Source organism: Leopardus geoffroyi, chromosome D3, assembly GCF_018350155.1.
Source record: "Leopardus geoffroyi isolate Oge1 chromosome D3, O.geoffroyi_Oge1_pat1.0, whole genome shotgun sequence".
NCBI classification, from domain to species: Eukaryota; Metazoa; Chordata; class Mammalia; order Carnivora; family Felidae; genus Leopardus; species Leopardus geoffroyi.
Genome location: NC_059339.1, coordinates 11215097 through 11496839, shown reverse-complemented (window position 1 = coordinate 11496839; position 281743 = coordinate 11215097). Strand labels below are relative to the sequence as shown.

Sequence of the window (281743 nt, the reverse complement as noted above, 5' to 3'; positions counted from 1 at the left end):
ACAGAAGTCCTTGAAGTCATTCTTTTGGGATCTTCTGGAAGCTTTATTATGTAGGTGTGACTGACTTGATCTTTAGTAGTCAATTACATAATCTCCAGCATTTCGCCCCTCCCTGGAGGTGGAGAGGGGGTGGGTAGGACTGGAAGTTCCTACCTTAGAGTCACAGGGTTGGTTACCATAGCAACCAGTCCCCATTAAACCCCTTGGTTTGTAAGCAAAACCCAGGTGTGGTTAAAAGGAGCTCGTTATGAATAACAAAAGACCCCATTTCCTCTTTCTAGCCCTGTAACTATCTCTGAGGGGAAAAAAAAAAAAAAAACATTATGAAAGATGCCCCTAGGCTCTTAAGTAGCTCATAAAAAGCTAGTTATTTCCTCTGTGTCAAGGCAAGGACCAAAACCAAATATTTCCTAAATTATATCATGGGGGATAATCTGCAAGATAACTCCTCTAGATTCTTTAAGCACTTTTATTCTGTTTAGTGGGGGGGGGGGGACATTAATAGTGGGTAAATCTGTTCCAAGACCTGTCCCATCTTAACAAACCACATATTGTCCAGGACTGGTGGTGGTAGCAACACTGATCTGGTGAGATCATAAATGCTCACTAACCAACTTAACTTAGAAACCATCAAGAATGCAGGGAAATAGAGAAACATACTGTCACTTCCCAGGAAACCTTCAGCACTATTGGCCAATAAGGAGGGATCTGGCTGCCCTTTTCTGCCAGCGTTTGTCATGGTAAATTCAGTTCCTAGTTGAAAGACTTCATCCGTTAAATGTGTTCATGAGGGTCATACCAATATGAAGGTGTCTAGTCAAATGATGAATTCTCCTCACCACCCTCTTGGATGAAGTGGAGATTTGACCAGCTTGGATTTCCCAAAGCTGTGCCAACCCTAATTAGGGTTTAGTTTTCAATATTAGACTCCAGTGTTTCCCCAATAGTAGAGGTGGTGACCACAGCAGAGAACGGTGATGTGTTTCCCTTCTGAGAGTCTGGACACTGAAGGGTCAATGACTATATTCCTGCTGAAGCATATGGTGATCATTGTTTTTGTAGCCAGGTCTAGGTCTGACAGGGTCCTTGCCTTCTCTACTCAACTGCAGCCATGATATTATTTTGGGATCAGGTACTTGTATGGATAGACCCAGATTTGAATGGGCAAGATGTAATTCACAGGGACACCAACCCTTTCTCAGTAAAGACCGTGGGATTTTTCCATTAAAGCACGTGAGGATTCTCTAAGATGAGGACTTTGAAGTGTGACCTTCTTGCTTCTCAGCCACCCAGCTTAAACCTGGTATCCTGTGACTGTCTTAGGCTCAAGTATTTGGAGTTGTAACTAAACCACTAACATTCCTGCATCACTACCCACCTTTTGGTCTTAAAACCACATTGATCTAGATAAGCTATCAACACCAGGGCTAAAAGCAGATCTGTTCTCAGTCTGTCACTAGTGTTAAGGGAAGTTATAGACCAAGGTCTATCAGATGGGTCTGACAGTTCTTTCTGGGTCTGCTAGTTTCTAGTGCTTGGGCTACCTCTCTGTAGAAACTAGGGAGCCTGCCCTTCAGGGGAAACCTGAGAAAGCTGAACATAGCTCCAGAGCTCTGATCCTTGAGTGGCTGGTACAGATCTGCTCTCCCTGGGCTTTGGATTGCACCCTCCTTCACGGTTTCCCATGCTCAGCCTTGAAGACGACAGTTGCCTTTGATGTTTACTATGAGATTCTTGTTATTTTGGAAGAGAGTTGAATAGGCTGTCCATGGAACCATTGGGAATTCTATGTAGAAGGTTAATGCTTACGTAAGTGAGGGGGAAGCCAAGGTGAGGGGGAGCCAGAGTTTCCTGACTCCACAGAATCCTGAATGCCTCTTAGACTGGATAGTCAGATCTAAGATCACAACCAGCTTTGTATCATTTTCTGTTTGGAGTCAAAGCTCTAGGGGTTGGGTACTAAAGGTTGTGACACACTTTGAGGTCCATCTCTGGCCACAAGGAGAGAATCCTTACAAAGAGAAACCTGCAGGGGCTCCTGGGTGGCTCAGTCAGTTTGGTGTCCAACTTTAGCTCAGGTCATGATCTCACAGTTTGTGAGCCCCATGTTGGGCTCTGTGCTGACAGCTCGGAGCCTGGAGCCTGCTTCAGATTCTGTGTCTCCCTCTGACGCTCCCCTGCTTGTACTGTCTCTTTTTCTCAAACATTAAAATTTAGAGGGAAACCTGCATGCCCAAGGCTGGGATACTGTATTTTGTATTCTAGGCTTTGTCTTGGAAAAGATACTTGTTTTGGTCATTGCTGTTTCATGCTTACTGGCATCTCCATCTTTTTCCAGCTCAACTGGCTCCATGGGGAAGCCTACGAGAGCCAAGGAATAGCTTTTTCGTGCCAAACAAAGCTGCCCCTTATGTTAGTGGGAATCATGAGTTGGGAGACTCAGTCCAAACCTAACTGAAACCTGAAAGAACTGCTAAAATATCCTGGTTTTGCTACCTTAATCCTCCTCATCCCCCTTGCTTTTGTTAACTCTAGACCATCTTGCTAGAAGAAAAAGCCCTACCTCGAATGCAGAGACTACAGAAGCTGTACTTGGCATCTGATAACCAGGAGGCTATTGGTTGCTTGAAAGGACAGAGCTGGTATCTTCCTGAGGAGGAAACGTTAACTGATCTTGAGACCTCCTGAGTGCAGAGGGACAAAGAGCACCTGCCGGCTAACCTGCCCAGTCTCCCAGGGTTCCCATCCATGTTCTTCTCTGAAGAATCCTGAAACTAGCTCTCAGATGAGGAATGACCGTGGCAATCGGGGTATGAGTATGGAAGTCTGTCTTGGAGAGAGTGCAGGGCTTCAGTCTGTTTCCTTTGGGGTCACTGTGAGCAACACTGTTCCTTGGCAGATTTCTTCCTCACCTTGACTCTGGAATCTAGAGTGTGGACTTGGTGTGAGCCCCCTGGCCATGTTGGGCAAGCCCCTTGCTGGTGGCAATTCTGCCCTGAGATGCAGATTCGCTTTGTTTGCACAAGGGAAACCTCCTCATTGTCACTGGGTGATAGTGTCAGATGGGTCTGATACTGAAGGCTCATAAAGTGGTTGGTGGTTCTCGGTTTGCCTAAACTTCCCTGATATAAATGCAGACCTGCTACCATGTGCAAGAGCTTTACTAGCAAAAAGGAAAACACAATAGAAGCGTGCAGATCCATCCAAGGTGAAACTTCAGGAAGGATGGAATTCTCAAATTCTAATTTTGAGGAAAAGAAGGTCTTGGGAGTTGCAATGAACCAGTCTCCAGAAACCTTTCTCGGAATCCTTGAATCTATGTGTGATACAAATACTCTGGCCTTCTGAGCCGGTTGGAAAGGCGGTTTTTGTTTTTGTTTTGTCTTGAAACTCTTGTTGTAGAAAACTTTAGATGTACCTAAAACTAGACAGAATGATAGCTCAGTCTCTCATGTGCCCACATCTAATAGTTACTGCTCATGGGGAATCTTGTTTCATACACACCCTAACCTATTCATTTCCTGAGTCCTTTCATGTCAACTTGAGCCCTCAATTGCCTTAATCCATAATATTGCAATATGTATACATATCCCTTAAAAAGATGGTCTTTTAAACCATCACCAGACCTTTGTCATACAAAACTAGCCACAATTTCATTATTAAACAACCCATCAGTTTTTAAACTTCTAAATTCTAAGGATCATACATGTTCTTGACAGTTTAATCAGGATCCAAAAAGGTCAACACCTTGTAGTCTTGACCTTGTAGTCTTGACCTTGTAGTCTTGACCTTGTAGTCTTGACCTTGTAGTCTTGACCTTGTAGTCTTGACCTTGTAGTCTTGACCTTGTAGTCTTGACCTTGTAGTGTTGTAGACAACACATGTAGGTCTTACATGTCTTCTAAAGGCTATAGGTTCCCATTTCTATTCACCATCTTTTTTTTTTTTTTTTTTTTTTTTAAGACTTCTAAAGAACAGTTTTAGGTTCATAGCAAAATTAAAAGGAAGGTACATTGTTCCCATATGCTACCTGCCCCGCACATACATTGCCTTCCCATTATCAATATCCTTCACCAGAGCAGTGTTTTTGATCCAGTTGGACTACAGTGATACATCATTATCACCCAAAGTCCATCCTTTCCATTGGGGTTCACTCTTGATGTCATGCGCTTGTCTAAACCTCTAAAGTGTACATGTATTCATCATTCTAGTATCATGCAGAGTAGTAACTTTCCTAAAACTCCTGTGCTCTGCCTGTTCATCCCTCCTGATCCTCCCACCCCCAACTCCTGGCAACCACTGATCATCATACTGTCTCCATAAGTTCATCTTTTCCAGAGTGTCCTGTTTGGAATCCTAGCATGTAGCGTTTTCAGATGGGCCTCACTTAGTGATGTGTAAATTACCTCCATAGCGTCTTATGGCTGCATAACTGTTTTTTGTAGCACTGAAAGAATTATCACCTACTTCTTAAAGATGGTTGATTGCCCTAAGTCTCCCATTCTGTACTTCTTACTGAGTGTTCACATTGTCCTGTAACATGTTCCTCCATTTAAAATCTTCTCTGGTCTCTACTTTCAGAATAAGCAGGTATTTTTTTTTTTTCCTAGTTTTTCTATCTCCCCTCTATCACCGGTCAGGAGCGAGAGTCACTTGGAGGGGTGAGGAACATCTTAGGCCAGATCCCAGTGACGGTAAAGGTGTTGATTTTCCTGTATCTGTAGCGCCAAGGACTTAGGGATAGGATAAGAGCCCCTCAGTCATGGGGGGCTAACTCTGCAGGGGCAACTGTGAATCTTATCATAGCCTCACCTGAGTGTCTTGCTGGTTGGCTGTATCTGGTTCCTTTTTTCTTCCCCTCCATATTCTAGTCTTACCAGTAAACCTGGTTTCTGAACACAGCACAATATGCTGACCTTAGGGTGAGGGATTGTGTGTAGCTAATCTCTTCTAGAGCAATCTATCTCCCTTGATGCTGGATTGTTCTATTTACCTGATAATCCAATTTAAGGTAGACCCAGCTATCTGTTTCCAAGGAGGCCTTGACCACATAACCTGTACCATCTTGAGCTAAATATTTGAGTTAGATTCAGATGGGTCACAAAATTCACTGAGGCCACTGCTGTAGGGTTTTATAATCTTTCTGACTTTCTTGAAAGCAACATCTTCAAGGCCTTTGTACTGAAGGGTTCATTTCAATTCCAGAAGCCTGGAAGTGGTCATGATCTCATGGCTACAAAAGAGGCTTTGTCGCTGTTCTAAGCCTTTCCAGGGGCATTACCAAACTCCCCCCTTTTCTCTTTTGAGAGAGCAAGTGCAAGCAGGAAAGGGGCAGAGAGCGAGAGATCCTTAATCAGGCTCCACGTTCAGCGAGGAACCCAATGCGGGCTCAAGCCCACAACCGTGAGATCATGACCTGAGCCAGTATCAAAGTCAGACACTTAACTGAGCCACCCGGGTACCCCCAGACTGCTCACCATTAAGGCTCTATGTGACTGTTTCTTGCCCATCCTTATTGATATGGAGGAATTGCTTTGGGAGAGATAAGTGTTTGGATTCCCCATTTGATCGTTCCATATATTTCTACCCATACTAGAAACTTCCCAGAGGTCTACAGTGTGACCTGTTTGGAGACACAGTAACCAGTAACTTTTGGCCAGACTTGGGATATAAGAGCTAATTTTCCCTCTTACGCTTTTCTGTGTCTAAAGGTTTGTTAAAGAACAAACTTAATACCTCCAGCCACTCAAAATTATAATCCTAGAAGTTATTCCTGAATCATGAAGATAGTATCAATTAGAAAGGAAGTTCCTGGGCAAGTAGACAGGGAGTCTGTTGTGTGGGGGCTTTGAACCAGTCCTCATCAGGATGTTGTAGGGGGTTCCTTTGGAAGCTACTGAGGACCAGGGACTTGTCTGCTATTGGAAGTCTCAGATTTGTAGGAGTTAATGTTACCCGATAGCCCAGTTCTCCAGATGAGACCCCTTGTGGGTTTGTCCCAAGACCATATACTAGGCACTTATGCCCTTAACAGTCTCTTATAGATGAGATTTGGCAAGTGGTTGGGACCTCACGCTGGTTTCAGAAGAGGGTTTGTCAAATAGCTGGGATCTAAAATAAACAAGTTCTCTTGAGGTAGCAGATAAATATCTTTCCTCTGGATGATTTTTCTGGCACTTGAAATTCATAGTGGTGTATTAATAGGCAGAACCAATCTGACCCTATGTGTATTTACCCAGTGAGGTAGGAATTTGACAAGATTACATACCTCGGAATTGGTCCAAACTAACCTGGGCTCCAAGCTGGTACTGCTGCTTCCCAAGGTGGGGGAAAATCCCTTTTGGCAATGGTGATGTGGACTGAGTTATCTGGTTTCCATAATATTAAAGCAGTTTTGAAAAACTAGACATCCTGTCTATGTGGTCACTGGAGCTAGACCATGATCCAAAATCCAGTTATTTTCTCACTTTGAATAATTCAGCAAAACTTTAGAAGAAAATGACTTCATTCATTAGATATACTAGATACTAGAAGTTCATTTTTTAGATGACTTCTATGCTTTTTTAAGCTATAAAATTCCTGGCATGGAAAAACCCTATTTTCCATATCAGGAATTTAGGGTCAGGCTCGGAACCTATACACATGTCACCTGATACATGTGCGGGAACCAGAATTTGCATCTGAATCTGGTGGTCTCTAAGGCCCTATTCCTTGTACTCAATGGGATGATTCCCTTAGTTGATGGAAATCTGTTCTCCTCTCAGAAGCCACAGAAACCAAAACAGAATGGAATTTTTTAAATTGGGGATTCTGAGATTTTGTTGGATCGATCAGACAAGAACCAAAACGTTGAAACTGTTGAGGCTTGGGAAGACTTTCCTGATAACTGCTCAGCCATCTAGGAACAAGTATCTCATGGTCCTATCTAAGCAACAGTAGACCCAACCTTCAGTTAGAGTTAATGGTGAAAACTTTTCATAGCACTGGTGGAGCCCCAACTTGATAGGCAAGCAAGGCAAAGCTAAATAGATGAGGGGTGCCTGGGTGGCTCAGTCGGTTGAGGGTCCAACATCGGCTCCAGTCATGATCTCACAGATCGTGAGCTTGAGCCCTGTGTAGCCCTGTGTAGCCCTGTGCTGACGGCTCAGAGCCTGGAGCCTGCTCTGGACAAGGTGTGGTGTGTGTCTGTCTCTGCCCTTCTGCTCGTGTGCATGTGCGCGTGCTCTCCTAAACGTTAAAAAAAAAAATCTTTTTTTAAAGACTACAGAGATGATACCCTTAGTAATTCAGTTGGACTGAGTCTGTTGGAAGGGAGTATAGCGGGAGTGGTGGCTGAATCAAGAGAAAACCTGTCTCATTAAAAACCTTCCACCATTTATTTTTTAATCTTTAGATAGTGGCTCCATTGCTACAAGCTCAAAACCAGGCAGAAGGAGAAATCTGCAGAGCAGTGTGGCTAGAGTTTCAAGGACATCCTCATGCCTTTGTGAATTCTTGCTAGTATCTGCCCTTTTGAATTTATCCAGAATGTGAAGAATTAGGGTCAGTACATGGCCCTTGAGAGCACCTTGGCTGGCATCACCTTGGGTTTGAGGCCCTCTCCCTTTCTGAATTGGGACCCCTGTTTTCCACTGAGTGATTTATGCGAAAGATGTGGGCACATATTGTGTGCACCCATATGCAATCTTATTAGGGGGTTTAGGCAAACCAAAGACCGTCGTCCTACACGTTTTTACAAAGACCTGAATGCTGTAACCTTTTCAACCATTAATAGGAAGCCTTCCTTGGGTCACTAGCTGCTTACTTCCTGGTGCTATTCTATGAAGTGGATTTGGAAAGGTACATGTCTTTGGGGCTTGTGTTGAAGCCACATGGCATGATATGCTCTGGTCTCTGGTATCCTAGAATAGATTTGAACTCATACTAATTAATACTCTAGTCTCATTACTACCATTTTAGGAGTACCATCGTGGCAGAGAACATGTGCTAGAATGACTCCTTCAGGTGAGGTTAAAAATCCTATGAAATTGGAATTACCCCCAAAACATCTTAAAATTATCAAATGTCATCTAGATAGCAAAAGGGGGTGACAGCTCCAAAGTGTCTTTCCACTCTTGTTCCTATGTTTCAGGTCAAAGGAGTGTCCTCTCCTCAAAACCCATGGCCCAGCTGGGCTTATATCCATGTTCAAAGCAGGCAAGGAAGCACCAGCTTAGCAAGAGGGACATAGAGTTTTCATTTCCTGCTTCCCAAGAGATAGTTGAACAGGACTGGATCTTCAACACCCCCTGTTGAGTGTCTCTCTGCAGAGCAGTCCCAGCCTTTGCAGGGATATGAGACCACCTCTAAGGGAAAGCAAACCCTTATCACAGGAGGTGGGGAGTCCAGAAACACCTGTTCTCAGGAGAGGATTCCACTCCTGGGTCCTCTCCATGCCCTTGGGCTACTTGCCATTCAAGGCCAGTCCATGATGGAGAGGCTAAGATATGTGAGGGGTAGGACCATGACATGATGTTAGGATTGACACCTGTGAAAAGGGCAAGGAAGCAGGACTGGGTTGAGGGGGAAGTGTGAAACCACAGTGCAGACCTGATCAAGCCTTGGCCAACTTGGCACAGAGCTCTGGAGCAGAAGTATGTATCAGCGTGTCCTATGCCAGATCAAGATGGTGGGGCTATCACATCAGTCATTGGGTGTAGTTCAACACCAGTCCCTCCCTGCTGTAGCGGGTGTGCAAACCAATCTCCCTCCCTTCTATGAGGCTGTTGGGCTTTGGACTCGGATGAATGCATCCTGACAACCTCTCAATCCTCCATTTTCTCAGCTAGCCTAGACTTGCAAGGGACTGAAGGATTTTGAGAGCAAGCTTCATGTGTATTCCTCAAGCCAATATAAAAGCGGTGGGGACAAAGAGTCTCTGCTTTCAGAGAACTTCTGCACTGGTCCTCTCCATACCTTTGGACCTCTTGCTGGCCTTGGGCAGCAGGATAGCTTTTGAAGATAGGAAATAGGTTAGTGATGAAGAGCCCCAATATTTTTCCCATGTGGGGTTATGGCAACTCCAGTGTTGGGGTTTCTTCTAATTTATGTACTGGGAACGTGGTACCCATATCCACATTTTTAAAGTACCTGTCGTGTGGGGCAATACCTGGGAAATTTTTGGCCTCCTTTTCTCCTTCTTCCCTGCCTCAATTTTTATTTCTCTCAAAATTCAGACTTGGGGGCAGGAGGTTTATTTGGAATCTGATTCCAGGGAGCCAATAGCAAGGATGAAGAGAGGGGCCAGGATGGAAGAAAAACCAGTAAAAATGTGACTACAAGTTGGTCACAGCTGTGGGCAACTGGAGCTCATCCTGAGGGGATGCTCCACGTTGCCATTTAGAATCTACCTCCGAGGACAGGAGGCTGGGGCATTCATCTGTGCACTCAGTTGCCATTGGCTGAAAGCCCTCTGAAGAGGTTAATTTCTTGAGTTCTAGGCTACCCTGCATACTGTCACTTCTCACAGCTTTGAAGAAAAAGAATCAGTGGGTTCTTGAGTTAGCACCTGATTTCAGGTCAGCTGTGACTGACAGTTACCATATGCACTGATGGAGGTGAGCCAAGGGGCCACAGCTCAGGTCCCCTGAAGAATCAACAGTGTGCCCCTTGGACGGCTCCCATTCCCGTGTTCCACAATGACCAGCCTCCACTTCGAGGTGCCAGGGCAGCATGTGCTTAATGACTGAAAAGGGTGCAAATGAGAAAGCTAGTAAAACCAACCACCTATTGTCTCTACTGCTAAAGCTGAGACTACAATTAACTTTATCTCCCCCACTGCCAGCCTATACTTGCATGGTGGAGTGACCTAGACCCTCATCTTGGAGGAATCTGAGCCTTGGTTGCCTTGCATTTGTCAGGCTGTGTTGCTACACTTGCTGATGCCCCAGTGACTCTAAGTTCCAGACCACCGCCTCCACGCCCATGTTGTGTAGCAATAGCTCTTGCTGGATGATAGCCAGGCCCGGTTACCCCTGGAGGTAGAACTCCTGTTTCTGCCTGCTAGTTCATGGGTGAGTGGGGAGCCTAGTCTTTGCCACCTGGTTCCCATGAATCTGATGGCAAGTACCCCCTTACTATGTACCATGGCAGACCTATCACCTATCTGTCCTGGAACCAAGGCCTGTAATCCAGCACAATCTCTGCATTTAGGGATAGGACACAATGTGATGGGTCATCCCAACTCACACCCTTTGATCCCTGGATCAAGTTTGCGTGCCCTCAGCATGCACAGGAATAGAGCTATAGACTCCAGTTGTGGCTGGAAACTGAGTCTAATAGCACAGGTAGCACCTCAACAGGTATGTTGAGTTATGTTCACTTAACATGGTACTGTTACAGAAAACATCCTGTTCATGGAAGAAGTCCTATTTTTCCTGTTATATGGTTTTGAGTCCCTTAGAACATCCTGTGTGAGAACCTGTGACACGACCAGCCTGACTTCATCATGCTGCAGCCTCTAGAGAGACCTGCACTCCTTCATTCTCCTACTCCAGGCTCTGGAAGTACCTAAGATGGCCTAGTCTGCCTCACCTGATCCAAGAACTGTGGCTAATGTAAAACGGAGAAACAGAGGCAGAAGGTGGCGATTCTCTTGTTCTGGTCTCTGCCTACAATGTGTCATTGAATCAAAAGCTGGGCTACAAAGACCCATTGCACTGAAGTGTATAGGGGGAGTCTAGAATCAGACGTGAAATCCCTGAAAACTCCCATTTTCCAATTAGGTCAAAATGTCATCCCTCTAAAGCTTCTAGGACTACCTGAGGGGAGCCAAGTGGTGTTCAAGGCTGCAGTTATTCTGGGATAGGTGTTAAAGATGAGTTCACGGGATCTTGGGTTAAACTCCTATTTATTCAAAACTCATTTTCATTTGCTGTCATGATTATGGGGGCTCAGGCATCTGTTTCCTCAGTGCAGATCTGTGAGCCTGCCAGTGAGTAGGTCGAGAGCCTCCTACTTGTGGTCCTGACCTTTCAGTCATTTTGACTGCCATCTGCCCAATTGCCAGTTTCTTTTTTGTATTCCACAGCCTCCGAAACTTTCTGAAACCCTAGTTTAAGTGGGTGTAAGGATTTATTTGACCCTGGTCTTTCCCGGGGCAGGGAGGTAGGGGGCTATAAACCTCTGAGGTCCCCTGTTAACGTACGGCAACTTCTCTGAAGGCCAAGTCCTAGCTATTGACTTGAGTGCCCCCAAGCACCTTTTTGCCAAACCTAAACACATCTAAGTTCATGAGATGATGGTCCTGTGTTTGAAAATACATAAGCAGAAATGACCATATACAAGAATAGATACCATACCCCCACCCTGCCATGAGCCAAGGAAACAAGCTAGGAGCTTGAAGATTGGCTCTTTTTTTTCCTAAAAAGCCAAAACATAAATACGAATTCACCTTAAATTCAACTGTCCAGAGGAAAACTTTAGATCCAGACTGTTCTTTTGTAGCCCTGCTTTCTTGTCTTTGCCCCTTCACTTCAAGGGCAAAGTGCTGGTCTGTTTCAAGTCTCCCGGTCTATCTGGACTTATTCCTGTGCCGAGACAGAGTAAGGCAGGACTCAAGCCAGAGCCTGGCCTTCCCCAGGGAAAGGAAGGGACACTATCTTTCCCTTCTTGATTATGTCCCACCCCTCCCCGAAGGGCCTTGGCATTCAGTGGCATTCCCAGAATGAAGCCCAGAGTTGGGGACAAGAGGTGCATCCCTGGTGTCTGCTGTAACCCAAACAGCCCTACAACTTTTGCGAGTACATGCATCTCAAGGTCTGCAGCTAACTGTGGATGGTGAACATACTGGCCAAGAGGCACCCAGGTGCCCTGCAGCTTCCAGCATAGTGGTGCACTCTGGCCTGGCCATCTAGGTTGGCCAAGAGGCCCCTACGCTGAGGGCCCTGCTGCACTAGTGCCCAGGACCACACCTGTGGTCCTCGTGAGGTGCGCACTCATGAAGCTGCATGTGTATTGCCTGTCCCTAGCAGTCCTAGGAGTTCGTGGAAGTGCTCACCTAAATGCCCTGTACTCCGAGGGCCCTACTCTACTCACATGGTGACTGTTCAGGACAGATGCTACCAGAGGCCCCAGTCTCCAGCACCCTTTTAGGGTCTGTTGGGCATCTTGTCTGGGTTGGTCATTTTAATCTTTTAACAACTCTGAGGCTGAGAACGTGTACCTTTAGAAAACCCAAGTTCTAACCTCTTTTTTTTTGAGTGTGCAAGTAGAGGGGTGGGGGGGAGAGAACCTCTCAGGCTTCATGCCCAGCATACAGCCTGATGCAGGGCTCGATCTCAGAACCATGAGCTCATGATCTGAACCAAAATCAAGAGTCAGACCCTTAACCAACTGGGCTACCTGGGCACCCCCACATTCTAACCTTAAAGCTACATTTTTCTGTGATTAGCTTTGGATCCAATTCCCCTGAAAAAAAATGGTTTGATTTTTTCCTTGAAGTTGGAGTCCAACAGGGTATGGCATTTTTGTGAGTTGTCCAGTGTAGTCAGGGTCCCTTGACTTGTTCAGTCTCCGTTTTTTTTTTTGGGGGGGGGGTGGGGGGGGACAAATAACCTCAACTCAGAGTCACTCAGCCAAATAATGGTTTTGTTAATGAAGCTAGAATATAGATCTTCCTGTGAATAGCTCTGTGAAGTCCTCTTTGATCCCCAGACTGTGTCCTGTTGGCTCATTACAGATGCTCCTTGTGGTCACTAGGTTTCCCATCTCACTATACATCTGGTTTTGAGACCCTTCAAATTACAATAGAACTTTTATCCTCAATGTTAGATTGTGGTTTGTCATTAGTCTGTGACTTGGTAACTGTCTGCAAGTCTGAAACCAGTAGGAAGCTGTGGGTATCCTCATCCAACTGCTTAGGAGAAAGGATGTTGGCATGTGTTGTAATCTGGTCTTTGCAACATTGATGGTATCTTCTGGTCAGGAATTGAACTTCTTTTGGTAAAGTTGCTATAAAATAGGCTAGTTGTGTAGCTTCTCTTTTACAGGAGTTAACATGCCTTCCCTCTTCTTGAAGGACTGATTTTGTGAATGTCTCTAGCTCCTCCTGAACCGGTTGAATAGAATATGGTTTGGTAGAGTGGCTTTTGTGACCCGCCACTGGGATTTAAGGTTGTGTCACCATATAAGCACTGTGGGTTCTTTGCCCCAGGCTTAGAGTTAGCTAGAATAACTGACTTGATCTATAGCTTTACTGAAAGAGATTTGTGATGTACTTGGTGATATGGACTCTGAGGGAGTGATGGTTAAGCCGGGATTGGAAAATTGCCATGGTTCGTCTTTGTGACCCAAGTCTACAATGGAAGAGGCCTTTGCCTCTCCAGCAGTATGTGGGATACCGAGATAGGGCATATGTAAACAAGGTCAGGCTGTGAATGGCTAAGAGTCTTTCTAGAACACCAGCTCTGTTCTCTGGAACAGAATGGCACCTTCCTAAGGAAATTCTTTTGAGTGAAGTGTTGCATTCTTAATGGGGCCCTGCAAGCTATGACGTGGTCACTTCCTAATGCTTGCATGTAGCTTTGGGTCCCTCTGCCCAAGGTCCCTTTATGAACCTTGTTTAGGGATAGGCTTCTATGGTACTGCCTGAATCTAGTGGAGAGGGGTGTCCTGTTCTCAACCAGAAATTCAGGTTGTTACCATTTGGGGGTACTACTAACAAAACAACACCTTCTTGAAGGAATTCTTCACAGATACAATAGTTTTAGTGGCAAGCTCACAGGTTCAAAGACAGACCTGTTATCTGTAGGTGAACCACTGGGACTCCTATCTTGGATTCAGTCACTGTATGCTCTCAGATCTAGAGCCTTCCCCAAATTGCCTCTGATCTGATCCTGGTTGCTATTCCTATAGACTTTAGTTTGCTATCTGCTTTTGTTCCACTGGTTTCCATGGTTCCTGTTAATTTTACTGAAATTCTAGACTGGCTCAAAGAATCCTGAAGTAGCAACTTCTAGCTGATATTAAGATCCCGTTTCTTATAAGCTCCTTACATGATCCTCTTTCCACATAACTATTTCCCTGGAAGAAAAGGTATTGCTCTTATCAGAGCTCATGACCACCCAGCAAAGATCTGGAGAGAAGCCTAAAGAAGCTATTTCAATATATGCAATCTCTGAAAAGCCCAGAGTAACCTTGAAGCAAAGCCACCAGTAACTTCTGACCAGTGTTAGGAGTTCAGGTAATACTGTAGCAACTCTGTTTGTTGACTTTATAGAAAGTCCCTGGCTTTTATTTCATTCAGATCTAAAGTTTAAAGGAAGGAAAACCTCTAGTAACCAATTTTTAATAGGGTAAAATGACAACCTTCCTTCTTACTAACAGCTCTGCTTAAATCACTCTTTCCTCTTTCAATAGTTGTGAGCCACAGCTGATAGGGCTTGCTCAGGTTGGTAGGATCTTCTAGTCCAAGGGATTTGGGAATCTGAGATTTTAAGCTGGTGTCATCGGGACCTTATCTGAAGTCTCGGTTCTTTTCCCCAAAGAACCTGTGGCAACAGCAACATGGAAGCTGGATTTGGGGGGATATTGGTAACTGGGGTTGCATCTGTGGGATCTGGAATTGTCGATGGTTTGCTTTCCAAACTAAAAGCACCAAAGACCATGTTATTCTGAAGACTGCTTATAAGGCTACAGACCTGAATAACTCTTAGGGGTTCTTAATTTCATCCTTGGCAATCTGGCTAAGATAAAGCTGACAAATAGTTATGCCCAGAATTCGTGATCCCCAAAGACCACCAGGGAGCCGAGTCCGATGCAAAAGCAAAGAGCCTTTATTCGAGCTAGCTCGAGCTCAATCCCCTACCTGCACCGACACAGCGGTGAGATACTGGAGAGAGAGGGAGGGAGCACGGTTCAAAAGCACAAAGGTTTTATAGGGATCATGGCCTCAGCCAATTGGCTGGGGAAGGGTCGTGGCCTCAGCCGATTGGCTTGCTAGCCGATTGGCTTGCTAGCCGATTGGCTTGCTAGCCGATTGGCTTGCTAGCCGATTGGCTTGCTAGCCGATTGGCTTGCTAGCCGATTGGCTTGCTAGCCGATTGGCTGGGGAAAGGTCAGAGTCCCTCCAGGCAGGTTGCCAGGTGGGCGTGGTTTGATCAGGAAGTTTGAACAGGGGAGCAGGAAGTTACTCAAGGGGAGGAGGTGTGGTCTGAGGTTGAGCGGGAACTTCTTTTTGCGGCCATGTTGGTGACGTCACTCAAGATGGAGGATACAGAACAAGATGGAGTTGGCCAGCCTAGGTCTGCTCTTTCAATATCACCAAAAGCCCTGCTCTTTCTCTCACTCATTTAAGCAATTACACAACACAGAAGGTAGTCAAGAGTTAACATTGGTAAGATGTTGGTCAAAGAGTACAAAATTTCATGTTATTCGAGAGGAATAAATTCAGAAGATCTAATGAACAGCAGGGCAACTGTTGATAACAGACTAGAAATACTAATGGCTAAGGGCTACTTCCTTGAAGCCTTTAAAAAATTTTCTGAACTGGGAAATCTTGCTGTGAAAGGTCTTTCCAGGGGTCCTAGGAGAAGACCTTATCCCATATCTTTGGGAAAGAAAATAAATCCTATATTATAAAATATATATATTCCTGTAGGAGACAAGTTTGGACTTCTTCTGGTCAAAATGAAGTAACAGGGTCCAGGTGCCACCTGGAAAAACTAAAACTTTATAGTTTATAATTTTCAGACACTTGATAGCAAGGGGTCCAGGTGACCCCTAATAGAAGGGAAATAAGGTGAACCCTACAACTTCCCCAGCTTATTCTGGAGTGGCAATATCCATATCAAAGCAGATTTTAGAACAAGGAATACTTACCAGGTATGAAGAAAGCCCTTCTTTCCATAGTAAAAGATTGATTTCTTAAAAGGACGTAACTCCTAAATGCTTGTGTACCTAACTATAAATCTACTGTAATCAAAAGTCTATAGGCATCAAGAAGAATAGATCAATGGAACAATCCAGAAATAGACCCACATGTCAGAGGTGAATCGAATGTTTTAAAACAAAGTCGCAAAGGCAGTTCAATGGAAAAAGGCTAGTTTTTTCAACAAATGTTACTGGGATAACTGAATGTCCATGCGCAAAAGGAGGACCTTGATTTATGTCATGATACGTACAAAAATTAAGTCAGACTGGTTCATTGACCTAACTATAAAACTTCTAAAAGAAAACCTCAAATTTATATTTTATCAAAATTAAGAACTTCTGCTTTTTGGAAGATCATACAAAAATGAAAAGCCCTTTACTAGGGGAAAATGCTTATCAGCTATGACTGGCAACACTGGTTTCAAGACTGTACAAAAAATTCTCAAAGCAAAATACTAAAACACCATTTAAAAAAGCCTAAGGCTCATTAAGTGAGCCACTTAAGGCTTTCCAAAGTCATTCCTGTCTCCTTTTGTGCTGGTCTATCAGTCCTAGATTTAAGGACTGCTTGATGGGATTGGTTTCCAGCCTCCTATACAGGGAATTATGACTGATAATAAAAGGTGGGAACACTCCTCAGTCCCTGCTTAGGCACTTAGAATCTTGTGGTTGTGCTTGGTCTAGCCCAGGTCTGGAACAGAAGCTCCCCTTGCCTGCGAGGCCCCATCTGAGAATGGTAAAACTCTTTGGAGTGCCTCTTGCTTTGGAAATGATAGACCATGCCAGGAACTACTGGTTACCCTATGGTTACAGCCAGATGGTAGTCTTCTGGGTGAAGACTGTGATGGGGCAACGAGTAAAAGCTAAAAAGTGAGTAGAGGGAGGAAAGCTTCACACAGGAACCTCGTGCTGCGCGGGGATGGCCCATTTACAACATGATTTGAAGTGTGTGTGCTGGCAGTGAGGGTGGAGTAAGGCAAGGTTCTGGCTATAAAGTCCCTGGAGTTCTTGGCCTCCAATCAAATGCAATTCTGACATAACTTGGGGTAAAACTAAGCCTCCACTAAGTCTTTAAGTCTCACAATTGTAATAGCCAAGACCATCATTCAGTAGAACACTGTGCACGGAGACATCCAAGCAAAATCTGTGTCTCTAGGCTTTTCTAAAGGTTTTACCTCTTAGAAAATGTGACCCGAGAGGTAACCACAGAAGACTTCCATGCCTTGTACCTTCCCCCTTATGCTATCCCAGTAAGGAAAAGCTTTGAGCCGCCTCCTTAGAGAGGAAATCCTAAGAATACGACTGTACGTAAACCTAGTGCATATAACTGATGGTAATTCTACACTCAAATTCTGAGTTAGGGTGATTTTGAATTCTTAACTCCCAGATTTGGACAGCTGAGCTACATCTCCTTCCCTCTTATGTTTCCAGACCGGTCCATCAGTGCAGAAGTTTTGCAATTAACTGGAACTCTGAGGCCAGAGCAACAAATGACCAGCAGAATTGGGTGTCTAACAAGAATGCTGTATTGGATGACCTGGTATCCTTCACAGCCTAAGCACGTCACCTTTTGTACGTTGAGAATAAAGGAGGGAAAAGCTGTAAACTCTTGGCATATTCGTGGTAGTAAGAGCATGAGAAAAGAAGTGAAAATTCCTTGTTCATAACACTTCAACGAGAATGCAAAGGAACAGCAAACATTAGTAAACAAGGACGTGCGTGTTTTCACATAAGGAAGAAGCTCAGACGTTGTTATAGTTGTAGAACCCAATGCTTGTCAAGGATGGAGATGGAGAGAGCATCTGAGGGAATATGGGGACATGTGCTTACCGCTCAAAAAAAAAAAAAAAAAAAGGTAGCAAATCTCCCTGCATATAGGAAATGGACGCTGACATCTGCACTTCTGTGCACACTTACCTAAACTCCTGTGGTCAGATACCCCTTCTATGCTGGAAGCCCCCAAGACCACACCCAGTTTCAAGGATGCACCAGGATACTCACAGGACTCTACGTATAATGGTATCCATGGATGTTTATGCTTTGCAGCCTTTCACGGTGATAATCCGTAAAGAGCAAGGGCACATGGGGCAAAGTCTGGAGGAAACTAGGTGCAAGCCTCCAAAAGTCCCCTTCCAGTGGAGTCCCACAGGAAGTGCTTCATCCTCTCCGATGAGTTGACACATGAAGTGACCTCTACCGAGAAAGTTCATTACTCAGGGTCCGGGGTTTTCACTGGGGGCTGGTCACATAGCCACCCTCTGCTTAGCATATACCTAAATCCCAGACTCCCAGAGAAAAGCCTACGTTCAATGTATACCACACTCTTTGCACAGTTAAGAATGGCTCGCTGTGCCTAATGATAGAATGGTAGGCCCTCCCAAAATTCGTGCTCCCAGGTGGCAGCCAATGGTCAGCTTTGCAAGCCAGCCTTTCTCAGGAGAGCTCTTATCTCTCTTCTGTACACCTCCTTTGCTGTATTGGCCACTTCCCTTTCTCTGTCTTTAGAGTCCTGCTGGTGCTGAGAAAACCCATCCACTGAGAAACTTCTGGGGATAATGGCGTTACTGCATTGAGATTCTAGATTTTACAAATGGTAGGAATCCCACAGGACCCCATAGTCCATCTCCAGAGTCAGAATTCTGGTTGGCATTTAAAGTAGACTACAGAGTTGTCAAGGAGGTACATCACAGATCCCTTTTCTATATCACGGTCGACCTAGCCATGAGGTCTTGCCAGGGTGGGGGGATAGGTGAAATGGCTCTGCCGTGCAACTTGAAGTGGCGTAAGATATCTCGGGCAGTCTTCTCTAGTTCTAGAAAAGTGTTATGTGGGTAGTAGACCTGCATGGATCAAGTGAGGGTGGTGGAGCCTCAGTCAATGAGCATGAGGCTAGACTGGAATCGTGTCACTTGGTAATTCAAGTAGACTCCATGGTATGATAGTTGGTCAAGGAGCATTTTGCTCCTCTTGTTGGAAGGTGAAACAAGATGTGCCATCGCAAGTGAGGGAGAAGGCCAGCAGAAACGTTGCACTCACCCTGCAATCACTTGGTTAAGTATCTTTTGAGGATTTGGTGTTGAGAATCTGGCTTCTGAGTCCAGTTGAATGTGTTTCTCCTTTGAAATTTCTTGGATGTCTGAGGAGATAGGATTTAGTTGACAATGGAAACATTGAATGGTCAGCACCATCTGGAATTCCAGTCTCAGGAATTCTTAGATGATAGAATTTTCCAGAAGTGGGGAGGTAGACCTCTCGATAGGCTTTGTGCTTTAATGAGACAGAAGGAACAGAAGCAAGATCATCTCAAACGAGGTATGAGGACATCAGATTCTGGCCAGCCCTGCATAAATGCAGTGGAGCAAGCTCTCCTGCATATCCTTGAGATCACAGAACTAAGTTCCTAGTAGTGGAGCCTTGCTCGGGATATCCTTGACTTCAGAAGTGAGGTCAGGCTCTTCTGTAGAATCTCAGGAGGGACTCTCCTGTTATTTGAAGTCCAAAAGTGGTCTTAAGTGCATCCAGGAGTTGACTCAGCTATGAGTAAAGTGCTACTCTGGCCCTCTGCCCAGAGACTGGATCACTGCGAGGGCAAATTGATCCTAATGATCCCAAAGAGGCATGGACAGGAACTTCTCTTGAGGAGGTCGTATCACGGAAGAGTTGACTCTCTGTACTCCTTTAATGGATGGAATGATCTTTCTGTGCTTGGGGATCTCCGATTTCTGAACCATGTTCCTATGTACCAAAGCTTTCATCCTGGTTCATCTGGAAGAACAACCTTTTGAGTCCTAGTTTCTTCATGTGGTGATGTTCCCTCCTCGGTCAGGAAGGTTGACCTAGTTGTCGTAGGAGACTGTTTATGCTGTACCCTTCTTACCAGCCTGCATGCTATAGGCATTGAATCCTGACAACCAAATAGCCTTTATCTCTCTTGGGGCCCTGACTGGAGATCCAATCCACATTAGATGACTACTTCTTTGACATGGGCAGAGTTGAGGGAACCAAAGGCAGATGGTCTTCCCTCTGTTACAGCCACGGACTTCATTCTTCTCCTTCCTTCCTCTCCGAATCCAGAGGGAAGGGGAAATAATCAATGACCCTGTGGCCTGATAGTGAGCTGAAGTCCTAAAAGACTGGCCTAGAGGAAAGGGACTAAATACCCCAACCTCTCTCCTCTTACAACCAATGAGCAGTGCCTGCGGGTGTTGGCAAGAGAAGCAGCGGATGTCTTTCCCTCTATCCTCCAGGCAAATACAAATGGGTGATCCTGTCAGAGCACAGAACAGGGTGAAGAATGGTAGAATGAGTGGATCTTTGGAGGCAAGCCGCATAATCACACCCAGTCCTATCCTGCCGCCAGCCTAGTTCTTGGCCTTTGTTCAAGTATAACGAGGATTGACAGCATTCTGTATCTAGAATGCTGTAGGATCCTCCCTACCATTGGGGCTCTCTGCTCTAGGGTGGCCACGGCCTCTTTGGAGCCTTTTTCAACTCTTATTGTGGTTCTTCTGCCTGACTTGGTCATAAGGAGATGGTCTCCATGCAGGTGTCCTTTCTGGTCTTACCACCACACCTACTGTGGCTGCTACTGCTCTATGCTTCTCGGGTTCTCAGAGCAGCAAGAGAAGTGACCATCGCCATCAATTCCACATCTGTTGTCCCTGCCAACAATGCTGATTTAAAAAATGTAAGTGTCTAGTAAGTTTGGTCCTTAATTTTCATCGGAACGTCGTTCTCTGGCTGTGGCTCTGTCTACAACGAAAGCCACAGGTAAGGTGGTGCAAGTAATCTGTGGCTCAAAAGGCTGGTGAGGGGACAGGGATCTGGACTCTCAACCCCACAGTGGCCTCTTAATGAGCTATATAGCAGGAATTATCTAGCATCTTGGCAATCTCTTCAGTCCTTGTAGCATGCCCTAGTGGGTGTGAGGCAGGTGTTCAGTGCTGTCTATGTCCCCTTGTGTCTCTCTGCCATGTTCAAACCCATTGGCTCCTGGAGCAGCTCCACTTGTAACAGCCAGCACCTACCTGCATCTTCTCGGAGGATGGACCTCGGGTGGCTCAGGGTGCACACAGTGGGGGATGGGGGGTGCCAGAAGTGCCTTGACAGATGACTGATGGCTGCAGGTGTATAAATGGTCCAGCTCCTCACCACCATGAGGCCAACCTGAGATGATTTACCCAGTTTCTGGAGCTGGCCTGTAGAACCAAGTCAGTTGTACCCTGTGGGCTTAGCTTGATACGAAGACCTTGTGTGCTTCCTTGCCTATTTGGCCCCACTTCCTTGCTGCCCAACTAGTGGATTCTGAGACTGCTTCCTACAAGCTTTCACCCAAACTTCAGAAGGGACCTTATGATGGGCGACCCACATTGCTCATGTGGTCGTCTTGCTTGGTGTCCAGCCCTGTGGAAATTAAGTTGCCTAGATATAACCGCTAGACTCCACTTCCTGAGTTTTGAAACGGGCAGAGCACTTTTAAGACTGTGGCAGAGAAGGGATTCAAACCTGGGTTGATCTAGATCCACAGTTAAGAGCAAACGTTGGCATGAAGCAGCCCATGTGATGGGGCTGGAAGTGAGGACAGCGAGAAGGGGCAGAATTGCTCCCTAGGATGCCAGAGAGTCCGGACTGCAAATGGCCCCAGGCTACAACCAGCTCTGGCTCCTTATGCTGAAAACCTCCTCTACCAGGTAGTTAAAAAACCTGCAAAGTAACACCTTAAGTGAACCAGGAGAGAGTTTTCTGCCTATAGGAAAGAAAGCCTGGGGCCAACTCTTAAACACATCCTTAAAAAGAATGTTAATCTTAACCTAATGGTGACTTGTGTGTAATTATGGCTGCACACAAGTACACTCACGCTATGAAAACTCCTCGAGCTCTATACTTACGTGTGCACTTTTCTATGTGTACGTGGAAAAAAATCTGACTGTAAAGAGAAATACATGGCTCTGCACATCCTGACTTGGTGGGAGTGCTGCCACAATCCTATCATGAAATTTTTGCTAAAAACGATCCAGGACTCCTCATAATCAGGGAGAAGGGAGTAAGACCTCGCCTACGTCCTCCTTATGCCCCTGACCCATGCTTTGCAACTGCTTTTTCTTTCCCAGATCAGCAGACTTAGGCGAGAAAAGAGGAGATCCATAAATATTTGTCTGCCCTAAATAGATAGCCTCTGTTATTCAGCGAAGAGATTAAGAAGTTGGGGACCCTGCCGGGTAGACAGGAAAGAAGATTATGCACCGCCCCCAAGGTGAGGAGGGGATGCTGCCATTTCTCTTGAACCATCTTCCCCCTCAGTCAGACGCCTGGCTCAGTTCTCAGCCATAGCATCTGTTAGTAAGGCCATAAATCAGGCTCAGATGGGGTCAGGCCCCATCAGATTGCGGATGGCATTAGGCTAACAAATGGGGAGTGGGGTGTTTATATTAGTTTTGGCTCTTGAGTTGAAGGAAGAATGCTGGCATTTAGCGTCATGATAAACTCAGCACCAGCACATCCTGGGTCAGCAATTATGCTTCCAAGATTCCTTGGGAGGAGCTGGGGCAGAATCTCCCTGGGCCAACATGGCCACCGGAAGAGGCATGCCCCTGATAGAGGGGGGCTGGGCTAAACAGGGACTGGCGTGACAACTGGGCATAATGTTATTGCTGGTGTTTGTCTGGAAATAGACACACGACAATCACTTCTGTACTCCACGCCGGCTGCCCTACTGACCCCCTTGGAGTGGATCCGTTTGTTAGCAGCTACCTACTGGAAGACCCAGAAGTTAGGTGTGAAAGCAGGTTATAGCAAGGGTGGGTGATGCCAGTGTGGGGTGGAGAGCCCGCCATCATGATGCGGATCCAGTAAGGTCTCAGCAAACCCAACGGGAGCTCCAGAGCAAAGACTGCCCATTAGAGATGTGCCACGCTGGGCGGAAACAGCTGGGCCCTAGGACACCTGCTCCTCTGGAGAGGCCATGGGCAACAGCATGCATTCTATGAAGCCTCCCAAAGGTGCTGCAGCTTTGTGCTCTCCTACAACTGAACAGCTTCTCTCTTGCAGGGTATCCAAGCAGCTTCCTCCAGGGCTGCCACATGGGGATTCTTCTACCCACACCTCCCTTCCGAGAACTCGAGTCCTTCGGAGAATCTGTCTGATGAATCCAGATGGGGCCCCCATTTTAACCCAACCCTTGAAGAACATGTGTAGCTCTTCTAGAACTCGATCTGCACTCCTATGGCAGGAAATAACTTGAGAGGTAGCTTAATCACCTACTCCTACAGCTACGTCCCCCTTTGTAGCTCTTCTAAAAAGCCCAGAGTCCTAAAGGGTCTGAAGCTATGTATTTAGTAAAGTCTTAATATCTCCAAGAGTCTTTGTTGAAGACCCGCAAAGCAGAAGAAGGGGGATGGGAAGGAGCCACTAAGGGCACCTGATGGTTCACTGTCATGTCCCTAGTGCTTCCAGGCTGGTGCTCAGCCTAAAGCCAAGCAAGGCAGGGGACATGCCAAGCTCAGAGGCAGGCACTCAAATGCTTGATGTGGGCAATTGAACTTGGGATGGCAGCAGAATGGCAGACTGCATTTTCTAAAAATGATCACACCAATGTTTGTCCATTTTGCCAAACCCAATCAAGAGGGTGGGGGTCTACATCCTCACCCCTGGAACTCAGACCGGGCTTTGTATCTGCTTTGACGGACAAAATCTGGCAGAAAGGATACTCCGTCATCCAAGGCAAGATCGTAAGGGGCAATATCGCTTCCAGCCAGCATTCTCTCTTTTTGGGACACTTGTTCTTGGAAACCACGCCATGTTGTGAAGGAAGCCCAAGCATTCCTGAGAAGCCCAACTAGATATAACCCGCGCTGACTTGCCAGCCATGGGACCAGGGAGAAAGAATCTACGTCCAAGGGTGTGAACACCAACTAACACCATGTGGAGGTGTCTGCCTCCCACCCCATGGGGAAAAAAATGACTATTGAACGTGCTCAATCTGGGCAGAAGACACAGGTTACAAAGTGCACCCCAACTCCAGTGACAACTATGAGGTCTGGGAAAAGGCCTCCTTTTACGGTGGCATAAAGGTTCAGGGAGGTGAAGTCCCACCCCTACAGTCACCAGGCTCCTAAGGGAAAGAATATTCAAGCCTGCACCTGCCTGGCCCTCAGCCCTGTATCTTTCCTTGCTAATAATGATCATGGGTGGTCTTTGTGAGCATCCCCAAAACAGAGGCCAGGCAACTGGATGTTCACACAGAAAGCGCTTGTTAGATGTCTGGAGCAAGGACTCCTTAGGACATAGAGATAAAAGACCTCCCTGCTCGGGGAAGGAGGCACCGCCTTCTGTAGTTGGTCCACCTCAGAGTTCCAGATGGATACCATGTTGCTGAGAAAACCCGTCCTTCATAAAAGCTGTAATTCAGAGCCCCTTCCTCAGTATGATGCTAGAAAATGGGCAGGAGTGGCTTAGCTTCTAAGCCTTTTTCTCAGCTGTAAAATGGGGATAAGGAGTTTGCCCAAGCCCGCATGTCCTGGAAGGGACTGGTGATGCACATCGTGGCCCCTAAACGGTGGCTTTCTTCCTTCACCTACTAGAGCCGCCCCCAGTGCAAGTGGTAGGGATGTGCTGATAGGTTTCTTTACACCCTGGGCCTCCGGTGTTCTCAGTTCCTGGTTCTTGCTGGCAAAGCCCGGGGACCCTTGGGCTGGCTCAGACCCTAAAAGCAGGCCTCTCTTCTCCTAGATCTCAAAGTTCCTGCCAGCAGAGGCAACTTCCTGTCTTTGAGGTGCAGCTAGCCCATCCAATGCTTTGAGACTGTGAACAATACCCCTCTCTGGGGTTTTGTGGTCCCCTCTGTAAAGGGTAGGTGCTGGTTCACGGGGCCAGGTTCTTTGACATCTGTAGATGGTGGTGAGGGGGCTCTGCACAGAGGAGCTCAGGAGCTCTACCCACGGTCCAGGAAACTTTAGAAGAATGGCCGAGGAGCTGGCACAGAACTGGGTAATAGCTGATGAGGGGCTGGTGATGTCCATTCTGGGCTCAGTCACCTATGAGACGCAGAGGCCATAGAAGCGGGAAGCCAGGTCAAGGACCCCTCGGAGGAGGAGGCAGGAGGTGGGCAATAATCATAGCTCCCGATTTCCCAGCTTGCCCGAGGTGCCAGACGCTGGCTGTGCCTCTTAGCTGCTGGGAGACCTTAGGTGAGCCCCTTCTCCCTGCTTCATGGAGCAAGGAAAAGTGTGATTGAGATGAGGTCACTCAACTCTGCACATGTGGTTTCCCACGAAAATGCTCATCTGTGTCCACGCTGGGCATGGAGAAAACGGTCTTGTTGAGGCTGCAACCGTCTCCATGGCTGCGGCTGCAGACTGAGATAGTCCCACTGGGAGATGTCACAGGTTGGATTTCTGGGAAAAAGACTAAGATGTTCACTAAAAGGGATCCACCCTTAGGGAAGAGGGGGAAAAGTTGAACTGCAGCGTGAACCCAGTGCAACAGCCTTGGCTGACCCCGTGGCAAGCCCTGGAGCTAGGGTGACCCTTCAGAGGTGTGCCGGGGGTGGCCTGGCCAGGCCTTTATACCCCCCTTCATGGGCATATCCCCAGCTGTGGGCTACGGCAGAGCAGGGCATGACCTTTGGGTAGGTGGCTTTCTACAGCTGGGGGATCGGATAGGAGCAGTGAGCCCCAAGGAAATACATGGAGTGGGGGTGGGGCAGGGAGGCCTTCCTGAAGGAGGCGGCCTCTGGCTTGAGTGCTAAAGGTCACGGGAGAAGGACTTGGCTACGTGAAAGACAACGGGGGTGGGGGTGCAGGGGGAGGAATGTGTAGACCAAGGAAACCTGGGTGAAGGATGGGGAAGGTGGAGGAAGGAAAGGGCAGCGGCCGGGCCCATTGCTGTCCTTGGACAAAGCGTGTGCCTGTTTGAAGTCTCTGGGAACACACTTCCCCTAGACAGCCACATGGCTCACTTCTCTCTATATTCAGGTCCTGGGGAGCCTTCCTGAGGAGGGGACGTTTGAGCCAATGACTCTCTCCCAAATGGCACCCCTTGCTGCACTCCATCCCGTACCCTGCTTTGCTCCCCAGCTGTCCTTGCCCCGAGAATGGAAATCTTCCTGAGGGAAGACCTATTCTCTATCCTCTGAAGCCCCAGCACTCGGAGCAACAGTCACTCACTTGGCTGCACTTCAGGGCTCTGCCCGAGTGAGCGAAGAGATGGGAGAGGAGCCAGGGCCGGGTGGCAAAATGTACAGTGACCTCCTGTGCAAGGGTCCTGGGGCAGAGGAGCTGGTTTAGAAAACACGGTGCATCCTGATAGCTTGCCCGGTGCCTTGGTCACTGGAGCAGATGTCCTGGAGAGGACAGAGTGACCTTCCTCCCGGAGACCTGGAGAGAGAGGGGCCCTCACTGCGGCAGATACGACCCATCCGCCTGTCTCCAGGCCAGATGGCACCTTAAGCCAGCCCAGGTGTGGATGGGGCCAGACTCCCCAGAGACCTCTTTCAGAAGTCTCTCACTGCAGCTTGCCTTCAAGTCTCACACCTTCCTGGGCAGGATGTTCCTTTATTGCAAATCCCCCCCCCCCCCACCCCAGCTGATTGTTCTCAGGACCCAGCCCTTTGATGGTTTTATTGTCCCTAAATTCACACCAGGCCCCAATAACTTCAGAGCAGGTAGGGAACGCAGAGCAGGGAGGGTGCTGTGAGCGAATGGCCCAGGATCAAGGCCGGAGATTACAATCTATAAATCTGCAGGGACCAGGCTTGCCTCTGAAGGTTTCCGCGTGTGGGGCAGGGGTGGGCCCTGCAATCTCCGGCCCAGAATGCCAGGGCTAAGTGAAGCAAGGTGCCCCCCCCACCTCCCGGGGCTCCCACGTGCACCTGCTTTTGCTGCACGTGAGATGGTTGGTCCATGCATCTGACTGCTGCACTGCCCGGCAGGGACCAATGCTAGGACCGAGTGTCATCGGAAACTGAACCTATGAGGCTTCATAGTCGTCTCCACACGTACCAGCTCCTGCTAGAATCGGCTTGGCTGACTTGTGGGTCCAGGGACCCCAAATTAAGATGATTTGGCTACAAGTTTGTTAGTATTGTCGTCTCCCTCCCGCCCCCTCCCCATCCTTTCTGGGATGACCTCCAAATTAAGAGGGCTGTAAATGAGATGACCATCCTGAGCAACTAAGACTTATCCTCCTGGGAACCTCGTGAGATACCGCCTGGAATAAACCTCAGAATTGTTCTCCCAGGAAGGAGGAAGCTGGGGGCCTTTAACCACCAAGCCCTGCCTCTCGTCGACGGGGCGGGGTCGCTCCGGGTGTTAACTTCTCAGCACTTCTGAATTGTGTGTGATTACAGCTGCTCTCGTGGCTGGAGAAAGCCCTTCAGAGATGAAGGGGCTTTTGAGGTGGGGGGTGGGGGCGGGTATCAGCATAAAGATCATGTGACGGGAGCTGTCCACTGAACTTGTAGGTGAACTTCAGGGTGGTCTGCAAGGCAACGTGCAGGCCACATGTGCTGCCTTTGGGAACTCATAGAGCTGGAACCCTACACAAGCCCCCGATAACACAGCCAGCTTGTGCTTGGACCAGCATCGCAGCCTTGGTTAACCCAGCCAGTAAATGTCGAAGCCATGGCTGGGTCCCACCCACGGTCTTATGTACTGAGCACGTTGATCTAAAGAATCTAGATCTAAAGAATCTAGATCTCCTGACTTCGAGAAGTAGCCACCGTTTTCCTAACCCACTAGGGTGCAGTCATTCTTCATCACTTTGTCCTACTTGGCATCTGTAGATCCTCAAATAAGGAAACAGCCAAGATGGCAGCCGGCAGCTGATCTGAATGGAGACCAAGAAGGCGGCTAAGCCAGCAGCTGGAGTGAAGCATCATCCCAAGTCAGGGGAACGGAGAAGGAGGTGGGGCGATAAGATGCAACCGACTTTGGCATCAAGAAACTGCAGGAAGGCCAAATATGGCTGGGGGAGAGCGGTGGTAGATGCCCTGGGAAGAGACCGGTGGGGCTGGACTACGACGGACTTTATAGGTCGGAGAAGGGACGTTGGCTTTTATTCTCAGGCCAGTAGAAAAGCAGAAGCATTAAAATAAGATCTTGAAATACTACTCTATCACCATGGGTGGAGCCAACTGGTCTCCTTTCTCCCATTCTCTCTAGAACAATCAGTAGAAAGGATGTAGGGAGATTCAGGACAGAGTTGGTGAGTTGACGTCACATGCTGATGGAGGGGATCTAGGAAGAGAAATTTTAAGGTAGAATTCTGAAAGTCCACCCCCCCCCCGTGTTCCTTTGGTTTTTCAAAAAAGGAGATGCAGATAAAAGGACAAGTCGTTGGAGCACCTGGGTGGCTCAGTGGGTTGAGCATCCGAGCTCGGCTCAAGTCATGATCTCATGGTTTGTGAGTTCGAGCCCCGCGTCGGGCTCTGGGCTGATGGCTCAGAGCCTGGAGCCTGCTTCGGATTCTGTGTCTCCCTCTCTCTCTGCCCCTCTCCTGCTCATGCTGTCTCTCCATAATGTTAAAAGACTCCCACCCACCCCCCCCTTTTTTTTTTTTTAATTTAGGACAATTCCTAGGGTCAGGCTAGAGCTGGTATCCTTTCCCCACTGTGTTCAGGGGCAGGTTAACCATTTACCAGCCCACCGCTGACAACACCAGGGAAAGCTAAGGGGTGGGGAAGACCCAAACTTTGGCAGGTTTGGCCGCTGCCTACGAAGCGGATCTGACCAAGTTAGTCTGGGGGGCGGGGGGGGGGGCGCTCAAGAGCAAAGGCGGCCAGGGGGCAGAGGACCCCTGCGCTGGGCGGAAGCGGCTAGATGGCCTGCCCCTGCCCAGCCGCGTTATCGCTGGGGAGGCAGATCCTAGCTCTGTCGGCTACCCACCTTCCTGGAGCTGAGCTAGAAGCTGAGAAGCGTGCTACCGGGCGGAGCCCCCCTGTGCGCATGCGGGAGGGGGTTTGCGTTTTCTCCCCCTGCGAGACCCTGCTATGGGACAGACGGGCCCCGAACCCCGTTTCTGTGTCTCCACGTGCTCTGGACCAGCCGTGCTACTCTGTCTTTGCTTTCTGGCCTCCAGTGGAGTGGAGTTGAGTCGGTGGAGGAGGAAGATCAGAAGGTAGAAGGAGAAAAAGACCGGGTTATTTATTGATTCCAACAGCAGAATGCTTTGAACCTGCAGTTCCCTCCCCCGGGGCTGTTTATACCAGACGTTAATGGGGCTGACTGCTTTACGTCTTTCCCCCCTATTATCTTTTAGGAGACCTTTTCCAGCATATTTTTAAAAGAACGGCCGGCCTGCCCCCTCCCCCCCTGTTCCTGCTCTATCCTTCTTCACATTCATCACCAACTGAGGTTGTATTTGTTTAGCGGTCCCCTCCCCTGTGGGGAGTAGAGCTTGGAATAGGAGCTCCCCAAGGGTTGGGATTTCATTATTCGCGTTGACGGCCCTGTCCTAGCACGTAGAACAATACCCGGTGTGGGATCGCTGTGCTGAGTCGTTCCAAGGGGACACTGAGTGAAAGGCCCGTGTGTCCCTGTGTGACCCAATATGGCGGCTCCATCAGTAAGGTCCTGGGTGTGTGGGGGGTGGGTGGGCGCAGTGGGGGGAAGGCGAGGGCATTTAAGGGCTTTGGAATGGATTCTGCATGTTGAAGTATTACGAGCAGGGGCGCCTGGGTGGCTCAGTTGGTTAAGCATCTAACCCTTGGTTTCAGCTCTGGTGGTGATCTCGTGGTTCGTGAGTTTGAGCCCCATGTCGGGCTCTGTGCTGACAGTGCAGAGCCTGCTTGGGATTCTCTCTCCCCCTCGCCTGCCCCCCATCCCCTGCCTGTGCTCTCACTCTCTTCTCTCTTTCAAAATAAACTTCAAATCGTGTTAAAGCAAACAGGGTAAGGTGAGGCAACCCAGGGAACAGCAAGGAGGCCACTGTTAGAAGGGAGCCATCGGGTTGAGTCTGGAAAGGCTTTGGATTCCCCCAGCAGTGGTTGGCGACCAAGAGGAATACAGCCAGCAACAGGGCTTCGACAGAACTGACGGGACAAAATCTGAGGATAAGAGAGAAGGGAGGGAGACAGCCTGGTTCTCCCTTCTCTCTCCTCCCATTGATTGAGCTGCTGGCAGGGAGTCTAGGAAGCAGCCCCCGGTGGTGTTCGTGCACAGGGCTGCATGGAGGGAAGGGCGAGAAGGGTTTACGACGGTGGTTACAGCAAAATCCTGGCCTGGCACGCTGCAGGTATTCAAATATTTGAAGAGGCTGGCCTCTGCTTTTCTGTCATTCAAGGAGAAACGGAATGCAACAGACCTGCAGGGATGTAAGAAAGGCCATGTGGCCGCAGGGAAACGGACTGTTGCCCCGACACGGCCAGTCTTCTGACTTCCAGCAGTCCCAGACATCCAGTCTCCTGCCTGTAGGTTGCACACACGAGTGGATCTGTTTCTAGTGGCCAAAAGTGTTGATTGGAACAGTCTGATTCTGGAAAGGGAGTGCTGGGGGCGGGGGGGGGGGGGCTACTCTTGCTCAATAACCTGCTATGGCTCACCACTGCCTTCAGAATCAAGTTCATCTTTTTGCTGAAAGGCCCCAAATACAGGCTAGGGAGGTTCCACCAGACACCCACACCTTCCCTTTCACATCTACTGAGTGTGGCTTCAGCCAGGATAATCTGCTCAGACCTTGTATCAGCTAGCTATTGCTGTGTCAAACTTATTCCAAGGTGCAGTGGCTTAAAGAGCTGAGTGTGTATTATGGCTACCGAGTCTAGGACTCAGCTTGGGGGGGAGGATCTTGATCTCAGGGGGGGCTCATCCTGCATCTCTGGTCAGCTGGGGTTGGGGAGCAGCCCTGGGCTTTCTCAGGTAGTATTTGGGGGTCAAGTGGCTATAGACTGGTCTAGAATGGTCTTGGCTGGGCACAGCTGGGCCACGTGATCTGTCCTTCTCCAGTAGGCTAGCTTGAGTTCACTCAAGTGATCCTAGAAGGTTTTCTGGACTCTTCAGAGTCCAATGTAGCAGATGCCTTGAGGCACCACCCAGATATCCTTTTTCTGGACTGACCCATCACTCCCCCAGGTGCCGTGGGTTTTGGCTGTTGATGGTTCACAGTCCAGTGGTTCTCTGGGCACTGCTGTCTGCTCCTGAGGCGGAAGCCTGACACGGGGTGAGACGGCTCCCTTAGCAACCTGCGTTCAAGGGCTAGGGCGTAAATGGTACGTGGAGGGCTCAGTGCGTATGGCTAGGGTCTACAAAGGGTATAAAACTTCCCTCTCCTCACCCCGCTTGAAAGCGGGGTGGGCCTCGAGTTCTCCCAAGGCTCTCCCCGGCGCCACCCGAGGCTGTGTTGCAGCCGCATCATGGCCCCGTTCTCCCAGGAGAAGCCCAATCCTCCCACCAGTTCCCAGGTGCTATTCCTGAGGGTTCTCCAGTAAGCCCACCTGCGTGGGGGGCCCCCCCCCCCACCAACAGTACGTGCCTTTCCTACCATCGGTTAAGAAGAGTGACACGCATCCTTAACACTTACCGGTATGCCACTGGTTACACACAAGCAGCTCGCCGGGGAAAAGCTGGGTATGGTTCGCTGGTTTCCATGGTGTGAAGGCTCCTGCCCTGACCAATTTCAGAGGAGCATCTTGAAGCCATTGAATGAGGAGCCAGCTTCCGGACCCCACCAATCCTAAGCCAGCCTTCCCACACGCGCGTGGGCATGAGTAATGGAAGCAAAAAGGTCTCGAAGCAATACGGTATATTCCACGTATAACGCCATACAGAGTGAGCTTGGATTTGCTGTTCTACTTATGAAGCTCCTAATGGGTTTATGACTTCCAGGGTGAAATGCAGGTGTTAGGGGTGAGTCTTGCTTGGCATAGCGGGCAGCAGGTGGATGCTGGAAGGAGGGTGTGTTTGGGGCAAGATTATGCCCCTCTAGGGTGATCCAAAACTTATAAGTTCAGGAGGTGGGGAGAAAAGGGTAATTAAAAGGATCGTTTAAAACAACAACAAACATTGAAAAGCTTGCAAAGCTTCTCTTCACATAGTTACTTCCCCCAAGATACTGTTTAAAAATTTATCTTTTAATGTTTTAGTCTTTATTTTTGAGAAAGAGCGAGCCATGAGCAAGGGGAGAGACAGAGAGGGAGGGAGGGAGGGAGGGAGGGAGACACAATCTGAAACAGGCTCCAGGCTCTGAGCTGTCAGCACAGAGCCCGACGCGGGACTCGAACTCCCAAGCCGTGAGATCATGACCTGAGCCGAAGTGGGACGCTCAACCGACTGAGCCACCCAGGTGCCCCTAAAATCCTAATTTGAGTTGAGTGCAGTCGCACAATGTTACAGTGACAAGTTTGTCAAAGCTGTGCTCACAAGTGTGGCTACCGTGTGTTGGGACACAATGTTACTACAACATGGCGTGTGTTCCTGTGCTGTGCCTTTTATTTCATAACAGGAAGCCTGTGCCTTCTACCCCCCCCACCTTCACCCATTTTTTCCATCCTCCCAGCCACGCCCCTCCCCCCGCCCCCAGCAACCACCACCTCTCTTTTTATGGGTCTGATTCTCCTTTTTTGTTCCTGAGCTTTCTAGATGCCACGTGAGTGAAATCCTATGGCATTTGTGTCACCCTGACTTATTTCGCTCAGCATAGTACCCTCTGGGTCCATCTGTGTTGTCGAAACTGGCATGATCTCCTCCTTTTTAGGGCTGTATAGCATTCCGTTCTATAGACACCCGTCTTCCGTATCCATTTGTCTATTAATATTGCTTCCATACCCTGGCGATTGTAAATGATGCAGTAAACATCGGGGCTTCTATCTTTTTGAACTCGTATTTTTGTTTTGGTAAACACCTAGTAGAATTATCACATCGTGTGTGTCGTATTTGTATCTGTAACTTTTTTGGGGACCCTCCATCCGTTTTCTAAAGTGGCTGCCCCCGTTTGCGTTCCCACCAACAGCGCCTTGAGGGTTCCTTTTTCTGTATCCTCACCTTTACAATGTCCTGGGAAGTGTTCACAAGTGGGGGAGAACGAGGGGGTTCCACAGGAACGTGTTTTCTAGGGGGTTTATGCCAAGGACGGCAAGGTCCTTTCCTAATCCAGTACCCCCACCACGCCAATCGCCACCCCGCCCCCAACAAAACTGGCGGGTTCTTTTGCCACCATGGGTTATGCAATCAAGCCAAGCATTTGTCGGATAACTACACTCCATTGAGCCATTAACATCGTGGCGTTAATTCCTGTCGCCTCCCTCGAGATGGCCAGCGGGAAGCCACTGAAAGCCTTAGACCAACTGGCTATGGCAGGGTTTGGTTCGGGGACAGGCGTGGCATTTTGCTCGGACGGACGGGAAGCTTGGGCATAAAATCCTGGAGCCCGGGCCTCTTGTGGCCGAAGTCGGCCCCAGCTGGGCTGCGTTCGCACCCGGCGGTGATCCGATGGAGGGAAACCAGGACTTTTCCCTGATTGCATAGGGCCCCAACAGGCAGCCAGAGCCCGAAAGAACGGCGGCCGACAGTTGGGCATTATGATCCTGGAGTCGATCTGGAAACTACAGCCCCGCTGCACGTGGTCTGATCTGAGCAACCCCTCCGGGGCAAGCGTTGACCTAGGCAGCGACATAACTGGTTCCCAGCCCGTGTCCCTCCTCCAAAGGCAGCCCTCACGTTGGCTGTGTGCACTGTTGGAAGTGGTGGCCTCCTGGTGAAGTTTCTCTCCTCCCGGGCATCTGAGCCGCCCCTGTCTCTTTGAAGATTACAGGGCTTTAGCATGCCTTTAAAGTGAATTTTTCCCCCTGTGTTTTATTATAATTAATGGCCAAAAAACTCTTCTCTTTTTTCTCCCCCTCCCTTTATCTCTTAAATATGTTTCTTTCCTCTTAAAAAACGCAATATTTCTTTTAACCCAGGATATGGATGGGCCTGTCCCTAGCAGGGCAGCTCTGGCTTCATCTGTCAACTTGATTATGCAAAGCCTCTGTTTTCAGCTGGCATCTGAGGTGGATTTCAAAGCCATGACTCATGTGTGCTTCAGGCCGAGGACCTGGAGAGCAGCTCTGTCCGACGAGCTCCCTGCACAGGCCTGGCTCTTCGAGAGAAGGTCCTCCAAGGCCCCGGTGGCTCAATGATTCACAAAACTCTTTCACACGGTCCAATTCTGGCAACCTGAGCGGGCAGTTCCGGAGTCCTTTTGATACAAGAGAACCGTCTGCAATCGCTCTGCAATTGCTCAGATGACAGGAGTTGAGAAAACCCTCAGATAAATGTGCAAAAGTGTAGGTAATCGACAGGAGATGGTGCCCAGTTTTCTTTTTTCCCTAAATGCTTTACGATATGTGCACACACAACAGAGCAATGCATAGAAATTGCAACAATTCAGGACTGTTACAATATGTCCCAGGGGTGGGGTGGGGTGGGGTGGGGGGAGTGTGGTTGTGTATGCGTGCATACACAGGATAGATCTAGGATAAGGTTTCTCAACTTTGACATTAGCGATACTTGGAGCTGGATGATTCACTGGGGGGCGGTGGGGGGGGGGGCGCTGTCCTGTGTGTTGTACGATGTTTTGGAGCCTCTCCGACCCCTCCCCGCCGATGCTCGCAGCACCCTCCAGGTGGGACCACTAAAACTGTCCTCAGGTATTGCCAAATGTCCCCGAAGCAAAGTCACCCCCCCAGCTAAGAACCAGTATTCTACAAAGCTGCATGCCAAAAATCAGAGCGCTGAATTCTTCTGGGTTGCACAACTGGGGAATCGTAATCGAGAGGGGATTCACTGGGTTTTCAAAATGTGTGTTGCTTTGGTCGGGGAGGGGGTGTATACTCTAATGCGAAAGAAAGCTTAGGTGCCTTGCAGTAATCCGCAAACAATTTATCAACAAAAGGTTAGGTTTTCAAAATCCAGAAAAGTCGTGAACGTAGTGTTCAGGGCGTAAGTGTTCTGAAAGCAAAGGGCTTGGTGCGTGGGTTCCTGGGAAGTAAATGGTCCCCTGGAGTGAAGGCAGCTTATACACTTGGACACCAAGTGTCCTCAGGAAGCATTAAGTGTGCTCGTCTCTAGTTATTCACTGTGTACTTGGCGAAAGCTTGCTTCTGCAAGGTGCCTGGTGATCCTTGTTTGTTCAATCAGGAGGCAGCTTTCCATCCCAGTGGTAAGGAAGGTGTCCTGCCTGCTTTGCCCCCAATAGTAACACCCTCGGGGCGATGCCAAAAGCGAGACAACTGTGCCATCTGAGTTCAGTCCCTAAGATCTTAAGGACGCCTGTCTCCACAAACCGCTCCTTGGAAACATTCCTGTAAGATTTCGGGAAAGCCGTTCAAGATCATGGCTCAGACTGGCTTTGGTCCAGTCCCTGAGGAGATTGTGAAAAGCCAGGGGACCGATTAGGGCCTCTGGATGCTTTGCAAGCATCCCGGGGATTCTGATGTAACCTTACCCTGTTTCTTGCGGGCCATCTTCTGCCAGTGCGTGCTGCTAGGGGCCCTCCGTGATGAATGAGGGGTGGAATTGAAACCACGATCAAATGCTCTTCCGTGATGACAAACCACCGCGAGGAAGCTGGGGTGGAGGCCGTACAGGTGGGCCCTTGGCCTTTGGCTATCTCAAAGATCGATCTAGGTTTGGAGTCTCTGTGGGTTGGGCGTGGAGGGGCCCTCCCACACGTGCAAAGCAGCGAGCGAGACCAAATGTGCTTTGGGGGACTGCAGACCTCCTATCTGAGCCGCGTGGATGGATGGCCAGCTGAATTTGATCAGGACGACTGAGATCGGGCATCCAAAGCCCGGAGGCCTGGGATTTCTCAATCACAAAGTAAGTTTCTGTGCCCCAAACCGTGCTGCTCGGAGGACAGAGGGCTGGGGACACGGGCGCCCACAGGAGCTCTCTGCTCAGTGCTGGGGTGGATTCGCATACCCCAGCCCTCGTTCTGCCTGGTCCTGATTCTCACGTCACTACCCAGAAGTCTTGCCCAGTTCCTGCAACCCTTGATTTTTGAGCAGCTCCGCGTGCACGTTAGCAAAGCAGACTAGAAGATCAAGCACGACCCGCCCAGGCGAACTGGCCGGCTCAGGGTCTGCTCAGTCTGGCCTCAGAGAGGCCTGGGCTGGAGGGTACAGCTCTGGTCCGCAAAGGATGGGCCAGAAGCTCCGGGAACGAACCTCTGCAGAGAAGAGTCTGGCTTTCTGCGGCCAGCAGGGATGAAGAGAGAAGAGGAAACCGCTTTAAAAAAAAAAAAAAAAAATTCAAGTCTGGAACTTAGCAGTAACATACTAAGGCTCATTGCCTAGTTCTAATAAATGTATAACCTAAGAGGCTAACGTTAGAGGAAGCTGGAACGAGTTCCCACAGGGAACTTTCTAGGTCTGCAGGCTCGACGTTGGGTTCGTGTCCCCATTTAGCCGTTTACCAGAATTCTTCGCAGAAAGAGAGTCGTGACATGCCCCCAACCCTCCACCTCTACTTCCCCGTCTGTACAAATGGGGAACAGGGGTCCTGCCTAATGGAGCTGCTGCGATGGCTTAAATGGCATTAAAGTGTTTGTACTTTGCTGGCACACAGCTACCTCTTTAGGACCAACTAGTAATTTCTTGGCGTGCAGATGGTGTTTGCCAGTCAAACCACGTAACTCCGATCCCGAGATACTGGTTGGATGTGGTTTTCTAGTCTGCTTGTCACGTTGTTTTGATCTGTGAATGGGTAGTGCCTCTGACCCGCACCTCTCAATGGTAGCCTGAAACCCTCCTGCCCCCGGGACACCCTGGCCACCTGGCCACATCACAGCGTGGCCAGGTGCCTTGTCTGCGTCCGGTCTTGCTAAGCCCGGTCGTGGCCTGAGGCCCAGCCCTGATGGTACGGAAACATCTTCTCCGTGGGAGTGTTTATCCCACTGGCCAAAGTCCCTGTACCCTGAATTAAGTCGACCCAGGGTACTCTCGGAAGGAACAAGGATGTTTTGGGCAGCCTTCACTGGAATAGGAAATTGGGAACAACTTACGTACCCGTCAGGAGGATGACCCCCATAAAGGCAGTCTGTACCACGGACCGATGTGGTGCGGATCTGGACCGATCTGGTGCGTCGGCCTCATTGCTGATGGCCGCTGCCACGTGGAATGGTCTCCAAAACCAGGTAAAAATCCTACGTGATCCGCAAAAGTCTACAGCCTTCATGTAAAAAAAAATTAGAGGTATGTCTTTAAGTAGATGTGTGTTCTGGATCTTTTCCATGTGTTTTCCTACAGTCTGTTCAGTAGAGCGTTACATAATGCGGTATTATGAACCTCTGTTGCCCGGACCCAAAGCCACGGGTGACCCGTACTCCTGAGCACTGGAGTGTGGGGTGTGATTGAGGAAGGTTAATTCTACTTAATTTTCATTCATTGAAATCGCCTCATTGGCAAGTGGGTGCCATATTGGATGGTGCAGGTTTGGAAGGCTACGGGGCCAGGATCACGGGGGATTGTTTTCTCTTTCCTGTGTGTGATTGGGCTTATTTAGGAAATGTAGTCCTAGGTTACGTGTTTAAAAGAAAAGTGATACTCTTCCAAATGCCTTGCATCAGATCCCGGGACAGAGGAAAGACCACAGTGGACACACTCCGGGCTTTGTTTGAATTTCAGCAATATGTGAATAGTGATGCACCAGTGTTCATTTTAATTCTGACCAATGTACCCATGGTAACCTAAAGCATGAGGGGAAGCTGGGTAAAGAGTATACGGGGGGATTCTCCATATTCTCTCTGTAGCATTTCTATACACCTGAAAGTACTCCAAACTAAAATGTACGTTAGAAATGAACACTCGGGTGCCTGGGTGGCTCAGTCGGTTGAGCGTCCGACTTTGACTGAGGTCATGATCTCGCGGTTGGAGGGTTTGAGCCCCGCGTCGGGCTCTGTGCTGACAGCTCAGAGCCTGGAGCCTGTCTTCAGATTCTGTGTCTCCCTTGCTGTCTGTCCCTCCCCTGCTCATGCTCTGTCTCTCTCTCTCTCTCTCTCAAATAAAACATAAATTTTTTAATGAACACTTGTAAGCTCAGCGATAGGTTTTTCGTCGACTTTGAGAGGTCAGACGCTTGCAGCTTCTCTGCTTAAGGCCGAGAACCCACGCGGGACCCCTGGTTGGTTCTGGGCTCGGTATGTCTGCGAACCTTGGCTGAGCAGCGCGATGCCTCTGCCCTGGTGGCTGGCCTTCTGTCCCTAGTGCCCTCGGATCCCTCAAGGCTCTGGTGGCTACCCAGAGGCGAGGCTGATAACCGAAGACACATCTGTCCAGGTGGCCACGCCTCCGTAAAAAACCGGTACCAGAGCTGGTGCTGCTTTGACAGCCTTTTCAGCTCATTCTGAACATAACCTCCAATTACGATGCGCCATAACTGTAATCCAGTTCACCCTCTGTGTTCTCCAGAGCGCCCCCTAGTGGTGGGCAGTAAAGAGGTTTCACAGTTTCATTTTAATGGCGAAGAAACTGGGTCCTTCCCTCACCTGTGAGCCTCTGGGTCCTTCCCTCACCTGTGAGCCTCAAGACCCCAGCCTGAGCTGCCATGTCCGATTTCCCCTGTGTCAGGCACTGTTCCGCAGTGGGGTGACAGGCGAGCTCCCTGCCTGCATAGAATTATATCCTTGCAGAACGCTTTGGGACACGCCTTCTAGGGTCCCAACTCTGCACCCCGTTTCTACCACAGCCTCGCTGTACAGGTCTCAGGAAACCTTGCCTCGTGAGCCGCTGTGAGCCTCCTTTTATCTGTAAAATATGAATGCTTTCGAGCACTCACGTCCCATCCCCATGCTTCGAGAATCCTCAAAGCCCCGATTAAGCCCTGGTACCTCGTGATAGCTACCATCATTCCCCCAAGTGGAAAAGGGTCTTGAACCACATACTTACTCTTCGGGAAAGTTCCCTGGTGGAGCTAGGAAAAGAGGAAGAAAAAGCCTGTAACTCCCGCTGACTTAATTTCTAACGGTAGCCTCAGAATAATGCGGTGTGTTGGCCAACCCAAGCCTGGGATCGGTCTGGAATCTGTTTCACGTCCTAATTTTGTCACGGGGAAAACGTTCCTAAGGATTCTGAGTCGGAAAGGCTAGAGGGCAGTAGTTTCCCTGAGGGAAACGAGATCTTTGTGATAGATAGACCTGTCTCAGTAGGAGCATTGTGGGGATGTAATGGGGTCCTCCCGCCTTGCCAGGACCCTCACCCGGAGTGGCTTCTCTGGGCTGGCAGGACTGCTGGCTCCCACGCCAGCCCGTGGGTCACGTGAGCACGTCCGCCATCCCCGGCATTGTTCCTGCCCGGGGTAAATGATGGCTGTTTAATCAAAAGCAGGCCAAGCCTCCCTGGCCCGACCAGTACCTTGTCAGCACCAGCCTTCCCCCCACCTCTGCCGCTGAGCTTTGGTGGTACGGGTCCCAGGGACCCGGGAGGCTTCGTCTACACCGTCCAGAAGCCACTCCTTCAGAGGGCGTCTTCTGGAGTTTCAACCCCGGGCACCAGCCAGCGGCTCCAAGGCAGGAATGAGCAGGTGAGTGACAGGATCCCCTGGGAGTTTCCATGTCCCAGGGGGGCTACGGGCCACCTCTGGCCTTGCTGCCTGTGTGGGATGATTCCAAAGTCAGGTCGGATGCCAGGCGTGAGATGCATTTGCTTCCATGCTCTCTGGGGTGCCCTTAAGGGCCAGGGGGAGTGAAGACCCCTACCTCTGTTGGAAAACCTTACAATTAAGTGCTAAACCCGGTTGGCCTAATGCCAGCCGGTCCTGTTGTCCTGGTATCGGGGTCAAGGCTCGTAAGGTTAGCCAGGACGGCGTGAACCAGGCGCCAGCGTTAGTCGCTCGAGCCAGAAATTCCAGCAACCCCTCACCCGCCCCGGGTGGGGGTGGGGGGAGCTGTGGGGTCTCTGGGGGTCCGCCACACCACGTTCTAGGTTTTCTCCAATAAGACAAGAAGCCACCGTGAGACCTTCTAGCCCCACGAGCAGCCTGGGCTCACCGGTGCGTTCCCGGAAGAGCCCTGCTTTCTCCTGGCTGCTCTCGGGGCCTGAGGTCCAACGGCCAGGGTCTGGTGGGACTTTGGTCCCTTTCTCTGCAGGAGATACAAATGGACAGATTGGCTCACCTCCTCTCCCTGAGACTCGAGAGATCCGAGCCCCCACCTCCCCGCCCCCCCGGTGCACAGCCCAAGTGCCTTTACGTTCTCCTAGAACTCTTCCAGAAGAGTCCTCTCTGTCTGCCTGCTGGTCTGTGTTCTGAACCCTGGGGGCAGGGGTTATAAAGCAAAACTGCCCACGCGTTACAAGGACGCAGACGTGAGAATCTTTCACCCTCTGTATCTGCCGCTCTTGTGTGCACTGGCCGCATTATTCTGTGTAATCTTACCGCAGAGCCCTCAATTTCCCCATCTGTAAAATGGGACGATAGTGCCCCCCTCCGAGGCCTGCTCTGAGACCTAAATCAGCGAGTATTTTCTCAAGCACCGAGAACGCGCATGCCGGGTCGTGTCGTGTAAACGGTATTTGGTAAACGAGCCCGTTGAATCGTCACAAAAACCTCTGGGCGAAAGGAACTCTTGTGTTCCTCTCACTAGTGAGGAAGCCGGCCAGCAAGCTGGGGCCTCTGTGCCCCACGGGGCACACGGCTGGCAGGCGGCAGCCTCGGGATTTCGAGTCTCGGCCATCGGACTCCAGTCTTTGTCCATACACGCGGTTTGATATTGTAGCTAATCGACCCGACGACCTGAGGCAAGATGGTTTTCCTCTTTGAACGTGCCCGCTTGTGTTCTGCAGCGACATGATCCATAAGCCTTCCAGACCACTGACTTCTTCGCCCGTCACTTCGTAGCCGATCTGTTGTCCCGTTAAAACCCTACGCAGTCACGTCGCAAGCCGTGTGCCGGTTGACTAAACACGGGATGCGGGGAAAATGGACACGTTAGGAGGAGGGACCGTGTTAATGAACCACATACTTACTCTTCTGGGAAGTTCCCTGGGGGAGCTAGGAAAAGAGCAAGAGGCCTTCGGCCGACCACCGGTGTTTGAACACCATCCATACAGGACTTCGTGTGTCAAGAAGGCTACTGGGCTTTGCGGATGTTCTGAGGCTGTCCTAGGAAAAGGGGGGGTTCTGAGGATTGAGCTCGCTTGCCTGGGAGGGTCACGTGGCAAGAGACAGAGTTTGAAGCCAGGTGTCCTGGTTCCTGGGGGTGTGCTCCCGGCTGGCCTCCCTGGGACCAGCCGAGCATCCTCCCGGCCGTCGTGGCCACGTCTGCTGTGAAAGCCAAGTGCGCTGCGTGCCCATCCTGCCTGGGCCCCGTCTAGCAGCGGGCAGCGTGTGTGTTATTCCCGCCCCACCTTCTGGAATGACGGTGGGTTGGCCTGTAGAGGACGTTGAGTGATAATTGGAGAAAGGGCCACTCCGGCTCCCAAATAAACAGGCTGGTGAGTGATGAGGGGACCCCTTCCTCCCCGGCCCCACCCGGGCCAGCTGCCGCCACCCTGCACACGTTTCTTTCGCAAAGGCGGGTAAACACCACCGGGACCCACTTCAAAAGGCTCCGTGGGCAGCCGTGGAGGGGGCGGCTGCTGCTGATGGAAGCGACGTGCCTTTGGGGGGGCTGGGGTGGCCTCCGGTAACAGACGGCCCCAAGATGTCCAAATACATCAGCGTGGAGGCCTCAAAGGCCCAGAGACCAGAGCAGGAAAAATAAATAATTCCGTTATCTCTGATGAATTTTTGCCTTTGATCTCATTTTCCCCCTCCTTCCATCGCTTTCTCCCCACCCCCACCCCGATTTTTCTCTCTGCTACCTTTTTTTTTTTTTTTTTTTTTTTTAAAAAAAAGGAAAAAAAAAAAAAACCTTTCCTCCTCGTAGTTTGATTTATGCCCCGAAGCGCTCGGCGAGGCTGACGTCCCCTGATGGATTGGTGGAATTGTTCTGCTCCGAGACCCCTAGCAGGCAGCTGGGAAGGGGGCAGGGGAGCGGCTGGATGGCTCTGGTGAGGGAGAGGCTGTGTAGACACATGCAGGCAGACCCGGGTCCTGGGACAAGTGGAGGCAGGGCCCGCCCCAGCTCTGTGTTTGAGCCAGCCTGGCAACGGGGACCAGGATGCTTGTCTGCCTTTTGTTCCTCAGGTGAAGGCTATTCATGCAGCAACTATTAAGTGCTTACTGCATACGAGGCTCTAGGAAGCAAGAGGGGAGTACAGGAGTGAGCTAGAGGCAGCTCACGTGGCTGCTGTTTGCGTCAGGGTGGCTCGTGCCAAGGTCTCTGGCTCTTGGTTTGGATTCTTCGCACTTGACTGGCTCTGGGACCGTTTAGCTACTCAACGTCTCTTCGCCCTGGTTTCCTCACCTATAAAATAGGGTAAGCGTCTACACCATAAGGTCAATACTGCAAGCATCCAACGGCAGGCATAGGATGCCAGGCACACCTATCAGTGGGGGGAAAGGCAGAAAATAAGGAACCCGAGGAATAGCTAACAGGAGCACGTAAGCTAGCTGGAAGTTTCAGAGGTGGTTTGGGGTTAAGAGTGCATGTACAAAGGTCCTGGGGCTGAAGCACTCAAGGAATTAAAAGCCAGTACCATTAAAGCTTGGGCATTCAAGGACTAAAGGAGATTAGAGGAGTTGGGAGCAGAGTCTTACAGGACAGGATCGGGAATTTAGAAAAAAAATTTTAACGTTTATTTTTTAAAAATATTTTCTACCGTTTTATTTATTCTTGAGAGAGAGAGAGATGGGCACAGCATGAGCAAGGGAGGGACACAGAATCCAAAAAAGACTCCAGGCCCTGAGCTGTCAGCACAGAGCCCAACGCGGGGCTCGAACTCATGAACTGTGAGATCATGACCTGAGCCAAAGTCAGACACTCAACCAACTGAGCTACCCAGGCGCCCCTAATGTTTATTTTTGAAGGAACGTGGGGGGGGGGGGCAGAGAGAGGGAGACACAGAATCTGAAGCAGGCTCCAGGCTGTCAGCACAGAGCCCGATGCAGGGCTCGAACCCACAGATGGGGAGATCATGACCTGACCCAAAGTCGGATGCTTAACCGACTGAGCCACCCAGGTGAGAGGTGAGGCTGATTGGGAATGGCTGCTTCTCTCTCTCTCCTTGACAGATAGCAGTGGGGGACTGATGGAGCCCAGCTGGACTTGGCTGAATACAGCACGTGGAAAGGTCAAGGCAGCCTCCCAAGTTTGGGAGCCCCTGGGCATTGAGGGGTGCCACTCACTGCAGCGAGGGAGGGCTGCCGGTGTGTTTCCATTGGCCAAGTGGCAGAGGCCACGACTGGAGCGGCTGAATCGGTCTTGCGCACCTAAGCGGAAAAAGGTTTGAAGCCAGAGCCAATAAAAAGGTTGAGATCTATGCAGGCAGGTGGCTGTGCTCCCCAAGTCGGAAACTGGGCACCCCAAACCTGATTTCATGATCAGTGGTTTCCAAACTTTGCTGTGGATTGGGATTTGTAAAAAGTACTAATACTTGGCTCTTACCCTTAGACACTGATGTGATTTGTACACGATGTGACCTGGCCCTTGAGATTATTTTAGAGCTCCCAGGTGATTCTAATGTGGAGCAAAACTTGGGAACCATTGTCGTAAAACTTTGCACGTTATGTCTGTGCCAGGCATTGTGCTGAATAGATGGCATACCCTAACTTTAGTCCCCAAGATCTCTCTCAAGGTTTCGTTGGTCACCTGTACAGGGGTGATGGGAGTAACTTTAAAATTAAATCACTTGCCCAGAGTGACACGGCTAATATGTGGGTTATATTTGAACTTGAGCCATCCGACTCCAGATGCAGGGCTCGTAACCATTATGTCACGGTGCCTCTCCACTTTGAGATAGGGCAAGGGAGGGGGAGTGGTTGGAAAAGCTCAAGGCATAGAGACCGCCATCTTGGAAATTCCCCCAGAGCTCCTCCTGAGGCTCCGGGGAGGCAAGACTAAGGGGGGGCACGGACAGGAGGCGCCCGAAGGGGGTCTTCGCCATCAGATCTGGTGCACAGTCTAATTTCCTCACTCATACTCACGTGGGCCCCCGGGTTGGTGACAAGCACTTGGTTGGTGGCCTCCAGGGAGAGATGCTGGATTCAGGCACTCCTTGTCGGGAACACCGTCAAAGGAAGTCATGCCTAGTGTGGGGTTGTACCTGAATGACCTCTAAATGCTTAACGTTCCAATTCTTTGGTTCGGTATTAGGGAGGTCACAGACCAGATTTTGTGCTACCAAGAACTCCCATCCGTCTTGGTCACCATACTCTTGCTGGGCTGACCTTTGAATTTGGCTGTGTTGTGGCCTGCCTGCCTTAACAATCTACCACAACTGTGGTGGGATTTCTTTTTTCTAATTGGATTTTCACAGTGTTCTATGAAGGTGTCCCCGCTACCCATCGTGGTCTGGGCATTTGGTGGTTTCCAGTTTGGGGCCGTGATGAGCAATGCCACTATGCACGTTCTTGGATGTATCCTCTGGCGATAGAAAAGGGGACTTCTAGGCCACAGGGCAGACTTGCAACTCGATTTAGTGAATGATGCCCAACCTGCTCTCCAAAGTGGTCTGGACCCTCCCACAGGCAGCTCAGGAGAGCTCCTCTGACCCACCCCTCTGCCAACTCTTGTCCACCTGGACCTGTTCCCACCTTCCAGCATGTCTTCTACTTTCGCTGCCCCTCCCTGGTACCTTCCTTCCTTCGTTGGGTTCATTTTATCCTCAAAGTGATTCTCCGGGGAAAGAGATGGTAGGATCCCCAGTTCACGGATCAGCCAACTGAGGTTCCTCCCGCATCACATTGATGGGAAGGGACAGATCCAGGTCTCATGTCTGCCTTGTACTCAGTAACAGTACCTTCAAGGATCAGAGGTCTCCCAATCGTAAGAGTGTCCTCTGTATCCCCTAGAGTATATACAGCACAGTGGCATCTTCCCCTGGGCAGGAGTAACTTTCCTTGTGGGCATTGGCATTCTAAAAGTTCATGGAAATAGCTAGCACCTTGCCGCTGGAGTCCTGGTGAACGTTAGACAAGCTCACGGTACATGGTAAGCATGCAGACGTCAGCCACTTTTCTTAGGACCTTTGGAAAGCGTCGTTTACACAACCACCAATTCCAAAGGAAAACGGGATACACTCGAGAAAGTAATCTAGCTCCAGCAGTTAAGGTGCAAATGTTGAGGAATGTTTCCTCTTTAGAAGTCCGAGCTTACACCACCAGAATTTTGGACGACGGGAGCGTGCGTGCTCGTGCGCGCACGCGTATCTGGGAGAGTTACGGTTTCTGGAAGGGGCAGCTAAAAGGCCGCCTTGATTCGAATAGGAATTCGCCTCAGTATGGTCACCCTTACGTCTCCACTTCCTGCTAGCCTATCAACTAGGAATAAAATTCTAAATGGATGATCTTCCAAACAGAGGATAAAAGAAACCCAATTAAAGAGACGGATAAAAGGTTAAAATAACAGAATTATCGTAAAACAACTTCCCGGGCTAGGTTAGGACCCTGGAAGCAGCCCGCGCCCCCCTCGCTGCAACTTCCCACGCCGGTAAGGGACACGTGGAACCCTCCCTGGGTGCGTGGGAGACCGTGTCCCCCCTCCCTCCCCCCCAGGGTGCATCGCCAGGGCAGAGCACGTCCTCCCTGTGAGTTTTCCTTTTTCCCACTTGCAGTTTCTTGATTGAGTGAGATTCCTAGAATCCATAATCTCCGTGAAAGGCTAAGCTGGGGCTTAGGAACCGACGGAAGGCCTAAACTAGGATGGTAAGTGAGGGCGTCGTGATGAGAAATAAGGCGAGAAGGAGTGGAACGGTGATAAAGTCCGGCCGGAAACCAAAAACGCCATCGGCTCCCACGTGGCCCCCTGGGCCCGGAGCCCTGGCTGTCTTCGGACGGAGGTAGCTGGGCTCCAGAAGGAAAACGTGTTTTGCTCACCTGCCGTCTCCAAGGTTAGCGCGGTCGGCAGGAGGCCGCCAGAGAGCCTTTCTCCTCACTCCCGGCTGAACAGGACCCTCCGCCATCGTCTCCTGGGGGCCCCGGCGTCAGCCTGGTGCCCGCCTCTCCAGCAAATCTTCCTTCGAAGGTAAATACGACGGACAGAGGCTCATAAGCCACGTCCTCGTGGCAACCCCCCCCCACCCCCCACCTACAAAATCTCTTCCTCCCCTCCTAGCTGAGATGCTGCATCTGCCTTAGTCATGCCCCACTTAAGGAATGTTTTCCTCCAGAACTAGTTAAGGTCCCCATGGCTTCTAGCAGAACATGTGGGGAGTGCGGACTGGCCAGGGCCGCAAGGGAGGAGGCGGGCAGGCAAGCTGGTGCCTGGCTCCCCAGGGTGTGTAGGTTTGAGCGTCCAGAGTCCTTCATCCGTGGGCACCCGGCAACCCCAGTGGAGACGGTCCCACTGACCCCGGTCTGCAGGGGAAGGGGGCACAGAGCTTGGTGGCCAAGCCCACGGTCGGCTGTGGGGACAGGTGGCCAATTTATACCTGCCTCTACCAGCTGCCAGCGGTTTCTCAGATGCACCTTACATCCCTAGCCTTCATTTTTCTCTTCTGGAAATCGGCAGCGGTCGTGGGATGAAATCGTGTTCCGTGTGGCTGGTGGGATTACATAAGGTCAGAGGCGGAAAGGGGCTTTGACTGCCCCCCATGTGCCCAGACACTGCTGTTAGCATTCCAGTAGGATTCCTCCCGCGCTTGACGTTTGCTGCTCGGAGTTGAAAATTAAAGGGAAATACTCCGAGGTCCTCCCCCATTCTGTAGGGTTCTGTCTCCCCTGAGGCCATTGCGAGGACCGGATGAGGTTTCCTGAGACCTCGTATGCCTGGTGCACAGACTTCGGAGTCCACAGAGCTGGACCGAAACCCCGGACCCTCCGCTTGGCATGCGGCTTTGGGCAATGACTTCCCTGGCTATGCCTCAGTTTCCTTGCCTATAAAATGGAGATCATAGAGGCTCGAGGTGCTGCCATAAGGATCCGACGGGACGATGCTTGGCATTTGATGAGGGCTCTGTAAACACGAGTGATGAAGTGCACTCTCCCACTTTAATTTTTTTTTTAACGTTTTTAATTTATTTTTGAGAGAGAGAGCATGAGCCAGGAGGGACAGAGAGAGAGAAGGAGACACAGAATCCAAAGCAGGCTCCAGGCTCTGAGCTGCCAGCGCAGATCCCGATGCGGGGCTCGAACTCCTGAACCCTGAGATCCTGACCTGTGCCGAAGTCAAACACCTAACCGACTGAGCCACCCAGGTGCCCCCATCACGCCCCGTCTTTAAGACCGGACATGCAGTAATAAGGAACAAGGTTTTCAGGAAAACGGGTTATAATCGTTGTACGTTCAGCTTTCCCCCCTTTCTTCCAGCGAATCCCAACCCCTCCCCACTCTCTCCTCTCTTTCCCTTTCTCTCCATTCCTCTCCGTGGAGAAGAAAGGACTCCATCTGAGAAGGTCCCAGCCCATCTGTTTCAAAATTCAGGGAAAGACGCCAAACAGCCTCCCCAGCTGGGGCCTCGCTGCCTCTGATAAGAAGGATAAAGGGAGGCGAATTCTGAAAATTAAACAAATCCTGGTGTCTTTGAAAGGTCACCCGGCACTGAGGTTGGCCGTCCTGCCGGTGACAGACTACAGGGCCAGCCGGCTGGAAAGAGGCAGCCTTGGGAACGGATGAACCGTGTACCTGGGGCAGCCACAGAGAGGTAAGCAGGCAAGCGGCCCGGGAGATGACGGGCGTCTTCTGTAGATGCTCCACGGGCACCTGTGATGGGCAAGCCCCAAGAATTAAGGGATGGTCACCTGGAAGAACTCACCTTCTAGCGGAAGGTTAGCACTTCTGTCTGCTGCTGGGCGGGTGTAGAGAAGTCTTCTGTCCAGAGGTGGACTTCTGATCCCTCAACAGTACCAGCAGGATGGGGCGGGGGTCTTCTGACCTTGCTAGGGTCTGCATGAGACATGACGTGCGTTGCTCCCTGGCTTTGGACAAGGCAGACAGCCATGTTCCCTGTGCCAGCAGCCTGGTCTCTGTGTATGGGACAATAGGGCATCCAGTCCATGGGTCCTGCGGTGCCCAGGAGGTGAGAAGCAGGACCGGGGGCCACACAGGGAGAGCAGAGATGTGGGGGCCCAACTCTTGGATCCAGTCTATTGAAAGCGCCCCACCAATATGCCATTCTGGGGCTGGAAGCACAAAGAAACGTACCTGCCTGATTTCCTCCAACCCTTGTGCTGCTCTGCCCCCCATGTGACAGATGGCAAAGCAGAGGCTTTGGATCCTGACCCTCCCCAGCTGTGTAATTCACATCGCAGTGACTTGCCCAAGGCCCCCGTTCCCAACTGCGACACATTCCTGCCTCCCTGTCTCTCGGGTCTTTGCCTTACATGCGGTGGTAGAAGGTCCCCCTTCCACCACCACCCACCCCGAAATCTGGAAGGGAGTCTGCTCCTGTCGTGGGCTAGAAACTTCTAGAAGCTTTAACGCCCAGGGCAGCGCTTCCCGTGGATTCGGGAGCTCTCTGTGCGTGTCTCACAGGAAGGATGCGCAAACCTCTGCGCACCAGCCTCCAGTCCGATGGGTCTGCGAGCCACAGGGGCTCGATCCTTCTGAAGGCCCTCTGGAAACAACCAGAAATAGAAATGGCCGCAGTCCATCCCCTTGCCTTTTCCCATAAGCACAGACCGTACGTGTGTTATGTGCGTTGGGTGTCTCATTCACGCATGCATGTTTTAGGCAACATCTATGTGAACGTGTTCTATCCATGCACGCACTCATTCATCTATGCATATACACACATACATGTGAACAGACAAGTGAATGACACGGGTTGCTTTAATCCAAAGGGATGCCATGGACATTTGCACCTTTCAGTGGTTCCTGGCTCCGTGTATTAGCACGCTACAAAATATGCCAGCGAAGAAGTCCCTCACCACTGCCAAACACCAGCCCCCCAGCAACTAGCCAGGACACCGTAACATCACCTCTTTTGGCCGCTAGTCCCTTGTGTGTGTAATGGGGATAACGCGTTCATCGCTGAATCCTTGAGGATCAGATAATCCTACAAGCACAAGTCTGTATCCTCTCGAGGCCTCCCTTCCCGTCACCGCGCGAAAGCGTCCCCACGCCTCAGCTGTGCCGCTCGCCCTCAGCACTGGATGTTACACACGGCAGAGAAGGAAAAAAAACGACCTGAGGGAACTGCTCTCGGAAATTGCATCAGGAAAGATGGTCTCAAAACCCAGCCACCCCCATTCCTCCCTTCCCTGTGTGCACGTGTCACTCCTCACAGCGAGAGGCGGGGCTCTCTTTTCTCTCTTCCTGCGTGTGGACTGGCCCTGGGACCTTCCTTAGGCAACAGAGTGTGAGGGAGGTGCTGTTCCGGGGCTTCTGAGCCCTCCGGTGGACTGTGGCCGCTGCCTTCCCTTTCCAAAGCCCAGCCGTGGCGCCCTGAGGACTCCGTGATGAGAGGCCACGTGGGCGTTCCGTTCGAACCAGCCGGCAGATACAAGCACACGAGGGAATCCCGCTGCCCAGATGGGGGCAGGAGAACCGCCCAGCTGAGCCCTGCCCGAAGGCTGGATCCAGCACATAATGGGAAATCAGCATCGTTTGGAGCTATTGAGTTCAGGATGCTTGTTACCCGGCGTTCGCTGGTTTCCCCTGAGCTGTTAGCTCTCATGCCGGGATTTTGTTCTGCTTCCACTGTGTCCTTGGGTCTAGCGTGGCTCCAGTTGGTAATTGGCTTCAACCATCTATGAAAACACTTGGGCATTCAAGTGGGTGCAGTGCCTTGTCCCCAGATCCTGGGCAACAAAACCCCCGCCCTCTTCTCGATTAGCAGTGACTTGTGCGCATTCTTTATCTGGAGTTACCTATTCTTGCTTAATAAGGGCAGGTAGACAATAGGGATACAAAGCAGGGCCACCGGGGGGGGGGGGGGACTTGGGAGTGTCCTCAACTTACCTAGACAGCGAGATGCTCACACGCCCCCTTTCCAAAGGCGGACTTTCCAAAGGTCCTGAAATTCAGGACCCAATTTCCTCAGTTGGGGGGACTGCACCCCCATTCGCCCCCTACTCTGGACCAGAAAAGGCCCTTTTCAGTTTCTTCTGATCCGTGCTGTGAAGACACACCCTCCATCCGTCCATCCAGCAGCGGTTTCCACTAGGGAGGGGGAGCCTGAATCACTGGTTCCCCAGCTCTGGGTCCTAGTAGGATCTGGAGAGAGGTGTTTTCCCCTCCCTGCCCCCCCATCTCCCACCCCGTGAGCGCTTTGGAGAAAGAGGCTGCTTCTGGCTGGGAGTGAGAGGCGGGCAAGGGAAGAGGTGCCCAGCTTCCCCCAGCACCTGCTTCCCCTTTATCTGCCCCCAGCCCCCCCACCCCCCCAGCTGCACCTGACCCTCGCACGCTAGCGCTTTTCAGGAGCGGCGGCCGCTTTGGGAACAGCGTTGGAGCCCAAGAGCCGTCACTTCCTCTGACAGACGCCAGTGCTGACAGCTAGACGCTGTTTTACAAACCCTGTTCTCCTGCAGCTCCCCCCTCCGTGCCAAGCCCTCCACCAAGGACAGGGACCCTTGGTGGAAACGGGTGCATGCGCACAGGGGGCGGTAGCTCCGAGCACCAGCCTTTGCCCTCTTTCCTACCTGCTCCCCAGCTGTGTGCCCCGAGGCAAGTGAGTGCACTTCTCTGAACCTCACTGACCTCACCTGTAGAATAAAGGCAATCCCCTTGCCGCGGGTTACGTTCTTGCTTCATAGATGGCCGTAAACTTCAACCGGCAAGCGTGTACTCCGTTTCTGTGGGTCAGCAACCAGGATGTGGCTGGAACGAGGTCACTCGGAAGACGCCGGGCTGCGGTCTCATCCTAAGGCTCCTCTGGTGCGGGACCCGCGCCCGAGCTCTGATGGTGGCGGCAGCGTCCGTTTCTCGCGGGTTGTGGGGCCTGCTGCCGGGAGTGGCTGCCCTCCGTTCAGTGCCACATGCTTCTGCCTCCCCATGGCCACTTGCGTCATCAAAGGCGGCGAGGGAGAGTCCGCTAGCAGAGAGGGAGGTCCCAACCGCCCGTGTCCTATCGCGGACGTGGCTTCCCATCCCCTGCGCCACGTGCCGCTGGTCAGAAGCAAGTGCCACGCCCCGCTCCTAGCCGGTGGTGGCAGGGGGGCCGTTTTCCAAGGGCATGGACGGCGGGAGGCGGGGTCACCAGGGACGATCTTGGGTAAGTCTGGAAGACAGGCTGTAACTGGTAGGGGGAAGCACGTGGTGTGGGGCCTGGATCGTCTGAGGTTCCTGGCACTCAGCCTCCCAGCCGGACACAAGGCCCATTCAAGTGCGATCCCTTCATTAAGCATCCCCCCCACCCCCAGCCCGCCCCAGGCAAGGGTGTGGAAGGGAGCATGGAAACACACAAGGGGGGCTGATGAAGTTCCCTGGGGCCAGCAGCACAGACCCCATTAACACCCCCATCCCTCAAGAGTCAAGGGGGGGTGCTATAGACTCAGTGTTGTGTCCCCCACCCCCAAATTCATATACTGAAGTCTAATTCTCAGGGTATTAGGAAGTGGGGCATTTGGGAGGTAGTCCGTCAGGAGGCCGAGCCCTCAGGGATGGGGTTGGTGCTCGTATAAAAGCGAGAGCTCCCTTGTTTCTTCTGTCCTGTGAATCTGCGAATTAGGAAGCAGGCTTTCACCTGACACCCGGTCTGCCTGCACGTTGCTCTTGGACTTCCCAGCCTCCAGAGCTGTGAGAGACCTATGTGCCTCGTCTAAGGTCCCCCGTCCGGGGTATTAGAGCAGCTCCAACAGATTGAGAGGGAGGGAGCAAGCCGATCCCGGAACCCAGAGCAAAGAGTGCAGGCAGAGGGCTGCCTGCCCAACTGTACTGACCCACAGGCCCCCGCAGGGAGGGAGCAGGGCGGGGGTGGGGAGCGCTTTGACCTCTCTCCTCACGTCCCGCTCCTCCTTCCAAAGGCAGAGCTCCCCCGGAAGTCCGAGAGCAGGGAGCCCAGTTCATTGGGCCCCCTGGTCGGCCTCCAGGGAGGTGGAGGGTGGCTCTGGGGGCTTCCAAGCAGATCCTGTCCTTGCTCATCCCAGGCAGCTTTCAAGGCGACTGGCTACTGAAGTAGGATGCGTGTTTCCTGCTTCTAAAGACTAGAGCCACCTACGCGCTTCTCAGCCCTAGAGAGCCAAACACCAGTACGGCATAGTTTTCGATCTAGCGTAGGGGTGAAGACACTGTGGCCCAGGGCCCGGATCTGGCCCACCGTCTGTTTCTGCAAATAAAGTTTTATTGGGACACAGCCCTGCTCGTTCATTAACGTCTCGTCTATGATCGCTTTCGCGCTGCGATGGCGAGGTTGAGTAGTTGCCACAGAGCTTGAGTGGCCCTCAACCCTAAAGTATTTACTATCTGACCCTTCACAGGAAAAAAAAAAAACAAAAAAAGGTCCACTCCTGGTCTTTGGGGAAAAAAAAAAATTTAGCAAAATAAGCTTAAGCTTATTATAAGCTTTTTAGAGGATGCGTAGGAAGAAATTAAACATAATGTTTATTTTTGAGAGAGGGCGATCACGAGCAGGGGAGGGGCAGGGAGAGAGGGAGACCGAGAATCCCAAGCGGGCTCCACTCTGTCAACACAGAGCCCGACTCAGGGCTCGAGCTCACGAACCGTGAGATCGTGACTGAGCCAAAATCAAGAGTCAGACGCTTAACCGACTGAGCCACCCAGGCGCCCACATGATCCTATTTTTTTTTAAATCTTTTTTAATGCTTATTTATTTTTTGACAAAGAGAGATAGAGCACGAGCGGGAGAGGGGCAGAGAGAGAGAGAGGGAGACACAGAATCCGAAGCAGGCTCCAGGCTCCCAGCTGTCAGCACAGAGCCCGACGCGAACCACGAGATTGAACCCACGAACCGCGAGATCATGACCCAAGCTGAAGCCAGACGCTCAACGGGCTGAGCCACCCACGTGCTCACATGGTCCTATTTTTAAAGGTAAGTATGTGATTGGTGATTAATAAATGTTCAGTGTCTTGATTAGAGCACAGCGTGAAAGACAGGTGACCCTGTCTTTTGAGAGCGAGAAGCTCTGAAGTACACTTGCATTCTGTTTTAGAAGATAAACCTGAAATGGTCACGTCGTCCGGGCACATCTCATCCCCTCCCCCATCTGCTTGGTGCGCGTGCCCGTGCGGCCCTGGGGGCCCAACTACAGGAACAGGGGGTCCAGCAAAATCCAGGAACACCTTCTGAATTCACGGTGAATCTTCATTCAGGGAATCCCCCGTCGCGCCTTCGCAAACTCATCCTTGCCCGTCGCTCAGACGAGAAAGGAGAGCGTGTATCGTCTGTTCACTCAACAAACGTCTGAGCAACTTTTCCAGATCGGGTACCAAGGTACCCGAGCGGGGAGGGTATTTGGAAGCTACAAGCATTTATTCCTCTCCGAGTTTGGACCTTGATCTCAGAGAGGACCCGCTTCAAGGCAGGTGGGCCAGGACCGTCCCCCAGTGTCCTGACTCAGCTGAGTGCCGGTTACTTACTAGGTGTGAGACCCAGGGCAAGTCAACCCTCACTTTCCTCGTCTCCCACAAGGGGCCCACCATTTCCCGCTCCATCTGATTGAGAAGGCAGTCGGGAAGTTGGAAAGAGACTGTGCAAAGACAAATGCTGTCTGATTCTGCTCATACGAGGTCCCCCGGGTGGTCAGCTCTGGAGACAGAAAGTCGAAGCGGGGTTACCAGGGGCCGGGCGGAGGGGGAACGGGGAGCTATGGCGAAGGGGCTCGGCGTCTCCACGTTCCAAGATGAGAAAGTGCCGGAGATGAATTCGGTGATGGTCGCACGATCGCGTGAGTGTATTTCACGCCACTGAACTGTACCCTTTCAAGGAAAACGTGAAGACTGAGAATGAGGTAGGAAAGCTTTTGTGAACGCTGCTCAACAAAGAGGGGCACCTTCTCGCTTGTGGCTGTCAGGCTTTGCTGCCACCCACGGCGGACTCTTGAGCCCTGAGTCCTTTGCTCCTCACAGCTGTCGGGCAGCCTCCCCACCCCGGCCCATCCATCACTCGGTCCCCGCTCTCATCCATCTCCCCAAGGCCATCCCAGGCGCCACACTCATCTATCAGCTACACCGATACCATCCACCTCTCACCCACCTTCTCCAGCCTCTCCTCCTGTACCTCCGTGACCCTCGCTCCTGCCCTTCCTAATCGTCCTCCAACTGAGCAAGATGCAGGAGAGAGAATTACAGCAGGTGCCACAGCAACAGACGTGGGACCACCCTGCTTGGAGCAGATCCCCCCGCCCAACCCTCGCCCCACTTCTGGAGACTCTGGGATTCTAGGGCAGCGCTTTGCAAGCGATGGATGCTTAGACCAGCCGCCTGGTGGGGGGGGGGGGGAGCTCCTTGAAATGCGGGGTCTGAATCAGGACATCCAGGTGGGGCCTGACGTTCTACGTGTCTAACCAGCTCCCAGGTGATGCAAATGGCTGGCCGAGGGGCTGCCATTTGGAGAAGCCACGTCTGAGTCACCACCCGGTTGGCCCCCTGATGCCTGGCCCCAGGCGATTGTCAGAGGGCTCTGAGAAGGAGCTCAGGTGGTATCGAGGATGTTGCCTGAGACCTTTTGGGGACACCACAATCAATATAACTTGAATAAGATTGGAGTGTCAGGTATTGATCTTCTGTCCCTCAAGCTTGTTGTGACCCATCTTGGAGGAAGAGGGGAATTTTAGTGGGATTTGAGAAATTCTCTCTTTACAAAGGTGATTGATAAGAGAACAGGAAAAGCCTTCATCGTAGAAGAATCCAAACAATGTAAGTGAATATCTCACCGTCCGGGAGGTGGGGCTTAAGCTCCTTCCTCCCCACTCCCTACTCCCCACAAATAAGACGACATGGGAAGGAAGAAAATGGAGGAGACTGGAAAACACCACCTAGACCAGATGATCAAGGTTAACGCCACCTTCGAGGGCAGGTGACTGACGTGATGTGAAAGGCACCTCACCTCTGCGGTCTTCTTCCCAGTAGCCCATAACCCCAGGGGCATCATGACAAAAACCTCAGACAAACTCCAAGTTCATTCTACCAATGCCCTGCCAGTACTCCGGAAATGGGTCGTCATGAAATAACACGGAGAGACTGAGAAATTGCCAGCAGTGGGAGGAGACAAGATGAGTAGATGGCCGTGTGGGATCCTGGACGAGACGTTGGCACAAAGATAAGATACAACTGCGTATAAAGTGAGGACACCCCAATAAAGCTGTCCTTTTCTTCCCCCACGAGTTTGTTCTCTGTATCTATGAGTCTGTTTTATTTTTTATATTCACACGTAAGCGAAATCAGACGGTAATTGTTTCTCTGTGACTTATTCCACTTAGCATAGCACCCTCTAACGCCATGCATGTTGTCGCAAGTGACAAAATTTCATTCTTTTCATGGCTGAGTAATATTCCGTTGTGATTCTTCCGAATGCAGTCAGAGTAAAGTTTAGTTAGTGGTTCAAAACCAACGTTGGCTTCTTAGCTTCGATGAACAAACGTCCCTGCTATTGGAAGATGGGAACGTCAGAGGACGGGGCTCTACGGGAACTCTCTGGGTTCAGTTTGCAACTGTTTTGTCGATCCAAAATTATTCCAACATCTGAGAAGTGATCTTTTTTTTCCAGAAAGGAATTAGCCTCTGACACTTTGGTCAGTGGTATAGCTTAGAAGCAGCATGGGGCCAAGAAGGTGGGATGGGCTTCTGCGTAATGGCGGGAAGGGATCATCTTATCGCTGATGTTATTTCCGTGTCGCTCTCTCCTGCCAGCTCTTCTCCAAAATACTTGCACACCAGCCACTGATCCACTGCGGGAGCGAAAGAGAGGGTTGTGGGAACGGCTGCCCCAAATACAAACAATAGCAAGGTGCATTTGTCTGTGAAGAAAGGAAAAGCGACAATAAAATCAGTAGCAGTTGGTCTGTTTTTTATTATTGCTGTGTGCTGACAGTTCTAAGCACTCGTGCTTTTTTGGTTTGGTTTGTTTAGCTTGCTAGGAAAATCTTTGTTAAACGTGTTCTTAAGCCTTTGTTTACATTTTTTAGCTGCATTAGAATCGACGTACAATATCTTACTAGTTTCAGGTGTACAACCTCGTGACTCGGTATTTTGATACGCTACAGAATGTTCCTCTTGAAAGGTCTAGTCACCCTCTGTCATCACACCAAGTTATTACACTATCGATGACTGTGTCCCCTCTGCTGTACGTTACCTCCCCATGACTTTATTTTATAACCGGAAGTGGCTCCTCTTAATCTCCTTCATCTATTTCGCCCATTCCCCCCCTTCCCTCTGTCAGCCACAAGTTTGTGCTCTGTATCCATGAGTCTGTTTCCGTTTTACTTTTTATTTTTTTTATTATTTTTTTCCGTTTTACTTTTTATATTCCACACACAAGTGAAATCGTACAGTAATTGTTTTTCTCTGACTCATTCCGCTTAGCATAGCACCCTCTAACTCCATCCACGTTGTCACAAATGGCAAAATTTCATCCTTTTTAGGGCCGAGTAATATTCCATTGGGTGTAGACCCCACATCTTCTTTGTCCGTTCACCTATCCATGGTCGCTTGGTTGCTTCGGCATCCAGGCGATTGTAAATAACGCTGCGATAAATATAGGGGCGCATAGATCTTTTCTTCAACAATTTTTTAAATGTTTGTCAGTTTTGAGAGAACAGAGAACCGGATGAACTCGTGAACTGTGGGATCATGACCTGAGCCGCTGTCTGACGCTTAACCGACTGAACCACCCAGGGGCACCACGTGTCTTTTCAAATCAGCGTTTCATTTCCTTTGAGTAAATATCCAGAACCGGAAGTGCTGGGTCACGTGGTAGGTCTACTTCTAACCCTTGGAGGCACCGCCATAGTGTTTACCATAGTGGCTGCACCAGTGTGCGTTCCCATCAACGATGCGGGGGGCGGGGGGCGGGGGGCGGGGGGTGGGGGGGAGGGGTCCTTTTCTCCACATCCTCCCCAGCATTTCCTGTCTCTTGTCCTTTTGGTAACAGCCATTCTGACAGAGTGAGGTGGTTTCTCACAGCGGTTTGATTTGTATGTGAATGCTGTCGGGCATCTTTTCACGTGCCTGTTGGCCACCTGTGTGTCTTCTCTGGAAAAATGTCTATTCGGGTCCTCTGCCCATTTTTTTTTTTTTAAAGCAGGTTGCTTGGGGGCATCTTTGGGGGGAGGGGTGTTGAGTTGTAGGAGTTCTAAACGGTCATGCTTTTGATTCAAAAATTTACCCCATAGATGTCAAAGATTGGGACCAACGTCAATCTTTGTCTGTGTGTTAGACAATAACAAGACCAGGCAAAAACAATCAAAATGCAAGACACCTTAACTGTTTGTTTCAGGACATCCTTGGCCCTAGAGGACAAGACTTAGCAACTGACATCGTGACAGTTTGCTCACCAAGGTTTGCCCCAAATCCTCACCTCGCTGTGTCTGCCTGGCAAGACCCCCCCCCACCTTAAAATCATCCAGCCCAGCCTTTCAAACCCTATAAATATTCTGCCCCGCTTCTGAGACCCCACCGATAGTGTCCGGGGCGGGGAGAGGGGCTCTCCCTTACTGCAGTGAGTCTAGTAACTCAATTTTCTTGACTTACAACTTTCTCTGGGGGTCTTTCTGGAAAGCCAACAGATGGATCCTAGGAAGATAATACCACACATGCACAGAGATGAGCAAACACAAAGATGTGAGTGTGTAGAATGACCAGCAATGGGGAAAGTTGGCACCTAAGTGCCCATCAGGGAAAGCACTGCTAAGGGACTACTCAGCGATCATTTACAGGATGCAGTGCTAACTCAGCCATAGGTATGGAAACTGAAAATGTTCCACTCAGAGACACATTACATTAAAATCACTATCTTTCAAAATGTTACATTAAAAAATATGTAAGGGGGGCACCTGGGTGGCTCAATCGGTTAAACTTCTGATTTTGGCTCAGGTTCCTGATCTCACCGTTCATTCATTCTAGCCCCTGGTCAGGCTCTGTGCTGACAGCTCGGAGCCTGGAGCCTGCTTTGGATTCTGTGTCTCCCTTTCTCTCTGCCTCTTCCCCACTTGTTCTCTCTCTCTCTCTCTCTCTCTCTCTCTCTCTCTCTCTCTCAAAAAATTAAATGCATTGAAAAACAGACTGGAGAGTTACTCCACCTCATTGCAGTGGTGACCTTGGGGGAGGATCAGGAGAGACTTTTGCTTTATCAATTTGTGTGACTTTCTCTTTAATTATACAGTCATAAAATGTTCTTGCTGGAGTGTGTGTGTGTGTGTGTGTGTGTGTGTGTGTGTGTGTTTTACAGATTGTCTATTTTTCCCTCCTGGTCTGACATCTGGTGTGTCCCTAGCTTGTCCTCCCATCCCAGGTGATCCCAAGCGGGAGTTATGACATGGCTGGACACCTACTTTGTGCATGACCACGAATGAGCATGGCCGTCCACTTAATCCTCATGATAGTGGTAATGAGAGAAGTAGCTGTTCCCACTTCAAGGAGGCGGGGGGTGGGGGGGGGGGGACTGAAATTCGCAGCTTGAACTTTTTGAAGGTCACACTATCATTTTTTTCTGCCAAAACAAGCACCGTAGAGACAAGTGTGAACCCCCAGCTCGGGCCACGGCTGAGCTCCAGCCTGAGGAATCCCCCAAGGTCATTCCAAGGTTACCTCCATCACCTCCCCCACCCAGATGTATCTGCAAAGAACCCTGTCTCACTAATTATGGCTCCAGCATCTTGCAGGCTTCTTAGAAATGCAATATAAGGGGCGCCTGGGTGGCTCAGTCAGCTAAGCGTCTGACTTCGGCTCAGGTCATGATCTCGCGGCTTTGTGAGTTCGAGTCCCGCGTCGGGCTCTGTGCTGACAGCTCGGAGCCTGAAGCCTGCTTCACATTCTGTGTCTCCCTCTCTCTCTGCCCCTCCCTGCCCTCTCTCAAAAATAAACATTAAAACATATTTTTAAAGAAATGCCATATAATGTCCCCATAGCCCAGCTGAGGGTTTAGCTCAGCCTCTGACCTGATAATGGCTCAGGGCCAGGCAAGGAGGCTGCCAAGTTCCGGTGCCCTGCTGGACAGAGTTCCCAGCCAGGGCTCTAGGGACAGCACCACCTGTCCCAGGACCATTTCCTGGAACAGCAGTACCTGGAGGGCAGCCTAGGAGGGCTGGGTGGTGAGCCAGCAGAGAGGATCTCAGGTGAATCTCTAGCTGATTTCCTTAAAAAAAAAAAAAAGTTCATTTGGGAGAGAGTACATCCAAGTGGGAGAGAAGGAGGGAAGGTGGGGGCTCAATCCCAGGACTCTGGGGTCATGACCTGAGCTGAAATCAAGAGTCAGACACTCAATCAACTGAGCCACCCAGGCGCCCCTCTAGTTGATTCTTGAGTGGCCAGGCTCGGGGGAGAAAGGCTGAGTCTAGTGACCGCCCCACAAGGGCACACCACAGCTGTCTCCTGCTTCGGCTGAGCAGTGCACAAATCGAGCAACCTGGCCAGGAGTGTTCCCGGCCCTGAGCCGCAAATCCCTTGTACGTTTAATTCAGGGACGTTTCCTGACACAGACTCGGAGCTGCGGGGCTAGAGCCAAAGATACCTTCCGACGGGCCGGGCTAGGTCATCGCTTCCTCGAGATTCAGATCACATGGTTCGCCAGCCTCAGAATGGAAGACGTGGTCCCAGGCTCTGGAATTTTCAGCCCAGATGTCTTCAGTTTGTTATGGGACGAGTGGGGCTTCGTGAATTGGAGGACCAGTAACTTCTAGGGTATATGCCCCCAAAATGAGTGGTTTTGTTTTTTAATTTTTTTTCAATGTTTATTTGAGAAGAGACAGGCTGTGAGCAGGGGAGGGGCAGAGAGAGAGGGAGACGCAGAATCCGAAGTGGGGCTCCGGGCTCTGAGCGGTCAGCACAGAGCCCGACGCGGGGCTCGAACCCACGGTGAGATGGTGACCTGAGCAGAAGTCGGGTGCTTAACGGACTGAGCCACCCCCCAAAATGAGTGTTTTTAAACCATCAGCATCACTAGTGGTTAAGAGCATGGAATCTAGAGCCAGGTGGTCAGGCTTCAAATCCCAGACCCGCCACTTGTACGTTGTACGACCTTGAGCAAGTTACTGAAGTTCTCGGTGCCTCTGCCCCGACTTTGAAATGGGGGTGGTGACAGTGGCTGTCTCATGCGGTGGTTGCAAAGATGAAGTGAGCAAATACGTCTGAAGTCCTCAGAACACTTCGCATGGGGCCAGACCCGTCTCATCACCTGGGTCACCCCTGTTGACCCTCTGGGTTTACACCCTCGGAGGCTCTTTCTAAGAATATCGGTACGACAGGGAAGGAAATTCAAAGTAAGTGTCTCCCTAACCCCTGCTGATTCCTGTTTCCCCACAATGACCAATGTTAGGAGTCCCTTATATTCTTCCGGGGGGGGGGGAGGGGGGAAATCAAGTCAATAATATGCCATCGTAGAACCGTGGACAATTTACTAGTCCCCGTGGTTTGGAAATGTCAGCGCTTGCAAGGCTGTATGTGGGATAAGCCACGGCATTTATTTCGCATTTCCACTTTACTGGGGCTCTGGGGTTTAAGCACCAGAACGCATCATCTGAGGTCACACAACTATATGGTCCGGTGTCGTGATTGTTCCATTTCACCGATGAGGAAACTGAGGGCTACAGAGGATGAGCGGATTGTACAAGCCTACCCAGCGAGGAGTGAGTGTAACAAGCTCTTTTTTTCAGGCCGCTTTCTGAGCTTTAGGAGGATAAAAGCGAGAAGCGTACAGACTCCTAGTTTCCAGATTCGCACCGTCAGATGCCCCTCCGGGGCCGACACCAGCCTCTCTGCGGCAGCCCGTGGGAGTTGGAGATGCCCTTGACCCTCCCGCTGGATGATTGTCAGAGGAACCCGTCCCCCACAGCAGAACAGCAGAACACTCTGGGGGCATTGCCACCCTCACGGGGCCTCACGTCTGCAGACCTTGAGAGCAGACTTGTGTGCCAGGGGTTGATGAAGGGATGGTCCCCAGGAGAAGCCTATGAGGAAAGGGGGAAGCAGGAGAGGAAGAGATCCGGTAGGGATGCGATTTCAGGCAGGGTCTCATCCGGGTCCTGCGGTGCTCAGCGCCAAGAGTTCTGCCCCTGAATGTGTCTGACTCCAGGCAAAGGGTCTGGGGTCCTCTGCCCCCCCACCCCCCACCAATCAGTCACTGCCTAAGGGCTGCCCCAGGAGAACACGAAGTTCCAGATACTTCTACCTCTCTGCCAATGAAGGCAGAGCAACTCCAGGGCCCTCCATGCACTCCCCCCCCACCCGGGGGAGGTATAGACGATTGTCATTAGGAGCGGGCCGATGGGGCCACAGGCAGGATAAAGGGATCCAAGGGGACCTGGGTGACGAGCCAGTGGGGTCAGCTCCACATGGCGATTCTCCTTGCTCCCGACCTGGACACCCCAACCTTCTGTTTGGTCAGAAGTTGACTAGAGCCTCCCAGGCTGCTTCCCTGCTGCTGGCCACAACTGTCCTGGTCCCAGGGACAGGCACTCCCTTCCAGACCTTCAGTCTCCTCTTCTGTGAAATGAGGAGTAGTCCCCCTAGAACACCGTGATTTGCATTTACTTATTTTTAATTATTTTTTTAGTATTTATTTTTGGGAGAGTGCAAGCGGGGCAGGAGGCCGCGAGAGGGAACAGAGGGTCCCACGTGGGCTCTGCCCCGAGAGCAGCGAGCCCGAGGTGGGGCTTGAACTCATGAGGAGCAAAGATCGTGACCCGAGCCAAAGCCGGATGTTCAACCAACTGAGGCCCCCAGGTGCCCCTCGGATACCACGATTTTTATTTACTTCTCCCTCGAAACAAAGGCAGAGGAAGATTTCCTCCAACTGCCTGTGACGGAGACGCCTTAACCATGAGCGAGAGAGAAGCTGGTGGTTTTCAGGTACAGACTCCTGCATCCTCGATAGAACACCCAGGCTGCATGGATACGGGCCCCCAACGGACTGTCGGGGGGTAGTATGAATGGCCAGCGATCCAATAAAAATCGACTAAAATCCTAAACTTACATGGCCTCTGCCCCCCCTTCGGAAACCCTACCCTCGCGAAACCCATAGGCGCCCGAAGTGCTCAAAGAACACGCCAAGGGGTTTGGATCGTGGCGCGTTTTATAACATCCGAGGAGAAAAGGCCCACCCTGGCGTGACCCGCGCGTCCCCCCGGGGGAAACGGGAAGCAAAGGTTCGCCCACGGGGCGGAGTGTTACGCGACTCTCAGAGCGAGGTCGGTCCGCGAAGTTTAACTTGAAAGACGCCCAGGACGTGTGTGTGTGAAAAGCGAGCCGGCCCCACAGTGTGGTGCCGTCCTGTTTCTGCACCAGGGGACGGTCCTAGGTGCGTGTGTATGGGTATCCGGAGCGCGGAGAGAGCGGGGAAGCCACGCACCGGCGACTGCCGCGCGCTCGCCCAGGGGGACGGGACGGTACCCCCACCCCTCTGCGTTTCTCCACTGTCCTTGAAGGCCTAGCGTCACCGCCCTTCCAAATGACAAACTCGGGTAGTAAAACTAAAACCCGGAAGAGCTGCTGGCTAGGGGAGAGGGCGGAGAGGCAGGCTGGGCCTCCCGTTTGCCTCTGCGCTCAGCCAGTTCTCCCCGGCGAGAAGGTGCATGGCAGAGCATCGCCCGCCCCACCCCTCCCTGCCACCCCACCCCTCCCTGCCACCCCACCCCACCCCACCGCGTCCCGCCTCTCAATCCTCCTGGGATGTCTCACGTTGACAGGGTCCATGCTGCCCCGCCAGCTCTCGGCAGGCCTGCTGCCCCGGCCCTGACCCCAGATCTCCGAGAGGTTGAAAGGCCACAGTGAGATAACCCAGCTCTGCGCCCCCACCCTGCAGAAGGTCAGTTAGAAAGCATCGATGTGGAGGGGTGCCCCTGGCTGCCTGTCCATCCCGTGCAAACAGCCCCCAGGTGCCGGGCCCTTCCTGTGTGCCAGGCATGGTGCCGGGCCCTTTAGAGCTCCAATTAAGAGCGTGGACTCTGAAACAAGGCACCTGGTATCTCTGGGACTTAGTTTACTCATCTGCGAAATGGGGATAACGATAACAGTACCTGCCTCAAATGGGAAGATTGAAACACTGTGTGTGTGTGTGTGTGTGTGTTCATATATCGTCAACCTAGACACACACATCCTTATCTACATATATTCTCTTTCCGTTAAACATCCCCTTGTCTATCTCTATCTACGCATGTGCTAATTTTATACGTATTAGATGGCTAGGTCGATACAAGCATGCGTCGATACGTAGATTAGAGCAGGTATTTACTAAGCACGTAGTCTTCCTACTAAGTCGTCTTCACGGCAGGTGAGAGTTCTGATGCGGGGCTCAGTCCTGCACCTGGTTCCAAATCCAGGCTCCGGAGAGAATTGTGTCCCAAAATGATTGCCAGGGGAGGAGGCTGGGGAAGTGTCCCCCACTGCCACCCCTCGGAGAGTTAGTGCCAGAGGGGACGTGTCCCTGCGAAATTCGAGGCCACTTGCACGGATTTCTCAGAGAGAAGATGCACGGGCAGGGCTGTTGAGGGGTTTCTGTACCGGCGGGGGGAGGGGGTCGTCCTTGGTCTGCTGAGGGGATGGGCAAGGATCCAGGTCATTCCACTGCACAACTGCCCGGGGCGCGTTTGCACTGCACTCGGGGTAGCCCACGCAGTGGCCCCACCAGGACGTCCTGGGCAGAGGACAGCAGGAAGTGTGCTGGCCAGGAGGTGGGGGTGGGGCCTGGGGAAGCTCCCTGTCCCATCTAACCTCCTGTCAAAGGCTTAGCCTAATTTATCTCCTCCCATCTTCCGTCAAATGGAGACGTTAGCCGACCAGGACCATAGAGTACTAAAAACAACAAAATTATCCATTAATGGTTGCGAAGTTAAAATTCAAGCCCCAAGCTCTCGGCTAGGTGAGCGAGGCATGCAGTCAAGCCGGCCCCTGAACCTCGGGAGCTGGGGACCATTTTAATCTCCATTTTATTTTATTTTAATTCTTTTAATGTTTACTTATTTTTGAGAGACAGAGACAGAGCATCAGTGCGTGAGGGGCAGAGAGAGAGGGAGACACAGAATCCGAAGCAGGCTCCGGGCCCCCGAGCTGTCGGCCCAGAGCCCGACGCGGGGCTCGAACCCACGAACCGCGAGATCAGAACCAGAGCCGAAGTCAGAAGCTTAACCTATGGAGCCCCCCAGGCACCCCTAATCCCCATTTTTCAGGAAGGAGGCAGGCAGCAGGCTCGAGACCATCCTGAAGACTGGCCACTTACCTAGAGCACCCACAGGCACCAGGCACACGCTCTGATAACTTGCTAATGGAGTCAGAGGACCACCATCCCCAGTGCTCAGATGGAAACACCGAGGTGCAGAGAGGTCGAATCCCCTGTCCAGTGCTGGGGGGGGCGGGGAGGGGGGGCGGAGAGCCGGTGGCAGAGCTGAGATAACAAACCCAGAGTTTCTCAGGCTCCAAACCCCTTTCTCCTCGGGCAGAGTGTGGGGGACCCCTTGTGGCTAACTTTCGCCTCACTGGAGAACAGTTCCATCACCAGGGGACCGGCTGGTGGGAGGGGTTGCGGAAGGGGGGGGTGGGGTGGGGAGGGAGGCTCCCGTGAAAGCCACTGAATTATTCCAGCTCAGCCTCATCAGGAAGATCAGCCTAAGTGCTTTCCTTCTCTTCTGGAGGAAAACACGGTCCTATGGAAAGGTTGAACCATTCTTTGTATCCTACTATTCTGGAAGAAAGCCGCGGCTCGGGGGGAGCCTCAGTCTACCCGCCTAGAGAATGGGATGACCAGAAGTATTCAGTTGTGTCCCATCATGAGACACCACCGCTCATGTTTTGGAATGTCCCGGAAGTCGGGGTACGCCCTACGAGGTCTGCCGGCGGGAGGGGTGGAGGGTGGCGGCACCCACGGCTCATTTCAACCCCTTCCCTCCCGAGGATGGAGGGGTGTCCGCTTCTGCCCCCGTTTGTCAGCGGGGCGAGTCCCTGGCCGTGTGTGTGTGCTTCTGGCTCCCCCCGAGGCCATCGGTGAGCTGCGGCTAAAAAGCCCCCCAAAGTGGGGGTTTTGCAGCCCCCACCGGACACAGGAAGGACGTGGGTAGGATAGAACTTCCGGATGAAATCTGGGGAAGGATGGGAAGTTTGAAGACACCTTGTATGCAGTTTAGAATGTCCCACCCCACTGCCTGACGCTTGACAGGACAAGGGTCCTGCAGGGGCTGCCAGAGGTCACCTCCGTCCCCAGCCCCGTCCCCCGGCTAGCAGCCAGCCCACCGCTCGGGCCAGCAAGGCCCTCTCGTTCTGGCATCTTCCTCCCTCCTGAAGGACCCGCCTTCCCACATCCCTAGCGGGGCTTCTGGCTACCCCAGCCTGCCAGCTCGTGCCGCAGGAGCATCTGGGCTCAACCCACCCATCAGCATCAGGACTCTCGGGAGCTGTGGCAAAGGTCGCGCGTGGGTGCCGGAAGCCTGGTCCCGAGCCTGTCTCTGCCGCTTGTTCTTTGTGACACGTCGGGCCCTGCCTCTCCCCCGTCTTCCCTGGGAAGCCACGGAGGCTCAGGAGGGGCGGGAATTCACCCGGGGTCACACAGCCGCCACGCCTTTCCTCCCGCCCTGCTGCCTCCGCTCTGTCATAACGCAGGACCGCACCCTAAATGCAAAAGGCAGGCATCGCAGGTGTCTTATGCGCCATCCGGGTGGCAGGACCCTGGCATCATTTGAGGTTCAGAGCAGTCCAGTCCTACCCCCTCCCCAGTCTCTCTGCTAACAGGTAGCTAGTCCCAGGTTTGGGATGTTGAGTGAGCCCTGGATGCACAAAGGGTGGGGTGTGGACCACGGGGCAAAGCCCCAGACCCCACCTCGCCTCCTGCGTCCAAATATATATAATCGTCTCTCCTCTCTCCCTCCCTCCCTCCCTTCCCCCCATCATCCCTCCGTCTCTCCCCCTCCCCCTTCCCTCACCTCCTCCCTCCCTCCCTCCCTCAGCCACCCATCTCTCTCTCCCCCCCCCCCCACCCCAAATGCACCTGTACAAGGCACTGAGCCTCCTCGCGGGTGTGTCTGAGGATTAAAGGACTTAATACTATGTAAAGCACTTAGAACATGTTCATCCATCGTCACAGGCCCCTAGCGGTCCTCGTCACCATCACTACTGTCCCTAAGCACTCAACAGTGATGCTGGCAGCCTAGGCCAGAGTCGGACCTCAGACCCCAGTCTTCTGAGCCCAAGTAGAACTCTCTGCCCCAGGCTCCACGATTCTTCATGACCTTTCTAGAGGACGGGCATCGGCATAGAGGCGGGCTGCCCGCTGAAAAGATTTGGGAGGGGGGATGAAAGGGCTTCCCAGAGGTCTGTGAAGCCCACCCAGCCCGGCCCCCAGCACCCTCCCCCTGCCAGGCCCGTCCGCACAGGCCTTTCTCGGCCGCTGAAAGCTTCTGCTGCTCGGGTCCAGCCTGAGCAACCCAGATCTTAAACGTGCATCTCTGGCTGTGTGAGCAATGAGCAGGTCGTCTTGGAGGGGGGTGGCTTTTGCTTCGGAGATAACCCCAGAGTGACAGCCAGGGCAGGTGGGAGAGGGGAGGCTCCCCCTTGCAGAGACCACGCCCAGCCCCTGCTCTGTGCACCCGAGGCTCACAGAGGAAGAGAGGCCGGACTGCTCTCTGCAGAGCGGGCCTCAGGCTCGGCCTTAACCTCCACCCACTGAGGGCCTGCCGGCCACACTGCTTCCCAGAAGCGGCTGCCAGCCTCCCTGGCTGGACCCCGAACCCCTGGATCCGCCCCAGGAGACCCTGATGGGCCCGCCAGCTACAACCCATCATATCAAGCCCCGGCAGCTGGCTCCCCAAAGAGAGAGAGAGGAGCGAGGGAGGGGTGGTCACACGAACAGACTCTCGAAAGTCCACAGGGGCTCAAATCTCTAACTCCGTGGGGAGCCTGGGCCAGCTTGGTTTACCTCTGTGTGCCACCCAAAGAGGGGAGGGTCTTGGGTTACGAAGGAGGGAACAGCAATGTGCTTCCTCTCTGGCTCTGACCTCAGAGAGAGCCCGTGGTCGAAGATAGTGCTTCTTGAAAGAGGGGAGTCTCATCCTTTAGGACCCCAGAGCACAGACCCACTGAATCGGCGTTTCTCATGGGGTGGCCTGGAAATCTACATTTTCCCCAAAGTGTCCCCTTCCCCGGGTGTTTTTGAGCGACCACAACGACAGGGGTTCCCAAACTGGGATCCAGATGCCAGCAGCAGCCAGCACCTGAGAACCTGCTAGAAATGCAAATTCTGAAGCCCTGTCCCAGATCCGTTGAGTTAGAGACTCTGGGGGTAGTGGGGTCCGGACTCCCTGCGGCTTCCAAAACACCCTCCCCCCCTCCTGGGACGCCTCATTGGGCTCCCGATGCTCTCTCTGTTCTGGCACCTGGGAAGAGGTGGGTCCTGTGTCTCTTCTGGGACAGGAGCTCTTTTTTTGTTTTTTTAACGTTTATTTATTTTTGAGAGAGAGAGAGAGAGAGAGACCGAGGAGGGGAGGGGCAGAGAGAGAGGGAGACGCAGAATCCGAAGCAGGCTCCAGGCACAGAGCCTGACGCGGGGCTCGAGCCCACAGACGGCGAGATCATGACCGGAGCCGAAGTGGGACGCTTAACCGACGGAGCTGCCCAGGCGCCCCCTAGGACAGGAGTTGTGAACCTGTGCCTGTGGACCCCGAGGGGGTTCCCTGGTCCCCCTGAAACCGCATGGGAGTGTTTGTGTACATATGCCCACGAGATGCTCATCCGCCGAGAGGCCCCTTACTTTTATTCGACGCCCACAGGGACCCGTGACTCCCTTCACTGCCAACAGATGTTTGAAATCCCTAAAGGACCTCAGCCCTGGAGCCGTGGGCATTGGGAGCTGGGCACCTCTTTGCGGTTGGACGGTCCTGTGGGCAGCGTCCCGGCCTCCACACTCCAGATGCTAGTGCTACGTGTTTCCTACAGCTGGTGTAACAAACTACCACCAACTCAGCAGCTTAAACATCACACGTTCATATCTCACAGGTCTGTAGGTCAGACGTCCGACACGGGCCTCCCTGGGCCGAGATGGGATGTCAGCAGGGCCGTGATCCTTTCCGGAGGCTCGAGGACCGTCCACTGCCTGTCCTTCCCCGGCTTTCAGAGGCCACACACAGTCCTCGGCTCGTGGCCCCTTCCTCCGTCTTCAAAGCCAGCCACACGGCGTCTCTCTAAATTTTGGCCCAAAGTCCCATTTCTGACTGTCTTCCTCCTGCCTCCCTCCTCCCCAACTTAGAAGCTTCCTCTTGCCCACCCAGATAATCCAGGATAATTCGCCCAATTTAATGTAAACTCATTAGCAACCTTCATTCCATATGCAACCTCGATCCCCCTCTGCCATGTCACCTAACATAGTCACCAATTTACAGGGATTAGGACATGGAAATCTTTGGGGGGGACCGTTATTCTGCCTACCACACTCGTAAATACCCCCAGAATCGGGACAACCAAACATGGCTCCAGACATTGGCAAGTGTCCCTGAGGTTGGGGAGGGGTGATCCCCTCGTTTGAGAACCACTGATTTAAATTTTTTTTGGTGTTTGTTTATTTTTGAGAGAGAGTGTGAGCAAGGGAGGGGCAGAGAGAGGGAGACACGGAATCCGAAGCAGGCTCCAGGCTCCGAACTGTCAGCACAGAGCCCGACGTGGGGCTCGAACCCGTGAACCTCGAGATCATGACCTGGGCTGAAGGTCGGACGCTTAACCGATCGAGCCCCCCAGGCGCCCCAGGAGAACCACTGATTTAGAGGATTCTCAAGCATTGGAAAGCCCTGCCTCGGACAGTTGTGCTCGCTTAGTGAGTTAATTAGAATGGCACAGAGCCGGCGGGGGGGGGGGGGGGGGGGGATGTGGAGAGATATTGGATGCCGAGGAAGGTTGTCTCAGATAGACAAACAGTACTCACTGTGCTACCTCAGTTCCCCCAAGTCAGAGCCCAAGACCAAGGTGATTTGGGGAGGCGATCAGGGAGCTGGAGCAGAGACCGATGGGTGAAATGACGACCAGAGGAAACCGACTCAAAGGTGCGGTATTGATCTGGGTGCTACTAGGGACCCGGGCTCAGTCCCACGTGGGCACCGGTGAGGAACCACGTAGGACGTGCCTCAGATGTTTCCACCCAAGACAGAGGACAAAGGCACGGAGAGCATTCAATCCAGCAGCTTCTGACCCCGTGAGTCGAGGTCGTCGGGCGAATGTTAACTCCTTAATCCCTCCCCGTGTGTGTAGACGTCCAGAGGGCCGGAGGATCTCTTGCGGCGGGCGGAGAAACGCAAGGACGAGAAACGCAGGTAAGGTGAGGGTCCGCGCGTCTGTGTGCCGCTGGTTCCCATGGCCACGGGATGCTGGGGCAGAAAGGAAACCGGAAAGGAAAAGAAGACGGGGCTAGCTGGGAAGTCGTGTCCTTGCCCCGCGCAGGTCAGGCGTTGACCAGGCCTGGCTCCAAATCCCAGCTTCGCCGCTGGCTCGCCTCGTAACTCTGAGTGAGATACGTCGCCTCTTTCCGCCTCAGCTTCCTCATCTGTGAAATGGGGACGTGCCAGTTTCACAGGGCTTTGTCCCGGATGCGACAAAACCACGTGTGTGCCGTGCCTGGCGGTGAGAGTTGCACCAGCGGAAGTCCCTGATACGGAAGCACCTCACGCAGACGCATTGAACCCCACTGCTTGACAAAGCACCCCTGCCCCGCCCGCTTGCGGAAACGTCTGCAAAACAGACCAGGGTGTCCTCGCCTATAGGATGGAACCAGTCATAAAGCCGAGCTCCTGGAGTCTGGTGAGGAGGAAGTGAGGGAAAGTGTGGACACGTGCAAACGGGTCCCCGGCACGTGACAAGTGCAAGTCTCGGCACCAGTAGAAGGAAGACCGTGTTAATGAGTTATCGCTGGGGGAAGCTGGGGACCCAAGGGGCGCCTACCACAGGGGTCCGCTGTGTATGACAAAGGACAGGTGGGGGCCGCACAAGGAGGGCTCGCTCCCTGCTAGACCCCACTCCCCGGCACTGCTCTGCCCTCCCCTTGCTGCGTGACCTTGGGTGAGTCCCCTTCCCTCTCTGATCCAGTGTGCCCATCGGGATAGCGAGACTGTAGACTGCAAACCAGCCACGGGAATCTCCCAGCCAGACCCTCCAGGATCAGTTTTCCTCTCTCTCACCCCCTGTCCATCTCTCCCTCCTCCCTGGATTCTCCTCCCATCTTGGGGGTTCCTGTACCCCAGGAGCCTAGGGAGTGTCAGGATTAGCCCTCCAGGAGTTGTCACCTGGCCATCTAGTCTCCACTGCCATCCATTCAACGGCACGTGGTGCCCTTTGGACCTCTTCTCTCTGTCTCCTCCCACTTGACTTCTCTCCTTACCTTATCCCCAGCCCCTGGCTGGTTCTGATCTCTGGGTGATAAGAGCCACCTGGGGGGCCCTGCAGGGACACGCGCGACCTCATGGCCGCTTTTAAGATAGGCAGATGGGGTGGCTCAGTCCGTTAAGCGGTTAAGTGTCCGACTCTCGATTTCGGCTCAGGTCGTGATTTCACGGTTTGGGGTTCAGGCCCCACGTTGGGCTCTGTGCCGGCAGCATGGAGCCTGCTTGGGATTCTCTCTCTCCCTCTTTCTCTGCCCCTGCCCTGCTCACACACCTTCTCTCTCTCTCTCTCTCTCTCTCTCTCTCTCTCTGTCTCAAAAGAAATAGATAAACTTAAAAAAAAAAAAAAAAGGCAGCATTTAAGCAAACCTCTGCCTGGCCTGGGCAGGGAGTCACCTGCCTTCCCTTCTCTTTTCATTTTCTGTATTTTCTTGATGTTTTGACACCCGGGGTCTTACTGGTCCTGGAGACACTGCTCCTCCAGGGCCGGCTGACTCCTAGACAAAGTCAAAGTCTTGCCGGTAAGTGTCATATGCAAACCAGCCAACCCAGAGCTCCCCACCCACCCCCTCCTTGGGCTCTCCCACTCTGGGCCACTGTGCCCCTGCCCTAATCCGAGGCCAGGTACCAGACCCCCAGGGACAGCCACGATGCTCCAGAATCCTCTCAAATTATGCAAACCAGCTCATCTTCCAAACCAGCCTGCTCCTCCTGCCTTGCCCTTCCTGGAGAAACCACAACAGAGGCTCTCGCCACTCACCCACCCTGCCTCCTGGCCCACCCCGGTGCAACAGCTCCCACTGGCGATTCAGGACAGGACATAGTGCCTGGACGCAGCGTTACATAGCACTGGAAAAGTCGACTCCGCACTCATTCATTGTTAATTCCCATTCAAGCTTGTGGGTTACCCCCAGGTTATTGTACTTTGAACCACAAAGTAGTATTTGGAGAACACGTTAGCCTAAAAAACTGTTTCTCCCCTTTTGGCTGCACGTTGGAATCACCTTGGGGAGCTTTGAGAAGTCCTGATGCTCCGGGGAATCTGCTGTCATTGGGCAGGATTTTTTTTTTTAATGTTTCTTTATTTTTGAGACAGAGAGAGAGAGAGAGAGAGAGAGAGAGAATGTGAGTGGGGGAGGGGCAGAGAGAGAGGGAGACAAAGAATCTGAAACAGGCTCCAGGCTCTGAGCTGTCAGCCCAGAGCCCGACACGGGGCTCGAACCCACGGACTGTGAGACCATGACTCCAGCTGAGGTCAGATGCTTCACCTACTGAGCCATCCAGGCGCCCCTGAAAAATTTTTTTTTAATGTTCAGGGTTTTTTACAGCTGCCCCGTGAGTCTAAAGTGCGTCCAAGTTCAAGGACCACGGGCTGACAACCACCTCAGGCCCCGTGCACGATGCTCATGGAAGCCAACTGACCCTGGAACCGGTTTATTTACGTGAAGCCCTAAGTCCACCGGGGATTTTGTAACTATTCCCAGGGGGATGGCTTCACTGGCAGGTGCTGGACGCCACAGTCCAGAAGCTGCTTCAAAATCACTTAATGAAATTTAAGAAGTATCCCCGGGAGGGGTGTATTCACTCTCTGCGATGCAATCAAACCAAAAACTCAACCCTCCCCCTATTATGGCAAAAAAAGTCTTCTGTGGTTTGCCACACAATCTCCAGGGCCAGAACCTGTTGTGATATTGTGTCCCTCCCCGCCCCTGCCTCAGAATGTGACCGTGTGGAGAGACGGGGTCTTTCAAGAGGTAATAACGTTAAAATGAGGCCATTCAGATGGGCCCTGATCCTGACGGGTGGCCCATGGAAGGGGGGGTCTGGACACCGACGCACACAGAAGGGAGACTGCGCGAGGACACGGAGAAGGAGACCGCCTACAAGCCAAGGAGAGAGACCTCAGAAGAAACCAGGCCTGCGGACGCCTTCACGTTGGGCTTCCAGGCTCCAAAACGGTGCGAAAATAACATTTCCGTGGAAGCCACGCGCCCGAGCGCACGAATGCCACATTGTGCACCTGTTCAAAGTACGCTGCACTTCAGCTCGGCCTGTTTCTTTAAATTTTTCTCATGTTTATTCATTTTTGAGACAGAGAGAGACAGAGCGTGAGCAGGGGAGGGGCAGAGAGAGAGGGAGACGCAGAATCGGAAACGGGCTCCAGGCTCCGAGCTGTCAGCACAGAGCCCGACGCGGGGCTCGAACCCATGAACCGAGATCATGACCTGAGCCAAAGTCGGACAATTAACCGACTGAGCCAGGCACCCCCCAGACAACTCGACCTTCTTAAACACAGGGCTGCCCAATCATCAAATCAAGGCTTTTAACCCTGGGAAAGGAGATTAAAAGGCAGGGGTTCGGGGCGCCTGGGTGGCTCCGTCGGTTAAGCGTCCGACTTCAGCTCAGGTCATGATCTCACAGTCATGTGAGATTCGATTCCTTGCCTCAGGGTCCTCTTCTGGGGGAGTCCAACCCAAGACACCTCCCCACCTAGGGACCTGAGTCTTTGATCTGCCCTGAGCTGGAGCTGAGGTCGTTTTCATGTGTGTGAGGTGCTTGGCTGGGCCTGCCTCGGCCACGGCTAATATTAGGAGAGGACGCTTGCCCAGGTTGCATACTCAGCTGCCCGGTACCCGGTGTGGCAACTTTCCTCTTCAGCAGAAAGCAGCCAGCCTTGCTCTTGTCCCCCTGCAAACCGACAACACGCCTGTAGTCCTTGACGTCGTGGGATTCGTGCCTGGAAAAGAGGTCGGCAGGGGCTGGCGGCCTTAACACCCATTCTCAACATGCTACATATTGTGTGAGAGATTCCTGTTCAAATTCCATTCAAAAGAGAGTGATCATTAGCCCGTAGAGTCTTGACAGAGTCTTATGTAAACCGGGATATCGCCAATATCTCGACACCTGGAGACGACTAAGGTCACACGTTTGGAAAAAAAAAAAATCTTCCCTAGAAGTTGAGAACAGAAAACCACGCTGCCATCGACTTTCTCAAAGCATTAGGCAGAAGGGGGGAAAAGAAAAATCTCTCTTCGTCGGCTTGCCCGTGCATGGGCGGCCCCCAACCAAGATACGTTTCCTTTGGCCGTATGGGCTGTTTTCGGAAAAGAAGTAAAAGAAGGTTTTTGAAAATCGTCATCAGATGCTTCCAAGAAAACTCAGGCCCCTGACCAGAGTGGGAGGCGGTGTGGCCTTGCCTGGGCCTGAGCTGCCGGGGAGCTGGGGCGGGGAGGGTGGGGGGGAGAGTCTGGCCAGCTCTGGCTGGGGCCGGCGGAGCCCAGGGCAGAGGAGGTCATGCTCACGGAGATGCCAGTGGACCACCCCGCGCAGGACTGCCCTGCAGGGCTCACAAGGGGCTCATTCTCTCCCAGACAGCTGGGCACCGGGCTTGGGTGGAAAGGTGGAGACTGTGTATCTTGGCAAAGCAGGGGAAGGGTCTGGGAGATAGTCATTACAGAAGAAGGTCGTCTGCACGTCCCGTCCCAGGAGAAGGGGCTGATTCAGGGCAAACTTCGAGAAGGAGCAAACACTTGAAACGCCTTCGGGATCGAAGATGGTCTGCGTCACTTTTCGGAGAGGGAAAGGTTACCGGGTAAAAAGACGGCCGACGCGGCTCAGCTGGGTGCCAGGGTCTCTCTGCCTTCCAGACAGCCTTAGAAAGCAGATCTGGGACGAGGGGGCCTTCCCCACGTGGCCCATGTGGCCTGAGCACAGAGAGCTAAGCACTAGGTAAGCGTCGCCCCGTCCTCAAAGCTGGGGCTTGGATCAGCCCCCACCAAACTCCCATCTTCTGATATATTAGGAGAGGGATGAGGTTTAGGTAATGTCTGGAAAACGCTTCCTGCTGGTCAGTTTATCACCACATAAATAGTGGAAAAGGACCCTGGGAAGGCATGTCACCTGCAGTCTGTAGGGAAAGCTTCTTTTATTAGGATCCTTGCGCATTAGGTGGCTTGAACTACCTTCCACTCACAGGGTGACCGACAGCCCCAGGCAGGTTAGGACAGTCCTGGTGTTAGCACTGAACGTCACACGTCCTGGGAAATCCCTCAGTCCTGGGAAAAGCGACTGGGTGGCGGACGCGCACGTGCGCACGCAAGCGCGCGCGCACACACACACACACACACTTGCCCATCGCTGACCTCTTCAAGGATATTGGTGATTCAGTTGCAAAAATTCGTCCCACGCTCCTTTTGACCAGCTTGGCACCAGGCTGAGCCCTCCGTGGCATAAATGTGCCAGACGCGTCGACGTGGCTGATGCCCCGCCCACACCGCCTTTAGGCCTGATTCGCGCACAGGTGCAACCGTCCTGGAGAATTGACCTTGACTGAGTCGTGCCACTTCACCCAGACGTGGAGACAACTGACCGAAAAGGGGGGGGGGAGGGGCACCTCTATGGTGCAGATTATGCTCCAGATGCCCCTGAGGGTCAGGCCGAGGCGGCCAGGCTTCACCTGAGACCACACCCTGGCTCGGCCCCCTCCGCGGCCCAATCCTGCTTCCTCGCCCCGCCTCCCTCTGCCTACCTCCCACCCCCCAACCCTAGGGCCTCCCGCAGTAAATCAAGCGCCCCGGGCCCTCCCTGCCTCCACCCCGCCCCCTGCAGGCCACTCTCTGAACTGCCAGAGCCAGCTTCGCAAGGTAGGAAAAGTCTGCTCAAGGTACTTAGTCCTCCGCCAGTGCTTCTGGGAACTGAACACCCTTTCATGAAACAAGAACACTCCAGAACTCGGGGACAGAAGAGCACTTCCTCGACCTGGTAAGAAGAAACCCACAGCAAGCGTCAGACTTGATGACGAAACACCCAAAGCGTTCCCCTGGAGATCAGGACCGGGACCCCGATGGCCATTCTCGCCACGTCTGTTCTCACTGCACCGGAGGCTGCAGCCAGGGAGTTAGGAGGAAGAAGGGGAAGGGGAAGAGGAAGGAAGAGAAGGAAGGAGGGAGGGAGGGAAGGAAGGGAAAGGCGGGCAACCAGATGAGAAAGGCAGAAGCCCAAATTGCCTCTGCTGGGGGATAACATCTCCTGGGCCACACGGAGGGAGACGTCCTGATCTGTAGTGCGTGCTGATTTCCGTAGCCCGCTCAAAGCATCAGTATGATGTCCGTGAATGTGGAGCTGGAAAGCAAGGCACAGAAGCAGCCCTAGGAATTAGGAGCGCGTACCAGAAGAGATTCACCACTGATTAAGATTCTTCCTCTGAAGGCCCTTCTCTGATCTTCACTCACGCCACGTCTGGTACAGAGTAGACATTTACTAGGTATTGAAAGTGGGGGAGGGGGGGGGAGCCAACCCGCTTCTGTGACTCTCCATTCGTGTTAAGTTAAAATTTGAAAATCTCTGCGGTGGCCCACGAGGCCCTGCGTGATCTGGCTTCTCCCCATCTTCCCAGCTTCATCTGGTACCATCTCCCCTCTTGCTTACTGTACTCGGCCACGTCATCCTTCCTTCTCTTCCTCCAGTGACCCATGTTCTTCCTACCTCAGGGCCTTTGCATATGCTCTTTCCTCTCTCAGCATGCTGCCTTTCGCTTGGCTCTTACTCACTGCTCGGGCCTTGTTTTAATGCAATGGTTCTCAACTGGGGGGCATTTGCCAGTGTCTGGAGACCTGTTGAGTGGTCAAGGATTCTACCCAGTGTCCTCCAATGCCCAGGACAGCCCCCACAACAAAGAATCGTCCAGCCCCAAATGTGAATAATGGCAAGATGGAGGGGTGCCTGGGTGACTCAGTCGGTTAAGCATCCGACTTCGGCTCAGGTCATGATCTCGTGGTTTGTGAGTTCGAGCCCCGCGTCGGGCTCTGTGCTGACACCTCGGAGCCTGGGGCCTGCTTCAGATTCTGTGTCTACCCCTCTCTCTGCCCCTCCCCCACTCATGCTCTGTCCCTCTCTCGCTCAAAAACAAATAAATTTATTGATCACCTTATTAACTGATGCCTTTCCTTTTTTTCTCTCTCATGCTACCCCCGGGCTCATCTCTTTTCTTGGACGACTTGACAACATTTGGACCAGACCCACAGCAGACATCCCAGGATATTTCTGGAGATATCCGGGATGCTTCAGAACAGACTGAACAGCCCCGCTTATGTCAGATTCGCAGAAGCAGGAACTGACACAAGAGTCTTACGCGTGATTTATTCAGGAAGCGCTCGGGAGAAATCAAGAGGCCGTGCGGGGGAAGCCGAAGGGGGACGGAGAAGCAGCCAAGCCACGGCGAGGTTTCAGCAAAGCCTCGGCTTAGCCTGATCCTGTGGGGAGCTCAGGAGTGTAAATTATGTCTCCGAGCTTGTCCCGACTCCCTCGAGACCCAGAAGGTGAGCTTTCACACCCCTGTAGCAGCCGGTAGTCGGCTGAGGGTCACTCCTGAGTGGTGCCCGGGCTGCGGCCCGTCTCCTGGCACCTCAGCCCTGCTTGCAGGCTGAGCAGCGGTCACCGGAGACAGGTGCAGCCACCGGAATTTATGTTTCCACAAAGGTTGCTCATGAAAAAGACCACCAGTTTATCCTCATGGTTCTGGAGGCTGGAAGTCTGAGGTCAAGGTGTTGGTAGGGATGCTCCCTTCGGGGGCCGATGCTGGCTTCTGGTGGTTTACTGGCAATCTCTGGCGTTCCTTGGTGTATAGATGTTTCGTCCCCCTCCCCGATCTCCGCCATCGTCTTCCTGTGGTGTTCGCCCTGCGTGCATGTCTGTGCCCAAATTTGTCCCTTCTATAAGGACACCAGTCATACTGGATTGGGGGCCCACCCTACTCCAGGATGACTCATCTTAGCTGACTGTGCTAAGGACAGTCCTATGCTAGGACTTAAACATAAGAATAGTCGAGAAACACAATTTCAGGATGGCTTCAAGTAAGGCAGGCACCATCTGGTGTTGTCGGGGATGGTGTCAGAGCAAAAGGTAGAAGGACAGTGGTCACCTGGGTAGGGGGCGGGAGGGGGAAAACCGATGAGGGGGGAGGGTGCCCAGTTAGCTGTGGAGAGAAGGAGCCAGCCCCAGCCCACGGAGCACCCGGTGTCTCAGACTCTTCCACGAACCTCGTCTATCGACTCAAGCCCGCCTCTTACCCCTGCCGCTGATGTGGAGACCAGGTCACCAACCCACAGCCTAGAAGTGAGTGGGAGTTGACAGTCACAGGGTCACCTTGAGCCAAGGAGGGTGGGTGCCAGTAAAGGACGCTTCCCTCCTTTATGCCCTGAGCAGACGCTTCCGAGATGCATCTTGGTCCTGCAGGATATACACCGGCCGCCCGCAGCCACGGCCAAGTCAGTAACACACCCCCACAGTGGCTCTTCCCCCTTCCCTGTCCCTCATTCCCACCCTCTGGGATCACCTCCCAGGTCAACTGCCTGCACATGAACCCTCGCCTCAAGCTCTGCTTTCAGACGCAGGCTAAGATAGTCTAAGGCTAAGACTGTACGGAAAGGGGGGTGGCCTTCCCCCTGGTGCCATCAGCACCTCCCCTGTAGGGCCTGATGGAGCTCTTGGGATAGAGAATTGGGAGGTAAGAGGAGAGAGGTGTGGGGGCTGTGCTACCCAGTTCCCGAGGGGAAGCCCCGGGCTGCTGCTTACGAAGAGTTCACGGGCATCAGTAGAAGCCCCCCCCTGGGCCACTGAACAACTCTGTTTTCCTAAAAGCTCTGCAGTGTTACCGTCTCCCCTCCAAAAACTAAAACTGCTCTCTGCACCGATCCACTCCCAAGAGCATCATCCCTCTCACGGCAAGAGCACACAGTCCTGTGGCCAGGCCTTCGGGGCCTCGAAGCCTTGCCTACCAGTGTGTGGCCCTGGGCAAGTGACTGGGATTCTTCCGTGCCTCGGTTTTCTCATCTGTAAAATGGGGATCACGACAGCGCTGGCCTCGTAGGGTTGCTGCAACGTGTAGGTGAGGCCACACCCGCAGGGTAGTTTCCTGCCTCGCCTGGCTCCTAGCCAGGGCGTGCACTAAGTGAAAGCAAAGCTAAGCAGTCTCGGGGGAGGGGCTAGTGACTGGAAGGGAGCAAGAGGGACTCTCCGAGGGGCTGGGAAGGTCCGTTTCTCCCCCTGGCGGCTGGTTCTATGGGTGCGTTCGGTTTGTGACAATTCAGCGCGTTGACACGTTCACTCTCCTATGGGCACGTGCCACCTCGATGAGGAGCGGGAAGCCAAGAAAGGTTAAATCACCTGCTGCCGGCGGTGTTTTGGAACCCCACCTGCAGGAGAAGGCGGGAGAATTCTCGGCTGGAGTGAAAAACCCAGTGATTTTGCATTGGGCCCGCTGAGCGGGGAGCTGCTAGGTGGGCAAAAGCAGGTTCCCGGCCACATGACTTCCCACCTTCAGACCTCCGTTTCTCCAAGGGTCCCGGGGAAAGAATTCTTGCCTAATTTCCAAGTCTGGCTGTGGTTCTCCATTTTCCTGAGGGGGGAAACAGGCCCCATATGGTTCATTGCAAATTAGGGGAGGCTTTGGGAAAGGTGCAGAGTCTTGGGAGAGAGGCAGGTCTCCCGCAGACCAGCCTCAGAACAGCTGGCTCTCGCCGGGCCCCAAGGCAGTGTTCTAAGCGCTTTTTGTTTCGTATCGCATAACCCCATTTTGCAGAGGAGGAAACTGAGGCGCCGAGAGTGAAAGTCACAGAAGCTCAGTCGCAGAGCTCCGTGCGCCTCTGCGCCAGGCCCCTGCGGTTGGGTGGGTGGCTCCCCGCTCGCCACCCACCCCACCCCAGCCCTTCCCCTCCCCCACCCGTGCATTTAGTCGGGCTGGGTCCTCGCCAAGTCTGGGCTGTCACAGCGTTCCCACCTTTGATCACCAGTCAGCGTTCTTGAAGTGCCGAGTCTCCCAGATGTTGGCCTGATCAAAGGCAGCTGTTGCCCGGACCCTCCCCGGAGCACACGATTGTAGACGCACGTAGGAGCAGCGGCGAGAGGGTGGGAGGGACAGACACGTGACAGATGGAGCCGCTCCGCCGGGGCGGGGGCGGGGCCGGGCGCCGGGGACCCCCGGGCCGGGCCCTCGCCCTGTGGCTGTGGGTCTGCCGCCGACGCCCGGCCCCAGAGGCGACGGCTTACCTTTGAAAACGCCGGGCGCTAGCTTGCGGGGGCCTCAGCCTCAAAAGGAGATCAGAAAAGCGGGGTCTCGGAGACTCGCGCAGCGCCTGCCTGTAGCTTTGATAACGACAGTAATTCCTTCTGTTACATGACGCGCCCCATTGACTCCGCGTTTTCTTGCAAGTCGTCAAGAGCTGAATGTGATGTTTACAATTCGTTAAATAAAGGAGCAGCCTGCGTAGGAGACTCCTATGGTTTGGGGGCTTAAAAAAAAAAAAAATACCGTTGTAGGAACGGAGGGAAAAATCTGGAAGAGCATATTGCAAAAAATCGACAGTGGCCAGAAGTGGGCTGGGGGAAAACGGCCGTTTTCCTTACGATGTGAGATGGTGCGTGTGTTTGGATATTAGTTTTCGGAAAGGTATGACGTGACTATATAAACGGTAGATGAGAGAAATGGACAAGATACAAGGCTGGAAAAGCAAATGAGCCTGGAATACGTAAGGGGCGCCCCCGGAACCTGCGCGTTGACCGGCAGGTGGCAGACCGCGCCTCCCTCTCTTGTCCCAGTTTCCGTTTCCGGAGGAGAAAGCGAAGTGGAGGGTGTCCCAGAAGGCCCTGGGTTCCTGGCCTCAGAAACCGCTCAGAAGTCACAGACTCTAATGGGACAGGGATAAGGCGGCTCCCTTCCTTTTGAGCGCGTGATCTGGGGAAAGCCCTTTCTTTGCAGGCATCCTCTCTGACTCTCAACACTTAGAGCAAGTGGAACCATCCTGGTTTTACCAGGACACAGGTGTGAGCTGATGATTCCATTTTCAGGAATTCTGTGAATCTGTTGATAATCATGGCCATGACTAAAAAGTAAATTACGTACACTTACAATGAAATAAAGTATATTAAAAACAAGGGAGGGGCGCCTGGGTGGCGCAGTCGGTTAAGCGTCCGACTTCAGCCAGGTCACGATCTCGCGGTCCGGGAGTTCGAGCCCCGCGTCGGGCTCTGGGCTGATGGCTCGGAGCCTGGAGCCTGTTTCCGATTCTGTGTCTCCCTCTCTCTCTGCCCCTCCCCCGTTCATGCTCTGTCTCTGTCTGTCCCAAAAATAAATAAAAACGTTGAAAAAAAAAAAAAAAAAAAAAAAAAAAACAAGGGAAATGTTCAAAACGCATCCCTTCTTTTTTCAGGTTTATTTCCTTTGAGAGAGAGTGAGTGAGAGCAGGGGAGGGGCAGAGAGAGAGAGAGAGGGAGGGAGGGAGTCCCGTGCTCTGTGTGCTCTCAGCACAGAGCCGGACATGGGGTTTGAACCCACGAACCATGAGATCATGACCTGAGCCGAAATCGAGAGTCAGAGGCTTAACCGACTGAGCCACCCAGGCGCCGCCCCCCCCCCCCCCCCCCCCACTGCTTCTTAACTGTCTTACGACATTCTACTGTTGTCTGTGCTGTCAGGGTTACTTCCGGCTGCTGGAAATATTGTTAGGGATATCACGTTTACAGGAATCGGCCACGGTAGGAGCGTGCATGCCAGGGAGATTGGCCAACGTCACATCTCAGCAATGTTTTTCCCAGAGAGCACTGGTAAACATTCCCCAGCACACATCGTCCTTAGTGGTAAAGTCAGGGTTGGAAACGTACGAGACGGGCACCTGTGCTCTTACCGCCTGCACTGAGGACGCCAAGCTGTCATTGAAGCCTGGCCCCGGAGCCACTGGCTACCGTCTTCCAGCTACGTGAGGAGGTAAAAACCCATCCACGTTCTTCTCTTTCCGGCAGTCAGGGCCCAAGCATCACATCTGGGGACGGAGCAGAAGGGCCTAACTGATCCCGCTTCACTAGATGCAGTGTCTGGCCTCCGTCCCCAGATGTGTTGTTTTTGAAGGATGTAAGAGCAGCGGCAGCAGAAAGTCACTGGCAGGAGTTTGGAACCGCATCTGCTTCTGTGCGAGCCGCCGACTTCCCACGGTCCCGGGAACTGAGCTCGGTCGAGCGGTTTCGTTAGACCGGCCACGTCACCTCCCTGCCCCACATCTTGGCGTGGCGACCCAAAGCTCTTCGGTCAATGGCCAAACTCCTTCTCAAGGTCAAGGTCTGCTACGGCTGGAATCACGTCCACGGCTCCGGCCGAGTCTCCCGTGGTTCCCTCCGTTGTCCCTTGTGGCCCCAGCAGACCAAGGACCTCAGGTCCTCGGGGGCCAAGCCTGCCACACCTCTGCCCTGCACACCCAGGCCGTGCTCCCTCCCTGGACTGGTCTCGTCACTCGTTCCTAGCCACCTGCTTCTCCTCCTTCCGGCCGCGGCCCCGCTGTCCCCGGTTCACTTCCCCTCGGTTTACCTCCGCTGACCGCCCCTCCTGCATGGGCTCCGGGTTCTCGTAGAGCATCCTCTCTGCTCAGCCCTGCCTTGCCCCTCATCCCGCCAGACCACACGAGTTCCTTTCCCTGTCTTCCCCCTGAAAATGTGGCCAAGCACAAGGTAGGAACGGTGTCCCGCCATCTCGATCAGCCAGTATTTGCTTCGTGCCAAAGGGAATCCGGCTTCCCCGGTGCTCTTAGCCTCGTCTGTAAAATGGGTCAATAAAGACACACGTGTTGTGGTTCGGCCTGAAAGAGGCAATGCATGGAAAGTGCTTAGCATGATGAGTGTGGTCATTCAATAAATGTAGCTGTGTGTGTGTGTGTGTGTGTGTGTGTGTGTGTTGATTTTACACCCTCGTCAGCTGGACGGGGCTTTCCCTCCAGGACGAAGGGGAGACAGATGGGCAGCGTGGAGGCCCGAATAACCCACCGCGCTGCCTCAGTGTTCCCAGCGCTGCGTCTCCCCACCCCTCCGTCCTGGCCCCTGAAGAGCATGAGACCAGAGGCGCTGATCAATCACCGGGACTTTAAAGGCCGCCGGCTTCCATCCCCCGTGTCCTCCGATGTTTCTCTTAGCTACATGCTAACACCCGTTTGTTTAGAACTCGCAGCCCATACATCTCGGAGAGGACTTTGATCCCTGGCAGCTGAGTACGTGTGAGTGAGGCAGCGTCCCAGGGGCAGAGAGAGCCGGGAAAGAGGGCAGGCTGGGCTTGCCTCTCTCATGCCCTCTGAGCTTGGCATTTCACCACCAGCCACCCCGCCCCCGGGCCCCATCCCCACACGCTGCCCTTAGAGCCAGAACCAGGAGCAAAAGCTGAAGCTCTGAAGTCAGAACGTCCTGGGTTCAAACGAAAGTATACACTTTCCAGCCATATGACCTTGGGCAAGTCCCTTGACCTCTCTGGGTATCACTTTGCTTATCTGTTCCATGGGCACAATAATCGCTCTTGAAGCCAGTATGTCGTGTAGGAATAAATAAGTTCACGCACTGGGACGCCTGGGTGGCTCAGTCGGTTGAGCATCTGACTTCGGCTCAGGTCATGATCTCGTGGTCCGTGAGTTCGAGCCCCGCGTCGGGCTCTGTGCTGACAGCTCAGGGCCAGGAGCCAGCTTCAGATTCTGTGTCTCCTTCTCTCTCTGCCCCTTCTCCGCTCACACTCTGTCTCACTCTGTCTCTCAAAACTAAATAAATGAAAAAAAAAATTAAGATCACACACAAAAAAGCGCTTGGGATGAGACAGGAGCTTACATGTTTGAATGAGCAGGTATTTGGGCCCTGTTCGAGGAAAAGCACAACACACAACAATTAAAAGCACAGGGTGGGCAGGGGGGGGGGGCGGGGAGACGCCTGGTGGCTCATTGAGTTAAGCGTCTGATTCCTGATTTCGGCTCAGGTCACGATCTCAGGGCTCATGGGCTCGAGCCCCGTGTTGGGCTCTGTGCTGACAGTGCGGAGCCTGCTTGGGATTCTCTCTCTCCCTTTCCGTCTCCCCCCCCCCTCCCCACTTGAGCTCTCTTGCTCTCTCAAAATAAATAATCTTTAAAAAATAGTGAAAGCCCAGGGAAGTCACTTCCCCCCTTTAGAGCCTCATCTCCTCATCTATAAAATGGAAATCAAGTAGTCCCGCCTTGCAGGGGGTTAATGTGAGAACTAAGGCAGTAGGTCCAACCGCTTGGCACAGTTCTCGACACATTGCGATCACTCAACAAACATGACCTCCACCGTCAAAATGATCCGTTGGCTGTCGGCACTGCCGTCGTGGGATGCCGTGTATGTGCCGACACTGCCCCCAACTCTGAGCAGATTCCCGTCAGGAAAGAATAACAGTAACACTGAAGAAAAGCTCACAGAGCTGGGGAGGGCAGTGAGGCGGACCGTGTGGGGAAGAGCCCCGTGCTACGGTGATCCCGTGAGCACAGATGATGAGATGGCCATGGGGTCATTTGGCTTAACTTTTACTCCGTTTCCCTGACCTGGAACCTAGGAGGCTCCCCCCCACAACCCCACACACCCAGTGATGCAGACATGGCTTCAGGTGTGGATTTCTATGAGGCGGGTGGAGAAAGCCCCATCCTTTCCCAGCCTCACTGAGACATCCCCGTTTCATGGAGGGACCTTCGTCATGACCGTGTGAGACGGCGGGAGCAGGGAGGTTTTGATTTTATTCCTGTCCCTCTCTTTCCAGCAACCACGTTGGGGGAGGTCTTCTCAGGTGGCCGTGCCTCTCTCCATCCCCACCATCCCAATCCGAGGTGCCATCACCTCTCACTGAACAGCTGTGGCAGCCTCGTCTGTGGGCTCCTTGTACAGAAAATAGCCCTCCCCCCTTCTTCTTCACTAATAGGACTCTGGGTTCACCTGAAAAGACTATTTCCCAACATCCCTTGCAGCTGGAGAGAGCCATGTGGCTGAGTTCTGACTGATGGTTGGTGGGTGGAAGCTGTTGGCGAGGGGGACTTCTAGGAAGACTTCGGAAGGTACCTAATCCTGTTGGCAAGGATTTTTGCCTTTCCCTCTTTCCTCCTCCTTCCTGCCTGGAATGTAGACGCGTTAGCTGGAGCTGCGTGGCAACTTCTTTATCACTGCCCTTCCATTTTCAATAAACGTAGCCTCTACCTCATGGTCTGAAATGGCTTCCCCAGCTCCTGCCTTCATGCCTCCATTCCAACCAGATGGAAGAGGGTTGGGGGGGGGGGGGAAGGGGAGTCACGGACCACAAACAGGCGGCCTACGATCCCAAACCGACCCATGGACTCGATGTATCGATTCATTGATTGATTGGGTTCACAGAATTTCTGTTTCTTACTTTATCAGTTCCAACATTCAAAGGCCAGGAGAGGTCATGTGAAAAATCTGAAATTTCTGACATTTTTGGGGAAAAATCCGAAGATCTTTCAATAGCGGGGCTGCCTGTCCACGTGCCAACACCTGCAGCAGCCGGGAAGAGCCACCCCCATTGGGTGACCCACTTAGGCCGGCGAAACTCACCACCTTCACCCTCACACAATTCAGCGTGCAAATGAGCGTGGGGGGGGGGGGCAAAAACGAAAACAAGGATGTCTCCCCCCACCACAGCTCCCTTCCCAGGGGGAGAATTGTGGCTTCACCTCCCAGACACAGACTCCCAAGACAAAGATTTGAATGAAAGTCTTTTATTTGGTAGTGGATGCCCAGGAGCACTGGCTGGGGAGTGGGGAAGTAAGAGAGAAGAGAGAAAGAGAACAATGCCCGGATGGAAATGAACTGATCCCTGCTGGAAAGGACTTTGCCATTTGGAATGGCGGGTACAGTGCCGGGGACCCATGACGAGTTCAAGGGCTCACAAAAAGGTTTTAGTGTTAATTTTTTTTTTTAATCGGGAGGGGAAAAAAAATGAACGTCATAATAACGAACAGAAAGGAGTGACTGCAGCCTGGATTATATTTATCTTTATAGCAACACAGTCATAAGACAGGTGTATGATTATTATAAGAGTTACATGACTATGTATCATGTTACACATAGTATAGCATATATAACTATATGGCATATACTATGTGTATATATATATATATGTTATGTTCTCTATTATATTATGTATACATAAATATTGCATAAAGCCTGTGCAGTTACATTTATGTATATACACATATTATATGTGTAACATGTGGTTATACATAAAATATATGCATCCTTTACGCACAGGACATATACGTGTGTATGCGTGCGCGCGTGTGTGTTTTAATGGGGAAAGATGCCTCAAAGACAAATGTGTCCCGATCCTACAGGACTCATGAGGCCTGATGTGGCCCCGTTACTGATGCGGACAGCTGGGGTTCAGTCTAGCTGGAAGTCTGGGGAGACTGTAGAAAACACCTGAGCTGTCCTCTTTCACCGAGGGATGAGGAATGTGGGCTGCTTATCCATTCACATCATCGTGATCCTGAGAGCCTGCCTGGTGCCAGGGTGTTGATAGGAAGCCCTTGGGGAGGGGGGATGCCAGCTCCACAAGAAGCGGGCAGGGTGTAAGTGCCCAGAGAAGCCTCTCTTGTAGACATCATCGCTGCCAGTTTCCGGAAGTCATCTCTGCATACATTGGCACGTGTGTGTGGACACACCTTTATACAAGTGGTAGCTGAATAAAGGTATACATGCATGAAGCCATCACCATGAGACTGGTTAGAGCAAAAATTAAAAGTGTGCAGAATGGGTTTTAAACCAAAATAGAATCATGCTCTACATAACGTTTTGAAGACTGCAATGAGTACATATTGGACATCTTCTCATGGCATTATTTTTACGAGTTCAGTGAACTCCATTGTGTAGATACACCATGGTTTAAGAAAATCTTTTTAAGGTTTGAAACAATTCTGGACTGTTGGGCATTTCTATAGCTTTGACTTTTCACTATTATAAACCATACATAATTGAAAAATTTCAAATATGTGTTAAAAAGTATTTCCTTGGGGCTCCCGGGTGGCTCAGAGGGTTAAGTGTCTGACTTCGGCTCAGATCATGATGAGTTCAAGCCCGGCATCGGGCTCTGTGCTGACGGCTCAGAGCCTGGAGCCTGCCTCAGATTCTGTGTCTCCCCCTCTCTGCCCCTCCCCCACTCATGCTCGATCTCTCACTCAAAAATAAATAAACATTAAAAAAAAAATTTAAGTACTTCCTTAAAATAAGCCCCAAGAAACGCAACTGCTGTGAAAAAGTCTCCTGATGTGGTTTCCAAATAACCTTTCCAGGAAATTTTGCACGACCTTTCCCAGACTCTTACAAAACTGTCCATTTCCCAACACCTTCACCAATACGGATTATTATATTCTTGTTTTTGTTTTTGTTTTTGCTGAGTCGGAAACCATAAGCTCATCAGTGAAGGTATCTTCGGGAAAGTTCCTAAAGCACCACAGTGGGGGGCGCCTACGTTGTCTTTGTAGAAGACGGGAAAACCCACCCAAATAGGGGGTTGTCCTGGAAAAATGGAAGCTCTTGGCCAGTTACAGGCCCGTGTGGGGCATCGAGAGGGGAGCTGGTTATGACCCGCTGTCCTTCAACCCCCGCCCAACTGAGGCCGACCTGCACGGACCCCATCACGCAGGCCTCCCGCGTCTACCCTTCACCTGTCAGCCAGTTCAGCCAATGGGAGGCACCATCAAGGGCTGGGAGGCAGGCAGGGGACTGGGCACTTAGACCTCCCCCGTGCCCAGCGTGACAGTGCCACCAGACAGTGGCTGTGCCTCCCTGTGCCCTCAGCTCCCCTCTGGGCAGCCCTGGGCAGTGACCCTCCCTCCCTCCCTCCCTCTACCCCTTTGGGCCTCAGAAGCAATTGGCTCTATATTAATTTCCTGTGCCTGCTGTAACAAATTGCCACAAATGTGATGATTTATTGTCTCATGACGGTTCCGGAGGCCAGAAATCGGAAATCAGGATCGCTGGGTGGAAACTGAACGTCCATCGGGCCACCCGGCCTCTGTAGGCTCTGGGAGAGGATCTGTGCCTTCTCTCTTCCGGCTTCGCGCCTCTGGCTTCTCTCTTCCGGCTTCCGGTGGCCGCGAGTGGTCCTTGGCTCGTGGCTGCTCAGTGTGGTCTTTGCCACGGTCGCCTTGAAATCGCCCTCTGCTCCGTTTCACATCTCCCTTCTGTAAGAGCACGTGTGACTGCATTTCGGGTCCACCTGGAAAGTCCTGGATAATCTCATCTTAATCTTAATCACACCTACAAAGGCTTTCTTTTTTTTTGGCCATGCAAGGTAACCTCAAGTTTCCGGGGTTATGGTGTGCATCTCTAATGGGGTGCCGCTTCCCAACCTGCCATGGATCCCACTGTCACGGGTCCTGGTCCAGGGTCCTGGTATCCTTGGCATCTCCTGACCCCGCCCAGGGCTGTGGAGAAGGCCTCTACATCGAAGTGTCTTCAAGACCACGGTGACCTTTTTCCCTGCTTGCTAACCTGACCAGCACAGTGTCCTTGCCTTCCTTCCTAGACAGGTAACTCTCTTGTTTGTCTTCTTGTAGACACTGTGGGCCTTCTTTAATTTCCCCTGGGGTCAAAGCCATTTACTTACGCAGAAGTATTTACAGACAAACCTATAGCCAGAGGCTAAGTTTAGCAGGGTTCTGGGGCAAGGAGGCAGGGTTCTGTCTTCCTAATGGAGTGAAATCAGAACTAATCTCCATCCATTGCGACCAGGCCAGATGAGACCCATATCTCTGCTGCTCTTGCAGGCCTGTGGGCAGCGTCCTACTCCTGGAAACTTCCAGCTTGAAATGTCCCCCTTTTTGTCCTGCTCTGCACGGGTTTATACGTGATCCTCTCGCGCGCCCTGCTGGTCGGTCTGTGGAATTGCAGGCAGCCCTTCTGGCTTGGCCGCACAAAGACCCGCCAAGTGAGGCTAGATACCTCCCCCGCACTAAGGAAAAGGAAGAAAGGCGGGAAGGGTTGTGGAACACCACCGGCATTTAGCACTGAGAGACAAAACCGAAAACCAGTAAAGAGGAGGCATCAAGCTTGACCCTGACCTGAGTTCTGGGAGCGGCTTCTACACCGTGTGCCGCAGTGAATAGGACACAGGCTCTGATTTCTCACCTCCTACTTCCTGAGTGAGCTTGGTTGAGTCACTTCCCCTGTCTATGCCTTAGTTTCCTCATCTGTAAAATGGAATTCATAAATGTGCCCACATCACAGGGTTATTGTGAGGTTTAAATGCGCCAGTTTAGGGGCACCTGGGTGGCTCAGTCGGTCAAGCATCCGACTTCGGCTCAGGTCATGTTCCGTCGGGTTCTGTGCTGACAGCTCGGAGCCTGGAGCCTGCTTCGGATTCTGTCTCTGTATGTCTCTGCCCCTCCCCCACTGCATCTCTCCCTCAAACATAAATAAAAACATTTTTTTTTTGAAAAAGCGTTGAAAATGTCCATACGTGCACTTGCATAAAATATTTATCTGGAGCAACTGTTGGCAAACTGTGGCCCGTGGGCCATGTATTGCCCACGGCATGCTTTTGTATGACCTGCAAGCTAAGTATGCTTTTTCTATTTTCGGAGGGTTGACACCTAAGCAGAGGGAACAGAGTGTCGGTGCCTTAGAGCCACTAAAGTAAATCGAGGCCAGCAGTTAGCAATCTGGCCCCTTGCCTCGTCATTAACGTTTTATTGGAATAAACACAGCCACACTCATCATTCATGTATTGTCTGTGGCTGCTCACGATGGTGAGTTGTGTGTCACAACTGAGTGGTTGTGACAGAGACTTTCATGGCTCATGAAGCCCAAATAGTTCGGCCTTTACAGAAAAAGTGTGCCACCTGTTGGCTTAGGAGATCGTTACTAGGAAAGGAAGGAAGGAAGGGAGGGAGGAAGGACGGAAGGAAGGAAAGAAAGAAAGGGAGGCAGACAAGGGTGACTGGCCTGGGATGCTAAGGGCAGGCACCTGGAGGGGGTGGGAGGCCCACAGCAGTTCAAGTTCATTCATTTACCACAAACAACTGTTTTTACGCAGTTGGTACCGCTCTCCCGCGTGCGCCCAGCGTCGGGACATCCTTGTGCATGGGGTTCTCAGGACACCAAGTCTGAGATGGGGTTTAGTACAAGCGGGTTCATGAGGGGGTGCTCTTGGGATCCGGGGGGAACCCAGGCAAGGACAGGGAAGGAGCAGGAAGGGCCGGAAGGATGAGCCCGGCTGGACTGCAGTGTCAGAAGAGACCTCGCAGACCTCGCAAAGAATTTTGAAAAGCGGCCAAAACTCCGGGGTCGCCCCTAATTAGGGCAAGGAGGCCGAGACTCTACAACCCCCCACACCAAGCAGTCGGTGGATCGAGGCCAAAACGGTGGGGTAGGACCTGGGGCAAGGCGGCTCTCTGCAGCCGGGGAGAGGCTCTGCAAACAGTCCTTCAGGGATGGGGGCTGCCATCATCCACCGCGGTGAGCAAAAGCAGACACAGCCCCCGCCCGCTGAGGAGTACCTTCTAGGCGGGGCAAGTGTTAAACCTGTAGGCAAGCAAACGTCTAGGCAGTTACAAGCTGCTGGGGAAGGTGGCGGGTGCACTCAGAGTCAGTGTCGGCAGGGACTGAATGTAGATGGACGTGTCCTCTCAGGCTGAGGCATTTAAGCTGAGGCCCAAGGGATGAACTGGCCTTGATCAGGCGAAGAGTTGAAAGAAGAATTCGGGGGGCACCTCGGTGGCTCTGTCGGTTAAGCCTCTGGCTCTTGGTTTGGGCTCAGGTCATGATCTCGTGGTTTCGTGAGTTTGAACCCCACATCAGGCTCTGTGCTGACAGTGTGGAGCCTGCCTGGGATTTTCTCTCTCCCTCTCTTTCTGCCCCACTCATGCTGTCTCTGTCTCCCTCAGAAATAAATAAATAAACGTAAAGGAAAAAAAAAAAAAGAAGAGCTCAGGACATGCAAAGGCCCTGAGATGATGTGTTAGTGTCCTTGGGCTCCTGTAATAAATTACCATAAATGGCGGGGGGGGGAGGGCGGTTAGAACAACTGAAATGTATCTTCTCACACTTCTGGAGACTAGAGATCCAAAATGAAGGTGTCAGCAGGGCCGTGGTTTCTCTGAAGTCTTTAGGGGAGGGTCCTTCTCACCTTTTTCACCTTCTGGTGGTTGCTGGTAATTCTCGGCTGGTGGCTGCCTCCCCCTAACCCGTCTCCCCATCACAGAGTTCTCCCTGTGTGCGCGTGTCTTCACGTGACCTTCTTGTAAGGACACCAAGTCACTGGGGTTACGGCCCACCCTAAATCCAGGATGACCTCATCTCCAGATCCTTAAATTACATCTGTAAAGACCTAATTTTCAAATAAGATCCCACTCACAGGTTCCAAGGGCTTCTAGATATTTTGGGGAGAGATGCAGTTCAACCCATGAGAGGTGAGGACAAGGTATGCACATTTGAGAAGCAGAAAGTGGCCAGTGTGGCTGCAGCTGAGTGGGGAGCAGTGGTCAGTGGTTGGACCTCACAGGACCCGGAGGCCGGTCAGGAAACGGACTCCCTTCTCAAACCAGCCTTTCGATCCTCTGTATGTGAGACAGGGCATCTGCCCACAGTACAGCTGAACAAATAAAAAAATAAAGGACAACGATTCTGCTCTTACCCCCAGATCATCCTGTCTCAGGCCTCCAGGCCAGGTTCAACAGGCACTGGAATTTGGAGGCACCAGAGCCTGGGATAAGACCCCCGTGGGCATATCTTCTTAGAATGGGTTCAGTTTCCCCCCGGCCACAGTCTGTGTGAGGAATGATTTGTGATTTCCATGTGCCTCCAGGTGAATCTTTATGGTTCACCGCCAAGGGCAAGAAGGGCCCCCCACATCTCCAATGTTGGGCTCCCAGCAGGGCCAAGAGGCAGGGGGATGGGGGGGTCCTCAGCTGCCACCGGTCACAGGTGAGCTACCCGATGTCCACACAGGTGTGGCTCACACCTGGCCTCCTGTCTCAAGTTACCATGGCCTCCTGCATCTATCAAGGTTCCTCTGCAGGTTCCTGGGAATAGGGGGCTGCTTTTCTGGGGAAGGGGATTCTGGGGTGATGGGCAGTGAATGGCCAGGGCCACACTGAAACTGTCAGGTGGTGACATACAGGGTAACGGTCTCCAGCACCTCCCTTGCCGCCCTTACAGGGAATGGCCACAGGTGAGAAGGGGCCAGAGGAGCCCAGCTTGAACCTGACCTTGGTTTCTACCCTGTGATCTTGAGCTAGTGTTTCCTCCTTTGGGGGCCTCAGTTTCCCTGTGTGTCAATGGATAGAAAGGCAGTCGTCCGGGACTTGTGTAACCCTGTACAAACTAAAATCGACTGCCGCTAAGCCTTTGTAAATGCCGTCAAATTTTCTAGAAACCCCATGGGTGATTTATAGATGACAAAGGGAAAACCTTTACGGAAGAGGAGCCTGGCAGACGGCCCTTACCCTGCTGACGAGCGTTCCCATTGCCCGCTTTGCGACAGATTGACAGCAGAGCCCCAATTCAGTCGTGGGGAAATGCCAGCTGGACCTCCCCTGAGGGACAGTGTATAACATGACAAGCAACCTTCGGAACCATCAGGGGAACGACAGGGGAAGAAATACTGATGAAATCTTGGCAGATTATAGGAGGCTAAAGAGATGTGACAAGGGATTGCCACGTGTAATCTTGGGCTGAATCACGGACCAGGGGACAAAACGGTGGTTGAGACGCTGGCTGAAATTTGAATACGCAGTGTTAGAAAAAAAAGTATTATATCAATGCTAAACATTCCTGAATTTGATGACTGCACTGTGGTTATGGACTGGTTCTGGGGGGAAGAGTCTCAGCGTGAAGGGCCATGATGAGTACAACTAGTTTTGTAATAACGATAATATACAGAGAGAGGTAAGTCAAGTGGGCCAAATGTTACTCCTCAGTGAGCCCAGTGAGGACACGTGGGTGTTGACAGCCATTACCCAATTTTATAGAAAAGACAACAGGCTCAGGGATCAGCACTTTGCTGGGGGCCACCTAGCCAGTATGTGGCCAGCCGGGATTCTTAGAAGCCCCAGCCTCAATCAAGTCCCCTGGGGAACCACACCCTAATTCTCAGAATGCTCACTGCACTTGGAATTCGTTGTCTGATGTGGGATCCCCCACGAGCACAGGGACGGCGCTTGTCTTGTTAACGGCTGTAGCCCCAGTGCCTGCACGGGAGTCACTCAGATATTTGCTGGGCTGCATTAGACTACTAGGTGTCAGGATCCCCAGAAAAGCTGCTGTTGGAAGAAACAGAGGAACGCTTGGAACGGAAGGAAGAACCTCCGCGGGGGGGAAAAACTGAGGACATTCAAATAAAGCATGGACTTGAGTTAATAATAATGTATCAATATCCGTTCCATTGTGACAAATGCACCACGCCCACGCGAACCGCAGGGGAAGCCGGGTGCAGGGTGCGTGGGAAGTCTTAATATTCTCCCAACTTTTCTGTCAATCTAAAATAACCCTAAAATTAAGAGTTTATTAAATTTTTTTAAGGATATTTTGAAAATTAAAAGGATTTGAGAAGTCCGTATTTATAGATGTGGAATAATCGCTAAGGTGTATTAGAAAGGGCTAAAAGCAAGGTGCTCAAAGGAAAAGGCTCTCTACCCATGTTGCTTCTACATACAGGTCAGCAAACTATGTTCCGGGCCAAATTGGGTCAACCACCCATTTCTCTATGACCTCACAGCCAAGAATGGTTTTCCCATTTTTAAGTGGTTGAAAAAAAAAAAAAAAAAAATCAAAAGACGAGTACCATTTGGGGACCCATGAAACCGATAGGAAATTCAAATGGCAGCGTCCATCAATAAAGTTTTATTGGAACACAGCCACACACACATCCACTGATGTGGCTACTTTCCTGTTGCGACAACCACAAGCTTGGCTGTCCCTGGAGAGACAGACGGATGAGAACTTTGGACAGTGGTTTGCTGTAGGAAGGAGAACAGATTGGATGGGGGAACGGGAGTGATGGTTGCTGGATCTAGCCTTAAAAATCTAAGTCATTTACCAAAAGACGTTTTGAGAAGGAAGGTGGGTTTCGCAGGGCCCCTGGGAAGGGGGTTGAGACATCTTAAGTAGAAAGGATCATGCCTGAAGGCATTTGAGGCATCCGTTGTTATTTTATTGTATAGAAGCCCTTTCCAAAGGTCGGTCTTCTCATGGTGGGGCAGGTTAGTATCAGGCAAGCAGGGGCAGAGAGAGTTCTCTCTTCTGCACCTTGCTTTTTGCCCTAACACACCTTAGCGATTATTCCACATCTATAAATACCGACCTCTCAAATCCCTTTAATTTTCAAAATATCCTTAAAAAAGATTTAATAAACTCTTTATTTTAGAATCATGTTTAGATTTACAGAAAAGTTGTGAGACTATTAGAGTTCCTACACACTCTGCACCCAGGTTCCCCTGCGGGTTAGCATCCCCATGGTCCATTTGTCACAATGGAACCAAAATCGATACAGTATTATTAACTAAAGGGCATGCTTTGTTTGGATGTCCTCAGCCTTTCTCTTTCTCTGTCCCAGGATCCCATGTTACATTTAGTTGTCCTGTCTCCTCAGGCTCCTCCTGGCCGGGACAGTTTCTCAGACTTCTTGACAATTTTGAGGAGTCCTGATCAGGGATTTTTTTTTTTTTTTGGATGTCCCCCACTTGGGGTTTATCTGATGTCTTCTCATAATTAGACTCTTCATGTGGAGGAAATCAAGACTCCAATCTCCTGTCCTCTCTCTATCCTGCCTCTACCAAACCCTTCCAAGTCCTTCCCGCAGCCTTTTCCCCCTGGGAAGGTAACTCCCTCACGATCCAGACACAACTTCCCACAGTCCCCAGCGCACTCATGATGGCAGCTTCGGGTAGAGCCGGCTTAGACCTACCTGATTGTTAATCCTTGAGTGTGATCAGAGAGGCCGGTCTGGTGAGGCCCAGGTGCCCCCAGATTATATTTGCTGGGAGAGAAAAGGAGGCAAGAGACAACCTGGCAAGGAAGGAGAACAGGAAGATTAATAATAACGTTACAACGTGGCTGTTTATTAAATGCACGGGGATATGCAATACAACCCAGGAGCAGTCCCTCCGTCCCGGACATGTGGTGACCATATTTTCCTGGCCCAGCATTGGGACACACAGATTGGCAAAGAGCATTCCATTTTTTTAATACCTTTGAAAGACCTTCTGATTTGTGAATTTCTTTAGGGAAGGCTACGTTTAGTTGCACATTTTAATAAAGGCAGTTCATGAAAATAATAAAATAAAAGTACATGAAGCCAGGACTGGTGGGGCAACCCACACTTGCCCTCTCATAAAAGGCTAATATCCTGGAGCTGCCTTATAAAGCCTGCTTCAGCCCCTCCTGACCAGGGTCTCTGTGTGCAGAAAACAACCCCCTAATTGTCATTTAATTAAAGAGCATTTTCACGAATATCAATAAATATCTGCTGAATAAAGTGACCCCTTAAATCATCCACTCTAGGCGTGTGTGAGGGTACATTTTTACGTGTATGTGTGCTTTCCTCGGAAGGGACTACAAGAGGCGGACAGGGCGAAATTCGACCTTCCAAGTAACCCTCTACACAAAGCAAACAAGTCCTCATGAAGGGGGTTGAATAGTGTCCCCCAAAGAGATACACTCCCATGCCCTACACTCTGGAACCTACCAATGTGACCTTAGCTGGAAGAGGGTCCTTGAAGATAGAAAGTTAAGGATCTTGACGTGAGGTCATCCTGGATTTGAGATGGGCTCTAAGCCCAGTAAGAGAAAGGAGAGGGGAGTGGATTTGACACAGATGCACAGGGGAGAAGGCATTGTCAACAGGAGGCAGAGACTGGAGGGATGCCGTCACAAGTCACGGGCCACCTGGGGCCACCGGGAGCTGGACCAGGCAAGGAAGGATATTCCCCTAGAGACTACCAGGAGGGTGCAGCCCTGCCCACACCTTGATTTGGGGTCTCCTGCCTCCAGAACTGTGAAGGGATACATTTCTGTTAAGTCACCACGTTTCTGGTAATGTTACAGCACCTGTAGGAAACCAACGAACCTCAAAATCCTAGCTCTTAAGACTACTTAATACTACTTAATATGTCACAGCTCTGTGACTTTGAGCAAGCTGCCTTAATCTGGTTCCCAGCGGACTCGCCCGCAAAACAGACATGTTTATTTCCAATGGACACGTTCTAATACTTACAAGTGACGCTCTCATAGATTCATGGTGTCTGGCAGCCTTTCTGAACCTCAGTTTCCTTATCTCTGAATGGGAGGCAAGCATCCCTAATCCTTACCAACCCCCCCCCCCCCCCCCCGCCTTCTTCGGGCTGTTTTAGGATTCAATAATAAAAGAAAATACAGAAGGGGGCTAAAACGACTTCCGAGTGTTCCCCAGCACTCAAGCGCCCAACCCGCCACACGCAGACCCCAGCCAACCAGCGCCCCCGGGCGCCTGCGGGGCCACGGGTTTCTACGGGCGGAAACAGCCTGCGCATGCGCAGAATGCAAACGCTCAGGCCCGCCCCTTGAGGGGTGTGACTTCCTTGGGTCGCTCCGGTTCGGCCACGCCTGCTTCCGGAGAGGGCGGGCTTACGTCTGAAACACGTGATCTTGTTCCGGCTCGCCAAAGATGGCGGCCCCCAGAGCGGGAGCGTGAAAGTTGTTGGTGAAAGACGCTGTCCACCTGCGCTGGCATCGCAACCCAGTGGGGATCGTGCGCCATGTCGCGACTGATCGTGAAGAACCTCCCGAATGGGGTGAGTGCGGGGCCTGGACTTGAGAATCTGAAATTGGGAGCAGCCAGTTGGGGGCTAGGAAGGAAGTGGCTGGGGAGAATTGAGGGGCTTCGGCCCTGGGGCAGGACTCAGGACGTATTCGAAACCCAAAAGGGCAGGATCGGTGGCAAATCCCCCATTTGACAGTTGGGAGAGGGGGACAGCGAGCGCTCAAGGTTCCACAGCCGGTCCGAGGGTTCCTGACTTCCATCCCGACAACTTTTCCGGCGGAGATGCCAACACCCCACGTGGGCTGAATGCTCTCTTCCACAACCCCTCTGGTCCGATCACGTTTTTTTGTTGACTTGTGACTGGCTCGGACCCTGCACTGGTATTCATCTCGCACTCGGGAAACTGTTGGAGAGGCAAATGGGGAGTATTAGGTTGAGGACCTGCGTCACAATCCTGACTCCCAACTTAAGGGCCAGTGGGCATAATTTAAGGAGACTGAGTGCGTGTGAAGGGCTTTAAACCGTTTATCCAATAAGTAGAGAGGGGTGAGCCAGTCACACTTGTCACTGTTTCAAGAGCCCAGCACAGAACCTGGCACGTGGTAGACATTCAGTAAAAACATGTGGAACGAATGAGTGAAGAAATAGCCGGGAAGTAGGTGGTGTCAGATGCCTGGAGGCAGCGTGCCCCAGGGGTTCATCCTTACCTATTTTGCTATAACTTTTGTTGGGATGAAGAGCCCCCACACCACTGGTGTGGCTAGTAAGCTCGTTCCCAAGATACAAAATGTGCCCTTTGGATGGGATGAGACGTCTTCTGGACTCTTAACTCTAATTCCTCAGGAGGGTCTCTCCTTAGGAGTGACAACACAAAGCCATTTCGGCTTTAGTGTGTGTGTGTGTGTGTGTGTGTAACTCCTCCCCCCCCCCCCAGCGGTTGTGGGGGACCTATGACAGGATTTTAAGAATTCAAACACTACAAAAAAAAAAAATTCAAACAGCGCAATGGTGTATGAAATGAGAAGCAAAATCTTTTGCTCCATCCTGCCTCTGTCTTTCTGTCCAGGAGAAATCATCTTCCGTGGTTTGTTTTTAGGACTCCTCATTGGTGTTTCTTCATGTCTAAATAGCGTGCCCTCTCCTCCATTTCGTGGTCTGTTTACCTCAGTGACTATCTGCTGACCCTCCCCTAAGCAAGATGAGGAATTTTGATCATCTGTTTTTCCTTGTCTGTTATATTATTTTTAATTCTTCCATTGTTTACCCTAAGGAGTAAACCTTCAGAATACATCTTGATCCATCCATCTGCTTTAGGCAGTGTCTCTTGGTGCCTCACGGTGATGGATGAGGACTTTAGCATGGCTACCGTCCCAACTTCCGTCTCATTGGGCTTCTTCTCTCGTTGGACTGACTCTCTTCCCCTTGCTTGTCTTGTCTGATGAATGAAAGCATTCACGAAAACCAATGGTAGTAGTAGCTGACGTTTTGAGAGCTCGCTGCATCCCAGGCACTGCACCAGTGGCTTTCGGTAAAGTAACTCATTTATTCCTCAGCAGAGCCCTACAAGGTAGCTTCCGTTATTACGCCCATTTTAAAGGTGAAGCGACCGAACTACAGCAAAGGAGAGTGATTTCCCTGAGGTCGCACACAGCTGGTAATTCAAAGAGCAGGGATTGAATTGAGCAGTCTGCTTCTAGAAATGTGCGTTCCTGACCCCTTCACCGTACTGTCTCTCTTTGCACGATAGCATACACTTTTCTTAACTCTTTCCCAACACGTATTTAGTAGTGAGTACTTGTTATGTTGCTGACATTGTAGATAGTGGGAGATAAAATTCAGTCCCCCCTCCTCCCCTCCCTTAGAGCATGAGCAGTCTAGCAGAGGAGATCAGGAGCCAAATCACTGTGACATAAGGTCAGGGATCGAAGTAGGACCCCGTGCTGTGTGAGCACAGGCGGCTTGGTTACCTGACCCACCTGAGGAGTCCGGGAGAGGCCTGGGGGAGATGACTGAATTGAGAATGAGGGGTTAGCTGGGGCTTTTTGGGAAGATTGCACCCACAGGAGACGACCAGTAAAACCTCAGAGGTGGGAGTCGGGGAGGGCTTCGAGAAGTTTGGCAAGAGGTGGTACTGCTGGGGTGGGTCAGGCCGGGTCGTGGAGAATCTCATGTTTTACCTTAGCGGCTTCTCCATGAGCCTTTGGCGTCCGAAAGTCGCCAAGAGGTTTTGGACAGAGGAATGGTGGGGTCAGACTTGCGCGTGGCTCTTCCCAGGTAGTGGGGGTGATGAATTTCACTGCCTTTTATGTACCTGAGCTGAGTCACAGACCTCGATCCTGTAGATCTTGGGTAGACCATTGGTCCTCCACGAGCTTCGTTTTCTCCTCTCTAAAAACGTGGATAACGATCCCTAACTCATAGGGTGATACGAGATTTTAATGATTACAGAGTTATTAAGAACCTGCCTCAGAAAATGTGTTTTCCCTTCCTACTGGGCTGCCAAGGTCTCCAGTGTTTTTAATTTTAGACCTTGTGTTGGCTATTTTGGGGGTTTTTGGTGTCCCCAGTACTACATACACACAGTTCTCCCAGTCACTGCTTAAAAAACTCACTGTGGGGCGCCTGGGTGGCTCAGTCGGTTAAGCGTCCGACTTCAGCTCAGGTCATGATCTCGCGGTCTGCAGGTTCGAGCCCCGCATCGGGCTCTGTGCTGACAGCTCAGAGCCTGGAGCCTGCCTCGGATTCTGTGTCTCCCTCTCTCTCTGCCCCTCTCCCGCTTGCACTCTGTCTCTCTCTGTCTCTCAAAAATAAATAAACATTTAAAAAAAATAAATAAATAAATAAAATAAAAAACTCAGTGAATTGGATGGGTAGCCTGGCTGGAGTGAGGATGGGGGCCAGGAGCCAGTTTCCATAGTGTGTGCCCCATGACCAAATCCTAAGAACATTAATGAATTAGTTTTCTATTGCTATTATAAGAAATTACCACAAACGAAATGGCTTAGACAATACACATTGGTAATCTTACGGTTTTGGAGGGCAAAGAACCTTGTTTTTTCTTTTAAATCTTATTATTAGTTAGTTTTGAGAGAGCGTGTGCATGTGGGGGGGGAGGCAGAGAAAGAGGAAGAGAGAGGGAGAGAATCCCAAGCAGGCTCCACAACACCAGTGCAGAGCCTGTCCTGAGGCTCGAACCCATGAACCGTGAGATCATGGCCTGAGCCAAAGTCGGACACCTAACCGGCTGAGCCACCCCGGTGCTGAAATCCTAAAATCAAGGCGTTGGTAGGGCCGCGTTCCTTTTGGAGACTCCCGGGGAGAATCTGTTTCCTTGCCTTTTTTAAGCTTCTCCAGGCTGCCTGCTCTCCTGGGCTTTCGGCCACCTCCTGAATGGTCAAAGCCAACAGCATGGCATCGTGCAGTCTCTTTCTGTCTCCAACATCCCATCACCTTTTCCGGCCTTGACCCTCCTGTCTCTCTCGTATAGTGGAACACGGACCTCAGATCCACCCGGATAATCCAGGAGAACTTCCCCATCTCAGGATCCTTAATGTAATCACATCTGTGAAATGCCTTTGCCATCAACAGTCATATACTCACGGGGCCCAGGGATTAGGATGTGGGCATCTACCCTCTACCACAATGAGCAAACACATGTAACCTACCATGTTTGTTACACATTTGTTCACGCATTTATCCTGACAGGTCTCTATCAGGTGTTGGCTGTGGAGTGGCCACAGGGCTGACCTCCCGATGTGTTCGCTCTCCTTATCCTAACAGGGAATCCCAGGGCCTCGGGGTTTCCAGCCCGGCTTTGCCCCCTTGGCTCTGAGGACTCCCCTGCTCCTCCCTCACTGCGCCCCTTCCGTCCCAGATGAAGGAGGAGCGTTTCAGGCAGCTGTTTGCCTCCTTTGGCGCCCTGACCGACTGCAGCCTGAAGTTCACCAAAGACGGCAAGTTCCGTAAGTTTGGCTTCATCGGCTTCAAGTCGGAGGAAGAGGCCCGATCGGCACTGAACCATTTCCACAGGAGTTTTATCGACACATCCCGGATCGTGGTGAGTCCATTTCCGCCTGCCCGTCGAACCTGACCCCACTTGACCTTCCCCTCTCCGCTCCTGTCCGGAGCCTGGCTGCTTCCAGACCATGCTGCCCCGGTCCACCTCACCGGTGCTCAAACTTCCTGCATACGAATCCCCTGGAGAGCTTTCTCCGCAGTTTCTGACTCAGCGTGGGGGCGGGGTGGGACTCAGCGTGGGGGCGGGGACCGCCCACCCGATGCTGGGGGTTTAGAGAAACATCGTGCCCCTGGCCCCGTCCTCATGGGTGAATAGGCCGCTTTCAGTCTGTGTTATCAGCGCTGTGACGGGGAAGCGCCAGGGGACCCGGGTCCTGGCCTGGGAAGGGGTCAGGAGAGCTTCCTGGAGGAGGACATCCTGCCCGTGTCACTCACGTACATCTAATGAGTTGGTAAAACATCCTTAACGCTCTGGTGAGAAGAGAAAACCAGATGTTGGACAAGTGTGTATCATGCGATCCCATTCAGACAATTCGTATTTTTTAGTGTACAAGTGTGTGATGTGAAGAGAGCCACGTGGAAGGATTTTTACCAAAACGTTAATTTCTCCCTCTGGGTGATAAGGGTTAGGGTAAAAACGGGTTTTTGTTTGTTTGTTTGTTTTTCCACTTGTAATTTCCTCTGTTGATTTAAGTTTCATACATTGAACACATGTCATTGCTACAGAAACAGCAGAACTATTTTGAAAATCCCTACAAAGGGGTGTGGCAGGATGGTGGCCTGTCCCCAGGGGGCAGAGGTGGCCGCCTGGCACTCCTGAGTGTGGCAGAAAGCGTGGCTCTCAGCTCAGGCTGGACACCAAGCACTTCCGGGCTTCCGAGCGGTCGCCCCCCTGTCTCGTCACCCCAGAGCTGTCCTCTGGGGCGAGCTGAGCTTGCCCCACGGTAATTACAGTGATCCGGGAAGCCGCTACGTTAGCCTCGACCCCCTGCGTCAGCCACCCTGGGGGCTGGATGGCTAAGAACTCGGGCTCCAGAGCCGACCCCCTGTGCAATTAAAACTCCGTGCAGAACTTTCAACTCCCCCCAAATCTAACTACTAATAGCCTACTGTTGACCAGGAGCCCTGCTGATAACAGTCAACGTGTATTTTGCATGTTATATGTGTTCTGTGCTGTAACCTTACGATAAAATAAGCTAAAAAAACCAAACAAACACGTTAAGGAAATCATGAGAGAAAAGACATTCACGATGCTGTACTGCATTTAGCAAAAAAAAAAAAAAAAAAAAAAAAAAAAATCTGCATACAAGCGGACCCGTGTGGTTCCAACTCGTATCGTCCCAGGGGCATCTGTAGTCCCTGCCGGCCTTTGCCCGTCCTCGCTAAAGTCATCAGAATCGCTGCGCTCACCTGCAAGTTCCACGCGCCAGGCAGTCTGAGCCCTCTGCAGGTGGGAGCGACCCCCACCCTCCCCACTTTGAACATCGGAAAGGTTAAGTGGCTGCGACCTTCGACCTGGGTGATCGGGACAGGCGTGGAGACAGGAACTCGGGGGTCGTGGTTCAAGGGACGGTTGTGATTTGCTTCAGCCGACTCAGCCAGCAAGTGACAGCCACCTTTGTAAAAAGGCCTGGCGCCCCAGGTGCCGAAGGGGAGCGCCCGTGCTGGGCGGGTGGCAGCGTCCCCATCACCCTCTCTCTCCCACGCAGGTGGAGTTCTGCAAGTCGTTTGGGGACCCGACAAAGCCCCGGGCCTGGAGCAAGCATGCCCAGAAGACAAGCCAGTCTAAGAATCCCTCAAAAGGCCAAGACTCCGTCTCAACAGAACCTAAGAAAGTGCGTAGGAGGTCACTCCCACCCTTATCCCCGGTGTCAGCAAGGTGGTGGCCCCTGCGTGGGCTGGATGGTGGGAGCGGGAATGGCCAGACACCCCCCCCTCGGGTGGTTCCTGAAGGCGGGTGCTCCCCGGGCAATGCGTTCTGTCCCCCCTTCCCCCTCATCTGTGATCCTCACCATCTGCGACTTGTGTTTGCAGGATGACAAGACGAAGAAGGTAGCGAGTGAGCTGGAGAAGGTGAGTGTGTCCCGTTGGCCGAGAGCGTGGGTGCCCTGGGCGGTGCTGGGCGGGCTGCGGCAGGCTCAGAGGGGGTGAGGCAGCCTGGCAGGCAGAGGTGGGCCTCGTCTTCCCTTGCGATGTGTCTGTGGCGCCGTAGTCCTCTAGTCTGGTGAAGGGTACCACCAGCTGCCCCCAGGGTCCTCAGGAGGCCACATCCTCCGGGGAGGCAGGCGGGTGCACCCTAGCTGAGCCTCCTCTGCCTGTTCCCCTTTGTCCCCGGCCCCGGTGCCACCAGCTGAAGAAAGACGCCGAGTTCCGGGAGTTCCTGTCGGTTCATCAGAAGCGGACGCAGACAGCCACTTGGGCGAACGATGCCCTGGACGCCGAGCCCTCGAAAGGGAAGGGCAGGCCTGCCAGTGACTACCTGAACTTCGACTCCGACTCGGGGCAGGAGAGTGACGAGGAGGGGCCTGGGGAGGACCCGGAAGGTAAGGGCATCCGCGTGCACCCTCCCTGCCGGAGCGCGTGCCCCTGCGTGTGTCCAGACCAGCAGGGGTGTGACCTTGGGCCCCTCAGTGCCAGACACAGGAGACGACGGTGAGAGACCCTGTCCTTAAGTGGGGGTGGTTATCCCACCCAAGATGCCCTGACCCGGCCTGGTCACAGTGAGTCAAACATTTATGGGGCACCCGCTGAATGCCGGGCATTCAGGACATAGCAGTGAGCAAAAGACAGAAGAATCCTGCTCGCGTGGAGCCCCCATTCCAGTGGTGGGGAGAGAAACCACAGGAGATGAAGTTCAGTGTTGACGACGTGCCTAAAGACGGGCGCCACAGAGAGAAAGCAGGAAAGGGGGGAGGAGAGCTCCCGGGGAAGGTCTCTTGAGGAGGGGACCGTAGAGCGGAGGCCTGAAGGCGGTGAGGGAGGGCACCTCTGCCCTCAGCAGGGGCCCACGGCCATGTCGCGGGGGCGGAGGGGGGGGATGTGAGCGGGAGCAGTCGCCATCCAGAGTGGCAGTTGCTGTGGTCGTGGGTTGGGCGTCGATTTTGCTTTGAGGCGGGAGAATGACTTCCCTGTGAATTTCAGGCCTGGTGAAGCTTCTGGCAACACTGGAGTCCAGATGGCTCGCTGGGAGCTGCTGGGATACAGCAGGGGAGGCGCGGGAAGGGGGTCGCTGGCCGAGGGAGGAGCGTGGCCAGGGCACAGGGCAGAGGGAAGTGCAGGAGCTCGAGGGGACCCCGCGTGGTTTGGGGTGGCTGCCGGGGAGAAGCCGGGCAGCTCACGTGGGCCCGAGGAAGAGGGTGGGTGTCCCGGGAGCATCTGGAGGCCACTCCAGGGGTGACGGTCCTGTCCGTGCTCTCAGAAGAGTCCCGCAGGCCGCAGTTGAAAGAGCAGGCTGACGAGGGCAGTGCCGGCCCGGGGCTCTCGACCAGCCGTGGCCCGTGAGATACCAGAACTCCCCGCGGTTCGCCCCGGTTAACGTCACGTGTCAGAGGACCCGCCGGGGCTGCCCCCGGTGGCCCTCTGCCGCCCCGGCCCCTGCTCCGCTCACTGCCCGCCCTGCTTTTCGCAGAGGAGGGTGGCCGCGAACCCAGGGCGGCCGTGCAGCAGGAACTGTCCGACATGGACTACCTGAAATCCAAGATGGTCACCTCCGAGTCGCTGTCATCCTCGGAGGAGGAGGGGAGCGAAGACGAAGCTGTCAGCTGTGCGGACGGGAGCGAGGCCGTCCGGCAAGACGGAGGGGGGCGCGCGGCTGGCCCAGAGCAGGACGCGCCGTCCAGGGACAAGAGGCCGGGGGCGGCCGGAGCTGAGGTGTGTGCGTGAGGACGTGCGCGGGCGCTCGGGAGGCAGAGGGAGGACGGGGAGGGGACGTGTGCCCTCGTCCTCGCCCATGCTCGCTGCGGCCTCTTTGCTGGCGGCGGGTATCTTAAAGGAAAGACCGCTCTGTGGCTCAGCCCTGCCACTCGCTCACCGTGGGACCCAGAGCAAGCACTTCTCCCCTCCCGAGTTTATTTTCTGTGGCAACGTGGAGAGGCCACCTGCCTTCCGGAGCTGAGGGGTGTTAATGAGCCGGTTGAGAGGTAGGAGCAGGTGATACTTTATGTGATAGCAGAATAGGCGGGTGTGAGCCCACCGTCGGCAATACCGATGGGATTAATTGAGTGTTTACTGCATGCTGGGTACAACGCGCACTTTGTCGTTTGTCGCGGACTCTTAGGACAGCCTTCTGGGGAGCGGGGGCGTGCAGGGATTCCTGTCCCATTTTGTAGGTGAGGAAACCGAGGCCCAGAGGAGGGAAGCGACTTGCCCAAGGTCATGGCTGGGAAGTCGTGGGGTCACGACTGCTGGGCTGCTGGGCTCTGAAGTCTACATTATAAACATGGGTGCGACCTTCAGGGACGGCCGCCTTGTCCCCCACCAGGGCGTTCTCTCTGCTTAGGGACCCGGTGGGTCGTGTTTGGGCCCCATTCCCTCACCTCCCTACACCCCAGCCAGCTCCCTTCAAGGTGCCACGTGTCCTCTCTCTTTTTCTTTCTTCATCCTTCTCCGTCCTTCATTTTCGGCCCCTTCCAATTGCACATCCCATCCTTTTCTCCTAAAAATGTATATTCCGGACTAATGTCGAGTTCCTAGAGCTGTGGGTTCAGATCTCAGCCCCGACACAGAGTAGCCGTGGGACCCGGAGTGAGGGTGCTTCTCCTCGTCCGAGGTGACACTCAGCATAGCAATGGCCTCTGTGTCCGGTTTCCCAAACCCCTGTGCCGGTGAAACGGAAGTTTCAGAGATCAGGAAGATCCCCCTGGCCGTGTGGCACCCGCAGTGGGGTCCGGTCCGTCATCACACACTTCTGTTTCTGCAGTGAAACCACAAAGGACCACTCCTGCCCTCAGGGTAAGGGTCGCCTGTAGGTTGCCTCGCATCAGCTGAGGGCAGGTTGTCCTGGCAGGTGACTTCAAGTCAGGGCAAGTTTTGTTGCCAAAGAGACTATAGAAAACCTACCTTTTTTCCGGGCGGTTTGGGTTCCGGCATTATAAAGAAGATCCCGAACCCACAATCGTCTAAGGTTGTTTTGAAGATTCAGCAGGCCAGCCGCGTTTGCAAAGTGCTTCGGACAGTGTCGGGCACAGAGCAAGCCCTCAGTCAATGGTGGCGACTGTCGCGGTACCTCAAGGCTCCATCCCGGGCCCTCTGCCCCTCCTTGTGGCCTGGAGCCCCTGTTAGCACACCCTCACCTCCACGCCAGCCACACGGCACCTCCACGGCAGGCATGATGCATGTCAGCGTCCCGCGGCTCGCCCTGGCAGCACGTGCCTCTGAGTCCTTGCCGAGGCGTCTGGAAGGGCCACCTCCTGCAGCTGTGGCAAGGAAGTCACTGTGGCCCTTTCTGTTCTTGCCGTCGTTCAGGCAGACAAACCAGCAACCCAGAAGGAACCCACCACCCACCACACCGTGAGGCTGCGGGGAGCCCCGTTCAACGTCACGGAGGTAGGTGCCGACAACGTGACGAGGGGAAGGAGCCCTGGGAGAGCAGGGGACGGGGGTGAGGATTCCAGGACGCTGTGCTGCATGGGGACTTCAGGGCCAGTTGAGGACTTGAGCTGGAAGGCATTGGGGTCAAATTGAGAGCTTCCGATCTCGGGCGTTGACAGGGTCAGGAAACAGAGACCGAGAAAGATCGGTTTCATCCCCTGGTTACGTGGGAGACTTTCTCTGGTAAAAACGTCTGAAAAGGATGAGCTGGTAAACACTCGGGGCTTTGTGATCCATACGGTCCCTGTTGTGACTGCCCAACCCGCTGTGGCAACACAGAGACCACCCTCGACGATAGGTGCTCGAATAGGCATGGCTGTGCGCCCGAAAAACTTGACTGACAAAAACAGGCTGCCAGCCGCTTTTGGACTGCAGGCTGTAGTGTTAGATTCTGGGTTTACACAGCAGAGAACTCTTCAGATTCCCTCCTTTATGGAAGTCACAAAAGTTTACAGTAGAAGATTTTTTTTTTTTTTTAATTTTTTTTTTTTTTTCAACGTTTATTTATTTTTGGGACAGAGAGAGACAGAGCATGAACGGGGGAGGGGCAGAGAGAGAGGGAGACACAGAATCGGAAGCAGGCTCCAGGCTCTGAGCTGTCAGCCCAGAGCCCGACGCGGGGCTCGAACTCACGAACCGCGAGATCATGACCTGGGCCTAAGTCGGACGCTTAACCGACTGTGCCACCCAGGCGCCCCAGAAGATTTTTTTTAAGTAGCTAAATAAGGTAAAATTACTTAGAACTAGGATGAACCTATAAAATGTTCTTTTGGGGCGCCTGGGTGGCTCCGTCGGTTGAGCGTCCGACTTAGGCCCAGGTCATGATCTCGCGGTTCGTGAGTTCGAGCCCCGCATCGGGCTCTGGGCTGACAGCTCAGAGCCTGGAGCCTGCTTCCGATTCTGTGTCTCCCTCTCTCTCTGCCCCTCCCCCATTCATGCTCTGTCTCTCTCTCTCTCTCTCTCTCAAAAACAAAATAAACATTAAAAATTTCAAGGGGCGCCTGGGTGGCTCAGTCGGTTAAGCATCTGACTTCAGCTCAGGTCATAATCTTGTGGTTTGTGAGATTGAGCCCCGCCTCGGGCTCTGGGCTGACAGCTCAGAGCCTGGAGCCTGCTTCGGATTCTGTGTCTTCCTCTCTCTCTGCCCCTCCCCTGCTTATGCTGTGTCTCTGTCTCTCTCTCGCAAAAATAAACATTAAAAAAAAAAAAAGTAAATAAAATGTTCTTTAATCAAGTGGAGGGCGAGAGGAATGCTCACCAGATAGGGAGCCAGGACGCAGGGGTACTTCCTGCGGGTGTAATTACTGACTGTCCCAGGCCAAGCAGGACAACTTCCTACACACCCACATGACTCCCCCCACATACCCCTGTATCTCACTCAGTGAGAACCACTAATAAATTCTGAGTTGATCTTAGACAGTTTTTTCTTAGTATATAAACAATGATCACCGTCTTCTAGCTTAAAAAGCATTCCTACAGTAGAAACTATTTTCAAATTTCACAATATATCAACAATATTTTTGAATGCTGAATGTTCTGCAGCATTTAGTTTTTGGTCCTAGAGAGGAAAAAAAGTGACTATTTTTTATGTCACTAGATTTGCAAAAAGGCATCTAATGTTTGCTTAATTACTATTTTCAATTTCTTTTATGTTTATTTACTTTTTGAGAGAAAGAGAGAGCAAGCCAGGGAGGGATTGAAAAGAACACTTACGTAAATGGAAAGCTACACCTTTTTAGAAAGTAAAGATACTAATTCTTGTAAAAGAGTAAGTTCATCAGGAGGGGGCATGGTGTAGAATATCCTGCATCCTACACCGCCAGCGTCGTCGTTCACGTTGCACGTGACTTCCTCTGGACGCACTGTGATATGTACTCCCCCAACCCCCAAAGGTGGGACCTGGGAGTCGTTTCCAGACTTCGCTGTTAATAATAATGCACTCAGCATTCCTTGAGACCAGAGGTCAGATTTTTTTCCACGGAGGTCACAGAGTTTAGGCTTTGGGGGCCCTATGGTATCTGGACCACCTTTCTTTATTTCAAATGACCCTTCAGAAATGGAAAACCACTCTTAGCTTTCAGGTCATGCAAAAGCAGGCCATGGGCAATATTTGGCCTGTGGGCCACAGTTTGCCAACCCTTGCTTCAGATAGATACCATGCAGGCGCACGCACGGGCACTTCCGAGGCTTTGATACAGAATGTCAGTTGCCCTCGGAAGCATTGCTGGTTTGCACTCTCTTCAGCGATGTACGGAAATGCCCGCTTCTGTGAACCTCGGGTGTTCACCTGTGTCAACGTGACAGGAGAAAATGGCATCTCATCCTAATTTATATTTTAAATCATTGGTGGGGCCGATCACATTTGTAATTCATCCTCTTTTACAAAGTGCCCAACCATATATATCTTTGCCCTTTTTTTTTCCTCTTGAAGGGTTCCTCCCTTTTGATAGTCTGTATGTACCGATTCTTAAAAATTAAGCTCATCCAAGTTCATCTCCGCAGTCAGTATTTGGGTCGCACTAGACTCTCTGAATTATCGGGTAATTTAGAGTCAGAATCCCTTCAATATCAAACATGCAGAGGATCATGCTTTACTTAATAAGTAAACGTGATGGGGCACCTGGGTGGCTCAGTTGGTTAAGAATCCGACTCTCCGTTTCGGCTCCGGTCGTGATCTCACAGTTCGTGAGGTTGGGCTCTGTGCTGACAGTGCAGAGCCTACACTTGGGATTCTCTCTCTCCTTCTCTCTGCCCCTCCCCAGCTTGCTCATTCTCTCTTTCTCTCAAAAAATAAGTAAACCTAAAAAAATTAACGTAAATAAGTAAACGTTAGATGTCTTTTTGCAAAACTAACGCCATAAAAAAGAGTCACTTTTTCCCTCTCTATGAACAAAAACAAAATACAAAGGAAGAAAAGATTTGTGTTTAAGCCAGAAAGAAAACCTGCCTCTAGATATTCTGATGAACATTATGTGTGTGTGTGTGTGTGTGTGTGTGTGTGTGTGTGTGTGTGTGTGAAGGGAGGCTTTATAGATACTCTAATGAAAGTTTTATAGGTTCTGTATAAAGGAAACGTTAAGTTCCAGTGAGGGATTCTTAAAAGAATACTTAACATAAATGGAAAGCCATACATTTTTAGAAAGTAAAGATACCAATTCTTATAGAACAATAAGTTCATCACGAGAGGGGATGGTGTAACAATGGGGAATATCCTGCAAGAATAGACCTCTGTCTACAAGATACTGAAACCTGATTGAAGCTATAGCATTTAAAACAGTTTGGTTCAAGCAAAGTTGTGGACAGATTGATGGAATACGATAGAATCCAGAAATAAACTCAAATTTATATCGACAGTTACTCTAGTGTCATGGGGGTGGTCCACATCAATGAGAAGGGAGATTTTTCTATAAATAATAATGGGACAATCGGTGAGCTTTTCTGCAGAAAGAAAGATGGATTGCTGCCTTACTCCTTACAGCCAGATAAATTTCAGATGTACCGAAAGCTTTAAAAAACGAGACTATGAAAGTTACAGGAGGAAGCATTGGGTGAATTTACTTATCATATTAGTATGAAACACTGCCCTCCAAGCTGTTGCAGAACTTGGTGGCCGTAAGGAAGAACATGGATGAATTGACTAGACAGCAGTTAAAACCTTCTGTAGGACGACAGATGTCACAAAGTCAAGAGATGACAGACATCCATCACCAAAGAACAGGCAGGTCTCTTTAACTTACAAATAAATAGGTTGGTATTGGGACCTGTGACCTGAAAGGAAAATGGACAAAAGGTTAGGAGGTCTTTTAAGGAAAAGAACTCATATGAGCCAGTAAAGATACTTGAGTTCACTCAGAGCTGAAGAACTACAGGTCCAATCTGGAAGATTACGTTTTGCAAACATTTTAAAAGTTCGAGAATACTTTGGCAGGCTGTCGGAAGAAGTGTGCAATGCAGCCCTTTGGAGGACAGTTTGGAAGCGTCCGTCAAAATTAAGAAGCCACATACATTTGGCCCAGCATTTTTTTTTTTTTTTCTTAAATTTACATCCACGTTAGTTAGTATACAGTGCAACAGTGATTTCAGGAGTAGGTTCCTTCGTGCCCCTCCCCCATTGAGCCCCTCCCCCCTCCCACAGCCCCTCCAGGAACCCTCTGTTGTTCTCTGTATTTAAGAGTCTCTTCTGTTTTGTACCCCCTCCCTGGTTTTATGTTATTTTTGCTTCCCTTCCCTTGTGTTCATCTGTTTTGTCTCTTTAAGTCCTCATATGAGCTAAGTCCTAGGATTTTTGTCTTTCTCTGACTGACTAATTTCACTTAGCATAATCCCCTCCAGTTCCATCCACGTAGTTGCCAATGGCAAGATTTCATTCTTTTTGATTGCTGAGTAATACTCCATTGTGTATATATACCACATCTTTATCCATTCATCCATCGATGGACATTTCGGCTCTTTCCATACTTTGGCTATTGTTGATAGTGCTGCTATAAACATGGGGGTGCACGTGTCCCTTCGAAACAGCACACCTGTATCCCGTGGATAAATGCCTAGTAGTGCAATGTCTGGGTCGTAGGGTAGTTCTATTTTTAGTTTTTTGAGGAACCTCCATACTGTTTTCCCGAGTGGCTGCACCAGCTTGCATTGCCACCAACAATGCAGAAGAGATCCTCTCCGCATCCTTGCCAACATCTGTTGTTGCCTGAGTTGTTAAGGTTAGCCATTCTGACAGGTGTAAGGTGGTATCTCATTGTGGTTTTGATTTGTGTTTCCCTGATGATGAGTGATGTTGAGCATTTTTTCATGTGTCGGTTGGCCATCTGGATGTCTTTGGAGAAGTGTCTATTCATGTCTTTTGCCCATTTCTTCACTGGATTATTTGTTTTTTGGGTGTTGAGTTTGATAAGTTCTTTATAGATTTTGGATCCTAACCCTTTATCTGATAGGTCATTTGCAAATATCTTCTCCCAATCTGTCAGTTGCCTTTTAGTTTTGCTGATTGTTTCCTTCGCTGTGCAGAAGCTTTTTATTTTGATGAGGTCCCTATAGTTCATTTTTCCTTTTGTTTCCCTTGCCTCTGGAGACGTGTTGAGTAAGAAGTTGCCGCAGCTGAGGTTAAAGAGATTTTTGCCTGCTTTCTCCTTGAGGATTTTGATGGCTTCCTGTCTTTGAGGTCTTTCATCCATTTTGAGTTTATTTTTGTGTATGGTGTAAGAAAGTTGTCCAGGTTCATTTTCCTGCATGTCGCTGTCCAGTTTTCCCAGCACCACTTGCTGAAGAGACTGTCTTTATTCCATTGGATATTCTTTCCTGCTTTGTCAAAGTTTAGTTGGCCGTACATTTATGGGTCCATTTCTGGGTTCTCTATTCTGTTCCGTTGATCTGAGTGTCTGTTTTTGTGCCAGTACCATAGTGTCTTGATGATTACAGCTTGTAATACAGCTTGAAGTCCGTTGGCCCAGCAATTTTAATGCTAGGAATTTGCTGTAGGCGAACGGCTCACGTACACCAAGATTTCAGTGCAAGAATGTTCACTGCAGCCTTTCGTGTTACTATTCAATTGGTAACTTAATGCATCAATTTATGTTGTGTTATTTAGAAACGCAAAAAGAAAAAAACACACACAAAAACAAAAACCAGTAAACAACCAACAACCTTTTACACTTTGTCCTTAAAGAAGTGGTTAAGTTAGGGGTGCCTGGGTGGCTCAGTCCGACTTCAGCTCAGGTCATGATCTCACGGTTCGTGGGTTCGAGCCCCATGTCAGGCTCTGTGCGGACAGCTCAGAGCCCGGAGCCTGCTTCGGATTCTGCGTCTCCCTCTCTCTCTGCCCCTCTCCTGTTTGCTCTCTCTCTCTCTCTCAAAAATAAACATTAAAAAAAAAAAAAAAAGAAGAAGTGGCTAAGTTAGGCGGTCTCAGCTGGGGATGTTGTGCCCCCTCTAGGGGACACTTGACAATATCTGGAGATGGCTTCAACTGTTGCAGCCGAGGAGGGAGCATCTGGGGACAGAGGGTAGAGATGCTGCCAGGCATCCTGTAGTGCACAGGACAGATCACCAGGCCCCAAATTTCCGTAGTGCCCGTACTGAAAAACACAAGGTCTAGTTGACTTGCGCGAACTGAAGTTTAGTTAGCTGGAGTTAACTAAGGTGGGGCACATTGAAACAGTAGGATGTGATATGTCACTTAAAAGAATGTCCTGGTATGGAAGGTCCCCAGGATGTACCATCAAGTAAAACATGCAACATACAGAAGAGCGTAGATTGATGAATTTTTTTTTTTTCCAAGAGATACACCTTTTTTTTTTTTTTTTTTTCTTTAAATTTTAAATGTTTATTTTGTGGGAGAGAGAGTGCAAGCCCGGGAGAGGCAGAGAGAGAGAATCCCAAGCAGGCTCTGCGCTGTCAGCACAGAGCCCAGTGCAGGGCTCAAGTCTCTGGAAGTGTGAGATCAGGAGCTGAGCTGAAGTCAAAAGAGTCAGACGCTTAACCGACTGAGCCGCCCCGGTGCCCCATAAAGAAGACACACCTTCTATCATATGCTAGATTTCTCAGTAGGCACATGAAAATGAGGAAAAAGGTTTTTTGGGGGGGAGAATTTGGTAATTTGATGTTTTTAAAAATGGGAGTAGCAACAGCAAAAATTCCCAACTTCATTGGACTTCTTCCATTCGTCTTCTGTGCCTTGATTTTTACGGTTGCTTGCACCTTTGAAGCTTCTCTAACGGGCTTAAAAGCCAGTACACAAATGAGAATGGTTCCCCTACTTTCATTTTTAATAAAAAGCCAACGAAAGTGAGCTGGGCATTGGAAACCGGGGCCATTTTTGACTTCTTGTTTTGTACTTTTCGGCATTTGCTAATATTGTGTATATTTGTGTGCATCTTAAGAAAATGTGTCTGGGGTGCCTGGGTGGCTCAGCTGGTTAAGTGTCCGATTTCGACTCAGGTCATGATCTTGTGGTTCATGAGTTCGAACCCCACATCAGGTTCTGTGCTGACAGCTTGCAGCCGGGAGCCTCTTCTGGATTCTCTGTCACCCTCTCTCTCGTTCTCTCTCTCGCTCTCTCTCTCTCTCAAAGATAAATAAAACACTAAAAAAAAGAAAAAAGAGAAAAAAGAAAGTGTGTTTAAATCACCTTTAGTCCAAAACAGAAAGAGTTCAGAAAATCGGGGACTGTCTACAACAGCCCTTTAAGTTTCTATGTGTCACCTTGAAGAAGTAACATGGACAGATATTCATGCATTAATGAGAAGTGACAAAAGAGTTAATCCCAAATATGTAAAAAGAAAAAAAGATCAGCAACCACGCCTGAAAATGCTGATCGGGACGTTACTACTCTACGGATATATTTATACTTTTCACTCCCAATTTTTTTTTTTTTTTTAATTTTTTTTTTTTCAACGTTTATTTATTTTTGGGACAGAGAGAGACAGAGCATGAATGGGGGAGGGGCAGAGAGAGAGGGAGACACAGAATCGGAAACAGGCTCCAGGCTCTGAGCCATCAGCCCAGAGCCCGACGCGGGGCTCGAACTCACGGACCGCGAGATCGTGACCTGGCTGAAGTCGGACGCTTAACCGACTGCGCCACCCAGGCGCCCCGCAATTTTTTTTTTTTTTTACAAACCTTTTCTAAGGTAGTTTTACGAAGGGGAAAAGATACGTATTGTTTAGAGGTGTGAGAGATGCTGAAGGGTAAGCCACTGTGGGGACCTCTCTGAATTCAGAAATTTGGCCCCTGTTTCTTGATGGGGTTGCACGTGTGTTACTGGGTCGATAAAGGAGGAAAAACTTTTCTTCTTGTAGAAGAATGTCATGGAATTCCTGGCCCCGCTGAGACCAGTGGCCATTCGAATAGTGAGAAATGCTCACGGGAACAAGACAGGTAAGGCCGGTGCCAGCTTGAGGGGGAGGCAGGCGGTATCGATGGAGGCTCAGGGCAGCTGCTGGGTTTGCGGTTTGCGGGGCCCCGTTCAGTGGACGGGCTGAAGCGCTCAGGACCAGGGTCTGCCTCCCTGGCGGCCTGGCGGGTCGTCTTAACCTGTTCCTCTTCTCTCCCCTCCCCACCTCAGCCCACACTTGCGCTCGTCGGCTCACCTGTTCTGTTTAGTGAGATACCCCTGGGCGCTTGGGTGGTTAAGCGTCCGACTTCGGCTCAGGTCATGATCTCACGGTTTGTGGGTCCGAGCCCTGCGTCGGGCTCTGTGCTGACAGCTCAGAGCCTGGAGCCTGCTTTGGATTCTCTGTCTCCCTCTGTCTCTGCCCCTCCCCTGCTTGCACTCTGTTTCTCTCTCTTTGAAAAAAAAATAAGTAGACATTAAAAAAAAAGCAGATGTCCTTGGTCCTGGGGTTTTCTGGGCCGGGTCCACGGGCAGCACTGTTGAGTTGCTGAGAATGTGTGGTATTGCCCCTGTGCTGCCCTCTTCTGCGCCCCTTCCCATCCTGGTGGCCGGCCCCCTCTCTAGGCTTCAGAGGGGTGGGGAGCATGCTGGAAAGAAGGGCCTGAGCTTGGAGAGCCTACCCACTGGCCAGGCCGGGAGGCTGCAGGATACGGAGGAATGCACTGAGGGCCTCCGGCCATGGGGAGGCCGGCACTGGGCATGCAGCGCATCCTGGGCGAGAAGACTCTGGCATGGGCGGAGGGTTCAGGAACTGTGGGGCGGACGTCTAGGGACGCAAGGCCTCCTGTTTTGGGGGGCTCTTGTCATCTTTCCTCCCCGGTCTCTGAGCACTAAACCTTGCCTCCCAGGCGGGTCCGCTCCGCCAGCCAGCCCTCCCTCCTTGCCCAGCTCTCCGAGCGCGGTGGAGGACGGGGTGACGAGCGCCTGCCTGGGCTCAGATCCCAGCTCGGCCGCTCGCGAGCCCTGTGCCCAGGGATGAGGGACTTCGTCTCAGTTTGCTCAACTGTGTAGTAGGGTGTCCTGCCTTATTAAATTGTATTAACTCCTTCAGTGAGTTAGTACACACACAGCATCTAAACAGTGTTGAACGCCTACTGCACGCTCCCCAAGAGCTGCTATTAAACCCTATTGGGAGTCTTGGGAACTGGAGGGAGCAGGCACGTGACCATGATGCTTTTGAGGAGGGGCAGAATGTCCCCTTAGAATAGCTGGTGAGGACCCAGGACCTGGCCCCCAGGCCTGGGGCTTGCTAATGACCGTGGACTTCAGCCTGGGTACAGGACCCTGCCAGTGGCTTAAAGCATAGGGAGGCCACAGTTGGATATAGAACGGACCCCTGGCTGGTGACAGGAGGGTCTTGGGGCCGTGGGCCGGGTGGGGCTTTGCAGCCCTCCTGGGAAGGATCAGAGCGGTAGGCTGGGCTGGGGTGTGGCAGAGGGGGAGGGAAGGGGGGGAGGATGTTTATGGGGACGGATGAGGAGCCTGCCTTTGGGAACAGACAGGAAGGAGAATCTTAGGAGGGAATAAACAGCCTTGTGATAGAGTCCTCGGACCGTGGGCTTTGGACGAGGTCATAGCCCTGCCATCTGTTAGCCCTGATGCTCTGCTTCCAGACAGCACTGAGGCCTTGTGTGAGGTGGAGGTGTGAGGCCTCAGTCTGTCCGGGCTCCAGGAAGGACTCCTGGGTCCTCCTTTGTATGCACGTTGGGGCCTCAGGCGTCACAGGCAGTGGTGGAGATGACCGTGCAGGCTCCAAGTGCAGGCTCCAAGCTGGTCGTAACACGGCGGCTTCGGGCACGTCTCCAGGGAAGGCCATGGGGCAGGCCCTGGTTCGGGTGGGGTGAGGCTGGAAGGGAGGTGAGGGCCTCCCGTGTTCCTGACTCCTGTAGGCCCTCCACGTGTACAGCCGGGCCACGGTGTCTCCCCGCTGGCTCCCTGCAAAGAGAAGTTTGGCCTGGGGTGGGGAGGGAGGGGGCAGGAGGGTCGGCTTGTGTTTTGGAGACTTGGCAGAAATGGGAGTCCCCCCCCCCCCCCCACTTTCCGCTCAGGCTCCCCCCGGACACCTAGCACAGCAGGGGCACTCCTGGGTGACTCCCACCCGTGTCTACAGATTCTGTCTTTGTCATCGTCCCTCAGGGTACGTCTTTGTGGATTTCAGCAGCGAGGAGGAAGTGAAACAAGCTCTCAAATGCAACAGGGAGTACATGGGTAAGGAAGCCCGCCTCTGCCTGCTCGCAGGGCTTCCTTGGCTCCTTCATTTGCCCCGTGAAGTTTTGTGGAGGGCCTGCTGGGGGCCAGACACTGCTCCCGACACGGGGGGATAGAGCAGTGAGCAGAACGGACCGGTCTCTGCCCTCCTGGAGGTTAAGAGAAAGCTGACACGCGGCGGGCAGAGACAGGCAGCCGTCAGATGGGCTGGGATTGGAGGAGCCGCGTTTTGAAACAGGACTTCATCCACTTGGGCCCCACCCAGGTGACATTGGAGCAAAGCCCGGAGGAGTAGGGGAGCTGGCTCTGGCTTCACGGGCAGGCCGTTCAGTGGAGGGGGAGGGGGCAGCAAGCACAAGTTCCCACCGTTGGCGGTGGGGGGGGGGTCACCCGAACAATGTCCACGGATGCAGTCTCTGACGCATCCCAGTGCAGACAGGTGATTCAGGGCCAGCCAGTGACCCCCAGTGAGGACACGAGTGCTGTTAGGAAAGGCGGGAAGCCCGAGGAGTCTTGTTAGTAAGTCAGGCGGTAGGTTTTCATTGAGCACCTACTATCCGCACATAGAGGGGATGGTCAGGGTCTAATCAGGCGCACAGGGTGCTGCACAGAGACAGTTCTCCAGCGTTGGCTGTCACGTGACACCCTTGCCCGGGCAGAGCTGCGAGCCCTGCGGGGGGGGCCTGCCCCCAGAGGGGATGCGGCACAGGGGCCCGGGGTGGTGGGGCAGGCTCCCCTAGGGTTGAAGTCAGGTGGGTGAGATTCGGGGAGGGGGCCCTCCGGGTTCAGGCCCGCCACCGGCCCAGACTGCCACCCAGCAGTAGAGCCAGAGCCAGCGCTGTCGGCTTGGCCGTGGCACCTGGAAGGCGGCAAGGGAGTGTGGATCGCGACCCAGCAGTCCGGGCAGGTTCCGGGCCTGCTCCGGAGCCCTGACCCCCTCCTCCTGCAGGCGGGCGCTACATCGAGGTGTTCAGGGAAAAGAACGCCCCCACGGCCAAGGGGCCCTTGAAGAACAGCGCCAAACCCTGGCCAGGCCGGACCCTCGGGGAGAACGAAGAGGAGGAGGACCTGGCCGACTCTGGGAGGCTCTTTGTACGGAACCTGCCCTACAGCAGCACCGAGGAAGACCTGGGACAGCTCTTCTCCAGATTCGGTAGGGGCCCCCGTCACCCGCTCACCGCGCACGCCCACGGCACGTAGTGCAAGCCCACAGCCTGAGTTCCGGTCCAGTCCGCCTCCCGGGGGGCTCCTGACCACAGGCAAATGGCGTCACCCCTCTAGTCTCCGTCTGCTCATCCATAGATGGGGCTAATGATCCCTGAGCTGGGGTGAGCGTCGACACGTCACCTACATCGGGGGTTAGCAGGGCCCCCTGTGAAAGGTGGCATCACAGGCCTCGCGTGCTGTCGGAACCCGCCCTCTCCTGCCCTCACCGTCTGACCCCAGAACAGACGAGATTCGGAAACGTTTTGCGGAGCTTGCCCTTGCCGTCCGGACTGCCTCGCTGCTCAGTGGTTGAAGTCCGGTCACTGGTGGTGTGGATGTGACCGTGCTCTTCGGTCTGAGCTGGTCCACCGTCTGAGGCCTCACTCTCCAGACTGAGCGTCCCAAGTGCATTTGACGGCAAGGGTCATGTCCGCCGTCACGGTCGCTGCTGCCGTTCTCTCTCAGGCGAGAATTGGAAGGCCTGGGATTCGGCTTGGCACGCAGGGCTGTGTGTGTTTGTAAGGTCATGGCCGTTGGAGGGAAGGAAGTGAGGGTTTGAGGTGGAGGGCGAGGCCTGGAAGCTTTGGGATCCCTCACTTCCGTTTGGAGGACGGCCGTGAGGACCTGAGCTCGGCTCAGTGCCTGTTATGGGGGCAGGGCGGCCCCGGGCAGGACTCTGCGAGCAGGCACGTTGGTATAACCTCCCAGCCCATGGCCACTGCCCTGGTTTGCACAGCAGGGCTGGGCCGCACGGGCGAGGGGACGGGCAGGTGTCCGTTCAGGAAGATGAAGACAGAGAGGGCAGCCTGATGTTTAGGGTGGAAGCCGGTTCGGACAGGCTGTATTTAGAGTGTAATGATCACGTCACAGCAGAAGCCTCTGGGGGACTAACTCTGGAGCAGCACCGTTCAGCACACTGCACACAGTGACGCCTTTGTGGATGTACTGACTGCTGTCCTGTGAGCTCGGTGCTCTTGGGGTGCCGTGTTATAGATGAGAGACTGAGGCATGTGGAGGCTCGGGGTTTGCCCAAGGCCACACACATCCGTGTGGAGGCAGGATCCAGCCCAGGCACCTGTACTTTGAGGGTAGCCGCATAAAGGACTGTGAATCAAGGACACTCTTGACCCTTGAGGCGGTCTCGTGCCAACCACTTGCCACATTGTTCCTCGGGCCAAGTGGCCGTGACCGACCCAGAACAGCAGCTGTTATGTGTTAAAACCCATTGCGTGTTAGGCCCAGCCCCGGCCCCCGAGATGCTGACGCCTCTCCTGTCCACAGGTCCCCTGTCTGAGCTTCATTACCCCATTGACAGCCTGACCAAGAAACCCAAGGGCTTTGCCTTCGTCACCTTCATGTTCCCCGAGCACGCCGTGAAGGCCTACGCGGAGGTGGATGGGCAGGTGTTCCAGGTGACTGCTCGAGGCTGGCGGGTGGCGGCTGGGCCCAGGAGGCCGAGAAGGGGTGCGTGTGCCCACGTGCACAGGCACCCACGTTTGCAAGAAAATGCGCGTGATGGTGTGCGAAGCCACTCCTTTTTACCGGAGCCAGTGGAAGGTGGCTCCATGAGGGCAGGGCCCTTCAGCACCTAGGACAGCACCCGGCACACAGTACACACTCCCAACTGTTTGTCACATGAACCAATATGCTGTCCGTCCCCAGAAGTACTGCTGGGAAGAGAAATAAGGAAAGAGAGTTTGGACCTGGTCATATTAAATGGCTACAATAGGGTGTAAGAAACTCTTCCTTTTTTCCCGTGTTACCATGTAGTGTGCTTAGCAGGCCTGTTCAAGCCCAGGCCACCTCGAGCTCCCTTTCTCCTTTTTGCCCCAGTCATTCGTTCATTCATGATTTATTGATCTCTCCAGCTAGACCTGGCTCCTGCCCATGTGGTGCCCCCACCTCTGTGCGAGGGGACAGGAGGGGGGCTGCTACAGGCATTTTGTTTTTATTTTTTTATTTTATTTTAATGTTTATTTATTTTTGAGAGGGAGAGAGAGACAGAGCTCGAAAGGGGAAGGGCCAGAGAAAGAGGGAGACAGAATCCGAAGCAGGCTCCAGGCTCTGAGCTGTCAGCACAGAGCCCGACTCGGGGCTCGAACTCACGAGCCGTGAGATCATGACCTGAGCCGAAGTCGGACGCTTAACCGACTGAGCCACCCAGGCACCCCTGCAGGCATTTTATAAACTCAGTTTCCCTTGTGAGGCTGTGTCAAAAGGTCCCCCCCAGTGTCCCGTCCCTGAGTCACATGGCCAGGCCCCACATTGTGCATGGGTGGCCCACATGGTTCTTCTCGAGACTCTGTCCAGCCTTTCCAGCTGCCGCTGGAGGGACTGGTGTCCTGAGGCAGGATGTGGACGTACCCTTTCCCTTCCTCTCTCTACCCCCTTCTCACCCCCGCCCCCCACAGGGCAGGATGCTACACGTGTTACCGTCCACCATCAAGAAGGAAGCCAGTGAGGACACTGATACCTCAGGATCATCGTCTTATAAGAAGAAGAAAGAATCTAAAGACAAAGCCAACAGCTCCAGGTCCTTACCTGCTTCCAGCCTCTGGGCCCCGCCCCTCCAGCTGCCCGGGTGCTCTGGCCCCTTGGGATGTGTTCAGCCTCTCGCCATGACCTTGCTGAGCCCCGCTTTCCTCATCTGCTTAATGGGGGGGAATCACGGTGCCTTGCTTTTTTGGTGTTATAAGAATTAGCTGCGTCAATATAAGCAAAGTGCTTAATCTGTGGCACAAAGCAAGTGCTGGTCAGATATTAGGGATTGTATTGTCCTTGCTCACGTCTCTGGGCCCTGGGTGAAGGGCGGGCAGTGAGCTTACTTCTCTGGGGCTTTGCACCTGAGAAGACACTCCGCTCGTTCAGCCTTGGTCTGACCTCCCCGTTCTGCCTCTGCCTCTCAGCTCTCACAACTGGAACACGCTGTTCATAGGCCCAAATGCTGTGGCCGACGCCATTGCACAGAAATACAGCGCCACCAAGAGTCAAGTGTTTGACCACGTGAGTGGGCGTCCCATCCGACACGGTGGGCTCCGGGCCGAATGCCGGGGGAGGGGAGAAGGAGCAGGGGAGGGGCCGTTGTTCGGGGGTCATCTCCAAGCCCCAGGCCTCAGGATGAAGTTGTGGGCACCCTCGGGGCCTCGTCGAGAAGTGTCCCATCCATGATCCAGGCCTGTGTCTCCCGGGCCCGTGTGGAGCCGAGCCAGAGGCCACAGCTGATGACAAACACCTAGCTGTGTGGTCTCCTCGCCACAGCCCGGTGACCTAGCACTCCTCCTGTCCCACGTTCCAGATGAGGAAACAGGCCTAGGGACACAAAGCAGCTTGGCCAGGGTCATGCACCTGGAAAAGCCTGAGATGAGATGACACCAGGTCTGCCTGAGTCTGGTGCCCATGCACCGAGCCCGGTCACACGCCTCTCCAGGGGTTGCTGCACCCGGTCCCTCGGCCCAGGGCAGCCCCGGTCTTTGAGACGGGAAAAGAGGAGTCCTCAGTCTCTGCCCCGCTTCCTGTCGAAGTCGAGCCTAATTCCAGCTGACTCGTTCCACCCATCTCTCCAGCACCCTCAGATCACAGGCCTTCTTTAAAACGCACGTGTGTGGGGGTGCCTGGGTGGCTCAGTCGGTTGAGCGTCCGACTTCGGCTCAGGTCCTGATCTCATGGTCTGTGAGTTCGAGCCCCGCATCGGGCTCTGTGCTGACAGCTCAGAGCCTGGAGCCTGGAGCCTGTTTCAGATTCTGTGTCTCCCTCTCTCTGACCCTCCCCCGTTCATGCTCTCTCTCTGTCTCAAAAATAAATAAACGGGGGCACCTGGGTGGCGCAGTCGGTTAAGCGCCCGACTTCAGCCAGGTCACGATCTCGCGGTCCGTGAGTTCGAGCCCCGCATCGGGCTCTGGGCTGATGGCTCGGAGCCTGGAGCCTGTTTCCGATTCTGTGTCTCCCTCTCTCTCTGCCCCTCCCCCGTTCATGCTCTGTCTCTCTCTGTCCCAAAAATAAAATAAAACGTTGAAAAAAAAAAATAAAAAAAAAAAATAAATAAAAAAAAAAAATAAACGTTAAAAAAAATTTTTTTTTAAATAAATAAATAAAACGCACGTGTGTGTAGTTACACCACGGCGGAGTCCAACTTAGGCAGAACCTCCGCGTGTGTTTTCCAGCCAGTCCGCAAAGGATTACAGGGGTTTCGGCCCATAAGCCCATTGACCCGCTGTCATTTACTCCTGCCCAACACTCGAGGTCAGTGCTGTCCATTAGAACGAGAACGTGTGCCCCACGTGCACTTGGAAATATCCTGGTGGCCGTGTTTCTTAAAAAGCAAAAAAGAACAGGCAAGGTTCGTGCTCGTAATCTGTTTCGTTTAGTTCAGTGGAGCTGAAGCGCAGCCACGATGTCATTTCAACCTCATACACAGCATAAAAGACAACAAGATATTTTGTGTTCGAAACCCAGCACGTGTTTTTTTTTGCTCCGAGCGCTTCTTGAGTCGCACGCGCCACATTGCGAGTGTTCAGTGGCCGGATGGGGCTCGGGGCCACCGTGTGGGGCGTAGGACGCGCACGGCCTGTTCAGATTCCACAGGCACCCCACGCAGAGAGTCTGTTCTTCCAGAGCCTTCCGGAGGAGGAAGACTCTGACAAACAGGCGCAGCCTGTCCGTGATGGCTATGAAGAAGTTAAGCCGAGTAGGGGAGAGGGTGTGCGAGTGAGGGTAGGCTGGTCACCAAAGCGACATCTCAGCAGAAGTTTGACGGAAGGAGGGATTGTGGGGTAAGCGCCGGGCAGGCAGAGGTCAGCAAGTGCGGGAACCCCGAGGTGGGGGTAAGGTCGGCCTGCACGGCCACAGTGGAGGGTGAGGCATGAAGCTAGAGAGGTGGGCGCAGGGTCCTTGATTTACCGTGAAAGGCACAGAAGCCAGAGGCACAAATCGCTGTGGGTATGTGAAGGGCGTCGGCGGGGGGTGGGGAGGGCCCAGTCCCATCCGGCCGCCTCTTCAGGCTGTTGGGAGATGGGACGGCTGACTTGTCCCTTGCCCACCCACCGGCTGACGGCCTCTTCCTTTCCCCTCTCCCGCAGGAGACCAAGGGCAGCGTGGCCGTGCGTGTGGCCCTAGGGGAGACCCAGCTCGTTCAAGAAGTTCGGCGCTTCCTCCTGGACAACGGGGTCAGCCTGGACTCCTTCAGCCAGGTGGGTACCAGCTCGGCGAGTCACCAGCCACCGGGGAGCCGAGGGTGGAGTTTCAGATCCGGGTGAGCTGGCAGGTTTGAGGATCAGGCCTCTCAAGGATGATCAGTATTAACCCTTAAATTGTCTCTAAAGAAAAAAGTTTCATGCGGGCTCAGACGAGGGACCTGTTTGACTCGGTTGGTGTCTCTTGGGGGCGGTGTGCAGGAGGACTGCCCTGTGACTCACGGCTTCTCCACCCAGATCGGAGGGGCCCCGAACAGCCCGTCCCCCACCCAGCACCTTACTAAAAGCATCTGCTGTCTGGGGGTTTAGACCTTCCTTGGACCAGGTAGGTTATACAGACCAGCACTTAAACATGGCTTATTCTCCACCACATAGGAGATTAGAGTAACGGGTGGTCGAGTCTTAGCGGGCCCGCTGAGGCCCCCTCACACCCACCCCTCCGTCACAAGACACTGAGGCCCAGAGAGAGGGGGGCGGGGGACTCAGAGGTCACACAGTGAGCCTGTGGCAGGAGCTCAGGCTAAATCTCAGCTTGTGACTCCCAAACAGCACTCTCGTCAGCCGTCCAGGCGCTCAGGTTTACCGTAAGAGGGCAGCTGGGAAGGAAGGCTGCGTGGGTATGTCAAGTAAATACGCTAATAGCTGACAGTGGGACTGACCGCGGCGGTCGTCTGCATTTGTGTGTTATTGTTGGGGTCACTCACCTGGCAAGCCGGGAAAGCAGCACTGCTTCCTCCCATCGTGGCCCTTGGATGGGGGGGGGGGGGGCACAGGCACAGAGAGGCCAAGCCACATGTTCCCGGTCACAAAGCAAGTCAGGGTGGAGCCCCAGAGCCCACACCCCTAGCCATCATCCCCTGCGGCCGGAGTTGCACCTGAAGCCCACTGGGGTGCAGCCCTTCCCACCCACAGACGGCTTCCACGTCACCCGTCTTAGTCCTTCCAGCAGCAGCGAGGCCTAGAGGATGGGCGTGACCATTAGCTGGTCCATTTTGCGGATGAGAAAACAGAGGCCAGAGGGAAAGCAACTGGCCCAAGGTTCCCAGTTAGATTTGTGGCCAAGCTGAGACTCATGCTCGGATACTCCAAGTGCCCGGGGTTTTTCCTTTACATCTTGGCTCCTTCCCGCCCTTCCCGTGTCGCTTTTCAGTACAGTAACCGCTGACATTTACAGAGCGCATGTGCTCTATGCACTTGGCTCGTATTAAGGCACATAATTAAGTCCGCCCCCGTAAGCGTCCCGTGGAATGGGCGCCGCGTCCTCAACGTTAGGTGAGGGGCTGAAGCGGGGTGCAGTACGTCTCTCGGGCTGGATGGCTAGTGTCTTCGTTTGGCTTCTCCCAAGAGCAGAGGCTGAGACAGGGTCAAGTGCATGTAGGTTACTGGGCAGTGCAGAAAATACTGGTGAGAAAGGTCAAGGGGAAGGAGGTCAGCGTGGGGGTTGCTTATTACAGTAACTGCAGGTGCAGCGAGGGGGCTGAGCTTTATGGGGAAAGCTGCAGGGCTCATACCTCACACTTGTCCTGCCCAGAGGACGGGGGACGCGTGAACTCCTGAGAGCTGTAGGCTGCTCCCAGGGTGTTAACCCCTCGGCCCTTCCTGCCTGCCCCACGTGTGGTGTCTGCAGCTCCAGGAAAAAAGGCTCTCGGCCCTGAGATGCACATCCTGGCCATTGGCAGTCTGGGCAGGAACGTTCTGGAAGGTCCAGAGAGAGCTGTGGTCAGGCATTGTCAGAATCTGCCACAGCTCGGGAGGGGAGGGGCTGAGATTTGACCCGGGCTCCAGAGCTTCAGCCCTCCTCCCATTCTCTCCGAAAAGCTGCCCCCTGGAGCAGTGTGCCCAAGAGAGTGGGGCCTTGGGGGCCCGCTCCCCAAGCACCTGGCACCTGGGATTGCAGAGGGGTACCTGGTGCAGAGCCAGCCACAGATCGGGGCTGGTGTTGGGCTGGGGGATTCTCCTGCCTGTTGCCCCACGTGTGTTCATTCCCTGCCCCGCAGGCCGCAGCCGAGCGAAGCAAGACTGTAATTCTGGTGAAGAACCTCCCGGCGGGCACCCTGGCGGCCGAGCTGCAGGAGACCTTCGGCCGATTCGGCAGCCTGGGCCGAGTGCTGCTGCCCGAGGGCGGTGTCACCGCCATCGTGGAGTTCCTGGAGCCCCTGGAGGCCCGCAGGGCCTTCAGACATCTGGCCTACTCCAAGGTAGGGCTGCCGGGGCCTGCGAGAGGGCAAGGGGGCCGACGGACCCGCAGGCAGGCTGGTGAGGCGCTGTCTGCAGACCAGCCCTCTCTGACATGATCTGCCAGCTGCCCCAGCCCTGAGAACACCTCAGGGCGGGAGAATGTGAGAGGGGCGCCCTAAACATCCCCCAGAAACCTGGCCATGGCTCCTTGCCTGACTCTGGCTTTCCTTGGTTTTCCATCCCCGGATGAATCGGGGCCATCATTCCCAGAGCTTCGGGTATCTTGTACTCGCGATAAGTTAGAAGTCACTCCTGTAAGCGGCCTGTCCCCTGTTTTCTGGGTAAAGAGGAAGGAGCGTTACATGTGCACACGCTTCCGTCATAGCGTGTTAGTTTCTTGCGGCTTCCGTTACAAATGGCCGCAAACGCAGTGGCTTTAAAACAGCAGCACTGTATTGTCTCGCAGTCGTGGAGGCCAGAAGTCTGAATTCCAGTCGTCCTCGGGCCCTGCTCGCTCTGAGAGCACCCTTCGCTGCCTCTGCCAGAGGCTGGTGGCACCACGTGTCCCTTCACTCGTGGCCGTGTCCCCCCAGTGTCTGCCTCCCTCTTCACGTGGCCTTCTTTCCCTCTGTCCCAGGTCTCCCTCTGCCTTTCTCTTACGAGGACCCTTGTCATTGGATTGAGGGCCCACCCCCATAACCCGGATGCTCTCATCTCAAGATCTTCTACTTAAGTGATATCTGCAAAGATCTTTTTTCCAAATAAGGTCTCATTCACAGGTTCTGGGGCTTCGGATGCGGACTTACCTCTGTGGGGGTGTCACCCTTCAACCCGCTACGAGTAGCTTCTGTTTGTCAGGCACTTTAGCGCCGCACAGACTATCTATCGGCGTCCGGTTCGTCCTTTCTTTAAAGGCAAAAACTCTGCGTGCACACGCATTGCACTGTAGTATTGGCAGCTGGAGGCGGGGCGGGGGGGGGGGGGGCGGTAGGAGAACGTGGGTTTCTGACGGTCCCGATCCACTGTGCTGTGCTTTATCACCGGTCCCCTTCCCTGGCCCACTCCGCTCCATTGCCTGGCCAGAGAAAACACGAGGAGACACAAACACGTCTGGTGACAGCAGACGCTGGGGCCTCTCCCCTGAGCCCCAGGCTGCAGCCAGGGGGCCCCAAGCTGCTCTCAGGGATCAGGCAGCACAGAGGGCTCCAGGCTGTGCCTCTCCCTTTGCTCCGTTCCCCGGGGTGAGTCGTCCATGCAGTCTGAGCCTCGGGCTCTTCCTCTGCAGAGGGAACTGAGCCCCTCCCCTGCCCCGTCTCTGCAGTGTCGCCACGTGCCCCTGTATCTGGAATGGGCTCCGGTGGGCGTCTTCTCCAGCTCCGCCCCGCAGAAGAAGGAACCCCGAGACGCCCCAGCGGGACCTGCGGAAGAGGGTGCGGCGGAGCCGGAAACCTGTAAGAGCTGAGGCCGGGGTGCCCTGGGGCGGCAGGCACGGGGAGGTGGGGGGTGGGCGCTGCACTAAAGCGTGTCAGATGTCTGGTAAAGTTCTTTGTTCGTCCTGGAAACCGGTGCGTCTCGGAAAACGTCCTTCGACGGGTAGAACGTAGAATTACAGGCGGGACGAAAGTAGCCAGCTTTTCCGCTCGTCAGTTAAAGGTTGAAAAAAACTCCCAGAATCTACCAGCAGGGATTTGGAACAGAGCAGGTGAAAACGACCTTGTTTTGTGCATCCACCAGGATGCCTGGCCAAGGAGGGTGACTCCAGGGGAGATACGTACTCTCCAGGTCCTTAGAGTGGCATAGCGCCCCCTGGTCACCAACAGCTGCAAGGGCAGGGACGGGGGCGGCCCACTTGGGGGGCAGAGGGGGCACCACTGGCACAGAGACAGCACAGTTCTTCTTTGTCGGACCGCTGTGCACCTTGCAAGGCATTTTGTGTCCCCAGACGCCACCCACTAAGTGTCAGGAGTGTCCCCGGTGCTCGTGACTTCCTGAAACACACGTGCATCCCCTGGGTGTTCCCCAGATGCGCCCTAGGAGGGGAGAAGCACCCATGGGGCCATGACCACACCCTAGAATCAAAGACCTTGAGAAAAGTTTTGAAAAGGACCGGGGGGGGCGCCTGGGTGGCGCAGTCGGTTAAGCGTCCGACTTCAGCCAGGTCACGATCTCGCGGTCCGTGAGTTCGAGCCCCGCGTCGGGCTCTGGGCTGATGGCTCAGAGCCTGGAGCCTGTTTCCGATTCTGTGTCTCCCTCTCTCTCTGCCCCTCCCCCGTTCATGCTCTGTCTCTCTCTGTCCCAAAAATAAATAAAAACGTTGAAAAAAAAAATTAAAAAAAAAAAAAAAAAAAGGGGCGCCTGGGTGGCGCAGTCGGTTAAGCGTCCGACTTCAGCCAGGTCACGATCTCGCGGTCCGTGAGTTCGAGCCCCGCGTCGGGCTCTGGGCTGATGGCTCAGAGCCTGGAGCCTGTTTCCGATTCTGTGTCTCCCTCTCTCTCTGCCCCTCCCCCGTTCATGCTCTGTCTCTCTCTGTCCCAAAAATAAATAAAAACGTTGAAAAAAAAAAATTTAAAAAAAAAAAAAAAAAAAAGAAAAGGACCGGGGGTCCTGTTATCCACGTGTTGGGACTTTGCTCACCAGCAGCGTCCGCTTTCATACCTACCCCCTGTAGGGTTACCCGTTTATTAAAATAAGAATTGAAAAAATAAGTCTCCCATCGGCCCTCTCCATCATCCCCAGAAAGGCTGTTTCACAGCAGAAACGGGGCGAGCGGAGTTCTCATTAAAGAACACTCCTTTATGGGCATCCGGGTGGCTCAGTCGGTTAAGCGTCCGACTTTGGCTCAGGTCACGGTCTCATAGTTCATGCGTTCGAGCCCCGCGTCGGGCTCTGTGCTGACAGCTCAGAGCCTGGAGCCTGCTTCGCATTCTGTGTCTTCCTCTCTCTCTGCCCCTCCCCTGCTCCCACGCTGTCTCTCTCTCCCCCTCAAAATAAACAAATATTAGAAAATTTTTTTTAAAAATTGCATTTAAAGAACAGTCCTTTAATTGATTAGAGCTCACAGTCCATACCTGCCCCCACCCCCCTCCGGCCCCCGACACCAGGCTGGCTGCATTTGTCACGTCCTCGTGAGTCAGCAGAGCCTTCTTCAGGACTAGCCCAGTCAGCACAGGGCACTCGGGAGCCACCGGTGTGGTGTCCCTGTTCCGATCAGGAAGGGCCATTCTTCAGTCTCTGTGTTTCGAGGCTCCGGGAGCCTGCCTCCCTGATCAGCAGGGTTACTGATTGTTGGTGTGAACCTTCCAAAGCCCTTCCCTACCCCCTGTTGGTGAGTTCGTTTTGTCCACACGTTGGATTAGGGTTCCCTTCAAAACCTGCTTCCGTCTCCATCAGAAACAATTCTTGTAATGCAGTCATGTTTTTTTTTTTTTTTTAATTTATTTTTTATGTTTATTTTTGAGAGAGAGAGAGAGAGAGAGAGAGACAGTGCAAGCAGGGGAGGAGCAGAGAGAGAGGGAGACCCAGAATCTGAAGCAGGCTCCAGACTCTCAGCTGTCAGCACAGCTGACGCGGGGCTCGAACCCACGAACCGTGAGATCGTGACCTGAGCCAAAGTCAGATGCTCAACCGACAGAGCCACCCAGGCGCCCCAGTGACGTAGTCATGTTTCCTACCCAATGAGCCACCACCCTAAAATCATCAGCGGCCTTAGAGTTCACTTGCTAAACCCGAACCTGACTGATATTTTTTGGCCACAGCGAGCCCTCCTTTCAAGCTCGCTGATTTGCCGGAAGCAAAGGACCCTTTCCTACCTGCTTGGCAGGACCACTGAGGCTGGTGCCTCCCTCGGTGACCACTGCCACGTGGCCACACTTGTTTGCGTGTTTCCTGGCGTGGCCCTCCGTCCACTCGGCTCTTCTAATGCTCATTTCATTCGTCGGTTTTTCTTGTTGAATATCCATCTTTGGCATACGGCGAGCCACGAGGGCAAGGCGCGGCTGTCTTGCGCCCTGCTGGGGGCCCCGCACCCTGTGAGGCCCCAGGCCTAGACTGGCGCCGTTGAACGTGTGTGGATGGAGTGAATGGTGCCCGAAGAAGGGTTTCTGCACCTCTGTCTGGGCCCGTGAAAGGGGGGGCTGCTCCCCCTGGCCTTTGTGTCCCAAGCCTCTGGCACCCAGTGGGAGCTTGGGGACGGACAGTTTGTCGTCCGGTGACAGCCCGTGTCAGAGTGGAAAGGGACGGTCACGGCTCCTGCCGTGCGGACCGATTGAAGCCCACCCCATGAGCTACCCTCTGCTGTGTTGTAACCCTTTCCCGCTTCCTGGGGTCACGCCTTGGACGGGCTCATTTCCTTGCCGTCCATCTGTTTGGCATCCCCGTTAGCAAGTCCATTCCGCAAGGCAGCTTCCTTGTCCGCTGGCTGCCCGGTGGGACAGCGGTGCGCGGGTGAGTCCACGGGCGACTGCTCCATGCCGGGCCCTGCGCTGAGCACTTTGGTGCTTCCGTGCACAGCGCAGAGCTCCTGGGGAATCTCCGTCTTCCTTGTCGGCCCCTCTCAGCCCTGCGGCCGAGCGAGCCACCGTCCTCTGATGCTCAGTTTCTGCATCTGTAAGATGGGCATGATGACCATCCCGACCTCGCGGGGCTCTGGGGACAGTATGGTAGATCACCGTTCCTCCGCCTCCGTTGTTCATTCAGCAGCCGAAGCCGGAGCGGATGGCCTGTCATTTCAGCGGCGGGCACCGGCTTCTGCTGAGCGGGGCTGAGCGGGGCTGACCCCAGTGGGTGCGACATAGACCCTCTTGCCCAGAAGAGGCCCGAGGGGCACAGACAGGGCTGTTGGGGGGCGGCTGAGATGTCACACTAGCAGTAGGAATGGGCCCCGCGTACAGAAGCATTCTGGAGCTCACCGCGCGGGGGCTCTGCCGAGGCGTCGAACCCCAGTCTGCCCCGCTGCACCCCGCTTCCCGGGGCCTGTGTGGCCGTGTTGAGAGCATCCCAGGCAGACTCCGGCCCGTCAGGCCCTGCCTCTCGGGGCTGACGAGACTCACACAAAGGAGGCCACGGAGCCCGGCGGCAGGCCCGATTTCAGATGCGAAGCTGTGCGTGTCTGGACCGATTTCGGGCCCTGCCGCGTCCCCTGTTACTAGGTGAATTCCCACAGAGCTCACCTCCTGTGCCTCCGTTTGCCCTTTCTGTTCCTTTCCTTACACGAATCGCATCCATGACCCTCTTCCCAGCCTCCTGTGCTCTTTTTTCACATGCTCCTCCCCCACACTCGCCCGGGCCTCCACCTTGTTCCTGAAGCTTCCCCGACCCCCGTCCCCGTTGCGTGGGGACTCGGCCAGCCCCCAAGCCCTAGATTTTCTCAGGCTCCAAAGGAAGGGAGCGGGGAGGGGAGTGGACGGAGCGCTTTTTTTTTTTTTTTTTTTTCCCCACCCCTCCTTCCTTTCTGCAAAGCCCTCCGTTCTCTGTACCCGTCTCCAGGGAGGGGGACAGTGTGTTTTATCTCCCCACAACCAAGACCCTCACCTCCAGATAAAGGGCTCAGAGTCGGGGGAGGTCCTGAAAAGCTGCTTGCAACTGATAAGAGTCTCTGCTGTCAGCCTTCAGCGCCCAGAGCTGGGAAGGGAGGGGGGGAGCCACAGTAAATTCTGCGGCCTGATTATAATAAAGCCCCATGTGGCGATGCGTGACTGCGTTTTATTGTGCTAACTACAGATGGAAGCACATTCTCCCCTGCCTGTCCCAGCCCCCTCCAGCCCACCTTGCTTTTAAATCCTTACCCCCTCCCCCTTCACGTGCACCCCCCACCCTCTGGCCCAGCCCTGCTTCCTTTCTTGCTTTCCTCTTTCTCTGGTTCCTGGTGATTTTGTTGGCAAACATCTGTTTGAGTTTCGCAGTATCTCGTTTTTCCTTCTCGTCTTTGTCTCCTCAGTCTGGCCCGGAGCAGAAGTGCTTTTTTCAGAAACGACCTTTGGCTTCCCGGCCGTGGCACCCGGCGTCTGGATGCAGGCACGGGCCCCGGCAGGGCCTGGCCTGGCCGCTCGGGGAGCGGGAGCCCTTCTCAGGGAGGTGGCCAGCGGGGACGCAGTTCCCCAGACTCCGAACTGTGGCGCAGGCAGCCCGCCCTGCAGGGAGAGAGCTGTGGGGTCCCTGCAGCCACTGTCTTTCTCTCTTGGCTGCAGGCCTCAGGGTTCGGGGCCTAGGACATTTCCCCCCAGATTTCTCATCAAGGCCTTGCCAGGCAGTGTGTGCAGTGTGGGCGTTTGGGGTGATGTTAAGACCGATGAGACTGTTCTAGATCACCATAGGCCCAAGCACTGTTCCTACAGGCCTCGTGATCATCTTCTGAGTGGGCCTTCTTGTAGTCATTCCCTGCTTTAGATCGCAAGAAGGAAGCACAGAGATGTTTAGTGACTTAGGTGAGGTCGCGCCACCGGAGAGAGCCGGATGCTCCCAGAGCTGCGGCCCCGAGGTCTGTGCCCTGAGCTGCCACCCTGCAGTTCCTCTCAGTCACACTAAGTGCCATTTGCAGGGCACCACCTGCGTTCCAGGCACATGCCAAGTGCTGGGCATACTCATCATCCGCAGATATTTTTGGAGCATCTGCTCTGGGCCCAGCGTCGGGGACATAGTGGTGACTGAGTCAGACGTGGTCGCATCCTCAAGGAGCTCCCCTGAGAGCTGGGGACTTAGAGAAGTACTCAGATAAGGTGATTTCATGATGGAGTAAGGGCTTTGAGTCGAGGAGCCCAGGGGAACGTGTTGGCAGATGGCCAGGCCTGGGCTGGAGACCCCTGGAGCTGGAGTGGACAGGAAGTGCTCTGAGGGGAGGACACTGACCTGAGACCTGACGAGAAGCCAGGCCTGGAGAGACAAGACAGGAGCACAACAGGCCGAGGGGACTGCAAGTGCAAAGGCCCTGTGGTACGGCTGGGTTTGGCAGGCTTCGCGTCAGAACAGAGGTCAGTGCAGCTGGAGTGGGCGAGAGGGGACAGACAAGGTGGGACGTGCTGGGGAGACCATCGAGGAGGCTACTCAGTCATCCAGACGAGAGGCAACGATGCCTGGGCCCAGAGACCCTGTGTGTGGATGGAGTAGTGGCCACTGGTATTTCCAGACGACTCAGCAGACTGCAGGTGTGTGTGTGTGTGCACGCGTGTGCACGTTTAGCTCCGTGTTCCAGATTGAGGATGCTGAGGGGGTGGTCACGCCGGTCACACAGGGCCACACCCATAGCGCCTGGCATCACCGGGACTCTGACCTAGGTCACTCATTCCTAATGCCTGTGTGCTTTCCACAGCTCGGTGCTTCCTGGCTCGTCTGTGGGCCCCCTTCTCGATTTTTCCAGGCCCCCCCCCCCCCCATTTTCAGTAGATCTCAAGACTGGTGCCCTTGTCTCGTTAGTTGTCCCAGCATCCCCGCGGCAGTGAGCGGTGCAGGCAGGTGGCTGCTGGAGACACAAAGGTTTAGAGAAGGAACAGACACTTCCGTGCTGTTGGAGAACGGACGGGCCACGTTTGATCACGCCTTTCATCCGAAGCCGGGCGTTCTTCCTGGACGTCGGGGGTCAGGGCCGTTGGTCGGCCCGTGAGCAGCTGGAGGAGGCGGTGAGGCAGGCCGCTGCACGCCCAGGGAGGAAGTAGGTCCTGGCCGCCCCCACGGTCCCCTCGGTCTTCCACTCCCCGTGGCCGGGCTCCGCCTACCGTGAGTGCAGCTCCGCCCTCCCTCAACCCGAGCATCACAGCTCCTGCCCCTGCCCCTTGTCGCCGCTCTTTGACGCCACCGCCACCCCCACCGCTGTTTCCTCTGTAAAAAGAAGGTCCGTAGCCTTCCGTGAGCCTCTCCCCCGGCCTGAGGGTCCCTAAGATTTCGGGTTCAGGTGCAGCAGCCGCCAGCATTTTCACGGGCCGCCCACTTTTTGTGGTGTGGCTACCGTGGTCATGAACGAGGTGGTCCACCGGGAGCATCGAGCCCAGCACCTGGTGCGTGGTGGTGGTGGGGGGGGGGTCTCATCGGCCTGCCTTGGCCCCCGCTTTTATCTCCAAGATGGGGAGTGCAAGGAGAGCCAGCGGGGTGGAAATGTCATTCCCAGCGGAAGGTCGTGGTTTCCGTTCCCATCGAAGCTCTCGTGCAGAACCTGAGGGCTGAGCCTCTTTGCATAGCTTTGCCACCCCGTCATTAGCAACACTTTGTCCACCCTGCTCTGCTTTGAACTCCCGGCCACACCACGGAGTCCCCTGCTGGGTAAACTGTGTTCGTTTCCCGGGTAGGGGAGGAGCCTTTGGGTTGATGTCTTCTTTTTTGTCCTGGAGCGAGGGTCTGGGTTCCGGGTTCACCTCCGAGGGAGTGGGAGGGGCAGAGGCTGCCTGTTCAATTGATGTTAAACAGACAACATCATCACCGCCTCCCGTTACCATCGGGGCTTGAAAGGGTTGTTTTATGACAAAGCGGTTGAAGCTTAATCAGGACCCGCGGGCCTTAAGCTCGGCCCAGAAGGGGCAGGGGAGACAGACGGGAGACGGTGTGGGTACTTGGCGTGAGAGCGAGGGGATGGGTTTGAACCCCAAGGAGCTTGGACTGTTTGAGTGCAGGTGTGCGGGAGGAGAGGGCTGTGTCGGTCAGCCTGGAGGCAGCACGCACAGCGGCCTCCCTGGGGCCTGTGCCAGGATTGGCTCTGTGCACAGGGATGGGCCACCTGCTCAGAACCTCCCGGGAGCGAGGGCGCAGTCTCATGACTGCTCTGAGGGACCTGCGGGATGGGGTTCAGTCTCCCCAGGAAATTGCCCCAAGGAGGAGGTCCAGAAGCTTGTAGGCGGAGGTGGGATGTGACCATGGACCCTGATCGCGTGACTCGGGGAGGTTGGACCGACCCGGACACATTTCCTCATAGCAGGACTTCTCAGAGGTCACAGTGCTGTTCTCGGTCTTCCGAGGCTTCTGTCACCCCTGGGCGACCCTGAGCTGCGGCCACACATACCCGCCTGCTCATACACAACCTCGTGTCTGCTCTTCCCTCTTCCTGAAATGCTGTTCCTTCTGAGTATACGTGGCAAGAGGGCTGGGGGGACGGAAATGACAGCCCTCTGTGATCCCGGCCTCCAGAAACACCCCGGAGCACATCCTGTGTCCCCTTCCAGCATCGCCTCCCTGTGTGTGCGCCCCGAAATTGTGTGGACAGAATGTGATTGGGCTTAGACTGTTTACTGTTTCATATCTTAATTTCTCTCATAATTTTTATATCATAAGCATCGTTCTGTGTCATTACACATTCTTTGCAAACATCATTTTTTTTATTATTTTTCTTTAATTTTTTTTTAATGTTTATTTATTTTTGAAGGAGAGAGAGAGCGTGAGCGGGGGAGGGGCAGAGAGCGAGGGAGACACAGAGTTGGAAGCAGGATCCAGGCCCTGAGCGGTCAGCACAGAGCCCAACGCGGGGCTCGAACCCACAAGCTGTGAGATCATGACCTGAGCTGAAGTCGGAGGCTTAACTGACTGAGCCACCCAGGCGCCCCAGCAAACATTATTTTTAATGAGCACGTATCATCCCAGCCTTTGGTAGCACTGTTCCTAGGGTCCTATTTATCAGTACTTAGTAGTTTGTGTCTCTTTTTTTTTTTTTTTTTTTTTATTTTTCGATGTTGGGTATAACTCTGAACTTGTCTTGTTGCGGTAGATGAGGCGTGCTCGATATATGTGGCTCCCTGAAGTTCTGTATATTGGGAATTTTAATTGAACGTAACATCTCTTAGGTTCATGGGGTATTTAGAGGGTTCTAACTTTTGCTCCCGTTCTGTATTCTGTCATTTTTCTGGAAGTTTTGAGTCGTGTTTCAGTTTGAGAACTCGGCCGCGTGTTGTTTTGAGGTTTGTGGTTCAGTGAAACAGCTCATGCAGCAGTTTATTTTGAAGTTTAAATTGACACGGCTTAGTCCAAGGCTCAGGCTTCTGGTCTGTGTCTCGTAGTCCTTTTTTCTTTAAATTTGCATTTAAGTGTATCTATTTTGAAAGAGAGAGAGAGAGAGCGCAAACGGGGAAAGGGCAGAGGGAGGGAGAGCGAGCATCCCAAGCAGGCTCCACGCTGCCAGTGCAGAGCAGAGCCCGACGCGGGGCTCGAACTCATGAACTATGTGATCGTGACCCGAGCTGAAGTCAAGAGTCAGACGCGCAACTGGCCGAGCATCCGGCTGGGCATCCCAGTGCCCCGCCAGAGGCAGGATGCAGGACAGCCTCACCCCTTCCCCGTCTTTCCCCAGCCCCCTAAGAGTTGCTGGAACCCAGTGCAAGCTAGGAATTGGGGCCCCTTCCTGATGCCGCCCAGAGGCAGAACCCCTCTGATCTAGCACGTTCCGTGCTTTCGGCCCTGGGGCTTAGACATTTAAGGGATTTCACATTTAACGCATTTGTGTTTTTTGCGGGGGGCGGGGGGACCCAGTGCCAGACAACGAGACCCCGGAAGGTGAAAAGCCAACAGAGAGAGGAGCTGAGGACGCTCCAGCGAAAGAGGAGGAAGAGGAGGAGGAGGAGGAGGAGGAGGAGAGCCCCCCCGGGTGTACCCTGTTTATTAAAAATCTCAACTTCGCCACGACCGAGGAGACCCTGAAGGAAGTGAGTGATGGCTACAAACGGGGCGGGGGTCGTGGGCCCGGGAGGCCGTCCGCCGACGAGGCGCCCAGGTTGATTCCGCCTATGCGCGTGGCTCGTGCTGGTATGGTGTTGGACAACCAGCAGCCGGCCACTTGACGTGGCTGTGGGGCTGTCCCGTGGACACCTCACCAGGGGACCTGAGCCGTGGCCAGACCAGCCGAGGGGCCGGGAGGGACACCCCCCTACACGGAAGGGGGTGTCGTCGGTGCTAGCATTGTGCGTGCAGCAAACAGAGCCCCCCGCCCCGGTTTTCTCTGGGGGGCTAACTACCCAAAGGCAAACGTTAGCACCACCTCCTTGCCTGACGGGAGCATGCGGGAGACACAGGAATGAATGAGGGACAGTCCTGCCCGGAACCCCTGGTTGGGGTGTGGGTTCTGCATTCTCGGGAGGGAGGCAGAGGGTGAAAAGGTGGGCATCTCCAAGCAGGTGTTTGGGAAGCACCAAGCGGGGCCTGCCCTGAATGGGGTTGGGGGGCCTTCGGAAGGAATTGGCCAGAGACAAGCAAGTGGGGCCTCCAGTTCCAAAAGGTTAGGGTCTGCAAGCTCCCCCCACGGGTCTGAGAACCGCTTACAGGAAGGCTCTCTGGTTCTGTGACCTGGGTTTGGCACATTTTTTTTTTTAACTGCATAAATCAGTGATGATCAGCAGTGACTATGATTGATTCTGGAAAAAAAAAAAAAAAAAAAGGATGACCATAAGGATTGAACTAACTGACTTCTAAAAGTTCTTTTGAGTTCCGAGATTCCACAGATAGATTCAGGAGAGGGGACGACGGTGTCCACTGAGTCCCAGAGGCCGGAAGGTGGCTGCTGGGTGGGAAGGAGGCCAGCCTGCATCTGGAGGGAGAAACTGGGAGACTGGGAAACTCGTCTCCTCTCTGGGGGAGACGAGGTCAGAGCCTCCTCTCCGAGGCCATCTGGCCAAGGCTCTGTGATGTGGCCGTTCCTCTTGCCAGGTAGAAGGGTGGCCACGGCAGAGGGCCCCGGGCTAACACAGCAGCCTCTCCAGGGCAAAGATTGACCAGACCGAGCAACTAGAAACCCAGCCTTGGGCTTTGCACCGGCCGCTCCCGGGCCTGTTGTGGTTCGGTGTGAGTTTGCTTTTGTGAAGAGGCACGCACCAGCCGTGACGCTCGCTGCAAATAGGGCAGTGCGGCTTGCGGTCTGTGTTTCGTGCCCGGTCTGCCGGCTCTCCCGGGTCCGGGACGGGACTGTCATCGGGAATCGATTTTCCCCGGAAGATGCACCCAAGCTTCAGACTTAGGCGCGTCCTCAAGAAGTGAGGACTTCTGGAACGGGGAGTCCCGGCCAAGGCGATGCAGTCCAGGTTCCTCCCGGATAGATGCGAGGACTGGGCTCCAGCCGGTTCACAGTCCCAGGGCCACCAGCCCATTGGAGGCGCTGTCAGAAACAGTATGCAGCCCGCAGGGCTCCCCTCGTGTTGCCCCGAGTTACGGGTCAGAACGCCTGGACGTGGATCCCGGTGTTAACGGCGCAACCCTGGCGAGCCCTTTGGGCTATCTGCGCCTCAGTTTCCCTATCTGTAAAATGGGGATGTCGGGAGAATCTTCCCGCGGAGTTGTTTTAGAGATCTGCTTGGGACAAGCGAGATCATCCGAGTGCCTGACGCTTGGATTAAGAGAGTGTGTAAATGTCTGCCCCTTAAGCACAAGCCGGGCAGGACTCACAGCCCTCTTGGGGCCCGTGGTCACATACGTGGCCACTGGTTGCAGGATTAGCCTGGACGTGCTGCTGATACACGTTGACGTTCCTTTCCAGGTGTTTTCCAGAGTGGGAATGGTGAAGAGCTGCTCTGTTTCCAAGAAGAAGAACAAGACAGGTATTCTTTACGAAACCGCATCCGGAAAGGATGATTCCAGAAGAGCCCGGCGCTTTGGGTGGAGGGGCAGGGATACCGCCGGCTCTTCTGGTCCGAAGTGTTGCCCCCCTCAGACTCCCAGCGTCCCGCCTAAAATGGGCCCTCCTTCTCTGTCCCGGGAGACTCCAGCGTCCTGTGGGGGCAGCCGCGCCCGTCAGGCTCTTTGCCTCCTTGGACTGGCCCGTGGTTTCACGGCATTTGATGGGCCACCAGGGTTGCCACTGTCCAGTAGCAGAAGCCTCTCCCTCCTCCCGGGACCTCTGGGCTCCGCAAGTTTCGTAGAGAATAGCAGGAAGGAGACCAGGCTTGGGCTTTCCCTCTTTGCTTCCAGAAGAGCTCCCCCCCCCCTCCGGCCTGTGGGTGTCTGTGCCTTGCAGACACCCTCATCTCCCCGTTAGGCCTCAGCTGTTGGCTCGGGCCCTTGCTCCCCGCATGTCCCTTCTCCAGCACCGGCTTCCTGCGCGTGACGGACAGGCCACACGCCTTTCCTTTTGCCCAGCCGTTCAGTCCCCTCCCTTCCGTCGGGCAAGATTTGCAGGGACGCCACCTGAGTCAGTCAGAGCCGTGACCTGAGACACAGATGAGCCGGTGGGGCACAGCGCAGGGTGACGAGGGGCCGGGTCCCAGCACTGGCGTCCGCACGTCAGCGTGAGGCTGGTGGGTGGGGACGGCGGTGGCCAGCCGGAGCAGGCGCAAAGAGGAAGGAGGCCGGAGGGGCTGCTGCCACAGGGCACCGTCCCTGCGTGTCTTTAGGGAGACACAGGAGATGCCCTTAGAAAGGCAGGCCGGGTCACAGGATGGCTCTTGGGCCCTGCAGAGGCGTCTGGGCTTTTCCCCGAAAGCGGGGGCAAGCCACGGCAGGAAGGTTTGAAGCACACACGTGGCACAGACGTTCAGGAGGTGCTTGTGTTCACCTGCCGTCACGGAGCGCCACAAACGAGGGGGCTGCAGCCACACGAGTTTGCCGTCCCGCAGTTCTGGAGGCTGGAAGTCCAAGGTCGAGGTTTCGGCAGAGTGGTTCCTCGTGAGGGAAGAGCCTGCTGCGGCCTTCCCCCACGGCTTGTAGGCGGTGGTCTTCATGCTCACGGGGGGCTCCCTTTGCCCGAGCCTGTCCTGTGTCCAGATGCCTCCCCTTTTGAAAGGGTGCCACACATGCTGGGTGCCCTCACGCCCCCATTTTTCACTTGATCATCTCCGTAAAAGAGCCTTTCTCCAAATAAGGTCGCATTCTGAGATGCCGGGGCTTAGGCTTTCGACACAGGAATTGAGGGGGGGGACCCAGTTCAGACCGTAACAACCCCTTCCCCAGGGGCCGCAGGGCTAGTCTGGGACGTAAGAAAGGCAGCTAAGCACCAAGTAAGTGATTCGAAGGCTCGGTTTGCCCCCGGCTTCGGGAAAGGAGGCGACCCCTGACTTCCAGGCCGGGAGCGGGGCCAGGAGAGCTGCCCCCCGCTGTGCCCGTGGGTCACGGTGTCGCCATGCCGCTCTCCGCGGTCAGCCACGGTGGAGCCCGCCTCCACATTCGCCCCTCAGGAGCACTGTGGAGCGTTATGTTGGAAATAGTTACCTGATCCATCCGCGTTGCGGGCACCTCTCACGACCCACACTTAAAAGCCCGTGTTGGAGAGCCCTGCTCGACAGGGCTCATCCATCCATCACCGTGTGAGGGAACTCGGCCGCCTGTGTGCCAGGGAGGGGGCCGCAGGAGGCCGTGGAAAGCACCGTCAGCAGGTTGTCGAGGAGACATTTGTAAGGACGGGGCCAGATGCGATGGTGAGGGCTGAGCAGAAGGGACCCACGGGGGATGTTGAGGCAGAGGGGAGTGTCAAGCGGGAAGAACCCTGTGAGCCCCAAGGGCCGCGGGGAGGGAGTGGCGTCACCCATCACGGAAGCCGCCAGCATGGCCAGAACCACGCCGAGGCGGGGAGGTTGGGGGGCACGTGGGAGGAAGCCGGACCCCCAACTTTTTCTTCTCCACCTGCCAGTCTCAGATCGGGGCTTCCCATTGGCTACACCCCACAGGAAGCCAGAAGGTCAGGGAGCCTGTGGAGGTCAGGCTCCCAGGGTAGGAGCCAGGCAGAGAATGGGTCCGCTCAGCGTCAGGGATCGGGTGACGGACTTGACTGTTTGTAGTTGCCTTTCACACGCTCCTCCGCGCCCTCCAAATATCCCGTGTGCACAGACCCCCACAGACCACCCTCGGCCTGGAGTCTCCCAGGGAGAGCTTTCCGGTGTCTGAGGTTGTCACAGGGTGGCCCTGGCTGGCAGCCAACAGCCCGCTCGGGCAGAGACTCCCTTCTGTGGCCCACAGAGCCGTGTTTGGACAACGCACGGGGTTTCCTGCTGCACGGGGGCCCCATTTGATAGCACGTGGCTGTGAATGGAAACACGGGCAAGCAGTGCCCCGGGAGGGGCTCGGGTCTCACAAACCGCACGGTAGATGCGAAGAAGGGACTGTTGTGTGGGTCGAAGGTGACGAGTCTCGATCCTCCTTTGGACCCGTCAAATTCGAGCCAGTCCTCTGAGCTCCACTGTGAAAAAATGAATATACCTGCATGACATGCAGGGGAGGAGGCACGTGTCCCATTCTGTGACATAGGACAGGATGTAATTAGACACACGCCCTGTAAAATCTCTCCCCCTCCCCCCCCCCACCGCCGTCCACATGATACATAGGTACGTAACGCGCACGCATCTAAAGTCAGGAAGCAAACGTCCCCGATGCTTTTGAGCTCTCCCTCGCTCTCTGAACCCTTGCGCCTCACTACCTAGAAGTGGGGGGCCAGATAGGTTCAAAGAATTCAGCCGCTCTCCCTGTCCGAACTTGGTATCTGAAGCCCAGGACCAGCCGTCGTTGGATGGTCAGAAACACCCGTAAAGACTTAAGCCTCTGGTGCCTTTGACTTTCATGTGTATATCCGTCGCATACATTGTGTGTGGAAGCAGGGGACTGCCTAGGTAGGGACTGTGCAGCTTGTCACAGCAATGGTCATCCCTGTTCGTTCCTGCTCCCTCCCAAAGGCGGAATTCTATTAGGAAGTTAATTATCATGCCAATCATCTCTTAATTAATAGTCAGCTGGGCCTCAGGTGACGGCTATATAACTTCGTTGGCTGATTCTTCAAGATGACTGGTAATAAACGGGACACCAGGAGTTAAAATCTTTTTGGGAACGAAATGGGGTATGAGGAAGGGAGCAAAGAGGGGACGTCTAGGGGTCCGCCGGAGCCCCTGCCCTTGGGTTCGCGCTCTTTCTTCGCCTTTCTGCTCCCCCCACCTCACCTCTCTTTCTGACTCTCCTTTAGGAGAGCTGCTCTCCATGGGATTTGGGTTCGTGGAATACAGGAAGCCGGAGCAGGCCCAGAAAGCTCTCAAGCAGCTCCAGGTAAGGGTGGGGATTTCAGCTGAGATCCATGGAGGTGCTTGGGGGGAGGGGGGGGGCCGGGGCAGGGAGGGTGGAGGGCGGGGGTCCGGCCTGTCAACACTCCTGAAGTTAGCGGGAATGTGGGTAAGTCCACATTTTCTTGGGTCCCTCACTTCCTCCAGTTCTCCAGGGCACTGTGGCCCAAGAAAAATTAAGAATCTTCTTCAGCGCTCTGTAGTCATGGTAGTGCGTTCACGAATCCACAGCTCTGTGCCCGATCTGGGGGAGGCTGGCAGAGCGGATCTCTGAATAAATACGCAAGACCAGGTCACGAGAAGTGCTTGGATGGAAATAAAGCAGGCATCGTGATGGGCAGAGAGGGTTACTTTACATTGTGTGAGGGAGGCCTCTCTGAGGATGTGACCATTGAGCTGATCGCTAATTGACAAGAAGGAGTCAGCTACACAAAGATCTAGAGGGGAAGCAGTCTAGGAGGCATACACAGCATGTGCAAAGGGTCTGAGGCAGGGACTCTGAGGTAGGAATGAGCTTAGTATGTTTGAGAGGCAGACCGGAGGAGGTGTGGAGTGGACGGTGTGTGGGCCCAGATCTTGTCAGCCTTTTAAGGACCGTGGAGTCCGGTGTAAAGGCAGTGAGATTCTGTCGGAAGGCTTGGAGCACTTTGGGGAAGGGACTGGTTTATGCTTCTGGACGGTCTCTCCCGCTGCTGTGCAGAGAGTGGATGACAGTGGGGCAGGTGAGAAACCACGGAGTCGTCCGGGCAGGAAAGGGTGTTGGCCTGGGTCGGGGCGGAGGCAGGGAAGATGAGGACAAGGGGACTAGACTCCGAGGTGTTAGGACAGGGACTCCACACAGAACGGGACCTCCTGCTGGGCCCGAAGTGCAGGATCAGATCAGGGCGCCTGGAGCAGGAGGGGAGCTGAGCTGGGACTGCAGGGAGCGGCACGGCCTGGGATGGGCTCCTCCCCCGTGAGGCAGGCCTCTGCCCGAGACCGCGTCTTCCACACTCTTCCCTGATGCCACACATCCCAGGCCCTTTGGTGGCTTTGCGGGCAGGGAGCAGTGCCCTCCCTTCTTTCTGCGGACCCACTCGCTCCCTGCCGTCTTTGCTGACCCCTCGTTCTGCAGGCCGAGCACTCCTGACCGTGCCTGTAAGTCAGGCTTCTAGACCCAAGTCCCTGGAAGAGCTTCAGGGGGTCCAGGGACCCTTTTAAGCCATATTCCAGATGTCCTATGTCTGTGCGCACCGGACAAAGAAGGCCTGGCCTGAGGCCAGGTGGCGTGAAGGTAAAGGAGAGCTGAATCAGGCCACGTGCATGGGAGCCTGCTCACCTTACCCGGCTCTCATTCTCTCTCTGGCAGGTGCCCCTGGGCCAGGCACGGCTGGGCTGTTCTCAGGGTGGGAAGGGCGCCCATAGGGGGCCCCCGCCCTGTCCCAGCAGAGCTTCTGGCACAGGAGAGAGGCCCTGGGGGGTATAGGAAACATAACCGGGCGCTTAGTTCATCTGATGGTTTTTGTAGGATTTTAATGACCTTGCCCTTGGCTCAGGGCAGCTTCACGAAGGGCCGAGTTGGATTTGGGTAGGATGACGGGGAAGTAACGCCTCCGGGGCCTCCGCTCTCTTGGAAAGCTCTGCTGTCTACCAGGGCTGCATATCCAGACACCCTTGGGGGCCAGTGGGCAGCGTGAGGGAGTGAGGGGGCATCATCACCCAGAGCAAAAGCTGGACGCTCGTGCCCTGTCGAGAGGGCGGCCACTTCTTAGCTTCAGCCAGTTACGCCTCGTGGGGCGCCTCTCTGGCATTTGATTTGTGTGTTGTTTTTCAAAGAGACGCTGGCAGTCCAACTTTGTCATCGGGTGCCGCATAGGCATTTAGCTGGCGTTGGCTCTGCACGTCCAGTGGTCCATTCTCTGCCACGTAATGCAAGATTCTGTCCAACTCCACCTTGCACGTGTTGCGTTCCGTACCTCCCTGTGTGCGTACATGTGTGCACGTTGCCACAAAGAATCGTTTACACACAACTACCCGTGCTGTATCTTATGGGAGACTTAAGGGATTGTCGAGGGTAATTTTGCTAATACGCCAGTTTTGCCTTAAGGGACCCCCGTGAGAGCCTAGCTTTCACTACACCTCCTCTGCGATTTAGAATTTTTTTTTTTTTTTAAGCACACAGTCTAGCCTGAACTCTCGCTGCAAGCCGGACCAAAGGGGCTTGCTTTGCCTAAAAATGCTTACAAACGATGGAAAATTCGGTGCCCCTTGATTGGCATAAAGGCCAAGGCCCACGCATGGCTCAAGAGGGCATTGGAAGGCTGGGTCTGTGTGACCACCAGCTGCTGTCTGGGCTCGGCCTGAGCCACCTCCAGGAGAAACTCTTCTCTGTCCTTGATTCCAGCTGGCCCCGCTGCCCGGGGATAGTCCCCCCTCTGAAGTTTCCTTTCCCCTCCGCTGACGCCCGCTCTGTTGGAGAGCAGCGGTGTGGGCGAGTGTTGCCGGGGAGACAGGGTGACAAGCTGTGTGGTCTTATCTCTTAGGGTCACATCGTGGACAGCCACAAGCTGGAAGTGAGGATCTCGGAACGAGCCACGAAGTGAGTCTTCATTGCCCCCTCTCTGCTCTCCTCCAGGCGGGTCCTTTCTGCTCTGGGGCTGGTGTATCGTCTTCCTGATTAAGGTGACGTCCCATTTGCCAGCTCCGAGGCCTGTTTCTGTGATGAACTGGGACCACTCCAGTCCTTTGAATAAATATTTAATGCACATTTGTCGTAATACGAGGAGCAGGAGCGGGAGGAACCAGCACATTCTGCTCATCTTGGTGTTATAAATAAACCAACAAAGAATTGCCAGTTGCTGGTGCTCTGGACGAGCCAGAGAAGCGATAAAACCTTGATGTCCAGCTTTATGGGGCTTTCTTTCCTGGAGCTGGACACCGGAGCCCAGAGACAGCCTCCAGTTAATTTGAAAGAGATTCAGTCAGTGTTAAGAGTTGGAGACTGACCAATCTGCCCGGTGACCAGTTTCCTGAAGTAGTGTTTTAGTTTTTGGGTTTTTTTTAAAATATTTTTGGGGGGCAGAGCACAAGCGGGAGAAGGGCAGAGAAAAGGGGGGATGGAGGCTCTGAAGCAGGCTCTGCACCGACAGGCTGACAGCACAGAGCCCAAGGTGGGGCTCAAACCCACGCCCCGTGAGATCATGACCTGAGCCGAAGTCGGACACTTAACCGACTGAGCCACCCAGGCGCCCCCGTAAGATTTAGTTTTGTGCCTACGCTTCTACCCACTTGCACGTGTAAATGAGCCGATACGCCTGAGATGCCCCGAACAGTGCCCAGCACGTGACGTGCCCAGCACGAGTGTTGTTTTTATTGTCATTGTCATGATCGTCTACCAGCCCCGGGCGATGAAGTAACCGCCTCTAACAGTCCTAGGGCTGGTTTAAGATCTCTCTTTGGTAGTTTTCAGCAAGTTGGGCATTTGTTGTGGTCGTTGAGCAGATTGGCTGTTGCTGCCTGGCCTCCAGCTGCTGCTTTTTCTTCCTTCTCTCTGTTTTCAATGCTACTTGGGAATCCAGCCCTTGGCCACCTCTGGTATTGTTCGCCCACCCGGTCTGTGCCGTGGGAGCATCCTCGGGGAGAAGGCCCGGTACGGGAAGGGCTCCTGAGCTGGGATGGAACAGTGAGCACCAGGCATTGAGCCCCATGGCCTCGGGTTCTAGTCCAGGAGCTGCGTGACCTTGGGTGGCTGACTTTGCCTATGAACTAGTATGTGCTAACTAGAGGCTGTGCATGAAGCCTCTAGAACGTGCTTTGCACATGAGTACTCAGCCAACAGTGGCGATCTGTCTTTTCCGTTCCCCGTCTCCAAGGAGTCAAGCTAAAGTCATCTCACGAGCTTTCAGTCCCTCGCCAGTGTTGATTTAGTCATCCTTTTATTCAACAAACAAATTACGGAAAGCCCGCTGCGTACCAGATACTCTGCCCAGGTGCCAGGAATGGGGTTTCCTGGTGGTGGTCACGGTCTAGGGCAGCGTAATTGATAGAATCTTCTACAGTAGTGGGATTCTTCGATCATGTTCCACATCTGTGCTGTCCAATATGGCTGCCACTTGCTCACGTGGCATTTGAACACGTAAAGGTGGGGAGTACAGTTGTGTTAGTCATCTGTTGCTGTGTAACAGAGTATCCCAAACAGCTTAAAACAGCAAACACTTATTATTTCACCGTTTCCAAAGTCAGGAACTTGGGAACAGTTTAGCTGGGTACTTCTGTCTCCAAGTCTTTCAGGAGGTTTTGTTGTTGGTCAGGGCTGCAGTCTCATCTGAAGGCTCCTCTGGGGCTAAAGGATCCGCTTCCAAAATGGCGCCCGCACATGGCTGTTGGCAGGAGACCTCAGTTCCTCATCCCGTTGGCCTCTCCCTGGGATTGCATGAGGGTCTTTACAGCACCACAGCCCATTTTCCACAGAGCGAGTGACCTAAAGGACAGCAGGAAGGAAGCGGCAGTGTCGTTTATGACCTGGTCTCAGAAGTCACCATTGCTTCGGTCTTCTGGTCACGCAGACCTGCCTGATGGAGCACGGGAGGGGACTGCCCAAGGGCGTGAATACCGAGAGGCAGGGATCTGTGGGGACCATTTTGGAGGCTGGCTATCCCAGCAACTGGGGAGTTGAGTTTTGAATTTTGTTGCTTTAACGTAGACTTAACTGGCCGTATGTGGTTTGAGGCTACCATATTGGACAGCACAGTAAAGGGAAGCATGAGCGATATGTAATATGTGGTCAGGTGGTGGTGAGTGCCAGAAAGGAAAGCAAAACTGGGGGTGGGGGAGGGGGGGCGTTGCTGCTTTAATGGGGATACCTAGGGAGGGCCTTCGAGGAGGTGACGTGAAGCAGATCTGAGAGAAGTGAGGCAACACGGTCGTCTTTATGACAACAGCTGCCATTTATTGAATGTTTGGCCCATGGGGGGCACCACACAGTGTCTGACAGGCCCTCAAACGGTATGACGAGGCCGGCACTCTTTTTAGGCCCATTCTGCACTTGAGGAGGCTGAGGCCCAGAGAAGCCAAATTACCTGCCCAAGATCACTCAGCTCCTATGCAACCCACTTGGCTTCCACACCCTGATCGTTCACTCCCCACTCACGACCCCGCGTCGCTTTGACGCAGTGGCAGGTTGCCCAGGGCGAGCAGGGGCCCAGGTGAAGTGGGAGGGCGTTAGAGACGGCCTTGCACCCCAGGATGAGCTACCGCTCCCACCCCTGGCCCGTCTTCGGGGCTAGCAACTGCTCCAGGCCTGTGGGCGAGGCTCTTGGGGCGTGTACTGGAAAGTCTCACATAAGACCTTTGGGCCATCTGGGGTCTTTCCACAGGAAGGGGACAGTAGACACCGGATGGGGTGAGGAGCTGGCCTCACCCTTCTCAGGGTTCCTCTCGCCAGTCCCTGATAGCCCCCGCGTCTCTCAGATGACGGGCAGGAGAGACCCATGGGCGGGTGTGCTGAGCTTATGCTCCGAATCACCCAGGGGAGACCGCCTTCCCCCTTTTCATCTCTGCCTCATCCACCCCAACTCCTTGAATCTCTCACCTGCCAAGAACATCAGCTCTTGGAGGGAGGGTGAGGGGGTTAGCATAGGCCAGCAGCTGCCCACACCCCAGATAACTCGAACCTTCTCCCCTAATCGTCTAGGCCAGCTCTGACGTCTGCTCGGAAGAAACAAGTGCCCAGAAAGCAGACGACCTCAAAGATCCTGGTGCGCAACATCCCCTTCCAGGCCGACAGCCGGGAGATCCGAGAGCTCTTCAGGTGAGCAGCTCTCCTTCTGTCCACCGGTTGGCATGTGGTGGGGGGAGCCTGCTGGAGCCTTGGCAGGTGGCCTTCGGGTCCTCGATGGCTCCACCGCAGGCCGGCCCGGTGGTCTTTCAAAGGTCATCTTTTGGCCGCCTTTGATTTATCTCTCTTGAACTCATGCGCCGTGAGCACTATGCAGAGAAAACTCGAAACAGCCAGGCCTCCTCCCCCAGAGGTGAGACAGAAAGAGAGGGCGGCTGGTGTTCTCTGTCCCCACCCGCAGCAGGATGGGGCGGGGGCCCTGGTGGCCGAGGCTCAGCATCTGTCTGAAACTCTTCCGGCCAAGTCATTCCTCTGGGTTTAGCCAGCGGCTCTCCACCCGTGATGGTGTTTTCGAGTCACCCGGTGACTTTCATAAACATACCTTTGCTCAGGCCCTGCCCCCGTGGAGTTGGATTCTGTTGGTCGGGGGTGGGGCCCAGACATTGGTGTTGTGATCAAAGCTCCCCTGGGGATTCTACTGTCCAGCCAGAGTTGGGCACCACTGTCTGTCTGCATCGCTGTCTACGGAGAGAGACTGTTTTGAAATATGGATGAATCCCCTGAATAAATAGTGCAGTCCGGCAACAGATGCCAGCATAGGGTCAGAAACGCTAGGCACTGGGACCCGGAAGGACAGGCGGGGGGCGAGGTACTGACAGCAGGAAGGCCAGTGGTGATGCTGTGCCGGAAGGCAGATTGAATCAGACCAGTTTCCCTATGTTTTGAAAGAAAAACCGGCATTCCAGATTTTTAGGGGGAGTAAGCTGGCAACTAATTTACTTTCTAAAATACAAACAGTGCAGGACAAAGTCTGGCTGTGGCCAGATGGAGCCCAAGGGCCACCACTTTGCAACAACCCCTGTGCTAATGCGTTACACCGTTCGGCCTTGCAGATTAGTTAGGTACCACCTAGAAGGAAGCCCCGGATCAAACCTCTTTATGAACGGGCGTAGCAGGAAGATGTTTAAAGCCAAGACCCTCCCCGGGTGTGGGGTGCTGGGTGGCCCAGGGAGAGACAGTCTTGCCCTCGGAGTGTAACGGCAGGTGGACCAGATCGCCAGGGGCTCCCGGGCCTGCAGGACCCGGAGAGCTATGTCCCTGTTTGAATTATCAGTCGGCATCTTACTGATTAGATCACCTCACTGAAGTCAACTGTGGATGCAAAATATAAATCCCATATTTGGGGGACTCTACCTCTTCGCCCTCTCACCCGATTTAAAGAGTAGGGAACCATTTACGGGATTTGCTTCAAAACTCCTTCTCACCTCCGCCCTCCTTCTCACCTCCGTTCTAAATTGTATGCTGAACGTGCTGTTCGTTAACAGACGTGGTTTTGCTGGCTCTGGTGCAGACGCCGTTTTCGGAGGAGTGGGGTCTTAGCTGTGATCCCAGGTCCCCTGCGTGGCAGTAACAGCCTGGTGAGGTGGGGTCACGACCTGGGGGGACGTTTTCCATTTCCCTGCACCCAGGGAGAGGAGTACGCATCCTCAGCCTCGCACGCCGGCTCGTTTTAACGGGCTCCTGCTTGTGAAGGAGAGTCCAATTTAAGACCTGCCAGATCAAAACAGGATTGCCGCAGACAGCACGTGTTGATCAGGAAATAGCATCCCGCCGAAATGACAGTTCCACTTGGTGCCGCAGCCTGTTTGGGGTGACACTTACCCAGGGAAACAAAAGATCCGCTCGGAAAGGGAAGAGCGCTTTGTTTGATCTCTCGTTTTGTATTTATTTTGCGGAGACAGGGAATTAGCATCCACGGAACGTAATTATGCGCGGTGTCTCTTCCCCCTGCCATTGTTCCGATGGTAGCTTTCGCCAGCCCTTGGAAACGGAAAGCCACCGCGGAGGGCTCACCTTGCTTTGTTGTGCTCTGGGGCTGGGGGGTTGAGGCCGTTCCCGGTGGCGGGCGGCAGGGGGCGCTGTGAGCCTTCTCAGGGGGAACTCCGCTCGTCCTGGAAACCACAGACCCGATTTCAGACAAAGCCAGCGGCCGGCAAAGGTCAGAGCCAGGGGAGGATTTCGGGCTTTAGGGGAACCAGTCTGGTCCATTTTGCAGGCGGGTTTTGCGGGCTTGTCCTGCCGGGTGCGATCAAGAATCCCAGCTCGCTCCGATGGGGCCCTCGCCGTGTGTTGGGCCCCAGCTGCGCGTCTGCCCCGTGCAGGGTCTCCTTTAAGCTGCGTAACCGCCGTGTGGAGGAGGGAGGCTGTTTGTTACCTGTTTTGCACCCGGAAGGATGCTGGAGACCTGGGCAGATAAAGCGTCCTGCTCAGAACCTGCAGCTGAGCCAGGACTGGGATTTCAGCAGTCTGACCCAGAGCCGTGGCTCGGAACCGCTGCTCTCTGCAGCCTGTCGTCCTCCTCCCGGGTCCAGAAGGACACTGCCCCCTAGATCACATCGGTGGCACCATTGTCCCGCGAATGTGTCGTTCGCACCAGCCCCAGGCCTAGGTGTCGTACTGGCAGCTGTTTCAGGAGAGACGGGCGCCTCCCCCCGAGGAGTTCACTGGGGAGGACCAGGGAGCAAAGCGAGGGCAGCAGTTGGACAGTGATGCTCCTGTGGCACGCGGGAGTGAGCGTAGGGCCGTGGGAAGGCACGATCATGTTCTCAAGCACACCTGCTGGGAGGCGGCAGCTCGCCCACTCTCCCCGGCCTCCCGGGGCCCTGCACGTGACCCCGGGGCAGCACCTGCCCGCACCCTTCCTGGGGGCCCCCAGCTGTGCAGTGGGGTCCTCCCCGCCCACACCACCCCACAGCCCCTTGAATCCAGTACCCTGAGGCACTGCGGATCCGGATCCCTATGGGATCATCATCTGGGACGGTTCACGGCTGGCCCTTCAGAAAAGTCAGAGTGGACACAGCAGTGTCCCCCCTGCCACCTTTTTGGGCCTCCGCTTCCCCTGGCACCAGGTAACAGCAGCCCTGCTGGTAGCATTTGGGGTAATTTATGACGACGCTACAGCAAGAATGTGTTTGTTACCGTGAAGTATAGTTTCCGAGCCCGACCTCTGTGCCAGGCTCTGCGTTATTACAGGTCCGTTTCCCACAACGGCCCCGCGGAGTGGTGTTGCCTCCGTTTCCCAGGGAGGAAATGGGCTGCCCGGCTCCAGATCCCGCCACTGGGCCATCTGCCGGCCCCACCGGCACCCAGCAGCTCCCGCACCACGTGACTGCCTCGTGGGCTGTTGAAAGGGTTAAATGAGCGTCTGCTTATGGAAAGTGTAATACAGGGCCTGGGACGGAGTAGGTGGTTAATAAACATTAGCGCTCATTGTCAAATAGCACGAAACTGGGGGCACCAGGCTTTGAACCCAGGGCCGGTCTGACTCTCGACAGAGCTGGTGTCTTCGATGGCACTGCAGACCCTTAACGGTCCCCTGTGGCATTTTCTTACTGGGTCGCCTCCTTTCCCTGAGTATGCCTTCCTGCCTGGTGATCCTCTCCCCCTCCAGCTGGCCCTGGGCCAGAGAGAGTCAGTACTGGGGGACGGACACTGGCCTCTCTACTCTGTAAGGGACACACAGAAGACAAATGGGGATCCTCCGGACCGTGCAAGCATGTGCTGGCACGCAGGGACCAGACTCCTCACCCCACAGCCAGAGCGGGGGTGAACGCGGCCCCCGGCTCACCCTGTGGTGTGCACAGCCTTAAACTAGCATCCGTTCCGGAAGAGGAAGGGTGTAGACTGGCTTCCCTTCCCGTCTGGGTTTGCTCTGGCGGAGGTAGGTGTGTGTGCACGTGTATGTGTGTGGGCAAAGCCTAGATTTGAAGGTCCCTGGGACAGAGGGTGGTTCCGAGAACAGCCCCACAGATAGGGCCTAAGTCTGAACCCCAATTGAAGCAGGTGCTCAGGGCCCCCCCGCCTTACGCATAAGCGCATGTGCGGAGCCATGGGATTTGACGGACGGGTCGTGTTCCCACCCGAGTTTCAAGCGATGGCCCCGAGTTAGCACCACCCTGGAGAACGAGGTGGTGATGCTCTCAGCACCCAGGAGGCGTGGGGCACCGGGCCGGCCACATCTCAGGCGCCTGCGTCATCGGTGCATCCTCACTGTGGCCCGGTGTGCTGCAGCTCTCGGACCCGTTTCCTGGGGCCCAGAGAGGAACAGGGGCTGTTTCTAGCAGGACCCTGGCTCGCCCGTGTCTTCTGTACCCAATGGGCAGCCTTGGTTTGAGCGTGGGTTCTGGAAGGCAGTGATCCTCTGGGAAGGAGGTCCTACACACACGGCTGGCTTTGGGAGCACGTGACCCGTGTGGCCCCGTGTGGGTGTTCAGTGTCCCTTTCCCCCACCCCAGACTGTAATCTTGGACACTCTGGTCGCTGCTGTGTCTACGGGTCCCTGGTACATAGAGGGTGCTCAATAAATGTTTGCTAAGCACACAGGTGAGCATTTGCTAAGCGCACAGGTCCAACTGCGCCAAGCCTTTCTCGTTGGAATGCTGAGGGAAAGGGTATGTGAGGCACAGAGAGGTTAGGGAGTTTGCCCAGGGCCACACAGCTCTGCAGTGGCACCGCCTGGTCTCCCTCACTTTGGAGCCCCTCCTACCCCCTTGAAACTGTCCCCAAGGGCCAGGGATGTTGGGTGGGAGCTGCTGGCGGAAGTGCTGCCTCAGGTGAGCTGGGGCGGCGGCTACGGGCTACAGGTGAAGAGAGCTTTTCATCTGAGCCTCTTCCCCCCCCCCGCTTTTTGGTGATTTTGTACTCAGAGGTGTGAACCACCTGCTCGGGGTGTGAATGGGTGAGCTCCCAACAGGTGTCCGGGGGCCTTAATTACACAGCTTGCGTCTCCTGTCCGCGCTGCACCTGTTGCGCCCGCTTGGTGGACGGGGTCCGTCGTCCCTGGCCTCTCTCCTCCTCATTTCCTCTCGCGGTGACCGTGACCTTGGAGGGAGGGCTGCGGAACAGTGCGCCTGCCAAGTTCCCCTGACCTCCTCCCTCACCCGGGCGAGGGATCACTGCCTGATGGGCTCCTGGTTGTCCGCAGTAACTTTCCCGAAAGCAGGGAGCCAGGATCCCTGTAGTCTGCTCTTCTCGGAGGTTCTGGACGGATGGGGCCTCTTCCTGTTCACCAGGCTCCACGGGGGAGGAGCTCTGTTAAGGCAGCCTTGGGGTCGGAGAAAGGGCGTGGGGGAGAGAGAAAACCTCCCTTCGGAAAGGGAGGGGGTAAGGAGGCTGGCTGTCTCTCCCCACGTAGGTCATCCCCCCCCCCACACACACACACACACAGCCCTCCAGGGAGCCCCTAGATGGAGGCCACCACGTCCCTCATCCAGATCCGGCCACACTCCCTCCTTCTCACACCGTCTGGCCGCTTTCACACCCCGCAGCAGCAGAACTGAGTAGCTGCGTCTCAGACCGAACGACCCGCGAGCCTGTATAATACTGACTGTCCGGCCCTTTATGGGGTAAGTTTGCTGATCCCTAGACTAAGCTAACCACAGGGCTTGCGCGGAGATGGGGCACGCCCTAGAGGTTTGGGGCATTGTCTTCTGGTTTTAATTACCCAGACGTGGTATTTTCTTCTTCCGCTTTTGATAAAACACGGAGACCTTACAGGTACAGCTGTAGCCCCGTTGGCCCCCGTTGGCCCCCGTTGAGCTTGAGACATGAGGCCCCAGAGAGCTGCTGTGTTCGTCCTTGCAGCCCACCTCCTCGCTCTGACCTGTTTTCTCCTCGGGGCACCCCTGCTCCTCCTGGTCTGCCAAGGTCTTTGTGGTTTAAGAGTACTTTTTAGAGCAGTTTCAGGTTTAGAACCCCACTGAGAGGAAGGGACAGTTTGCGTAGGCCTCCTGCCCCCACCCACATAGCCTCCCCCATCATCAACACCCCCCCACCAGAGTGGCAAATTTCTTATGTTCTCTGAACCTCCGTTGACACGTCATTTTCACCCCAAGTCTGTGGTTTGCATTAGGGTTCAATCTTGATGGTATATGTTCAGGGCATTTGAACAAATGTGTAATAACGTATATTTGTCATTATAGTGTCATAGACACTGTTTTCACTGCCCTAAATGTCCTCTGTGGTCTGCCCGTTCATCCCTCCCTTCCCCTTTGCTGAGGTTTCGAAGGGTGGTGTGAATGCATTCATTCATTCGTTGATTCATGAGTTCTTAACTGAGCTGGGAGCACCAGCCATTAAATTCAGGGCCCACCCAGATCTAGTATGACCTCCCCTTACCTTGATCACATCTGCAAAGACCCTATTTCCAATAAGATCCTATCCACAAGCTCTGGCAGACATGAATTTGGGGGGCACGTTTCGCCCAGTACAGGGTGTCTTAGGGTGGTCAGGAGAGCCTTCTCTGAGGAGGGGACCTTCTCGTGGGGACCTGTGGCTATGAAGGGGTGAGCTCCATGTAGACATAGGGGTGGCACGGCTGTGCCCCTGGTGGGAATGAGCTTGGCCCTGGAGGGGAACGGGCAGGGTGAGCAGAGGGACGATGCTGAGATGAGAAGAGTGGACGGGGCATGATCTTGTGGGCCATGATGAGGGCTGTGGATGGTCGTTCAACTTGTTACTCAAGTGCGACCAGCAGCCAGCTCAAGAAACAGGACAAGAGCGTGCCCGGTGCCCCCTTCCAGTCACCGCCCCACCCACTTGCTGCCCACCACTGCCCTGACTTCTAAAAACATATATTTGTGCTGCCTGTTTTTGGTTTTTTGTGTAAATGGCATCATCGCGTATACACTTTTGGTGTCGGTCCTGTCTGCTCAACATCTTCCATTGTGAGATTCTTCTGTGTTTTTTTTATTCAACTTTTTTTTTTTTCAACGTTTATTTATTTTTTTTGGGACAGAGAGAGACAGAGCATGAACGGGGGAGGGGCAGAGAGAGAGGGAGACACAGAATCGGAAACAGGCTCCAGGCTCTGAGCCATCAGCCCAGAGCCCGACGCGGGGCTCGAACTCCCGGACCGCGAGATCGTGACCTGAGCTGAAGTCGGACGCTTAACCGACTGCGCCACCCAGGCGCCCCGATTCTTCTGTGTTTTAATGTTACCATGATTTGCTCATCCTCCGTGTTGTATGGTGTTCCGTCGTGTGAATGTGTTGAAATACGCTTATCCATTTTCCTGATGAGCACTTGGGTAGTGTTCGGGTTTTTGGCTGTTTCCAATAAAGACCGCTTCTGCGAGCATCCTCGCATACGGCTCTGGTGACCCCGTGCTCACATTCCTCTGGGTGTCTGTGCGGGAGTAGAATTGCTGGGTCACGGGATGTGCACATTTCAGCTCTAGTAAATCTCTCTATCGGGTTTCCAAAGAAACTGTCAGTTTGCATGATCCAGTTGCCCCGGGTCCTTGCCAACACTTGGTAGTGTCTTTCTCTCTTAGCCATTCTGGTGGGTGTATAATGGCATCATTGTATCGTGGTTTTAATTTGTACTTCCTTGGTAGCTAAGGAAGTCGGATGTTTTGTCACGTGCTTGTGAGCATGTGGTCCACTCTTGTGGAATGCCTGTTCAAGTCTTCCGCCCATTTTTCTAAAAATCGGGTTGTCTCATTTTTTTTTCTTATGTTTCTAATTACTTCTTACATAACTTTTTGTATTTTGGTTTCAAGTCCTGGGGTGGGTATATGGTTGCCAGCCCCTCACTCTCCTCCCGTTCTGTGGGTTTCTTAATGGTGTCCTTTGATGAGCAGAGGGCTCTTAATTTTAACGTTGTCTGCCATTTTTTACCTTCGTGGTTAGAACCTTTCATGTCCTACTAGCAAGGAGGCTCCTCCAGGCTCGTGAAGATAGTCTCCTGTTTTCCTCCAAAAGCTTTGACCTTTCCCATTTAGGTACGGAGTCCAGCAGGAATCGGTTTTTGCATATGGCGTGAGGTAGAGATCGAGGTACGTTCCCCAAGTCGGTTGGCCCAACATCATTTATTGTGAAAACCATTCTTTCCCCTCTGCTGTGCAGTATTGACTTTGCCATAAATCAGATGACCGTGCACGTGAGGGTCTGCTTCTGGACTCTCTCATCCGCTCCTCCGGTCTATTTGTCTGCCCCGTGTGCCAATACGCCCCGTCTTAATTACTGTGGCTTTGTGAGTAAGAGCTTGATATCTGGTGTCTTTGTTCTTCCCCGATTGCCTTGACTGTTCCCGGCCCTTTGCACTTCAGGCCTTTGTGTCTGAATAATAAATAAAGAATATTCCACCGCCCCGAGAGCCGGGGGGGGAGTGGTCGGTGACTTACACTTGTAAAAAGAGCTTGAGAAAAGAGGGTCAGAGCTGGTGTGAGGGGCCGGAGGTGATCGTGGTTTGGACCTGACGTCGGCAGTGGAAGCAGGCAGGGGTGCGTTTGCAAACTCCCGCTGTGGCTTAGTGCGGACGGTGACGGAGACAGGAGTGGAGGACAGCTCCTCGAGGCATCGAGGGTCCTAAGTGACTGCAGATCACGGGCCACGTCTGGGGGAGGGGCAGGGCAGCATGAAGGAGGCATCAGCCCCACTCCCCGCGCCTCCCTTTGCTCGCCCGTAATGGGTCACACGTAACCACTGGCCACGGCCACGCTTCTCAGTTGACCCGTGCAAGCACATGTGCAGGCTTGGGGACTTCCGGTGAGCACTCCCTTCGGGAACAGCTCTGATTCCCCCGCGGATGTCAGCCACAGCACCGACGTTGCTGCATCGACATTTCCTTACTGGCACTTTCTGTGCCGTGGGAGGGAGGCGCTGGTGACGATCCGCCCCCCCCCCCCCAGCCGTTTGCACAGCTCCTTACAGAGGGCGCTGCCAGGGCCTGAAGTGCTCCAGTGCTCACGATTTCGCTCGTTCCTCCCCCGACGAGCCCCGGGAGCCAAAGCTGAGCCACACGAGGCAGATGGCTGCCCGGCCATAAAACCCCGAGCAAGTCGCAGAGTCGGATTCACACTCCCTGTTCCTCCCTTTCTGTGCAGCCTCTCCCACTACAAGTTCCAGGGACAGAGATGCGCCTTCTTAACCCTTTCCTGTACCCATTTGGCACGTGTGTTAAGTTCTTTTGATACGCCGGTCTTCGGCCGTCATCACCGTGAGATTCCCCGCGTCTGCGATGCTCATTAGAGCCAGTGCGCAAATACTTGGCCTGGGCTTACTGGGAGCCGGGCCGGCTCCTGCCCTCAGGATCGCTGCATTCAGAAAGATGATGCCAGCTACTAGGCGGGGACTAAAAAACGCCAAGGAATCCATCCTTCCTCCAAGAGAGTGTCCCAAAGACAGATGTAGGAGTCCTTGCCGAACATCTTTTTATTTAGAAAGAAGTTCTAGGGTTCCCAGTGGACCCCAGGGTTCGTGTTAGCCAGCTGTGGGGAACAGAGCTCGACAGAGTCACCTGGCCCAAGTCCCGGGTGTCCCAGGTGTCCCAACCACTCTGTGGCCTGGCCGCCTCTTGAACCCAGCTTCCGACGTGGGCCAGCTTGCTTTCGGAGGGGGCATGGGCGAGGCTCTATCCTGTTAGATAGGCCGGCCAGCCTACACAGGCGTGCCCGGGAGGGGACTGCTGACAACCCTCAGCAGATGTTCCCAGGGATCGGACTTGTGCTCAGAGTAGCAACGAGTAAATATATATAACACACCCATCAGAACATCTAGGCGAGGTTGCGGAGAAACCGGACCATTCCCGCAGTGCTGGCGGGAACATGAAATTGTACAGCCACGCGGGGAGAGTATGGGCACTTTTTTCCGAACTAAACACGCACTTCCCATGCGACCCAGCAGTGACACCTCTGTGCACGTGCGCCAGAGAAATGGGAACTGAGGCGCACGTAAAACCCTGCACACGTGCCCATCCACTGATGAGTGGACCACCCATGTGCGGTCTGGGGGGTGTTACCCTGCGTGAACAGGAATGCACACTGACATCACCCACACCGTGGCTGGACCTTGAACACCTTGTGCTCGAGAGAAGAAGCCGGTCCCCAGAGACCACGCATGGCATAGTTTCATCTAAGTGAAATGTGCAGAGGAGATAAATAGAGAAAGAAAGTAGATGAGTGGGTCACTTAGGGATAGGGAGAGGGGCCGGAGAATGATAGCTCAAGGATCGGGGGCTTCTTTCTAAGCCGGTGAAAATTTTCTCCGTTATGGTGGTGATTTCACAACTCTGAGAATATGCTAGAAACCATTGAATAGTTGGATTGCCTGGTATGTGAATCGTATCTCAATAAAGCTACTACAGAAGGAGGGGAAGAAAGAGAGGAGGGAGGGAGGAAGAAACCTGTATACAGATGCACACAGCATTTCATTCATTATATCCAAAACCCAGAAACCACCCGACCGTCCTTCAGCAGGCAAATGGTTAAATGAACCGCGGTTCATCTGAACCGCAAAATACTACGGAGCGAGAGAAAGGGGTAAATTATCAGTATCCCCAGCAGCCTGGGTGAAAGAAATCTCTGGAGCATTACGCCGAGAGGGAAAAGCACATCTCCAAGGGGTATATGCTGCAGGATTCCATTTATACGACGTTCTTAAAACAACAAGATAGAGAGATGGGACCATTAATTGGGGATTAGGTAGACGGAGAGAGAGAGAGAGAGAGAGGGCGGCTGTGTCCGTAAAAAGGAAGCACAGGGGGTCCCCTTGCGATGAACATTCTGTATCTTGACCGGTCACGAGCCTGCAAGTGGTCAGATTGCAAAGAACTAAATACACACACTGAAATGAGCGCGTGTGAAACTGCAGGGATCTGAATAACGTCCGTGACTGTATTACTGTTGATTTTCTGCTTGTGCTGTTGTACTGTTAGGAGATGTTACCACTGGGGGAGACTGGGTGAAGGGTAGTATATAGGATCTTCCTGATTATTTCTTAGAACCGCCTACAAGTCTATAATGATCTCAAAATAAAAAGTTTTCTCAGGGACACCTGGGTGGCTTGGCCAGTTAAGGGTCCGACTTCAGCTCAGGTCATGATCTCACCGTTTGTGAGTTTGTGCACCGTATCGGGCTCTCTGCTGTCAGCACACAGCCAGCTTCAGATCCTCTGTCCTCCTCTCTCCTCCCGCCTCCACACGTGCACACATGCTGTCTCTCTCTCAAAAATAAACATTAAAAAAAAGGTTTTTTCATTTGTTTTTTCTTAATGTTTTTTTTTTTTTTTTTTTGAGACAGAGAGAGACAGAGCATGAACTGGGGAGGGTCAGAGAGAGAGGGAGACACAGAATCTGAAACAGGCTCCAGGCTCCGAGCTGTCAGCACGGAGCCCGACGCGGGGCTCGAACTCACGGACCGCGAGATCATGACCTGAGCTGAAGTCGGACGCTTAACCGACTGAGCCACCCAGGCGCCCCCCCAAAAAAGTTTTTTTTAAAACAACAAATACCCTCATCCATAAAGGATTATAGCAAGGCCACACCCTGCCGTAGTGAGTTGCCCATCCCCAGGGGCAAGCAAGTGAAGACTAAAGCAACTCTCTGTTACGGATGCTATAAAAGGGATTTCTAAATTTTTTTTTTTTTCAACGTTTATTTATTTTTTTTGGGACAGAGAGAGACAGAGCATGAACGGGGGAGGGGCAGAGAGAGGGAGACACAGAATCGGAAACAGGCTCCAGGCTCTGAGCCATCAGCCCAGAGCCTGACGCAGGGCTCGACCTCCCGGACCGCGAGATCGTGACCTGGCTGAAGTCGGACACTTAACCGACTGCGCCACCCAGGCGCTCCATAAAAGGGATTTCTGATGAAGCGGCCAGGCCCACTCCCTTCAAGACACTTCGACCCCGAATGTTGTCAGCATGAGCGTCCCTGGGGGTCAGAGAAAGGAGAATCCTCTGGCCTTTGGGTCAGCTGCAGGTAGTCTGATCCTTTGGTCAGAAGGGAATCAACACTCAACAGACACACAGCAGCCAGGTGAGGGGGCGTGGGAATGAGGAAGAGAAATTACCCCATTTTTATACACTGTGCGAACGGTGTATATACTTTATCGCTGAAATGTAGGCTAATTGAACCCAAGAAAATGAAGAGATTGGCCTCGTAGGTGTATTTGATCTCCAGGGATCCACTTCTGTTTAGCAGATTCGTGCGTGAACCTGGTGCTGTAGAGACTGCAAAAAAATATTAAGCGTCCATCATTTGCAGTATGAGAAAACAGCGGTTCTGGGTTTCTACCCCATTATCGGAGAGCTGAGATACCAGCACATAACTTCCTTAGGCTCTTGTCGATTCTCCATCCCTCCAGACACGGGGTCTGGCAGGCTGGGCACAAAGCCACGTTTCTCAGAGCATGCCCTTCCCCATTTAAGATCCCCAGGAGCACAGCCCCAAGGCACTTGACGGGGACGTGCGCTGGGTGATACTGTCTTCATTCGAGATGCCCGCTCTGCAGAAAATCTGTCTCAGACCCTCTGCATCCCCTTTTTTAATTACCCTGCTCTCTGCCTACCAGTCTGTCCACCAGGGGATGGTCAGAGGCTGTGAAAGTTACTGCTGCTCAGACCAGGATGAAGCAGCACTCGCTCGGCTGAGATAGTCTGGTTACCCAAGTTCTCCTTTCTCGTGTTGTCCTTGTGCCGTGGCCATCAGAAGTCAGCTGTCAGCTTGGAAAGGAGCCAGTGTGATTTTCCAAGTGAGCAGAACACTGGCCAGCGAGTCAGGAGACCTGATTTCTGGCCCTGCTCTGCCTTGCACCCTTGAGATCACCTTGGGGTGGTGGAGCGACTTCCCAGAGTCTCCTTTGTTGAGTGAATCAGTGAAGGGGTCGGGCGAGGCCAGCCCGGGGAAGGCAGCTTCCTCCTTGCAAGCTGACACAGCCCCATGGGCCATGGCTGCCTGGAGTCCTGTGTACTAGAAGACTGGGAAGCTGGCTGGGCTCCACAGGAAATGGCACTGTAATTGATTAGTGATGTCTGCCCCGGCCCGTGGGCACAGCATCTGCGATAGGTCCGCAGCCCCAGGTATCTCACCTAAGAACATGGCATTGATCGCCTGTCGCTGGAGCTTTTACGTTTCTATCTGCTAGACTGGCCGGAGGAGCGGTCCCAGACCAGGGGCCGTGGGGAAGCTCACTTACTTTTCCTCTTTCACAAAAATACTAATAGACTGGGAGTCGAGAAAGGCTTCTCTTTTCATTGTTGTCGTTTTCTTCCTTCGCAATTCCGGGGATCTGGTCTTCCGTGGCCGCTGACGTATTCGTTCCCTCCGTGCCCAGCCCGATTCCGATTCCGATTCCGATTCCGGAATAGGTGACAAAGGCCCAGACGGTGGAACGGGGCACCCTGGGGAGAAGGCGCCGGCCCCTGGGGTGGGGGAGGGTGGCATTGTGCGCCCTGATTCCTTCCCGGCAGCCTGCTCTAGTGCTGCTTTCACACCTCCTCTCTCCCCATTCAGTGCCTTTTCAGTTACAAGGTCCCTGCGCTTTGTCTGGGCTTGTCGGAGAGCCGGCGGGCCGTGGGCTCATTGTTGCAACTGATAATTGTGCTCTGTGTCTCCAGCATCCTGGGTGCTGAAAGGCGGGAGCCCCGGGATATCTCGGGGAGCTCCTGAGCAGGAGCAGCCCCCGCCTGCTCATGTGACTCTTCCCGAGAGAAAGGGAAAAGGGAGGTCTCGACACACTGCTTTTTAGTTAAGAGATACCTCGCCAGCTTAGCAAATATTTACTGAGCGCCTCTAATGAGGCAGGGGCTGTGCCAGGTGCATGCTGGGTTACAGAAACAGACGTGAACTACAGGACAGAGAGGGACTGTCTCAGTTTAGGGGGAAACGGATACACGCTCACATCACTAAAAGCCTCACGGCAGGGGCGCCTGGGTGGCTCAGTCGGTTGAGCGACCGACTTCAGCTCAGGTCACGATCTCGTGGTCCGTGGGTTCGAGCCCCGCATCGGGCTCTGTGCTGACAGCTCAGAGCCTGGAGCCTGTTTCAGATTCTGTGTTTCCGTCTCTCTGACCCTCCCCCGTTCATGCTCTGTCTCTCTCTGTCTCAAAAATAAATAAACGTTAAAAAAATTAAAAAAAAAAAAAAAAAAGCCTCACGGCAGAGGCCAGGTCTCACACGCTGTTAGTCTGGTGACGAAGTCTCTAGGACTCAGTGCCTGTCTCTGGAGGGTGGCAAGGTCACCGACGGTGTGTGGTTGGCCGTGAGGACGAGGTCAGCGGTATCGGTAAAGCACTTGGCTTCTCTGTGGCCCAGGCGCAGCTCTGCCGTGTGGCGTCCAGAGATTCGGGAACACCCGGTCCCTCGCCTGAGAGCCAGGGGGCTGGGCTCTCACCTCCGGCCCTGCTTCCTCGCTTCGAGCTCTTAGGGAAGTTCCTTCGTCTCCCCAAGGCCACCCTGGAGCGAGGGGGGCTCAGCTACGAGATGGTCTCCGAAAGGGTTTTCTGCCTAAAGGAACAGTCTGTGAAATGACAGTCCGTGACGGTGTTTCTCGACACTGTCCCACTTCCCGAGTAACGGAGGAAGAGCCCTCGTGAAGAAAAATACAGTTCCTGCGGCCCTTCCCCCACAGGGGTGTGGGTGATGCGAAGGTTTCTGTCGTTCGTTAAGTTAGCCAGGTGCAAACGCAAAACTCAGAATAAACCGACATCTTAGGCCCGTGGTGCTCCTAGGACTATAAGGCCAACACCCGTTTTCAAATTAAATACAAGCAAAATTTAAAATCAATAGCATTCAAATTAACATTATTGTAGCGTGATGGTTGATGTTGTTTCGCGGCACCTGAATTCAGAACGTGGGTTTTAATATCCGAAGGATGTAGCCTCGGGTCCAGATCTATAACGCGTCTCGGTACTTTTACATCAGCAGTGCTAATGCCGAGGACGCCTGTTTGCCTCGGGAAGCGCGGGCCGAACGGGAGGACCGACCCACAGGCTTTGTTTGCCGGTTCAGCATAATCAGACCTCTGGCTCGTCTAAACTCAGCCAGTCACCAAATGCTGCCTTTAGCACGGTGTCGCCCAGTGGTTCGGCAAAGCCATCGTGATCACTTAAAAAATAAAAGTTAGCATTGCAGCCTCATTGAAATCATCAGTGAGCGGGCAACCAATTGCTTTGGGAACGGGGAACAGCAAAGGGTTTCATTGTTCGCCCGGGCCAATCGATGGCCTGTTGCAAGCTGGAATGCGGTAAGACAGGTTCCACATGATACGGGGTCCACCGTCACCCTGGGACCATACAGGCTGCTCCAGCCCGCGTCCCTTGAGATCAGTGCCCCCGTACCGCCGGGGCCCGAGTCTCTCCAAGCGCTGTTCTGACACACAACGTACGTATGTGTGTATCTTGAAAATTAGGTTGTCTAAATACACCCCCCAATTTATTTAATTACCCCCCAAAGTAGTTAAGCCTCCCCACACCCCTGCCTCTGCCCTCGGTACACACATACACATCTGCACATATTTATTTCGAGACACCTGTTCTATCAAGTAGGCTCTTACACGGGCACAAATTTTCAGTCCACAGTACCTGCTGGGTCCACATAACACCTCTCGACATTTTTCCCTGCCAAGCCTACCTGCGGTTGAAATACCCACCGCCCGTTTTTATGCAGTCTACACCGCTGGAGCTGATCGTTTTACTGCTTGGTTACCAGGGTTCGGTGAAGCTTCTGGAGTTCTTTAGTATATCCTGCCTGTCTGAATTTGCCAGGGAAAGGATGTGGGCAGAGGCCCTTTAAGGCGATCATAGAAGTCAAATCAAGAGGCTATTCAGTGGAGGGGCTGTTACACCTGGAGGCTTTGTGTCCAATCTGACACCAGCAGCAGGCTTCATGATTTCGAGCATCAGCATTGTAGTCTGTGGGAGTGGCACTCTCCAGAATTGTGTGGTATCCAGCCTGTGCAACTGAACGTGGCAGCCCTGGTTGTCCCATCAGATCTAGATCAGTGTGTAAACGTGGGTTCCTCCATTACCAGCTAAGAGACTTGGCTAAATCATTTAAATACCCTGAATCTCAATATCTGCATCTGTAAAATGCGGACCGTAGTGCGTATGTGTCAGGGTTATTGGGAAGATTGAATGAGATAAAGTAAAGCAGTTAGCCCGCTATCCTGGTTCCCAGAGTGTGCGCCGAGGCACCTTGGGGTGCCGCAGTGAGCTCACGCGTGCACTGTGGACTGAGCTTTGGGAAAACTACGGCGACCGCTGTCCGAGTTGCTGCCACCTGCTACAGTTCGGCCGTCTTGTAAGGTTGGGCTCTGGACTTGTTAGAACCAGACTGTTGGGTACCTATTTCTTTATGGCCTACAGATGCCACGAAAACCTACCTGGAGACACCAAGGGGCACTGTGCATGAACCGAGGAAGTTTGGGAGCCGGTGGCCTAGCATTTGGTGCAAATGTCCACACTCCACGAGCTCTGGGGGTGGTTTTGTTACAATATAGCCAGCAGGGCCTCAGGATTCCACGTGGCCTCGACTCCCACGTTTCACCGCGGGGCCTGGCGTTGGTGTCCAGGGTTATTAGGCTGTTCTCCTGCCTCCCCTCTCTTCGTCTCTGCTCACTTATAAAATACATTTCAGAACATCGATTTCCCAGCTCAGATTTTGGAAGAACCCCAGGCTGCCTGCAGTCATCTCGAAGGGGTGTCGTGAAGCGTCCAAAACGTAAAAGTCTTAGAGGAAAATTAATTCGCTTGCATGTCACGCCCGTGCCTCACAGCGTTCCTGGCAAGGTCCAGCGCCCTTGATCTGGACCCCGGAGTCGGGGGTGGGGGCGGGGAGGCCTCCTCCCGGTCCGGGGGCAGACCCTGGCTGTGGGGCCTGATTTGCACAGAACGAGGCCTTGGCCTTGACTGCCCTGAGCCTTTGAAGCATACGCGGCCTCCAGCTGAGCAATCCCCCACTACTCCCAAGCCCTGTCAGGAGGCTCCGCATCCTGCGTCCTGGGGCCGCTGCATCTGGAGAAGCCCGCTGTCCCTGCACCTCCCTACGCCTCCCTGCACCAGGGCAAGGCACACAGCCCACGTGCGAACCCAGGGCCCAGGGTTTCTCGGTGTGGTTACAGTGGATTTGTTTTCATTCCCCGCCTCCTCCCAGGCCCCTCTGGCCATCAGGTGAATTGGGGTGCTCTTCAGCCTGCAAATATTAGACTTTGCAAGAATGCCGACATGGGGCCAACTGTGACCCGCAGACACCGGGCTTTTACTTAGTTCGGCCTCATGGTGACTATTCACCTGTTATTGGTCCCCTGCCAGCTACCTATTGTGTGCATGCACGCGCACACACACACACACACACACACACACACACACACTCTCTCTGTCTCCCTCTCTCTTTCTCTTTCTCTGTCTCTATGTGTGCGTGTGTTATATACACACGTATACGTATTTCGTTTACATGTGGTTTATACGTACGTATGGTTTTCCGCTTTTAAAAAAATAAAATTTACTGACGCGATTGGCATAGCAACGTGTGTTCCTTGTTGAGAGAAAATTCCCTTTCATCGACTGCCACCCCTGGTCAGTGCCCCCCGTCCTCCCCGAAGATGAGACATTATCCTTTGGGTGACTCTCCTTCCAGAGCCTCTCCCTGCATGTCATACAGGCGAACCCGTAGACAACATAGGCAGCTGTGTTGCGTCCATTTAGACCAAAACGGTGCCACGTTTTATGTATCGTTGGTTGTTTTTTTTTTTTTTCCCTAGTCTGAAAGGTATCTTGGCCCTCTTTCAGGTTTAGTCCATGTAGCTCTACTTGGTCCTTCTTAACGCCCGCCGTTATCTCTTCCCTCCACGGGAAACTTGCAGCCCATTGTACAGGTGAGGAAAACGGAACGCAGGAAGCAGGGAAAAAGCCATGCAAGCAGGCACGCGCAAAGCCACTTCTGACCCCCAGCCCGGGCTGGATTTTCTCCCACCGGCGGCCCTGCCCCTGTCTCCAGAGCTCCAGCAGCCTGCCCTGCCCTCCTTTACAGACTCACGTGTAGCTCAGCCTAACCGAACTGAGGGATGGGGCTTTCTGGCAGACCCACCATTCGGGTTAATGGAGAGTTACCATCGATACCATGGATGGCCAATTTCCAAGGAATTAGAATAGAATAAAATATACTTAACATTGGAACTCGGTGGAGTGTAATTGAATCTTTGACGATCCAGAAGGCGATTCAGGGCCTGCAGGGCCTCAGGCCATCATTACGAGTATCAGTCATCACTGCACGCACTGGGCAGAAGCCTCGGTTAATGGGGCTTCCTGGCTGCTGGCCTAGGTGGCTCTCATTGTGCGCGGCATCCCCCGTGACGGGCCTTGTCCTCTGGCCAGAAGAACGGACGATACTTGTCCGGTATCAGGAAGCTCAGGGCCTTCTGTGGGCGCCTGGCTGTCCGAGCTGCGGCTGTGACATTGGCCCAGCAGGGGTGTCCCCCCCAAGAGCCTGTGTGAGGCACTTTCGGCCGGAGCTCCGGCTCGGCTCGGCGGTCAGACCGCACCAGCTTTGAGTCCCAGCCCGGGCCCCCTCTCGGTAGAGGGAGCAGGCGACAGTGTCTTCCCTTTCCAGGAAAGCTGGAAGAAAGTGTCTTCCCTTTCCAGGAAGCTCTGATTTTGCCAAAGGAACTTCCAGGCCTCAGCAACTTGTCTAGGAAACTGTAAAGTTTCCTCGTATTTTGTCCTTTGTTTGCAACTCAGTTCCTCACCGACTTCACAATCAAAAACTCAGTTCAATCAGTGCAGAAATTTAAGAAAAATATCAGCGGGAAGGAAATTACATTACGACTCCCAGACCGAGGTGTACTTCAATAAAGGGGCGCCGAACTTAAGTCTGAGCTCCCTAGCAGCCAGAGCAAGAAGGGAGAAAAGCAGGAGTGCCTGCTTATTCTGAATCAACTACCCAGCACCCTAAAGAGAGCACTCTGCAGGAGGGTTCTTGGCAGGCTGAATGAAGCCTCCAGTTCTCACACTAGAGAGAGTACTCGGTCAGCATTCCACTACCTAAAACTACAAGATTAACAGGGATCATTCTCCTGCAATGTGTTTTAGTCACACAGGGAAAAAATCATATCCCTTTGTTTTTGCACACATATGGCCCTGTTGTACGGTCGAATGCAGAATTTACACGAAGTGTTACAGTAAGCACAAGACAACCGTGAGGTACGCTCACTGAGTCTTTAGAAGTGGGTACTTATTCTCGTCTGCTATTCGGGATAAGGTGCGTTGCTGGGAAATTTCTCGAAGCCGGGGCTTAGGTCCTAAGTTGGAGAGGATAGGAAAGTTGGGGTGGGGGGAGATGACACCAGGTCGAGCAAAGAGGGAAGTGCCAGCTGCCAGTGCCACACTCCCCTCGGTGTGCTAGCCCGTGCTGCAAGTGTGTGGTATGTCCTTCTAGAACTTTCTGCAACAATGGTAATATGCCCAGGAGGATAGCCGCTGAGCTCTTGAAACGTGATTTGCGCAACCGTGGAACCAAATTTCAGTTTTGTGTAATTTAACCTTAAATAGCAAAATAAGCAGTTTTTCCTTTTGAATTTTATGTACTTTTAAAAATTTTTTAATGTTTTTTTCTCTTGAGAGAGAGAGAGAGAGACAGAGACAGAGCATGAGTGGGGAAGGGGCAGAGAGAGAGAGAGAGACAGAATCCAAAGCAGGCTCCAGGCTCTGAGCTGTCAGCACAGAGCCCAATGCGGGGTTTGAACCCACGAACCGTGAGTCATGACCTGAGCCAAAGTCGGGATCCCAGCTGACCGAGCCACCCAGGGGCGCCCCTCCTTTCAGTTTTTTTTTTTTTTTTTTTAATTTTTTTTTCTTTTTTTCAACGTTTATTTATTTTTGGGACAGAGAGAGACAGAGCATGAACGGGGGAGGGGCAGAGAGAGAGGGAGACACAGAATCGGAAACAGGCTCCAGGCTCTGAGCCATCAGCCCAGAGCCCGACGCGGGGCTCGAACTCACGGACCGCGAGATCGTGACCTGGCTGAAGTCGGACGCTTAACCGACTGCGCCACCCAGGCGCCCCCCCTCCTTTCAGTTTTACATAATAGTCGCACACAGCAGCGGCTACCTCGTTGGACAGCGCGGTGTGAAAATGGTCATACCCTTTGATTGAGGCTTTCCATTTATAGAATTTAATCCTAAAGAAATAATTGTAAATTTCAGCCAATTTTCCACATGCAGGGGATCGCCCATGCAGGGTTGCTTATGACAGCAAAAAATTGGAAACCCTGTTAATAATCAATGGGTTTGATAAATCGCGGGTGGGTTCAATAAATCATGGGTGGAATACCAGAAAGACATCAAGAGAGTTCATCAAGAATGTCGCCGAGAGGGGGATTGCTTTTGACCCAGCAGTTAAGCGAAAGGAGCGAGCACAGACTAGCATAGCCTATGATTTCAGAGTAAACACACGTAGGAAAAAAAAAAAGACTGGAAGGAAAGGCACTGAAGTAACAGCCGTGTCCGTGAGCTCACTGGCACACCGTTTCCTCCTCTGTGTCACCGTGCGCCTCGCACGTTGTCTACACCGAGTGTGGAGATTGCTGAGGATTCAGAGGGACAGGTTATGTGTCCAGAAAGCTGCAGGGGAGGAGGGCGTGGGGGGTGGGGTTCCATGGAATATTCTGGGCCAGTCTCGGCCCCGCCCGCCCATAATACGCCTTCTGGATGGCTCAGCCTTCTCTCCCCCTCTCTCTGTTCAGTATCGACTCCAAAACCGGCCCCTTGAAACAATCAAACTGCATTCAGTGAAACCCGGACAGTGTGGCTTTGCTGGCCGTTTTGCCCAGCACTTTCTGTGATTTCCGAACTCTTCCGTATACAGAAGTCCTTTGAATCTTTGTGTTTTTAGCAAGTCAAAGTTTTACCCTTTTACCGATTCATTCTCAGGGGCGTCTGGGTGGCTCAGTCGGTTAAGCAGCTGACTTCAGGTCAGGTCGTGATCTCACGGTTTTTGAGTTTGAGCCGCGTGCCAGGCTCTATTCTGACGGCTGGGAGCCCGGAGCCCGCTTCGGATTCTGTGTCTCCCCCTCTCTCTGCCCCTCCCCTGCTCACGCTCTGTCTCCCTCTGTCTCTCTGCCTCTCCCCCACTTGTGCATGCATGCGTGCGCGCGCGCTCTCTCTCTGTCTCTCTTTCTCAAAAATAAATAAACTTAGAAAAATACTCTTTCCCATTAGAAACGGTAACTTTGTTCTAGAGACGTTGGGAAATGGAACAGAGGCAGGAGCGCACCGCCCACATCCCCACCACGCGGCGCAGCAGCCCCTTTGACGTGCGCCTCTGCGTCCTTTCATACGGCTGCGCAGGCAGGGCGGGTATGAATATCACCATTTCACAGATGAGGAGACAGCGGGTCAGGGAGGTTAAGTGCCTCGCCTGAGGTCTCGTAGCTGGTTAAGTGGCAGAACTGAGACCCGAGCCTGAGTTCCAGTCTGCCTCCTCTCCCTGGCTCCGTAGGTGAGGTTGGACGTAACCCCCAAATAGGCTTCTCACCTATTCATGGGATGCTGAGAGCCTCTTGTCCTTCCGAGTGTAGCACTTAAAAGCCTTCTACAATGGCTCAGCTCACAGAGTAAGTTACACCGGGGCTGATCCTTTCTTTATGGGAGTCTACAATTTAAAGTAGGCACGGGCGCCACAGACGGGGTGATTCAGAATGTGCATTGTCACACGCGAACAGAATAAGCTAAATGTTTACCCGACACACGGACAGAGGAATAAAGGCTTTCTGCAGGGAAATGAGGGGGAAGAAAGAGAGAGGCATGTGGAAGAGGCTTTAATCCCGGCAGCATGATTGCACTTCCCCGGGACAATTATACTCTGCCTACCTTGAATTCAAATAAAGTCCCTTTAACGGGTTGTTCGCAAAAGCGCTTTTTTTTTTTTTTTTTTTTTTTCCCCTCCACCCCTGCCTGAGTCATCACCTCAGCTTTTCTTACTCTTCTGGGCGTCTCAACCCAGAGCAGTGTAGCAAAGAAAAGTCAGTGGGTTTTGAAGGGCCTCTAAACCTCCTGGAGAATGGTATGTGCTCTGGAATTTCCAGAGGCGTCCTCAGGTGAATGGAGGTCGCCGCCCCACCTGGACAGCCCCAGTCCCGCCCAGTGTTCTCAGACCAGAGATCCCAGGCAAGGACCGACCCCGGCGACGGGGACAGAAGTCTCAGATCTGCCTGCCTCCACTCCTCCGAGCCCCTCCAATCCCGGGGAACGCGGAGAAGTGCTGACCACACACATTTTGTACTCCCCGGGGCTTGTTTGTGCTTTTCTAAACAAGTCGCGCTAATGTTGACTTCCCAGCGGAGAAAACAGCCCAAGTTTTCGGGGAAGAGTCGGCTTGATGAATGCAAACCAAAGAGGAGCCCGGCAGCCGGGCTGTGGAGGACAGGAGGGGGCAGGGGATTGGTGCCACGTCTCTCGGGATGAGGCCATGGTTGCCTCTCTGTCTGGGGCTCCCGAGGCCGCCTCCCCAGACTGGTGGACAGATGCGCCCCGCCCCGGGTGTTTCCCCTCCGAGGTGCCATCAGCACCTCCAGCCGTACCTTGGAATGTGCAGCATCCCTTTCGGGGGGAGGACTCGGGGCCCCTTCTGGAGCCCTGTGGGCCCCCCGTAAGAAGGGGAACGGGCACGGTGGTCCACACCCAGCAGGTGTGGTTTGCTGTTTTAACCCGTCCCTGTGCCGTGGCCAGAGCGTTGCCCGCCACGCTGGGGTGGGAGAGAGTGGGGCGCGGCACGTCCCCACGCAGGAAGAGTCGCTCATTTGTATCTCATTTTCGAGTCATTATCGAGCCGCCGGTGGTGAGGGTGTTTTGACAGCAGCTGTCAGTAAGGTGCAGGGGGCTGCCATCACCTCCGATCGGCTGAAGGCACCTATGACAGTGCTGGAATAATATTCAGCTCCCCCCCCCCCCCGCCCCACCCCCAGAGCGGGAGCCAAGGGAAGGCAAAGCAGACAGAGGAGGAACAGAAACAGAGGACGGGAGAACGCCCCGGCCACTCCAGGCCCAGAGCCAGGCCCGGCTCGGCCCAGCGGCCCCGGAATCATTAGCATTTTTCTGACTCCCGCTAGGGAGGGCAGCCGTAAAAGACTCCGCTGGTGTCTCTTGTTTTATTTAATTTATTTTATTTGCGGTTTTGGGCAGCGAAGGAGTGGGGGGCGGGGGGGGGGGGAGGGTGCTGGTGAAAGCGGATCCATCCAAACAACCATTTAGGCTTGTCAGAGTTCATTTATTCGATTAGTGAGGTTACCACTCCCGGGCTCCCGGCTGCCGGCCCCGCAAGGCCAGGGCGGGGAGCTGGGGAGAGCGGCGCCCACCAGAGAACGGGGTGCTCTGATCAATTACGGTTTCTTCTCCCCGCCCCCGCCTTCTCTGCTTGACTGAAGTGCAGAGGGACGCCTGTGTTTTCCCCCCTTCCTTGAAGAGCCTTCTCGCTCCATAATATAAATTGTTCCACGTGTGTTCCTTTCCAAGCTCTGTGCGCCCAGGCGGGGGGAAATAAATGCTTTGTATTCACTGCCTTTTACCCAAGCAGTTTTAAAATTCATTCTTTGCTTCTTTTTTTTTAAATAAATAAAAAAAAAAAATGTCAGCAACACCAGAAAGCAGGTGTTTTGTGATCAGGAAGCAAGGATACTTCTGCCTTAAATCGAGGACCCGTGGGGACCGTCCCAGAGGCCTAGCGACTACAGGAGAGTGGGATCTTCGTGTCCCAGACAAGGGAGACCGTGCACCATTCTACTTTCCTGCCCAAAGGATTCCCAAGGAAACTCAGACCTCACGGGGGGCTCTCTCACTTCGGGGTTCAGCTGCTGCCATCAGGCATGGGGGCTTTAATGACTTTCGTGCCACAGATATACACCCACCACGTTCCCACTGATCTCCCTCGCCTTTTGGTGCCAGGGAGGCAAAAAGAGCCACTTTCTCTAGGGTCTGTTTATCTATAGCTTTGGGGTTCAGTCAGGGGCACTTGTGCCCATCCGGGGACATTTGGGAATGCCTGGAGTCATTGTTGGCTGTCACAACACGGAGGGTGCTCCTGGCGTCCAGTGGTCTAGTGGGTGGGGGCAGGGATGCTGGTCGATATCCTAGACAGCACAGAACAGCCCCGACCACAGGGAATCACGCAGCACCCCCCGCCTCCCACCGCCAGATGTCCATATGGCTGAGGTCGAGGAACCCTGGACTGTAGGGAGGAGGGGACCTTGTTTGCAGAGGAAATGGCCGAGGAGCTGGGAGTACCCGCCCCAGTGCGTCTGAACAGGGGTGCTCTGGCATCGGGGGGGCACTGTCCTGTGCTCATGGGGTACTTTGCATGTGTGGCTCCCACCCAATAGAGGCCAGTCGCGGTCCCCATCATCGTGAAACCCCAAACCGGCTCCCACAGACTCCCAAAGGTCCCCTGGAAACCAGTGCCCCCGGGGAACCACTGCCTCTGCCAGGAACGTAAAGGCACCTGAACGGTGAATGGCGGCGTTCTTCACGAACCGGCACCATCCACTGAGTCCGTGGCCGCTGGAATTCGCACCTAGAACATCAGGTTTAAGGCCAGACGAGGTTTGGGCTGAAATGTACATAGTAGTCACGAAGCAATGTCAGATACCCTTTGAGTGACGGGACGCTGGCTTCTTCGGGATCATAATGGGTATTATGTCGTTAAATGGAGAGCTTATATAATGGTATTCCAAAGGGCGTGTTTTTACATATTTTTTTAGTGTTTATTTATTTTTGAGTGAGGAGGGAGGGAGGGAGGAAGCGAACAAGGGACGGAGGGGCAGAGAGGGGGGTGGGGGAGCCACAGAATTCAAAGCAGGCTCCAGGCTCGAAACCTTCAGCACAGAGCCTGATGTGGGGCTCAAACCCACGAACCGCGAGATCATGACCTGAGCGGAATTCGGACGCTTAACCTACCGCGTCACCCAGGCGACCCCCAAAGGGCATGTTTTTAAAGCATTGGGTTTTACAAAAAGCGGCTCGGGCATAGTGGCAGAGGCCTCTGACTCAGAATCCCAGTAGGGCAAATGTTCTGTGCCCACCTCTCGCCGGCTTGGTTTTGGATGACCGAGGGGGGGGGGGGTGAGTCAAGGGAACCAATCACAGGCCATATCACCTTGGGGGGCTTTCAGAAAGTCGGACGGAACCCCAGCCAATCAAATCAGGACCTCTGGGTGTGTTTATACCCCCCTCCCACCCCGCGGTGATCTGGATCACAGCCAGGGGCGAGAATGGCTTGCCTAGATTAGAGGTTGACAACCTTTTTCCCTAAAGGGCCAGACGGGAAGTATTTTCGCCTTTGTGGTCAGCTCGTCTCTGTCTCTGTGACTCCATCCACCTTGTCCCTGTAGTTGGACAGCTGCTGTGGGCAGTAAGTAAACAAGGGGGCAGGGCTGGTGCAATAAATCTTTATTACGGACCCTGAAGTTGAAATTTCACAGCATTTTCTTATGCTATGAAATATTATTCTTTTGATTTTTTTTTTTTTTCTTTCCAACCATTTAAAAACTGGGGCGGGGGGGGGAGGGGAGGAGAAAAACGTTCTTAGTACACAGGCTGTACAAAATCTGGCGATGGGCCAGGCTTGGCTAGAGTTTGCCATTGCCGGGTGTAGAGGAACAGTGAACTCTCCCGATGCAGACTTTCTAGAGGTCGCTAAGGAAACAGGCTTTCTTCTCCAAATCGTATGTGTTCTCCTGGCCTCCTTTGTCCTTGGGCATGATGGCAGGCTTCCTTGCCCTCACCAGTGCATCAGTGTCTTCAGCCACACCGCGCTCCTGGCCCACTCAGCACCTTGACTTTGCTCTTCCTGTGCCCGGAACCCTGCTCCTTCACGGTGTTCACGATCCGCCTAGATGTCCCGTCCCCCAAGATGCCTTCCTCGGCCACCCTGCTTACGCTCTCAAAGTTGAACGGTGAAACCCACCGTGGCCTTGAACAGTGCAGAGTACCTGGTCAGTCCTCAAGAAGCTCACCACCTCCGCCAGGCCCTGCTGACCTGACGTCGGACCGGACTGTTCCCACGGGCCCCCCACCCCCACCCCGAGAGAGTTCTGTCCTCATACGCCCCTTTTACAGATAGGGACGTGGAGTCAGCACTGACCCGTCACTTGTCACAGGTGCTCACACAAACCCTTCAAAACACCGCCCCCTCCACCCTAGAGTTTCCTAGGGCAAAACCGAGCAGGAAGTTTGGTTTTCCTTCTTTCGACGCCAGGCCTTGCCCCTCTCTGTCTCTCTTGGGCTGGCTTTGTGGGCCGGTCAGTCACTCTGGCCTGTTAGCTGGTGATGTTCCGTCAGAACTTTCTGCAGCAGAGCAGACGGGCTGTGTGGGCGGGACTGGTGGTTTCCCAGTGCGTGATAAGCTGCTTTCTTCTCTCCCGTCACTTCTGCCGACGGCTGGGCTGGTTAGTCTCAGCAGACACCTCGACCCGCGTCTGGCTCACCATCAAAGGGGGCCCTGTCTGCAGTGGACAGTGACCCCTCTCCTGCTGTCCTGCCGGGCCCAGCCTTCTGCAGCTTAGGCCCGTACTGCCCAGAGCGCCCCCTGCAGTCTGTCACCACCCTGCCACTCTCAACGGTCGCTTTGGCAGCCACGGGCCCCTTCTTGAAAACTCTGGGGGCAGAATGTTCTTAGGGAAGGTGGCTTGCCTTTTGCCTTTCCCGTTGCCCAAAATCAAATGTCTCTGTCTCTCTGTCCTTCTGGCTTTTCCAAAAAGATGTTCGGGCTCACCGTTTCTTGCAAGGCGACCCAAGAACTTCCCGTTACCGCCTGACTCCCTGTCCCGGGAGGAAGAGGGCGGTTTTAATACCGCTGCACAGCTACCCAGGGGGCACACGCTTGGGGTAAGGGCGGAGTCCTGAACCCACAACTCTGGAGAATCTCTCCGGCGGGGGAGCTGGTTCTGCGGGGGCTTTGTCCAAGACCACCCGTGCACAGTAACAAGCACATGCCTACACTTAGACTGTGGGTGGCGTGGGGACTGATGGCAGTCCCTCGGGGTAAGGTGCCCCCAAGCCACAACCCGTCCTCCGCGGGAGCCAGCCCTGGTCACAAGGCAGCGCCCCCTCGGCATTATAGGTGTCCCAGCCCCCGCCCAGCACTGTCGCCTCCTGTCTTCTTGCTGGGGCCCAGCGGGTTTTGCCTAGTGACTCTTTTTGGCGTGACCTTAAATAAAGCGTGCCAGTCCCTGACATCTGAGGAAGAGTGTGGCCAGCACGCAGAATCGGGGCGAGTCGGGACGACGCTTTACAGTCTGTGGACCCCTTCCGGGAGTCCCCTGTGGAGGTGACCAGGCCACTCAGGCCGGTCCACACGCGGGATCGGCGACTGGCTTAACGTCCTAGACAAGGGCCAAGCCTGCGATGTCTCCGAACGGCCGGTTAAAACGAACTTCCCTGCCGCAGGCCGCCGTTAGTCTGTCCGTTCCTGCAGGAATGCGGTTTTCTGTCTCGTCAGCCTGAGCAGGAGACCCCGGCACGCAGGCAGGTCCCTGCCGCACTGCCTCAGCAGCAGGTGCTCGGGGCGCGGGCCAGGTGCACGGTCAGTGACACACAGGGGGGCTCACTTCCTGGGGGTGGAGGCCGTGCACGCACCCCCACGTACAGGCTTTGCACAACAGAGGAACCGGCTTTCTAAAGAGCTGCTCCCTGCCCCTGGGTATTTCAAGGTATTTTCAAGGCCCAAGGAAGCAACAAGTGACTTGTGGCACCAAGGGGTTTCTCCAGCCTATAGAAGCAGCCTGGTCTCCGGTCAGGGAGACAGGGGTCATGGGCCCAGAGCGGTGTCTCCGTTTCTCATCCACGCCCTCTCCCGTCCCCAGCTCCCTTGTCCTCTGTCCTCTGGGGCAGGAGGCCTGAAGGAGGGAGGAAGCCGGTCAGAGGCTTTGAGGAGCGGTTGCTTTAAAGAAAGACGCTCCAGGGGCGCCTGGGTGGCGCAGTCGGTTAAGCGTCCGACTTCAGCCAGGTCACGATCTCCCGGTCCAGGAGTTCGAGCCCCGCGTCAGGCTCTGGCCTGATGGCTCAGAGCCTGGAGCCTGTTTCCGATTCTGTGTCTCCCTCTCTCTCTGCCCCTCCCCCGTTCATGCTCTGTCTCTCTCTGTCCCAAAAATAAATAGACGTTGAAAAAAAAAAAAAATTAAAAAAAAAAAAAAAGAAAGACGCTCCAAGGCTCTGGGTACGAAAGGAACATAACTGGCGGCCAGGGAAAGACACGGTTCGGAATAGATGTCCCCACGGTTTTTCTAATTCACTTGCTGTTTCCCGCACTCCCCATAAAGGCAGATAGGTAAGGCGTCCCCACCGGGATCCTGGCAGGAAATGTTGTCACCCTTCCGTCTCCGACCAGGGGCCTTCTCTGGCTGCGGGAACTTAGATTATTTTTTGGAGGTGGAGACATCAAGCCACGCGACATTGTCCTCCTTCCTCCCCTTTGCATGACCGATCGTTAAATTATTCCAGGGGAGCCGGAGCTCTGAGGCTAAATTACCACGACGGCCGTATCATGGCAACTGTACCTGTCCCCGGTTCTATCACTTTCTTCCACAGCAGCCGCCACCGAGAAACTTGGTCGAGGAAAGTCATTATCGGGGCCAGGCGGAGAATCCAATACAATGAGCCCGCGCGTCTCCACAGACCCCTAGGGCAGCGCCCCCGTTGGGGCAAGCCTTGCCACGTGTCACGAAGCAGCTTGGGGACGTGGGGGGCACTTAGGTACGTGTGACGTAGGTACTGATGTTGAGAGGCAGAGAGGGCTTCTCCTCAAGACCACGGAGAGCCCTGCCCCGGAGCTCCTGTGCACGCGGGGAGATGGCCAGTAAACAGGTGACGTCAGGGACTGACACGCAGTGCTGGCTTGCTGTGCGGCGATGGGTCCGTGGTGCCTGGGAGTTCGGTGCAGGTGGTCAGGGAAGGCTTCCTAAAAGGGGTGGCTCTGATCTGAGATGTCGGGACTGAGGCAGGCGGAGCCCACAGGCCCTGGGGCGGTGTGGAGTCTAAACAACTCACCCCGAGGATTGGAAGCCACTTGACAGAAGACCGTCATCAGGACAAGGCCAACAGAGTAAGAGCCTTCATATCTGTCAGGGTGCCCGCTGGAAGCAGAATTCCTGCCTCTGCTTTAAATGCATGCTTCGCAGACGCAGGCAGAGCTGTGGAGCCCACGGGGAACCGGTGGAGGAGGGGGCAGGGGGGCGCCCAGAGACCCCACAGCAAAAATATGTCACTACACGGGTGTCACACATGGCAAATAAAAATACCAAATGCCCAGTTCAATTTGAATTTCAGATTTTAAAAAGGTTTTACATACAGCGAGGGGAGGTGATTCGTTTTGTTTCTGTTTTGTTGGGTTTTGGTGTTTGGTGGGTTTTTTTTGTAGTGTGTGTCACACGCAATATTTGGGACAAAGATGACCCTAAACACAGTTCCTTGTTCTTTATCTGAAATTCTCATGTCGCCGCGCGCCCTGTGTTTTCTCCGGCAGCCCCCGTCACTGCCCCCGGGGGCCAGGGTGACAAGGTGGGGCACCAGACAGCAGTCGGGGATGGAGGAGGGACTTCCTAGGGGAGCTGTTGTTGTAGCGGGCAGGACAGAACTGCGGGCGGGGGCGGGGGTGGTGTCCAAAGGAGAAGGACGCTGGGAAGAAATACCCCACCCCTCTCCGCTCACCCCCCCCCCCCCCCCCCCGCACACACACACACCCATAAGGGAGGCAGGGCGATGCCCTCCATAGGGCGTCTGGAGAAATAGACCTGGGAGGGGACAGTTGGAGCTGTGTGCAGGTGAGGGCCATATTTGGGCCAAAAGACTTGGCCTAGGTGGGTTTCTGCAGTGAGATACTGGATGTAGCCTGAGCTCCCTGGCAGCCTAGGGAATGAGGGAAGCAAGTGGTTCTCCTGGGCACCTTGGATACACAGATCAAGAGAGAACATTATTTTCTTAGCACTACACTTTTTAGGAGGGAGGAACGGGCTGCAATCCACCTGTGGTTGGAAGGACCAGTAATTGAGGTGTCCGTGGGCCTCATTTCTCCCTTTAACGTTTTTAAACGTTTCGAACATAAAAAAATACTTCTCTGGTACACCCGTATATATGTTACGTACACACGTATTTACTGCATTTATACGTCTGATGTTGTTTTGTTTTGTTTTATAGATTGTGTGATAGAAACAATTGTTTTAGGGGCGCCTGGGTGGCACAGTCGGTTAGGCGTCCGACTTCAGCCAGGTCACGATCTCGCGGTCCATGAGTTCGAGCCCCGCATCAGGCTCTGGGCTGATGGCTCAGATCCTGGAGCCTGTTTCCGATTCTGTGTCTCCCTCTCTCTCTGCCCCTCCCCCGTTCATGCTCTGTCTCTCTCTGTCCCAAAAATGAATAAACGTTGAAAAAAAAAAAAATTAAAAAAAAAAAAAAAAAAAAAGAAACAATTGTTTTATATGTTTTCTAGAAAACACCAGGCAGCGTAAAAGCTGTGAAAAGGCATAGTATAAATAGCAAATATATGTATTAATTTGGTTCTTCCCGAACTGGAAGCTGAGAGACGATCGGTGCAGACAGTGTGGTGGAGGTGACCCTGGGGAGCAGGGAGAGCGGGATGTGGAAGGAGCTGATCCCACAGAGACCCACAGGCGGTGTACAGAATGCCTTCCAGAACCGCCCTGAGCTCCCGCGGCAGGGTCCTGGCTGAGGCCGGCCCCCGAGGCCAGCGCCGCCCTGCCCCCGGATCGAGCGAGCTGGGGCAGAACCGGTGGCCCCCGGAGGTGGGGCGCTGGCTGGGAGCGGGAAGCCAACTGTCAGGGAGACGGGCCACCCCAGCCTCGGCCCAGCCCCACCCCTGGTAGGACACAAGGGCTGGCCCTTTGTGCCCCCCACAGGCAGCCACCACGGCCAAGGTCCTGTGTTTCACCCCCGAAACAACACGGCGTGTACACGTCCTCCCCCCTCCGCCCTTTTTTACCCCCCCACCCCCACCCCGGCTCTGGCACCTGGCTCTCTTTTCTTTCTTTCTACTTAATCACGCTTCTTGGCGAGGATTTAGTTTAGGGAGCACTTTCCTAACGTGGAACCCTGGACAGGCGGGCAGACAGGCAACCTCGGGCCGCCTGCCTCCCGTCTCTGAGGTCTCTGTGCTGTGGTGAGTTTGTGGGGGGTGAGGATGTGTGTGCGGTGGGGACCGGGGAGGGGGCGGCACCATGTCTTGTCACAAGCCTGGCAGGGTGGTCGCACGGGTGTCCCCCTCTCCCGGGCCTGCGGAGAGGAGCGGGGGTGGGGGAGGGCAGGTTCAGCCGTGGCAGGTGGCTCCCCGGCCGCAGCTCCTCAACTCGGGCCCTCAGGTAGACGATGCCTGGGGAGGGCAAGGCAGGGAGGCCTGACGGAGCTTGGTGCCCACCTCCGGAGAGACCAGCTGACCTGGGTTTTCTCACGGCCTCTATTAAGTGCCTCCTGATCTCAGAAGCACCTGATTAAGGGAGACCGAGAACGCAGGAGTGAGGAGGTAAAAGACCGTGGTTTTCAGGGTGACGGGATTAGGGCCCAGCAGTGCAGGGTGGAGGTCCGGAGCTGGGGGGCCGTGACCGTGACTGCGGACTGGGCTCGGGGCCCCGGGGATGAGATTGCTCTAGAACTGGGGTTGCCAACCTTCCTGGGCAGAGCCCGCGGGAGTTAACTTCGCATGTCCAACTCGACGGGGCCACCCGGTGCCCAGAGAGCTGGTAAGACACTTTTTCCGGGGTGGCCTCTGTGAGGGTGTTGGGGAGGATGTCCGCTGTGGGCTGGTGACGTGCGTAAAGCACGCGGCCCTCCCCGGCGGGGGCGGGCACCGTGCAGGCCGAGGGAGAAGGGCGAATCTGCTCTCCGCTTCCGCTGCGACGTTCCCCTGGACATCGCTGTACCTGGCTCTTGGGCCCCCAGACCAGGGCCGGTACCACAGGCCCACCGGGTCTCGGGCTCTTGGATTTGGACCACACCACCAGCCTCCCTGAGCCTCCAGCCTGCGGGCGGACGGCAGAGGGCGGAGTTGCTTGGCCCTCCGTGATCGCGCGAGCATGAGCCACTCCCGGGTGGTCGAGCTCTTTCTACATCCTGTACGTATCCCGCTGCCTCTGTTTCCCCAGAGAACGCGAACGCGGAGCCAGAGAGGCCACATTTTCGGCCTTCTGGGCCGCGTGGTCTGTGCCACAGAGCGGGCATAGCTGTGTTCCAGGTCGGCCTTATGTACCCAGGCAGGTGGAAGGCCAGATTTGGCCCCTGGTCGCTTTCTCCTCATTATCATTTGGAAACGGGGAGAGCCACCCCAATGCTGAAGGACTTGCGAGATTGGGCAGGCGCGGGGCCTCGCTGTCCCCGCGCCTTCGGCACACCTGGCAAAGTGCCGGGCACGTCGGAGGTGCCACCAGTTTCACGGAGGAACAAACCAGACTTGGATTCTGGAGATGCGTCTCCTGGAGCTCCCGTCCCAGGGGCTGCCGTTCTTGGGTTTCTCTGCTTTGCGTTTCGGCTCCTGCTCGGAGGTAGCTCGGTCCCCGCCCCCAAGCGCTTCTGTCCTCGTTCCCGCATTAGTCCGGATGGGCTCTGCGCTGTGGCAACAACCCCGCGGCTCAGCGTGTGGTTTTCGGGCTTCTCCTTGGCGGGGGAAGAGACAGCCGCACGGCCACGCTCACGCTTCACAGGCCAGTCTGGACCTCATGGCTCCACCTGCCTGCGGGGGCTGGCAGGCGTGGGAGCCGTGGGTATTTGGAGAGCAGGTGACGGCTCTGCCATAGTAACTGTCCCCACCTCCCCCCACCCCCCCCAAGCACCTTCAGTAAATGTCCCTGGATCCCAGCCGTGGTCATTGGCGTAGCAGGGAGGGGGGTTCTCCCCCGCAAGGGGAACCTTGTTTCAAGGGAAATCATCCCCCAGAATCCCAGGGGGCAAACCACGCCCAGGGGGCACTTCCCTGGGTCCAGGTGGGGAGGGTGAAACAAGACAGAGCGTCCCTGTGGCAGGGCCACCTCTGTGGCTTGGCTCCTTGAAGGTAGGCGGGGCGGGCGTCTCATCTGGAAGACGGAGGAGAGCACACGCGCAGTTGTCCGTACTTGCCTGACGTGATGCCCGCATTCGTCGCCTCTTTGTGAGCGCTCACCGTGGGCCCAGCTGCCCGTGAAGTGCCCCAGACGTAGTATCTCAGTTAATCCTTAGCACAGCTCCGTGGAGCACCAGGCCGTTGTCCCCATTTTACAAAGGAGCAAGCCGAGGCTCCAGCTTGACCCTCCAGCCTGTGCTCGGCACCACCTACGCCTCCGGACTCCCGACGTCTCCCAGCTGGGGTCGGGACCACCCCACACATGGGGCGCCAACTCCCCACCGGGAGCGGGAAGCCCCGCACGTGATGGGGACGGAATTTCTGTTCTGCCAGGGGCTTGGGTGCAGCCGGAGAAACCGGGTCTGCTTTTAATTACCTCCCACTCGGCCCCAGGAGGGCCCAGAAACCTTTGACTGTTTTTGCCCAGCCCAGCGCGTGGCCACCCCCGGGGCCCAGGTCACCGCGGGCCTGCTGCCTCGGGAAAAGCTGTGGCCGCGCCCCCTCGTCTTGCAGATGGGACAAGGAGGGAAGCGAGGAAGGAGAGGCACAGCCCGGATTGGCACACGCAGCCCGTCTCCTGGCTGCTGCGAGGGAGCCGACAAAGCGTGTGGAGGGCTTTGTGCGTCGCCAGACACACGATAATTTACGTCTTCCCTCCTCGCGAACTCTGCAAAGGGTGGCTCCTCGACTCACCGTGGGGACCGTGGTCGTTGCATACGGGGCCTCCTTCCCTCCGGGGAAGGGGTTTTCTCTTTGCCCTGCACCCTCTGCCTGCGGCTCCTCGGTCGTCCCAGCCCCGAGGTCCTGTCTGGCCCTAACGGGCTGTCTTATCAGGGAGACGCCTCCCCACCCCACACACCCGGATGCTCCACGGCAGGACCCACACTCACGGTCCTCGCGGTCCCTGCCTCTCCTTCGCCCGCAGCCCCCTCCGGAACCCGCCCTCCGGAGCCCATGGCTCCGTGCCAGACCCCACACCGCGCATGGCCCGGGTTCGACACCCGTGGCTCTGAGCCTCTGGTGACCACCTGATTCTCCACCTCCCCTCCCCGTTCTCCGACCGAGCAGAGTTCTGCGTGGGTTCGTTCGGCCCCAAACAAACGGTCCCTCTCGCAAATCTCTTTTCTCCTCTCCCTGCATCCGGAAACTCGCCAGCCACCCCGAGCCTGAGTTGTTTTATTGTTGTTTTCTTTCGTAGACTTTTAAAAATAATATTTGCCCTAGCCAAGGCGAGCGCCTGTCCTCCCCCTCGGTGCTGGCAGGCTCAGCGGCATGAATCACTGTCCTCGCTCCCTGTCCCCTGTCCCCTGCCGTGCCCCCAGGACGGCCTCCAGCGCCTGCCATCGATTGGCCCGCGCTGTGGATTTGCCGCTCTCGCCTTCCTGCAGACATGTCTCGGCTGTCATCCCCTGTGGCCGCAGGCCTGGCTTTTTCCTGGAAGATCAGATGCTGAGGCTCCTCCGCTCTCGGAGGCACACCCCAGCCTCTGGAATGCCGAGCTCTTTAGAAGCTGCTATCTGTCGTCATCTCCTCGGCCTCTTCTGTGCTTCCTCCGTCGTTTGCCTGATGGCTTCCGGTGGCCGGCGGGCACGGCTAGAACCTGAGGAGTTCGTTCAAGGGCAGAAGTGGGCTGCTGTGCCCCCAGGGGCAGGGTGGCAGAGCCGGAAGTCAGGGAGCTCCACGGGCCTGGGCGCAAGCCCTCGGACAGACCTCCCCTCGCCCCGGGAGGACTGCCGCCCCGTGGGGTTGCTCTGAGCCGTGAAGGTGGCACATCCGGCCTGGCACCAGCCAGCACCGGCCCCCTCCCCGCCCTCTGGCTCTCGTGCCCAGTGGTGTCTACGATCTGGGTCACAAGAGTGGCCAGAAGCAGGGGCGCCCGGGCGGCTCCGCCGGTTAAGCACCTGACTCTTGACTTCAGCTCAGGTCGTGATCTCATGGTTCGTGGGATCGAGCCCCACGTCGGGTTCCCAACACGTGACAGGCCCGGACTGCTGCATCTTGCCAGGAAAGAATCGTCTTTTGGTGGGATTTCTTTGGCTAATTCAGGGGTTGGCAAAATAAGGCTCGTGTGGCACCAGGCCCCCCCCCCCCGCCCCTTTACCTTATTTGGGAAATCAAGTTTTATCGGCACACGGCTGCACCCGTTCATGTACACACTGCCTGTGACCCCTCGCTTTCTGCAGTGTCAGAGCTGAGGAGCTGCAAAGCCAAAAATATTTACTCAGCGGCTCTGGACAGAGAAAGCGTGCGGGGCCCCTGGTCTGATCCGTGCCTGTCACTCGTCACTTCTTGAGGCCTTTTAGGCGCCCGCCTCTATTAACCGCTTTGCCGTTCTCAGCTGCTCCGGGATGAGAAGTTAGATGAGCAAGTTTGTAAAGGAAAAAGTAAACAGGCTTTCAGCAGGCAAGGGGCAGGGGCAACGGCTTGCCCGCGAATGGCGGGCAGAAGCTTAGCGCGCGGGTGTCGTGGCGTCGTCAGTTCTGGGGGCCCCCTGTCTTCCTTCTGGGTCCTCGGGCTTCTAGGCGAGTGGGCAGATGCTGCATGGCCTGGACGGCACGCGGCCTGCTTTGCTCCGAGCCCCTGGCTCCCCGAGTCTCTGTCCTCGGCCCCTGAGTCGTGGCATTGGCTCCCATCCCATCGGTGTTCCCAGGAGGGCTCGCTGGACCCGGCCAGGGCCCCTGCCCCCGTCCCAGCCCTTTCTAGAGCTGCTGCCGGGACATCACGTGGACTCGCCTGGATGTAGACGTGTGCCATTTTGTGCTCCTCCAGGGAGGTCAGCAGAGGCGGGGCCCAGAGGCCGTGAGTGGGGCATATGTGTTGGTGCACCCCAAGTCCTGCAGGCTGTGAGGCTGCCCGTCTTCAGTCTCCCCAGAGGCCTTCCTGTCGCTCGCCACGTAGAGGGCGGCGTTGGTTACTGAGGACTGCTGTTCGGCGCAAAGAACCGGGGGGTTGGGCGGGGGACCGTCCCCGGGAGCCTTCTAACCCCCAGTGACTGTAACTCCCTTCTGCCCCGCGTGGCCACCTAAGATCTCTACACAACCCCGCGAGCACAGCGGATGTTCTCACATCTGTGGGATCCCTTCCCTTCACCTCCTCCTCCCTCTTCTCCACCTGCCATGCGTGTTCCCCAGTTAGGACCCGGGTCACTGGAGACTGGTGCCCTTAGTCTGAGGGGTTCGAACAGCCTAGGACTCATTTGGAAGAGAGCGTCAAGCTGATGGGAACCGACTAAAGATGACGGGGATTCGGGGTAGGTGCCGTCCTCCTTAAGGTCCCGAGCCCTGAAATGGATCCAAAGGAAAGGCAACTGTCAGGGCCCTTCCGGAGTGTGTGGCGACACGGCAGGGGCAGGAGCGGGCCCCCCGTCGGAGCCATCTGACCCGAGTGTGGGTAGCGGGTGCTCCGAGGTTGAGTGGCTATTTCTCGAGTCAGCCTTCCCAGCAGGTCTGGACGTGACCCGGCAGCAGGCGGCATGAGGGGCTGTGGGCCAGTGGGGACGGCGGCCCCCTGCTCGGCCCCCCAGGCCCACCTGAGACAGGGTCCCGCCGGCTGCTCTGTTTTGCCTGGGAGGTCACCCCAGCTTCTCCTGCCCCACTCAGCGTCAGAGGCTTCAGAGTTTGGTGGTATCTTGGGGCCCAGGGGGTCACCCCTTCATGGTCCTTGCCGGAGCAGCAACAGATTTGGGCAGAACGAAAGGCGTGGAGGGGTCCGCGGGTTTACCCACGGCAGGTGACTTCCGGGTTCGTCCCACCCGCTTTGATATTCCCCGGGGTTACCGTGGAGATACGGGGACTTGGCGGAGATACTAACAACGAGCAAGATACGCGGCGGGTCCGTTCTTCAACCAGAGTTAAGCCAACAAGAAGGAGGCTGGGCTTGTCTTTTTCTCCCTTTTTCATTTTTTTCCTTCCTCTTCTCCAGCATTTCCTGCACTGAGGATAATGACACCAAAGGGTGTTAAATTGGTTCTGAATGTCCACCTCTGGCTGGCCACATTCTTGTAACGATTTCATTAGCCTGAATTATCCACTTTATTTCCTTGTAATGGGATTAGCTGTACTTGAGGCAGCTGAAGACTAGAGAGGGAGAAAGTGGGGGAGAGCAGCCGCTGTGGATTCCATTAACTCACCCCGGCAGAGGCGTGGAACTGACCAGAACGTGCGCCCCAGGCCAGGGGTTGCGTCTTGCTCCTCTCCCTCCGAGCACGGGCTGATCCGGGGGACTCGCTCCGCCCGAGGGGACACGGGGGTGCCTGGGTCTGGCTGAGGGATGCCTCCCTGGGGACAGTTTCTTCCAATTATCTTATAAAACTGGTGGGTCATGTGGGGAAGACGGAGAATTGCTGCCTTTTTCGGGGCACCAAGAATCACAAGGTCCCATCTGGCTCTCCGCTAGAAACCCCTGGGGTCCGCCAGGAGGGGCCTGACTGGCCCAGCGGGCTCCTTCTAGCTCCAACCTGAAACGCCGTAGGGCTTGGAAGCCGTCCCTTGCTTGGCACGCCTGCGGGTCCTTTTTACGGTCAAGGGCGTTGCCGACACCAGCTTCCGTTTCTTCATTCCCGTTCTACGCCAGGAACCCTGGGTCCAGCAGCCTCGTAGGGCGGGATGATCACTTCTCAGGTGCCGGAGCTGAGCCTCAGAAAGGGGACGTCGGGTGTAGGGCTGGGATCTGAACCCACATCTGACTCCGTGCTTCTGTTCTTTCACTGATGCGGGAACTTGGCCCCTCGCCGTTGAAACCAGACCCCCTGCAGCAGCTCCCCACCGCTCAGAGCCCCTGGCGAGTTAGCGGCTTCACCCCCGTGTGAGTGCTCGGGCCTTCCATGGTTACTACCTGCCTTTCCATCTCCCAAATTACATTTCCCAGCTGCCTTCTGAGAGATGCTAATAGGTTTTCCTGTTGGCGGCCGGAGGGGTTCAGTTGCCAGATGAGTTTGAAAAATACCAGGTCTTCCCTCTCACTTCCAGATCCATCTTGCATGTACCTAGGACCTCCAAGGCACTGACAAGGTCTGCAGCAGAGAAGCTTGCGAAAGTCGCTTGAACCAGACAGCTCTCAAATTTATTTAATTCCAGGAGCCTTTTTTCCATAAAGTACCTATGACCATCTTTCAGGACTGGTTTGAAAAATCGTTCTTAAAAAGTTGCCTCTTACCTTAAAACTATTTTTATGACATTTTCTAAGGACTCTACTCAGGTGTAGCAGACAGTATTCAGCCTTCGTTTGCTTCTTAAATCCTTCAGCCATGCACAGATGGACCCCCTCTCTTGCAAGGCCACGGTTAAGAGCACAGGCTTTAGAATTTCATTAGGCCTAAGGTTGAGTCCTGGCTCTGCCATTGAATATATAGCCTTGTGAGTTTTCCCTCAAATCCCTTAAGCAGACTGAGCCTTAATTTCTCCATATGTAACATAGGTGCGTAACTCCTGCTTCACGGGTTGCCGAGGACGGCCTCCAGTTATCCGTGGAATAAACTCAACACCGCTGGGCCCGTTGTGTGCCTTCAAAAGGTGTGACCCCCCCCCCCCCAAAACATGGGCCTATGCCAGCCAGTTGGAGGAACAGGAGAAAAACATTAGAATTTCCATTTCTGCTTACTTTTTTTCTCATCCTTTCAAGTCTTCTAATATTTCAGTATTTAAAGACGTACATATGCAGTGGAACAGCGGTATATACACGTTTCCGAATCAAAAGCATACGAGTATCGGAGATGAATGCTCAACGCATCGCTCCGGGATTAGAGAGAGAAGAAAAAAAAAAAAAAGGAAACCACCGGCTTACAATCCTTGAGGAAGGAAGGAAGGGGCTGCGGCCGGTGGAGGCCAGAGCGCGTCTGGGCCGCTGCTCTTTTGCCACTCAGAGCCCAGCACACGTTCAGGAAGTCGTTGCTGAGCGAATGAAGGACCCGTAGCGCACGAAAGACAAGGCACGTTCAAATTCCTACCACGCCTCAAATCCGGGCGCGGGTCCTGGAGGGCGGTGACCTGTGCTCGGTCAGGGCAGGTGTGGCCACAGACTGTCGGTGCCTGGGGTCGATGCCGTAGAGCAAACCACCCCGGCAAGACCTTCTCTCCAGCTCAAGGAGCTTAGAATCCCACACGGGTCACGTTACGCGAACACAAGCCGGCAAGAGGGCCGCTGGGCCGCAGGGCGCCGGGAGGGACCCGGTCCTGGGTAACACGGAGGTGAGGCAGTTCTGTCACTTTGGAAGTAGACCACCCCTTCCCATCTCTTGGAACCAAATCGGGACCGGGACCCGGATGTGGCGGTGACGATTGGGCAAGCCCACAGGTGCGTCTGCTCATTTGATTTGGGGACACAGTGTCTCAAATATCTTGGCCTTGTCACCAGTATTTAAAAATCTCATTTCTCAGGGGCGCCTGGGGGGCTCAGTCGGTTGAGCGTCCGACTTTGGCTCAGGTCGTGATCTCGCGGTTCGTGGGTGCGAGCCCCGCGTCGGGCTCTGCGCCGAGAGCTCGGAGCCTGGATCCTGCTTCGGATTCTGTGTCTCCCTCTCTCTCTGTGCCCCTTCCTGCTCATGCTCTGTGTCTCTCTCTCTCAAAAATAAATAGAACATTAAAAAAAAAAAAAAAAAACCCTTTTTTAAAAATCTCATTTCTCAGAAGAATCTCGACTGTAGGCCTGTTTAGAGGAAAGAACAGATCTGCTGCTCCTGGGCCCACGTGTCCAGCTGGCCATCCAGACTGGGGCCGAGTGGCCCCTGCCCCCTCTAGTGGAGCAGTGGCCCTGAACCTAGGGCAGATCAGACTCCCCTCTCCTGTGCCCATGTGTCCTCTCTCTCTCTCTCTCCATCTTCCCTTCCTCTCCCCTCCCCTCCTCCCCATTCGTCAGTCCGGCCTGGAAACAGCTCAGCCAGGGTCACCCAGCTGGTGAGGGCAGAGCCAGGCCAGACCTTCCATTTCCCAGGGCCACATCCCCTCCTGGCAGGAGCCTCTCGAGAGAGTCCTCGGGCCCCAGCTCTGATTCAGAGATACCATTTAACTGCTCCTCCCCAGGATTCCTCGTCTGGAAAACGAGAGGGTCACGGTTGCCTGGAAAGGACCCCGTGAAAGGCTATTGAGAAAAGCTAAACGCTGTTCCCCGCGCCGCTTTTCTCACTTTCTCGGAAACCGGGCCATTTTTCAGCCTCCAAGAGGCAAAAATGAAAGGAAGGCTGGCTCCCGATGGTGAGCAGGTAACCTTTCCGCATCCGGCTCTCACCGTGATGAGTGGTGAGTAATTGGAAAAGTTCAGTCTAACAGCCACCCTTTAACAAGAGAGCGAGCGAGAACAAAAGAGGAAGAAGCTGCACGCCTCAGTCTGCGTCCGCTAAATGTCCCCGAGAGCCCGTGCCCCACGAGGCTCCAGGCCACAGCGTGTCTCCGCTCACCAGGCAGCCTTCGGGGGGGTGGGGGGGAGCGGCCGCCGCGAGCCTGCCTGCCTGTGCCCGCCCCTTGGCCGAGGCCGTCTGCACGGACCCGCGTCCGCCCTTACCCAGCAGGGCTCGCTTCTGAACCTCCCAGTCTAGGGACCCGTCCCCTCGTAACTACTTGAGTCGGCCCCGTCTGTATTTCCTGCTGTTTCTTCACCGCAATCGAAGGGGGGGATGTGGCTACCTGGGGAGGGGCGCTGGCCCCGGGGGCCAAACGCTCCTTGCAATAAGCTGTGGCTGTGGCCCGTGAAGACGCGTCCTGAGGACAGAAGGACTGAGTGTCCTGCCCCCACACGTGACCGCGTGGCCACAACAGCACAGGCACGGGGAGGATAGGGACCTGCGAGTCAGGGAGGGCCCACGGGTGCCGGGTGGGTGCCCGGATGGTGGGCGTGTGTGCGAGGCACGACCTCTGCCGTCTCGGAGCGTTCTTTCTGTTTCTAGAAGAGGGAGGTCAAGGACAAGGAAACAAGCCATTTCCTCGGTGCGCAGGTGGGACAGTGGCCGGCGAGGGGGGCGAGGGGGGGTGGGGAACATTCAGCGGAATGGCCTCTTTGGAAAGGTGGCATTTGAGCAGAAATCGAATGACGGGCAGGGGTTGATTGTGGGAACGTCTAGGGAAGGAGAGGTCCAGGTAACAAGAAGGGTGAGGTCAAAGGTCCTGAGGTAGGCTTGAGTTTGGTGGCTTCGGGAGCAGGAGGAAAGCCAGTGTTGTTGGATTAGCCTTCCTTTCCCCGTTTGTGAGGCTGGATCAGAGGCTTTGGTTTGGACGCCCCGGCTGGGGGGTTGGGGTGATGGGTCCTGTCCCGCAGCCTCACGGTACTGCAGACATCACCTAACGTGGACGGAGGGAGGGGTTTGCCTGGAGGTGGCCCGTCGGCCTGTCTCTCCTTGCCTCGGCAGGGCAGAGAGGGGCCCGCCGCCCGCCTGCCGGCTCTTCCCCGTCAGGCCAGCGTCCCCTGAGACCAAGGCTGGTGTCTGGCCCACTGTTGCCTCCCTCCGAGTACCCGGCACACAGGGGGCGTCTAGCTGGCTGTTGGTCCAGCAGACAGCACCCGTAAGCCCTGCGTGATCAAAGGCACGAGGGGACAGGCCGCCCACCTTGAGCCCAGCGCGGCTCATTGCCGCCTACGGGACCTGGGGCCAGACCCGTCGCCCCCTGTGGTACGCAACGACTGGCTGAGCGGCCTTGGAGAAATCACGTGACTTCTCTGAGCCCCATCTGCTCCGTTTGTCAAACGGGAGCAGCCGTGCCTCGCTCACGCGGCTGCCACATGCCGAGGGGCTCGTAGCCTGGAGTGCTGGGGGAACGGACGGATGTGCTGTGCGTGCACTGTGCGTGTTGGAAAAGGGGCTCTATTTGAAAGCCTTTTTTTCTTTTTTCCTTTTTTGCCAAGAGATTGAGCCCTTCCTTCTTCCCTCCAGAAGGAAGAGAAGGAAGCTTCGGGCGTATTCTTATCGCAAACCGCCCCTTCGTCCTGTTGCGACCACACTGTTGTCTGACTCTGCGTCCCTCGGGTGACGGCTGATTCTTTTTTTCCCGTCAGCAGTGCACTGAGCGCAGGTGGAAGAGAAGTCATGCCAACAAAGTTCCCCACGTGACTCAGCACTTCTGCTGGGGTTGCCGGTTCCTCCGGCAGAGCTAAATAGGGAGGCGGAAAGGACGCACATCCTGGGAACAGAGGGGCCTGGGCTCTTTGTCAAGGTGTGCCCGACCCCCACTTGGTGTCAGCGTGCAGGCCAGAGGGTCGGGCTGCCTCCCAGCCCCCTCATTAAGCCCCGGAACCCAGGCACCAGAGCAGCTGTACGGCTGTCAAGTTGTGCATCTCTGGAGGGTTCTGTCTGCCTCCCCCTCACCTTTCTTTTCTCACTCCTTCCTCCTGATCCCATCGCTTCAAACAAGGAGGGAGCGGTCGATTCATCCGTTTTCAGTAGCACAGGCAGAGGGCCCCAGCAGTCGCCGGCCAGGGCTGTGGTCCGGCCGTGGGGTGTGCAGCGTGTGCAGAGGGAGGACGTCCCCACGTGCACACACGCACACACACACGCACACACACGCACACATATTGTGCCTGCGTTCGGGCCTGTGTGCTGACATGATTTGCATGCCCAGACCTGTTTACGAGGGCCGGGCGTAATTGGCTCGCCTCGCTCAACACCTCGCGCCCCCCTCCCACCCCTTCCTCCCCTCCCCCCTCCTCCCACCCCTACCCGCCTGGGAAGAAATTAGAAACGTGACAACAAACTCCGGTTGTGGCAAACCCACCGACCGATCTGCCAGCAGTCGTTCGCTCTGGGTGCGGCAGAGGGGGGTGGGGCCGCCGCGTGGGGGAGTAATTGGTGAACCCAAGGTGAATGAAATAATTGGAAAAGTGAGGTGCGAGTTTGTTATGAAGTGTGAGCGGGTGGGGGAGGGAAGGAGGGCCGTGTTTAAAAGCCCGGTATGTCCTCTGTATTCACAGCTTCTGATACAGTAATTGCTATTTTGTGGTTTCTATTATCTACACAGTGGGGAGCGTGCGCGTCTCCTTCCCCGAGCGGCAGGGTCTGGGCTGGGGGGAGTTCCTGGGTGCCCTGTGATTCTCCTCCCTCTCTGGTCCCTGGCGGCCCTGCCCGGCCTCCCCCAGGCAGCGGCCTCTGCTCCCAGGAGACGGGGATGGGGGGGGGGGGGGGGGCGGAGTGTGCAGAACTCCCTTCAAAAGCCACTCTTAAAAATGGCTCCGTGGACCTTCCTGTCAGATAAGAACCTTAATAATGGCTGGTATTTATATATCGCTTATCTCCAAGGAGCTAAAGGTACTTCATCGATTTCCCCCCCCCCCAACCTTTTTTTTTTTTTTTTTTCTTTTTAATTCTCTTTCGATATAGCTGCGAGATCATTAGCATCAGCCTTATATTATCCTGCGCGGTGATACAAGCAGCCAGGACCATCCACCTTCCCCAGCATTGTCCTCCGGCCGGAGGAGCGGCAGCCATGAGACAGCGCCCGCCCGGCCGTGGGACGTGGACAGGTCGCTGGGCCTCCTGGCCGCTGGTTTTCTCACCTGGGGAAACAGAAACTGTATTCAAAATTTTTCTTTTAATGTTTATTTATTTTTGAGAGACAGAGAGAGACGGAGCGTGAGCGGGGAAGGGGCAGAGAGGGAGGGAGACACGGGATCCGAAGCGGGCTCCAGGCTCCGAGCTGTCGGCACAGAGCCCGAGGCGGGGCTCGAACCCACGAACTGCGAGATCATGACCCGAGCCGCAGTCGGACGCTCAACTGAGCCACCCAGGCGCCCCTGGAGTCTGTCCGTAAAAAGCCGAGCACCTCACAGGCATTCGGGCATTGGCGCCTGGGGCCTCGGCAGCAACAACCGTGTCTTGAAGCCTTGCCTGTTCATCTCAGGGCTTCCCGGACCTCGGGGAGTTCCTTCTAAGATGGAACCCTAATCTTGCAGCTGCCCCTTCAGCCTCAGCTCTCTCTGGTGCCGTTCTCAGAAGGGAGGGAGAAACCCGTTCACATAACCATTTCCCTGAGCCCTGGAAAGGACTAGGGATTTCCGAAAGGACCAGGGCCTTTGGACACCGTATTTCACGTGTGCAGACAGGGGCTGTGACCTCCCCAAGGCCCCCCCTTGGATCTCTGCACGTGGTCCCTCGTGGATCCAAGGGCACCCCTCTGCCGTGCACCCCGCCCCCCCACCCCGCACCAAGCTCTCAGTGCCACGTCCTCCCGGCCCCGTAAGCACACCGCCTTCCGCCTCTCCTCATCAGCTTTTCTCTCCACCTTTTAATTATTTTCCTTGCCTTTCTCCAGACCCTCAGCTGCTTGCCATGCACAGAACGTCCTCAGCTTGCAGTGCGCGGCAGAGGGAAGAATTAACCTCAGCCGTTTGCCTCTCCCCCTCCCTCTCTCACGCACACGCTCACATGGGCCAACTCGCCAGAAATCAGGGCTACGGGGAGACCTGGGCAGAGGCCACGGGGACCATCGAGGGACAGGATGGTAATCCGTGGGGGCAGAGGCAGGAGGCTGGCACATGGCGTGAGTGGGAGGGACTGGGACTCAGTCGCCCTCTCTAGCCCTGGGGTCTCGGGTGAGTCACCGGATCCACGGGAGTCCGAGCAAGCCCTTCCCAGCCACCCCCTTCCAGCTCTACGCCAGACGGGGGGGCCAGACCTCCGAAAGAGGACCCCCCTCCCCCCGCGCCCCGCCACTCCTGAAAGTGGACGGCCCCCGTCCAGACAGTTGAAGGAAAACCGAACGCTGTGCAGTGCAAAGAGAGCTCCGGCTTAACATCAGACCCGCCCGGGTTCGCATCCTAACCCTGCCACCTGGTAACAGGAGCTGCTGCCTCCCTGAGCTCAGTCTCCCCATCTGTAAAATGGAGGTGGGGAGACTAATTCACCTCGGTGCTGTTCGTACGTACCCCGTGGTCTGTTTTCACGCAGTCCTCGGCACGTCCCCGTGTGTGTCGGCGGCTAGGTACGGGTGGTCGTGTCTGCGGTCCGGGGCTCCTGTGTTCTTGCTTGTTCATCCCAGTGAGCCAGGCCCTGGGCTCCTCGCTGCGGAGCCCCTGATAAGCAAGATAGATGTGGCTTCTGCTGTTGCAGAGCTGAGCTCCACCCAGCCTCAGGGGGAGGCAGAGGGCACCCTGGTGTCCACACCAGTGCCCTGGTTGAGAGGCACGGCGAGCCCGCCACGGCCGGCAGGAGCCTGGAGCCTGGGGCAGGGAGGAGGGAGGACCCCCACACCCATCGGGGGTCCGCACCCTTGTCGGTACGGCACCCCGCACGGCCTGGGCACACGGGTGCTCACCGAGGCCTTCTCTTACCAGTCTGACTGCTGTCGCGGTCTGGTCCTCGTGCCCTTCAGGCACACCCTCCCTGCAGCACCCCCCCCCCCCCCCACCGCCGTGTCCCTCTGAAGCACCCGGAGCCAAAGGACCATTTACCCAACGAGCCTGCGAGAAAACTCGGCCATCCCCCCGCCCGCCCACCCGCCCTGGCCGAGGCCCTGGGGCTCCCGCGGAGGAGGAGAGGCCGCGTCTGTCTGTCATGGGCTGTGTCGGCCTTTAGGTGGCACAATAAAGCAGGGTTTGCAGGCTGGACTCCTCAGCCCTCCCACCTCACCTTCCTGCTTGTCCCCACCTGCCCAGCCCCTGGGCCCCAGCCCTGCCGCCTGAAGGAGCCAGAGAGCCTCAGCCGGGCGGGCAGACCGACAGGGCCCCACCGCCTGCCCCCTCCAGCCCCTCCCCTCCCCGGGAGGCTGGCCCTCTCCCCAGCCTGGGGGGAGCCGCGGGGGGAGCCGCGGGCAGACGTGCAGATTCATTTTGAGGATTCATAATGCCGCATTTACCCACCATCCTGCCTTCGGAAATTGGGCCGGCCGATGCCTGGTCATGCTGGCAGGGCCGCGGGTTAACGCCTCGGATTTAGCTTATATCATTTCACGAGGGCTTACGGCCTTTCCTGTGTTTTTCACCCAATCGGTCTTTGGCCCTGAAGCATCCTGGGCCGTTGAGCCCGCGTGTGTGTGTGCCCGGGCGCCCGCAAGTGTGTGGAGATTTCCAAATACAATAACAGCTCTTCAGACGCCGCGCACATTAAATATTTATTGGCAGCGATTTGTGCATATATATTTGATAAACGGACGTGAGGGTGGGGTTGGGGCTGGGAAGTGAGACAGGAGGGCCAGGCAGGCCTGATCCTTTTGTCCGGGAATCTCTCAAACGCTTATCTGGGAGGAGAGGCCGGTTCCGGGGCTGGGGTGAGGGAGGGCAGGGGATGGTCCGAGCTGTGTTTACCTGTTTGATCCCTGACTGGGCGGGGGGGGGGGGGGGGGGGGGGGGGGGGGCGAGATTTTCTTCCCTAGAGCTTTGCCTGATTTTGGCTTAGCAGATCTCAAAACTAAAGCTCGGAGGTAGGGGAGGTGGGGTTTCGAGAGAGTCGCGGCGCCTGGTTCCCGCGGGCCGGGAGAAGAGGCTCATCCTGCTTGCTCAACGCAAGCTTGCTGTGTGCTCGGCTCAGCCGTGCAGGCGGATTCAGGTCGGGAGACCCTCCTCCCGCGTCCGGATCGCGGGCCCTGGCCCTGCCTGCGTGGGGCTGCGTTCCCCCAGCCCACACACGCCTCCTGCCAGATCCTCAGCCCCACAGGCGAAGGGAGGCCGAGGGTGCCAGCCTGTCAGAGGAACTGGAAATTCTCCATCCGTGTCTCCAACCCCGTCATCCCTCCCTGCCCAGCGGGAAGGCCGGGATCGGAAAGGAGAAGGCCAGGCACGCCCCGAGCGCGAGCCGGCCGGTGGGGGAGGCGACACCAGTTTACGGTGCGTGTGCGTGCGCGCACGGGTGCACCTGCGAGCACTTGTCTTTTCTAACCAGAGGGGATGAGTGTGTAAGCTGGTCCTGCCCTCACGCACACACCCCAGCCCCTTTGTGGGCCCCGGTTCTTAGCTCTCCTGTGCTTTGCCCTCTGTCTCTAGCACCTTCGGGGAGCTGAAGACCGTCCGCTTGCCGAAGAAGATGAGCGGGACAGGCTCGCACCGAGGCTTCGGCTTCGTGGACTTCCTCACGAAGCAGGATGCAAAGGTGAGGCAGTGCCCCCCCCCCGCCCCACTCTCCCACCTGCCTTCCGGGCTCCTTGTAGAAGCAGCGAAACGCCTTAACGGATGTGGGCATGTCCCTGCCCCGTGGGGTTTTCCTGGTCTTTCCCTGACCCCACCAATCTGTGCAACTCCCTGGGAAGGCAAGACCCTGGGTTTTGTTTGGAGGAGGGGGCAGACCTGTGTCCCCCTCCCTCCTTCCCTCCCTCCCTCGCCCGCTCACGTGACAGAAGCAGGAACCTGGGATACAAAGTGGGGGGAGCGAGCGGGTTTCCCAGGCCTACCCAGGTCAGCCAGAGCTCCCGTCTGTGAGCGCCCCCCGAAGGCAGGGTCCGGGGGGGTGGCCCTGGGAGAGGAGGCTCCCACGGGGACACGTGTCTTGTCCTCATCTTCCCGCTTGTGGCCGGGGCCTGCCGGTTGGGCTGCTTACAGGCAAGGTCTGCCCGGGCAGGGGCTGCTGTGCAGAGGCACAGGTACAGAATTCTCCAGAATTCTCCTAGGAGGCAGAACGCCTCTCGTTTCTGAAGCAAGGTGGCCTGTCGCGATCTGAGCCGGGCGCAGCGCGGCCGGGGTGGGTGCCGGGCCCAGCCCGGCAGCAGATGTGGGAGCGCAGAGGCTGTGTGGTCGGGGGTCTGGCTGTGTTCACGGCCACTGAATCCCCAGGGCTCCCTCACGACCCTGCGCGTTTCTCCCTCTGTCGGCCTCCCCTCTTGTCAAGGGTCCGGGGGGAAGCGACGGGCGGGCCTCACCCACACTGGGACCCCCTCTGCTTCTCACGAGACCTCCCTGGGAAAAGCAGAGTTATTTGTTAGAATCACACCCGTCGGCCTTTAGCGAGCTGCCATTGCCAGAGGTCCAGTGGGCGGAGCCGGAGGTGACATCTCGGGGACACAGCTGCGGCCTTTGTGGGCCCTGGGAACACGCACAGGCACGGAGGGCCCTCCTGGGACCTCAGGGAGCCTCGCCAGCCACCTTTGTCTCAGCGTCTTGAACTCAAGTGCCTGTTTTGTCCACACGTGGCTGCGTTTGTCCGGACATCTGCTCTCCTTTCTTCTCGGCTGGCAGCCTTTCCCTTGCCTCCTGTCCGCGGCGTCACCCCCTGCGTGCGGCACGCGGGCACCTCTGGGGGGCGGGGGGGGGGGGGACCCGCATGCGCTCAGAGGGGAGCCACGAGGGGAGCCGTCCAGAGCACCTTCCTGCCGGCAGCTGGGCTCCTCTAGCCCTGCCCCGTGCCTCAGTTTCCTCATCTGACGGTGCGCATGAAACCCTGGCCCATAGGCTGGAGACAAGTGAGTTATTTCTTCCCCCTTCCCACCAGCCCTGCTCCGTCGAGAGCCGGGGTGCCTTCACCCCAGACAGAGGGAAGGGAAGTGCAGGGCAGTGTTTCCTCCCCAACCTGCCTAACCCTAACCCTGCTGGGGGGCCTCGGGGGGCTGGGCGGTGAGGGTACAGAGCTCTGGTCGCCTGTTTGCTCTCAGGGTTCCCGCGTGAGATTGTGACCAGGGAAGAAAGAGCAGGGGGTTCACCCCTCACCCCCAAGAGAGGCCTCTGATGAGGGGGCTCATTGGTGGAGCACAGACTCTGAAGCCAGACGGCCTGAGTCGGGACCCTGGCACTGCCCCTGTCTGCCGAGGGACCTCGGGCAAGCGACTGACTCACGTTCTGCGTGTTTCAGCTTCCGCGACGTTTACGAGACGGCGAGAGGATTTTCCTCCCCAAGCTGTCGTGAGGTTTGGGTGGGGGCGATGTCCTCGGAGTGGCGCTGGCCCGGGAGGAGGAGGGTGGCGGTGGTGACAAGGGAGATGCTCTCAGAAGGAGGAGGGGTGGGACGGAGCCGAGAGAAAAGGCGTCGGAGCCCCCCAGCTGGAGGGCGTGTCCCTTGCACACGGCGGCCTCTCTCCAGGGCTGGGGCTGATGTCACAACCCATGTGGCTCCTGGGGCTGGAGGCTCAGACCCGGCGTAGGCTCCCAGCCTCCAGCATCAATGGCCGCGTTGCCGGGACGCGGTCGGTGGCAGTTTCGTTCCCGGGGATCGCCGGGGCAGGAGGGGCGCCTCAGGTAGATGGGGCGGCGCTCGACCCCAGAGCCGGGCCGCAGACGTGACTTCCGAAGGCCGGCACGGCTCCCGGGGAGCCACGGAGGTGGCTCCTCTCCCTCCGTCCCTTCCCCGCCTTCCGCTCTGGCCTCCAGGAGGAGAAAGGGTGGCCGAGGACAGCAGGGACTCAGCCCGCGGCCCCTCCGGGTTGGCCCCTCTGCCCCTCGCCTCCCACAGGCGGCGGCTGGGCTCCTGCGTCCCCGCCGCAGCCCTTCCTCTGGGCGCATGAGGACCGGGGCCCCGCGTGCCCGCCAGCATGCAAGCCGGCCCTCCACACGGCGTGGACCCAGCAGGACGTTGCTCTTTTTGCGTCCCGGGGAAGCCGTGCCTCCCTGTCCTTCTCCGTGTCTGTCTGGAGAACCTCATTGTCTTCCCAGTGGCACGGCCAGCGCCCACCACTGACCCAGGGGGCCGCGCGCACTGCACGTCGATGAACGCGGTTCTGACTGCTGCACGCGTTGAGCCGGCTCGGGGGGGGGTGGGGGCATGAGTCTGAAGACGGGGTGCAAGGCCACGCGGAGACGCCCAGGAGAGCACCCCGAGACCTTTACTCCCACAGAAGGAATTGGTGGGAGTGCCGGGGGGACCCCCCTCACCCCCATCCGTCTGGCGGGCTCCCCCTAAGTGGCCGTCCTCTTTCAGAAGCACTCGGGGAAGGAGGAGTCCTCCTCCTTCAGAAGCCTTTCCGGAGCTTGACTGGTCCCTGCCTGACCCACCTGCACCCCTCGCGAGGGGGTTCACTCCCACTGCCCGGCAGGACACCCTCCTTGGGGATGGAAGGCGTCACTCTTGGCATCGGCCACGCGGGAACCTGGCATCAGAGCCTCTCCTGGGGGCCCCGGGCCGTGCTCAGATGGGAGGAAAGGAGGAGGGGAGGGGACGGTGAAATGGGGGGGTTGGTACCAGGGGAGAAGGGAGAAGGGAGAGGGTAACAGCTGGGCGTTCCGTGTTGAGTCTGGGAAGCAGTGGAGAAACTGATAGTCTCTGGCCGGGGGCCGGGACCAGTGCTCCTTCCCCGGCATCAGCCAGTCCCCTTCACCAGCTGGCCGAGGTGAGAATTAGCCCCGGTCCGCCCCTCGAGGCAGCCCCTCAGCAGCCTGCCCATCTGCGCCGTCCCTGCACCCTGCACCCTGAGTCCTCCGACCTTCCTCCATGACACTGCCTTCCACCCCGCCCGTGCATCATCAGGGACTTTGTCACCCGTCAGGCCCCTCTGGGGCAAGCGCACACCCCCAAACCGTGAAGAGAATCCTAGCACGAGGCTCCGCAGAGGCTGTCGTGGCAGAGCTCAGGGTAACCAGGCAACTGATGACAATAGTCAGAGGCCCCTGCGACCGACCGCACCGGCTTTTGTACGTGATATATACACCACACGCGCACTGTCTCGTCCCAACCTGCAGCAGCCCCGGGAATCGGGCAGGAGATTTGCATGAGTCCCTCCCGGTCTCTGCACAGCCACCAAGCTGTCTGTGCAGCCGCTGCAGAGCCCCGTGGACCGATCCCCGCAAAGCCTGGCGCTGGCCCCCGGGGCCAAGGCGCTAAGCTGGAGGAGACCCGTCTACCCTCATCACGGCCTCGGTGAGCTGGCACGTTCCCCCTTCCTAGGTCGTTTGTCAGCCCTCGGAGTCCTAGGCCCTCTGAAAGTGCCCGTGTTCCCTAAAACTCCGGGGGTGGTGAGGCGATGTCTTCCAAAGAACCTACTCCCTCGAGGTGGAGGGGGGCAGGACAGAGGCTGACGAGGGAAGAGTGGAAGTCAAGGACGCAAGCCATCCCAAATGCAGTGGTCTTCCCCGGGCGGCCTGGGTCTGCAGTTATGTGCACGGCTGTCTGCCTGTCTCAGGTGCCCCCGTGGCTCTCTGGGCCCTGATGTTTCCAGAAGGGCAGCATCTTGGCGGTGATCAAAACCGTCAACTTCTAGAAGCCTGTCTTTGGCTGCTGGGCGTTTGCGTTTGTCATGTCTTGTCCTCCCAGGACTCTAGGAGGTGAGTGGTAGGTGGCATTGGACACGTGGGGAAACAGGCTCAGAGCGGTGACGTCGGTCAGCCGGGGTCATGCAGCCGGAACCGGGCAGAGCTGGGTAACTCTGCGTGCTGACCGGCTGCCACAGCCCGTGCGTCCAGGGCGCTCCCCGCCTTGTCTGCTCGTTCGCTTGAGCTGAGTGCCGGCCCCTCCTGTCCTCAGCATGCCCGCCACTGCCCACCCCAGCACCCAGGGGAGAGGACGACTCACCGATTAGAGCCATTTCAGGGGGAGGGGCCGGAGCATCTCTTGGGGGCGCGCCCAGAAGAGTGAGCGCCCCGGCATCGGGCCCATGAGCGCACGAGTCCAGCCCTCCCAAGCCCGAAGCAGCCTGGCCCCAGAGAGGCCACCGGTAGCCACCGGGCTTCTGTTTAGCAGCTGCCCCCACCTCCCGCTTTGCCCAGAGCAGGCTGGTCCTGCAGGAGGAAAGGAAGGCCAGCCTGGAAGAGAAGGGATGGGAAGGATAGACTCTCAGCCCGGAAACCGGAATATTAATTTTTTTCCCCATGCAGGCGCCTTTAATTTCCCCTCCCCGAGCCCGCCGCGCTTTTGTACTTTTGCAGTTGTGGCTGTTTTTATTTGCCGCCGCTGCTGTTGTTTTAAAAGGTCTATTTTCACGTGGAATGTTATCCAATTAGCAGAGCAATGTGTTGGCTTAAATAAACACTTGGGGGGAGCCGGCAGTAGGGAGACGTGATGGCGGCTGGCGTTGGCAGGCAGAGCTGTTCTCACCGTGGTAAACAGCCGCAGCTTTAATTGTGGGGTCGCACCGGTTAATGCGTCCCTTCCCGGTTCCCGCTTCTGCACGGTGCTCGGCGGGGGGGGGGGGGGGGGGGGGGGGGGGGTGTGACATGGACACGGGCCCGGGCCCGGCCCCGCCCGTGCTGTCGCCTTGAGAGCTCTGCCGAAATCAGACCCGTGGCGGAGAGAGGGGGACCGTGAGGGGGCCAGACGGAGCCTCTCAAGGCGGGGATGCCTCCTTGCCCGGCACCCGGCGGGGCCAACACAGGGCCGGGCCATCTTGCCTGCCCTGTAAACGGTGACCGCTGTCAAATCATCACTGGCGTGAGCTCAACACGCACTTGCTTCGAGGGTAAGAAGGGAGTCGGGCAGTTTCCGTGGGGCCCGTGGGAGCACAGCAGGGTCCGCAGGGGCCAGCGCCCCCTGGGAGCGAGGAGGCCGCGAACACTGAGAAGGGGCGTCACGTGCCGTCCCCGAAGCCCAGGTGACTCGTCTGTCCCCGTATCGGAAATGATACTGGCCCTGGAGGCAAGTGTGGAGATCAGGGCTAGGCCCAGGCTGTGGCACACAGCGCCAGAGAAGGGGCGACCGCCGGGTGTGCTCGGGCCCCGTGGGCGGGGCTGCTGCGGTCTGAAGCCTGGCAGAGGTTGCTCGTCTCCAGAAACGTTAGGGAGCCGGGCTTTGGTCCCCGCCTTTCTGTTCGGGCACGCGTGCTACGTGCACATACTCACGCGCACGCAGGTTCTTTCCTGCGTTTTGTTAGCAAGGTTTTCCTAGTTCCCATCGTTGGGGCCCAGGATTGGGGGGGGGGGGGTGCGGAAAGTATATTTGAATCCTGAGCCTTGCATTTCAAGGCTGGGATTCAGGCTCAGCCAACACATTTGTGGGCTGAGAAGCCGGGGGGGTGGGGGCAAGCCACACTCTCCTCAGACTAGCAGGCGTGCATCCTTCGTCATCACCAGGGCATAAGCAGTGCCATGCGGTGCCCCTCGGCTCAGCCTGTCCCTCCCTCCGGGCCTCTGCCCACACGAGAAGGCCTAGGGTGCTAGCGTCCTCACGTCAGATTCACCAGGCGCTCGGAACACATTACCAGGGAAAGGTGACGAGCCCGGCTGAGTGGGACACCTTTCTCCCCTCCAGGAGCTCCTCTGGTGGCTTCACTGCCGATGGCAACAGCAGGTGCGAGGACCCAGGCCCTTCCCGTGCCCCGGGCGCTGGGGTCGGTGAATGGTTGCTGTCCTACTTAATCCTCTCGGCAGCCGCGGGAGGTCCAAGTGCCCCCATTTTGCAGCTGGCAGAGTAGAGACCCAAAGAAGTTCCTCGTCCGGTCACAAAGCCAGAAAGCGGCAGGGCCCCACTTGGAGCCCAGGGCCGTTACCATGCCACGCCGCCCCCTCGCCTTACCGTTTCTGACCATCGGCGGCCTGGTGGCATTGGTTCTTTCCCGGTGGCTCTTTCGCCCCTCTAGAGGGCAGAGGTGGTGCCTCACCTCTGGGTCCCCTCGCGTAGCGTTGGTTCCTGGCGGGTCCTCCGGGGACTGTCGACTAGAATTGGGAGGAGCTGAGTGGATGAAGGCAGGAAAGGAAGGAGACACATCTATTTGTCTGAGAGATGGAGGCACAACCACCCGGAACTGGGTTCCTGGGTGTTTCTCTTAGAAACTCGACCTCAGCTCCATGGTATCTTAACTGGAAATGGCCCGAGGTGCTGGGGGAGGGGCCCACGGCCGATCACCCAGTACTCCTCCCGGGGCCCGGCTGCCACCCCACTCCTCCCCCGTGGAGGCCCGAAGCAGCTGGCACGACCTTGCTTCTGGGATTGTGGGAGCCGTAAGGCAGGGACGGGACGGTTCTGTGCCTCAGAGCACAGGACGCTGCACCGAGAGACAGCGAACATCCCGGCGCGGCAGGCCCTCCTCCCAGAAGCACAGCCCCCGGTTTTCAGCCGTCTCGACCGACGGGAGGAGCCTGGCCCCCACCAGCCCCAGCCAGGGCCCCGGGCCTCCGTTCCCTCCGCTCAGTCCCGTGCCCCCGGGCACACGTGGTCGTTCTTGGCTGGCTCAGGTCACGATTACTCCAGGCATTGGGGGCACAGATGGCCTGGCGCAGGCTGGCATTGTCCGCGCTCAGGTGGATCTGACGCCTGCTGCAGCCCTCCCCCCTCTGCGAGACACGGGCAGGAGGGGCCGACGAGTGCCTGGACTTACGAAGACAGGAGTCCCGTCCTCAGCCCGGCCCGGGAGCCACCGCCCTTGGGACGGCGGCTCCACCAAGGGCATCGCGTGGACTTTTGTTGCCGCGAAGAGGAGTTGTGTCTCCAGGGAGAGCTGCAGAAAGGTCAGGCCAGCGCCACGCTGGCAGCCTTCCAGCGTCTTCCCTGTTCTGGAAAGATGGCTGCCAGGCCTGGTCACGGTCACTCCCCGCTCCGCCCTTGCAGATTTCCTCCCCAGGGGGACGCAGAAGAGGCGGTGGAGGCTAGGGCTCTCGGGGGCCACAGTTGGTGGCTCGGGTCAGAGATCAGAGGGGGGTGATTCTGGGACAGCCGAGCCAGGGACCAGATGACGGCGGGAGCCAGCCCGCACCCCAGCCCGCACCCCAGCCGGCCCTGCCCGAGCTCTCCTCAGTGGGCCTCAACTCTCGGAGCAGGGCCAGGCCCTGAGACCTGCTGTCTGGAGCGCGAAGCCCGTCTGCCCTGGGTCGAGGCAGAGGCACTTCGGGCAGCCCCCCGGGTCGGCAGACACCCCACCCCGATGGCCTAGGAGAGATTTGTGGAGGAATAAGTAGGGCTGGGGGACCGGTGAGAGGGGAGGGGCCGCCGGCAGGAGCTGTAGTCCTGGCAGGACGGGGCAGGGGAACGGCACCCCCACCCGCTTCCTCCCTCCCTCCAGGACTCCGGGCATCACCTACGCGGAAGCCAGAGGGCGAGAGCCCGAGTTACGCGGTCCGTGGGAGTGGCCTGCAAAAGCACGGAGAGAGGGGGCCGATAGGGGAGTAGGAGTGGCCAGCCCTGTTGCCACAGAGAGGATGGCAGGAAGTGGCTCCGGAGGGCAGAGGCCCCCCCTTCTATGGCATTCTGCTCCCGGACAAGTGAACGCACCCTTAGAGTTGCACGGTGAGCCGAGCGGGTGATCTGCGGTCTCCCGGGTCCTGGTGGCTTGGGCACCTGCTCCCGTCCCCCAGGGCCCCAGTGTCATACACGTCGGGAGCAGGCCTTCCCCTCCCCGTTGCCAGACCCAAGAGCGTGTCCGCACCAGGTCTCGTCCTGACCGCAAGGCGGGCCGTCCCGTGCATGTGGCAGCTGGGGACGACACACTCCTCGCTCCTGCTTCTTCGTGGTCTGTATCGTAGGGACGTGGAGGGACCACGGCGGGTTATTTAAGCCAGCCCGCCGTCTCTAGCCAGGACCAACTTGAATACGGCTCTGTGAATACAGCAGCCCCCCCCCTCACCCCCCATCCACGGTTTCCCTTTCCGTGGTTCATTACCCACGATCAACCGTGGCCCGGAAGCAGATGGCCCTCCTCCTCGGGCCGCGTGGCCTCACGCCGCATCACACGCCTGATTTAGAAGTTAAACTTTACCACAGGTGTGTGCGTGCAGGAAAAGTACAGCGTAGATGGGGTTCGGTACCGTCTGTGGGTTCGGGCACCCACTGGGGTCCTAGAACGTATCCCCTGCGGAGAAGGGGGAGCTACTCGATCTCCTGAGCACACTTTGCCCCGAGCACTGTACTAGGGGCAGCAGGGAGAGAGGCCTTCCCTCTAAGGTTCAAGGCTGAGCCGCGGAGGCCGGCACACGTTAACGGGGCAGGTGCCGCAATGGAAGCCGCGTGTGCAGGGCGTGGGGAGGGTGCCCGGTGGCAGTCTGTGTGAGGCGAGCGGGGCCTGGGCTGGGCCGCCACCGAGGCGGCTGTGATGAGGGAGCTCTTCCGAGGCCAGGGCGGGTGTTGTTACAAAGGCCCAGGGATGGAGTGCACGGAGTCTGAAAGGAAAAAACAAGAAGGCGGTTGGCGCGCACGCAGACCTCGGCCCGTGCCTCTGTGTTCCTTTCGTTGAAACGGGAGAGTAATGTTCGTTCTGATGAGTAGGTTGTGGTCATGGGCTCCGACCATGAGCCCAGGCGGTCATGGGCTCTAACCCAGGGGATCCATAATCCTTGGGACGAAGGCGGCCCTTTCCTCCCAAGGGAAGGAAACAGGCAGCAGAAAGAAGTAACTCCCCGCTTCCTCCCGAGACACCCTCACCGCACTGACCCCTGGGCGCCCCAGGATGGACAAGGCCCTGAGGTTCAGAACCACAGCCGAGGTTCAGAACTCTCACGGGGAAGGCAGCGTGGGTCTCAGGAGGCACACAGGCCAGGGAGGAAGCTGCTGGCAGGCCCAGGCCAGAGAGGCCAGGGCCGCAGTTCCCTTCTGCTGTGCCTGGAACCTTCCGCGTTCCTCCGCGCCTTCCCCTGCGCTCACCTGAAGGCCCCGTGAGGCCCGGACTGACTGTCCAAGGCCGATCTTAGCCTCGAGTCACTGTCACCACCGACGCAGCGGGCACTGAGGAAAGCGGCCTGGTCTCCTATTGACCAGAAGGGACTGGAACTCGGGAGGGTGGTCCTGCTGTTTTGGGGGAACCACCCACTGCACTCCCGACGCCAAACGCACACGAGCTTTTGTGTCCCGCTGGATGTTATTCCTGCTCTTTGGTGGCCTCAGGGGAACCGAGGGCAGCCTTAATAGGAACGACAGCCCACGGTGGTGTTGTAAGTGCTAGACTTCACAGTCCACGGACTCCTATCCGTTCTTTGCTGCCGCCTCTCGAGGAAATGCGTCCCAGAGACGTTAAGCGGCCTGCCCCAGCTCACACAGCTCGCTCGTAAGTGGCGCGGCAGGGATTTGAACCAAAGTCGCCCGGGCCCAGAGCCCCCCATCTCAGTGGCTGTGCCACCTCCCCTCCTGCCGTCAGGAGCCCTTCTAAAGAGGAGATGGGCATTTGGAAGGGTTGATGTCGGATGGAGGCCAGGAGAGGGAGTTCTTAGCAACTCCTGTGGCGAGTGGAGACCTCTCCGGGCTCTGTGTGGCACAGGAACGGGGCTCCAGGGGCAGGAAGGAAACTCCAGGCTGATGGCCACACGGAGGGAGGGAGGCCGGGGTCAGGGCCTCTCGCCTGGGCCCGCCTCCCGGGCTCTGCTCCCCTGTCCTCGCCGCGGCTCCCGGCTTCCACCAGATGCTGCCTCGTGGCCGCTCCCTCCCGCCCGTGTCCCCGGGACCGCAGCTCCTCAGGGACCCCGGCGCCGGGCCGGAGTACCCGCCACACCAGACTCCCGACTGACTCCTCTCCCCCGTCTTCAAACCCCCGGCTCCCCCAGTCAGGCTGTTTCTCTGCCGCGCCAGCTGAGCACGCGTGTGTTTTAAAGCTCTGAATGGGCCATTTCGGCTCGGAGTCCAGATGCATTTTTATATCCGCCTGGAAAAAAACGCAGAGGCTCCGCTGGCAGTCAGAAAGAGTTTTTTTAAATTAAAGTGAAAAAAAAGGGGGGGGGAGGAAAAGTTGCCTGCACCTGGCCCTTCTCGGAAAGGCGGATCTGAGAACAAAGTGTTTTTTTGCTTAATCCAGCCACGTGTCTCGTTTTAAAAAGATGCGTGTCCCATCCGCCTCCCGCTCCTCAAAGTGGGTCGTGCGGGGGTGATCAGCTGTGTGCCACCCACGGGCTTGCTGCGTGGTAATCCCACACATCCCCCCCCCCCGCCCCGTTGTCCAGATGAGGAGACCGAGGCTATCGTGGGGCACTCGGCTCACCCGAGGTCCCCGCGGCTGCCGTCGCAAAGTACCGCGGAAACACAACCGACCGAAATTTCTCGGCTCCCAATTCTCAAGGCCAGGAGTCCCCAGACTCGAGGGGCCAAGAGTGTTTGGTCCCTCTTGAGGGAGGTCTGTTCCCCACCGCTCTCCCCTGGCTTCCGGCGACAGCGGCATTCGGCGGTCTCTGTCCCCGCGGGGCGCTTACCGTGCGTCTCCGTGTCTCCACGCGGCCGTCTCTTCCGAGGACACAGTCAGGGTAGGTTAAAGGGCCCGTCCTCTCCAGCGTGCCCTCGTCTTAACTTGACTACATCTGCAAAGACCCGATCTCCAAACAAGGTCATGACCTGAGGCCCCAGGGGTTTGGATGCCGACCGCTCTCGTCTGGGAGAACGTGGTCCGGCCTGTAAAAGTCGCGCTGCAGCTGAGGGCCCGAGTCCAGACCGGTTCCGGAGCAGAGCCCTCCCGGTCACACGCTGCCTCCCCGCAGCACGGAGGAAGCAAGAGGGACACGCCCCACGGCCCCTCCTGGTGCCTCGTGGTGCTGCCACAGCCCAGAAGCAGAGACGAAGGTGCCCACCGTTAGCCACCGTGGCTTCCGGGGCCGACGCGCACCCACTGCTGACCCGAGGCCCCTCTGCTGAGAGAAGGCAATTGCAGGGGCGATAAGCCTGCAGTTAACGGCGCCCCCACGAGGAGAGCTAGCATCTCTTGAGCACTGACTGAGTGCCCCCACGCCGTTCGAAGTACCTTCCGTGTTAAAACTCCTCCTCGCCTCCTCTAGAACCCTTAGATTGGCACGCCGTTGACATTCCCGCTTCATGGATTTGAACACCGAGGCCGGTGAGATTCATCAACGCGCCCAGTCTCTGGAAGCGTGCCCACCTGCCTGGGCAAGGTGGCTCCAGAGGCCAAGCGCGTGGCCTCTCATGTACCACGGGAGTGCTTCAGGAAGAGCCCCCCCCCCCCGCCCACCCGCGAGGCTCCACTTAGCTTGGGCCCTGGCGCCATTTGGGACGGAACTCGCCAGTACTGCGTGCTTCCGTTTGTATGAAATGCCCAGAACAGGCGGATCCAAAGAGCCGGAAAGCAGACTGGTGCTTGCTGCGGGCTGGGGCCGGGGCCCGGGGCGAGGGATGGCATGGCCGCTCACGAGGGTGGGGTTTCCTTCGGAAGGCCGAGAGTGGAGAACCTTGTGAGGCTGGCGTGGTGACGGCCGCACAAGTCTGAATCTGTTGAGACCCAGCGCTGTATGCTTCAGATGGGTGACGTGTGGATATCGTACCTCAATAAAGCACGAACACCAGAAGTGGGGGGAAGGCTGGGAGGAGGACGGGGCTGCCGAGCCGGGAGAAGGAGCCGGCGCCCGAGAGGGCGGAGGCCGTCTGAGGGCCCGAGCGCCTGGCCAAGGGCAGCAGAGAGAGGTGGGGGACAGAATCCGCGGGGTTAGCGAAGGACAGAGCCACCAGGCGACAGTGAGGGGCCTGCCTGGCTGTCACCATAGCCAGGCAGGGCTCGGCTGTCTCGCGCGGTGCCCCTCACGGCCTGGTGGGAGGCGAGCCAGCTAATGGGGTGGCCCTCCCCAGGCAGGACACGGCACGGGAAAGAAGAAGGCGCCGGCCCAGGCACCAATTACAGGCCCGGACGGCAGATATATCGACGGCACGGTCACTTGCAGCTCTCTCCCTGGGAACGTAACCCACTAATCGAATCAAGTGGCCAAGAGCTCCCACACCCTGGCCAGAGAGCAGGTGTCACAAGGGCCAGAACCTGGCCTTCGAGCTTGAGGCGGTGGCGGGCAAGAAGGGGGGCGGGATGGGGCGTCGGCGGGTGGGTCTCAGCTAACTCACACTTCCGTTTCCTGCTCTTGCCCCCCCCCCCCCCCCAGAGAGCCTTCCACGCCCTGTGCCACAGCACCCACCTGTACGGCCGGAGGCTGGTGCTGGAGTGGGCCGATTCCGAAGTGAGCCTGCCAGCCCTGAGGCGGAAGACGGCCGAGCGTTTCCACGGTAAGCGCGCCGGGGCTCCCGAGGGGACTGCCCTCGCCCTGGCCGGGATGGGCCGGGCCGGGCCGCGCGTGGCAGGGTACCCCTTCTCCCTCCCGGTGCATGCTGGACGCCCCCCCCCCCCCCCCCCCGGCTGTCCCGCGAGCTGCTGCCCGGCCTCCTGTCCTCCTTCCGCACCGGGAGGCCGACCCGTGTGGACAGCATCGCTGGTCTCCGTGCCCTTCGGTTTCCGGTTGGGCTGGGTCATCGAGAGGCCTGGCAGGAAACTGGGGAGAGGAAGAGACTGGGGTCAGGGCGTTTATCACCTCCCGGTCCCATCATCCCCATCCGCCTTCCCTCTTGCTGGGTTTCTGCGGGCTGACCGGCTGGCACTGCCCCCCATCTATAGCCCTCTCTGCCTGGCACTTTCCATGTCCCGGCCGCCAGCCTGGTGGGGGGGGGGGGGGATCCCTCCCCTGAAGCCCCTACCCCCTGCCGCCTTTTAGCCCGACTCTGCTCAGTTACTTGGTTTGAGGGCCGTGTACTCTCTGCCAGGGGCCTGATGGTCGTGACGCCACCGCTCACACACCTTTGTGGCATCACGCGTCCTCGCCGATTGCTCAGTCCGTCCCCCAAAACTACTCACCGGTTGTGTCCTGGGGCTAGTGATGTGGCTGTGACCTAGCCCGGCCGTGGGTCCGAGCAGAAGAGGCCGGCACCTTGCTTGAGCGGGTGGTCTGGAAAGGCCTCCTGCAGAGGTGACATTCGTGCCCAGAAAAGGGCTGCCTGAGCAGCGGGGACCTTGAGCTTGGCACATGGAGAAACGGGGAGGGCCAGCGTGTTCGGAACAGATGAAGTGAAGAGCGTGGGGGGCTGGCTCACAAGGGGCCTCACCTTCTCCAGCAGGTTGCTAGAGAGTCAGGAGGGGATGAGGGAAAGCCCCAAGAACCGGGCCATCCCCCGGTCCCCAACCATCCCCCCCACCAGTGCACACCCCCACACTGGGGCGGTCGAGGGACCTTTGAGCCCACATCCCATCTCCTTCCTCTCCCACCATCTCAGAAGTGCATTCAAGGCCAGGCCGTAAAGGGGCAGCTGCGAGCCTCCTACCTTAGGATCCTGGTGGCTCAGTGACAGGTGTCCAGGAAGCAGCCTCAGCGAGCAGGGAACGCGTCCCTTCCTCCCGCCGGCCTGGGAGAGCTGGGCTTGGTGAAGGGCTCCGTGGCCTCCCCCGTGGCCCCCTGCCTGGCTGCCGCCAGGTCTCAGGTGGCGGCCTGCCTTCCTCTGCCCAGAGGTCCCAAGGACAACCGGCAGGTTCATGGCTCTCGGGGACTTTCCTGGATGGACCAGTTCGCCCGAGCGCCTGCCACTGCCCCCCTCACCCATCCCCGCTGCCCGGCGGTGTCACCTGGGGGCAGTCTGGGGGGGTATTGGCTACACAGCCCACCCTTCCCCCGCTCGTCCATGTAGGGACAGAGCCTGGAGCCAGAACAAAGTCATGCTCAGCTTAGGAGAACCCAGGGAGGAGGTGGCCCATACAGGGCCTTGTTTTCCGGTTGGGCCTCACCTGTCTTGCTCTGCGTTAGCAAGCGGGGCTCCTGAGCAGCGTTTCAGGGATGCGAGACTACAGCCCGGTCAAGTGTGCTAAGAACTCCGAGCTGGAACTGAAGCCCAGGCTGCCAGACCCTTCAGAACACGCCCCTGCCTGCTCCGGTGGCCTTTTCCCGGCCCACCGACCCTCCCCACACGCCACATGGTGTTCTGTGACTTCCCGTGTGTTCTCCCCTCTGCTCACGATGCCTGGCCCTCCAGTGGTTTTGAATCAGGCGGTGCCTATTCAGCCGTTAAGGCCCAGCTCAAATGACACCTCCCCCAGGAAGCCCTCCCTCCGTCTGCCTCCTTCTCAGGTATCAGTCATGGGCACCACCCTCTGCTCTCCTCCCTCTGTTCCTCTCCTTCCCTGCCATGCGATAGTTTCTTTCTTTTGGTTTTTATCCTCACCGGACTGATGCCTTCCCTGGCATGCAGACTGGGTCCTCGGGTTCGTGGCTGGGCCCCCGTTGCCGGGCACGCTGTGTGCCGGGCCCTCAGTCTGAGGCTGGGGAATATATGAGCAGGGGCGAACGAGCAGCTGGAGGGATCAGGACTGAGCACACAGTCCCCAGCTTACGACTCAATAAGGCCCCAAATCCTGACGCGCAGAAAGGGAACCCGTCCTTATCGACAGCCATTGACAGGCCCAAATGCACCCGTCGGCAAATGTTTGTGTAAGGGACTCTCCCCGGTCCTCCCCGCCGCCCGCCCCCAGGGCCGGCAGAGTGCAGGCTCAGCAGTTCTGCCCTGCGTGGGAGAGAAGCCCCCTTCAATAAATTGAGTTCCAAAGACAGCATTATTGCCTCACCCCAGCGGAAAGCCTCGGCCACAAGCGTTTCTGCGGGATCTGCCGTCTCCGAGTATCGGCTGCCCCCGCGGCCCGCACAGGGGCAGGTGCGGTCCTGGCAGCAGTTGGAGGCTGCAGCTGGTTCGTACGATTCTTGCCATCAGTTCCCCAACAACCCCATGAGATGGGCACGATTCGCCCCGTTTTACGGACGGGAGAACTGAGACCAAGCTAGCATCGGGGTGACATGTGACCCCTGCCGTTTATTAAGGACTCGCTCTGCTCCAGGGGGCCCGCCCTCAGTCTGTGACCTGCGTGGCGTCGTGTTTCCTCCCGGAGCTGCAGCCGCTCGAGGCCCTGCTGGCTCCGTTTTGCAGACAGGGAAACTGAGGCATCGCCCGTGGTCATGCAGCTGGAGAGTGGCCGGTTTGAACAGCAGCCCGGCTGTGGAGCCTCCCACCACCCCCCCGGCCCTCCCGTGCTGCCCGATACTAGCCAATGCCATTTTCCAGAAGCTTGGGGCCTTTATGAGATGTGGGGTGTGTGAGCATTTACTGCACGGCTGCCTTCGTCCGGACACGTCCAGACCCTGAACGTAGAATCTCCAGGGTCCCTTCCAGAAATGGAGGGGGTGAGTAATAGATCGTGATGGAAAATGGCATAAGGCCCTTTGGTGTTGGCACAGCGCGTCCTCATAGAAAGCCGTGTGGGGTGCGTGGCACGGTGTGCCCACTTACAGGTGAGGGGGCTCAAGCGCAAAGGTGATGTGAGGCCCCTGAGGTCAGTTTTGAGGGTCAGCCAAGCTCTGTGTTTAGACCCCCTTTGTTCCTGGAGGAACACTGTCCTCGCAGGTTCCGGAAGGGGTCATCGACTCCGAGCTAACCGAGCATGTGCAAGTCAGTGCTACCAGCCCCCCGCCCAGCACTAAGGGTAGACGGGCAGGGTCCCACCAGGGAACAGAATTGACCCCAAGGATTGGCAGGAAGAGCCTGTAATGCGGAGGTGTGGGCAGGGGCCAGAGGTGAGCAACTCCCCCCACCCCACACACCTGCCACTCCCCCGTCGTCCCGTCCCCAGGGCCTGCAGGGGCAGAGGGAGGAAACGATGCAGACAGCCACCTAGTCCCCTAGTGTAGAGGGACACAGCCAGTGCCAGAGAACAAAGCAGGTGGGGAGCTGGGATGGGAAATGCCTGCGGCCCCCCTTCTTCCCACCTCTCCTCTCCCCGGGGTCTCCCATTGGCCCATTCCCTTTGTAAAGCCAGAGGGCCAGGTCCCCCAGGGACACCTTCGGGGGGACAGCAGGACAGAGAATGGATCTGGCGGCACCAGAGAATACGTGTGGTGCCCACAAACACCAGGGCGTGCGGCTGGGGTGAGGGGCGGGAGTATCCGGTCTGGAAGGGTCTCTCGCGGCCACGTGGCAACCCTCCACACTGGCCTCACCCGTCTGGGTCGTGAAGAGGCGGCAGGAAGGCAGGCTGCGAATTTGGGGGACAGAGAGCCTGAGAATAATTCCCAGTCGTGTTTCACAGCACTCTTTCCCAAAGAAACACATGATAATCCTCTTAAAACAAAAGAAAGCTCTCCAGAACACAGCAAGATAAGAGACAGGGATTTGTACCCTAGGATCCATGAAACCTTGTCTTCGTGGATCCTAGTCTAGGGCTGGCCTCAGAGGGGCTGTGAACACCCGGAAACGTCCCCCGGGGGGCGTGCACGTGCGCCCACACCCCTTTGGCAAGAGGATCTGTTGTCCGATTTTCTGTAAGGTCCTGGTCCCTAAAAGGTTGGCTTTAAGGAGAAGGAGCATTGACCTTGTCACCCACGGGACCCAGATTCTGCTGCTTCCCGGCTGGGTGTCCAGGGAGGAGTCCCTGTGCCCTGTGGGCTTCCGTTTCCCCTTTTACAAACAAACAAACCAGGCTGACAAAGACGTCGCTCCTGAAATTGTTGTGAAGATGATGCACAGAGTAACAAAAGCAGCGGGAGCTTTCTTTTTGGGTTTCTTCAGCCACACTCCCGGGAGGCAGAGGCCGCTTGTCTGCCCACTTTTCAGAGTAAGGGACGAGATGAAGAAATTTGCCCGGGGTCACGCAGGCAGTAAATGGGGGAAGCCAGGCTCAAACTCACACAGTCAGGCCGAAGCGCCCCGTACCCGGGCTGATGGCTCCATCAATCCTTCCTGTGCTAGCTGGACCCTGGGGAAGGGGGGTAGACAAGTGTGTGCAGAACAGGTGCTCTGGAGTCGTGTGTCCCTCTCACCCGCCCACCCCATTGTCCGCCCGATCTCTTCAGGAACCCCCCGAGCGTTCAGAATAGGGCTGCTGGCCTCCTGCTCTCCTGGCTGGACCCTGTTCCCCGCTCTACCCCTTCCCTGTGGCGAAAAGTACCCAGCTCATTATGTCGAAATCTGCCTTGTTCGGCGCTCCTAGGGCGCTGGCAGACTCCAAGGGCAGGTGGCACCCATGCCCAGTTTCCTCCCTCCGCGCCGAGCTCTGCCAGGAAGGCACACAGACCTCAGGTGGAGGCCCCGGCCCCGTTTGCCCAGCCCCAGCCCCGAGGCTGCGACAAAGGGCTCCCTGTGGAATGTGGGCCAGGGAACGACAGGCAGGCGTCTCAGCCATTCATCCGGGCCAGGCACACAGCCTGCTGGCGAACCGAGAGCTTCCCAGCCCTTGCAGCCGGCCCCCTCTCCAGCCACGAGTCCCTGATGAGCCTAGGTCAAGGCGGACAGCTCCATGCACGGTTCAGGTTAGATGGCGCTAATGATTATTATTACCGCGGTAACAACTTTCATCTGTTGAGTCTCACTCCCTGCCAGGAGCTACCCGCGGGATTATTCACAGGTATTAATCCTGCCGAATCCTAGGAGCTCAATACCGTCGTTACCTTCTGTTTTGCACATGAGGAAACTGAGGCACGGAGAGGGCAGATAACTTGCCCAAGGGGCACCCCGTGGCTAGCGGCCGAGTCGGGCGTCTTCCCGTCAGCAGGTGTGCACCCTTCCGTTTACTCCGGGCCACGTCCCCGTCCCTGTTCTGGGAGCCCAGGCGAGACCCTCGGGCCTCAGCTTTGTCATCTGTACAATGGGACTAGGGTGCCCACCTCATTTGGGCCCAGGGAGTTGACGCCTGTAATATGCCTGGAGGGGCCCCTGGCACAGGTGAGCGTGTGACAAATGTCTCCCCTCTCTGCGCTGCCAGGAGCACCTCGTTGACCTTACGCTGCAGTCAGGCCCGGCCACGGGAGGAGAGAATAGAGAAGAAGAGCCCCGGTTTTTATAAGCCTGGGCGATACCGAGTGTGTGCGCGTGGGCCACATGTGTGTGACAGAGAGAGGGAGTATGCCCAGCACGTGGGCAGCACTCAGGACAGGGCATTTGCACAGTAGCATCGAGGAGGAGGAGGGAGGGGAGGAGGAGAGAGGGGAGAAGAGGAAGGGAGGGGGGAGGAAGCAGAGGAGGAGGGGGGAGGAGGAAGAGGAGGGAGGGGGATGAGGGAGGCAAGGAGAGAGGAGGAGGAGGGAAGGGAGGAGGGAGAGGAGGAGGGGGAGGAAGAAGAGGAGGGAGGAGGATGAGGGAGGCAAGGAGGGAGAGGAGGAGGAGGGAGGGAGAGGGAGGCAAGGAGAGAGGAACAGGAGGGAAGGGAGGAGGGAGAGGAGGAGGAGAGAGGGGAGAAGAGGGGAGGAGAGAGAGGAGGAGGGGGGAGGAAGAAGAGGAGGATGAGGGAGGCAAGGAGGAGGAGGGAGGAGGAAGCGGAGGAGGAGGGGGGAGGAGGAGAGGGGAGGAGAGGGGAGAAGAGGAGGGGGGAGGAGGAAGAGGAGGGAGGAGGATGAGGGAGGCAAGGAGGGGGAGGAGGAGAAGGGAGGAGGGAGAGGGGAGAAGAAGGAGGAGGAGAGAGGAGGAGGAGAGAGGGGAGAAGAGGAGGGGTGAGGAGGAAGAGGAGAGAGGAGGAGGAGCGAGAGGAGGAGGAGGAGGGCTCCTCGCCGGGGGAAAGGGTGTTCGTAACGCCTTGCCTTCCACTGCAGCTGTGGGAACTGAACATGCTCGGTGCCCGGTCTGGTGCTCGCCGCTTGCCTAGGCCCCTGTATCGGCAGCTGGTTTTCAACCCCAGCTTCCCCACCATGTGGAAGCCTGCGTCCTCTCCGAGGTCCCTGTAAGACAGCCGGGTATCCTGTTTTCAGTGCCCAGGTGGCACCTACCAAATACCCGTCGGATTGAGCAGCGAAGGGCAGGTGTTTGAAAGGCCTCGGAAAAGTTGCCCTGAGTCTGCAAAGGCCTTGACGCCAGACGGAGGTGCTTTGGGAGGGAATAGCGAGACGGCCCTTCTGCACAGAGCCGCCCTCCCCCTCGCCCCTGCCCTGCCCCTGCCTCCCCTCCCGGCCCAGAACCAGCTCTCCCCTCTCCACCTCGCAGCAGCCCCCATCCCCCCCCCCACCCCCCGGCAGGTGAAGTGCCATTCTTCCGCGCCTTGCGTGTGGGAGGGTGAAGAGAGCGCGAGGAGGGAAGGAGGAGGAAAGTCGGCCACTGGCTGTGCCCTTTTCTTCCCGAGCGTGTTACAAACCAGCAGGGTCGAGGCATCGAGAAGCTTTCAGGGCCTCGGCAGGCCGCGGTACCCGCGAGCGGCCCCGAGAGAATATAATGGTAGAGAAGCAATCCGCCCGCAGAACCCTCTGTTTCGGAGCCCGCGCAGCCAGGGAGGCCCGGGCAAACAGGCTTTTACTGGGCTGGGAGTGTGGCTCCTCTTCCCGCCGTTGCCTTATTCCAGCTGGGAGGACTGATGGGCTGTGGTTAGCGGCTGCACCTTTCACCTCCGGAGCCGGGAGCGCAGACATGACCGGCATGGCAAGCGGCTGGCAGCCGTGCCGCCCCCCGCCCGCCCGCCCGAGCCCGGCCCGGCCGGGGTGGGAGATCTGCTCTCTCCGGGTGCAGACGGGTGCCTGTCCGGGTGGGTCACTAGCCCTTAGCACATGCTGCCCCCGCCCCCCCCCCCCCTGCAGCCGGGGGACCAGGCAGGGAAGGAGCCTGACTGCTGGTGCCCTCGTCCTGGCAGCCTGACCCCCACCCCCCGTCGCCCTCAGGTCTCCGCCAGAGCGTCTGAAATTCCCCCTGGACGCGATGCCCCTTATCTTCTCAATTCCCCCATCCCGCCCCTCACCTCGCCTTCCTGCCGCTTTGTGTTCACGTGTGCAATTGTCCGATGTGTTTTCTCCCCGAGAGGCTCCGTCCCCAGGCTCAGGGCCCTCTCCGCATCCCCTGCCTTGGCCCTGCATCTGGCACGGAGGGGGCGCTCCGTAACTGTCCGTGGGGTGCATGAATGAGCAGCGAACGGCCCCTCCTAACCGAGCCTCTAGTAGGCACTCGGCCCCGTACAGGAAGCCACTCGGTTCCTCCTCACTGTCACCCCGGGGGAGGGATGCCCGGGCACAGGAAGGCTGGACAGACGGTGGCCAGGTGTGCAGCCAGCACCCGAGCCCCGCTTGGCCTGAAGCCAGCTCTTCCCCACCTTGAACCTCGACACCCCACCGCTCTGAAGGAGGCAGCCATGCGGCTTCTTAGTAACGACCAAGTCAGGTGCAAGAGAAGAGGAGGGGAGAGAGCCGGCGGAGGACTCACTCCGGGCGGGGAGCACTGCTAAGGGGTTTCGGGCGCGCAGTCCCCTTTGGGCCGTTCTCATCTTTCCGAGGTGCAGACTGCGACCCAGAGAGGTCTAGTGAACTGCCAGAGGGCACACAGCTTTGCACACTGCAGAACAGATAAGCCTATTTCACCACGCCCTGTAGCCACAGAAGCCCCTAATAAATCCCAAGTTATCCCCCATTTATCGGAGCTGGTCTCCCAGTCCGGGTAGGGCAGCGGCTGCAAACTACAGCCCACTTCCAGCCTGCGGCCTCTTTCGCAAATAAAGCGTTTTTGGCACACGGCCGCGTCCATTTGTCCCCAGGGTACTTACGGCTGCATCCTCACACTGCAAAGGAGGAGCAGACTGGCTGCAACAGAGACCAGAACTATTTACGTGTCCCCGCTTGCAGAAGAAGTTCACAGGCCTTGGGGCTTGTGACATGGCTGCCCTTAATTTACCTAAAAGCCTCGGGTGGCTAACTCCACCACGACTCCTCTTTTCTCGGGAGGGCTCCTCGCCGGGGAAAGGGTGTTCGTGATGCCTTGCCTTCCAGAAGTTCCAGAAGCATCACAGCCACACCCTCATCCCCCACCCCCAGCTGGAGTGCTCTGCTTAAGAACTCCAGCTTCCCCTGGAAAGGAAGCCCCATTGCTGTGCTCCCATTTACTCCATTCATTCACTCACTCGCTCAATTCCACGTTGACCATCTAATGCTCAAGCCCCTACTCAGCACTGAGGACAAAGCAGTGAACAAAAGAGAAGGCCCCTGCCCTCATGGAGCTGATATTTGAGGGGGGAGAGACAGATGACAGAAAGGAGAAAGTAAATACCAACGAAGTTGGGATGACAGCAAGCCCTACGGAGGAAATTAGAAAGGGTAACAATACACTCCTCAGGGGTGGGGAGGAGTGGAGCGATTTCAAGTACTGTGGTTGGAAAGAGTGTTTCCAAGGAGTCAGTGCTTTTGAGATGGGAAGAAGGAAGCCAGTCAGCCAAAGATGCGAGGAAAAAACATTCCAGGCACGGGGGCCCACAGGTGCAAAGGCCCTGAGGTAGGAGCATGGTCATAGTAGGCCACTGTGGCTAGAGGACGGTTCCAGGTTGCAGAATGCTAGGAAACAAAGCTGGAGAGGGGCCAGCAGGGCTCCTTGTGGGGCCTGGCAGGGAACCTGGCTTTTCATTCAACGTAAAGCAGGAAGTCTCTCAGAGGTTTAAGAAGAGAGGAGTGCTGCAGCCCGATTTACACCGTCAGACCTCTTCCGTGCTGTTACACGAGGCATGCGTTATAGAAGGGCAAGAATGGAGGTAGGGGCAAGTGGGGCAGGGGCCTGGGTGGGGACAGAGACCGTAGGGATGGAGAGATGCAGGTGAATTGAGCCTATGTGATAAAGGTAGAGCCAGCCTAATTTGCTTCTGGAAGGCATGAGGGAAATTAAGGCCAGCGTGCACTCAGAGGGTGGCGTTGCCTCATGGTGATGAGGCCCAGGAAGCCGGGAAAAGCAGGTGGGGGCTGGGGAGGGGGCACAGGGGGGTTGAGACACCTATTAGGACTCCCCGTGGGATGTCAGGCAGATAGATCTATGAGTTCGGAGCTCAGGGGCAAAGTCTGGGCCGAGATATAAATTTGGAAGTCATCAGCATACAGATGATATTTAAAGCCTGCGACAGTTCACCACCACCCCCCTTCCATAACTTAATCATTCACAGGACGGCACATTTTCAAAAGACCGGGGACCAGGAGAGCCCGTTATCCCCACGCCAGCCCTTGCAAATAGGCCTTCTTGATCTTGGCCGTGGAAACATAATCATCAGGCTTTAAAAACCACAGTCGGGAAAGTTCAAGCAAGTATGTGAAGTCACAGAATTTATTATTCAAAATATCCCTTTGCCGTGTGGCTCTTTCCAGCTCCCCAGAGACCGAGGGTTCCCGTAAGCTCCCCTGGCCTCCTTTTCATTCCTCCATTCGGGTGCCTCTCGTTCCCTCCCCAAGGCTTCGCTTCCACGGCCCTTCCTCCAGAGGCATCGAAGGCCCGTCCCGGTCGCCCCAGAGGGAAGGCCGCCGCTCCCAATTCCGCCTCTCGGAAGCACATGGTGTCCCCTGGCCAGCGTGGCGTGTTTTATTCTTGCGCCGGCTCCCAGCCATGGCAGGGTGGGTGGCACCAGGAGAGAAGGCGAAATCAGCCGGGCCCCCAGCTCTTCGGACACACGCCCCCAGCCATCCCAGCTGGCGCACACCGAGAATCTAGAGAAGCGGGAACTGGTTGGTCAGGTGGCTCGAAGGGGCGGCTGCCCGCGAGGGTGCAAATGACAGTGGGGGGCGGGGAGGGGGATCAACGTTCAGCAAGCCGAAAGCTTCTCCCTGCAGAGGTGCTGGGGAGGCTGGAGGGGCCCGGAGCGGGCGTCTGTAGGTCACCTCCTCCTCCTCCGCCCCTTCCCTCCTTCCTTGCCCCACGCCCCGAGCCTCTTTGCGCGGTGTTTTGGAAATATTTCCAAGTGCTTCAGCAATATCCTGCACACTCTCTTTCCCTTCCCCCGGGAGCGGCTGTCCGTGCGGGGAAGGTACTTGCTCCCAATCCAGCTAAATTGTTATTGACTTGTGTTCTCTGCGCTCCGCAAACATTTCACTCAGCCGTCGCCAGCGAGGCCAGGAATCCCTGCTAGGGCTAACGGGGAAACCAGCTGTGCCGGGCCATTTCTCCTGCTCTTCCTCATCGATCACAGAATTAAACTGACAGAAGGAGAATTTCAGAGCGACTTGGGAGGGGAAGGAGCCGGGCCTGGATTGGACAGGGGTTCAGGGACCTGGGGACCGGAGTGCTGGCAATAGGGGCAGGAGGAGGGTGGACAGCCCTCCGGGGTTGTGGCTGGCGGCAGGGGGTGGCCGATTTTGTTTCTGAATTGTACGTTGGCCCAGGCCAGAGAAACCCAAGATGAACAGACAGACGGGGAGGTTTTTGTTACGGCTGTGCGGCCACAAGTAAAGCTGACAGGGTTCTGGAGACCGAGAGGGGAGAGACAGTAAGTCCGAGGCCACACAGGTGAGCCAGCCCCGGACCTCCGCCACAGATCTGTCCGTAAAATATGGACAGGTGGGGTTTGTGTCTTTGGTTTTGTTTTTTCAATGAATTGCCACTATTTTGCTATCAGAAGATTGGACCTGAAGATCGAGATCCTGGCCTCTGGAAAGATCGGGCGTGACCACCCTGGGTCTGCGTGCCCATAGACGGCTGGGCCGAGTTGCCACAGTCCGCGGCCCTCCCTATAGTCCCCCCGCCGTTCCTGCCTGGCCACTTAAGGTGCCAGGTGCGGACTCCCTTCCGCCCTGGCCCCCTGAGGAGACGATAACACTTCCTCCCTTCCGGTCTCTACTCCCAGCCCAGGGCTGCACCAAGAGGAAGGGACAGGAGGCTAATGCCCATCGAACTGCTGGAAATGGGAAGATCCCTCCAGGCCTGAGACGGAGGCAGACGATGACCTCCAACTAGTCCCCTTTCTCTTCCTTTGTTCCAGTGGCAGGAGTCACCCTCGCCCGGCCACTCCCGGGCCTCCCCAGCCTGCGCTGGCCTCCCCAGCCTCCGTAACTAATGCAAACACATGCAGGCCTGGGCCCGAAAGCCCCCCCCCCCCGGGCTTGGCCTGGCCCCCCAGCCCTACCCCGGGCTAAATCCACAGTAATCCAGGCCTTGTGCGTGGGGAGCCGCCAGGCCAGCTGCCTGGAACTGCACAGGGCGTGGGCCACCCACCAAGCTGCACGGAGCCCCGAGCACCGAGGTGATTCGTAGGGGCCGTGACCAGCAGTCTCGATAACCAGCACCCTTCCCAGGCCGTTCACATCACAACCTCTGGGGGTGGGGTCGCGTCTTGAGTGGATTCTAGATCATTCTCTCGGGCAGCTGGGTCGAGAACCACTGGCCTCGCGCAGGCTGCTGCTGCACGTGGGTGGGGACTGTGGGGGCCCCGTCTGTTTCTCGCCTTCCCTGTCGCGAGCTCTTCCCTAAGGAGGGCTGTGCCGGCCTCTCCACTGCAGGGCGGCCACTGTGCCACGGGCCCCTAGGCACCACTGGTGTGATGGGGCGAGGGGAGAGTATGGTCGGGTGACTTCCCTAGAGCCATCGCTTGCCCATCTGACAAACGGGACAATAATACGCAGCTCGTGGGATTTCTCCCACCGCTCGCTCACCCAGCCTGCCGCCCAGAGCCCGCAGGTGCTTGGGAGCTGCCCTGCCCTTCCCTGCAGACCCGTCCTGCCCTTCCCTGCAGAGCTCCGACAATGTGAGGCCCAAGGAGTACAGAGATCCTCGGTCTCGCAGCCCACAGCTCGCTCTCAGGTGCCTGGGCTCTGCCCACCCTGAGCTCCGACGCGGCCACCGTGGCTGATGGTTCAGAGTGTCCTTGAGAGTTGTCTTCACGGCTGGATCCGCAGCACCGGGCCTGGCACACGGTATTTTAGGTGGGGACACAGGTCGGCCAATTCCCAGAAAAACTGGAAACGGAGATTCTCGTGGAGCGCACCCCCCCCCACCCCGCTTTTCCGCACGTTAGTCACTAGCTGTTTAAGTCTTTGAATCACGTCCGCAACTTCAGATGCTCTGCAGGGGCCTGGGGCCTGAGGCTCCCTCCCATTTGGTCACCTGTGGACATGGCGTCCTGGCATGGGTTCCCCAGAGGCCGACCCGGAGACGTGGGTTTAGGTCCAGAGCAGATCACGGAGGAGGTGAGGGATGGGGAGGAAGGGAGGGAACCCGTCCAGGGGCCGCAGTGAGCCAGCAGTGGGCAGATCGGCGTGGAACACTTCAGAGCTGTCCCCCAGGAGTCGAGGGAGCTGGGACACGTGTCCCCCAAGTCCCCATTAACACACCTCGCCGGTGGAGGGTTTCTCTGGAGGCTTATGCCCCCCAACACTCCCAGCCTGTCCCGGGTCAGGGTTGCACATTCCCCCGTGGCCATGGAAAGCCACTAACGTGTACGTCACGGAGCCGCCCGCTAATGCTGTGGGTGGCCACCAGGATGGGACACCCACGGTGGCCACTGCATTTGTCCGGGGCTGGTAGTGCTGCCCCCATTTTCTTTCTTTTTTTTTTTTTTTTTTTCAACGTTTATTTATTTTTTTGGGACAGAGAGAGACAGAGCATGAACGGGGGAGGGGCAGAGAGAGAGGGAGACACAGAATCGGAACAGGCTCCAGGCTCTGAGCCATCAGCCCAGAGCCCGACGTGGGGCTCGAACTCACGGACCGCGAGATCGTGACCTGGCTGAAGTCGGACGCTTAACCGACTGCGCCACCCAGGCGCCCCTACTGCCCCCATTTTCAAGTGGAGGGAAGTGGCCTGCCTGCCTTTGTTAATGCCCAGCGACTGCGTCCACCGATGAGCCATAAGATCAGCCAACCTCTCCTGGGCACTCACGCCATGCCAGGTGCTGCCGTAAAGACTTCAGCACATTGGCCCGTCTAAGACCCCTAGGCTCTGCCCGAGCAGGGTACTGTTCAGTCGGCACAGAGAGGTGAGGCTCCCTGCCCCAGGTGGCCCAGCCAGGGGCGGCGGGCTCCGATCCCGGCAGCCTGGCTCCGGCCTCCCCCGGCTGCCGTCACCTGCTCCTCTCCCGTCCCTTTCAGAATTCCCTTCTGCCCGCTCCACTCGCCCTTCCTTAGCGCTCTGCCTCTGGAACAAAACCCCACGAAGCGCATTCTCTTGTCCTCCCGGCAGCGCACCCCCCCCACCCCCGCCCACCCGCTCGCGCCTCTCTGTCTCTGCCTGCCTGTGCCTTCCACGCAGGGCGACAGCGCCAGCCAGGGACGGGAGAGAGACGCGGGCTGGCATTCTGTCAAGGAATTAATTGAAAAATAAAATCATTAGATGGGAACTCCAGAAATGCAAAATGGTGGTTGGAGGAGGGGGGGCGGGGAGGGGGGCAGGACTGGGGGGTTGTTGGGGGACGGCTGAGTTTTTTGTCAAGTTAATTTCTCGGGTATTGATGTTTGGTGACATTCTCTTGTTTATCTTCGGGTGCAGCTGTAATGCTGAAAGAAAATGCACAGCTTGTTTTGTTTATTTATTTTACACCTTTCTCCGGTTCTGCATTATGTTTGTTTGGTGAAAACCCACTGAGGCTTTTGATGTCGGGGAAGTGGGATTTCAGCAGCTGTTCCCGGCAAGCAGGGTGCTCCGCGTGCAGGCAGGGCCGGCGGGGGGTCGCTGGGTGTCGTTTGGTGGGAACGCGCGTCCTCTCGGGGCGGGGGGGGGGGGGGGGGGGGGCGGCGCTCGGGGGCTGACCTGAGCCAGATGCACCAGGGCCCACGAGAGCAGTCGTGGCCCCCGAGCACCGTGCGGGGCTTCGCGCACAGACTCGCTAACGCGCACAGCCGCCCCACAAGTCGGGTCCGTTCTCATCCCCCGTGGGCGGGCGAGGAAGCCGAGACCCGGAGAGCTGAGGTGACTTACCCGAGGTCACCGGGCCGTTAGGCGGCAGAGCCGGGACCTCCGGTCACGTGACCTCCGAGGCCATGGAGTTAGCCAGTCGCCGACCCGCTTTGTACGCCCCTCCCTCCCCCAGGCCGTTTTCCAACGTGGGGGTGGGGAGTGGATACTGTGCGTGCCGCATCATCCCGTGCGTTTGCCTAACAGCTCTCCGTGGATCGCCCACCGTGTGCTGGCCGCCCGATGACGGTCCCCGCCCCGTCGGCGCCCACCGGCCTAACGGCAAAGCGAGACGTTAAATCAGCACGTGTGATGCGAGTTTCAGTAACAGAGATGTCGGTCTCCACGCCATCGGCTGGGTTCTAGCCAGGCCCCGATCGCTGCTCTTTTCCCCCCATCAGGCCTGCCCACGACCCCGTGAGGTAGATGTTGGTCGTGTCCCCCCCGCCACAGGTAGGGAGACTGTGGCACAGGCAGGCTAGTCGTTGGTGGAGAGAGGTGTCCACGCGTGCGTCCCTGAGCGTGCAGGGAAGCGTTGAGGGCACGGAGGGGTGCCCTGAGAGGCTTCCTCACCTCAGAGCCTTCGGGTCAGCGGAGGTGGCTCTAGAGAGATGGGGAGCGGTGGGGAACTGCCCTGCCTCCCCAATTCTGTACACAAGGGCGTGAACCTCAGGGTACGGGCCCTGCCCGAGGGCACACAACAGGGGACATGCCAAAGCCAGTGCGTGTGATCCGAGAGCCGGACGTGGTAACCGCGGGCCCCGTGTCAGTGTCACGGGCTCCCGTGCGACCTCGGCGGGGCCCCCCCCACCCCGAGGCAGGGCCCCCGAGACTCCATCGAGGCACCGCTTGTCCTGCACCCCGCCTGTGTGCGTTCCTCTGCCGGCTGCGTCCCCCGCCCTCTGGGCCTCGGTTTCCCCGGCCAGATGCCATCTCGCCCCCACCCGCCCCCGTTATGTTGTATTGCTGTCCCGACAACATCAGTGCGGTTTTTCAGAGACGACCCACCTCGGTGCCCTGGGACTCGATCGTTCATTTGCTCGTTCATTCGTTTCGTTCGTTCATTCTTACGTTCAGCACGTGATCGCAGAGCGCCTACTCTGTGCTGGGCACGGGGGATAAGGCAGACCGGCTCCCGGAGCTCGCAGCTGGGGCCAGGGCAGGCCTGAGGCCGGTCAGACGGCAGAGGCCCTCCGAGCTGCCACTCTGTGCTGAGAGGTGCAGGAGTGGCAGTAGCTGCCCGGGACGGGGAGCTGAGGCTCCGAGGGGTGAGAGCCCCGCTGCCGGGGAGGGGAAACATAGGATCAGAGGCCAGCGCTGGGTGCCGTGGGTTCTTTTCATTCTGTTACCGCTGCGTCACAGATGCTTGGCTCTTAGCCGCTCGTCAAGTGGCCGCAGGGGAGGAGAGGGTCTCTGGGGCCAGGTGACTCCGAGGAAGGCGCAGGGTGACCGAGGGCAGGGCCGGCATTCCGGGCAAAGGCGTGGAAGAACTGGTTTGCTCCCCAGCAGACTGAGTGTGGCTGGTGTCCGGGAGGCCGGGCTGAGCTTGGGAGGGGCCCGCTGGCTCAGGGGGTGGGAGAGGCCATGAAGCCGTGAGCACAGCCGCCAGCCGGGGGTGAGACTAGCACGGTGGCGGGAGAGGGCCGGAGCTGGGAGTCAGCACCGGCCATGCTTACGTTGTCGCCTCCTCCAGGAAGCCGCCCTGATAGCCCACACTGGAGCAGGGCCTCCCCGTCCCGGCACTAATCCCGCCCTGGGTTGTAGCTGTCTGGCTCCGTCGCGATCTCCCCTCTGTGGGCCAGGAACACACTGGACAGGGCCTGTCCTGTTCACTCCCACACCCGGCCCAGGGCAGCACTGCCCTGGTCTGTGTTGTCAGGGGACCAAAACGTGAATGAAAGTGTGGTTCAAGGCCACTTTCAGTTCCCGACCCTGCTTGGGTTTGTCCTTCAGCAGCCTGCCCTCTTCGCCCTCATCTGTCCCTGCCACCCGTCCGTTTAGGCACTCAGCAAGTACTCTCCGAGCGTCCGCTGCATGTCCCACACTGTTGGAGGCACTGGGGGGCACAGAGTGACGGCGCAGACAAAACCCCAGCCTCCCAGAGGCAGCGTTCCTGTGAGAGAGGCAGAGAGCGAGCTGAACAGTAAAACACAGGGCTAAATGCCATGGTGGCAAGCGAACAGGGAGGTAGGGCAGGGGCACGTAACTTCAGACAGCATCAGGGAGACCCCAGCCCCCAAGAGGTGAGGTTCCTCCTCCCCCCGGTGGCTCCCTGGGAGAAGAGGACTCCAGGCAGAGGGAACAGCAGGTGCAGAGTCCGGACATGGGAGAGGGGGGCGACGGGGGGTGCCAGGAACCGGGAAGGGGTCCCCCGGTGGCTGTCTCCGTGCGAGTGAGGGGGAGAGTGTGACTGGCAGTTCACAGAGGCGACAGGGACCACTCGGGTGGCTTAGAGACTGTCCTGACAGCTTTGCCCCAGGTGGGGTGGCACCACGGAGGGTTAGACAAAGGAGCGACATGTTCTGACTCCCCTGGGAGCCTAGGCTGGGGAGGGAGGAGGCTCCCGCCGTCCTGCAGACCAGAGACGCGGCGACACGGTGGCGGGGCGGGGGGGGGGGGGGGGGGGGGGGGCGCGGGAGGTGCAGAACTGGTTGAGAGCTTGAGCCATAGGACACGTAGGCAGAAGCCTGCTCCCTTGGCCTGTGTCGGGCTGCGGCAAAGGCCAGAACAATCCCTGAAGGGGAGGACCGTGGCTCCACCGCCACGGCCGCCCCTCGGGAGCCCGGGAGAGCGGGGACCGCCATCCCGGGAGCTCACACCCCCCCCCGCTGTTAGTAGCGAGCAGGGGGCGTCAGTGACAGGCCCACAGGCCCTATTTTCCTGCCCTTCTATTTCCCGGCTCCCATTACCTGCCCACAAATTCAATTTCCAGAGGCCATTGTGCCCCTCCGGAGCCTGGCGATTATAAGGAAAGCGAGAGCGTCAAGGAGGCAGCGGGGAGAAGAAGCATGTGTCTGAGCCCGGGGGCTGCCGCCCCTACCCCCAGCCCGTCCTGCCCCCTCTCCCTTTCCATGACTAACAACGACGGATACAGCTGCCAGGCCTGGGGGCTCCTGCGGCGGGGGGGAGTGGGGGGCAGGCAGCCTCCCACCACTTCCTCAAGCCTCGCTCGGTCCCCCCTTCCCATTCAACGTGCTCATCCCCTCAGGGGTTCCAGGCTGTGTGCTGAGCCAGGGGACATAGCAACCCACAGGACAGCTCTGTTCCCAGACAAAGAAACGTGCGCCGTGGTGTCGGTGGTGAGAAGGGTCACGCGGCAGGGCTGGGGGTCCTCTGAGAAGGGGGCACGGGAGCTGGGGCTTGAACACAGGCGACCTGGGTCGTGCGGGGGCAGGGGTCTCCCGGAGGGCCCAGCTCGAGTAACGCCACCCAGGGGACACAAGAGTTCCGGCTCCCTGCTGGACAAAGCCGTGGGAGCTGTGAGACCCCCCGGGGTAGCACCTGTTCTAGAAGGATCCCTCGGGCTGCTGTGGGCAGGGCAGACCCCACGGTGTGGGGCGGCGGGAACAGGGATTCAGGTGAAAGTGCTTGGATCAGGCAGGTAGCCGTGGAGAGGACCAGAAGGGGTCGGTGCCCCCGGTCACCTGGGGAGGAACACAGTGAAGAAATAGGCTCAGGGACGCCAAGTCACTGGCCCAGAACATTCTACAAGAGGCCCAGGACTCTTCACGTCTGGGCCAAGGGCCAGACCGGGCTCTGCAGACCCGGAGGCGAAGGGTTTGTCCCCGCAGAAGACTTCGCGGAGGAGGTGTTTGAGGGCTGGGGGATCGGGACGGCTCGTCCGCAGCCACCTCTGAACGAGCCCTCATTCTCCTTCCTTGACTGAGGCTGACCGTTAGCGAGTGGTTAGACCAGAAGAGGGACTGCCAGCAGGCCCGGCCTGAGCCCAGTCTTCCCCCTCCCCACCACCCCATCCCTCCCAGGAGGGCCAAGGGGACCAGCTCACCTTCCCCAAGCCGCCCTCAGTCTCCCTGGCATTCTCTGGCGAGCACCGGAGACTCCCGTGAAAAGTGGGAAGGCTGTGGCTTGGGTTCGAGTCCTGCCTCCACCCCTTGTCTGAGGGACCTGAGACTTACCTGCCTGTGGTTCTGGCCCCTCACCTGCAAGAGGCAATAATAACACCTGCCTGTGGGCTTGTTAAGAGGAGTGGAGGGGCGCCTGGGTGGCGCAGTCGGTTAAAGCATCCGACTTCAGCCAGGTCACGATCTCGCGGTCCGTGGGTTCGAGCCCCGCGTCGGGCTCTGGGCTGATGGCTCGGAGCCTGGAGCCTGTTTCCGATTCTGTGTCTCCCTCTCTCTCTGCCCCTCCCCCGTTCATGCTCTGTCTCTCTCTGTCCCAAAAATAAATAAACGTTGAAAAAAAAAAAAAAAAAAAGAGGAGTGGAGCTGAGGCACCCAGTGGGCGCTCAGTAGCGTCTGAGGCCCAGGGGGAGTAGGTATTGCTGAGCCCGCCGTCCCGTTGTTCATGCTGTGCACCTGCACCCCCTTCCCCTGTCGTCACAGAAACCTCCTCTGTGTCCTTCAAAGCCCCAGTCAGAACGCCCCTCCTCTCTAAAGCGGCCTCTCGCTGTTCTTCCCTCCACGCCTCCTCTGCCGTCTTTGAGCATGATTTCCCCCGACATTAATTGAGCACCTGCTGATTGCCAGCCGCCTCCCGTGCCATTAAGAGCCTGCAGTCTCCAAGAAAGCCCGCGCGGCTTCTGTTTGTTTCCCCAGCGATTGCCCTCACTTGACCCATCCTCTCCGAAGGTTTCCTGCTCCCTGCAAGCCGGACAGAGATCCGCTAACCTCGGAGCTGCTGGGAGGGGGCCTTCTCTTCTCCCTTCCCTTCTCTCCCCCTCCCTTCTCCTCTGCGGGTGGGAGACAGGGAGGGGGGTGGCGGGCAGAACAGGGGAGTGGCTGGGGTTGGGGGGAAGGCAGCCCCGTGGTGAAGCGGGAGACTAACCCTCACTGTTTCTCTCTCCCGTGTTTTCTGTTCCCCGTTGGCTTCCCGTCCCTCGTGCCCCCTCCCTCTCCGTGCCTTCTCTCCCCTCTCGCCTCCCCGCCCTCCATTTTGCTCACCCCTTTCCCTCTCCCTTCCTGCCGGCTCTCTCTTCCCACCTCCCAACCCTCTCGGTTGTTCTTTCCTCCTCTCTTGCCATCTGGGCTCCCACAGAGCCCCCGAAGAAAAAGCGGTCTGTGATGTTGGACGAGATCCTGGAGCAGCTGGAAGACAGTGAAAATGACAGTGAGGAGCAAACCCTTCAGCTGCGAGCTGGCACCGAGAGGGTACGTGGCTCCAGGGCCCTGGGGACTGGGGACAGCCGCTCCGGCTTCTGTGCTCCTGCCACATGGGCTGGGGAGGGGGCGGGCAGCACCGCGAGGGTGGGCGGGGAAAGAGAGCCCCCACCCTGCCCCGGCCCAAGGTCAGAGGGGACAGTGGCCTCAGGCCGCTGCCAGGGCAGCCTGGGCCCCAGTCGGCCTCCAGGGTGACAGGTGCCAGCGGCCACTGTGTGCCCACTCTGTGCCCGGCACCCAAGGGCCGTGGGCAGGCGAGGTGCGGCCGCGTTAGGGAGCCTCTTGTGCCAGCACAGGACCCGGGAGCAGCAAAAACGAACCGCCCCCCACCAAGCCTGGCAGTCCGCTGCTCCCAGACGGGGAGACAGGGCCCCACCTTGCTGGTTGGAGGGTCGGGGCACAGAGGGACTCAGGGGGTTGCTCCGGGGCGCACGGCTGCAGGGGAACGAGTGTGGCACCGGGGGTGAGGGCAGCTCCCTGCAGCCGGGCCGTCTGGGCACGAGGCCCCCGCTCCACGCTGCAGAGGCTGGGGACCCCGGCCCAGTTACCTAACCTCCCTGGTCCCAACCTCTGCCTTGAAAACGGGTTCCCACCTCATACAGGTTTAGTGAGAAAAAATGCTGCTTTAATCCACGAAGAACCCCCGGGCGCGGGGCTGAGCACGTGAGACCAGCCCAGAAACTCCTGTTCTCGCCTTCCCCTGCCGGGCTGTTAGCGGGGGTTCCCACCCACGGCCCTCCGCGGGAGTGCTCCCGGCTGGGGACTTGGCCTCCGTCCTGCTCCAAGGTCACGTGGGACCGCCAGCGACCGAGCACGGGGCTGGGGAGCCTCTGAGCTGCTCACGAAGCCCAGCCACCAGCCTCACCAGTTGCGCCTAAGCCGTGTCTCCGATGGCGGACGCCCTCCGCGCACAGGCAGGGGACCCCGTGAGACGCGCCCCGGCCCCGGCAGGCGGTGTCGAAAGGCTTATCCCGGGCTTGGGGCGCCCGTGCACACACACCTGCTCCAGCCTGGAAATACGGCCTCCCCCGTGGGGAGGAAAGAGCCACAGCTGGTCTGCTCTGGGTCTGAATCCCAGCCTCGCCCTCCCCAGCCCCGGCCGCAGACCAGGGAGGTCCCCTCTGACCCCCGGCTTCCCTTTCTGTACGAGGGAGGTGACATCGTGCCAGCCTGGTGTTTGACTGCCCCCGTCAACCCAAGTAAAACCCAGAGAAAATGCCCATCCGCACTTCTGTTCTTAATTTGGGACCTCTGGCCAGGGCTCCAGGTGCGCGTCTAGGAACCTTCCGACTTTGCAGAAAACCGGGTCTGTGCGTTTCCGGAGGCGGGAGGTTCCCGTCTCCATCCGGGCGCCTGAGCCGTCTGGAACCCCAGCGAAGCTCCACGGCGCCGGTCGCTCTGTGAGGCTCAGCCCGTGGGGCAGGTGCCCGGCCCTGGGAGACAACGGAGGCCAAAGGCACAAACCCCGAGTGGCTTGGTCGCCAGCCTTTATGCCGGAGTGTCCCGCAGAGAGCAGGTGCGGCCACAGTGTGCAGGTGGGGCTGTACGGCAGGGTCAGTGTTAAGCCTCACCCCGGCCAGGCCCTCGGGTGGCCAGTCCCCCCGGGTGCCGTGGGTCTTGGGGGTGACGGGCCCGCCCCATTCCCCCGCCACTGCCTGTCCCGTTGAGCGGCACGTGGGTCCCCCTGGCGGAACACACGATTTGTGCTCCCACTGCCAGAGCCAGGCCGATGGTGGGGGGTAGTCCGTGTCACCAAATAGGAGGCCACCGGACCCCCTGGGCCTGGCACACGGGAGGCGTCGCTGGCACAGACTTAAGTGACTCGGATGAAGGTACCAGAACGTCCCCAGGGCAGGACCCCTGCAGCCTGGATGCATTCACACCAGCCTGGGACGCTGGGTCCCCTTCCCTCTCGCTGCCCTGCCTGGTCTCTCTGCCCGCCCCCCCACCCCCACCCCACAGGGGCTCACTGTCTAGACAGGGAGCCGCCACATAAGCAAATGAGAGCAGTCGATTCGGCTCCCCTAGAGATCGCGGGGGGCCCCATCACCCCTCCTTCATGCCACACCTGGCTCTCCAGGACATCCATGGCGGATGCCACCCTCGTCTCCCCCCTTCCCCTTCCCCTTCCCCTTCCCCTTCCCCAGGGGCACTGCATTCTCCACAGGCAGCCAGGGGGGTCCAGCTGGATCCATGAACCGGATCGTGCAAGTCATAGCTTAAAACCCGTCAGGGCCCGCCGCACACTGGGAACGAAGTCACGTTCCTCGCCCGGCGAGAAGGCCCTGCCTCTTGTCCCCCACTTCCTGCGTGCTAGCCTTTCCAGCATGCTCCCACCCCAGGGCCTTTGCACCCTTCCCCCGCATCTTTCCTGTCTCTCTTTATTTCCCTCTGAGATCTTAGTTTAAAGTCTCCTTCCTCACTCAGAGATTGGTCCTGACCGCTTTATCCAAAGTGGCCACACTCCACCCCTCCCACGTGCGGACGTCCCTTCCCTGTCTCGGACGTCCCTGTCCCTTTCAGTGGCAGCAGTTAGTGCAGGGAACGGCCTGAGCCCTGTCCCTTCCCCATTGAAGATGACTGCAGCCCTGAGCGGTCAGGAGCTACTAACGCTGTATAACTTATATCGGAACTGCCGTGTCTCTTATGATTCTGGAAGGAGGCGGAGCATGGCCAGGTGACCGTCCAGCGAGGCTGGGTCAAGTTCGCCCGGCACGGGGGAGGGGCCGCCGGGAGCACCTGGGAGAAACGCATCCATCCAGAGTGTGCCGGGTGAACTGCGGGGACTCCTGACTGTGGGGCCCAGACATCCGGCGGACGGGCACTGTTGTCACCGGGAACATGGGGCACAGGGGAGCTTAGGAGGAGGATTTAGAAGTGACAGTGGGCCATCATTCGGTCCAGAGAAGAAATGCCAGGAATAAACCACGGAGGTGGCCGCTGAGGAAGGGGTGCGGCCCCGGCGAGTGTCCCGATGTGTGTGCAGACTCACCCGTTTCTCAAGGGGGTCTTTGACCCCCGGATGGTCAGGAGGAGCCAGGAAGAGGGCCGTGCTGGAGGCTGGACCGGAGCAGGCACCCGGAGAGGGGAGGTGATGTGGGGCCGGGGGCCGCAGGGTCAGAGGGGGGTCCTGACCTCAAGGCCTGCGCAGACGGCCGTTTGCAGAGTCAGGAGCTAGAGCCCTGCCTGTGTGCCCCGCGTCTACACATGACACACCCACCGCACACCTGCTGGGACTCCCGGGGCCCGAGCCCCGCAGGTCGTGTTTCCCAGCCTCCCCTGCAACAGCCTGGCAGCAGGGTTTGGTCGGGGGTGGGCGCCTTCAGGCTCTGGGGGCTCATAGGAGAGAGAAGCCAGGGTATTCCTCCCAGTCCCTGGGGCCCTCCACCTGGAGGCATTGTCACCCGTTGGCCTCTGGCTCTGCCTGAAGTCCCCCTCGGTGGACCCGCCCTACAGGCACGGCAAGGAGACAGGGAGCTGCCAGAGGCAGGGAGGGGGCCCAAGGGGAAGCCAGGGTGGGAGGGCAGGAGTTGTGCAGGAGCCGTGGGGGGTCAGCAAGGGCATGAGGCCCCGGGGAACCCTGGAGGGTAGGACCGAGTGTTGGAATGTGGGGCCTGGCTCGGAGTGGGGGGCAGGGGTGCAGGGAGGGGCCATAAAGACAGGTCTGGAGGGGTGATGAGGGGCCCGCCTCCCTCCTGCAGGGGGAGGGTGGGAGTTAGACGGGGGTCTCCCAGAGGGGAGTGAGAGCAGGACCCACAGGCCCTGGTCCCAGGAAGGCCTGGGCGGGACCCTCGCTGCACCCCTGCCGCCGTGCAGCCGTCTCCTCCTTCCACGTCTGTGCCTTTAAAACGGGTAGGAGAAGACTTCTTGCCTCGTAGAAGCGTTTTGAACATTGAAAGACCCCGGGTGGGGAGCACTTAGACCGTGGCATGCCACAGGGGTGCTAGATAAGGGGTAGTTCTCACGATTGCTGTCCGAATTTTACAACGAGGGAAGCTTGGGGCGCTGTGCCCACGAATGCCCAAGGATGCCAGGCCCCAGCGCGTGCCCGGCAGGCCTGCTGGGCCCACATCGGAGGCATGGGGCAGGATGGGGAGTCCATACGCGGGGGAAGGTGGCCCGGAGAGGGTGCCCTCTGCCCACAGGCCCCAAAGCGGGCTGAGCAAGCCCATGGTTCAGCTGCTGGCACACAGCCAGACCCCAGATGAGCCAGTGGTTGCCTGGGTGTGTGGTTGGAAAACAGGTGGACCCCTCCCCAGGCCATGGTATGGCTGGGTTTGCTCCGAACGCTTGTGATCCCGGGCCCACCCGCGGGCAGGGATGCCACTGTCACAGTAGAACCGTCCGTTCTGAGAGCCGGATTCGGGCCCCTGGGCCAGCACTCCTAGACCCGTCCACCCACCTGGCTGCGTAAGGAAAGGGTCCTGTCGGTGCCCACCCGGCAAAGGTCTCTGGGCAAGCCCTCAGGTCTGCCTCCCTCCCGGGAAACTCGAGCCGGCGTCTTCTGGCCGGTTTGCACGCCGGTCAGGGGCTGGTGTAGAGGGTCACGGACCCGAGTGAACGCGGGTTCCCACGGAAGCATCTGGACTCTGGGAGGGGGCCGGGCAGCCACCATCACTCCACATGGGGCGGGAAGGGGCACCAGCCAGAGGCAGAGGCTGCCACGGAGTCAGCCAGTACGCCTCACCTGTTCGTCCGTTCGTTCATTCATTCATTCATTCATTCATTCATCAGACACTTAGCAGGGGCCCCATGTGCTGGGCACCCGGGATTCAAGGCCAGAACGGCCACATGAGCTTCTGTCTCCTGGGCTTGAAGACCCACGTGTCAGGCCGAAGACAGTTTCCAGCGGCCCTCGCCCGCCTGTGTTTCCTCCTCCTCCTTTGCTGCCTCCTCGGCTTGTCTTTTGTGGCCGGGCCGGTGTGCCTGTGCTCCGCGGCGTCTAGGAAGGATTAGCGCAAGCCGAGCATGCAGGCTTTGGTGAACAGCACCGAGCTCGGCTTCAACATCTAATTCAATTTGTTCTGCCGAGATTGAAATATGAAATGGTTGCCAGTCAAACGTTCAAAGGATGGGGAAGGGAGAGTGAACGCCTGCTGAAATTTAAATTTTAATGAAAATGACTTTAACCCTTTGGTGCACCTTGCAGAAATGGAACACGTTCTCCCCCTCCTGCGCGACAGCCGCTCCTGGGTCCCTCCCCCCCGCCGCCCCCGCCCCACTTCTGTTTCCCCGGAGCCTCACTAAGACTAGATGGCACGCTTTTTTTTTTTTTTTTTTTTTTTTTACCGGAAATACTACTAATAAAAGATTAGCAGAATACTTGCTTCATAACATTCTCCCATATTGCCCCAGCCATTGAAACAGGCATCTTGCCAGCAGTGACTTGTGCAAGCCCAGCCCCCCCCCCCCCACTCCGAAGGTCCAGCCACACCCAAATGTCACAGGTCATCTGTGTTGTGGTTTCCTGTGTGTGCCCCCCCACCACCCCCCCTGGAGGGTAGGAGCCATGTTTTTGCACCCTGCTTCCCCTGCCTGGTGCGGGCAGGGGTGGGGGGTGGCGATAGTTGACGGACCGAATGCTCCCCGCTTGAACCTCCCGGCGGCTGTGGGAGGTGGGCTCACTTTCCCCAGGTGACACCATGCGGAGGGCTCATGCCCAGCGCCATGCCGCGCAGGAAGCGTGAGAGAGAGCCTCTCTCCCTCTCTCAGCCGTAGGGCGGTTGGCCACAGCGTCCCCAGTTTACAGGCGAGTCTGGGGCTGCGGAGGGAAGGCCCCCTGTGTGCTGGGTCTGGATCTCTAACTCAGGGCAGCTGCAGCAAAAGGCATCCTGTCTTTTTCCCCCCCGATCAGGCTTTTCCCGTCCAGCACCTACTTGCCACGAATCGCTAGTGTGCTTTTCGGCGTGCGCGTGTTTGCAGTATCCTCAGATGCCATCAGTCCCGGGCACATGTGGCTCAGAAGGGCTGTGGCCAGCGCCAGGCGCCATCCTAGGGCCCCCCGGGCGGAGAGTGGGGGTGACGGAAGCGGCCCCGAGGCTCCCTGGAGGGTGGTCTGAGCCCTTGTCCTCATCCCCCGGAGCTAATAGAGCTGCGGAGCCGAAGCTGAGGTTTGAAAGCAAAACACCTTGCTGTGTGTGTCCAACGTGTTTGTGGAGCCTCCTGTGCACGAGGCCGGGCCATGGGCACTGGGGACCAGGAGTGAGCTCGGCAGATGACGCTCCCGGTCCCGGGGAGCTGACGGCAGGAGGTGGGGAGCCAGCCAGCCAGCAGTCGGCTCCTTGTAGGGCCACTGGGGCCGCCATCTGTACAGGGTGTCCGGAAGGGCCGATGGGGGAGCTCCCTGAGGGCGAGGCATGTGGACGGAGCCCGGGGAGGGGGGAGGGCGTGACATGCGTTATCTAGGGGCAGGGGGGATGACTGAGACCCTCAGAGGAGGTGACAGGCGGCCAGGTCCTAGACGTGTTGAAGGTGCAGCCCATGGGACACACTCTGAGGTGTGCAAGGCCACGGTCCGGGCCTGCACGGTGGGAAGAAAGAAGCGAGCATGTGCTGAGGCCGGTTGCTGCCGGAGCTGGCAGGGGGGACACCAGGAGTTGGGGGTTTAAATGCACATTACGCTGGAGATGACCATTAGCCGTCAGGTGGAGACAAAGAGCTTCTTGGCAGACACGTCTCAAGTTCACAGGAGAGGGCCGGACCAAAGGCATAATGGGAAACCATCTGCGTTTCTTGAAGAAATCTAAGAAGCAGTGTGGGGGACTCACGGGCCCCTGAAGGGAGAGCCAGTAAATCCTCGCTTGAAGCTCAGAACTTCCGAGTTCATTTTTAAGCCAGCCCTAGACAGCTCCAAACTCTCTTGGCCCCAGGACCCTCTTTCCCAAACAAAAGTGTCCTGCGGAACCCCGGTGTAGAAAACAGAGCAGAACCACTCTGTTCAAAGTCGGGTGTGAGGCCGGGCCCCCCCCCCCACATAGTCATCCTTTGCCTCGACACCCCAGCGGTGCAAAGAACCGAGGTAACACAAAAACAGGATTCAACAGAGCATCGCGTGCAGCCTGCAGCGGTTCACAAGATTCGGGGCAGACTCTTAACGTGTGTGTTTATTTTCACATGTATGTTGCAAATACAAATGCACAGATAGCTCGTCGAACCTATGATTTCACCGAGCTCCAGGAGGAGGTTAAAACAAAACAAAACAAAACAAAACTCTCCGTCTAAAGAGAATTATTAAGACCGTGAAGACAGTAAAACGGAAGTGGTAACGAAGAGCCGTGAATGGTGGGAAGCAGGGGTTAGCAAACTGCTGCCCCGGGGGCCAGATCCCGCCCCTGCCTGTTTGCATAAAGTTTTATTGGCACACAGCCACGCCCGTGGGTTTACATACTGTCGTTGAATAATTGCAACAGAGGCAGTATCGCCTGCCAAGCCGAAAATATTCCCCGTCTGACCCTTCGCATCAAGGTTGCCGAGTCCCGATCGAAAGCCAGCCCCTGTCATTTTGCAGCCCAGAGAGGGCCAGTGGCTGCTACAAGGCCACACCTGAGGGACTCCCCATCCCATGCGCTGCCCGCTGCACCACGCGGCCCGGGCACAGACCAGAGCCAGGCCGTCTAGGCCCAGATCCCGGCTCTGCCCCTCACCCGCAGCGTGACCTTGAGCCGGCTCCTTGGCCTCTCTCCGCCTCCGTGTCCTCGCCTGTGACCCGAGAGCAACGGCGGAACCGACTCACTGGGGCCGTGACGGTTTCACGAGCACAGACGCGCCGAGGGCTGAGACCGGCGCCCCCCACGCGCTGAGCGCCGCAGAAGAAATCGCTGTTGTCACCCATCCCCCCCCCAGCGTCAAGGAGAGTCCCCTGTGTCACCCCACCACCCACCACCCAGGAGGCCGAGCGCTCCGGCTCAGCGGCGAAACAAGAGGGGCTCTGCAATCTAATTAGAGCCTCGCCAGAAGCCAGGGCTCCGTCCCCTCCAGCTTCCTTAATAAACCCCACTTCCCCTTAATTGCAGCTTTCGTGAAAACGATCCGCTGGGGCCTCAGCGCCCCGTCCTTGGGCTCAGGCCAACAGCAGGCATTTTTCTGCAGATTTCCGGGCGGCAGCTGCTTCTGCCTTCCCCAGGAGCTGTCAGGAGCCCTCCTGTCTCCCGGTCCCCGAGAAGATTCCAGGCGATGATACCACTGCCTCCTCTGATGCCCGCGTGCCACCCTGCAGTGGGCAAAGCCCTCGCAGCCACCAGCTCGGCCGAGTCACAAGGCGGAGACTCGGCGCCTTCGTTGCACCAGTGGGGAAACTGAGGCTTGGGGAAGCGAAGTGGCAAGTATTCCAGGAAGGTGCCAGATGGAGGCAGGCCGCTTGCCAGGCGCGTGCCGTGGCGGCTGCAGCACCGTCTGGGCCGTCGTCTCGTCGTCCCCTTGGCTTTGCGGAAGAAGGGCGGAAGCTGGATACGCCGGGAGCCACGTGCACGGCAGCCGACATCACTGCTTCCGTTCGCGGTTCTCAGGGCTGGGACGTGGCGCTGAACGGGTTGGGGCCAGAGCCCTTAACCCCCTCCGGCTTCCGGCGTGTCACTTCCCAGTATGGCAGGACCAGGCTGCAGGACCGAGGGCCAGGGAGAGGCCAGCCCAGACAGCGTCCACAGCCCGGGCGGTCTCGCGGCGCTTCTGGCCGGAGCAGGGCCACGTGGGAGCCGGATGCCCCAGGAAGGCGCGGCGTCCTCGTGCTCCAGGAGCAGGGGAGCGAGTGCGGGAAGCCCCTGCGATCTCAGACCCAAGCACCAGTTGTCAGCACAGATCCCCAGAGAGACCCATGGGTGTCGCTTCCGCGTGAAGACGTGTTTGCAGCTGCCCCACTGGCCACAGCAAGTCACGTGGCAGAGCCCTCAAGGGAGGGGACTCCCAAGAAGCATGGACATGGGGTAGGGCGGCAGGCGGTGGAAAGTCGGGGCTTGGATGCAGTCCCTCCCCCCCCCACACCCTGCCTTGGGCACCGTCTACCACCTAGATGAGTGGGGCGGCCTCCCTCCTTTTTCCACCCCCATCCCGACTCCGGGGCTCTCCCGGGGGGCCTCCGTGGGTTTGTCACTGCTCCACACTTCCCTCACTGCCTAGTCTGTCACCACCCAGACGCCCTTTCAGGGCAGGGACCTGGCCTTGTACCCAGTAGTGGCCAGCAGGAGAGGCACCTGCTGAGGATTCCCAGGGATCCAAGCCGGCCCTGGTCTGGCCTCTTGAACAGGCCGTTCAGAGTCTCCATGGCCAAAACCAGGGAAATCCCGGCCTGTCTTCTCACGTCGCTGGGGGACCCAGATGGCACTCACCTAACCCCCAGGTGAGGGGACCATCGAGTTCCTCCGCTCCTGCTGGAAGGTTCTGTGTTCCTTACCTTCCCTGCACGCTCTGGTCTGTCCTGCTTCGTCATCACAGCCAGGCGGGCGACCAGCAGGTACCCTCCAGCCAGGCAGCCTCAACCCTGATCCTCCTCAGAGCCCGCCAGCCCCCTCCCCTCCGTGCAGGGCACCCTCAGCGGGCCCGCGTTCCCCGGTTCCGCCTGCTCAGCTTGGCCCAGAGACAGTCCTCAGCCTCCCTTCAGAAGGTACCCCGGGGTTCTTGGGAGCCCGATCTGGTCCGTTCTGGTTCCCAAGACTCCCGTCGTTCCGAACCCCACTTTCTCTGGAAGCGTTAGGATGCAGACACCGGAGATGGGGAGTTAGCCTCGTTTCTCTGTGTCGCGGCTCCCCTGCCATCCCCAGCCCCCTGCTCTGGCCGCGTGGCCCCAAATCAGGGACATCAGCACCTCCTGCCTCTCCCCCCCGGGTGGTGTGGCCGCAGTTCTGGGCGGACTGGAAAGCGGGTCCTCCTGGGTCCTGCTTGGAGCCCGTGCTTGGGCCCGTTAGCATCCGAAAAGCGGTCCCAGCCCCATCCGTTCAGCCTCCGCTCAGCAAAGCTGTTTCCAGAACGAGGGAGGAGAGGACTGTTGGCATTTTTACCTTCTCTGAGTTGACTGTCAAGTATTTACTTTCCACTGCGTCTTGCCTGGGAGTCTTGGCTTCTGGAGTGAAAGCCACTGGACCCTCCAGAGGAGGGTACTTGCCAGAAACCCAAGCCCTTGGGGGGTGAGAGGTGAAGGGCCCAGAAGCACAGGCTGGAGAATCACCCAGCCCGGATTCTGCTTTCCCGGTCTCGAACCTCTGCGTCTGCTTCCTCTGAAAATAGAGAAGACCGTCCCTCCCCGGGGGTCCCAGGGCCCCGGAGGGTGGGTGCCAAGCCGCAGCCCGAGGCCCGTTCCCTGGGAAACGCACTGCGGCTCTGCCCCCAGCTCCAGAAACGCCACGTAGTCTGGGGTGCTTTGCAGTGTGTGTGCGGGGACTGTTGGGTGCACCGTGAGGACAGTGACGGGGGTCTCGTGCAGATGTGGGTGCTGGGAAGGGGCTTCTGAGAAGTGGGGTCCCACCCGCAGCGGGGGCGGGAGGCAACCAAGCAAAGGGGAAGAGGGGAGTGGGGCATGGCCTGTGCGAGGCTGCTGTGGTGGGGGCTTGGAGCCTGGCCGCCGGCCCCCTCCCACCCCAGCCCCCAGAACCCGTCCAGACTGGAAAGCCCCGCTGGCACCTTCCGGGCCCGGCCACCGCTGTTGGAGGTGGGGGGGGGGGGGGGACCTCTGTCAGCCAGGGGCCGCTCCCAGGGCACCGTGCTGTCCCCGGCTGGGGGCCGCCGCCGCGTGTCAGGGCTGCTCAGGTCCCCGCGGCCCCCAAGGCGGGGAGTCACGTGACAGCCGGCTGAGGTTTCAGATGCATCCACTCATGAATATCAATCAGGCCTGGTAATTCACAGTAAGTGGGATCCAGATTGACTAATAAGGAAGGCTTTCACCCCAAACTGGGTCCGGGAAAGGAGAGTGGCAGCGGCAGGCAGGTGTGGGCGCGATGTGACCGGAATTGGAAAGCCTGACATTGGAGCCGCGGGCGGCAGGGTGGCCCGAGGCCCCTAGCGCTCTCGGGGAGCAGGCGTCCCGCACGGGCAGCAGCCAGCGCCCCCGGGGGCGCGGGGAGCAGGCTCTGGGGAAGCGGGGGGAGGCGAGGCCGCCCTTCAGGGATGCCACAGCCCACTTGCGTGTCGCCGGCATCCGGGGTGTGGGGCCCCCGCAGGTTCCCATCCATCCCGCTGGGTACCGGGCAGCCGTGGGGTCCAGCCGGCACCCCCAGCCGAGACAGGAGGCCAGGGGCAGAGCGTCCCAGGGGGACCGCGGCCCTCCTGGTCCTGGAGAGCAGCACCCACAGTCCCGGGTGGAGCCCAGTCCCCTTCTGAGCACTTGCGTGGGTGCCCATCTCCTGAGTGTGCCCCGCAGCCCGAGGTCGGGGTTAAGGACAGCCACGGGAAGAGGCCGCACTCCGGCGTGAGATCCAGCTCTGTGGCCCTGGGACCGAGTCACCTGGCCTTTCTGTGCCTCAGTCTCCTTTAAATGGGACGAGAACACCCACCTCCGAGGACTCGCTAAGCTGTGGCCCCACGGCAGCGGGGCCTGTGGGCCAAAAGGGATGTGTAAAGCCCCTGGCACACCTGACGTCGAGTGAGGGTCACCTCCCTCCCTCGGCCTCCCTCGTTCCGGTTTTCTCCACCGTCCTGATAAGAGGCCGTCATCATTGCTGCCCTAAGCACAGATGGCTCAGTTCACCCACCAGCCCGCCAGACGGGCACCGCTTCTGCTGTCCTGATCTGCAGTGAGGAAGCAGAAACTCAGAGAGGTTAGGTGCTTCGCCCGAGACCGCACAGCCCCGCGGCCAAGCCGGAGTTGGTGTGTGCTCTTCACCTCTTCCCCTCCAGACTCTGCGCCACGCAGCCTGCCTGCCGGGTCTCCGTCTGCCCGTCGTCGTCTCCCAAATGCGGACTCACGGCCCTGCATCGACCGCAAAAGGCTCTGAGCCCGTTCCTGCTGCCCCTCTCCCTCGCGCACCAGGGGGAGCGTTTGGATTGTTAACGGGGGCTTGTGGGGGCCTGCGCGGTGCACCTGCCCCGCGTCCTTGCCTGGCCTGGTGAGCCGCCGTGGTGCCACGGCCCCCCTTGCTGGGACAGCCGAGCCCGCCCTCCCAGCCCGTCCTCAGTCAGTGCAGAAGTAACACCAGTCCCCTGAGTCCCGGCAGGAACGGTGTTCTGTCTCCAGAGGGAAAGGCAGTTCTGTCGGGGACTGTGGTCGGCCCGGACTCGGGGCTTGAGAAGTTCGGGGCCCACGTTAGAAGCTCCTGCAGGCCTCTGGACACACCGTCGACAGATGCCTCGGCCATCTTCCTTTGAGAGCTAAGTCCTCAACCCCGGGGATTTCACGATAAAAAAGCTGAATGATCAGTTACGGAGTCCTCACCGCAGCCCTGCGACCCCTGCAACCTGCGGTTTCTCCCCATTCCGCAGTTGAGCAAATAGAGGCTCAGGGCTGTGCCCGGGACCCCCCCCCTCCCCCGCCCCCGAAAGTCACTCAGCTCGGAAGAAAGAAGCCGGTCTGGTCTCCCTGCCTTTGAGCCCAGCGAATTTGTTCATTCACAAGACACGAGCACCTTCCCTGGGCCAGGCCCTGGGGTCCGCGGGGAGGAGGGCAGACCCAGCCCCTGCCCTGCAGAGCCCACGGGCGAGGCGGGGAGCGGACGGGCCAGCAGTGGCAGACAGAACACTGACGTGCCCGTGCATCCTGGGAGCGAGAGGTTAGGTGCTTTGCCCTGGCGTCTGAGGGGACGCGGGTGCGTGTCCCTGTGGTCCTGTGTGTGGACGGACGGGACAGCCGTGGACACGCGGCTCTGTGGTCGTCGGGAGCTCGGCCTCAGCCCTGGGAGGGCAGTGTGGCAGTCGCCAGCGCTGCATCTGTGCACCCGGCAGCGGCCAGGACACGTCCTCCAGGCCGTCATCCCCAGCACACCGGCTCGCGCCCAGCACCTCGCACGTAGTAAGTGCTCAGTAAACAACAGCCACGGTGATGGTGGGTATGGCTCCTGCTCTCGTTGATCCTCCAGGAGAATCACACGCCCCCGTGGGGAATGGATGAGTCGCCTTGCCACCAACTGATGACCTTTGTTCGCGCCTTAAGGGCCCCGCCATGCCTCTGAGATGGGGGGGGGGGGCGCGGCAGTGAGGGTTGGCCAGCGCGGCCATCCGCCTCCCCCGAAACGCCGCGGAGTTTCTCATTTTCCCCTTGAGCGGTTTCACCTGCAGCGAAGGCTGGCCGGCTGGAGACCCAGGCCCGGGGAGGGAGGCGGCTGAGGGGACCCAACACCGTGCCCTTCCCCCCCCCCCACCCACCGAATACCCAGAAAGAGCCCGAGGGAGAAAGTGAGTGAGAAACGCGAGCCCCGAACCCGGCGGGAGTCTTTACCAAATACATAAATAGGCCCAGCATTTAGATCCCGCCCGGTTTGCATCTGGACGTTGGCAAACCGGGCAGCAGACTGCACGGAGACAACCTATTCTGGCTCCTCGTCTTTGGAAGCAGAGCTTGGCCTTCGGTTCGTCTCCCTAAAGGGGGTCGGCCGCTTTTGCTGTGTAGGATCCTCGGACACGGCCCCCCGGAGTCCGATCATCTTTCACTGATAGGCGCTGCGTGCGTTAGAAATGCTTCTATGGAGAACTTGCCCGGAGCCGGATGCTTCTTACCAAAGGCCCTCCCTGACCGTGTGAGCGAGGGCTCGTGTGCAGAAACTAAGGCTCAGAGAGGTGTGGCGGCTTGTCCACGGTTGTGCGGTCCAGAAACAGCAGAGTGAGGCTTCGAGGCCCGGGGTCTGAGTGCAAAGCCAACGCTTTCTGCAGAAGCCACCCCGACGGGCCGAGGCAGCGAGAGAGAAGACCCCCTCGTGCCCGTTCTCTCGGAAGCCTATCTGGCCTGGGCTCCAAGCAGCCACTGGCCCGCCTGGCTCCTCGCTCTAATTCAGCGCGGGCAGGTGGAATGAGGCCGTCTAGCGGCTGTAGGCCCAGCCCCGCAGGCCCTCCCATGGCTTTTTCTCCCCTGTTAGGACTCGGGTCAGATCTGAGGTGCGGCCTTCCAGGCCGGGCCGCCAGGAGTCCCGTCTCGTGGGGCCTCAAAGCATCCAAGGCCTCAAGGGCCAAGGCCGAGCCCCACCGGACCCCTGCCCACCGTTGTCCGACCGTCTTCAGCCTCCGTGAGAATCCCCTCCGGCTCAGGGCTCATCCTTACGGGTCCTCTATTGTTATCTCCTGGTTTCTCCTCAGATGTGACCTCATCTAATGTGACCCTCCCCCTGGGTACAAAATACTTTACCCCCCAACTCTGTTTCATTTTTTTCCGCGCATTTGCCCCTCTCTGACATAGTTGCTGTTCCTTTGTTGTCTGTTCCTCCTGCTGCCCCCAGCTAGAAATTTCCACGAGGGCAGGCGTGTTATTGGTCCCTGCTGAGTCCCCTGAGCCCAGAACAGCTCCGGGGGCAAGGGCGCGTCGACCCTGAGCTACTGACCCTGTCAGGTCGGCAGAGCTTCCTGGTTCAGCCCCCTTTCACAGAGGAGAAAACTGAGGCCCCGGGGCTGGGTGTGCCCCCCCGCCCCCCAACCACCACCACCAATGCCCCCGTGCAGAGCTCTTGACCTCCAGAGGCTCTGGCCACAGGACATTTTCTCCGCCTCGAAGGAGGGACGTCCGTCCGAGGAGGATAAAGGGGAATAAAATCAAATGAGAACTTGGAGAGTGGGGTTGGCCGGCGTGGCTCCGGGGCCCCAGGCGGGGTGGCGGCCGCGGGGTCTGGGGGTTTGCTGGCGGACGGCCGGCTGAAGGCTCGTCTCGCCTTAGTTAGAATGCAGCCGTTAGATCCTGCCTGCTCTCTGATGGCTGGGAGTGATTGACACTTACAAATTACCCAGCCGAAAGTGTCGAGTCTTTGACCCCTGAGTAACATCTTTGGCAAGCCTGAGATTTGCCAGCATTTTGTCATCTAATTACTACAAATCCCTTGAAAATTCACTGGCTGGTGAATTTTTAATGCGGGGCAATTTCAATGTGATGCATTGCCCAGATGGGTTCTTGCATTTCTCACCCCTCTCTCCCCCTCGCTTCCCTCTTCTCTCCTTCTCTCCCTGTCTCCATCCGTCTCCGCGTTAACTTTGCTGACCTCACAAACTTTCGGGTGCGCTGCGGCCAGAGGGTGTGCCGTCCACGTTCTGTTCCTCGGAGAGGCGCGCACGGGCCGGTCTCCGGACAACATGGGGGTCTTCCTTCTCCCCACCCCCCGCCCAGACCTCCCCGCCTGGCGCGACAGAGCCTCCTTCACCACACCTTGCGGGCGGGTGCTTTCCCCGGGCAAGAGGGCCGGTGGGTGTTGGCGAGGTTGGTCGCTGTCACGCCCGGTCCTGGGCAAGGCAGGTGTCTCGCCCCACGATTATTGTTATTATTATTTTTAACCTCATTCTTTAGATCCTCGGGTGATGGAGCTCACGAGGGCAAGGAAGAGACAGCTGCCTTTTTCGGAGCAGAGGACAGACCGCGCCTTCCACTCGGCATACCTGGATAGACCGGAGGGGGAAGCTGGACTCTCTCTGTCCCAGCGCCACACGGACACAGCCTCCCCCACCCCCACCCCCCCACCCCCCGGCCCCATGCTGCAGGCTGATCCCGGAAATGCAATACACAGAAAGCTGGGACTTAGGACCCGTCTTCGAACCACGACTGGAAGGTGGCCCGTGAGCGAGAAATCTGGCTCGTTCCTGCACGGTTCTCAAATACTTCGTACTCCTTTTCTCCCTTCACCTTTTATATGTATATCGGATTCCTATTTCTAAATGCGAAAACAAGATGCCTTTTGAACTTCGTCCCCAGAACAGCCCTCCGCGTGGACATTTTCCTCGTTGACAACTCGGAGGGCGAGAACCATGGTCACAGCCGTGTTCTCGCCGTTGACCTCGTAGAGATAAGTCCCTTCCAGCCACCTCCGCCAGCCCCTCTCCACCCCTCCTCCCTTCCCCCTATTCAGGGAAACGAGGTTTTGCTTTTCAGCCCCATTTCTGGTTACATATGTACATGGCTGATAAAATATTCCGCCTCACCCCTTCTCCCCGTGGGACCCGCCGTCTTCCGGGGAAAGGGTTTGTATGACAACGGCCACGACAGCCTGTGTGTCGCCTGGAAACTGCGGTGGGGGCCGGATCGCTGTCTCTCTGGCTCGTCTTTATTCAGATCCCCTCTCCGGGTTCTGATAACGGCATCGCTGGAGAGGAGAGGCCTGGACCTCCTCTGCGGGTTCCGCCCGAGGCCCAGACGGCGGCCCTCCCTCCCCTGACAGAGGAGAGGCTACTGAGGTCCCTGGTGTTTGTTGCCTGGTATCTCCCCTCCCCCCCCCCCACCCCCACATCCTCCACCTGGGGCCACCCACGCACGCAGAGTGGGCTTTGCCCCTCCCGAGATGTCCCGGCTGTGGATGCCCAGTGCGTGAGCTCACCCTCCCCGGACGCCTTCGAAAGTTGGGGCCAGAGCCGAATTTGGGTGGGGGGAGGTCTCGAAGAAGCAACCTCGGCTGGATGGATAGACCCCGGCAGTCGGAGAAAGGACTGGGCCCCTTGCAGGGGGAGGGGATGTCATGGCTGCTCGAGATTGTCCAGGAGGGAAGAGGGTGAAGAATGGTCTGAGGCTCCACCCAGAGGGTTCTGGAAGTATTTGGACACCGATTCCCATTTCTCTGTCCGTCCACCCACTTGGTTGTCTTAACGTCTCCTCGCACGAGTCACCGATGTTCTGAGGTCCAGAGTATTCCGGAAGCAGAAGGCAAGGGAAGAGGGAGGTGTCCTTAAACGTCTTCCCGACCTCCTTTTACAAAACACAGCAGCTCACTTTGCTCTGAGTTCCCAGTGGCAGGGCCATCACACGAGCGTTGGGAAAGCCGCGCCCGCGGTGGCCCCCCTCTTCCAGAGGCTTCCAGAGGGCCTCGCCTCGGGGGAGCAGGTGTTTGCAGAGCTCCGTGATGGGCCGGGCCCGGGGCTGCGCCCTGAGAGGCAAGGCCACCGCCCTTGTGCTGAAAAGAGCTTCCGGTCGGGTGTGGGGTTAATAAGACCAGAATGAATTGAATAAACTTCACACGGGAGGTACGGCGTCTTCTGGAAGACGGGAGGAGAGTGTGGTTCAGACATGAGAGCAGCAAGCATTTAATAAGCGCCCACTGGGTGCTCGGCACCGGGGTGGTGAAGGCGAGGGGCCGGGCCCTGCCCTGGGAGGGTCAGCGTTCAACAAAAACGACCTTTGCACAGGGATGACACTTAGGAGGGGGCGTTGAACAGGCAACCGCAGTGGCCTTCGTGCCAAGTACCCACGCGCCCCCTGCGACCCGCGGGCGGGGGCTAGGTGCTCCCCCAAGAGAGGTGTGCAGGTGCCCTGCGTGTGAAATGCAGCCCGGTCCCCCCGTGCCGTGGCCCCGTCATCATGAGCCTGCGACATTGGGCCCACAGTGGAAAGAAATGCATCTGGGCCTAAAAACGAGTCACTGCAAATGACTCGTTCCGTCCTCTGACCCCTGGTGCTGCCCGTCCAGCCTCATGGTCCGGGAAGGAAGCCCGAAGGCCGGTGAGAAGCCATGAAAGTGCCCTTATCATGCCTCAGGATTCCTCTGCTCTTCTCTCCTTGTCCCGTTTCACTGTGCGGCGTGTGGATGTGTGAGCGCCCACACACGCACATGCTGTTCCTAACGACGGTGCCGTTCGGGCCATTTCAGGTCCCGTATTTGAGCCGTAGCCCCCGCCTGCCGATTGGTACCTGCCGGCAGACTTCCAACGTTCCTTTCCTTCCACTTACTCATTCAACAAATACTTGCTGAGACCCTGGCACCGTGCTTCGCACGGGGACGTTACCTGCGGAAGCCTCGTGGGAGCACAGACGCTAAACCCGGAACGAAGGGATAATACAATTTCAAGCAGCGGTGAGAGCTAGTGGGCAAAGGGCCGGCTCGGCTGGCGGTGGTGGCCCGGGAGGCCTTGCCCCGGGGAAGTGACTTTTAAGCCAAGGGTCGAGGCCAGAAAGGAAGGCGACGCCGGAGGCGGACTGCAGCATCTTGGGCGGAGACCAGCAAGTTCAAAGGTCCGGAGGCAGACGGACCATGTGGCTAAGGACTGAAAGCTGGATGACGGAGGGACGGAGTGGACAGGTGCCCGGCCACGCAGAGGCCACTGTAGAGGGCTTGCTGTTCATTTAGACAAGAAAGGTAAAGGGTGCAACGGTGAAGCGTGGGAGACGGGGTGAAAACAGGATGTGGCAGACGCCGCGGGAAAACCGGTGGTTCCCAGCCCCTCCGTCCGTGTTGCCTGCCCGGCACTGTGGCAGCTAGAGGCGTGGGAGACACAGTTCTAGCCAATCAGACCCAAGCAGAAATCTGGTAGCTTTCCAGCAAAAGGTTTTGTTCTCCTGATAAAAGGGGTAGGGAAACCGCAGGCCCTCCTTCGCTCCTCCCCACTTCTTACTCCCTTTGATTTAGACGTGATGCCCGGAGCTGCCGCGGCTATTTTGCCACCTTGAGGGAAAGGCCGTGAGAATTGCAGAGACAGGCAGGCTGTTGAAAATCCGCACCAGCAACCTCCAGATTCTTCGGTACGTTGGAAGAATAGTCCCCGTCCGTCTTTAAGATACAATTAGTTGGTTTTTGTGTTATTTGCCAAAAGAATGCCCAGGCTGGTACACAGGATAAGGACCCGGGGCCGGAGAGAAGTGAGTGGGTGTGTCTGGTTTCGAAAGCCACCGCCTTGAGATTCTGAAATGGAGCGCCCTGTGTGGAAGAACCATCTTTGACGACACGATGAACCTGCTGTTTACTTGAGTGCGGAATGTTCACTGGACGAAACCGAGAACTCCCGCTTCAAGTCCCCTCCTTGCTGGGAAGGGCTAAAGGGAAGCGAGTCCAGCTAGACACGGATCCTTGTTCTCCATGCAACCCTCAGTTCACCCAAGAGCAAGTTGGGTGGGCAGACGTCGCCGTGTGGAAAAGACTGCTTTCTGGGGTTCAATTCACGGGATCGTTGAATGGAGGTGGGGAAGGAGCCAGGGGTGGTGGAAAACAAACAGGAGGGAGAGAGAGGCGCGAATGTTCCGGCACAAGCCCTGACAGGGCCCACGTGCTATCCCCCTGGGTCTCCAGAGTTGGGAGGCACGTCGTGACAAACGTTCTGTGCAATAGGAGAGAAAAATGACGAGAATGTGCAAATTCTTGATGCAGAAGAAGACAAAAAAAAAAAGGACATGTATTCCGCGTTTTTTTGTTCTCTCAAGAGGCCCATTCTTTCTTTCTTTTTTTTTTTTTTTCAACATTTATTCATTTTTGGGACAGAGAGAGACAGAGCATGAACGGGGGAGGGGCAGAGAGAGAGGGAGACACAGAATCGGAAACAGGCTCCAGGCTCTGAACCATCAGCCCAGAGCCCGACGCGGGGCTCGAACTCCCGGACCGCGAGATTGTGACCTGGCTGAAGTCGGACGCTTAACCGACTGCGCCACCCAGGCGCCCCACAAGAGGCCCATTCTTAAGCAGAGAGGTGCATTGAAATGGAAATCGTACAACGACCCTGACTCCAGATACCCTGGCATCGAGGGAGGCCTCAGTGGCGTTGCACGAGAGGCGATGAGTGTGTGAGCCCTGGTTCCCAGTACCCAGCAGCAGGCCAGTCCCAGTCCCGACCCCTTAATCCACTCCCTGACCTGAGGTCGAGGGCCAGCGGGGCCAAGAGAAACCGTCACACGGCTCTCTGCCTAAGCTCTGCGGCACAATGGCAGGCAGTCGGCAAACATTTGTCGAAGACCCACGGCGTGCCTGCTGCCCCGCGGGCCGGCCGGTCTACGCCCGGAAAGTTCCAGGTGTGGCGTCCATGGGGACGCCGATGTCTTCTCAGCAGCAGGACGGGTGACCGGACCGTGGCGTGGACGAATCTCACCGACGGTGCCCAGTGGGTGGAAGACGCCAGGCACAAAATTGCCGCGCGACTCCACTGCCCTTGAGGGGAGCCCGCCGACGGGCTGCAGACGTCCCCGCGCCTTGATCTGGGTGGCGGTCACGCAGGGGTTTACACGGGTAGAAATGCAGTGAGATGTGCCTTTTGCCTAAGCTGTAGCCCCAAAAACAAATAAAAAGGCCACAGATACCCATGTGCGTATGTAATCCAATAGTCAAGTCTGTTATGTGATTTATCCTGTTTTACCTGGATGCACGTTAGAGTCCCCTGGGGAGTTTTTGAAAGACATACACCTTGACCCCACCCCCAAGAGATTCTGTCATGGCTCATCCGGGACAGTGGGGGCGTCTCAGAACTCCCGGCTAAGTTTCTGGTTGTTGGGTGTTTTTTTTTTTTTTTTTGGTGTTGGGGTTTTTTTTGCTTTTTATGGTGTCCATTTTGTTTTTGGGGTGTGTGTGTGTGTGTGTGTGTGTGTGACAGGCATTGCAGGTGCCCCCCGGTCATTTTGATGGGTAGCAACCCTGGGCTCTGGGACTTCTGTCTCAAGGGTGACCCTACCCCCCACCCCCAGGTGTTCACTGTCTATTAGAGAAGACGAGATCCCAGAAATCATCAAAAGTTGGGATTGTCTCTGCTCCAAGACATCTCAGGAAAGAGGTTGGCATAGACCTTGTGTCAGAGGAGATAAGGCTTTGTGGATAAGACGGACACGTCCAGTTGGACAGGTCACACGAGAGGGCACGGACAAGCATTCCAGGGTGGAACGGCACGAACAGGGGCACAGAGGCAGACCAGCCTCGGGAGCATGAAGAGCTCTGCCTGTCTCTTCGGGGTCCGGTCCAACTGGACTCGTCTTCTGGATTCTTCACCTCCCATGACCTTTGTACATCTCTGCAGAGGAACTGCCCTGTCTGCAAGTCTAACTCCCTATTAAACCTTAAGCCCCGCCCCCCCCCCCCCCCCCGCCCCAGGTACCACGATGGCCATACTTTTGAACCCCCCAGCTTCTGACCCAATTTCTCGCCTGGAGAGGGAGAGAGAGCGATATCGTTTCCAACAGAGAGCTGGGAAGTCAGGCCGAAACTGGTGTCAGATAGACCTTCCCCCAAAGCCGCGCCGCTCGTAAGGGCTACTCAGGATCAGGTGCCGGACATCATCCGTTTGCATCTGGCCCCGGATCTGGTCTCCACCGTTCACCCCGCTCCGTGCCCAGGAGGCTGGCCCAGGTGGAAGGCGTCAAGGGACTCCCTTTCAAGGATCAAGTTGTGTTTGGCCCCGGGGGAGGCCCCGGCAGAAGATGGGAGGCCGGAGGGGAAAGAGGTTGGGCCATTCATTTGCCAGACCCCCGGCTGGCGGGTCACCCGGGGTTGACTGGTCCTCCCGACCCCCCATCAGAGGCCCCAGTGTCTGGCAGTGGGCACCATCAGCGACAGCAATGCTGCTTTGTTCTCTACTCATTACCATCCCCCTACGGAGACCCCTTCGACTCCTTCCTAATGACTCCCCCACCGCTTAAATCGCAACACCGCAGACCTACTGGGTGTCTGTTTAGGTATGCATGTTTATGCTTCAGACATCAAAAGGTAAGTTCGTTTCATCTCCCGGGCACCCATTTTTTGCCCCTTTGGGGGTGATGTGGACCCCACTGAGAAGGCACGAGCTCTCTGGGCGCCCTACCTCCGGCAGCCGACTTGTAATGACTCCCTACTGTCGCCAGTCCCGAGGCACTTCACCCCTCTTCGTGGTGCCTCTTCGCCTCGCCCACACCTCTGTTCCTTTGTTAAGCCCTCCTTAATTACCATTTCCTGCCTGCCCCCCGCCCCCGCTGGAGGGAGATTCGGTGACTGAGCCCACAGCCCACCCCATGTTCCAGAATGTTCTAGAACATTCTGGAAGCAGGGTGTGAGAGTAGACAGTCCCCACCCCCACCCCCCACACACACCCAGATCCTATTCATCCCCAGACCACCACCCCTCCCGCCTGGAGGCTGGCATGGCTTGTCCCTCTCATGGCTCACCCCCCCCCCCCCGCCCGAGACCCTGGGACTTGCAGGTGGAGGGAACGCCCCAGCCGCACAGCACAGCTGTGCTTCAGCACCTCGTTGTTTCCCAAGAGCATTCAGCGTTTCCTCAGGTGCACAGAAAGCACGCCCCTTTCTCAGGAAGTGTCGGGAACATAGGGGAACAGAGCTGTTTGGCCTCTTTCCAAGGCCGATGGACCCTCTCGCTATCAGCCTCCAGCCCGCAAACACAGTGGAGTCTCACGTGTCAACCCGCAGCCCTCCGAACGTGTTCTGTTAAGAAAAAGATTTCCTATATTACACAATCCATGCTGGTTGGCCAAGGAACTTTCCTTCCTATCCCCAGCTGCCTTCGAGGTCCTGCTTGGGGTTCACACCTAACCCGTCGCCCCTGAGGATGCTTCTTGGCAAGCGTCTCTTCCTGATGGGAGAGCCAGTGTCTGCACTTTGGACCCTGAGTCTTGTAATGTCGTAAGCCCACCCTGACAGGCACGGGAGCCCTTTCCTCCCCCGGAATCCTCAACTGCCTCTTTCCTGGATCCACCTGTTTCTCCATTTCTGCCCTCCTTGTAATCAACCCAAATGTTCTTTCTGCCCAGCAGAGCTAATGATTTGGTGCCCCTTCAGGCTGAGAGCCACTAAAGATATTTGCTCAGCATTGTTTTAAGGAGCAGCAGAGAGCTTCCTGGGGAGACGGTAAGAATGAGTGCCCCCTGGTGGAAGAAAGAGCTCGGCCTCTCCTACAGGAATCACTGCAATTCCGCTCCGGCTCTGAACTTGCATATCGTCCTCAGCAAAGCAGTGGCTTTGCCATTAGTTACTAGACACATGGTCGTACGAAGGCAGTTTAGCAAACATCTTTGTTATGTGAAAAAACTCCTTGGGGATCACCCTCCCTACTCCAAGAGCCTTACAGTGTTACAGAGCTGTTTGAGTCTCCCCCAACAAGAGTTCTAGAAAACACTGTTTTCTCCTTATTATTACATGTCTATCGCTGATTGTATGACCTCTAGGGATGGCTGTCCCTGGCTAGGGTCCAGTTGGCCTGATCCTTTTTTTTTTTTTTTTTTTTTTAGAGACAGAGATAGAGAATCCCATGAGGGGCAGAGAGAGAGAGGGAGGGAGGGAGAGAGAAGCAGGGGTCACCTGAAGCAGGGCTCAAGCTCACCCGATGCGGGACTTGAACTCTTGAATTGTGAGATAATGACCTGAGCTGAAGTCAGATTAATGACTGAGCCCCCGGGCACCCTGGCCTGATCCTTGATCTGCCCCTTTTGCCTGACCCTGGCCTGTTTTGCCCGCCACACGCCCCAGGATGCTCCTTCGCCAAAACCGCCACCATTCCCTGGGTTAGAGTCAGAATCTTCTTGGCCCCTTCTCTCTCAACCAGTTAAGTTGGTAGAGCAGCAGTTCTCAAATTTTTGAGTCTAAAGACCCCTTTCCAATCTTTTTAAAAAAAAATTTTTTTTAATGTTTTTTATTTATTTTTGAGAGAGAGAGTGAGAGAGAACGCCAGCAGGGGAGGGGCAGAGAGAGAGGGAGACACAGAGTCCGAAGCGGGCTCCAGGCTCTGAACTGTCAGCACAGAGCCCGACGCGGGGCTGGGACCCACGAACTGCGAGATCATGACCTGAGCCGAAGTCGGACGCTCAACTGACGGAGCCACCCGGGCGCCCCAATTCCTTTCCACTCTTAAAACAGTAAGGACCTCAAAGAGATGTCATTTATGTGGGTGTCATCCATTAATAGGTACTCTGCAGCAGTTAAAACTGAGGCATGTAAAGATACTTAGTTCACTTAGCAATACTACCAATAAACTCAATTACATATTAACGTAACATATTTCGTGGAAAGCTCATAATATTTTCCAAGCACTACACTGAACGTGGGGACGGGGGCAGCACGGCTTCTCCTTTCTGCAGACCTGGGGTGCCTGACTCTCTGTTCTCACACCCGCTTCCGCAATCTGATTCAGTCCGTTGTTGGGGTTGAGGTGTGTGAGGACATTCTGGTCCCACAAAGGGCCAGGTAGAAAAGGAGGGCCCTGCAAAGGGTCCCTGTGACTCCCAGCCTCCTCAGAACGCTGCCTGAGAGCGTTCAGATCCCAGTCCCCAGGACCACCCTGTGTATCTGATAAAAATGAAAGTTCTCTGCCAGGAAGGAAGAGTGTTTTCAGTGGTCGCAAAAGGGGTGGGCACGTGCGTCATTTCAGGGGCCACGCCAACCCCGCGAGGCTCACCTCTGACCTCCAAGTTGCAGCCACAGGTTGGGGGAGAGGGTACAGGAGAGTTGCTTTGCCGCAAAGCCCCACGGTTGCTTCCAGAACAAAAACACAGCCTCCTCCGGTCCATTCAGTGCAAAGCCACATCCAGAGCTAATAATAGTAACGGCAGCTATTACCTGGGGGGATATTATCTGCCACGCCAGACGCTATACGTGATTAACACACACTATCCCAGTTTGTTCTCCCAGGAGCCCTTGATGCTGTTACTGTGTCCATTTTACAGATGGTGAAACTGAGACCCAGAGAGGCAAGGTCACATAGCAGAGCCAAATTAGCCCAGCATATGCTGGCAACTACACCCTTCAAGTCCAGTGCTAGTGGCTTTACAACTGGCGTGTGTGTGTGTGTGTGTGTGTGTGTGCACGCACATCTGTGTTTTTATAATCCTGGTGTTTGCACGGAGAAGTCTGGAAAAAAAATGGACACCAAATCATTAGCGATGGTTACTCACAAGGTTGAGGAAACAGATGGGCCTTCCCTTGCTCAGCCTTTGCTTGTAACGTTTGAAGCTTCAAATCAGAAAAATTAAACAGAGATTTTTTTGGAAAGTCAAAAATACTTTCCTTGCTGACGCGTGGGGCATGTGGCCGTGTGTGTGTGCGCGTTGGGTGGTGGGGCAGGGAGAGAAACTTCCAGAAAGCCGCAAGCTGGGTGGACAGTTGCCCGGGTCCTGGGCACCGTGAGGCTGGCCTGTCAGATGACGCGGGGGCACTCACGGGTGACCCACAACCAAGCTGTTTCGCCCCGAAGTCCTCAAGGTGGGCACCCACGTGTGGGTGGGCATTGAGGTGCACCCAGAAAAACCACCGGTACCCCATCCGCCGAGGACAGCTGGACACTTCTGGGGCCACAAGCCTTGCCTTCTGGGATGCCCGCCGTCATCCCGCGAGGACGAACCCCCCTCGAAGTCCCCGGGGCTCACAGGACAGGAGATTTTCATTTTCACCCGGGAGACAGCCTGTCTGTCGGATAGCTAGGAGACTCCTTCTATTTTTTTTTTCTGAATGATAATTTTCCCCCTTTTTTTGTAGCTAAAAATCACCCAGGCTTGTCCAGACGAGAGGGCAGAAAATTATGCCGTGAAAGAGAAGGGAAGATAATTTCTCCGGGTCACAGACGTCCTCACTTGTCATCGGTCTGCAGCAGAAGTGGAGAAGGAATGAAAATGAAGGCTGGCCCAGATCCATCAGTGTCCTCCCCGGCTCTCCCTGGGGGGGACCGACCTGGGGAGGGCGGGAGGGAGGGACGGGGGCTGTGGGCTCCAATCAAGGGACTGGGCGAAGGGGGGAGTCTGCCGACCTGACCTGCTGTCCTAGCCGGGCGGGCCCACTCTCCCCCTCGGGCCTCAGTTTCCCCATTGAGCAAACAGGGGTAATCGCTCCCTCCTCGCTTACCGCCTGCACCCCTCCCCCACACAGCAGATCCCAGACGGGAACATTCTGGAGACCCCGGACCACGAAAACACAAGGTGTGGGAGGCGACAACCCTGGGGTCCGCCAAAGGCCGATGAAAGCTACCGGCCGAGGGGGCCGAGGGAGCCGAGGGGGTGGGATCAAGTCCCAGCACCATCCTGACCACAGCTTGGGCACATCGCCACCCTGCCTGGGCCTCAGTTTCCCCGTCTGTAAACGGCAGGGGGGGATAACATGACCTAATCCGTAATCGTGCGGACGAAGTGGGCGTTACGCATGATGTGTCTCACATATGGCAGTCGCTCAATTGTAATAAGAGTAGAAACAGAAAAGTACAGGGAGACTAACCGTGGGTCACCCACATCAACCGCGGGTGATGCCTCAGGGTCTCACTTTCTCGTGTGTAAAAGGAACACACGCTCATAAGGGGGCAGGTTGTAGAAAAAGCACAGAATCTGGTCAAACTGGTTCGGGCCGTAACCCTACCACCCACCCGCATGGGCCGGGGCAAGTCACTTTCACTTCCGTGGGCCTCAGTTTCCCCATCTGCAAAAGGGGGCTGTGATACCTCAGCGGGTGGCCAGGAGGCTCAGAAATACCGCGTGGGCCGTGTCTAGAATGAGGATGATCACAGGTCTCCCAAAAGGCCAACTCCCCGTCCGCCGGTCGTCCTCCTTCCTCCCCACACCCATCCTCTGCTGGGACACAGCCACTCCGCAGAAGGCAGGGTCTGGCCTTCCCTGCCTCCTGAGTCACAGCAGGGGGAGGAAGCCCGCGGGAAGGGCCAGCAGCCTCTGGACGGCTGGGAGTGACTCTCTTGGCTTGCCAGCACGGTGCATTGTCCCCTCGGCAGAAGGTCATCGACATTCTTTGTTTGTCTGATGCAAGGGCCGGGCAGGCTCTTTCTGCAAAGGGGCTGATGGTAAATATTTTCAGCTGCGGAGGCCTGCGGTGACCCCCTCACCCCTGCCACCATTGCAGAGAAGAGTGGAGTTGCCATAAACAACGTGGACACAAACGGTGTCGCTGGGCCCCAGTATCACTGATGGACCGAAATGCGCTGCAGCCCAGGGTTCACTCACGGGCCACCATCGGTCTATACAGTGGTTTGTTCCATTGCCCGGGTCTAGCGCTATTTCCTGTCGCGGGCCAGGGAGGTCCTGAGGTCCGAGACCTAAGACGAAGTGCCCCCCTCATCCCTTTGAGCTTATCATGCTCCCTCCAGCGTCAGTGTCTTGGCACCTGCTGTTCCCTCTGCCTGACACGCCCTTCCGTGCCCTCTTCACCTGATCGGTACCCACTCGTCCTTCAGGTCTCAGCTCAGACATCCCTTCCTCCGGGAAGGCTTCCTTGACAGACTGCTCCTCCCACCCCTGACCTCCCTGAGAGCGTGCAGCGTTTGGGATTTGGTAACATCATCTCTGCCACTCAGCAGTTAAGTCCCCTATGGGCAAGGAGCGCTGTGTTCACTCATTCATTCATCAAGTCAGTCATTCTTCAGACATTGACTGGGGACCTGCCCCGCACCAGAATGGCTGGGGGCAGATAAAAAGCAAGACTTGCAAGGAAATACAGGCAAGAAGGCAAACATGGCTGGAGGAAAGGGAGCGAGGGAGGGTACGTGTGGGAAGAGGTGAGGTGCACGGGGAGGCTGGATTTAATACAGAGGCAAGGGGAAGGTGTATCAGTCAGCTATTGCTACGATGATGCTGCGAGACAAATAACCCCAACACTCAGAGGCCTAAAACAATACCATAAAGTATTGCTTTGTGTGTCCGTGGATCACAGTTTGGCTCTGCCTGGGCTCTCTCACACATCAGTGGTCAGCTGTGGGTCAGGTGGCACCTGCAATCGAGGCGTCAGCTGGTTGATGGTTGGCCCAGAATGGCCTCTGCTGGGAGGACCCGGCTCTCCTCCACATGGTCGCTCATCCCCCAGGCTTGCCCAGAGCTACAAGGGCGAGCAGAAGCTGCAAGGTCTCTCGAGGTGTAGACACGGAGCCGGCACACCATGACTTCTGGGATATTCTATCAGCCAAACCAACGTTGGAAGCCATTTAGGTATACCACTTATCTCTCCCTGCGATAACACGGTGCCGGGCACGGGTGAGGATCTCAGTCAGTACTTGTGGGATGGACGTTCAGGTGGAGGGATGACGGATGGATGTTCTCTGCCTTTGTCTGAGCCAGAATTGACCACAGGCAGGGGTGGGGGTGTGGGGGTGGGGGTGGGGGTGGGGGTGAAATCCCTCAGGCTGCCCAATTAGGAGCCCCCACTCCCCTTTCCCGGAGCCACGACCAGGAAAGTAGACAGTGTTCCTCCTCCCAAAGTTTAATTAAGTGATCTGCCTCCACGGGGTTAATCCTGTTATCACTGCCCAAAGCTGACCACAGGGGCAGTGTAAAATGTCAGCTGTCTGGAGGGCCTGGTGGGGCGCTGAAAGCCACTGGAATTTGGGGACAGGCAGGGGGTAGAGCAGAAGCAGAGCCCCCATGGGGGCAGGACGTCCGCTTTCCAGACGGAACACAAAAGAGCTAAAGTCAGTTTCAATCCCGTCCCAGGAGGAGGCGAGGAGGAGGAGGAAGAGTAGGTCTACTAAGAAGTTTCTGGCTCAGATGGCCTTTGCTCTGGCCATTACCCATCCTGGGCGCCACATTCCAGAGGGAAGCCCTCCAGCCCCACGTCTCCCGCTCTTCCAAAGAGGCGGACACTCCTTCGTCCTGGACCCACAGTTCTGGACCAGACCAGCGTGGGTTTGAATCCTTCATCCACCACTTCCTGTGTGGCTCCGGGCAGATTCTTTTCATCCCCTTGAGCCTCCGTTTCCCCCTCTGTGCGGTGGTGGCGGTGATCTCCACCTTCCGGGCCTCGCGAGAGGTGGCAACAAACACCCACAGTCGCGCATTCCGTTCTCGGAAAATGCTGCCACAGAGGCTTCCTCGTATGATTATGACCGCACTTCCCACATGGCTGATTTCCTCCATCCCCCCGCCCCTCCACCGCCCATCCACGGACTCCCTGGGAATACAGACAGTGTCTCAGACGTAGGGCCACCACCTTGCACATCCTAGGGGTGCCTACGACCTCGTGGCTCGTGACCACTGTCCCCTGCAGGTGTGCAGAATGCAGGCTAAGTGACCTTACCGGGCGGCAATGCTCATTGCTGAATCCCAGCGCCTAGCCTGGGACTTGGCAGGTGCTGCTTCTGTGTTTCAAAGGTGACTCTTCATCCATCCATCTGTCCATCTGTCCATCCATCCATCATCCATCCATCCATCCATCCATCTATCCATCCGTCCGTCCGTCCATCCATCCATCCATCCACCAATCCATCCATCCATCTATCCATCCATCCATCCATCCATCCGTCCATCTGTCCATCCATCCATCCATCCATCCATCCATCCATCCACCAATCCATCCATCCATCCATCTATCCATCCATCTATCCGTCCATCCATCCATCCATCCATCCGTCCATCTGTCCATCCATCCACACATGTTTGTTGATACCCTATCAGTTTCCCCACCTACAAAGTGGGGAGTGGGGGGAGGGGGGTCCTTCTTGCTCTGCTGTGATGGTTTGGGGGAGACTGAGAAAAGTTCCCCCCTTTCCCTGAAAGAGATTCTCTTATCTGGTGCCTGGTATTCCTCCTGAACGCAGAAACTGTGGCCGGTGCCAGTCACGACGACTGGGGCACTTGCCGGGGTGGGGGAGTTCCTGTAGAGCACTGGCTGTTGGGGAAGAGGAGCCAAGCCCCCCGGGGATGTGGGTGGGGCGGAGGGACACACAGCAGTGCCCCCAAACTGACCCTGGAGTCACCTTTATAATAATGACCAGTAGGTGTGCCACACGGTGTCCTCAACACTTAAAATTCATCCTCCTGACCAGCCTAGGGGGCGGGTACTATTATTACCCCCATCTTACAGATGAGGAAACTGAGGCCCAAAGAGGCGCCCAAAGCTGGTTCGTGGGGAGCCGGGCCACCAACCCAGAGACCCCCTACAGCACGATGGAACGTGCTTTTAACCGCTTTGCTGTATGGCTTCCTGCCTCGGTTTCCCCACCGGTCGGGCGGGGCTCTCATTACCCTCCCTACAGCCCTAACAAGGGGGGGCGAGAGAAGCGTGGGGCTCCTCTGGGTGCTGAGAGCTGTTGACCGGGGTGCCGAGGCCGCGAGCACAGCGGAAAGGCTCCGGCTGTGACATCAGACTTCCCAGCTGGCGACAGGGGCAGCGAGTCGCCCTCCGGGAACTTGGGTTTTCTCATCGGCCAAACGGGGTCCCTCGTACCGCCTGGGGTGCTTGGGGGCACGGGGGAGCCGTGCGCGCGGGGGGCCAGCGCGTGGCCAGCAACCGGGGCTGAGTCAGGTGGCAAGAGGCCCGGCGGCCTCCAGAAGTCGGGCGGAAGTGGCAACTCCAAAGAACTCCATAAAATCCAAGTGGTAGTTAAGTCGGACTCGTGAGCGAACAGGAGTAATTAGCACACTTCCCACAGAAAGTAAAACCCAAATGTCAGACAATGCCAAGGCCGTTAAAACCGTCCTCTGCCCCGGCTCCCGCCCACCGCCGGCTGGGTCTGCACCTCGCCGCTGACCTTCTCGAAGGCCGCAGACGGCCGGCGTGGGGGGGGGGGGGGGGGTGGCGAGGACGGGCCTGGGGAGACACCGGGTGGGTTTCACGTTGTGCTCGGCTCGGGTCCCGAGAGAGCCTCGTCTTTCTCATCGGTCAGATGGGTTGTAGCTGCTCCAGAGGCTGCAGGGGGAGTTCGGCCTGGTCACGGGGCTAGCGTGTCAGGCACAGGAGAGTCACGCTCCGTGAAGCCGGTGCCCCAAACGCAGCTGGTGTGGCAGATGCGGCCGGTACCCCACCCGAGTCACTCTTGCCCGCTGCACCCACCCCCGCTCTGGGCTGGCCGCTCAAGCCCTTCCCACTCCAGAGGCGTGTCCCCCGCCAACGGGGGCTGCCCCCTGGCGGGGGCTTTGCCGCAGCACCCCACAGCCGATGCCTGGTTGATTCAGGGTTAGAGTCGCCCCTTGCTTCAAGAGTGGGGGCGTGGGATCGGGCTGAGGCCACACCCCAGTTGCAACCACGCCTCTGTACAGCTCCTTCCTCCGCCGCATCCCGGCTTCCCTCACCTCCTGCTGGCGTCTCCTGCCCACCCTCCTGCCGCAAAACACGTCCTGTGAGGCCCGGTCCCCGGCTCCGCCTGGAAAGGAGGTCACTTAAGGTCATAGGTGTCCAGTAGAGACTTGCTGAATCAATAAATACATTGTCTGGGGGCGCCTGGGTGTGGCTCAGCCAAGTGAAGCGCCCGACCTCAGCTCAGATCATGATCTCGTGGTTCGTGGGTTCGAGCCCCGCGTGGGGCTCTGTGCTGACAGCTTGGAGTCTAGAGCCTGCTTCGGATTCTGTGTCTCCCTCTTTCTCTGCCCCTCCCCCACTTATTCTCTCTCTCTCTCTCAAAAATTAATAAACATTTAAAATAAATGAATAAATAAGCAAATACACTGTTATTAAAAAAAAAAAAAAAAGCAAATACACTGTTATTAAAAAATAAATAAAAAATGGGGCAGGGGCAGGGCGCCCAGGACGTAAACTGTAGGCACTCGCTCTTAGGGTCATGCGGACGCCCAGTGCCGCTAAAACCAGTGGCAGTGATCCATCCCGAGACAGGGTAAAGTCTCAAGGTTATGAAACTGTTGACTCAGACAGAGACGGCCGGAGTTCAAATCCTGGCTCTGTCGCATCATCACGGTGACTTCGGGCAGGTCACCACACGTCCCTGAACCTGGGTTCCCTCTTCTCAAACACGGGCGTTGATGATACCTCCCGCCAAGGGCTGCGGGAGGATGAGACGAGACTCTGAACGTCCTTCGCACACGGTACGTGTTCGAGAGACAGAAGCCGTGGGGATAACCTGTGCCGGCACTTAAGAGCACAGACATCCCGTCTCCTTCCCCGCCCGCCCCGGACTCTGGGGGTGAAACGGGGTGAAGGAAAGGTGGAAGATTAGGCCGGAAAACCCCGGGAGCTTAGCGGGTGCCCTGAAGGTCTGCGATGCCGACCCCACCACGGGGTGCGAGGGGCAAACCGATGATGTCTCGGAGCGTGCCCTGTGTGAAGCAAAATGCAGCGGAGACGAAGGCCTTCTCTGTTTCCGTCTCTCTGGGGATCCGGCGGCGTTTGTACCTTTCACATTCCTCCTTCTCCCCTCAATGCACGATCACTTCCGGCCCCTCTGGGGCCCTAGAGCTTGGGTGAGGCCCACCCACCTCCGAGGGCAGGGGTGATCACCTGACTGAGCACTGGCCGAAGCACTCCCGCCCCCTGGCCTCACTGATTGGCCCAGGATGAGCATGTGACCCAGATTTGGCCAATCAGGACATTTCAGCCACCTTGGTCCAGTTGGAGCTAGTCTGGGGATATCTCATTATTTTCTGGAGTCTCTCATTATTCCTGGACTGCCAACAGTGAGGAAGAGGTAAGCAAGGGGCTTCCAGGGACTGTCACAAACGAAGCCAACACCCAGGACGCAGGATCAGGGAAAGAGACACACACCAAGCTCTGATGACATTGTTGGAGCCTCTGGATCCCACTGAGCCTGAAGCCATACATCCAGCCCTGGATTTTCGTTGCGTGAGACAATAAATTTCCTTTTTTGCTGAAGTCAGCGTGAGTCGGGTTTCTACCATCGCAGTCTAAAGAGCTCTGTCTGACACAAATATCAGGCCCATTTGCAGTATTTTTCCCCCCCAGGGGAAGATTTCCTTCTATCACCACATGATGTCATGTCTCAGCAACGGTGTGGGAGCGCAGGGGGGGAGCATTAGACTTGGCATCAGACACACTTGGATCAAGATCAAGGCCCTGCACTCGAGGCAAGGCTCCCATTGTTCTGAGCCTCAGTTACTTCCTCTATAAAATGGGGGTATTAATACTCCCCTCCCGGTGCAGATTCAATGGGAAAGCGCATGTTAAACCTTTGCCTGTGCCGTTCCTTCCGCCCAGGATGCCCTTCCTTTCCCTCTTTGCTGACTTGGCATCTGGTCATCTTTCAGATCCTCACTTCAAGGATCTACCTCTCCTGAGCTTGTTGGCCAAGTCTGGTGGCGCCATGAAATTGTCCTCAGCTCAGTAGCGCTTGGCACAGTATCGACGTGTCATTGCAGGCACGACCGTGCGATCGACGTGTACCGCCTCCCCTGGAAGGTGAGTTGCAAGCGGGCAGGGAAACGTCCGGTGCCCAGCACCCGGCACATAGCAGACGCTCGAGAGACGTGTGTTGTATTGACTGCTGTTGAAGCCCCGGCTTCCACTCAGAACGTTCCAGGCAAAGTGCTTCTGTGCTCCCTAAATGGAGTGTCTGACGGGTCCCGGGATGCCATGATTCCAGCACGTGTCCGTATGGGTCCACTGTGGCCTCCGGAGGGGTTGTAACTCAGCTGTGCCACTGACAGGCTGTGTGGCCTTGGAGAAGCTCGAGCCCTCTCTGAGTCTCGCTTTCCTCCTCAGGAGAATGGGGACGGTCATCCTTGACCGCAACATCCAAGTACCCGTCCCTCATTCAAGCTCTCTGGCCCTGGACCCCAGACTCGCCCATGTCAGGCCTCGATCTTCTTGGTTGTAGGATGAGGTACCTAATTCACACTCGGGCTGGAGGGATGAGATGGTCTAATTAATCATCGGGAACCGAGCCTGAATTTAATAGGCACTCAATATATGTGGTCACCGCTCTCCTGCTACTTCTGTATTAGTAATATCAGTAAGAATATTAATGTCGTGAACGAGCCGCCTTGGGTCAGGCACCCAACACAGCGCCTGGGGGGCCATCGGTCCCCTTCCCTTCTCCCGGTGAGCGTCCTGGCTGTGTCCGGTGGCTGACCCACCCCAATTAGGTGACTCTCACGTGAATATTGACACACAAAGGAACCAGCTGGTGGCCTCTGAACCCACCTCACTTGGGATCACAGGCTGATTTCAGCCCCAGTCCTCAGCGCTGAGAGCCAGACTCCTAATCTCCTTTGACACCAAAGGGACCTGGCCTCACCCCAACCTTTGCTCCCCGTCTCCCCGGTTCCCAGAGTCCCCTGGGCCTGGCGGGAGTCACTGCCCACAGCAGGGATGCGGCCTGGACCGAGAGCTGGAAGGCCTTCCCCGGGCCGACGTCCGCGGCTCGCAGCAGGGGGAGATGGAGGCGTAGCAAGTGGAAGCTTCTGGATGGAACAGGGGTGTGTGCAGGCGGGTTTTCAGCCAGAGAGTTCAGGCAGGGGGCAGTTCTGTCACCCAGGACGGAGATGCCCATGGCCGACTTTGCATACTGGTGCAAAATGGGGCGGGGACAGGGGAGGGACCGGGAAGGCAGAATTTTAGGGCGTGCTGACGGTATCGGGAGGGGACAGTCTAGGAGGGAGGCCCCCTCCCAAACGTACACAGCACAGAGTTTCGTCCCGAGTGGCTCTGGGCTCACAAGGAGAGGAGTCCAGGCGCCTCCTGCCTCTGCAGGACTGTCCGGGGAGGTGACTTCTGTGTTAGCTCAGAGGGGTCAGGACCAAACTGGACACGAGTCTCAGGACATGCGTCTACACCAGGACATCAGGCTAAGACCGCACGGGACTGAACATACGGGCACTGGAGGCAAAGAGGCCTGGGCTCTAAGTCCAGCTCTGCCCGCTCCCTAGCTGGGCAGCCCCAGACTGATTACTTAACGTCTCTGGGCATCAGGTCCCTCACGTCAGGCCTCTGAGTGGTCACACAGGCTCCGGCCTTGATCTTGGTGGACGCCAGGAGAGGAAACTAACACTTCGTGGGGCCTGCCGTGGACTGGAATGCACGTCATCTGAACACAGCCTTGTAAAGTGGGCAATATTCTTATCCCCACATTACAGATGAGGAAACCGAGGCACAGAGGGAAGGACCCCGAGCTGGACCACCAAAGGGTGCACATCTGGGTGACGGCTTACACCCAGGTGTTTGGGAACCTACAGGCCGGGATCTGGAGCCACTCCCCCCAACTCTCCCACTCCTTAGGGAAAATGAAATGCACATCCCCCAAATGCAGGCGGCCTCCGATGTAGTGTAACCCAAATGTGCGCAGCCCGGGCCCCTGGATTTCGAATCCCAGCCCCCCGCAGACGCCTCCCTCCCACCACACCCCTCTTCCTCCGGCCGGGAGCCCCCCTCCCTGCCGCAGGACAGAGTCTGGCCTCGGCCACCTTGCTTCCGGGGCTGGGGCCGAGAGTTACCGTCGGAGCACAGCCCGGAGAGCGTGGGAGCAAAGGACATGTCAAATCAATCATATTTAAACAAAAGCCTCTCCCGCCCAAGGGCCCTTTTAAAAGCTGCTTATTTAATTAAAAGTCCCATTTTCCATATTTATGGCCCTTATTCAGTTAAATATTAACCGCTGGGGCCAGGGCTGGTGTGTGCTTTGAGAGCGCTGTGTGGGGAGGTTCATTACCGCGGCCGGGATTTACCCGATGGCGGCGCGGGCAGGAGGATCAATGCGCCTCGCCTTGGACAAACACGCCGAGCCCTCCTCCTGCCGCCTGCTCGCTCGCTCTCCGCCCGGGACAGAGACCAGAGATCGAGAGGCAGGGGGGAGACGGAGAGCCCCAGAGAGACTGGGAGCCAGAGAGAGACAGTGAGACAGAGACAGAGAGAGACTCAGAGAGGCGGGGAGACAGTGAAGACCCAGAGAGACAGAGACAGAGAGAGACACAGAGAGGCGGGGAGACAGTGAGGACCCAGAGAGACAGAGAGAGGCCCAGAGAGACGGTGTGCTTCTCCATGTCTGACTGTGTCTTGCTCAGGACCAGATGCACGCTTGGAGGGGCTCAATGGGAAATGAAAATTCGAGGCCACTTGTCCATTAAGAATTTCAAGCTGCCAGGGGCACCCGGGTGGCTCAGTCCGTCCAACTGAGCGTCCATCTTCGGCTCAGGTCACCTGAGTGGCAGGCCTTGACCTCTGTCAACAGGTCTGCATGTGACTGGGCCGCGGGGGAGGGGGGGGAGGGGGGGAGAGGTGCCAGGTGTGGCGGTGCGAGCCGGCCCCTGCTGCCCCCACTCAGTGCTGTCCCCGGCTCCCACCCCGTGGGGAGGCTGCCCCCAAAGCCCAGGGGCAGGAGGGCCCCAGTTTCAGGAACTCCTCGAGGGGTGACGGTCCCTGGCCGAATGCGGGGTTACCAAGAAAGGAAACAGCGGGTAAAGACAAGTGGATCCGAGCGGGGCGCTCCTATCCGCAGAGCCCCCGCCGCACCCTGGTGCTGTCCTCGGGCTTCCCGTGTCCTGCAGGCACCCCTCTAAGCGCCGACCAAGGGTTAACTCAAGGGGTCCTCACCTCCGTCACATCAGGTAGGTATCATTCGATCCCCATTTTACGGTGGGGAAACTGAGGGTCCAGGAGGTCGAGTAACAAGCCCAGGGTCACACAGCCAGTGAGGGCTGGGGCTGCTGTGATTTGACCCCAGTCCTCTGGCTCCTAACCCCGTAGTAGAAATGGCCAGGGTCACTGAGACTGGGCCGATGGGCCACCTCTGCCCTTTAGAAGCTGTGTGACCTCATGCAGCTTCCTGCCCCTCCCTGAGCCTCAGTTTCCCCATCTACAAAACGGGGATAATGATAGAATCTCCTTAGAGTTGTTACGAGGATTAAATGACGTCATTCTTGTGAAGGGCTTAGCCGCGCCTGACACCTCGTGAGCGTCATGCCAGCGCTGGGGGACCCGGTGGGGCTGTCACAGCCCCCGCCCCGCCCCGCATTACAGCACATTCTTCTCCGAAAGGCGGAGGGGCCCTGGTTTCCACTTACACTTTGCCTCCCAGGGGCCCGGCAGGAGGGAGACATGAGCCCTAGTGCCACTTCTGACCCCACTGTGACCTCAACTCTGGAGCACGCCATTGTTCTTCCCGGGGACTCAGTTTACCCATCTGTGGAACGGAGGATCGTTGGGTTTAGAACATCCTCTGGGCCATTTGCAGGAATAATGTCTCTCTCTCGACGGCAGACAAGGTGAAGAATTGGACCGGCTGTGAGAGTCTTGGCAAAATGTGCCCACCAATGTTCTGGAAGGACTGGGTGGAAACAGAGGCAGGTGCCCGGGTCCTTAGGTGCCAAATCTGGGCCGGGGAAGGCATCGTCTACATCGCAAACACATGCCCTCGCGCACCACAGAGCACCTTTTGCCCCGTGCTCCACCCCTCCGTGTGGATCCTGTTGGGAGCTTGGTGGCTTCTACCGCTATCCCCTTTCCCGCAAGAGAAAGGAAAAAAAAAATTCTGAAAAGCCAGATTAGAACTTCACACACGCATCGCCGGAAAAATCTATGTCTCATTTTCATATCTAGCAAAATAAAATGACACCAGAACGCTCCAGCAAACCCCTAGAGGGGGAGCGTGTCTGCAGAAGATGAGGGGTGGGGTGGAGAGACACCTTTCCCAAAGAGGGGAGGCCCCAGGGCCCGGAAGACGGGAGGGGCGGCGGCGGCTGGCCAAGGGCTGAAATCGATCAGGCCATTTTCTCCCCCGGGTCCCAGGAAGGCTGGGGTGGGGGGGGGGGGCGGTCCTGGGAAGAGCCTGGGTGGGGGGGGGGGGCGGGTGTTGAATGGAGGGTGGGGGGGGGAGTGAGAGAGAGAGAGAGAGGAGGAAGAAAATCCTAAGGATGGTGGTGTGAGAGAGAAAGAGAGAGAGAGAGAGACACTAGGTTATCAGAGAAGTGTGAAGGCAATAATACAATCTGACATTTCTGAAACAAGACCCCCCGGTTGCCATGGCAACGTCTCATGTGGGAGCAGCTCCCGGGAGACGGCTCCGAGATGTACTATAAATGATGTTTGATTAGAATTTAAATCATTTAGGCAGAGAGAAGATAGGCCTTTTGTCAGCAAGGGGACCTGGGGGTGGGGAGGGAGGGGGCCGGGCCGGGCGGGGGAGGGGGCGCAGCCAGGGACCGGGGCTCCGGCTCCGGCTCCACCAGCCTGGGCGCGGGGAGCGGGATCGGAGGTCAGCCCGGGGGTTGATTACTTTTGCCCTGGGCTTCATTCCCGTTTACAGTAACCTTTCGGAGGTGACCGGAGGGACTGGGAGGGCAGGAGGGGAGAGGCCTGGGGGAGACGGGGGGCATGGGAGGGGAGTGCAGGAGAGTGGCCGAGATGGGGAGAGACGGAGACAGCAGAGAGAGAGATGGGAAGAGAGACGGGCAGAGAGGGACAGAGAAGCACACACAGAGGGGTGGAGATTTCGAGAAAGAATATAGACCAAGAAATAGCCAGAGAGACGCCGAAAGGAGGTACAGAAGGAAAGGAAAAGAAGCTGCCCGAAGGGAAATGAAGAGAGACAGACCAAGAAGTGGAGAAAAAGAGACACAGGGAGAGAGAGAGAGAGAGAGACCGAAGCAGTCAAAGCCAGGGCATCTGTTGCTAAAAGAGAGAAAGGCAGATGCACAGAGAGACAGAGACCAGAGTGACACAGAGGGTCGCGGATCCCCACACTCAGAATCACCGTCCAGCCTCTGAAAAATGCATCCAGATGCGGGAGCCTGGGATGAGCCGGTCACTTAGGAAACTCTCGGCCTCCCCCTCCTCCTCTGCTTTCCTCTACATGGGGATTCCCTGGGCCTGGAGGCGAGACAGCTCGGGCTTCTGGTTCTAACGAAAATGGGCCGAGCTGGCCCTCCCTGTGACATTTTAGGCAAATCTCCCTGAGCCTCAGTCTCCCCAGCTATAACATGAGAAGTCTTAAGTCAGACCAGCCTGCAGACAGGGGTTCCGTCTGCCCCCTTTGGTTATTTTTAGTTACATTGGTCGCCACTATTTAAAAATTGTGAGAATTCATGTAAGTATTTGGATTTCTGGGTTCTTTAAAAAAAAATTAGGAAAATCTATCCATGCTGCTGGGCCTGCACTTTTGTGTGGCAGTCACCTCCTGGAGAGGAGCGGCAGTCACCCCTTTTAGGCTGACCAGGAGTCTCTGTCTGCTACAGTCCTTGCCATCCCTTTTGTCTTGTACCCAACCCCCATTCCGTGGGTTTCTGCTTCCTGCCTGGAACATTCAAACCCTGAAAATAACCTCCAGGATCTTTATGGCCATCCACACAACATGGTAGGTGCCCCATAAATGTTTCATTAAGCAGGAAGGAAGAGCTACAGTTCAGCTAATGACTAGGAAGACTGAGTAGGGGGACACCGATGGGGTGGGAGACACAGGCAGCTATTGGAAAAAACGGACCTGGCGCCATTGGGCACTGAGGATAAAATGATCTGCTGGGGCACAGCCCAGGAGGCGGGTGGGAGGGAAACGTACTCGTCAAGAGGCAACGTTGCAATTCCCTGGCTCGACCCCTTCCTCACGCCCTTCAGGGCGCTTATCACGGTCGGTATGTTTGTTGTTTGTTTACTTGTATGTGTGTTTGGTCTGCCTTCCCCCAAACCTGTGAATCCCATGGGAATGGAGGCTACACCTGGTGCGGGTGTACACCTGCAGTGGCACATAGTAGGTGCTCAGACAATTCTTGATGAATAAATGGAGGGATGAGACCCCCTTTGTCACGTGCTCCTTACATCTCCTGATTTTGCACTGACTATTTGAGGCTACGTGAGCCCTGTTCTCATACCGTATTTGTATGATCAAATCCAAGCGGTTTGATCTTGTTTTGTGCGTGTAGAAGGTGATGGTGATGTGTGACCCTATGCAAGTAAGAGGCGCTTAATGTCTCTGAGCTCCAGTTTTCTCACCTACAAAGTCGAGCTAATTACCTTCATCATGGGGATGTTCAGGAATGTTCTACAGAAGCATCTGACACATTGTAGGTGCTCAATAAATCGAAGCAATTCTTTCTTATTTTTATGTTTATTTATTTTATTTATTTTATTACATTTATTTATTTATTTATTTATTTATTTTTTATAAATTTTTTTTTTTCAACGTTTATTTATTTTTGGGACAGAGAGAGACAGAGCATGAATGGGGGAGGGGCAGAGAGAGAGGGAGACACAGAATCGGAAACAGGCTCCAGGCTCTGAGCCATCAGCCCAGAGCCTGACGCGGGGCTCGAACTCCCGGACCGCGAGATCGTGACCTGGCTGAAGTCGGACACTTAACCGACTGCGCCACCCAGGCGCCCCAACATTTATTTATTTTGAGAGAGAGACAAAGAGCAAGCAGGGGAGGGGCAGAGAGAGAGGGAGACACAGAATCAGAAGAAGGCTCCAGGCTCCGAGCTATCAATGCAGAGCCCAACGTGGGGCTTGAACCCACAAGCCATGAGATCATGACCCGAGCTGAAGTTGGACACTTAAGCAACTGAGCCACGCAGGTACCCCCTTATTTTTTTTAAGTTTATTTATTTTGAGAGAGAGAGAGAGACAGAGACAGAGCAGAGGATGGGCAGAGAGAGGAGATAGAGAATTCCAAGCAGGCTCTGTGCTGTCAGTGCAGAGCCTGATGCAGGGCTCCAACTCACAAACCATGAGATCATGACCTGAGCGGAAACCAAGAGTCAAACGCTTAACCGACTGAGCCACCCAGTGGCCCCTGGAAGCAATTCTAATTGTTGCAGATACTACCACGAATAAGAAGAGCTATGGAAAGAAGCAAAACTTAAGGCTGATGGGAAGACAGGGAAGAATTTGGGACCCCTTCAGCAGCCTTTCCCTTGGACACAGATGTTTGCCCAAGAGCATTTTCCTTTCTTGACTTTAGGAGTTTGAAGCTTCACTATTGAAGGGGATGTCAGATTCAATATGAGAGGTAACCAACAGTGATCACGGGTGCTCTTGACCCTTCCAAGTCCAGTTACATTGGTAGTGCCGTCCAGAGCGCTGTGTTGAGAAACACGTTAGGAGCATGTCTGGACTCAGTAATCCCGAGTGCCGGGATCGATTAGTAATGTCTGCTTGGGGCAGGGTAGCATTTCCTCATCTGCTATCCGGGTTGGGATGTTTCCAGGTGCCGAGGAAAGAACGATCCCCTGCCCTTCCCTTGCCTCACTGTTACTGGATATTTTTACCACTGGAAGGTTGGATGGTGACTCCTGGAAAAGCCAGAGGCAGGCAGAGCCGACGCCCAGAAATGAGAGGCAGGAAGGGGTCACGTGATCGTCTGCAAGAGTTGGTGGGGTATTCGCCATTGCTGTGCCAATGAACCGCACACCAGAAGGGTCCCTCGGACTCGAACCCCCAAAGGTGATAGGGGGTTTGCATAAGGAAAGGAGAGAAGCTCTCATGCCTCGAGTGGAGGCAGAGACAGGATACTGCATGTGGCACATTTGGCTCGGTGCCTGGCACGTGGGGATGGCTGGTGGCAGCTGCTTCCGGTTTGTCAACCCACCTTGAATTCAGTGCACGTTCTGTGCCAGCAAGCTGAGGCGCACGTCTGTGGTGACAGCATCCTACCCCAAGGATGAGGTGTCATTCCTCCTTCTGTCCCAGGTCCTGTCTGATGCCATGGGGACCCACTCCACTGGACACAGTGCAGCCTGGGGCTCTGCTTGCATGTGTGTCCATGGCTGTTATCAAATCATCACCAGGTCAGTGCCAGAAACCACACAGATTTGTTACCTCATCTGGAGGTCGGAAGTCCAACGTGGGTCTCACCAGACTAAAATCAAGGGCTGCATTCCTTTTGGAGGCTCTAGAGGAGAATCACCCCCTTGCCTTTTCCAGCTTTTAGAAGCCGCCCATATTCCTTGGCTTATGGCCCCGTCCTTCATCTTCAAGGTCAGCGACATTGGGCCGAGTCTTTCTCCCGCTGCCAGCTGTCCGGTTGTCCGTCTTCCGCCTCTTCTTCCACGTATAAGGACTCTTGCAGTGACAGCAGGGCCACCCAGACATGCCAGGACAGTCTAGGGAGACTTATTTTATGGTCAACTGATTAGCAACCTTAATTTCACCCACAACCTTCATCCCTCTTTGCCATGTAACCTAACGGATTCACAAGTTCCGAGGATTAGGACATGGACGTCCGTAGGGGGCTATGATTCTGGCTTCCACAGCGCCCCCGGGACGGCCCTTCTAACATCGGAGGACAGCAGCCAGTGGATCATCTGTTAGCCTCCTGGTCTTTCATAGCCAATTCTGGAAGGCACCCAGTATACCCCTTAGGAGGCCCCGGAGATACCGAGTCCCCGTTGTCTACGGTAGCAACCTCAGCAATTCACCTATTAACTCTCCTGCTGCCCTGAATCCCTCTCCCTTTTCCCTCACCCCTGCTTCCAGAGGTCACCTGCCAGACAAATAGTCTGCACCCAAGTCCACCTCTCGAGCGGTTTTCAGGAGAACCCAAACTAAGACGTTAGTTCTTACATTAACTAAACAATAGCTCTCAATAAACGTTAGCTATTACATTGGCTGGACAGGGGGGTGATAGACACCCAGTTCAAAGAGGCTCAAGCAAAGCCAACTTATCTTTTCAAGGTCTGAAAAGTTCAGACTTAAGTCTAGGACTTCAGGCACAGCCGGATCCAGGTCCCCCAACAATGTCATCAAGAATTTGTATCATTTCCAACTTGAAAGTTGTGCTTTCCTCTGAGCTGGCTTCCCCGCCACCCCCCCACCCCCCACCCAGGCAGACTTTCTTCAAACATTGGCAAAGATGGTCCCCCTGCTCTAGGCATCAGCCACAGCAGAAAGGGGAGTGACTTTTACGTCACAGGGCCAGCAAAAGTCAGGTGCCTTTGGTCCTTAGCTCTGATTGGTTCATCTTGGGTCATTGGCCTGTGCCTGAACCAATGCCTATGGGCAGAGGGGATGTGGTGCTCTCAGTGGCCTGCCTGGGATCACTTGCCTGTCCCCGAGCCTGACCGTAGGGTAAGCCCCATCAAGGCTACCTGGCCTGACAGGCAGTAAGCTGTGGTTCCCCTAAGAAAATTGGGGTGCCTTTAACATCGTAAGAGATAAAGGAAAGAGCACAGAGGTCCTCTACGAGTACGACCACCACGTAATGTTGATTTTAGGTACACCTCTTCCAAGGATGGGAGGCAAGACGCTGTCCAGCAGGGGGGGCCTGGAGCTGGGAGGAAGGGCGAAGCCAGGCATGGTGCCAGTCAGCGATGCCAACCCACCCTGGCTGGAGGGAACTCTCGGGATCAAAAATCTGCAGTCTGAGGATGTGTCTATATTTTTTGCAATCTCTATTTTCTTCACCGCAAAGCTGAGGGAAAGCCAAAAAAGGAAAGAGAGTCCCTTTCAGAACCACCAGCCTGTCTGTGGCGTAGGAAACGGTGTATGAAAAGAGAACGCGCCTTTTGCGGAGGCTTGGGGAGGTGCGGGAGGGGTGGGGGCCAAGGGGAGTGCGTGGGAAGACACCCCCCACCCCGGGGAGCAGAGGGAAGAGGCCAGCAGGGTGGGGAGAGGGGCACGGGCTCTTCCTGTAGGAGCGAGCGGAGTCCAGGGAAGTGTCGCTGATCGTCGCTGGATGTGAATCTCAGTCTTGCCACTTCCTTGGAGGGCTGTTTCCTGACCTTTCCGAGCTCAGTTTTCCCGTCTGTGAAGTGGGGTTGATCCTAACAGTCCCTCCTCCTCTGCCTCTCCTGACGCTTAAATGAAATGATACCTACGAACGAAGCCATTAGCCTGATGTGCCTGACACCCGATAAGGGCTCCGGAAATATTAGCCGTTATTATTAGGAGTGTCATTATTCCTTGTCGGCTGCCGTGGTCACCCGTCACGAGGAAGATGAACTCCTAGCATGCTCCTCCACCGGAGGGTGGGAGACACAGCAGGTACTGAGGCCTCCCAAGCTGTGTTACTGTCTTCTTGCTGCTTTAACACGTTACCCCAAACTGGGGGCTTGAAATAGCACGCATCCGTTCTTTTACGGGGCTGGAGGTCAGAATTCCTAAAAGCAAGGTGTTGGCAGAGCTCTGTCCCTTCCGGAGGCTCTAGAGGAGAATGCATTTCCTTGCCTTCTCTAGAAGTCTAAATTCTAGAAGCCTCTCTGCCCCCCCCCACACACCCCACCCCCACGATCCTTGGCACGAGGCCCTGCCTCCAGCGTCCAAGCCAGCATCAGAGCATCTCTGGTTTCCTATTTCTGCCACCACGCCTCCCTCTCTGTAACCGAGCCTCCCACCTCTCTGTCCAAGGACCCTAGAGGTCACGCCGGGCCCACCGCCTGGATGACCCAGGACAGTCTCCTCGTCTCAAGATCCGTAACCGAATCCCCTCCGCAAAGCCCCCTTGGCCCCGTCAGGTCACAGATTCACAGGTTCTGGGGATTAGGAGGTGGACGTTCTGGGGGCCACTGGTTTGCCGGCCACATATGCTAAGTTTGAAGGGGGAGGCGCATCACCTGGGCGGTGTGGGGGTCACTTAGCTTTTATTGCACAACAAACGACCCCAAAATTTGCCTCCGAGCTGGCTGGGCGACCGCTGTGGTTTGGGCTGGCTTGGCTGACCTTGGCCGGGCCTGCCCTGCACCCCCTCTCCCCGTCCCTGCCCCCTCCACCCCCCACCCCATGTCTGCGGGCAGCTGGGGCATCCGAGAGGGTGGCTGGGTGATGTAGGCCTGGTCCACGTGTCTGGCAGCTGGCGGGCTCTCGGCGGGGATCCAGGGGTGACAGGGTCATGCCACGGGCTGGCTCAGGCTTCTTCAGGCGTGGGCACAGGTGTTCCCACAGCACAGCCTTCAAGGCCGCTTAGGGCTTAGGCTCAGAACTGGCAGGACTTGAACGCCACTGCATTCTGCAAGGCACCGCAAGCCCCACGGCCAGGCCAGATTCAAGCGTGCGCGCCGCGGGGGAACAGACGCCACCCTTTGATGGCCCCAACTGCTAAATATCGTGGCCTTTTCTGCAACCCCCTGCAGGGCCAGGGGCTGAGCGAGCGTTTCCGGAGACCTGCTGTGGGCAGGCACCGTGATCCGTCCTTCAATGACATCACCTCACCTCGTCTTCTGAGTAACCCCTCTGAGATAAGCACATGTGAGTCCCCAACTTGGAGGTGAAAATGCTGAAGCTACTGAGGGGCTCCGAGGCCTGTCCACGGTCACACAGCTAGTGACGGGCAGAGCTGGGACTCCGTGCCTCTCGCACGAGCCACCTACGGCCCTTGGCTTCACGCAGACTCTTCTAGCAAAGGCAGGGCGCTGTGAGACCCACGGCTGAGGCTGCTGGCCAGAGGAGCGCACGCGTGCACGCGCACAGGGGGCCCGGCCTCCGGGCCCGAACACCGAACGCGCCAGCCTCTGCCTCTAACCTTGGCCGGGCCTCCCAGGGCCCGGGTCCCCGGAGGCTCCTGGCGTCTCGCTTGAGGGGTCGGGAGCCCTTTCGTCACCCACCCGGGCATCTGGGAAATGGGCCCATCGCTCACCCTGGCTTTCCCGCCTGAGAACGAAAGGGAGGAGAAGACCACCGACTGGGCTGGAGGCGCTCCCCGTGGGTCACCTTCTTCCTCCCCCTTCTCCCCACGGCCCCTGCCGCCACCCGGGACTGGATGATGACATGGCAGCGTCCTCACGGTCTCCCGGCCCCAGAGTCCGTGTCCCACACATTGGCCAGGATGGAAGTCAGTCCCCAGCTCACATCCCGCTGTGGCTCAAAGCCCCCACCAGACGCCGCCCTGTGACCTCTCCGACCTCCCACCGCACCCCGCCCCGCCCCGCCCCTGCTCGGACGTCCCACCGCCAGGTGCCCCTTCGGTCCATTCTGCTTGTTTCTCAAATGTCCCTCCGCGGGGGTGGGGGTGGGGGCTCTTTGTCCGCGAGGTCGAAGCTCATGACCCTTCTCGACCACGTCTCGTCCCTTCATCTGCTTGCACCCGCCCCCCTCGTGCCCGCCACCCCGCCTACTGTGTGTGCATCTATTTCTTTATTTTCATTTTTAAAATTTTATTTGTTTACTTACTTATGCATTTATTTAGAGACAGGACGAGTGAGCGAAGGGCAGAGAGAGAGAGAGGAGGAGAGAGAATCCCACAAGGTGCAGAGAGAGAGGGAGAGTGTGGGGCGCGCAGAGCCGGGGCTTGAATTCACCACCCAAAGCAGGGCTGGGGCTCACCCGACGCGGGGCTCGAACTCACGAACCGCGAGATCGTCACCTGAGCCGAAGTTGGACGCCTAACGGACTGAGCCGCCCAGGCGCCCTCGTCTATTTCTCTGTTGCCATCTGTCGCTTCCAATGGAATGTTTCCGTCTGGGTCACTGCTGTGCTGCCGGCGCCTGGGACAGCGCCTGCCATTGGCTCATAGTAGCTGCTCAGTAAATCCGCCCCTGGGCCCTCCCTGATCCCCGGGGGCTGAGGAGGGAGGAACCTGGTGGCCCAGGGAGCTCTCACCTGGGTTCTGCGGTTCTGCAGGGGGCTGGGCTCTGCCGGTGGGTCCGGCTACAGGGCTTCTCCGCCTCCTTGGATGTTTATTCTCCTATCAGGCGGCTCACTATTAATTACACAGGATCTGCCCTGTATCTTGAATCTTCTCTCAAAACGGGTTCTGTGGGCTTGCAGGAGGAAAACCTTGCAGGGGTGACGTCCTCAAAGGCAAGCTCTATCCTGGGGCAGGGCTCTGTCCTGAGACCCTCGCCGAAGAACCGTGGAACCGCATAGTGTGCACAGGTGTCGTGGCCTCTACCAAACCTACGGGAGCCTTTTTTCCGACGGGCACACCTCCTGTCACCCTCCACTGAGAAGCAGGAGCCCCAGTGCTCAGTCGTGACTCAATGGGAGCATCGCTAAGCTTCTTGATCGGAATTGGGAATTGCAGCCGGAGTGTCATGACTTCACCTGCTCACCAGATATTACCAGAGCGCCGCCTCTGTGCCAGGAGCCATGCCGGGCAGTTCCCAAGCGGACAGTGACACACGGTTGGGGAAGAGGCGGGACAGGGCCGAGGTTCGCGCCCCGGGCTCCTGAGCCGGCCTGAGCTGGGATCCTGGCCCTGTCACTCCCTGACTGTGTGACCTTGGACAAGTTACTCACCCCTTCTGTGCTTCTGTTCCCTCACCTCCTGTCCCTGGGGACAAAAATCGCACCTCCTTCAGAGGCTGACATGAGAAAATCGGGAAAGGACTGAGCGCGGTGCCTGGAACACAGCAGGCAGGACTCAAGGTGGTGGGTGACGAGGAAGGGCGGGGTGGGTAGGCAGGAGCGTTCTGGGCAGAGGAACAGCAAGGACAGAGGCCTGGGGAGGGCGGGACACAAGTGGCATGTTTGGGCAGGAAAGCGCAGAGGACAGTGGGTCTCAGCTCAGTCCGGGGCACAGCCCAAGTTGGGTTGACTCACCTATGATCAGAAACGTGAACATATTCACAGATTTCAACCCAACTGGACCAAGGTGTTTCAATCATGACACTGTTGACATTTGGGGTCAGATAACTCCTCAGGGGTGGGGGGCTTTCCTGTGTACCAGAGGGCACGTAGCCGCGTCTCTGGCCTCTACCTGCCAGACCCCAGTTGTGACCACCGAATGTGACAGTGCCCGGTGTCCCCTGGGGGCACAGCTGCACTCAGCCGAGAACCAGTGCCCTAAACCCTCTCTTTCGGACACCACGTGATGGCGACGCCTGGGCCGTGGTCTCTTCCCCATCTCTCCTGAAGGGTGGCCGCTCGATGCGGCATGGGTGTTGACCTCGTGTGAGCTGGTCTGGGAGAAGAGTCCTGGCTGCCTGGCTGACCCACTGGGAGAACGCGCTAAAGCCGAGAGTCTCATGTCCCTCCGGGGGGAGGGGGGGCACGAAATCAGGTGGGGCCGTGGCCATGGCAATGCACTGCATCCCCTTCAAGAAAAGCCTCTCCCGCAGGCTGCAGGGGCTGTGGCTGGTGGGTGCCCTCTAGCTGCTTGCTCCCTCCAAGGTCATGCTTTTCTCAGGCTAACCTCCAGCCAGTGGTGGGGCAAGGCAGTGGGAGCCGAGGGCTCGCTAGGCTTAGGGTGGCCCCTAGGGTGGGGTCATGACCACTCAGCTCAGGACTCACCACCCCTTGGCCAGTCCCGATTTCGCCCTTTTCCTCCCCGGTCCACCTCTGCGCCCGTGACTCTCAGCCTCTGCCGCTTCCTGGGGTGTTTCAGACTAAACAACCCCCAGGTCCCTGCCAGATCTGACATTTTAGGGTTTATGACTTGGGAGAAACCTAAAAGACGTGAGCCAAAACCAAGAGTCAGACACTCAACCAACTGAGCCACCCAGGCACCCCAGAATCTCAAAGTTTCAAATGAAAACGGGATCCGCCCCTGCAGTGGCCTCGCCCAAACGCTGGCCTGTCTGGTGTCAGGCTGTGGGCCACGGGCTGGCGTTCTCTGTGCCACCACATGTGGGCACAACACTCTGCAGAGTCTGAGAATACAAACTTCCAAGCTGGCCTTACGGTTTGTTACGATGACATATTTGCCCAGGCAGGAGGATAAGAACGTATTTTATTTAAGAGTTTGTTAGCTCCATTTATAACTTCTAAATACTCGGACATAGAGTGTGCGGGCCTCCATCTATCTTGTCCCCTCCGAGACTGCTAATGTTAGCAGCCGGCCGCCCTCCTCTGGGCCAGACTTGCACTGGGGAGGAGCTCCCACAGGAAGCAGGACCCCGTGCCTGCCCGGAGGGGCTCGAGAGCTGCTAGTAAAGGGGCAGAAACATCCAGGGCCAGGGGGCTGGGGGTAAGTGCTGGGAGAGGAGGGGAGGGAAGGGGAAGTAAGGAGTTTGCTAAGAGGAGGAAGGAAGTGTAGTCTAGGGTTGGACTGTGGCCCCCCAGCATTCTTGTCCCCCTGGAACCGCAAAGTGTGACCTTATTGGGAAAAGGGTCTTTGCCGATGTAACTAGTTGAGGCTCTCAAGATGAGACCATCATGGATTCAGGATGGGCCTGACAGTCAATGACCGGTGTCCATGTAAGGGCATCGAAGTAGACACCCAGAAGGGGACGTTGTGACAACGGACGCAGAGAGTGAAGCGATGCACCCACAACCAAGCAGCACCGAGGACTGTCAGCAGATGGTCACTCCGAGCCTCTAGAAGGAACCACCCCGAGGGAACCACGTCGACTTTGGACTTCTGGCCTCCTGACCTGTGAGATTAAGTTTCTGTTGTTTTGTTTTGTTTTAAAGTTTTTAAATTTATTTTTGACACAGAGAGAGAGAGAGCGAGCGCAAGCTGGGGAGGGGCAGAGAGAGAGGGAGACACAGAATCCGAAGCAGGCTCCTGGCTCCAAGCTGTCAGCACAGAGCCCGATGCGGGGCTTGAACTCATGAACCATGAGATCATGACCCGAGCCGAAGTCGGACCCTTAACCGACTGAGCCACCCAAGCGCCCCTAAGTTTCTGTTGTTTTAAGCAGCGGGCACGACATCTGTGATGTGTATTTGTTTCCTAATACGTCATAACACTAGACCTCCTCCGGAGGACAGCGAGGTCATAGGCTCTGATTATTCCAATGCAAGCTTTGGATTAGCGGAAACAGATGAAACCTACGTTAATTACTAACAGTGTATTGTATGCCCGCTCAGCACCAAGCTGCATATACATTAGCTCTTTCAAGCCCCACCTCGAAGGTGGGTCCTGTTATTTTCCCCATTTTGCAAGTCAACACTCAAGCCTTCCTAGAACTGCTGCATCTGGGAAAATAAAATCAATAGCTCCCCTGTCACAAAATCGGCCCATGCTTCCGCGATGCTCGGACGTGCCCGACGGCGGTCCAAGAGCTTTGCATACACGTCCTCTCGTTTTGCCCTGACAGCAACCCAGGGAGGGACTCCCTGGGAATCGCGACCCATGTTACAAGCGAGGAAACGGAAGTAAAAACGGAAGTAAAAAGGTATTCAGCACTTGCTGGAGGTAGAGCCGGAACGCGCACCCGGATGGAACCACTCCAGCGAAGCCGCTTCCTGCTTACTGTCCAGCAGCGTGATGGGAGCATGCATTCTATTATTTACTCCTCCCGGCTGCCCAGGGGCGAGTGCAGAGATAGTTATGACCATCCCATACATATTTCACTGTGCACTTGAACGTGCACGTGATAGTAGCAGGCAGCGGGGTGGCTGCTCTGTTCCACCCCACCCTCTGTTCTTGTCTTTGTACACACCGGGGCATGGAATGTGCCTGACATAGAAGGTGCCTGGCACATAGTCGGTGGGCATGTTTCCTGAACTGCCCCACTGCCCACGTGCTCTCCTGCGTCTGGCATGGCCCAGCGGCTCAGAGAAGCCACTGGAAGATACCCTCCTCTCAATGAATGCTTCAGCCAAGCTCACCCTCCCAGGTCCCAGGCACTGGGAGGCAGAAGGCTAGTGAAGCTATTTGGCTGAATTTATGCCCTCCCTTCCTGCCTTGCAAGTGGCTCAGGTGAGGAGGAGGAGGATGAGCAGGAGGAGGACGAAGAGGGGGAAGAGACAGGATCCACTCCACTACAGCGTTGATGGACACATACATCACCCAGTATAAATGGATCCACTCCAAGAAGTATCGAGCGGAGTGAGGCAGACGGTGTGAGGGTAGCACCTACTCGGCCATCAGTGCTGCTGGCCCCTCTGCCCCGGGTGGGGGTCCTTCAGATGCTCCAACAGGGCCCCCTGCCCCTAGTTACCCCCCTTGGCAGATGAGTGGGGGGGGTGGTGACTGATGCTTACAGATGGGACCTGATTGTGCAAGCCTGCTCCTGGGCCCCAGCTGTGCTGGACCCAAGCTGGAAGAGTGGTGGGCAGACACAAGATAACGGCAGGACATTTATAGTTCTGCTGGGCATGGGGCACCTGGGTGGCTCAGTCAGTTGAGCGTCTGGCTTTGGCTCAGGTCATGATCTCATGGTTTGTGGGTTCGAACCCTACATCGGGCTCTATGCTGACAGCTCAGAGCCTGGACCCCCTCCTTTGGATTCTGTGTCCCCCTGTCTCTCTGCCCCCCCCCTTAAAAATAAATAAAACATTAAAAAAATTATAGTTCTGCGGGGCAGAGGCAGGTGGGGCTAGGAGACAGGTCCGTGCAGTTGATGGTACTTATGGCCGATAGGATCTAGATGGGTCTGAGATAGATGCCTGCAGAGAGAGCCAGCCCCCATGACAGAAAGCCCAGTCTGTGCAGAGGGGACCGCCAGCCTGGTCTGGATGGTGGGAGGTGTGGCTTTGCAGAGATGGGTGGGGGATATGGGTAAGAAGGTAGCAATGGGAACAGCTTGGGCAATGATGCAGCAGGGGACAGAGATCCCCTGGGCGCACACAGTTCCTCTCTCACTCGCTCTCTCTCTCCTTGCCTCTTTCTGCCCCCTTATCTCTGCCTCTTTCTCCTTTTTTTTAATCCTCTAGTCTCTGCCTCAGCTTGATCTGCCTCTCTCTTCCCTTCCTTTTCCCTTCTTCCTCCTCCTCTTCCCCCCGCCCCTCAGCCTCTCTCTCCTGTACGAGTGTGCCCTGTGCATTTACCGGGCACAGGGTGTATTCACGACACTGGTTAAGCTCTTTCGCTGTATTTGCATACATCTTGCAGCCCCACCCTCACAGAGACATTGCCTGTGGATCCTGAAGGGACTTGCTCGCCTCCAGATCCAGGGTTGCCCGTGTAGGGGTTTCCTAGAATGCCAGCACGTCTGGGTCTGCTAACAGTAATGACAGTGATGGTGATAAAAATCATTGTGCTAGGTGCTTCGTGTATGTTACCTCCAGAAATCCTCAGAGCACCCCTGGGAAGTACATGTTATTAGCCCACTTTGCAGATGAGGAAACTGAGGCTCAGAGAGGTTACACGGCTTGGTCAAGGTCGCACAGTTGGTAAGACAGGGCACAGGGCTGGAAACAAGGTCTTTCTGAACGTAGCTTCTCTGAGCTTCTACGGGACGGAGCCTGGAGATTCGGGGCTGACTCTGGTCCACGAAACACCCCTCCCTGGGGGCCGGGCCTCAGAGGCCAGCTCTGTGGCCATGTCAGTCTCTGTCATTTCTCTACATCTCTCTCCTGCTCTCTCGCTGGTTCTGAAAATCTCTCTGCGTGTTTTCTCTCTTACCTCTGAATCTCTCATCTTCCTTCTCCTCTCAGTTCTCCTCTTCATCACCAATCTTCTGCTCCTCCCCCATCTCTGGCCTGTCTGCAACCCCCATGGACACTATCCGGTCCTTTCAGAGATCCTCTCAGACCCAAAGGTGATGCCCTCTCCCCCCACTATGGGCAATCATGTCTTTCAGCAAAGACACTCCCACCCTGAACCAACATCTATAAAAAACAGAAAGGTGTCATTCTTGGAAACCAAAATGGCTTGTAGACATTCTTGAAAGTTCAGAAATTAAAAGTTCATTTCTGAAGCAGGAAACCCTATAAAAGCAGGATTGGTGACATGTTTCAATAAGAAAATGGACACGTAGAGAACTGCACCGTCTCCATTTTCCCTCTTACCTCCCAGGAGGGCATCCGGGCAAGAAAGTATTGAAGTGGAGAGGTACCAGAAACCACCGGTCATCTCATCTAGGTCGTTCACCAGTGAAGAGGGTCTGAGATCATATCAGTTCCCAGCAAAAGGCCGAGAATTACAGCTGAGTTTTCCATCAAGACGGTGACTCTTGATTCAGAGTCGATCAGAAATAAAAATGGCAAAAGCAAGATTATAATACTTTGATCATCACCCACACATAATTTCTTCTTTAATAAAATACCTAATGTGGGAAGTCTATATTTTTGAGATGTCCCTTCTCTTCTGAGAACCACCCATTCATTCCCTTATCCTGTAAGAGGAAAGCCCCTAGCAGCCATGTTGGGGTCATGTGACTCTGCCTTCTGTGCTGATTGGGCCAGAGGTGACCACCTGACCCAAAATGCACCAATCGGATCCTGTCCCAGGAGTTTAGAATACAGAATCTAAATTTTCCTTCATTTTTAGTTTTTTAAAACATAATTTGTTACATAAAACAGCTTTGTTATTTTTTAAAATTATGTGAAGTATTACATGCTGACTGAAAAAGAGAAAGTTAGGTTGTACATAAAAATAGAAGGAAGACAATAAAAATGATCTAGAATCCCATTATCCTGAGTGTTAGCCAGGGTTTGGTGTCCATCCCTTTATACATCATTTTGTGTATACACTCACACACATATATCTAATTTTATATAAATCTAATTTTAAATGTATGGGCTCATATCATGCATGCACGTTTTAACATGGGCAATTTTTTTCTTATAATCGTTTTTTCCTTCCTTCCTCCCCCTTTCCTCACTTCCTTCCTGCCTTTTGCTTGCTTCCCACTCCCTTATCCCCACCCAGATCTAACCTCGGGGAACAGTTCCTAATCTGTTGTGTTTTAATCCTTCTGTGGGAAAGCTGCAGACTGGTCCCAAAAGATATCCTCATGAAATCCGTATTACCTTAAATGGCAGAAGGGACTTGCAGGTGTACTTAAGGTAGGGGCCTTGATTTGAGGAGATTATTTTGGATTATCAGGGTCAGCCACACGTAATCACAGGGGTCATTATGAAAGGGAAACAGGAGGGTCGGAGGTAGGGGAGAAGCAAAGTAAAGATGTAAGGAGAGATCTGGGTGGTGCAGCTACGTGTCAGCAAATGCCAAGGCAGCCTCTAGAACCTGGAAGAGACAAGGAATAGACCCCTCTGTGGCCTCCAGAGGGGCCAGCCTTGCTGACACCTTGATTTCAGCCCTGTGGGACTGATTTTAGGCTTCTGGCCTCCAGAACTATAGGAGAATAAACTTGTGTTGTTTTCCGTCACATCATTTGTGGTAATTTTCTTGCAGCAATAACAGGGAAGTCATACAGATGTTGGTACCAGGAGTGGGGTGCTGCTCTAAAAACATACCTAAAAATGTGGAGGTAACTTTAAAATTGGGTATAGAGGCTGGACGAATTTTGAGGTGGGTGATAGAAAAAACCTAGATTGCTTTTGACAGACCATTGGTAGAAATAAAAGAAATGTGCTTCTGGGGGACTCTGAAGGAAATGAGGAACATGGTTTTGGAAAGTGGGAGAGAAGGAATCCTTGTGACATGGTGGCAGAAAGTTTAGCTGAAGTGTGTCCTATGGTCACATGGGAAGTAGAGTCTGCAGGTGATGAACTTGAATATGAAGCTGCCTCACAGGGTATTGGAAATGCAACATGGTTTCCTTCTTGCCGTCATAGTAAAATTGGAGAGGAAAGAGGTAAATTCAGGGCAGCACCGATAAACACAAAAGGAACCAGGACTTAACAGTTTGGGAAATTCTCAGCCTATTCAGATTGCAAACAATGCAAAGATCTGAAGAGTCACTGTCAGGAAAGCATACTTTGGAGAGAAAACCAAGGGTGTGGCTCATCATTGTTTTGCTCATGCTTTAGAAGGAACAAAGGGTCACAGAGGACAGTCACACAAAAGGCTCTTTCAAGGGATTAGACATGCGGTTTGTTGATCCCTTTGGCCATTTAGGCAGAAGCCAGTGACAGAGGTGAGATTGCCTGGGAGGGACCTGTGGAGAAGCTTCTCGTCTAATGGAGAGAGTCTCTGTAACATACATGGGAAACCCACAAGATTTTTGAGAATGTTCTATCAATAGAAACCCTGCCAGCTTGGACTGAACAGGACAGAGAGGACAAAATGAAAGGAGGCTGTCAGACCCTCAATATTCTCCAGGAAAAAATAGGAGGATAAAATTACTCAGTTGGAAACGTGTGCCACCCTTCAAAAAAATTAAAAAAAAAAAAAAAAGGAAGGATGATTAGAGAACAAAGCTGAGGGTCCAGAAGGCAGCAATTGGAAATCAAGACACCTTCCGGACCCCGTCCATGCTCTCACCACCACAGTATATTATCTGTCACCAACTAAGGGTGTGTAAACTCAGCATATAACTGAGTTTGTTGTTGTCTATCTGAAATTCTAATTTAATTGGCCATCTTGCATTTTTATTTGCTAAACTCTCATAACTATATATATATATACCCAGAGGATTCTGCTACCCAGTGAGATAGGGAAACCCTGGGGTGGATGATGTCCTTTTCATTTGGAAAAATCTGAAGCTCTAACTTTCACACACAGTAAACTGGGGGCTGGGGTGTCAATGGCCACACTGCGGTCTGGGTTGATTTTCTCATCACTTTTATGGGTAAATCAAGGCACAACGTGCTCAGAGACACCCAGGAGGAGTGAGGGTCTAGTATCTGCAGACGTCTGGGCTCTGATACACTGATTAGGGTCTCTGCAGCCGCCACTCTGTACTGTACATCCTTCCGCTAAATGTAACGTGCTTCTGCGTGCTACAAGCATGACCATTGCTTTTGCGATTTGTAGATGCTTAATTTATTTGCTTTTGGTCTAAACTCCACCAGGCCAGGGAGCAGGCCAATCTTGTATCTCAGTGCAACGCCTGGGAGATGAGAAATGCCCAATACTTACGCACAGAATAAATACATGATGCAGTTCTGGGGTAGCAGCAGGTCAATTTCTTGGTTTGCGTCTCTGAAGTGTATAAGCCGATACATCTTTGCTCCTCCAAGGGTGATCCACGGACCAGCCCCACTGACATCACCTGGGAGCCTGTTAGAAATGCAGAGTCTCAGCCCCCCCCCCCACACCTCCCCTCCCCCCCGCCCTGGAGCATCCACGGAATCCAGTTCACCACCTCCTAGTGGGTAATTTCATCCAAGCCTCTAAGGTGCAGTTTCCTCAGCTGAAAAATAAAAGGTAATAAAGCCTTTTACTGCCTCTTTCTAGTATCGCTGCCCATGCTGGGCAGAGAATGGACTGGAAGATACAAACCCGGATATGGTGCTTGCAAGGCAGCATCCTTCCGAAATGAGTGGTGAGGGGATGATACACTAGCACCCCGTTTCCCTACGTCCCAGCTCACCCTCTTCCTCTCTGTTTCTTTGCTCCCGAGTTCCGGTCCCTAAATATAACCCAGCTTCCCCTTCTGCTTCTCCTCCCCCACCCGCTCTTTGCGTTTCTAATAGCAGGCAGAACTGCCCAGGTGCTTGTCAGTTTTCGTGACTCGAGACAAGCATTTGCACGTATCTGAAGGAGGTCGCGGTGGGGGACGGCTGGGGGGTGAGGGGGACCAATTCAAACAGGCTCACGTCCCCCGCGCGCTCGGGTTTTGTCTTGTTGCAAACGCGGCCTTTGATGCAGGCCTGATCAAACACATGTCCCCGAGCCGGGGATGCAGGGACAGCGAGAGGAATTAACATTTTTCTCTCTACAGAGTCGGCCAGTGTCCCACCCCCTCTGCACTGGGGCCTCATGGGGATCGCACGCAATTATGGATGGACCTCCTCGTCCAGCGCCCGCCTTCGCATCCCACGCCGGCACTCGAGGTGTGCGAGGGAGCGAGCTAACATCTATTATTGTTTTCAACATGCCAGGCTGTGGGCTGGGTGCTTTACCAACATTTTTATGGGGTGACTGGGAGGGGGATAAAATGAAACATGGGGTTAATGCATTTCCTGAAATCGAAAATCCCATCAAGTGTAGCTTTGTCCCTCTTGATATCCTCACAGCCACGTTAAATGTATCCGTCAACTGCTTCCCGGCTACTCAGGAGGTGGGCAGTGGGCTAGCGGCCACTGTCCCCGGAGAACTTGGTAGAAATGCCAGCCCCACCCCAGACCTACCGAATCAGAATGTGCAGTCGAAAAGGATCCCCGGGCGGTGGGTGCACATTGCAAAACCGATCTTGATCTCGGAATCATTCAAATGTGGGTGCAGATACATGTTCAGGATCAAGGACCTAGGGAGTTTCCCGTTCCAGATGAGGCAACGGGGGCTCAGCGAGGCAAAGTTACTTGCCCAAGGTCACACAGCTTGTAGATGACGGGGCAGAATTACAGCTCGGATCTCTAAGGGCCGTGCTGTCAGCAGCTCGAAACGAGACGATCGGAACCGGCAGCCGCAGAAGACTTGGCGACCTCAGCTCCGTCACCCTCCCGCTGCCCTGCAACTCTACTCCGCCCCTCAAATGACGGATGTCATTGTCACCAGGGGTAATCAATACTTGGTTTTTGATGTCAGCTCAAGATAGTTACCAAAGACCAAGTGTGTTTTTCCTGTCACTTTGAGAGACTGACCTTGACCATGATAGGCCTGGCTGCGAATATTTCCAGGCTCAAAAAAAGT

General features: G+C 55.8%; 1 protein-coding gene and 3 long non-coding RNA genes across 7 annotated transcripts; 1 reads left to right on the top strand and 3 right to left on the bottom strand.

Moving 5' to 3' along the window:
- Nucleotides 1–24135: 24135 nt before the first annotated feature.
- LOC123587866 lies at nucleotides 24136–26956 on the bottom strand. Its single transcript, XR_006707571.1, has 3 exons — nucleotides 26777–26956; nucleotides 25158–25301; nucleotides 24136–24941 (listed from the first exon to the last, which is right to left on the bottom strand). It is a non-coding gene; the product is annotated as an uncharacterized LOC123587866 (long non-coding RNA).
- A 63519-nt stretch (nucleotides 26957–90475) lies between these two features.
- Nucleotides 90476–95620, bottom strand: LOC123587709. The gene is made up of 3 exons (XR_006707470.1): nucleotides 95334–95620; nucleotides 94026–94126; nucleotides 90476–90713 (listed from the first exon to the last, which is right to left on the bottom strand). It is a non-coding gene; the product is annotated as an uncharacterized LOC123587709 (long non-coding RNA).
- Nucleotides 95621–95728: 108 nt separating this feature from the next.
- On the top strand, nucleotides 95729–250524 carry RBM19 (RNA binding motif protein 19). 4 transcript variants are annotated; one of them, XM_045459499.1, is made up of 25 exons: nucleotides 95730–95889; nucleotides 99733–99915; nucleotides 101585–101710; nucleotides 101910–101948; nucleotides 102226–102418; nucleotides 103504–103745; nucleotides 105339–105419; nucleotides 113267–113345; nucleotides 115498–115569; nucleotides 116519–116722; nucleotides 118057–118187; nucleotides 119187–119308; nucleotides 119682–119778; nucleotides 121851–121961; nucleotides 123962–124162; nucleotides 125464–125593; nucleotides 134580–134752; nucleotides 136573–136633; nucleotides 139978–140057; nucleotides 142594–142649; nucleotides 145743–145859; nucleotides 192645–192750; nucleotides 205293–205413; nucleotides 225022–225134; nucleotides 250381–250524. In XM_045459499.1, exons 1-25 carry the CDS (start codon nucleotides 95854–95856, stop codon nucleotides 250447–250449), a joined length of 2943 nt encoding a protein of 980 aa, XP_045315455.1. In that variant the 5' UTR covers nucleotides 95730–95853; the 3' UTR covers nucleotides 250450–250524. The 4 variants fall into 4 exon arrangements, with proteins under 4 accessions (XP_045315458.1, XP_045315455.1, XP_045315456.1 ...); XM_045459500.1 differs by lacking the exon at nucleotides 250381–250524 and adding an exon at nucleotides 240541–240941; XM_045459501.1 differs by lacking the exon at nucleotides 250381–250524 and adding an exon at nucleotides 225746–226363.
- On the bottom strand, nucleotides 179914–190689 carry LOC123588470. Its single transcript, XR_006707858.1, has 2 exons — nucleotides 190593–190689; nucleotides 179914–180351 (listed from the first exon to the last, which is right to left on the bottom strand). It is a non-coding gene; the product is annotated as an uncharacterized LOC123588470 (long non-coding RNA).
- Nucleotides 250525–281743: the final 31219 nt, after the last annotated feature.

Coding starts and splice junctions, on each gene's coding strand:
- RBM19 (XM_045459499.1), top strand. CDS start 95,854: ATGTCGCGACTGATCGTGAAGAACCTCCCGAATGGG. Junction 113,346..115,497: donor TGCTCACGGGAACAAGACAG/GTAAGGCCGGTG, acceptor ATCGTCCCTCAG/GGTACGTCTTTGTGGATTTC. Junction 145,860..192,644: donor GAGATCCGAGAGCTCTTCAG/GTGAGCAGCTCT, acceptor CTCTGTCTCTAG/CACCTTCGGGGAGCTGAAGA.